Raw genomic sequence first — 245587 nt, 5'->3', positions numbered from 1 at the left:
ACAATTGACCATTTATGGATTTGCTGGTCTCTAAATGGTTTTCATTATTTCAAAGTCTCTTATTAATATATATTTTTTCTTTTCCCAAGCATATTGTTGTTGTAAAGGGTGTTTTTTATTGGAAGCAAAGAGCGACGAATCTAGTCCAATAACCAAAAATGTGGCTTGCCACGTTATCTAAAAGGTTTCCATTGAATTGCACATATATGTTTTCAAATGTACTTAAATCATCATGGGATTATGAGCACACAATGAATATCTGTAAGTAAAGTTCCGTTTATACTGACCATACATGTCATCCATCCATCCATATTACACAAACACAACACAAACATTGTTTCAGTATAATTATATTATATAATATTATTATTATCATCATCATCATCATCATTAAATTCAATGTAGTACCTGAAACTAATTACACAGAGTGGGCAACAGTATCCACCTTAACACAGCCCCAGCACAGACAGAGAGATAAAGAAGCGAAGAGAGAGAAGGCACAATAAGAGGTTTAAATAAAGAATAAAATGGAGCGAGAGAAGAGCACAAAGCAAACGAAGAGAACAAATCATGCTGAATGATCCGCAGGATTAAGAAAAGAACATCTGAAGAAGTTGAGACAGGAAAGGAGAAATTCATTAAAAAGGAGATTACAGATGGAGGCAGTCAAATGAATGGCAGGAGTAGCAAAAGACTGAGCCACAAAATGAAGAATGACTGGCACAAAACAAGAGGGAATGGCAAGTAACAACACGAAAAGGCACAGGAAGAAAGGGACTCTTTCCTTTTCAAAACATTTTCCTGAAATCTGTGGAAAGCGAAGCAAAGTTGAAAGAGACAGCAGTGGGGGACAGTGTTAGATTAGAGATATAAAAAGGCACAAAAAAAACGAGAAAACAGAGTTCGGAGAACAAATATTACGTGTCAATATCATAAACAACAAAAATAAAGGCATTTTGAAAATAAAATAATACTATTATTTGGACAATTATTACATTTAAAATTATTATTAGCAGTTATTATTGTCATTATCGTACTCGACAACAAAGTCCTCTTTTAAACAAAGGGCATTATCTCTCCCTCCTCTGGACTCCACCTCAATGCAAATAAATGCACCAATAAAACCAAAGGCTGTGAAACTACAAGTAATGGTAGAATATAATGAAAGAGAGCAAGAGAGAGGGAGAGCAGAGGATTCGTCCTGGCTCTGTATGTTGTGCTCTCATTCGTCGAGAGGAGCTGGGTTACAGATCAGGACTCTGAGGTAATAATGGAATCTATGGAGATGTTTAATATTTTCATTAACCTTAAGAAGTAATACTACTAGACTTTAGAAATGTGGGCTTTGGCAATGCCTGCTTTTCAACTATTCAACTGAAATGAACAGGAAGTATTAAGTTATTACTTTGTGACATTCTTAGTTTGTCAGTGGCAGAACACAAACGAAACAAAATTAAACAGAACAATGCTCCAGTATAATAAGAGTGCTGGTGGGTAACAATCTCTGATGTAAAACTATCCACTCACCTGAGGAAAAAATAATAAAAACAACTCCTGTTGAATAAGTGCGATGGCCCGGGCAACACTAGACTAATGATTAAGAGTGTCCGACACAATGTAACAATCTGAATTTGCGATAAGGGACACACTTGTTCCTTCATTCGTGAAACAAGTATCTAAAAACACAACACCAGTGTGGAACCATCATAGTAACTGAAGAACACTGGCGAAGCTCTCGTACCTTCCTATGCAGCAGCACCAGAGGAGGAACTGTCTTAAGTATTGACAAACACTGGAGAACAGATTAGAAAAAGCTGATTTTTACAATCCACCCTCAATTTACTTTAGTGTAGTACCTCTATTTAGTGTTTTAATGATGTACCGTGGATATCGTATGCTTATATTTATGAATGTCTCTCACATTCTCTCCTTCTCTCGCTCTCTCTCTGTTCAATAGTGTTGAAGACTCTGGAACACTCTCAGTCAGTTCATGGGGTAAAGGAAAAATACTGATTGTGAAAGGCTTTCATCTTCATCCTCCGTATACAACCTCGTTCTACTTAAAAGAAGGAGTACTGGTTGTCGATGGCTCTTGCCCTCCCTCCTTCCCTCTCTTCACCCTCCACCCCTTCCAGTTGGAGGAGAGGTGGATCCCTATCGCGTTCCTCGCACTCCTCCGCCCCGCTGCTGGCTCCACCTCCTCCCGTGGCCTCGGTTTCGCTCCCTCGGTCTTGCGGTGGGGTTGGGGGCGGAGGACGTCCGGGAGGCAGAGGCGGTGGCTGGGGGGGACTACGGGGTCTGCTGGTCAAGTCTGAGAGGAAAACGGAGACAGAGAGGCAACAAGGAGGAGGAGAGTCCAGTAGAGGAGGAGAGAGGAATGAGGTGGAGAAAGCATACAGAATTAATTGTAAAATTTAAGTTGCAGTGTTCATTGTAAAATACAAAGAGAAGAGACCAAACAAATAAAGCTGTGACACATGCTTGTAATGGAATTGGTCAACACATTGCGCAAAGACTGTTTACACCCTGCCTCCACTAAACAGGCGTAAAGAGTCATGTATTGAGAAATGTCTGATCAGTCATCACACGGACAAAATGAGACCCCCCTCACGTTTATATGGAGACAGAGCTAACCGTCCATAACATGTGGCATTTAAAAAAACTTCTGTTTTATGACTGATGCGGGCTATTGTGAGTGAATGTTCAATGAATGCATTACACCGCGACACACATTTCAGGATGGATGTGTGCAACTGAAACCCAGCTGTGAATGAGGAAGTTAAGCAGACAGATGTGCACTGACGTGAACAGTTGACCTGTCTCACCTAAACAGGAATCTGTGGTCTTTTTCTGTCTTATTCTATACATCCTGTTTCTCTTTAAAACCAAGTCAACGTGAAATTGAAATAAATCCTATTCTAGTTCTAATCAACATTCCTGGTCTTGGTGTATATATATATAAGGAAGATTTTGTTAAATTTGTTGGTAACCAAATTGGTTAAGTTTCTTTGTTTAACAACATTCTTCAAAATATTTTCTCTTGTGTTCTGTAGAAGAAAGAAAGTCATTCAGGTATGAAATGAAAAGATGGTGAGTAGATAATGAAAGAATTTTCATTTTTGTGTGAACTACTCCTTTAACATGCACTTTCACAGTCCAATCAATTCCCAATACACAACTTTTCTTTTCATTGACTATCCTGTACTTTAAAAAAAAATGGGTTGTGAACATTTTTATTATATTTTTTAAATGAGTCACAAATTATTTCCTTAGTGTTTTTGCTTCTGTACCATTCACTATTATATGTATGACCTTTGTCATGATTGGCTTTCAACTGCAAACAAGTATTGTTTTTATCCCCACTACTTTTTCTGTCTCTCTCAGACCCTGTCTGTCTCTCTCAGTTGAATCTGGTCTCACTTACACACAGTCAGAGATGGGGGTTGATGGAGAGTCAGGGTGGCGCGTGGTGATGACATCACAGACTGTGGGGCGGCTGCCTGCCCTTTCCCGGCCTGCGAAGATGACCCAACGACAAACAACAACAGAAAAAGCCAATCAGAGCTTTGGTATGCAGTATGGGGAAGGCCAGAGGCTGAGGCAGGACGGGAGGAAGGAAGGGGAGCAGATGTATGAATTAGTGTGTGTGAGATAAATAAATAAAGCAATGGGGATGAGAGGAAGAAAGAAATGGGATGTCAGGAAAAGGAATGGGAAATGAAATCAAGAATGAGGCAGTGGCGAGATTAATGTTAATAATTAAGATGTTTTAACAATGTGAAAAAGAAAATGTGTCAGAAGAGTTCCAGGGGTTTGAGGAAAGAGCCAAGTAACGCTTTGAAGATTTAGAGAGGGATTTGTAGGGGCCATACATCAGGAGGCACTCATGCACACATTCAAATCAAAATTCACAGAAAAAAATCATTGATACAACTACAAAGCCATGCTCAGGCAGGCAACATCAGACTCTGGCAGCAGTGAGGGATGTGTGCGTGAACACAGACTCTTGCACAGTGTGTCCTTTCAATAGCATGCCATGACTAGTGACAGGAAGTGACCTCATTTAGTCAACTCATGCAATGACCATGTTGATTTTGATAGGCACACATACAAATACACATAATTCACTCCAGATTCATCCCACTTACAAGCTTTGTGCCAAAGTTCCAGGATTCAAATCAAGAGGAGTAGTTTGCAAAACTAAAAGTTATCTTTTCTTTCAACTTTTTGTCCTTCTTGGGGGCCCCTAGGATCTCCCCAAAACATCCATTAAGATGCAAATCAACTTTTTAATATTTGATACTCTGTTTATTTTAATCTAGCAAGTGTTGCGAAAACATAAAAATAGACCATTCGACAAAGAATCTTAACATATTTCAGTCTATCAGTTGTTTTCAGGGAGATGTAAGTTGCACCTGCAGTCACCACTCTTATGAGAACATTTTCAAATAACTGCCATAAATGGAGTTCCTCTACAGTTCCCTTTCGAGAGCGGTCACTTCGACATTGCGGAGACCGCATATGAAACTCCTCCTCTTTTTCACTTTTCCTGAAGTCCTATAGGATAACGCCAGTAAAACTGGCCAATTGTCGCAAGACATGTACAGTATGCAAATACTGACGAGTCTAGACAGTATAAATACAGTGCATGTGACGACAATTCCTCAAAATCTTCTTTTTCACGCTGCCATTGTTGAAGACGCAACTAGAACTTCTTTCACCGCATCCGATGGCTTCATACTGTCGTCTTTGCGCGGGCCCCATTGGCCCGCAGGATACTCACGAGCACTGCATTGCCTGCCTGGGCCTCGCTCACGCGGAGGATGCTTTCTGCAGCCTGCTCGCGAAAGGAGCGATCGAGCGTGTCCCTCCGAACGAGCGGGAAAGCGGGTTTTACAGCCGGTATTTTGTAGTGCCAAAGAGAGATGGTGGTCTGCATCCGACTCTGGACTTGAGACCCGTCAACTGAGCGCTTCACAAGAGAGCGTTCAGAATGACAACTCTAAAACAGATCCTGGCACAAGTGCGTCCCGGGGACTGGTTTGTATCCGTAGATCTGAAGGATGCGTACTTTCATGTTCAGATAGCCAAGCGCCACCGAAGGTTCCTGCGATTCGCATTCGAGGACTCAGCGTACCAATTTGCTGTCCTACAATTCGGACTGGCATTAGCGCCGCGCACATTCTCGAAGTGCGTGGACGCGGCACTTTCCCCTCTCAGAGCGAGCGGAATGCGCATTCTCAATTATCTGGACGATTGGCTGATTTTAGCCCACTCTCGGAAGGCGCTAATCGGTCACACGCGGATGCTGCTTTGTGACTTGACATCCCTGGGGCTGCGCGTGAATGTGCAGAAGAGCAAACTCACACCGAGTCAGTTTATAACGTATCTGGGGGTATGTTTCGACTCAGTGGAGATGCGCGCTCGCCTCTCCCCAGATCGGACGGAGTCCATCTCTTCAGCTCTACATTTGCTCAGGCCGGGCCGGTCTGTTCCCCTGAGGGAGTTCCAGAGGCTTTTGGGTCTCATGGCGTCGGCGGTCTGCCGCCTAGGTCTTCTGCACATTCGACCACTACAGTTCTGGCTGAAGGCTCGGGTTCCATGGAGAGCATGGTCCTCGGGTCGGGCGCGAGTCCCGGTTACACTCAGTTGCCTCAGCGCCCTGAGTCCATGGCGCGACCTGAGCATGTTCAGTCGGGGAGTTCCCCTGGGGCTGGTGACGAGATGCCAGTTGTCCTCGGGATGGGGTGCGGTGTGCGAGGGCATGCCGGCATCCGGACTTGGTCACAGTCTCTGAGAAAATGGCACATAAATCGCCTGGAGCTAAAGGCGGTGTCTCTAGCTGTTCATACTTTCCAGTCGAGGCTGGAGCAGAAACATGTTCTGATTCGCACCGACAACATGTCCGTGGTTTCGTACATAAATCGCCAGGGAGGGATCCGTTCTGGAGCTCTTTTCAAACAGGCGGCGGGTCTCCTACTGTGGACAGATCGGCAAATACTCTCTATCAGAGCAGCGCATATCCCCGGTCATCTGAACCGCGGAGCGGACATGCTTTCGAGGGAGGGTCTTCCGCACGGGGAATGGAGGTTTCATCCCGACTCAATCCTGTTAATTTGGGAACGCTTCGGGAAGGCGGAAGTGGATCTAATCGCGACAAGCGAGAACGCACACTGTCCGTTGTATTTCTCGCTGATCCACTCCCCCATAAGGAGCAACGCGCTGACGGAGCGTTGGACGGATGTTCGGCTTTACGCGTTTCCTCCAGGGAAGATGTTACCCCTAGTGCTGTGCAAAATCATGGAGACGGTGTCGGTTATTGTTGTCGCTCCGTTTGGACCGAATCAACCATGGTTTTCGGACCTGAGGAAGTTGTTGACGGCGCCACCGTGGCGGATTCCCCTCAGGAGAGACCTGTTGTCCCAGGTGAACGGCAAGATTTTCCTCAGAGGAGCGAGGAGACTTTTCCCCCGCGAACCCCTTTGGTGGTGCCGCCTTGGGACTTAGCGCTGGTGTTGAAGGCTCTCTCTTCTCCCCCTTTCGAGCCTTTGGACACGGCTTCTGTAAGAGAGCTCACTCTAAAAAACGTTCTCCTTCTCGCCCTTGCTTCGGCTAAGCGCATAGGGGATTTACAAGCGCTCTCAGTCGGTGCTGATTTTATTCGTTTGGACCTAGCGACTGCAGCGTCACTCTTCGGCCGAAATCGGGTTATGTGCCAAAGTCCATGTCTACCCCTTTTAGAGCACAGGTCATTTCTTGCACGCTTTGTCTTCCGAGTCGTCAGACTCGCAGGATACTAACGCTCAGAGAGCGGTCTGCCCGGTAAGGGTCTTGCGGGCTTACATTGATCGCACGGCCGGGATTCGGCAGTCTGAGCAGCTCTTATTTGTTTTGGTGGGGGTACAAACGGCTGGGCTGTCTCAAAACAGAGGCTCTCTCACTGGGTGGTGGAGGCTATTACCTTGGCGTACGAGAGTCAGGGTCAGATCTGCCCCTTCGGTATCAGAGCTCATTCGACTAGGGCTATCGCCTCTTCGTGGGCCTGGTCTAAGGGCACATCTATTCAGGACATATGCTGTGCAGCTGGCTGGTCTTCACAGAACACCTTCGCCAGGTTCTACAGATTGGATGTGTTCTCGTTGGCGTCTCAAGTCCTCTCGGTGAGTGCTATCACGCTTTATCTTCTACCTTGTAATGTATTGTGCTACACAGTTGTTGCCGCATTGCTGTTTACACTGTGCTTGGTGTACTTATGTTCGCTATTATATCGCTCGGGTTACCGTGCTGGTTCTACTGCTATGGTGTCTGCCCTGTTCAGCGCAGCCCGCTGTGTTCGTTGGAGTTGGATATGCAAATTTGTCAAGAGCCCAATCTAGCAGTTCATTGGTGTGTTCAGTGATCTAGCAGTTCATAGGCCGGTTTCAGCCAATCAGCTGCTAACGCTTGGGGCGACCTCGCGAATGGTTGATTTGTTTGCTCCACATACTTTGTGTGTTATCCCATTTGTCGGGGTGTTTTTGCTAGCTCGCACGGCAGGATTGTACTACCGTTCCATATGTGGTCTCCGCAATGTCGAAGTGACCGCTCTCGAAAGGGAACGTCTCCGGTTACTTTCGTAACCTCGGTTCCCTGAGAAGCGTGAACGAGACATTGCGTAGAACGCCGTGTTCGCTGCTTATCTCCGGGCAGACGTTCTATCGTAGATTCTGAGGAATTGTCGTCACATGCACTGTATTTATACTGTCTAGACTCGTCAGTATTTGCATACTGTACATGTCTTGCGACAATTGGCCAGTTTTACTGGCGTTATCCTATAGGACTTCAGGAAAAGTGAAAAAGAGGAGGAGTTTCATATGCGGTCTCCGCAATGTCTCGTTCCCGCTTCTCAGGGAACCGAGGTTACGAAAGTAACCGGAGACGTTTTCCTCCGCTGTGAACTCTCACCCTCAGAGGCGAGCCCTTTGTTTCATACCTGGTTGCCGGACATTCGTAGCACCCACAAAGCTGATGAGGGTGACGTCAGAGGCCCCCCCAGATTCTAGGGGAATGGGGTGCACACGGAAATGCTCCAGCATGTCGAATATGGACTGGAACCAAAGATGCTGTACACGACACTGTCCGTCCTCATTCAGGGAAAGACGTAAGTGCTGGGTAAACAATGTCAGAATAAAAGAAAAACAGAACTTGTGAGTAAATACAACATGTATTAAATTGCTCTCCACTTCTGACTGTGTTCAGTCTGCTGATTTACAATAAGCAACCCCCTCCACATGAACACATACATGTCATCATACCAAAATTTTCTTGTGTCCCTGTGGTTTAATTACATTTAAGAGGGTTAATATTTCCAAATAAATTAGCAAATTACTTGCATACATTCTCTTTTCTGAGGACTAAGACTGAATTTCTGGTTTTAATTCCTTTCAAATTCATCAAGTGTCAAGAGGATGTAACCACCATTTAAGGTGCAATTTTGTTAATATTACGCAAGAAGACGTGACAGGAAATTAAATCACAGAGAAGAACACCTGGTGATGCATGCAAAGGTTAGAAAAAGTTATATAATTTGACATTTTTAGGGTGTGTCAGATATTCTTGTCAAATTTTTTGACAATGTGTATTGTTCCAAAGCCGCTTTACAGGGGAAAATAAGAAAAACACAAAAGAGATAAAACACATTGCATAAAACACAGAATTAAAACACTAGAATTAATTATTCTAGTAAATAATATCTAATAAATGCAGTCTCCCGGTCGTTTATTTAGCATATTTGCATTAAGAGAATGCTTGGCTGAAAAGATGTGTCTTTAATCTAGATTTAAATTGGGCGAGTGTGTCTGATCCTCGAATAGCATCGGGAAGGCTATTCCAGAGTTTAGGTGCTACATATGAGAAAGCTCGACCCCTTTTGGTGGATTTAGTTATTCTATGTGTTATCAACAGCCCTGAGTTTTGAGATCTTAGAGAGCGTGATGGCTTGTAGTGTGATAGAAGCTCTGTTAGAAGCTAATTTTTCTCTTGATAATTCATCATTATTGTAAAAAATTAGAAATAACTTCCCATCAAGGCCAAAGGTTTCATAGGTGTCCATTCATGCCTGTCAAATTTGATTTTAAATTGAAATCTCAAATAGTGGTTACACCATTGGACTTCTATAACAAACCTTTATGTTTGGGGCCAATTTAGTCAAATATCTCTGATTTATGATGCTAACTAAATATGTAAAAAAAACTAAAATACCATTTGGAACAATTTTCAAGCAGGGCTCCTTTCAAGACAGCGCAAGCATTTTTAACAAGTACTCATGTGCGACCTGAACATTTAGAATTTCTTGTAGTTGTTATTTCATGTGGAACCCACCACCAGTGCAGGCTAGTGATAATTGGCAATAAAATCATCATAAGAACGTAAAACAAGACCTTTCATTTTGCTTTAATGTGTCACACTGCAAACCGTTAAATATATACTTTTCGGACGCAGTTCAAACAAAACTCTCCTGCAGAGTGATAATGCTTCAGGCTGATGATGACGTATTGCAGGGCAAAACAGATTAAAACTACATTAAATGCACAATGCACAAATAGATTTTTATGTGCCGTGTAATTGCGTCATTTGCAGTCGTCTGCGAAACCGATGTACTTCAGGTAAATATAAACAGTTTAGTATTACATTTGGGACGATACTACACTTCTGAAATTCATACACTAGATGGTTGAGTGCATAGTGTATAGTATGTAATTTGGGATATAGCTATAGATACTCCAGGTAACCCCATGTGACGCTGTCTGTGGACGAGCACTCGCAAGTAATTCCAAGTGTGCCGTCCTCAAAATCAGTTACTTTTATACAGACACGCAGTTTACAGAGTTCTCTAAAGCCGGCTATAAAAGCGCTGTTATTCAGAGAAACCTCGTAGCTTGAGGTACAGTCTAACTAGGGCTGAACGATTAATTGCATTTCTTAATCGCAAAGACACTTTTAAAGATTTCGCATACAGAATTGCAATTTTGATTAAAAAAAACGCAATTAGATTTTTCTCAATCATTCAGCACTAAATCTAACATAGCTTTTAAATAAAAAAAATTGTATAATTTCAATTTTAATTAAGTTAAATATACATTTTAGCGTACATTTATATATATATGTATATTAAAAGTATAACTATTATCCTATGATGATACATTTAGTTTTGAAGCATCTAGTTTAGTGTATTAATATGTTTTTCAGCCATTTTTACATGATTTGTCCTAGATTATTTAGAAAAACAAAGTTGTTTTCAGCATATCTCCCAATAAATGTTAAAAAAATACATAAAAATTCATGATTAGAGATAACTTTCATATATTTTTAAGTACATTATTCATTTTTATGAGTATGTTTACATTCCATCTAGGTGGATAAAATGTTAAATATTTATCATTCTTTGCCACTTACGCCATTTGACATTTTCAGTTACCTTCAGTCTTAACTTTTATTACAAATGGTGCAAATGTTTTCTGCAATTACAAAAAACAACATCAATACACTGATTCAATTTTAAAATATCTGATACACGCTTTTAAAACCAGTTTTTAAAAGATTTTAAAGGTTCTCACCTTACCAACCCTGTTTTGACACTGACCCTAATGTACCAATATCAGTGAAAGTTTGGATATCAATTGCGACGATACAGCAAAAAGTATTAAACATCTTTTACTAAAAAGTATAAAAACTGATCACACAGATTGCACTTCTTTACCTTTGCCTTGCCCTGGAAGTTGAAGGTGAGAACGTATTCTCCACGGCGTGTCTCACTTTGCCGGACCAGGAACACCCCATGGCTGGCCATGCCACCCGCCAGCACCAGCTGGGCTGCCTTGAGACGAGAGAGTGTGCCGTGGAACCACTGACACTCGCTCAGAGGATGTTCCACAGTCTCCGACACAGAACCTTCTGAGAACAGGAACGACCCTGTGGTGCACAGAAACAACGTGAGGGAATGTGATTTGGTTTCTGTAGCTCAACTGGTGGAGCATTAAATAGGTTTCAAGTCAATACGCAAACTGATGTTTTTCGGATACACTTCTAATCACTTTGGAATAAAGCACCTGAAATGCACAAAATGTACATTTAAAATAAATATATCTTAGCTTTTTAAAAAATTTAAAGTGATAGTTCTCCCAAAAATGAAAATGCTTTCAATAATGTTTCACCCTCATATCATTTCAAGCCTGTATGACTTTAGTCTGCATAACACTAAATTATCCTCACATAGGGTGTTCAAATGAGATGGGTGAAGCAATGATGACACATTTTTTCTTTTTGCTTGAACTGTGCCTTTATCTATATGTACTTACATTTCAAGTGTCCATTAAAACTCATTCATTGTTAATGGTTTAATGCAGCATAATACCTGTGGCATCAGGAGTTTCAGCAAAAGGCGTGCCTAGACCTGCTCCTCCCCCACCAAGTAATCGATTGTCTGATTCGTCAAGAGGGGCACGGGGTGGTAACTCAGGAGGTAGAGGCTCCAGTTGGGGAGAACCACCGACTCCACCATAGCACACTGGATTAAAAACATAAACGCCCGATCAATTCTCTACGTGTATATATATTCAATACACAAATTTGTTTTGTGAACGATCATTTCAGCTTCCTGGTTCAAACCACTTTGAACTAGACTCATTCAAAGATGGGCAAACACATGTAGATGGGTGCATGCCCCATTACACAAGCTGTCCTGCATGCAGTTAACCACAGCTTGATGACATCATCACCACACCACTTACCTTGAGACAGACGGTCGCTGAAATCCGGCGTTCCGCTGAGGTCAGTGAGAGCACTGCCACAAACTCCCTCGACATCCTCTTGTTCACTAATGGGAGGGGTCAATAAGCACATTTAACGGTTTCCTGCTGAGTTTATTATATAATTATAGGGGTTTCACTATTTAATAACCAAGTTCTACCTCAGACAAATGGCATTTCTGATGTCACTGAGCCAAGCTCTCATCTGAACTGCATCTCTGGTCTCGATCACGTACTGCACCTGACCTTCCAACTGCAAGAGAAAAAAAACACAAGATCAAATGTGTGGATAAATGAATGTAATGTTGTAGAATTCACACGATTAGGACTAAAAACAGTGGAACTTTGTCATACTCGCAGAAGGAAGGTATTCTCTTTGTCTGGCACCTCTATGGCTGTAGTGCTTCTAACATCAACAATGGAGCAGCATGGGATAGTCAATCTGGGCTTTGAGGACTACAAAAAAGTCATGTCAAGATCTAAACAAGTCTGTAGAGCTTAATATACATATATATATTTATTCAAGTAAAAAAATCTAGTATACCGAACATGGGTTTTCAGAAACATGACATTAATTCCCTTACCTTAGGTGGGATGTAAAACTCCAGGAAATAATCCAGACCTCCATCCCCTCCGTCCTTATCTCGCTCTTTCAAAACTAGGCGACACTTGTGCCAACGCGCCCCCCGTCCACCAACAGCTCCCCCCATGGCTGAAGGATGCACTGAAACAGAGTTGCTGTTGTCTGTACCGTGGTGCAGCAGCCCAAACGAGAACCCAGGGAATCCAAGAGAGCTAGAAAACTCATCCGAAGACGAGCACACAGTCACTCCTCCCTCCCGGACCAGCCTGCCCATTTTCCTATGGGCACCAGCGCTGCTAGGGGGCAAAGCAGAGGGCGATATGGCCGTGGACAGATTGGGTGGCGGTGACCGAGACAGTCGCAACTTCTCCAACCTGTGACTCCATTTCTCCTTCTCCCCATCTCCGTTACTCCTTCGCCAATCACGGGCCTCGGAAAAGGAGAGCGAGGTTGCACTGCTGGATGATGATGGAGGCAACGATGATGATGAAGAGTGGGGCAGGGAAAGAGGGAGGGACAGAGAGACAGGAAGAGAAGAGGGAACAGCCTGGGAGCTGGAGTTCCTCTTGCCATCTTGCAGGCCTGTAGTGTAGCTGTAACTGGAAGGAAGGGGGGCCGAGTTTCCCGAAGTGCAGTTCTGAGGGGAGTCGCTGGAGGAACTGCGCCAGTGTAAGATGCCTCGCACGCTCCCCCTGACACTGCGACCCACGCTGCGTAGAGAAAAACGCTTTTTCAGTTTGTTTTTGGAGTGACTCCCCATGGGGGTACCATTGCCTTTTGACTCAGAGCTTGCTTGTGTGCCAGATGGGCTGAGGCATGTTGGAGACTGGTTGAGATCAGCTCTTTCTGTGGAAACCTCACCGTCTGTCTCATTGTCCTTCCCTACAGCATATGCATCCAGCTCCTCTCCAGTTACAGGCCCCGTCCAGCTGTCCTCTTCTTCTTCCAGGTCCTTGTAGCCAGATGGATTGTGAGGATACTGTTTAACTGCGAATCCTCTCTCCTCCCTCCGCCCATTATTGCCGCCCATTGAGGACGAGCACGAAGATGAGGAGGAAGGGGGAAGAATTTGTGTATGGGCATACGAGTCCTGAAATGCTGCAGGGTTCTGAAATCTTTCCACACCGCGGCTTTCCTCCGGTCCATGTTGGGGCAAAAGAGGTTTGGGCGGGGGCCGCATGTGAGTGGACGGGCAGGGGGTGGTGATCTCTGGTGGCAGCAAGGACGGGGATGTTGCATCCTCTTCCAGCGATGTAGCATCTGACTGGGCGACCCAGTTTCCTGTTCCGTCCCTACCAACCCCTGTCCCCTCGAGTTCACTCTCGAAATGTTGAACAAATCTGTCAGTGAAGCGGCGACAGAAAGCAGCAGCAGAATCAGGGGAGTAATGCGGGTTCTCCTGCAAGAAGGCCCGAAAATGACGGGCGAAGTCACCGGCGGCTACCCGTGCGTGGAGCTCACAGAACTCGGTCCAGCTAAGACAGGGAGATGGAGATGGTGTGGGCGTGTCAGATAATGATGACAAGGGCTGACCAGCAGGAGTCGGAGGAGGCAGGGGCGGGGGTCTTGTGGAGAGGGGCAACAGTGATGGGGATGGAGGAGAAGGGGAGGGAGATGGGGAGGGTGGGAGAGGAGACGAATTAGCCGCAGCCCGGGGACTGGGCGGAGTTAAGAGGGAGCCATTCATGACTGAAAAACAGAGTGATCAATTCAAGACCAACTGATCATCAAGGATGTTGGATCATGTGATCAATGCGATCTAGGTGGGCATGGGGGATGTAGTCTCTGTTCATTGGGCTATTATATTACAACAGACGTAAATATTAAATACTTGACCTAAAATTGACTGATAACTGTCTTCCCCCATTTAAAAAATATTATTTCTTCTCATTCACAAGTTTGATGTTCTAAAATAATTTACATTCTACACATGACAATGTGTAAATGTATGTACAAGATGCTGTGCGCAAAAACAAATGTCAGGAGCAGCAGGTCTTAGTCCTTGGGTGTTTTATAAGGTTCTGCAAGGATCCTGAGGTACAGATTCGTGACCTAAAATGACTGATAAAGACAGAAAAAAAGATGACAATTTGTGTTATAATAAATCATTTACGCAGTCTACAAATGTAACACACAAAATTATGTTTTATATACATATACATAAGAATACATGCATATATTGCATATATACATGTGTGATCAGGGATCTACAATAAAGGGATAGTTCACCCAAATATTCTTTAACCACTATACGCTCCTATGTTTCCAAACTCGTATGACTTGAACACAAAATATATTTGAAGAATGTTGGTCCCAAAAAACATTGACCCTTATTTTTTTATACAAAACCCCAAAAACATTTCTCAATACATTTTATTTCCAACAGATTAAAGATACGTATACACGATTTGAACGACATGATGGGAAATAAACGATGACGGATTTATTTTCTGCTTAACCATCACTTAATTTACATCCGATAATATGTTATTTAAATCCAAAAGGCGTCACGCACTTTCGAAAAACATATAAAATGTCCGCATTTCTAGATTTCGCAGTTTAAAATTGCATTTAAACGTTGTATGGTGTACGCAGATAAATAAACTAACGTTGAAGGTATAATCACAGCGTTTATTTCGCGATGGTAAGTGCTGGTGATGAGCGCGTATTGTTTTGGTTGAACTACAATGTGTTGCCATACTCAATCTTGCACCTGATTTAGGAAGAACGTGCTGACATAACAGAGCTATCTAAACCCCACACTTGCAGAGATTTGAGCATTTGAACGCGAACCAAACCACATAGAACACAAAACTGAGTCGGTGTACATAAACCGAATACGCAGAAATGATGCTCATAAGCCCGGAAAATAACGCACCATCTTCAGGCTAGCGTGTAACTCGAGGCCTATGCTGCTAGCTGCGTAACAGTAAGTAGAAAAGCAGCACAGACCTTGTCGTCTGGCTTAACATTTGCTTTTGCTACACGATCGCGAGATTTGAGGAATCGTACAAAGCATAGCAACACAAGTCAACATAGCTAGCTGTCTGGTTGTTAAGTTTAATTGTCATTTGCGCTCACGCTCATAATGTCAACACACCGAGCTAACTCGGGCTAGCTTGTGAACGTAAACTCATAAACACGTTGGCCAGTTTGCTAACAAGCATGTGCAATGGAAATTAAATGTTAAATTTACTCACCTTTCTGCACGTAACCACGCAACTTGTGTAAAAACCAAAGAAGTTGAGGGACAAATTGAGTTTCGAATACCCCGTGGTGCTAACTAGCTAACATTAGCCCAGCTCTGCTAATAAATTAACGTTACCAAGTTTGAGCAGCTGGTCAGCTAGCTGGCTGTATTGCTAAGCAGACAGTGTGTCTGCCAATGTTAACACTAATATTCATTTCTCTCCGGATAAGCTGTCCCTTGTTGATGCTAAACTTATTGATTCATTATTTGATCTCTACTTATGCATGAGGATTTTGCTATTGGTCTTGTTGCAGGTATATGAATATTTCTCTGCCTGCTGTCCCAATCAGTCTCTCGCGATATAGTGGGAGAGGGAGTTGGTTGGGGGACAGGGAGTGTGGGAGAAAGGGGATTTTCAATGGGAGAAAAAAGATGAGGAGGAAAAGGGCTATAAATATTTAAAACTGAGTAATGGAAGGCGTTTAAAAAAATTCATTACAAAGGTTTATGGAGGAAGATAAAGCATATTTGATTGTCTTTGGTCCTAAGCTTGATTAGCATTTTTTAAATGACCTTGTATAGTTTTAAAAAGTGTAAAACATTTTGACATTTAAAAATACTTACTCAATAGAACAAAACTTACAGAATATTGTGGAGAACCGAATACATTTGGTGTTCTTTAAATCTCTTATGGAGCAGCTGTTACACATTTTGTCTATGGTGTTCAAATTGTCAATTCCCTTTCTGTAAATCAGAGCGTGTGTACCCATGGAATTTCACACGGCAATGCCAATAGAACATTCTGTTTATTTTTGTTTACATCAAAGAGGTAAGGAATTTGTGCTCCAATGTGCAATAAACCTCAAATAAACATTCATTAGACTTAAGTATGCTGCCTAGGCATTTAGAAGACTTTCTTCTTCTTTCAGTAAACATTCGAGTCTCAAAGAGAACAGTTGCAAAAAACTTCTATCCCACAAAATGATATTATATCTATGTTTTCCTTCCTATGTACATAATAGAAGAGCCAAGCACTGAGAAATCAGTCATGTTTATGTGTTGTACCTTTAATAACGAACAAATAATGGCAGATACTGTACATTTGTAAATTATTTACCGATATAGATACACATTTTTTTCAATGTGATTTAATAACCCTTATTTGTAGTCTTATCAAGTACACTGAATTCACATAATTTATGAATTCCTAAAAAAAAATTGTATTTGAAGTTGTTTTTATTCATGCATCATTCTTGATCATTTTGGAAACCCACAAATACATTTCTTGCTTTTAAGTACTGTTTCTGGCTGCATTCTATTTGCAAACCAGGAGCTTAGTGCAGAAGAAAGTGTACACATGGTGCAAACATAGTGCAAATATACATTGAGATTGGGAAAACATTAGAATTAAATGAAAACAGTATTGCACTATTTACAAAAAAGTGAAAAGAGTATAGACAAAAAAACATGTAATTGTGTAAATGTGTTATTTACAGGTTTAACCTATTGTTTCTTACAATATAGTTTCCAGATGCTATGTGCAAAGTGCAAGTGCGCAATATGATGGGCGCTGTGTAGATAGCCTCCTGGTTCGTTTTCCTCTTCATGCTGCTTAACAAATATTTATATTTGATAGACCTACTTTTTCATCAAAAACCTTAATTTCTTTTCGACTAAAGAAAAAAATATATTAACATCTTGGATGACAACAGGGTGTGGAAATTATCATGAAAATTTATGTTGAAAGTGAATAATTTCTTTAACAAAATAAAAATCAACGAACAATTCCACAACATCCAGCAATTGTTTGAAAGTCGCAAATTAAAACAAGATCATGTGAGGAAATAAAAAGAAAGTTTTTAGAGCTTGCTGCTATATGCATATAAACAGAAGAATATAGTGGGAGAGTGCGTGTTAAAATCAGAGAAGTTGTCAATAAGCTGTTAGTTGAGATCTCAGTTATTTGACCAACAATAAATGTCCTGTAAATGCTGTTGATGCATAATATTTAAATGAACATAATGTGCCGAAGATACTAGGCTTAATAGGCCGAGTGTGTGTCTGAGCGGACTGCTGGCAGTTCAAGCGTCAGTAACATTTTGGAAAATGTTGATAATGCATTAGAAGAGTTCTGTGAGAACAAATAAATGCCTTTTACCGAACAGATGAGTGGACTGTGTGGCTGGCATATAAAAAGTATCTGCATTTCTTGCTTTGGTCTTCGTCAGAACCGACTTGCACAACCTGCTAGTGAAGCAGTCAGGCAGCATGAGAGATCATGCATTGGCGGAATCGGCTCTCTATTGCTTCTCTTGGGATTCCTGAATGTGAAACTTTAAATTTCAAGCCGAATTTGAACCACTGAATCGAGATAATATGGACTGAAAATTGTCTGTAGAATATTGAAGGTTGTATTTTTAAACAAGTTGAATGAAATTTAAAAGCTGATTTTTGATTACTGAATTTTGAAACAGTGAAACTGTGTGTGAAATGTTTCCATTTAAAAATTCACAACTTAAATATGCAACCATGTTGAATAGCAGAACCTTAAAGTGCAAGCACTTTTAATGCAATGCATTTTTGTCAGTTGCTTCAAGCAGATTTGCACTATTTAACTTCCATACTGTTCCATGCGTTTTTTAAACGTAATGCATCCTGGGCGAACCACTCCTAAGTCCTTGAGTATTTGGGCATAGGAGGAACACTGTTTTGGTAACAAAACATCAAGAGCAATTTAAAAGACGATAGCATGACAAATGTTAAAATTTACTATTTGAACAATGTCCTGTGGTGTGGTAACTGTGGTATAAGCGGAATAATTGACTCAGGTCCGTTCAACTATTCGAAAGGTTTGACTCCATTTCGTGTTGTAAAAATTATTCCTGTCGTCAATTATTCCTAACATAAAAGTATTATTAACTGACCAAAGTATTACAAATATGAGACATTATACATTAAATCACGTATTTTAACTGTAATTAAATTGCAGAAAATTCTAGAGTAATCCCTTACTAAAAGTACTTAAATTACAGCTACTAATTACTTCGTAAATAGTTAAACCCAACACTGGTGCAAACACATGCTGCTTGTAAACACCAGAGATGAAGAACGATCCAGATAGACCCAGAGTGGGCAAGAACAAAGCAGGAACTACATTCGTGCAGCAACTGCCAAATTATTTTCCAATTTCCGTTTTATGGTGACTTTAAAGCATAATTTTCACTTCTAGCTAATGAATCAATCCATTAATGTTTTCTTTAAAACAGAAATGATAGAAACATGGTATATAAATATGAATAGAACTGCCAGATTTTATTGTTTTTTTTATTTCACTTGCATACAGTGCCTTCCATTGAACTGCCAGATTTTATTGTTTTTTTATTTCACTTGCATACAGTGCCTTCCATTGACAAATGCTTTGGAAAATTATGTTAAGCGTCTTAAGAATTAAGAGTTAAGAATAATGACAAGCTGGCATTAGGTGGTACCAAGTCTAGACCAAGAAACAAATTATTTTGGTTTAAATACTAAGATACTAATACTAAGATTGTGTCTAAAATGCTATAAGATGTACACAATATATAATTATATGACACCCAGAGGGGTCTGCTCTAGAATTGGTCTCGTTTCAGATGGCTGTGTCCTTGTGTCCTCCTCTAAAGGATGCGGTATACAGAGAATCCTCAACTTAAAATTAAACAAAATGTCCTTCGTAGGACATACTGGCAGAAAAGGAAACAGGCACTTGCATACCTGTCAAATGAATTACAATTTCTTCTTTAAAATTAATTTCTACATGATTTTAAAATGTAAACTTTCTACCCCAAACAATGCCAAATGTACCATTTTATTACCTTACTGTTGTTAAAGGTTTCAAAATAATTGAACACTTGTAAACCTATTTATTATGCCTGCTTAGATTAAAAAACGTGGCACAAATTGTATACTGTTAATATTTAAACACCACATATTTGATTGAATTTGCAGCTGCTGACGTTTATTAAAAACAGACGTTGGCCAAAGCTAAGAATTATGGGTTATCTCTGGCAACGAAGGATACACCTCAAATTTCCTCCGAGTTTTCGTGAAAATAGATCGCACAAGAAGGGTGAATACAGAGTGTCCTGCCTGCTTTTATTATACAACAAAGCCTCTATGACATAGTAGGCTTCAAATGAGACCTTTGGAAGATGCAGTCTTCCGAAACAAGAACCAGCTATTGTTCCCACACTTGCCATACTCTTGCATTTTTTTGTTTCTTGACATTGTACACAAACATTCAAACATTTTACATTTGTCAAAAAAAATGTAAGTACCCTGATATCTGAAAGATTCCTCTCTGAGCAAGAACTGTTAATCTTCACAATCTAGAAAATACTTTCATTTGCACATTTAGTGTAAATCTCCACATTCATTGCGGAACTGAATTAATCATACTGTAAATCCAAAATGTCCAGCATTCACAATATATCATCTATTTTCAAAAATAGAATACATTAGATAAGGTAATACATGTGAAAAATATTTTTATATTCTCCTTTATTTAAATTAGATATTTTTGTAGAAGATAATCACAAGCACAGTCGGGTGATACATTTTATCTTTCACAACTGGATTTTGTTGTTTCGCGACTGTGTGGAACTGTCATTCGTAATACAGACTTTCTGTTGTGAACATTTACATTTGCTAATAGCAAATTGTTATTAATGTGGCTATAATATATGCAGGTATATACAGTATATATCTAAATTATGTAGACAAAAGCTTATGGTTTTACTTACAAGCTTATAGATATCTGTCTGAAAACTTTGGTTTTGCCCATTACTGCATGAATATTACACCTATTTACATTGGAATCTGCAATTGATATCTACACTGTAAGGCCTTTTTTCTATTCTTTAACCATTTTTTTGTTACCATATCCATATGTCGTATTGCAGTCATTCAGTATAATGGCATTTGACTTCTAGTACTTCATGTACTTTTATAAATTAATTTTATTTATTATAATTTTAATGTTTTAAAATTTAACACCTTGTGGACACATAGATACACCAGGTAAAGATAAAACAGACACTTGTAAACAAATGTAATCAGATTTAGTTACACGAAATGTGTCATTACGTTACTACAAATGTTGCCATGTAGTTTTTCAGTATTAGTATCACTTTTTCATAGGCTAATAGGTGTACAAATATTTTTTAACTATTTTTCCACAGAATTCTCTACAGATTTTTCCCAAATTTTAGTGCAGAATTAACATGAAAAGTGTGCAGATTCCGTATGGCCTTGTTTATGAGGGAAAAGAGTTTCTCATATATCAGCAAGTTAGGAGATACTTTTAGCCTTAAGATGTTATCCTTACTTTTGATATGTTTAACATACTGTACCTACTTAAATTCATAATCATAAAGTTTCGGCACTGTATATAAAAACAACACAGGCATAATCAGTAAACAAGCCTTTATAGGGAATAGTATTCTAAATATTTTACAGCTGATTTGATACCTTTATCTGAAACAGTGTCAGAGTTTAATCCATTTAAGTAGGCACAGTGTAATATCAAAAATATGGATTCAATACTGTATATAAATATATCAGATTAAAAATCAGAAAAACAAACTTTTGCATTCTAGGGAATAATGTTCTGAATATTTTACCTTTGATTTGATACCTTTATCTCAATCACTGTTGCCGTTTAATGGATTAATAGAAATGCATACATTAAAAGTTGTATTATCATTACGACATACACAACACGCTAATTCCAAAAAACGGAGACTTGTGCAATAACAGGGATGTTTGTCTTAACATTTTAGTACTGGTTTTATAGCAAAATGTCGCATAGTAAAATGTTTAATTCATTTGTAGGCCTATGGTTAATTGATATATATATGTTTCTAGAAATTAAGCCTTGTGCAACGTAAACGGCATATATTTATGACTCTCTGAGTTAGTTTGGGCTCAACACATAACTGGCGCAAAGAGTTTATTGGTATGAAACCGAATGTCTAAGGAATGTCAAACTAACTTTACCGCTGTTTATAACGGGCGTTATCACATGAAATTCCCTTCCCAACATGGTCTCTCTCATCCGACGACCCCTGTATTCGCTTACGCCCCTCTCCACTGATGACGCGCCGCTCTCATTTCCGGCGACCGCAGTCTGTTGTTGAATGTGCCGTTCTGTCCAGATTCGGGATGGTACTCGTCAAGCAATAGTGAGTAACGTTAGCTTTTGCGCCATACCTCAGTTAGATGTGTACTTGCGCTATAAATTCTACGACATGCATCAAGCGGTGTCCGTTTTTACGCATATTCAAAAATGGCATAACAAATAGCGGATTTAAACCCCCTGATTTAGATCGGCTGGTGGTCACTAGCCGCCTAGCCTTCCCGGTACAGAATCAAGAGTGTTTTACGAACCGTTCCGGCGCCGCTATAACTCAACGCGTGAATCTTTTAACAAGACAAGTATATCGCGTTTAAACTCCGCCCGATGGTAAAGCGCAGATCTATTTATAAAGAAACCGGGGCCGGTAAACGACACGCCCGTTACATGGGCGCAGGGCGATGATGTGTTCGTAATATACGATGCCTGTGTGTTTTAATAGGGATCTTAATGTTTTAACCTCTCACATCACCTCTCTTTACAGCCAGGTGCTGTTGCCATGTTCAGTAGAAGAGGTAAGATCAAGCTTCATTGCTATTACTGTATGTCTTCTGTAATCGATACCGTTTGAAAACTTTCGCTGTATTTCTTGCTTTCGCTTGCTTGAACAAATACTCAAGACAACTAAATTTTTTCAAGTCAAGCCTCTTCTGCGTTGACTTTGTTTATCTACAATGTAAACAATATTGTCATTAGTTACTTATGTAATGCACTTCATCCCCCTCCCAGTACCAGGTTGGCCAACTGTACTCGGTTGCAGAGGCCAGTAAGAATAACACAGGCGGAGGAGAGGGAATCGAGGTCCTCCGAAATGAACCTTACGAGAAGGATGGGGAGAAGGGCCAGTATACCCACAAGATCTACCACATACACAGGTATATGCGGCTTTCTTTCCAGCGCTCGATTTAACAGTTGTTTTGGGATAGAAACTGTACAAAACTTTCCAAACTACAACTCAAGTAACATCATCATATTTTGGCTAAAAAACAACTTTGCACAAAAAAGGACGGTTCCCATTGTGACGACTTACCCCAAAAAGTTTTCCACTGCAGTTATAGAAATGTCACATTTAATAATCTCTCCTGTCTTTTGCAGCAAGGTTCCCGGTTTTATTCAGATGTTTGCACCAGAAGGAGCCCTGGTTTTTCACGAGAAAGCCTGGAATGCCTACCCCTACTGTCGTACTAGTTAGTACTACATACTTTGTTCTGGACTGATCCTGCATGAGATTGTGGTCTATATGCTCTGAGCTTGTGTTACTAAACTGGGATTGTGTATTGAAACAAAATACCTATACTGACTGTCAATCTCCTCTTTTCTCTCCCACTAAATTGATTGTGGAACACTACAGTTGTTACAGTAAGTGAATTCTGACACCGTCATGCTCTGAGGTCATTTTAGACTACTCGTAGGTCAATTTTGCTGAATCACAGTTAAGTTTAGCCGTTTTGGGAATATATCTTAATATTGCATTATTAAATAGCAATAAAGACTGTCGTTTGACATGCTACGCTTTTGCTTTTCAGAATGAGTACATGAAAGATGACTTCTTCATTAAAATCGAAACCTGGCATAAACCTGACATAGGAACAACCGAGAATGTAAGTTTAATACAAAGTTGTAAAAAATATGTTTTGTCTAGTGTACAATTTCCATAAATGTTCTTATAAATGTATTTTTTTGCTTTCAATCTATACAAAAAATTGCAGCAAAACTAATTTACGTGATTACTGTTATGGATTTATTGTTTTACGATTTGCTGTTCTAATTTATGCGGTTATTGACATTTCCTCTGTTACTCTGTTACACTTGTTGTGTGGTGATGTTCTTGGCTCACCTTTTAACTCGATGACTTGTGATGAAATGCTTTGTCTCCGATTAAAATGAAATGATGGCAAACTAAATGTTTCTTGTGGAAGAGTTGTTGATAGAACTCTAAATTCCAAATGCATTGTGCTAAGATATTTGAAACGCATTTATTTTGTCATTTTTTTATTATTAGATGCTCGAACAACCAACTGTATATTTTTAATATAATGTTTTGATCTTCCTCTCACACAGCCTCATGGTCTTCCTCCTGAAGAGTGGGAGGAGATTGAGATTGTGCCGATCGATATAGCCGACCGCTCTCAGGTGGATGATGTGGTGAGTTGAATTAGAAAAGTTTTTATTATTTTTCATTATTGACTTGGTGTACATTTATTTTGGATCCCTTAAATGTTGCATACGGCCTAAGCACGGAATCATACAACTGTCTCCGTTTCATTTCTCAGGATTATAAACCAGATGAGGACCCTGCCATCTATCACTCCGAGAAAACTGGCAGAGGACCTCTTGGACCTGAATGGAAGGTATTCATGACCACATGCACACACATTCATATAGATTCATTTTTATTCTCATACACAAATGTCTAGAGAATGATGAACTTGTCATCTGCATCCATGTCTCCTCAGAAAGAGCTTCACAATGGTAATTGTCCCTATATGACAGCGTATAAACTGGTGACGGTTCATTTCCGCTGGTGGGGATTACAGGGACGTGTGGAGAACTTTATTCATAAGGTGAGCCGTCAGAATCCCATAATAGACTGTGCTGTTGTCATAATGCTGATCTACTTACAGTAGCACCAATCTCTTTCTTTTGAGTAGCAGGAGAAAAGGCTCTTTACTAATTTCCACCGGCAGCTGTTTTGTTGGCTGGACCGTTGGGTGGACCTTACTATGGACGACATTCGCCGGATGGAAGAAGAGACACAGAGGGAGCTGGACCAGGTACTTATTACTTATGGGAACCATGTAATGCAGTCCTGCGAGTAATGAAAGGACTTCGATTTATACTAGACTTATATTGCAGAACAAATAGTGACAGGGTTAATACGGTTAATAATATACTTTAATAAATAACAAATTCGACCAAAACAAGGTTGCGATAGACACAGGGGAGAAACTGTTATATGGTACGCATTTAGTCTAAATGCCACTATTGTAAAAAAATAAACTTTTATTTTCAGATGCGCAGCCAAGGTACTGTGAGAGGGATGAAAGCCGGAGAGGACTAGGAAGAGTTTAAAGAATGAAGGAAAACAAAATAGGGGCTACTTTTATTTGACCTCCTTCAGTCCTCATGGCCAATCGCAACGTGCCACATCATCAAGCCCTTCCAAACAGGAAATTGTCATCCCTCATGTCCATTGAGTGTGAATGTTGGTTTGAATGTGTACAGTATGCATGTGTATCCGTGGTTGTGCAGTTTGACTTTACACCTCATAATTTGCTGACAATTTCTTAGGGATTCACTTAAGATACATTGAGTGATACTGGCATTTCTTTTTATAATTATTATAACTGTTTAATGGTTTTTGGTTCATTTTGCAACCATCAGCTTTTTACTGAATGCACAAGTGGAGTAATGAATCCCAAGCTTGTTTCACCAACGAAACATTTCACTACATGTATTTTGACTATAAATAAATAAATGACGGAGTAATTTCCTTCCTGATTCTGTTACGTTTATCATGTTGTTTGTAAAATGCCTCAAGGATCATTATCAGAAAATGGACAAAAAATGGAATGAAGGAGCTTGTTTTACTCATATGAAGCTCAAAGCATAACGGTTTTTTGGTAGTCTTTGGTTTGGCTCTGCACTGGTTGGAGTGCAGTGAATGGTTGTTTCTTTTTTAAGATGAGTGTAAGAGCATTGAAACCCCTCCCACCTTTGACTGACATGTCGCAGGACACGCCTCTCCATTTAGATGAGGATGGCCTGAATTTCAAAGTTAAATTTACAATAATGTAACAACAAATAAAAAATGTCATCGACTACCATGTTTGATTCTTATCAGTTTGGGTCCTTTCATTCGGGTGTAACAAAGATTACAAAATACTATTACAAAATTATAATACAATTTATGATTTATATCACAGTTCTCTTTAGAGTACGAAAATTATGATTTATTTTTTCTAGGTTTTAAATAAATGAACATACATTTTTAGTTTTCCACTTAACCTTATATTTTCTGCCGAGACTCCCTGGATAAATTCAGAATAGTTCACACTAGATCTTTATTTTGGATCTGTAAATTGTATTTATTTTGTGTACATTTCATAATCCATATATGCTTGTGTATGGCATCACACATGAAGTAAATCTCACATTGAGCACAAAAACTGCGACCTCTTGTGGCTGGATTGTGTGCTGACATCCTTTTGTTCAGTTTTTATTTGACTGATTGATTATTTTTACCGTGGGAGTTTTTGTGAGAATGTTATGTAAAAGTTTAATTGCCTTTATGTTCAGTTTTAGACAGCAGTCATTGATTTTGTAGCAGGTATAAAACTGTTCTTGAAGATTATGACTGATCAAGGAAAAAAAGATGTTTAAATCCCTTTACAGTTCAACAGAGCGATGAGAACAGATATCCTATTACATCATCTAATTGGAATATTTAAACAAAGAAAAACATCCTACTTTAAAAAATAGGATTAGATGCATGCAAACGTGGGAGACGGAGAAACAGTGTTATAGATAAATAAGGGATTATGGCCGATCATGGTATTAAAAAAAGAAAAAAAAACAGGCCAGCATCACCACTGATGTGCTCTTGAGTTCATTTATGTAATTCTTTGCAATATGATAATATATCTTACAATATACGTGTATATGTCTATTTTTCCACAATTCACATACTTTAAAGGGGATTTTTGCCAAATTCTGTTAAACATTGTAAACAACCACCCTAAACCGCACAAACCAGGTAATTTGTTCATTTATAACCTAAAAGTTTTTTTTCAATATTTGAGCCGACAATAAATTGAAGCAACAAAGCATATAGTTTATGTTTATTTACCAAAAAATGACAAATGCAGTTCTTATAATATACAATTATAAAATTCCAAAAGTCTTAGGAAATGTTAAAACCATTTGGCATAACAATGCTGCCTCACATTCACGCAGTTGCGTGTATTTGTGCATGTCTCCAGTCCGCTGCTTTGCATTTCTAAAGAAATAGACTGGCGACAGCTGCCGGATGTAATCAATGCGTAATGGAGGTCTTTTGGCAACATCTGCCACAGAGGTTGATCTGTCTAGAAACACTTGATAAAGTAATACAATACATTAGCAACAATTGTTGAGATGTCTGGACACTAATGTTTTAAACAAATGCAAGATTTGATATCAAGTATAACAAATAGTCAAATTGTTTGTGTCAACAATGTCAACAGCAGATGTTTTGTTGCTGTGGCACAGGGTTAGCAGACCTGCTTGATAAGTGTTAAGCAGATGTGATGCAGAGTTCGTGGAAATGTGCGATCATCTGCTGAGATTAAGGAGATTAACAGATTACAGGATTTGATATTTTCTCTATTCCGTTATAAAGGTTTTCACGTTAATGTTTTTTTCAAACCATATTATAATCTTTCAATGTCAGGATTATCTGTCTAATCATCTCACGTAGGTCACGGATGCAGAAATGTCAGTTTTTCTTTTGATGCTGTCATTTTTATTTTGTTCACCTTAAAATGTTTTAAATGTCTTTGTGTTTGCAACGAATATTAATCGAGTGGTATTTAGTTTAAAGAATAATATTTTAAACAAAAGCACTTTTTAAATTGAAAATTGTTTACAGTGGTTTTAACATTTGTTGTGGCTGTATGGTTGGCTGGATGAGAGTGAGACTCCCAGTCTGGCCCAGTCTACAGACAGGATAATTATCATTTTTATTTGGTACGGTATCTCATTATTCCATTTATAAAGTAAACTGTGTCAGGGATGTGTTAGAGGGAGAACCCAAGTGCAGGCAGACACGGGGATGACTGGGTAACAATAAGATTTTAATAATAAACACAAAACAAAAACCCACAAGGGATTAAAACAGGACAAGATAAACAATAGTTATAAACAATTGTTATAAACAATAGTTACAAACAGGACACAGAAACACTAAGGACAAGACTAAACTAACTCACGATGCCGTAATAAGACTAAACTAACTCACGATGCCGTAATAAGACTAAACTAACTCACGATGCCGAAATAAGACTAAACTAAATCACGATGCCGTAATAAAACTAAACTAAATCACGATGCAGTAATAATCCAAGGCATACAGCGTACAACATACAAAGTACAATGAACGAGCACAGGACATTGAACACGAGGATGTTTTAAAGGGAGACAGACAAAGGATAATTAACAAGGGTCAGGTGCGGGTACTGAAACACGAAAGCACATGGCAAGTCAGAATCAAAACAAAGCCATGTCTTTCTCACACAAAACCCAAGGCTATGCCATGACTCCGCTGCAAGACATGACATGATAGCGGAATCATGACAAAATTGAGTCATTTTCCATTTTCTTTTCCATTTAAATGAAGAGCCAGTCAGTCAAATTTTACTCTTTAAATTATCTTTTTATTCAAAATATGCATGTAGAAACGCACACACACATTTACACACAGATGCACTAGAGTAATTAAACTTGCATAGACTATAGATTGGAGATTATAGATGCGATTTGTCATTTTTCATTTTGTCTGATGAGCTGAAGTAAAGCTGATATGATCAAAGTACAGCAATATCATAAACATGGCATGAATACACACATGAACACACACCCCAAAAATATCATAAAACTGAAGCAGCCACTGAAACAGTTTTGACATCATAGAGTTTTTATTGTATAACAGTCAGGGTTTAAGGTCCATATTACAATGAAGTGAAACAAAGTAGCACTTAAAGAGTAAGCAGTAAACAAAGCGTGGCACAGAATATTGTTCCACAGATTTGTAGTCTGTTTAAAGTATATTGAATATCTTGGAGGATTATGATAGTTTTGATGGTTTCTTCTGCAACAATCTTCTCAATTTTTAGACATCATTTTGACAAACTCTGCAAGAGAGAGATAAAAAACCCACAATTATAACCAGTATATTATGCAAACATTTTCCCAAGATGTGAGATTATCAGTATCAGATGTTGAAACAGTAGCAACGATCACCTAAAATGCATCATTAACATTCCTGCCGAGAAAAAAACCCTAAAGTAGATAGCCAGACAAAGGCTTTTTGTATAAAAATGTTGTTTCGGGGTCATGGGGTGTGTTTCCCCAAGGACATCTCTCATTTGGCAAAGTCAGTTCGAGCTTCAACAGCAAGTGTGTTCAAATAAGAGGTCAAAGTAACATGAGATCATGTGTGTCACGTTCAAGAAAGCGGTCACACTACACTGATCTGTTGGTATAATTACTGTAACACTTCCCCTGCCCTGAAAGAACAATCTCAAAACTTCAGCAATAACTGAATAAGGTCAGATTGAATAATGCACCTTTCATGCATGTAGAAACATTCCATTGGACTGTCTAGCTATTAGCAGGTGATATCGCTTAACAAGAAGCGACTGTATCTTTAAGTGTAATCCGGCAAAAACAATTCCACAATTACAATAAAAATTACAACAAAAAAACTTTTACATTTTAATAATACATCTATTCATGAGAGAAAATGTCCCACTCTAAATTTTGAGGGGCTACATAATTAAATTTTATTTAAATGGACACTATTTGTGTGTTCAATAATAAGACAAAATATAACATTTTCTACCTTCAAAATCAACAGTCCCATCTCCATTGTTGTCTGCTTCTCTGACCACGGCCTCAATTTCCTTCCTGTTTCCCGTTTCACCTAGTAACTTTAGCATCGCATGCTTCAGTTCTTCTATTGTGATGGCGCCGTCACCGTCTATATCAAACTACACACACATTTAAAAAATAAGAAATATGGAATAGTTGTAGAATTTTATGAACTTGAAAAGTACTATTTACCTCCTTAAATGCTTCTTTTAACTCATTCAGTCCAATCATTCCAGCTGTTTCCGCCAGCAGCTTTGGCGTCATGAGGTCAACAAAATCTTGAAAATCAACTTTTCCACCAACTGCACAACAGACATTGAGACAGGTTAGCAGAGAATCAAGAACAAAGTAAGTGATCAACGTATGACAAACAAATAGATGAAACCTCCATGGATTTAGGATAATCTACAGGGCAGCAACCAGATTGGAAAATCACAAATTACAAAAAAGGACAGATGTCTTACGGTTCATGTTGATGTTTTGACTAAGTTCAATCAGTTCCATCTCAGTAGGCATGTAGCCCATCGTCCTCATCAGGTTGCCCAGATCTTTACAACTGATCAGACCATCTTTATCCTTATCGAACTCTTCAAATGCCTCCCGTAACTCTGCAACACACACACAGAGCACACACAGAAACATTAACATATCATAAACGACCAGGAATAAATGGTGGGATACAAACATCTGTTGAAAGTCTATGATTTTTTTGCTGGCACTGACACATGCAAGATGCTCTGTAAGGATTGAGGTGAGATAACATGAATCACCATGTTTTACATGAATGTGTGGAGTCCATGCCACCTCAATTCTAATTCTGTCTTTAGAGAAAAAGGGGGCATACCAAACACTATAGGGAATTCAATATATAATGTTTTTAGCTTTTTACTGCTTACTTACTGATAATATAACTTGTACCACAGATTGTATTTCAATTTACCAACTGAAGGTAAACATTAACAATAAACAGTTGTTCATTCAATCATATTGTATTTAAGATTTTTATTTAAGAAAAAACTAATCAAATTGTATTTTAGAAGAACATTAAAACACAAACAAGTATTTTATTTCAGACCAAGGCAGTAAAATGCATTACTTACCGTCTATTTCCTCATCAGCCAGCGGTCGGTCCTGTAATACGGTTACTGTTAGTTTCTGTACATTCATCAATGTTAAGTAGGTTATTCACCAGCAGTATTGAATTCAGCAAAACTAAGCTAACTTTTATGCCATATATAATGTAGGTAAGAAGCTGATGTTATTGTCAATTGAAACCATTGAAAATCTCCTGCAAAGAATTACCTGCTGGAACTGAATGGACAGATAAAAACTTACAATGGTTTTAGCTCCTCGTAGGAAAATGCATGCTGGTCCCAGACTCATTTCTGACAGCCTCTTATGTTTACTTTCTGTTTAAATGTGTTAAAGTACAAATTAGTATTTGGTCAAACAAAATACACTTAAAAATAAAAGCAATTAAGGGTTCTACAGAGCAATGCTATAAAAGAACCATTCGGTTAAAGCTTGTCTTCTTTCTTATTTTTATATAGTCGAACAAACTTTGTTATCCAGGAATATCACAACACTGATATTATTGGTTCAAAAGAAACATGCAGACTGGCACAGCAAGTCATGGTTTATAAAAGTATGTGTCTAAATGTAAATGTATTGAATTAAAAGTAAGAAATGTAATTCAACTCTAAATTTTATTTTAACTTTTACTAGCATAGATCTGTTATTTTGCTCAAACTAAAATAAAGAACCACATTTCTAATAAGTTCCAAATTAAAGCCCATCACTCACCTGTTTCCTCAGTTCCTCTCTGTTATGCAGACAGTGCAAGTAAAGCACCAGTGCTCAGTTTTCTTCTGGTTTGTGTCTCTCTCCCTCTCTTCACGTTACTATGAGGAGGAGCCAAAACAACCTTCATCAATGTCAGTCAACAGTTTCTGAATTATTCAATGAGAGAGAGAGAGAGAGAGAGAGAGAGAGAGAGAGAGACAGAGAGAGAGAGAAAGAGAGAGAGGTGGATTCTCGAAGGTTTTTGATATTTTAAATCACTGATATGTTTCAATATCTGTTGTTAAAAATAATATTCACTTCAGACTTGTATATAAATGTTTTCCTACAAACACAAAACATGCTCTAAATTCATTTCCTGTATTTGTACTTTTACTTCAAATGTCACGTATCATAAAGCTTACATGTGTGTTTTGCATTGGAGGTTTATGTAAGCATCATATGATGACATCATAATACTACTGACACATGTTCAAATTGGTCAGTGAGTTATGTAAAATGTTAATGCTCAGCATTTTCTTGAATCCTGAAATGTGTTTGCGTAACAGTGGCCAGTAATCCCAGAGCTGGCCGCGCTCATCACCAGTACTAGTATGTCTTGTAAGATTAACAGCCCATATTTGACAGAAAAGAGAGAGAGCCAGAGTTAGTCTGAAAAGAGGATTAGTAATAGTCGATAAAAAAAATATTGTCTGATTAGAACAAGTATATCGACAAGAGACATTTGAAAAGGGTTGTGAAAATGTTCTTTGTGCATAAATGGAAGATTATTATTTGTATTAATATTTTGTTGTACAACAGAGTACTAAAGACTGAGGACACGGTTCAACATAACCAGTGACCCCATCATTTTCCATTAACACTCTGTAATTCTAACCCTCTACTTTCATGACGCCAGCATTATTTCTAAACACATTATCCAAATTCTCCCCTCCACTGTGTCTCTTTCTCTTTGTGTCTTCGTCTCATGTATTTGTTATTTTATAGCGGGCCCTGAACCCCTCTGACATTCTATCCTTCTTACAGGTTTCAATGCACCATAATAAAATGGTGACAGAGGAGACCCCCCCTTCCGTCTAGGTCTCTATCTGGACATTGAGTGACTGCAACTGCTTGCAGGGGGGGGGGCACGCCAGTGACTCACCAGCGACTGAAATGTTTGACTTTAAACAAATAGTTTTATTTGTAATCACATCAGTTAAGTTCATCACATACTTAATTTGCACAAAAGTCATTAGATGCATTGTTGGCTATATGCATGCAAGTAGTCCGGTCGTATACAGCATATTGTTTTCAGTGTGTGCTTCACAGGTCTGAAAATAAATGTACATCTGATGTAATAAAACAATGTAGCGAAGGCATGAGTCACACTTGTACAGTATATACGGAGAACCATCACAGTATACATTATAGAGGTCAGGAGAGGAGGAAGTCAGGCACAAAAATTACATAACACGAGTGCAGGATTTTTTAGGACAGGCACAAGTCAGTTATAAGATGTTCGGAAATTGTTGTTTGTATGACATCACAGTATCTCTGTACTCAGAATCACAGAGCACACGTAATCTATAAAACTGTCTGATCAGTATTATTGGTTGTAGCCTACGTTGATAAGAACATTTAGGAAACTGCTGTTTTAAATGAACGTTTGTGTTGAACAATGACACACATGCTGAATATGCAGAAATTGACTGGTACATATTCACAGTGTGTCCTTTTACACTTATTACATTTTGGTGTTTCACCATGGAGCAGGGGTTGGAACTACTGCTCAGGGGCGAAGATGTAGTCCAGAGCCTGTCTCTCTGCTGCAGCCACATTTGGATGCCAGAGATCCACACTGAAGATGACCCTGGGACCGTCTTCAGCTCCCCCTAGTTGACAGACACATAAATACGTTGGTTACATCTCTGGACATTTTTTTTCTAAATTTAGTTGTTGTAGGAATATATATAGGTAAAATAGCATCTGTTGTTCAATTTTGTGACAACATTTCTTCCAAATTCCAAATATATATATTTTTTGCAGAAAATGAAAAATGGTTAAAATAACAAACAATATCTAATGTTTTCAGAATGGCCACATTAAAATACTAGTAAATGTATAAAGCTTTCCTAACTCAGTGGTTAGAGCATGGCACTAGCAACACCGAGGTCATGGGTTCGATCCCAGGGATTGCATATACACAGAAACAAATGTATAGTATAATGCAATGTAAGTTGCTTTGGACAAACACATATGCCAAATGCATAAATGTAAATTTAGATTTAGTCTTTTTGCCGTGTCTATAGTTGATTCTTTAAGAACTTCTTTTACTTTGTCATTCTTAGTGAAAGAAACAGTTCACCCAAAAGGAAGATTCTCTCTTCATTTACACACTCTCAAGTTGTTCCAAATCTGTGTACATTTCTTTGTATTGATGTACACGAAGAAAGTTCTTGGCCACCATTGACTACCATAGTAAGGAATTTTGCTTTATACATTACTTTGTTCTGTTGAACACAAAAGAAGACATTTTGAAGAGTGTAGGAAAGCAAACAGTTCTGGGGCACTTTTGACTACTATTGTAATTTTCCTACTGGTCAATGGTGGTCAAGAAGTGTTTGGTTACAAGCTTTCTTCCAAATATCTTTCTTTGTGTTCATCAATACAAAGAAATGTATACACACTTGAGTGTTGTTTAGAGAAAATTATGACAGAATTGTTATTTTTGGGTGAAATGCCCCTTTAAATCTAGTGTAAGATCTGTCTGTTACAACTTTCATTCTTTAATTTAGAATAATTATAACCTATAAAGGTTTGGACAGAGTAGCTTTCTAACCATTGTGTGAGACAGTGTGCAGGAAGGAGTCATCTACTAGGAGGCAGTGTCCCTCTGACCAGCATTGTGGCTCGCCACCCACCACCAGCTCACATTGAGCAGGTGTTTGAAGACCTAAATAAGAGATATACAGAGTAAACCATAACCAAATTTCCAAGACATAAATGTAAACAATCTAGAAAAACCTATGAATGACCAACCACTAATACGATCCTTACTGTGTCTAACATATGAGTATTGTAATACCTCAGGTATAAATTTTATTTATATTAATTTGATGTTTATAGTTACAGCCTGATAAGCACATAGAAATGTAATGACCACCTCAACATCAGGCACTACTTGCAGGCAGTCGTATAAAATGTAACATTTCTTCTGTCATGTACCAAGCTGGCAGCGTAGACGGGTGTTTGTAGGACCGTAGGACCCTCCAAGTGTGGTTCCAGGGCCCAGGAGCCAGAACCCAGCAGAACCCAAAGAGTTACTATTGATGAAGGTTCTGAGAGACAGGAGAGTTCGATATGTACAAGGACATGCACGGCAGTTACTGGCCACACACGCCCCAGCATTATAGAGAGGGAACACAGCCTGGCCCTAAGAGATAAATAAATGACAGATATCGTGTCTTCAGACATGAGTGTATAACTGCTGAAAATCTGTTTGTGTTAATGGCCTTACTGCGTTCTTATGTATTGATTATGTGAATGGTATGAACAGGATGGATCCAATACATTCCAAAACAGTAAAAATATTGATTAAAATATTTTATGGAGAGAAAGACAGACAGTTAATGTGAAAGACTCTCTGGAAGATGTGAGTGCAAGAAAAAGGATTCAGAGGTGATACAAATTGTGTCTTTTAAAGGAACCGCTCCAAAATTAGAATTTTGACATATAAAGTAATTTCCTAACACATGTGATGGTTATGACAGTTGATTGTGATCATGTTTGTAAAGAAGCACATTTCTTTTGAATCATCAACATTTTGTTACTTTTGGTCCTTGGTAAGTCCACCCAAACTTTGTATCAATTCCCCTCTGGTAGACTGCCTGGAACTCAGCGAGGATTATGGGATAGCTGGCCTCCAGAACCTCAATGTCATGACGATGAGCATCCCTGGGAAAGAAAGGGATGCTGGGAACATCTGGGAGGTAGAAGAGATGAGGCTTCTGAATGGACGGGCGTTCAGTGATTTTAGCCTAGGCAGCAAGGAAATCAGTGATGGTTTATATTTTACAATACAAATTGTATGCAGGTAAATGAAAAGCCCCCAAGTGAAAAGGATAGTTCACCCAAAAATGATTTTTTATTGAAGTGAAAGTTCACCCAAAAATTTAAATTCTGTCTAATTCATCTTCTTGTCAGGGACGGCAGATGGAAAATAGCTTTTGCTAACTCTGGTACAAAACATCTTTTCGTAAGATTAATGTATTTTGTACGATGTCCCTGACAAATAAACAAATTAAATAAATAAATACATTTAAAACCTGCATAAATTTCTTTCTTTTGCAGAACTCAAAAGAAGATATTTTGAAGAATGTTGTCAACTGGCCCCCATTCCCTTGCATTGGTTTTGTGTTAATACAATAGACGTGAATGGGGGCCAGTGACCAACCAATTTGGGGCTCCATTGACTTCCATTGTATTGACAAAATAACACTGAAACATTTCTTAAGATATCTTATTTTGTGTTCCACAGAAAAGGGAGTTATATAAAGGTTTTAAATAACATGAGGGTGAATAAATGATGATGATGATCTATCCATTTCCAAACTCTGACCTGATTGCGCAGACCCTTGTGAATGCGACCCATGCCGGCCCAACTGTAACGTTTTGCGTATTCCTGCAGGGCTCTGTACAACTTCCTGCTGTCTGCCGCGACTTCATTGGGGAAAGGGGCATGGCTCAACACAGGTGCCAGGTAGCTCTCAGGCCCATCCTCTTCCTCCACTGCTTCCATGCCGATCGCCGCGGATGTTTTAGGTGCAGAGTGCCCGGGGTCAACAGGCGATCGGCTGGATGACCGGGAAAAAGACGAGCTGGTTTTGTGCAGTCCAGAATGACACGGTGGGTCAGAACCAACACGGTAGCAGTACCATAAAAAGAGGAGAAGGACGGTCCAGAGGAGCCCGCTTAGGGGGGGACCACCCAACAGTGCGCATGGGGGAAGAGGCACTAAGTCCAGAGACCAGGACATAATGCTGAGAGAGTGAGCTTTAGAGAGACAGAGAAAGCCAGTATTAAAATTGAATTATCAGGAGATTGATACAAACGCATTTCTCACGAGCAGGCTCCAGCAGACGCCTGGTTGTCTTCTTTATGCTATGAACTAAATGACCAGCACTTGTTACATGATAGGCCTACTTCTTCAGACTACAGAATCAATACACTTTGACTTATTACCATTCGGAAATACAATTCAGCCGAGCACAACAATCATAGTTACAATTTCTGGGATAAAAAATACCATGGGCTTACCTATACGCAAAATCTCTTGCACTATTGCATAATGATTCCTTCTGCAGTCAGTTTATATGTTCGCGTTCATTCGACGTACGCACGTAGCATGGCACATTGATTTCCGGGAGAGTGACGACGGATGTGGGTCGAATGTGAACATTCAAGCAATTACGTAACGCAAAGCTTGTGTACCAGTTCTCCACACCTTACTCAATCTTAGCTCACAACACGTCTGTCGGTCTTATTTCCAGTCTGCAGCCCTCAGTGGATTCCGCATTCAGTGCTTCCGTAAAGACGGGTGAACGACTCTTCCTTTACGGAAGATACCAAACATATTTTATTACCTTTGTTCACGTGCTGACGCATTAACATTTACAAGTCACTCTTTGCTAAATAGTTAAGCCTTCCTTGGAATCTGTTTCAATCGAGATCCTCGGGACACGCGGGGCAAGTTTCAGCACCGAGATTCTGGACAGCTCCTATGAAGAACGCCGTCTCTGTCGTAGCGCAGTTCGACCACTGCGCGGCGCTACGCATGTGAACACAAAATACCCTCAACCCAACTAAACACATTGACAGTCAACGCGTCAACCAAACGGGTAGCAACAACCATCTTTGCCCGTTTCAGTCACCTGCGAGCCCGCCTCAGGCCTAGACGGACAGAAAGATCGCATGAAAATAATACAGAGCTAAGAACGCATGATAACGAATTGTTTTCCGTGCATTGGAAGGTGTATTGTGTTTTTCGGGGTTTTAAATTTAAATGGAAAACGCATTGACGCTGACGAGGGCGGGAGCGTGCAAATGATTATTTAAGAGGCGTTTGACGCGCTACGCCAGTTGTGGTATTTTGGAGGGGGTTGGAGGAGCGAGAGACGGAGGATCGCAAAAGAAACGCAGCAACGAGCATCGGGACTCAGGAGAAAAAAACAAACACAAAATATTTACAGGAATACCAGGAGAAGCCGACAGGATTCGTTTCGACGAATACAAAGTAGAGACTGCGTATTGCGGGTGCGTATATGTATGTTTCTCTCCGTGCGCGTCCGTTACATCAAGCGACAGTCACATGCGTAATGATGATATAGACGCATTGGTCAAATCATGTCAACCTTATATTTAACAAGTCTTAGTCAGAAAGATGTATGTTTATGTAGTCTAGACGTTTCGCTAATGCGTTTTGGGGGGGAATGGGCGTCTTGCGTCATAGACACGGATGATAGATGTTTTTGAAAAAGACGAGGGGAAGAGAATGCGAATATATTACCAGACATCCAAACGTTCAGCATCTTCCCGCATGGTTTGTTTCTGCGTTTATAGAACCACATTCAGCGTGTTTTTATATATTCGGCTTAACTGTTAACAGTTATTATGAAGCTTTTTATCGGCATTGGTGTGTGCGGTAAATACTAAATGAGGCTCCTGGTGGCGACTGGGCCACTGGCAGCCAAGACCTGCTCACCTGGGTCTTGTGTTAGTGGTGACATCATTGATGGGTGCATGGGCACGGCAGGGGCCATATTTCTCGTGCACTTTCATGGCCCCCAGGACCACGCCGGGACAATACGATTAAATTCGACTCTGGGAGAATGTTTTGCGGGATGACACATTTGCGAGCCATTAAGGAGCAAATAATAATACATAAATAATCACTGTAGTCATAAAAATGATTAACTTCATCTTTAGGATCACTTTGCCACAGTGTCTTGATATTTTGCTTTTTTAATAATTATCTTTATTATTGCATTTACATGTGTGTTTGCTTGCATCTAGGTTGTCCTCCCATATTAAAAATGGTGTCCACAGTTTTCGCTGTGACACTGTATGTCACACTGCTGCATCTGGCCTCAGGTAATGTGCACAAACATGTGTGAGAATCTTTAACTCTTCAACACAAGTGAATGCACATAGTATATGTTTTCTAAAAAACAGAAAGAAGCAAAGCTTGACACATTTCTTGGTTTTAGGCGCATCCTTGGGGACATCAGACCCTGAAGATCTGGCCACCGTGACCTCTAGCCCTCGCCCCTTGGCAGAACTCATCCATGCTGCACTTATGAGTAAGGACTACCTTGGCAACACACCTGGTAGCAGAGGTTAGTCTTTTCTGAAGATAACCTGAGCTACCTGTTGAACTCAGTTCAATATGGAAGGAAACATCTATATTGAGCTATTTTTCAATCTCAACCTACAGATACAACAACCAACCCGACCCAGGCCGTTCCTTCCATCAGAGAAGCAGACGTCACTTCAACAATGATGTCGCCAGGTATCCTCACTACAGCAGTGACCTCATCGGCCGCACCTCAAGTTGCCCAATCAGGTTTTGGGAGTGGCGTGACATCGCCACCGGCAGAGGAAGAGACCACAACCACTCTAATTACGACAACAACAATAACGACAGTGCACACACCGGGTATCATAATAAAAGGCATTTCCTACATGTATATTAATATATAGTTTGCAGATTTTTTCTTTTTGTGAAAATATACTTAAGTTAAGATATTGCATTAAAACAATCAAATGCAATTTGGAAATGACAGAACAATTCTGAATGAAAAATTCCTGTAAATAGCAAGTCTTTGCAACCAAAGGCTCTTTCTCTTTCTCTCCAGTGCAATGTAACGCCAGTCTGTCAGGAATTGAGGGAATAGTCGAGTCCCCTGATCCACTCTCCTCCTCATCCCTATTTTCTCCCTTGGAATGCACATACAGCATCAGTGTTTATCCTGGATATGGTGTTGAGATACAGGTATGACAGCCTCACCGTTACCAAGGTTTTCACTGTAACCCCAAATAGCCTCTTTGTAGTTCACCTTAGTTACTGGCTGCTAACAAAAACTCAGCTTGTTGGCATTTGCATGGACGATGCCACTCTAATTAGTTCTCAAATCTTTGCCCTTGAAACAATCTGAGTAAATATCATCATTACTTGTTGTCATGGTTACACAATCTGTCTCAGGTGAACAAAGTGAACTTGTCCAAAGAGGAATCACTTACCATTTTTGAGCTGGGTGGGCCGGTACCAGAGGTTTTGGCCAATAAGACTCTAATGAGCGAAGGTCAGGTGATCCGTAGCTCAACCAATCAAGTGCAGATTCACTATAGGAGCCTGAAACAAGCCAATCATGGCTTCTTCAGCTTTCACTATCAAGGTATCACGTTCTAATGAAAGTTTACAATATTGTGTATAAGATGATTCAATAAATCTGTATTGCAAGAGAAAAATAGTAATGCTTTTTGTTATTACAATCTAGCATTCCTTCTGTCCTGCTCATTCCCACTGTCCCCTGAGGGCGGTGGAGTGACCGTGACAGATATTCACCCTGGTGGTCAAGCTCACTTTCATTGCGATCCTGGATTTGAGGTCAGAGGTCATGAGGTAGCAACCTGTTTAAACTCCACTCGGCCAAAATGGAGCACCCCGGAACCTCAGTGTGTGGGTAGGTTGCACTAAATTTCAAAAAGTTTAATTTCGCTTCCCCTCCTCCGTTTTGACTTCCTTTTGGTTACTTGGGGTTACAAGCTTAAGTACTACTGGCAAAGTACTACTTCTAGTATACATCATATAATGCATGGTATACTTCTTCTTCTAGTATATATTTGGATAATGTATTTGCATTAGGGATGCACCGAAATGAAAATTCTGAAATGAAAATGTATTCTAAGGCTGAATACTAATAGGCTTTTCGTATTTCTTCTCTCAATTTTTTCACTATTGCATAACCTGAATGCATTGTTACCTGACTGTCTTAACTGTTACTGTTCTCTCAGAAGGTGCATGCTCAGAATTTACTAAAACAAGTTGTTTAGCACAGGGAAATGTGTGCACGCGACCACTGTATGATGTCAAAGGATGTCGCGAGTGGCAGGGCTACTATCAGACAGTCAGCTCCATTCTATAGTACACAAGTACCGACCGGTTTCATCGGTATTGTGAACGATTTCATTCATGCTCTCTCTTAAAGGATTAAGGCACACATTTTACTTTTTGTTATATAAGAGGTAGTCGAATTCAAGCAAACATCCTTTAAAGCGACAATATGGAAGAGTTTTGTTACGAAATATCCAAGAAGCACTTGCACAGTGTGATATATTTCATGCAGTTGTGTACTTACATTATCCCAAATGTTTCAGAGAATGTGTAAATCTAGATAAATTCCTATTTTAAATAATGGCCCGTCCCTTGTCTCCCTTGTATTTGTCTCATACCAGTGACTTAAATTATTATAAATGTAGTTTACTTTTTAAATGACGACTATATGACATATATAAACTCGTGAAACTTTGTAACATTACGCTACCAAATCAATTGACAAAGCATCAATATCATTCGCAGTTGCTGGACATTTGGTGCATCCCAAATTTTTCTAAACAGTGCTGCATTAAAGGTACACCATATCAAATTGTATACATAAAGAAACAAATAGGATTATTTAAGTTTATGTAAACATTTACATAGGACTCCAGTAATAGCATCGGCTTAATGGTAAAATAAGCTATAGCTTAAATATGTATAGTATAATAAGTTGGTCGCCTCATGGGACCATTCAAATACCACTTTATCTCAGTAACCACTGGTCACTTGTGGAATATTATAAAATGTCTATAAATATTGGTCGATAAAACCTTTGCTGCGCCCATGGCACAAAACATTTTGTAATTATTGCCACGTGGTAAGCATCTGTGCATGCACTCTGTTAAAGCTGTATCTTGTGGAGGATGGATCAGAAATGCTACTGTGGGCCGTATACTCTCTCCGACTCTCCCCTCCGCAAGTAACCATAGCAGCGGCAGCAACCTGAGCTGCCATTGGCTGCTGGAGGCCAAGGAAGGACACAGGCTCCACCTCCACTTTGAGAGGGTGGCTCTTGATGAAGACAATGATAAGTAAGTAGCCTGTCACTCAGGTGTTTTTGTGTATGAAGTTTCTTACTGTAAATTTTAGTCAGGAAAGCAACTTTGAAACTATAGTTTAGTCAAGGAAGAAGTGGTTTCTCTAAGCTTTTCCACCAGCAACATTGTGACGTGCGATCTTGAGTTTCCTAGAATCACTCTGTTCTCTAAATGTCACAGTGTACTCTGTAAACCCTCTCCTTTTTAGATTGATTGTGCGCAGTGGGAATTGCTCTACAGCTCCTCTTCTGTTCGACTCGGATCTTGATGACGTTCCAGAGCGAGGAATCGTGAGCGAGGGAAATTCTCTCTTTGTGGAACTCACTGCAGACTCTTCATCCATTCCTCTGTTGCTGGCGCTCCGCTATGAGGGTGAGGCGCTAAGGGAGAGAAAGAGAGTGAATGTCTGTATGTGCATTAGAGAGGAAGAAGATTTGTCAGAAATATGAACACAAGAGAGATTAGTAGTTCTTATATATTATGTAGCTGTCGCAGGTGTGCCGTGACCACATGCATATTGTACACAAACTGGAAAGTTCTTTCGCAGTCTGGCAATCTCTTTGGATGACTTTACAGAACCTCTGGGAGACACAGGGCTCACAATGTTTTTTTTTATTGGTCTGCTGTAAACAGTCATATTTTTTATAAAGGGATAAGTTAAAGAGATAGTTTACACAAAAATGAACATACTTAAACATAAATGAACATACATTTATTAAACCTTATGTCAATCCAGACCCATGACTATTTAGTTCCTTTAAAGAATGTATTTTGACTGTATTTTGAAGAACCACCAGTGAACCCCTTGACATTGTATGGACACAAAAATTATTTATAAAAAGACATGTATTAAAATATTTTCTTTAGGTCACATTGGTTTAGACTGGCATTATGTAAATAGACTGTTTTTCATTTTTAGGGTGAACTTTAACTAGAAAACCACAATTGTATAAATTATATATACTTTGTTTCTTGGTTATGGCTTTTAAATAAGTCTTTGCTTGTACTTTTAGTCAGACCGAATGTTCAAACAATTTCTTAATACAATGCCAGTGTTTAAATATTAGTTTTTCTCCACATCTTATGCCATTCAGTGAAAAGTTCTGGCCAAACAAGATCACATTTGCCTCTACTTCATCATATTATTTTCAGCACTACTCACACTTTTATTATGATTGTAGGCGAAATGTTTCATATAAAGCTTTTACAAATTCCTTCATCCTTACTCCATACCTTTCTAATGTTTCTTAACTGTCTTTCTCTGCCAGCCTACGATGGGGAACACTGTTATGAACCATACCTGCCTCACGGCAACTTCAGCAGCAGTGACATCACCTTCCCGTTGGGTACCGTAGTAACCTTCTCATGCTCTCCTGGTTTCGTCATGGAACAGGGCTCAGGAGTTATGGAGTGTGTTGACCCCAGTGAACCTCACTGGAATGAGAGTGAACCTGTCTGCAGAGGTATGACATCAAATATCTATCATTGCATCAGAGCAACATCGCATGAGACGTGTATAGTTTTACAGTTGTGTTAATAGTCTTGTAGATACAAACACATTCGAATGCTGTTTCACTATGTTGTTTACTCTTTATTTGCTTAGCTTTGTGTGGTGGGGATCTGACAGACCCAGTGGGAACAGTGCTGTCACCTGATTGGCCACAGAGCTACTCTAAAGGCCAGGACTGTCTGTGGCAGATACACGTCAGCGAGGACAAGCGCATCGAATTGGATGTACAAATGTAGGTGTTAGTGTTTGTATGTACATTTTTAAGACTATAGAGGCTAACCCTTATCTTCACTTCCTTTTGTGTGCAGATTGAACATCCGCCATAATGACGTTTTAACTATATTTGATGGACATGACCTGATGTCACATGTAATTGGACAATACCTGGGCTCAAGAGAGAGGTTCAGGGTTGTATCTGGGGGTTCAGAGGTCACCATTCAGTTTCAGAGCGATCCAGACGACTCCACATTTATCCTCAGCCAGGGCTTCCTGATTCACTACAGAGGTAAAAATCATATCAAAGCAGCTGTAGTTGTGCAGTTTATGTAGTTTACAGTGGTGATCGGTGCCTCCTCTTCATGGGAAGCAGTAATGCAAAGCTTGCATGTAGCCCGTCATGTGCATTGTGCATCATGTCAAAAAATGGTGCCTGCTGCAGACGTGTTAATAGATGTCATTTACTTTTTTTTCTTTTGCAGAGGTGGAGCCTAATGATACGTGCCCTGTCCTACCACCAATCGAGTTCGGCTGGAGCAGCTCCTCTCACCCGTCCCTGGTCAGGGGCAGTGTGCTGACCTATCAGTGTCAGCCTGGCTATGACATTGTGGGCTCTGACATAATCACCTGCCAATGGGATCTCTCCTGGAGTAACAACCCGCCCACCTGTGTGAAAAGTGAGATGAGTTAAATGAATTTATTGTTATTACAATATAATACAAATATACACATATTTAATAATTATAAATAATTATTATTCATTACATATTAATATAAAAATATACAACAATACAAAAAATAATACAAAAGTATTGTGATATAGTGTATAATTTTAACTTTTCAACTTTCCACATATCGATGATTGATGATTTATTGATTGATTATTTTTATATTCTGTGTCCCTTTTTATCCTTCTTTAGTCCAGCAGTGTCCTGATCCAGGTGAGGTGGTGAACGGAGCACGTTCAGTACATCCCGAGTCTGGTTTTACTGTGGGAACCGTTGTACGTTTCACATGTAACCAGGGTTATCAGTTGGAGGGTCCGAGTCAGATCTCATGCCACGGCAGGGACACTGGCATGCCCAAATGGAGCGACCGCGGCCCCAAGTGTGTCTGTGAGTATGTGTGATACGTTAACATCACATCTCATTTTTACTTCATACCTTTACATTTAAAAGGGACCTTGAAAACTAAACATGGAATGTCATCTTTGTAATGTGTGTTGTGTGCATTTCATTAATAAACAGTAAAATATGATCCATGCCCAAACCCGGGGGTACCCGACAATGGCTACCAGACGCTATATAAGCACAGTTACCAGGCAGGCGAGACTCTGCGTTTCTTTTGCTATGAGGGCTATGAGCTCATTGGGGAAGTCATCATTAACTGTGTCCCAGGACACCCATCTCAATGGAACAGCCCACCTCCCTTCTGTAAAGGTATGAGGAAATCAACTTGTCCACGAAATAGAGATTTTCCATTAATTTTAAGAGTCAAAATCCTTGTTTTCTATTGTTTGCAGTGGCCTATGAAGGGCTACTGGATGATCACAAATTGGAGGGTAATGATGAACATCATAGCATCTATACTATTCACATTTGTTTGATTATACAACCCAGAGTGTTACTAATGATGTCTGCATTTAAATTTCTCCTGTATTTAGTCTCTCAGTCATTAGAGGCGTCTCACCAAATGCTGAGTGAAAACATTGCATTGGCTATTATTCTGCCAATCTTATTGGTGATCCTACTGATTGGTGGAATCTATATGTACTACACCAAGTAAGTCTGTGAATTTAATAAAGCAAAACAAGTTTTTAACTTGTATCTTTTGACTGATGACTTTAAGATTTGGTTGTTTTCACTGATCATTCTCAATCTCACAGCTGCTCTTTGGTTTGCTCACACCTGCTCTTGTCTCTCTCAGTGTGTGTAGGTGGCAGTGGAAACCACTGTTCTGGAAGTCTCTTTCTCACACCCACTCTTACAGTCCCATTACAGTGGAGTCAGACTTCAACAACCCACTCTATGAGGCAGGGGTAAGAAGAATTTTTAATTGTTTGGGTTTGTAACTAAGCACCTACTCTGACAATTCACATTACTGATGGCTAGAATTTAGCAATTCGGCATTCCAGTGACTCACTGGTAACAGTACAGAAGAATATTGCCTTATGTCAGAATGCCCAGATTTTGGTAAAGGTATTCATTTGTTTTGTTCATTCAAACCAAATAAATTTTATTTTTATTCAATGTAAGTAAGGGATAATGGACAACCAGCAACTTTTGAGTACCATTGTAATTGTTCCTACTATGGTTATCAATGGGGTTGAAGAACTGTTTGATTACAAGCATTCATCTTTCTAGGTGTTCAACCAAACAAAAACATTTTACAACTAGAAAATTTAGAAATTCATGACAGAACTGCTATTTGGTTTAATTATTTGTAAATGTAATTCCATGTATGTTATTAATTTGGCATTTTAATTCATTTGTAATTAAATTATTATTTGTAATTATTTGTTAAACTGGCCCAGATGACCCTGTGTTCATAGTTTAAGGCAGTTGTTATTAGGGAATAATATAGATGGTTTCATCGGCTAGCCAGATGCTATCTTTCGGTCTGTGTTTGTTGATCGGTCTGGCTAGTGGCTAATAACATAATAATTTATATTTTGTTTAAAATATTAATTTATATTGACATTTTATTGTATATTAATTTGATTTAATAAACATTTAAATTGGTCATGTGACTTTGTTGCATTTATGTTTAGCCAAGCAACAGTTCTTCTACTGGTTACCCCAAATAATACTGGCTAGACCTTCTTTTAACTAGCTACCTAATGTAATTTACTTGTTATTTCTTTTGCTTGTTATCAAAAATAATCAGCAGGGACTCTATTCTTAGTGGATGTGTACCGGAAGTTGGGTTTGGGTCACAAAAGCATGCATGCACAGTAACGTTTGTATATGTTGTTGCTTGTTTACTCTGCCTAAACCTTGGAGGCTTGAAATGTGGCGGCTGGCCAATCGGAATCAAGTATTCCAGAGAACCGTTTAATAATACAATAAAGCGTAGCTGTCCTTCTGAAGCCTTGGAGATTTAAATTTGAGTTTATTTAGGAACTGGAAAAAACTAAGTACTTTTTAAATAGGTCAAACATAAAGGGTGACTAATAATAATGATTTATGGAAAAATGGAGATACAAGGTTTCAGAAAGACAGCAGTGATGTTATATTGGAGTTATAGATATGATTTCATATGATATTGTTATTTAATAAGACATTGTCCCTTTATAGTTTCAATGTAGTAAACTACTTTTGGTTAGTAGTTTACAAACTACTTTTTCAAGACTTTAGCTTGACTCTAGGCTATAATCACTTTGACTTGCAGAAGCTTGTTTTTGGCACATTTCAGCATCCAAATATCTTCCCCAACACTGCTAGGCCTTCGATGATCTAAACTAGTCAAATATTCCATCATGACTGTCAGTAAAGCACGCATGCATTGTAATTTCCTCTCTTTCCATGTAGGACACACGAGAGTATGAGGTGTCCATCTGAGACTTCTTCAAATGAATCCAGATTGTGGGTGAATGGAAAGAAGATGAAGGAATACTGTTATTTTTCTCCCCGCAAGATATTCATTGGTTTTATTATATTAGTTTTATGACATAAATCTCACTTTACACAGTCTCTCTCTCATAATCTCTTTCTCTATCAAATCACAAATGTACTGTATGTATATAACAAACAGTATGTGTGCCTGTGAATTTAGTTTTGGAAAGGACATTTTTGCAAGTACATACATCTGCATGCTTTGCGTGCATCTGTGTGTCTGTAAATATTGAATAACGGTACAGTCCGGCATGATTTCTAACAGCAGGTTTGGTGCCTTAAGGACTGTAAAATAGTAAAGGAGTAACTGTGAGAAACGGAAAGAATGCAGGATTCAGAGAGTGAGAGAAAGAGAGAGACTTCACACAACGCCCCTGCTGGAAAGACCATCTTAGAGTTTTCAAGACAGTTTATGGTGGCTGTGTGGTGGTCGACTCTAGCAAGATCTTTCTGGTTAATAAAAAAGCTTGGTGGGAAAACCAACACTCCAGCATTACACATAGTTGCCCGCATATAACCACGGCATATACTGGTCAACAATCAAGTTGGTCTTTTCAGAAGGGGTGAGACAAGTACATAAAACTATATAATCTAAAGTACAAAAACCATACGCTCACATATTTGTATCCAGACACATGCCCGCATACTCACACATACATGACAAGAACATATTGAATGTAAATATTTGGATCCAATATGGAGGCTTCTGTATACACAACTGATTCAGTGCCAAAATTCCATCCCATAATGTGACTTCACTTCATGTTTCTCTGGTTGCCATAGTACTTCACATTTTTATGTAATAATGAGGACAATGCCAGCATTTCATATTGTTCTTTGCTGTTTCTTAGAATCTCTTTCTGCTTGATGTTGAATGACCATGTTTCAGAGGAACTGAGCGTCCTCTCGCTTATGGCACGCGACGATTGTATATTTTACCGCTTCAAACTTAGAATTCACGATCAATTATACTTACTGTCATTGTTATCACAGTTGATGTTGTTGCATATGCACTATGTTGAGAAAATATAAACTGAAAACTGCTTGCTGTGATGCAGTAATCAAATTGAAATGCTTTTTATAAAGTGCATTTTTTATTATTTATCTCATGGTTTCTTGTTAATATGCAGTGAGTTTTTTTCTTTTCCACTGTGCCATTTCCAGAGCCCAAGTTGTGGGCTTTGTTACATTATAGTATTACTTGATTGTTATTTATTTATCAACATAATAAAGTTGTCATGAAGACATTATTTATTTGCTGAGATTGACGATTAAATAAAAGTCTCTGTTGGATGGTGAAAATATTTTTACATGTATTTACTGTTTATTTGTGCATAAATGCGCTTTACCCATTAGTATTTTTACGTACTTGACACAGAAGTCTGTTAGGTGGAGCAGAAGCCCACACATAACATCTTCAATTCTTTCTGATTCGCATTTCTAATACTGTTTCATATTGCCCGTTTTCACCAAGGTTGGGTCATTATTTTGATTTTATATATCATTGACTTGGCACCTCATATCAGCACCTCATATTAACAGGGCTCTCAAGTTTTGAAGACAGGCAAGAGTGACCAACTCTTGCCTGTCTCCAACCCCCCACCCAAACACAACAATGAGGGTGTTGTTGTGTTGGATCACTGAACACAATTTAACCAAATACAAAGTATTTATAAAATTTCCATTTATTCATTTTTGTGTGTGTGTGTGTGTGTGTGTGTGAGAGAGAGAGAGAGAGAGAGAGAGAGATATTATGACTTGTGTTGTTTATTGTAAGTGTTTGCTGCCTTTTTTGACTCCTTCTTTATCATTTGTGGTGTTGGTGTATCTTCCACCATATCTTCCTCTTCCACCTGCACAGTCTCTTCCTCTTGCACTGTCTCCTCCTCTTCCACCTGCACAGTCTCTTCCTCTTGCACCGTCTCTTCCACCTGTACCGTCTCCTCATCTGTCTCCTCCTCTAATGGGCCTACCCTTTTCGCCTCCTTCTCTAGGCCAGCATCCTGAAACGTGGCCTTTTTAGAGGGCTTTCCTCTCATGGCGAATGAGAGGATGCTTAGTTGCATTTTACCTGACATCTTTGAAAGACAGATGCAATGATTAATGCATCCATGGCCAGGATTTAAGACATGATTTTAAAAGTGACCTATAACATCGACGATGCAATACACTTTAATTTATTTAGTGATAATACAATTATTAAGCCTATTTGGAGAGAGAGATGTTTAATGTGACAAAATGTCAGTCATCGTGTGATAACGAAATTATAACGAGGCCTAGACTACTTGTTCTGAGCAGGTGAACAGGCTGTTAAATGTTGCGTTAAATCTTACCCAGATAAAATAGGGCTATTTTCTGATTGGCTATTGTAGCCTCTTTCTTTTTTTTAATTGGCCGATAAGTGGCAGGCTCGACTGAGAACTCCAGGGGAGACGCGCTTGATTCCTGCCCGGTTCCATAGAGAGAGAGAGGCGCGTCCAGATACATTTTGGGCGCTGCAGCATATAAAATATATTATAAATAGTTTTTCTGCGTGAAAAATACAATTTGTGGCGGGAGTGCGTGACAAAAGACCGAAATGAGTGACTGTCACACCCAATGCGTGATACTTGAGAGCCCTGTATTAATGAGAACCTAAGCCGAGACTTAATTAGTAACTCAAAATAATAACTAATTCGAATTTAGTAACTCATAATAATTAGAAGCTTTCTCGTAATAATGACTTAAATATCTCACAATAATGAGAAACTAACTAAGTCTACATTTTGACTTAGTAAGTAACTCATAATAATGAGAAACTAAGTAAGTAAAATGTTCGACTTGGTTTCTTATTATTTTCATTATGAGAAAGTTTCTCATTATTATGAGATACTAAGTTATTACGGGCTTCCAGAGTTTTGAGTGCTTTCAGAAAACGCTGGCTGACCTAATAAAACAACCGTCCATGATTGGCTGAATTCACCACATCACTTACGTTATGAAACAGGGCGGGATTCATTTTCTTGACAGACGTCAATTTGGACCAAACAGTTTACGGAAAGACAGTCCAGGAGAAGCAACAATTGTCTTTCACCCCACAACAAGAAGAAAGAGGAAGACAGTTTTGTCGAAAGAAACAGGAGGAAATTATGATCCGGTGAAAAACATGAAAGGATTATTGTTGTAGATGTAATCGTCAATAGCGATTACTCTGCAATTTGTGCACCCCGTTGTGAGGAGTTTTCGCTACGCAGCTCGGTGAGTGCTGTGCTCATTGACACTCCTGCTAGCATTGCTAGTGAGCTTATCAATATGTGAACATCATATTAAATAAACTTGACGGCTAGTGATCATCGACAGGTTGTGTAATTGACATGTGGTGTTCTTCTAATTTATAGCGGTGAAAATGTTCAATAAGCATAGAGATTAAATTTGGTGTGGCCTGTGTGAGGATCAACTTTAGCTAATTTAACGTTAGATCTCTCAGCTGGAGTTAAGAGTGTTTTGACATTACGTCATTCGTTCTTTTGGATTACTACAGTGACATTTCTGTGGTAGAGAAATGTTGACGATCTCTGGAGGACATTTTTTTCTCGTATAGTGACATCACGTCATAGCCGCTAAATGCATTGTTTTATATGCCTGATGTTGTTCTGTTATGTCGTGGCATGATGGATCTGAATGTTTTTTTCTGGAAAGGTTTAGGTGTTTGTTAAACATTTTATGACTTTTTTAAAGGTTTAATTACACTAAGGTGACGCGTCTCTGAAGAGGTGTCATCACGCTTATTAGTTTATGTGCCCCTCAATAATTGTAAAAATCTTTGTGCATGTCAATTTGTGAACAATTGCCAGAAATTACACTTCTGTCCTGCTGTCCATGCTTCCCATGTTGTAATAATGTGAGTCAGTATCACTTATCGTCAAGAAGGTGGTTTACGTCTGTGCTTTATATTTCAACTTCAGGCAGAAGAGTAGCAGGGTTTGATTTCCACTCCTCTGATGTCTGCCGAGGCGTCTGGTTCATCTGGAGGGACTGTGGTTAACGTGACCGGCTCTGCCCCACACTGCACTAGCCATGCAGGGGAAGAAAAGTCTGAGAGGAACCTGACCAGCAGTAAGTATGTGAAGCTCAATGTGGGAGGTACTCTCCATTACACCACCGTCCAGACGCTCAGCAAGGAGGACAGTCTGCTCAGAAACATTTGTGATGGGAGCATGGAGGTCCCAATAGACTCAGAGGGTAAGGAGAAACATTCACCACATCTGACCAACATGTACAATAACCCACAGACAGATTATTACCGTTCAGTCAGATTTGGTATAAATGTGTGTCATTTTAATTTCTCCTGTATTTAGACTCTCGGTCATTAGAGGCGTCCCACCAAATTCTGAGTGAAAACATTGCATTGGCTATTATTCTGCCAATCTTATTGGTGATCCTACTGATTGGTGGAATCTATATGTACTACACCAAGTAAGTCTGTGAATTTAATAAAGCAAAACAAGTTTTTAACATCTTTTGACTGATGACTCTAAGATTTGGTTGTTTTCACTGATCATTCTCAATCTCGAAGCTGCTCTTTGGTTTGCTCACACCTGCTCTTGTCTCTCTCAGTGTGTGTAGGTGGCAGTGGAAACCACTGTTCTGGAAGTCTCTTTCTCACACCCACTCTTACAGTCCCATTACAGTGGAGTCAGACTTCAACAACCCACTCTATGAGGCAGGGGTAAGAAGGATTTTTAATTGTTTGGGTTTGTAACTAAGCACCTACTCTGACAATTCACATTACTGATGGCTAGAATTTAGCAATTCAGCATTCCAGTGACTCACTGGTAACAGTACAGAAGAATATTGCCTTATGTCAGAATGCCCAGATTTTGGTAAAGGTATTCATTTGTCTTGTTCAGTCAAACCAAATAAATTTTATTTTTATTCAATATAAGTAAGGGTAATGGACAACCAGCAACTTTTGAGTACCATTGTAATTCATGACAGAAATGCAATTTGGTTTAATTATTTGTAAATATAATTCCATGTATGTTATTAATTTGGCATTTTAATTCATTTGTAATTAAATTATTATTTGTAATTATTTGTTAAACTGGCCCAGATGACCCTGTGTTCATAGTTTAAGGCAGTTGTTATTAGGGAATAATATAGATGGTTTCATCGGCTAGCCAGATGCTATCTTTCGGTCTGTGTTTGTTGATCGGTCTAGCTAGTGGCTAATATTTTGTTTAAAATATTTATTTATATTGACATTTTATTGTATATTTATTCGATTAAATAAACATTTAAATTGGTCATGTGACTTTGTTGCATTTATGTTTAGCCAAGCAACGGTTCTTCTACTGGTTACCCCAAATAATACTGGCTAGACCTTCTTTTAACTAGCTACCTAATGTAATTTACTTGTTATTTCTTTTGCTTGTTATCAAAAATAATCAGCAGGGACTCTATTCTTAGTGGATGTGTACCGGAAGTTGGGTTTGGGTCACAAAAGCATGCATGCACAGTAACGTTTGAATATGTTGTTGCTTGTTTACTCTGCCTAAACCTTGGAGGCTTGGAATGTGGCGGCTGGCCAATCGGAATCAAGTATTTCAGAGAACCGTTTAATAATACAATAAAGCGTAGCTGTCCTTCTGAAGCCTTGGAGATTTAAATTTGAGTTTATTTAGGAACTGGAAAAAACTAAGTACTTTTTAAATAGGTCAAACATAAAGGGTGACTAATAATAAAGATTTATGGCAGAAAATAAAATCCACGAAATATGGAGATACAAGGTTTCAGAAAGACAGCAGTGATGTTATATTGGAGTTATAGATATGATTTCATATGATATTGTTATTTAATAAGACATTGTCCCTTTATAGTTTCAATGTAGTAAACTACTTTTGGTTAGTAGTTTACAAACTACTTTTTCAAGACTTTAGCTTGACTCTACGCTATAATCACTTTGACTTGCAGTAGTTGTTTTTGGCACATTTCAGCATCCAAATATCTTCCCCAACACTGCTAGGCCGTCGATGATCTAAACTAGTCAAATATTCCATCATGACTGTCAGTAAAGCACGCATGCATTGCATTTTCCTCTCTTTCCCCGTAGGACACACGAGAGTATGAGGTGTCAATCTGAGACTTCTTCAAATAAATCCAAATTGTGGGTGAATGGAAAGAAGATGAAGGAATACTGTTATTTTTCTCCCCGCTAGATAGTCATTGGTTTTATTATATTAGTTTTATGACATAAATCTCACTTTACACAGTCTCTCTCTCATAATCTCTTTCTCTATCAAATCACAAATGTACTGTATGTATATAACAAACAGTATGTGTGCCTGTGAATTTAGTTTTGAAAAGGACATTTTTGCAAGTACATACATCTGCATGCTTTGCGTGCATCTGTGTGTCTGTAAATATTAAATAACGGTACAGTCCGGCATGATTTCTAACAGCAGGTTTGGTGCCTTAAGGACTGTAAAATAGTAAAGGAGTAACTGTGAGAAACGGAAAGAATGCAGGATTCAGAGAGTGAGAGAAAGAGAGAGACTTCACACAACGTCCGTGCTGGAAAGACCATCTTAGAGTTTTCAAGACAGTTTAGCAAGATCTTTCTGGTTAATAAAAAAGCTTGGTGGGAAAACCAACACTCCAGCATTACACATAGTTGCCCGCATATAACCACGGCATATACTGGTCAACAATCAAGTTGGTCTTTTCAGAAGGGGTGAGACAAGTACATAAAACTATATAATCTAAAGTACAAAAACCATACGCTCACATATTTGTATCCAGACACATGCCCGCATACTCACACATACATGACAAGAACATATTGAATGTAAATATTTGGATCCAATATGGAGGCTTCTGTATACACAACTGATTCAGTGCCAAAATTCCATCCCATAATGTGACTTCACTTCATGTTTCTCTGGTTGCCATAGTACTTCACATTTTTATGTAATAATGAGGACAATGCCAGCATTTCATATTGTTCTTTTCTGTTTCTTAGAATCTCTTTCTGCTTGATGTTGAATGACCATGTTTCAGAGGAACTGAGCGTCCTCTCGCTTATGGCACGCGACGATTGTATATTTTACCGCTTCAAACTTAGAATTCACGATCAATTATACTTACTGTCATTGTTATCACAGTTGATGTTGTTGCATATGCACTATGTTGAGAAAATATAAACTGAAAACTGCTTGCTGTGATGCAGTAATCAAATTGAAATGCTTTTTATAAAGTGCATTTTTTATTATTTATCTCATGGTTTCTTGTTAATATGCAGTGAGTTTTTTTCTTTTCCACTGTGCCATTTCCAGAGCCCAAGTTGTGGGCTTTGTTACATTATAGTATTACTTGATTGTTATTTATTTATCAACATAATAAAGTTGTCATGAAGACATTATTTATTTGCTGAGATTGACGATTAAATAAAAGTCTCTGTTGGATGGTGAAAATATTTTTACATGTATTTACTGTTTATTTGTGCATAAAGGCGCTTTACCCATTAGTATTTTTACGTACTTGACACAGAAGTACCCACATAACATCTTCAATTCTTTCTGATCCGCATTTCTAATACTGTTTTATACGGTCATTTTTTATCTCATATTTTCATTATGAGAAAGTCTCTCGTTATTACGGGCTTCCATAGTTTTGAGTGCTTTCAGAAAACGCTGGCTGACCTAATGAAACAACCGTCCATGATTGGCTGAATTCACCACATCACGTACGTTACGAAACAGGGCGGGATTTATTTTCTTGACAGACGTCAGTTTGGACCAAACAGTTTACGGAAGACACTCCTCGCTAGGGGAAGCAGCCATTGTCTGTCACCCCACAACAAGAAGAAAGAGGAAGACAGTTTTGTCGAGAGAAACAGGAGGAAATTATGATCCGGTGAAAAACATGAAAGGATTATTGTTGTAGATGTAATCGTCAATAGCGATTACTCTGCAATTTGTGCACCCCGTTGTAAGGAGTTTTCGCTACGCAGCTCGGTGAGTGCTGTGCTCATTGACACTCCTGCTAGCATTGCTAGTGAGCTTATCAATATGTGAACATCATATTAAATAAACTTGACGGCTAGTGATCATCGACAGGTTGTGTAATTGACATGTGGTGTTCTTCTAATTTATAGCGGTGAAAATGTTAAATAAGCATAGAGATTAAATTTGGTGTGGCCTGTGTGAGGATTAACTTTAGCTAATTTAACGTTAGATCTCTCAGCTGGAGTTAAGAGTGTTTTGACATTACGTCATTCGTTCTTTTGGATTACTACAGTGACATTTCTGTGGTAGAGAAATGTTGACGATCTCTGGAGGACATTTTTTTCTCGTATAGTGACATCACGTCATAGCCGCTAAATGCATTGTTTTATATGCCTGATGTTGTTCTGTTATGTCGTGGCATGATGGATCTGAATGTTTTTTTCTGGAAAGGTTTAGGTCTTAGTTAAACATTTTATGACTTGTTTAATGGTTTAATTACACTAAGGTGACGCGTCTCTGTTGATGTGCCCCTCATAAATTGTAAAAAAATTGTGCGTGTAAACTTGTGAACAATTGCCAGAAATTACACTTCTGTCCTGCTGTCCATGCTTCCTGTTAACGCCCCGTTCCATGTTGTAATAATGTGAGTCAGTATCACTTATCGTCAAGAAGGTGGTTTACGTCTGTGCTTTATATTTCAACTTCAGGCAGAAGAGTAGCAGGGTTTGATTTCCACTCCTCTGATGTCTGCCGAGGCGTCTGGTTCATCTGGAGGGACTGTGGTTAACGTGACCGGCTCTGCCCCACACTGCACTAGCCATGCAGGGGAAGAAAAGTCTGAGAGGAACCTGACCAGCAGTAAGTATGTGAAGCTCAATGTGGGAGGTACTCTCCATTACACCACCGTCCAGACGCTCAGCAAGGAGGACAGTCTGCTCAGAAGCATGTGTAATGGGAGCATGGAGGTCACCATAGACTCAGAGGGTAAGGAGAAACATTCAACACATCTGACCAACATGTACAATAACCCACAAAAAGATTATTACAGCTGTGAGTCAGATTTTGTATAAATGTGTGTCGTCTTTTCCAAGGCTGGGTTGTGTTGGACAGAAGTGGGAGACACTTTTCCCTGGTGCTGAATTTCCTGCGGGACGGGACGGTTCCTTTGCCAGAGAACTCACTGGAGCTGGAGGAGGTGTTAAAGGAGGCACAATACTACAGGCTTCAGGGCCTTGTGCAGCACTGCCTTACCGCCTTACAGGTGATATTCCTCATTCATCCACTGATTAGTCTATTAGGTTGCATTTATTTGATCACAATGATTTGCTTTGTACAGAAGCATCTACCAAATGCATAAAAGCATATATTTGACCAGTATTTGTATTTCTTGGGAATCAAACCCATGACTTTCACTGCTCTACCATGTGGAGAAACGCCACTTACCAAATCCAATATTGATCCTAACTAGAGCTAAAATCATGTGTGGTTCTTAGTTTGATAACTGGAAAGTGATGGATAACTGTATTATCAGTTACTTATGGCTTGTTTAATGTTGATGCAGAAACGCAGGGATAACTGCAGGGGATGTCACATTCCTATGATCACTTCGGCCAAAGAGGAGCAGAGTATAATAGCCACCTGCAGGAAGGTAAGATAATAGATAAGTACCAGAGACAAAAACAACAAATGCAATGCATGACACATGATATTCAAAATTATTTGGCTGGCAATTTGTTTTGATTAATTGTTCCTTTCCTTATGACAGCCAGTGGTGAAACTGCAAAATAACAGAGGGAACAATAAATATTCCTATACCAGGTACTCGTTCTAACACGTTCAGCATTTACACTTTTTTTCTGTATAAACTACCAGAAAGCAAATAAACTGTAATGTAATTTAATTTTTTTCTGGATCTAAAGGAGTTTTTTCACACTATAGTAAAAATTGACACTATATGATTTTTCGATGTAAGAAAAGTCAATAGAGCTTAATGACACTTGGCCTTAGTCTTTAGAAAGACTTTTTAAAAACATAAAACGATGTAAACACAAAGTTTTCTATAAACGTCACCCTTTCATCCCATAGCAACTCGGATGATAACCTCCTGAAGAACATCGAGCTGTTTGATAAACTGGGGCTGCGTTTTAATGGCAGAGTGCTGTTCATTAAAGACGTGCTGGGAGACGAGATATGCTGCTGGTCTTTCTATGGCGAGGGACGCAAGATTGCTGAAGTCTGCTGTACCTCCATTGTTTATGCCACTGAAAAGAAACAGACCAAAGTGAGCAGCGGGGAATTAAACAGCTTGTTTTTCTATGTGTGCAATGCAGTCTGTCTTTAGTTTTTGGCCAGCGGTGAGATGCAAAGTACACTGCATGGTGAAAAAAAGTCTAATTTACATATTTGGCTATATATTATTCCCATGTTACCAATTTTTTCCAACAGGTGCCTTTAATGTCCTAATCAAAAAAAAATTGAGAAATGGAGCACTTGTTTTGTCTCTTCGTCTTTTACTCCTGATGTAATTCTTCAACTTCTCTTCATTTAGGTTGAGTTTCCAGAAGCACGCATCTTTGAGGAAACACTCAACATCCTAATCTATGAAAATGGTCGAGGCTCAGGTTCAGGAAACATGGCCCTGCTGGAATCAGGGGGTGTCTCATCAGGTGTTTGCCAATCAGAGGAGGATGGGGCAGGGGTAGGGGGTGGGGATAGAAGAGTGAGACGTATCCATGTGCGGAGGCACATTATGCATGATGAAAGGGGTCATGGACAGCAGACTGTCTACAAAGACTAAACATTATAAAGGTTCAAAGAAACAGCGAAATTTTCGTTTTAGGAGAGTAGAGGCCTTCCAGTACTAGGGTCCTGTGAACCGGTACCAATGTAAATAAAAATGGGTAAAACTGTAGTTTCAACCTTGTTATATTTAATACTGCACTGAAAGGGTGGGGGGGGGTTATAGGCTAGTTTAGAAATCGTCCTAAAATTGCCACAGTGTGGTACAATTGCTTATTTGTCCTTTTTTATTACATTTAATTTATTATTCAGTTAATTTATTGTCCAGATTTTTCACTTTAAAAAAATGTGAAGTACATTTTTGGTTTTGCCTGACCACGTAAAAGTGTTTAATGGTAAGCTGTATGTATGTGTTTGAATGACAGGGTGAGTGGTACTTGGTGGAATTGTAATATTGAACAGATATGTCAGATACTCTGTGAAACTGACAAAAATGTGCACAACTAATTGTTACAGCCATACACATAATGTGGGGATGGATTTGAAAGTCTTAAACACAAACATTGTTTACACAACTTTCGCCTAATTGATTTGTATGGGCAATATCACAAAATTGTAAGCCTATTGTCTTGTAACTTAATTTGTATGGCTATGAGATGACAGTAAGAGTACATTTTTCATTTAAGGTACAACCCATTTATAAACTAATCTGTGTTGACTAATGTAAGCCATAAATGCACGCATTCTCTGCTTAAAACGCTGCCAATGAAACTAATACGCAGAATGACGTACAACTATTGTGACGGCATTTTACTCAAAATGAATGAACAATTTATTAACATTTTCAAATAAACTTGTTCTTTCCTTGAAACTCGTGTGTTGTTGTATTTTTAAAACGCCAATGCGTCCATTGGACGTTATACGTCATGACGTATGTGACGTGACCGTGCACAGCAAAGCGCGCCAAGGCAGTGTAGCTCGCTAACTACGCAGGGATGTTTACCGAAGTGGTGAAATATGTGTAAAACATGGTGAAAGAAGAGGACGCTATCCGAAAGTTCGTTGTGAGACAACTGATTCAGTGCTCGGACCTCAGGTAAAAAGCGGGCAAAAGTATCGAAAGTGCAGTTTGAAACGTCAATAAAGAGTATAGTACGATAACCAGCTATCAAACAACGTCAGGCCTGATTTATTACACGATTTTGTGTTGTCAGGTTTAATCTGTTTCTAGTCTGAAATCTAAGCAAGCATGAGGGTATAAACGGTTAATGTAGATAATAAGCGGTTTACCATGTGTCGTATAGTACGATCAAGGTAATGCACGCTACGTGATGTGTGTTGTCGGAAGTGTCAATGCCCAGTAGAGGGTACCACAGTACAAGAGAGTTGGACAGCATAGAAAATTTGGGAAATGCTTTGCTTAATATATATAGTCAAAACCATGTCACATATGTTCTAGTGGTCCGTCAAAGTATTTTCCATCTTGAACTGTTTTCTCTGCTATGTTTCAGTTCACTGACCTTGGGCATTCTACGAAGGAGATACCTCGACCAAGTGGGGAGAGAGTCACTGAACACCAAGGATAAACAGTTGATGAAGACAATTGTTGAGGAGGAACTCTTGAAAATGCAGGTGAGGGCAGACGATGAGATGTAGTAAAGTCACGACTCTTGTGGTCCTACTGTCATGAATTCTGCACCTCTTTCTCCACTCTGCCTATATACCAATTCTTACTCTCAGACAAGCTTCACAGAATGTTCCACATGAATACATTTAAGTTTTGTGAAGAACTTGCTTTTTCTTTTACTGAAACATGCTAATTTAGTGGTATAAATAAAAACAATTGATGCAAATGATACATACGGAAAAAAGCAGCTGTTTATTACAACTAATACAAATAAGTGAACAGAAATGTTCTTCGCAGTTCTACAATGTTGTTTATATAAACATTTGTGGACTGATGTCTGGTTTAGGAAAAGATTTTGAAATATTGTATTTATTTGGAAAAGATGAGACATTAACATCCTGCATACACTTATCATTTTTGTTTTATATTTGTGAGAATGTCAGTAACCCAACAGATCTCATCAGCCATTGATTCCCATATAGTATTACATTTACCTACTATGGTATTAAATGGGGAATGAAATCTGTTTGCCTACTGACAGTCTTCCAAATATCATGCCTTGTATTTGGAAGAACAAAGACATTTATACAGGTTTCAAACAACCTGAGGGTGAGTAAATTATGATATTATTTTTGGGTGAACTATCCCTTTACCTTAGTGTGTCCGATGAAACCATCTATACAGTGGCTATACTGCGTTTGACTTGAGAAGTGTTGTATGTTGCACTGCATTTCTGGAAAAAGCTGTTCTCAAATTTCCAAATCACACTGGACTTGCTTGTGTATTGCATGCTTGTATAGTTGGTCTGTGACGTTTTTAGGATAGGGTTTAGCGAAGAGTTAATTTAACCTTTCTATTATTTTAGGAGAGCAGCGATGACGAGCCTCTGGTTAAATTGGTGGAGAGAAAAAGAAAAAGGGTGGATGATGATGATGATGATGGTGATGATGGTGCTGACAAAGGCTTGAAGAATGAAATGGCAAGGAAAAAGAGACTGCGGCACGAGTCTTCTCCAGGTGACCATGCAAAACGTTTCATTGCCAGCCAAAATTTTATTTATTGAAGTGAGATTAATGTTGTGCTAAATGTTTTCATAATCTTTCTGTATTAAATCATGTAACATTTACTGTTCTCTTGTCTAGATTCCCCAGACTCTGGAATAGTCAAGGCTATGAACGAAGAAGGCCAAAAAGAGGTAGAAAGTGACAAGAACACAGACTTTGAGGGGGAAAAGGAGACTGCTGGGAAAGAAGAAAAGAGGATGAGAAAGGGCAAGCAAACCAAAGAGCGAGAGATGCGGTCCGAAGATGAAAGGGAAACGAAAAAGAGACCAAAGAAACAAGGAAAGATAATAGAAAGTGAAGATGATGAGGAATTAGAGGACTCAGATGAAGAAAGAATAAGTGATAGACGGACAAAAAATAGCAACAGTGAGTCTGAGGATGAAAGCGAGAGGAGCAAAGAGAAGAAACGGAAAAAAAAGAAGCCAGTAGAGATGGATGCTGTGAAAGAAGTGGAAAGACAGGTTTTTGGGAGCAGCTCTGATAGTGAGGAAGAGGAAACCAAGACGACTAAAATAAAAAAGAGCAGCGATTCTGAGAGCGAGAGAACTGGAGAGAGTGAAGGGGAGGATGCTGACAAGTCATCCTTCAGAAAGGAGAAAAAAGGTAAGCATGTTGTCAATTACACACTTATTAGTTGTTTTTTATAAAACAACACTAGCCAGACATAAACCGTACTTTTGCTTATCCCTCTATTTTTTACCAGAGAAGATACCAGAGGAACACGAGAGACAAGTAGAGGAGGACTCGGACTCCTCCTCTTTGCCCTCACTGGATGATGAGGAAGAACAAGAGAAGAGCAAGGAGGAGGAGAAAGAGAAGATCAAGACAGAGGAGAAACCGAAGAGTGTGACGAAGAAGAAACGAAGTGAGGAGAGAGAGAACACACCCAGTGGAAAGGCAAGATCTCAACACACAAACGGTTAAAATAAATCTCAGCACAAATGTCAATGAACCCAAATTCACTAAATGTTTGACACTTTGAAGGAAAAAGGTTTTATAATTTTTTATTAGCTTTTTTTAAGAACTCTCTCCAAAAATGTTATTTCTCTAAATTGTTTAATATAAACTAAACCTGCAGTCCCATCCTCAGCAATTAATACACAATGTAATGATTATATAAGGTGATTAAAATAACCATTGACCATCAGGATAATGAGAATAAGACAGTGGTCCGGCTGAAGCGATACATCGCCCTCTGTGGCGTGAGACGGAACTACAAGAAGCTTTTAGACAGCTGTCGATCAATAAAGGCCCAAGTGACTGTGCTGAAAAAAGAGCTGGAGGAGCTGGGTGTAGAAGGTGAGTGTCTCCCTGCGTTCTTCTGTGTAAGTTTGATGAGATATTGTAGTGCTGTGCCAAATCTAGTAATTGAATGTCAAGTCATCTGCTGGATTTGAGTTATGCACAGTGTGTTATGGGTAGTTGACAGACTAATATGCAAATCTGTCCTATGTTGTGACAATGAAGATAAATCTCTCTTATACTATTTTATTTGATAAATATAAATTAATTAATAATATAAAACATTAAGAGTTTATTTTCTCAAATTTGTTGTGTCAAACCATAGGACACGTGTACGATTAATTGTCAACCACCCAAATCCTTCTTGCATTCCATGCGATGTAAATCTTACGTAAATCTGCTGAAATAAAAAAGCCACCTATAATGCATATGCCTATCTTTTGTGTTCACAAGTACTGATATGGTGTTGTGTTATGGACTGTGTGAGAGTTCAACCTAAATTATCTTTGTTCCAGGTCAGCCTTCCATAGAGAAATGTAAGAAAGCTCGACTAAAGAGAGAAGACGCACAGGAGGTGGCTGAACTGGACGTCAGCAACATCATTACCACTCAGGGTAATTGCACCTAATATCACCTGATAAATTAAACTCTCTTCAATTAAACAAACACTCATTGTTACTTTTGTTCGCATCTTAACTTGACACGCAGGACGTCCCAAAAGGAGAGCAGCTGCAGCAGCAGTATGGCCCCCTCGTCCCAATGTTACTCCTCCCTCTTCTGAATATAAGTGTATATTGGACTCTGACTCGGATAGTGGGGACAGACACACAAACAGGGGGCACAAGAGAGCAGCTGCTTGGAGAAACCTGCAGGGAATCATCAGTGATGATGGAGAGAGTGATTGAGTGGGAAGTGCCTTTTCAACTACAGTTTGTGTTTTCAGAGCATTATGCGATCGTTCTGTAAGTTCACCTGCTCAATTTCATATCAAACTGTACAGCAGTGATCACTGCCCTCTGCAAATCTGTAACGCGTGCATCCTCTGTTATTGTAGGATGTGATCCAGCAAGTTTGTTTAGTCTTTTTGTGCTTTTTATAGTTGTTTATTTGTACTTAAACGTTTACAATATTTAAGTGTCCTATATATTGAGAATGGGCTTTAAGAATAAAATAAAGGATTCCTTTTACATTCTCCTTACCTTTTTCTTGGTTCTTTTCCCTGGAGGAGGGACAAAAGGTAACTAGCCAGCAGTCATAGTCTGATCTACAAACAGTGTTGCTATAGTTGTGCGATTACAGTTCTGAACCCTAAAGAGCCAGAAAAACTGGTTTAAATACACAAACACAAACGGAATGCAGTCTGATCTGTTCTTATCTATCTGTCTATCTACAGTATCTCACAGAAGTGAGTACACCCCTCACATTTGAGTAAATATTTTACTATATCTTTTTAATGTGACAACATGAAAAATGACACTTTGCTACAATGTAAAGTAGTGAGTGTACAGCTTGTATAAGAGTGTAAATTTGCTGTCCCCTCAAAATAAATAGCACAGCCATTAATGTCTAAACCTAAACTGGAAGTTCAACAAGGCCCCTCATGGCAGAGAACTCTGAGGATCAGAAGAAAATAATTGTTGCTCTACATAAAGATGGCCTAGGCAATAAGAAGATTGCCAAGACCCTGAAACTGAGCTGCAGCAAAGTGGCCAAGATAATACATCGGTTAAACAGGACAGGTTGGGGGGGTCAGCCTGTCAGTACCTCAGACCATACGCCGCACACTGCATCAAATTGGCCTGCATGGCTGTCGTCCCAGAAGGAAGACTCTTCTAAAGATGAAAGAAAGCCTGCAAGCAGTTTGCTGAAGACAAGCAGACTGAGTACATGGATTTCTGGAACAATGTCCTGTGGTATGATGAGACCAAGATAAACTTTTTTGTTTCAGATGGTGTCTAGCGTGTGTGGCGGCAAGCAGGTGAGAAGTACAAAGACAAGTGTGTCTTGCCTAGAGTCAAGCATGGTGGTGGGGAGCTACGGTTCATTGAGGGGACCATGAATGCCAACATGTACTGTGACATACTGAAGCAGAGCATGATCCCCTCCCTGCATCTGTGGGGCATCCTCAAACGGAGTGAAAGTACTCCAGTGGCAACCTGTGAAGCTCTGTTGAACTCCATGACCAAGAGGGTTAAGGAAGCACTGGAAAAGAAAGGTTGCCAAACAAAATATTGACAGTTTTGGCCAAATTTGAACTTTTTCCCAATTTTTTGCTAGCAGTTTAGACATTAATGGCTGTGTTGATTTATTTTGAGGGGACAGCAAATTGACACTATTATATAAGCTTTACACTCACCACTTTACATTGTAGAAAAGTGTCATTACTTCAGTGTTGTCAACTGAAAAGATATAATAAAATATTACCTAAAATGTGAGGTGTGTACTCAGTTCGGTGAGATACTGTCAATAAAAATGTATTAACATAAAAATTGTTTCTTCTAAACCCAAGGCAAGATATTTGAAAGTATGTCAGTAACCAAACATATCTCATCCCCCATTGATTCCGTAAGTAATAAATTTTCCCTACTATGGCAGTAAATGGTAATGAGATATGTTTGGTTACTGACAGTCTTCCACATAGCTTGCCTTGTGTGTAGAAGAACAAATATATTTTAAAAGGTTTCCAACAACCTGAGGTTGAGTAGACCTAAATGATGACAGAATTTTCATTTTTGGGTGAACTATGCCTTTAACATAGGGTCAGTGTCTGATGAAATCATCGATTTCCAATGAATCCTGATCTATTATTTTATTTTCCAATGAATCTTGATTATTCTTATAAACAAAATGTTTACTTGCCTGTTTTGAAAGAGAAGGCAATAAAGTATAACTCAAACTTTTTGTTGAAACAGGCAAATTGATACTTTTTGATTGCAAATCCGCAATTACTCTTGCAAAAATGTTCTGTTATTAATGTGATTAATGTCTAACTTAAGCTTTGATCGCATTCATGCACAAGTTGAAGTTCTCATAAGAAACCAAATCATATCAAACAAGAGGAATTGTTTGTGGAACACACATACTTAGCTATAGGGGAGTTTTGTTATGATCACACCACTGACATTTTCCAAAACAAATAAGATAAAACCCTCATACTATATGATGTCACAAGTCAAAATTAATTCTAAAGTAAATCTAAAATACCTCCTGCTGAACTGGTTTATCATCTCAAAAGGGTTTCAAAAGGAAGTGAGTTAAAACAAGCTGGGAGGTGGCAAAAGACATGTAATCTTTCAGCATTCAGAACATAACAATGAGGTCTATCACAGTTTTTTGTGTCGCTATGACTGTTCTTCTCAATCTAAAAGGTAGGCATACGCTTACTGAAATGCTTTTTCAATTAACATTAATAAGAAATTTAATTCAATCATTATATATATTTTAATACTTTAAATATTTTGTCACGCAACATATTTTGAAAACTTCTAAAATATATTTTATACTATATATATGCTGTTACCTGCAATGAATGTGGTGGGAAAATAAAGTTATGTTATTAAGGTAATATTTTTGGTTATGGAGCTTGATTTTTTAATAATTTCCTAATTTGGGAATTCTGAACCTTTTATCTATCACCACACCCAAGTTTAGCAATTTTTTTCATTCTCATGGTGGAATTGTTCAAAATGATCGATTTTCCTTTTATGTCAAAAATTATTCAGATATTAAGTTAAGATCATGAAGATATTTAGTAAATTTCCTACCGTAAATACATGAAAACTTTTTTTGTGAGTGGATGCAGCAATATCGCGAACAAAAATGTGTGGAAACACGACTACTAACATAACTCGCTGCTGCCGCTGGGAATTAACTTGAGTTTGGTTCGTCTCGGTTGCTACTGTAACATCCGTTCCCTGATGGAGGGAACGAGACTTTGTGTTGAGAGACATACTGGGGTTTGATCTTGAGAACCTATCATCAAACACCAATGGCCTTGGCGAATGGCACCCGCACGCCAGTCTCTGCCCCGTACATAAGGCTATAAAAGGAAGATGGCGGCGGTCATTCATTCACCCTTTGGGCTGAGGAACCTGAAAGGGTATCTCCCAGTCGCTGCAGCGTGTCGGCGAAGCGTTGTGTCATGAAGACACAACGTCTCGTTCCCTCCATCAGGGAACGGAGGTTAAAGTCGTAACAGAGACATCCCCCTTCAGTCGGTCTCTCCACGTTGTGTTGAGAGACAGACCGGGGGCCTATCTTTACACGCCACAGCGCTGAGCCGTATCACAACCTCAAACGGTACAACACTGACTAGACTCCCGAGTCACAAGTGAGCGCTACTGCGAGACGTAATCTTCCAGTGGAATCAGTAGTGGTCATACTGAGAAGCCTGTACTGACAGTCAGAGGCACCACGAGACAGTGCCCACGAGGAGGCCATACCCCGAGTGGAGTGGGCTCTCACTGCTAGCGCAACACAGGCGATTGGGACTGGTAGGCCACAGCAAAGGCATCAACAATCCAATGGCATCCACAATCCACCTCCCCGCTGCTGTCCCCCATAACAAACAAAAGCTGCTCAGAGCTTCTAATGCTCTGCGTGTGGTCCAAATAGAGGCTCTGTGCGCATACTGGACACAACACGTTGGAGGTAGGGAGGCGTCTGTCATCTCCACGACGTGTGCCATTCGCCAAGCTCATTGCCGTTTTTTTTAAAGCTGATAGGTTCTCAAGACCAAACCCCAGTCTATCTCTCAACATTTCTCTCAGCTTTTGGGTTCATCTACTCTCAACACATTTCATCAGTAGGCCAATAAAGAACACTAAAAAAAACTGTTTCTTACATTTATTCATTTGGCAGACGCTTTTATCCAAAGCAAGTTTTTTACAGTGGCACATTACTGCAGAGCAATCAGGGGTAAGGTGCCTTGCTCAAGGGCACTTCAGTCATGACCTACTGGCTCTGAGATTCGAACCGGCAACCTTCTAATCACAGATCATTTCTCACATTGCTTCTTCTTAGCAACGGCCTGCTACAGTGCATCTGATGCATCTTGACCAGATATTGTAATATTCTAACAAACCAATCATTAATGGAAAGTTTGTTAATTCAGCTTTCAGATTATGTTTAATTCTCAATTTCCAAAAACGGACCCTCATGACTGGTTTTGTGGTATTGGATTTCTAAAATGTTTTGTGTAAATTTGCCCAAGTTATTTTTTGTGTCAATACAGTTTTTTAAAGTAAAGTTTAGTCAAAAAATTTAATTAATCTTACAAGTTGTTTTTTAGTGTAACAGAATTGCGCATTCTTATTGTGGACACATTTTCAGCGATATAGAACTAAAAAATTACTTGAATTCTCTCAATATAGGTTCTGTCTGTCAGCTTGATGGTAAGTAACTCTACACTTATCAACACTCAAGATTTTCAACACAAACTGTTTTGAGCACATTGTTCTGAACTCACCTGCTCTCTTCTCTTGTTAGTATGCGGCCAAGCTCCATTTAATTCCAAGATTGTTGGAGGGGATGATGCGATTGCAGGGTCCTGGCCCTGGCAAGCACGCATTTACAATATCCATTCCTGTGGTGGGAGTCTCATCAATAAGGACTGGGTTTTGTCTGCAGCTCACTGCTTTCAGAGGTACGTAGTGAACCAAAAATCAATGAAATGTAAGTGTCAAATCAACATGCTGCATGTGGATTAAAACTGACTATATGTACAGCACTGACAGGTCAGACATTGTGATCTACCTGGGACGCCAGAGCCAATATGGGTCAAATCCGCATGAGATTAATAGAACAGTAATTCAGTTCATCAACCATCCCAACTATAACACATTTACTAATGACAATGACATAGCACTGCTCCAGCTCTCCTCTTCTGTGAATTTCACTGATTATATTAAACCAGTCTGCCTTGCTGCTGCTGGTAGTGTGTTTGATGAAGGACTTTCAAGTTGGGTCACAGGATGGGGTGACATTTTTAGAAGTAAGTGAACATTGTTTTCAAGTGACACACTTGATAGTGTACAACTTTTCCACCACACTAAATTCCATTTCTTTGTTATGCTATAGTCGACACATTTCCTGACATATTGCAGGAAGTGGAGGTTCCAATTGTGAGCAACTCTATTTGCAATATTGCCTATATTGGTGAAATCACAGACAACATGCTGTGTGCTGGACTGCAAAATGTCGGAGGTAAAGACTCGTGTCAGGTAAGGTTTCAGTCATTCATTTTATGACACATTTGTACAGCTCATGATTATGTAACTTGGTGGTGTAAATATAACAAAGCGTATAATATTTCTATGCAGGGTGATTCTGGAGGGCCATTGGTCAGTAAGCAAAACTCCAAGTGGATTCAGACTGGAATTGTAAGTTTTGGTATTGGTTGTGCTGACCCCATGTTTCCTGGTGTGTACACCAGAGTGTCTCAGTATCAGGACTGGATCAAGAGTCACATAGTCAGCTACCAGCCTGGATTTGTTGCATTCCACAGTAATATTGATCAAAATAATGATATCTTCAGTGGAAGCTCACCCAGTCTTTACTTATTTTCTCTTTCTCTCACATTCTTCATCATCTCTCTCATCTTCTTGTGTCCTTTTTTAAATGTGGTCTGAGTCACTATATCAACTAAGTCAACTATATTGGTTATCGTTATGGTCTTTGTATAGTGACCAAGATGTCTGTACACACTGTCATAAATAGTTGAAGAGACCTGTTTTATTTGTCATTCTATTTCTTTTTCTTTTGTTTGAAATGTTGCTTTGGGGTTACAGTTTTGGGTTTATCAGAACCGTTGATAGAAAATGTATACAAACCTTTGAAATAGTTCAGCAAAGGGCTTGGTTAAGAAAATATCATTTGAGAGAATGCTGAATAACTTGACCTATGCATTCATCAACGCAGTGTTGAGTCAATGTGGTCCGATATCTTTCAAGATCCATTAATGGTTAAGGGTTTAATGGAAATCACATTTTTTATGTTGTTTATGTGGTGTTTTTAATGTTGCAAATTAATCATTTAAATTAATAATCTTAAACCATGGCATGCTGAATATTTTCTCCATAAAACTGCAGTTTACCAAAGACAATTTATCAAATGTGGTTTGAAACTGCTCATGTCAATGATGTCATAAACCTGTAACCGATCACATCAACTCCTTTGACCCCTGTGTTAGGAGCATAGATGGGATTACTGGGGGGACCAAGCTGTCAGCAAATGAATAAATCACTGTGATTCTACAGGCATTATTGAGGCAGCTAAAAGCTCATCGTAGGATCCTGGGGGTGGGGTCAGGAATCGTCGTAGGCTAGCAGCAGTGCACAGAGAACGTAAATATTGGTCGCAGCACCATCGTGTGTGTTTATGGACAACAGAAATGTGTGTAGTGAAAACGTGGGTACAAAGTAATTGTGACCGGTAGATTATTATTGTGCGTCGGCCTGTGTCTGCCCGATTCTGAAGCAGTGACGGCAAAATTATTAAGGGAACGGGCGGCGACCTGTCCTTTTGTACTAATGTACATAGCAGAAACCCTTAGGCTACTAATCCTCAGTTTTACAAATGTTTGCCACCTTTCGTAGGAACAGTGAGGAGGACGGATCGGGTCACTATGAATCTTATGGGGTTATGTCCCCCACGTCCCTATAGTGCCATCTGCGCGCCTGCCCTGCCGATTACCAGTTTGCGGCATAAATATAATATATTAATGTATCTGCGTATAAGGAAGCTGGGGTGTAGAGTTACATTCAAGCTATTTTAAGGCAGAAAATGAGTAGAAAAACGTTAAAATATTTAGATGGTAGTTATAACGGATCAGATTATTGGACACAGGGGGACTTTAAAGTTTAGGATATTTTATATTGGAAGCACGGGTATTGTGAAGGGGGTTCAGAGGAAAATGGAGAACATTTGTTACAGATGTTTTAATAGAAATTACAATGGCATTTATGATGTATATTTACGTACTATGTTACTTTTTAAAACAAACAAAAAAAGAACAGATGGAGACCAAAGATAGCCATCTTTGTCTCCATTTACATCCATTCTGTAGAAAACAGCATCTGCTACAGCTTGTGTTCCTTGCCAGAAATAAAACCATATAAAAGAATTAAGGGGCTCATCATGCACTATACATGATATGCACTAGATGGCATTACACAATTGTTTTTAACAAAATAAACTCCATGCAGATGTCCAAAGGTCTACAGTAACATATGTAAACTGTATAAACCTGCTAAACCATTAGTCTAAGTGAGGCTAAATATTGCTCCTGCATGACATATCGGTTTATTGCTCCATGAACTCTCTGTAAGTCGCTTTGGATAAAGGTGTATATATAATATCAATATAATATCATGGTATCAATTCCCAGGGAAATTTACCGTTCAAAAATGTGTGTATTTTCATGTCACTGATGTCAGAATAGACTCACATTGGGAAAGAAGGCAGAAGCTAGAATATTGGAAAGAAATAAAAAAAACTTGAGATACCTTAATAAAGAAAAATCCAACATGGTTCCATTTTTGCCATTACGTTTTTGCCAAACCCTCAAAAGGTAAAGAATGCAGCCTTGACATTTTAAACGACTGACAATCAGATCTTCAATTAGCTACTTTTACCATGGTCTTTACACCACATTTTATGCTAATGCATGATTTGGCAACGACTTGGTGATACGTTTTATCGTTTATACCCTTCGCTTTTATGCTAAACCCTTTACATCTATTTGTTTGAGCAGCAAACTTTTGAAGGCACCTCATTTTCTCCTGCAGTCTGCTCCCACTCTCCCGTTCTCCCTTCGTTTCAATGCATGCCTCCCTCAAACCATCACACCCACCACACAGTAACACCTCAAACACTGTAATTAATCAAGACGCGTGCCGTAATCAGGAGGAGGAACGGCTATTTTTAAAAGTCCTGTCTCTGGGGGGGCGGGGGGGTTCACTGAGAAACGCAATGAGAGCGACAGAAAGAGAGGAGCAAGCTTCATAGTTACTGTGTGTATGTGGCTTCTTCAGTCATCACAGCTTGTATTAAATCACTATAGAAGACTTATGATGAGCGGCTTCAGCGTTTATATCCTTTTCTATTTGTGTATTTCTTGCTTCTACTATTATTTTACCCATATACTAAAGTAAAGTTAGCTGTAACTAGTTACTGTAAACGTGTTTACAGTAAATCGTTTACAGTGTTTACTGTAAAGTCTTTTCACATAAATAATACGTTCTACTGTATTTTTATTTCTTTACTGTAATGTCTTTTTACATTAATAACTTTGTCTACAGTATTTCATTTACTAGAATTTATGTCCTATTACAGAATCAGGATTTTTTTTACGATTTGGGTTTAGCTTCATTCACTTTACACAGAATACATTTTCTACCTGTAAAAAAACCAATCTATAATTCACAAGCTGCAATAAAGTTGAAGAAACAGGTCTACTCACAACAGTTAAAGTTTTATTTTAAACAGCATCTCATCTCAAAATACTCAGAAAACCCAGGAAAAAAACAACCCAACAATGTATTGAGAACATGACTAAAAAATTAAGGAAAGTTAAAAACAGACAACCCCCTTAATGTTTTGACCAATGCCTATCTACAGGTTGTTGTTAAAACCTCATAGGTCAAAGAGCATAAGGGTCACATGACAATAAACATGATGCAGTATGTCCGAAATGTATTAATACTACTCACATACATACGTACTGTTTTAATGGTAGTCATCAGTACATATACTGTCACAGTATGCAGTTTGGACGCAGCATACGTCACAGAACTAAAATCAAACAGAAACAAAAAACATGTTTGTTCAGTTTGAATGTTGTCGTCAGTAGTTTTTTATTTCATTACTCAGTAGGGTTTTATTCCATTACTTTTAATTATTCTATTTCAGTAGTGTTTTATTTCATTTCATTGACTTTCATTACTTCATTAGCTTTGGCGATGTCATGATTCTGCCTCCATTCGTCTTGTGGTCTAGTCTAGTGGAGGGACAGAGCCACGTGTTTAGTGTAGAGAGTGACATGACATTGTTTGTTTGGACCTGTCATGCACTCTCTCTGGTCTCGTCATTGGCCCCAACCCCTCGTTCCCCCATTGTTATCTTCCCTTGTTAGTCCCTTATATATGCCCCTCTTTGTGTGTTTTCTTTATTCGGATTATTGTTGTTTTCATGCCTTGTCTTGTTCCTGTTTACTGTGCCCTTGATGACCTTGTTCCTTTTAACTGAGCCCTGGTGTGTGGATGTTGTCAAGTGGAGATTGTAATTTTGGTAATCTTTTTTTATGCCCCCTCGCAGGAAGTCTTTCTTTTGAGTCCTTGTTTAGTTTTTCCCCCATCGTGGGTTTTGTTTTGTCTATATATATATTAAATGTATTTTTGTTTAATTTGCCTGTCTGCATCTGGGTCCTCCCTATATGTTTCATGACAGGTGATTTTTCTGATATGTGTTTTTGATTGCCATTTGGTTCTATCAGGGTGTATTCACAGAACGAACCTGAAAGCACAAGAAAAAAACACATTATTTAGCATAATTTATAAGCTGAATTTACATCACAATATTAACATTACTGCTAAATGTATAAATATCAAAATTGACGAACTGTTAATAAATGAAAATTGAAGACAAAATATTTTTTAAATGCAAATAGTTCCTAAATATTTAAGGAAAACCAGACCAAAGTCATAAACTGTTGAGTCAGGGCAGAGATTCAACAGACAGCTGTCAATTTCAATATAATTTAGTAACACTGTGGTGTGAACACTGAAAGGCGTGAGGCCGGTCCTGTTCACCACACACTGCTCCAGTGTTTTAACAGTTGTTTTAAACGTCACCATTTACTCACTTTCTTATCATTTCAAACCTTTATGACTTTCTTCAGTAGAACACAAAAGATGAGATTTTGAAGAATTTTGGTTAAACAAAACCATTGCCCCCTTTGACATTTATTGTATGGACACAAAACTAATGCCAATGTCAATGGGGACGAATAGTTACCAACATTCTTTAAAATATATTATGTGCTCTGCTGAAGACAGTCATAAAGGTTTGAAATGACAAGAGGGTGAGTCAATAATGGCAGATGTTTTCGGGGTGAACTTTCTCTTTAATTTGTGTTCTGAAGATGAATGGAGGTCCTGGTTGTCAAATGACTTGAGGGTGAGTAATTTATGACATCTTATTTTGGGGCGGAGTATCACTTTAATAATGGTTAATTTATGATTACCTCTGAATGAACTCCAGTGTATTGGTGGCCGCTTCCTGGTATGCATATTGAATACATAGTAGCAGCCGAGCCAATAAAGAACGCTTATGCGAATGAAAATCTTTTAGCTCTTTTTATGGCTCTATAATGATTTTTTTTGGCATGAAAAACAGAATATCCTGTAACAGACAACAAGTTTTTAGTAATGGTAAGCAAAAAACATTTTTAGCATTATTGTCACCATAATGAAAAATCTATATTCACATGCTAATATATTATGATAAAATTATTCATGCAAATGCAAAAAATTCAAAAGTTCCTTCTCCAGCGGTACCGGTATGTATGGTGTGTTCCATTTAGTGATTGACCTTCACCGTGCAATTTAATATTAAACTTTTTACAGAACATTTTTCTTTCCAGTTACAGTGCTATAGTAACTTCAACCATGGTATTTAAAAAAGCATTTTGATAAACTTACCAAGTGCAATCCGTTCTGGGGTTGGCGGGCACAGACAGATATCCCTCTACATCTGCTGGAGTTGCATGTGACCTAAAATTACAGCAATTAACAAAAGGCTGAGAGAGATTCATTAAATAAATAATGATGAAAATTTTATCGTACCCAAATGCATGTCATATAAAAACAAAACGACCAGAAAAAGGCTCCACCGAAATGGCACAGTTCTAACAGCAAAATTTAAAAAAACACAAAAGACTTCAACATACAGTTCAAATTGTCTCTAAAGATTGCAGTGGCCCATTTACTTTATCTGTTTAAAACTGCTTATCTAATCTCCAAAAATATCCAAGTGCAGTTCATCACTTGAAGAATAGACAGGTAACTAACAAATTACATTACAGATAGATACAGTACATTGACATTCATGTTAATAACATTATGCGCTTACTATTTGAATGCTTTCACTGACTTTAGGGTGGGGGAGGGGTTCTGGGGGGGAAGGCTGGTAACCACAGCGTAATAATGCTATTTTCACTCAAATTGCACCACTAATTCATGTTTGGTTGTTAACAAGTTAATGCATTTGAAATATCTGAATTTACATAAAATGCAGTAGTAATGCTAGCCTTTGTCGAGTCATTCCTCCGTTGTCCGCCATTTTTCCAACAATTTGAAAAGAAAGAAATCTCCCTTTTCGTTGGTCAGATTTTGTGGGCATTTGCACTACTGTAAATTGATTTACAGTAGAATAGAATATATACTGTGATAGAATCACAGCAAATACTGGTTGCAGATTTAACAGTATTATAGTGTTTAAATAACAGAAATCTGTTACAGTGTACACCTACATTTTAGATGAAGACAGTAAATGACAACCCAAACCAGTACCCCAATTATATATCGTGCAAAGGTAAATCAAATTGACAGTTTTGTAAATGTATTGTTGTATGTGAATCTGTATTTAATGTGATGCCACCCAAATAACCAAGATTATGAGTGCATGCAAGGCCCCAACATTAAAAGTCTTCTCCATCCTATAGTGGTTCTGTAAAAAAATCCATGAAGTTAGATGCTGTTGTAAATATATATTTTCTAAGAAAACAAAATATAAAAGTATCAATAAACAGCCCACTGAACTTGGATAGATGAATATTGCTTCAGTCAGATAAGTATTGAGGTCTAAACTAGTTTATGTGTAATAACAGATGGCAGATCATCACTTGGTGTCAGTGACTTTTTGACACAGACAGCTCTTTCTTTCTCTCTCTCTCCCTCTCTCTCTCTCTTACACACACCCTACGGCATGTGACCAACTATATGGCCATTATCTCTGTTGGTTGCTATGGTAACCCTAACCTGAGGTGGCAGGCTTTAGGTGCTGATGACACTGTGTGTGTGCGTGTACTAGGTATGTTGTTAAAGCTATGGATTATTGATATCATTTGCAGTTTCTATTTTGAAAAATAATGATGTCAGTCTTGCGCCTTCAGAAGGGAACAGCCCACACACTTTGTATGTAAAACCCAACACAAGGAAATACACGGCCATTAATGCCCATGGGCAAGCAGCCCACATGCAGATTTTCTGAACCAATCACCTAAACTGTAAATGTCATGTGACTATACTCCGGAGCTACAAGAAATATGGAAAAACGCTTGTTGCTGATGTCACCATAACAACGTGCACCCAAACCCTTCCTTAATAGTGACTAACATGAATGTGAAAAGCTGCAGAAGTGAAAATACATTTCCATTTCACACTTTTGAGACCCCTACAAAACACTGATGAGATATCTGCTAAAACAAAAAAGTCACGATTCGTATGTTCTTTGTAAAAAGTTCAATAACATCACATAAAAAGTATAGCTTAGATGCACTGTAAGTTGCTTTAGATAAAAACGCCGTCAAATGCATAAATGTACATCTGAATGTCTGTCAATGGAGAGGGATGCTCTTTATTGATCACATGGAGTTTTGACATCTGCCAGCCATGGTGTGGCTAACCAATCCAATTTTGATATTTTTTCCTAGAATTTACCTTTATGCAGCCTCATCTTAAGGGTGATACTGGGTGACCAGTAACGGAAATACATGTATGCAGAGGGTTATTTCATATTCCATCATCTCCCCCTCTCGCATGCTCCTGTTGTGTCCTCTGGAGATGTTTTTGCCTGGTTCTTTCACTTTGTGTTCTGCTGAACTCATATTGCCTTCCATGCTGTCTTCTTCACTTTTACTTGCTAAGAAATCAGGTCCCATGCACTGAAGGAATCTCATTTAGATGCCCCACAGGCTCTTGTGCGTCACTGCTCTAGGTTCATTTGGTACAGTTCCTTCCATTGGCTGGTGAAAGAAGCACAGATTAACTGTAGTGTGTTTAAATTCAAGTATTCTGAGATTACAAGTCATAGATATGGGGTTTTGTTAAAACTCAAATAATCACTGTCACGGCTAAATGTTTTGTTTTAATTCAAATAGATTGACCCTTTTAGTCTTTAACATTTTTCTAGTGTTTTTCTGCCATATGCTGGAGGTTCTTTATAATGTCGCGTTGAATGTTTGTATCTACCAGAAGTATAAAAGATGCTAAGCAGTCAGTTAGAACATCTACGGAAGCCCTGAACTACCATGTAAATAAAAGATCTTGGTAAGGAAAAAATATCTTCAAAGGTTTTTAACCCCTTCAAAAAACTTTTTTTGTTTCTTTCTTTGTCTCCAGAACTCAAAAGATATTGGAAGAAAGATCCGCACAACACTGGCCACCATTGATTGACTTTGCATAGACACCAAACCAGTGTTTAATTTCTCAAAATATTATTTTCTTTTGTGTTTCACAGAAAAAAAGAGACATATGCAGGTTTTAATATACATGAGGGTGAGAAAATGACAGATTCTCGGCATGGGTAAACTATTACTTAAATGGCTTTCAGTCTTGAATTACACTTCTAACATCAACAGTAAATTTGTTTTCAATAATGCAGATTTTCTTCCGAAAGCCTGCTTCAATTGCACCTGTCTGTCAAATTCAAATCTAGCCCTGCTATAATAAGACATTGCAGGGGAAAGGAGACAGTACGAGAAAATCGGAGAACCAATGACTAAAGTGAGACAACATAGGAGAATGTTCTCCATATAAAGTAATCTTTTAGAACCTCTCTATTCAACACACACCTATCTCTAAACCGGAGACAGAACCACTTTTATCGTGAGATCTAAATATTTTCCTTACAATGGAGGTTTGGAGAAATAATGAGTTTAAAAAATGCTTGAGTGGTGCAGGGCCTGATTAGATCAATGCCAAAGAAACCACAGATACCAGTGGACCCAACAATAATCACCCCATCCTTTCTCTCTTTTCACTCCCCTTCTCTGGCCTGTTGCTTAGTTACTGCCTTGTGTGCTGGAATTGTGGAGTTGTGTTTGAGAGGCACAGGGATAAGCCACCGTGCAGGCGTGATCGCTTCCATTGTGTGGGCATTTAAGTTCTCTTGACAATACTTCCTGAATGATATCTAATACTCACCTGTGACACCACTTTCATTCATAGACATTGTGCTTAGAGATGCTGAGAAGATTGTTTGAGCTCCAGAGCTGATCTGGGGTCAGCGTCGGCTAATAACACATAATGCATGTTTGGATTGAGCGCCGCTGAACAACCTGATCTTTGACCAGATGAAGTGAGCGTGTGTGACGTGTGCTCCCAGCAGATGGCTGGAGGGAGACAAGAAAGAATGTGCTCGTGTGTGCTGGTGTGTGGGGGTCCCGGTAAACCCTACAGTATGGGGACAAAATGTCCCCACAAAGTTGTTTTTGACTTTGTGGGAACATTTCTGGTCCCAATGGATAAACCACCTATGAATCAAACTACATGATGTTTATTTATGTAATCGTTTATTAAGACGGTAGAGCACACACATGTACATACTTCTTTTCACTTCGAGAGTATGATTGTTGAATAAATGGTGAAAGTGAAAGTTACTGTCATTACTGACTCACAACATAAACTCACTGAAATAGATGTGAGAGAAAACACAGCATCAAACTGTGAGACCTCTCTGTGTCTTTTGGTTAGTGCTTGAATGCTAATACACCTCACCGGGCGATCTCAGAAAAGTGCCGCTAGACTATGTGAAAGAAAATGAGGAAGGGAGAATGGGTTTGAACCCTCCACAGAAACGAGACACTTCTAAGTATGTGCCAAGGGAAGGTTAAGCATTTGTGTTCTTCCTGTTTTCCTCAGTCCCTGAGTTGAATCAAAATAAGTACATTGAAAGAACAACTTGAGAATAGTGCGTCTTTTTTAACTCAAAGTATTTGTTTGTGACCGTGTCTGGGTATGCATGCGTGTGAGGCTGTGGTTGACATGCCAAATTTTACGTCGCTGGCTTTTTGAATGATTAAAGTTAACCACTAGTTGTTGAGTCTACGTGTATTACGAAAAGGCAGTGAAGCCTATTGGTTGCTAGGGGACACATCTAAAATGTTGTTGCTAGGCTGCCAATTCCCTCAGTAAAGTGGAAACATCTCCCCACTTTTCTGACCATGCACTCTTCAACCCTCTCCCTCCATCAAATCTTCAGGTTTTCCAACAAAGACAACCATCTGTCTTTATGCATCAAGGTTGCCTGTTGCCCATGGGCACTGCGAGCCATCAATATGTTCAGCCACAGTTCGATATATATAAATATTACAGCACTTGTTAATTGTGTTACCTCAACGTGTTTTCTCAAACCAAAAAGATAAATGTTTGTTCTGTATAGACTGCAGAAGAATGCACAAAGTGAACATGTGTGACGTCCCCTGAAGCCGTGTGGAAGATAAGGAGACTTTTAAGCTTCTGTGCATGCTTTTTAATCCGCATTATATAGAAGCTGTTTTAAATAGTTGCAAACAATAATCTATAGTGGTGAAGGAATTCATGTCTGTCACTTTTAATAAACATTTTTTTATTTTAAAAGCACATAGGTTCTCCTGCTCAAAAGTGAAACAATCATGTAAATCTGTTATCACATTTCTCTCGAAATTCTGTTTGGAAAATAGAAAAGTTTAATCGACACGTTTTTCGTTTCTTAAATTATCTCGGTCTTATCTCTCCCACGGTTTTCTGTCAGTGTGACATTTGCCAGCCGCAGCGCGCGCGCATACGCCCGCCCGCGCGCTCTCAACAAACTCGCCTGGCAGCATCTCTCGCGCTGTCTTCACTTTCTCAAATGATTGTCACAGTTTCTATGAGAAATCTGTATACCGTTTGAATTCAATCCAACGCACTTCGGTTTCATCATTACAGTCCAATTTGGCTTTCTCTACAGTTGGGAAGCACGTGTTAATATGTTTCCAAAAGTACGTTATTTTATATATTAACGATCGTTATGTCATGTGGGTTGCTGCCCGTTTTTGACCAATGTTACAAATCCCCTTTGGGCTGAGCATCTTCCAGCGCACAGAGAACGGTCTCCCAGGCGACGTTTGAGGCTGATCGCTCTCTCGTGGCCACCCCCACTCCTTCCACATGGACCACACACAACACGAAACCTGCGCACGGGTCTCAGCTCAGTTGCATTGGCTTTGCTGCACCGATACACGTTACTTACTATCAGTCTGGTGCGAGAAAACGTAACGTAAAACGGAGCACTTTTTGCACCAAACTGCTTGCGCATTGATGGTGTGAACCGTCACAAATGACTTTAGAAGAGACTTTTTCTCCTCATGAAACTTGGCCGATTCAACAGGCAGCTGCACAAAGTCAGTCGATGCCATCAGAGGCTTGATTTAGTGCCGTATTAGTGTTTTTGCGACCCCGCTCAAGATGAACGGAACGTTCTTCAACAACACAGCTTTTACGCGTGGTGCTCTGCTCAACCGCAGCCAAGAGCTCGCGGGGACGCTGGTGGACTGCTGCGCACGCAACGGGAGCGAAGTGACCGCAAACGACGGCGGCGGGGCTTTAGTTCTCGCGCAAGACGAGCGCAAGCTGTTCGTGACGCGCGTGGTGCAGATCGCCGTGCTGTGCGTACTTTCGCTCACCGTCATGTTCGGGATCTTCTTTCTGGGTTGCAACCTCATGATCAAGTCAGAAAGTATGATTAACTTTCTGGTCAAGGACCGGAGACCATCCAAAGACGTCGAGGCAGTAATGATCGGACTGAGTTAGACACTGGTGTCACTTGTAATCGGGCTGCCGGACCGAATTGCACCAGTGACCACGATTGTTCTCAGATTGTGTGGAGATATGCAACTTCTACGGTTTTTGTGTTCCGCTAAAAGAAGACGCGAATGAACCGTTTAAAGCGAAGATGACAGAGTGCACGTTTACCCAACCAGAATGTATTCTTTGTTCATGTTTACGTAGCTCTTTGCATTTTAGATATTGATGTGATGTGTTGACACGTTTTTGCCTCAGAAAAAAAACGTGTAATTCTTTGTATTTTGTTCGTAAGACAATCACTTTAAGAGCATGTTTTGTGAACGGTAACTTTTGCATTTTGGCATCGCAGCTGTTTTGATCTTAAAATGTCCAAATGTATTTTTCTTCGACCGAGAGCACGCGAAAGGAGAAGCGCGCGTCTGGTGGGGAAACTTGCACGTTTATTTTCCCTGCTCGCACCTGCGGACGTCTCTCCTCTCGGCATGCGCGATGCTCGGTGTGTCTTGCACTTTCTAAATAAGACCTCTGCTGCATGCTGTATTTTGTAAACAATATTGAAACTTGAAGTAATGCAAGCATGCTTTGAATAAAGATGTCTTTGAAACTCTTTTTGAAAGCATTTATTTTGTACTCCTTGGTCAGACATGTTGTAACTGTAAGAACACGCGTTGCATCTTTAGATTTTGCAGTTTAGAATGCTGTACATTTTAATATATTAATATTTATAGAGTATTACCCAAAAATAGTTGTTATATTAATAGGCGATAAGTTAATATAGGCCTGTGGTACTTTCAAATCTATAGCTACCCAAGCCAAGTACAGATGTTGAAATGAAGGTTGAAATGTTTGATCTGTTTTGCTCTGGTAAGTGAATATGCTTTTGGATCGTGCAAAAAGATGAGAAAAGTACAACGTACAACACGTACAAAATGATTGAAACTTTTGCCATAAACATTTATTGAATCCAGGCACAATCTAAAAAAGATGCTAGCACTAAAAGTGGTTCTTTGCTCGTAATCATCGGTTAACACTTTTAGTGCTATAGCACCATTTTGTTAGAGTGCAGTTTCTTCTTTACACCTCTTAACATTATCGTATCATTTATTTGTCTTATGATTGGCACATCAAAGAGAAAGAACCAAAATAAAAAGTGTACAAAGGCTTCTTAGACATAGACAGCACTTATCCAGAGAAAAACTCAACTGTGTATTTCCTCCAGTCCCACAGGTCTTTTAATGGACTGTAAAATGAAGACGAGGGAAGTTGTGAGTGGAGAGAAGATTGTGAGACAGACATATACATTGACTGGGCTAACATTTAGACAAGATTTATAAAATATTTAATTAAAGTAATTAATCTGTCAACCTTGCATGTGTCACTGCTGGATGGTTATATAAAGAATTATGGGTAAAACCTTTTTCATTTTTTCGTACGTTTTTTCCAATTTAGTACTTTTGTATTTGCCCATTTCTATCAGTTTCATAGTTGTATTACTTTGTCCGTTCCTGCTTTAACATTTATAAATGTATAAAAATAAGACATGCATAATATAAAATATATTATTTATACATATTTATATTTCTTCTCTTCAGAAGTATAAGCTTCTGATGTGCTTGTGTAATGCAAACATATTACCACTAGATGGTGTTAAACACATTGTTCAGTGTTGTGCTGTGGTGTTTATACAATTATAAATACTAGGCAGTTAATGATAAACAAATATGCGCCTTCAACTTAATATACAATAAAATAAACACTTAGAAAACACATCAAACCACAGGGATAACAGGACCTTCAGCTGAAATGGGATAACTTCTATAAAACTGCAAAGATAAGCCTATTTCAAAAAAATTCAGTTTTTAAATGAAGTGTTTACTGTTAAAAAAAATGTACGGGACCCAAACCTTCATTTAGTATTGTTAAGTTTCATTCTAAAGCCACACTTTTCAGAAACACACACGAGATTGCAAAGTGCTAAAAAAGCATTGTGTCATCTGTTGTAACATGTCTCGGAATGATGGTTTCCACTCCTACTTTGAACATACATAACCTTAGGCAGAGTGGAGGTAGAAAACTACCACAAAAGGAGGCTGTTAGTTCTTTGGCCCGTAGCTTTGGATTTGTTAAAATGAGAGTTACTTTGATGCAAGTTTGGATATCTGTAGCACTAGTTTCCACGGCTGTGGGTAAGTTGGTCTTTTGATATTCTCTGTGCAATGCAATTCATGAGAACTGTTAACATTTGCACCGTTAACCAAAATATTGATGAATTAGTGTAAGATTTCTGGTCATGTTTCCAGGCTCTAACATTTGCACTTCTAGAGGAGTGAGTACCTGTAAAGAATGTCTGTCTATCCATCCTACATGTGCCTGGTGTTCTCAGGAGGTAACAAATACCCACATACACTAACAAATAAAACAAAAAATGTGCATAGACATAAATGTCCATGAAAGAGCTCATTGAATCATCTCACTGTCTCACAATGTGTGTGTCAGACCTTTGGAAAGGGGGTTTCCAGTTTGTCCCGTTGTGATCTGAAGGCAAATCTCATTCAGTCTGGTTGTGGTGTTAAGTTTATTGAGTTTCCAGTTAGTAGCATAAAGATACTAAAGGACCTCGCCTTAAGTGACAGGGCAGGGGGCTCCGCGAGCAACATCGTGCAGATGCAACCACAAAAAATACATCTGACACTCAGGCCAGGTCTGTGCTTCACATACTTTATACTTTATATATATTAATATTTCCCAATTCCCAATCATTTATTTTTAATGAAAATTGTGCTACTTGTGTAACTATCCACTTTGATTAGTATATTAGATTTATATTTCTTTCCATATTCTATTCCACCTTTATTTAAGGCGATTCAAAGCATTTCACCGTCAATGTAAAGCAAGTAGCCGATTACCCCGTTGACCTCTACTACCTGATGGATATGACCAGCACCATGAAAGATGACCTGCAGAAGCTTTTTGTTCTGGGCAATGAACTGCCTCGTTCTTTAGGCAGGGTCACCAGTAATCTACGCATGGGGTTTGGAGCTTTTGTAGACAAACCTCTCTCGCCTTATATGTTCATTTACCCTGAAAAAATCATCAGCAACCCTTGCTACAAGTAAGCCACAGTTGTGATAATTTCACCTTTGCTTGTAGCAGACCATATGAGATCCTGATGTGTTTCTGTTGATATAGGAGTCGTGAAACCTGCCCCCCGCAATTTGGCTATCACAATGTGCTGTCTCTGACGGAACAGGTAGAACGATTCACAGAGGAAGTGAATAAACAGAAAGTGTCCAGAAATAGAGATGCTCCAGAAGGAGGATTTGATGCTATACTGCAAGCAGTTGTATGCAAGGTGACACACACACACACACACACACACATTGAACAAATTAAACAAAAAATAAAACAGCAGGTTTAAACAAGGTTTTATACACAGGTGTCAACTCTCACATACTTAGCATGAGGCTATCAAAAATGTCCATTGGAAATACATCAGAATAGCATATAATCATCACTCTTTTTCATCCAGGATCAAATTGGTTGGAGGCCTGATGCCTCTCATTTGCTGGTCTTCGCTAGTGATGATAGGAGTCATTTGGCTCTGGACGCCCGACTCGCTGGAATTGTCCAGCCTCATGATGGAAAATGCTATATCAACAAAAACAATGAATATGACATGTCTACTATACTGGTCAGTCTACAGAATACATCCAATATACAAACTATAAAAAATCTAAGAGCGAGCTTATTTATATATATATATATATATATATATATATATATATATATAATGAGATAACTCTCTTTAAAAAAAATCAAAAATAATGTTTTTATAGTGTTCTATTGTGTTAGTTAGGTGTTTTTTTTTCTGCAGTTTGGTTGATATTCACTGATATGCACATGTTATGTTAAAACTAGTTATCTCAGTTATCTACATTTATCCAAAGGTCTTCATATATATATATATATATATATACAGTATATATATTGATATATATTGAAATACATTTATATTTAAAAGTGTGTGTTTTGTAGGACTATCCTTCACTTGGTCTAATCACAGACAAGATAACTGAGAATAATGTCAACCTCATCTTCGCTGTAACCAGTAATATTGTGTCACTGTATCATGTAAGTTTATACAATTTTATCAAACACATACAACTCACTTGCATATACGACATACACACAGACTATGAATACAACGTTTTGTTATATCTTTTTGCGTTTTTACAGAATTACAGTGAGCTGATTCCTGGTTCTGCAGTGGGAACACTCTCTAGAAATTCAGAAAATGTTGTTCAACTTATTCTGGATGCTTATGCAGTAAGTTAGTAGTTATATATTCTAAAATAATGGTTCTGTTTTTAGCTTGTCGCTGTTTTCTGTGCTTTTAATCTGTGAACACAATGGCTGTTTAAATCTTATGTCAAATGGATGGTTCCAAGATATTTTGAAGAACGATGGTTACCAAACAACACTGGCCCCCATTGACTTCCCTTCATGAGTTTGCCTAGGCAGATAATAACGATAGAGTAAGGGTAGAAAATTGTATGTTTATTTGCCGTGCTGTCTGGGAGTGGGCTCCGAGTTTCATACCGAAACCCGGAGAACTCCCCCCCCCCCCGCATGCAAAAAATGACTTTCTTACTTAGTCTTATTTTCTTGTTTCCCAGTAAAAAAAAAGTCTAGACTAAAAATAAAGACTTATTTTCTAAGGTCAGTTTGCCAGTCAAGAAAATACTTCTTGATTCAAGAAGGATTAGACTTTTTACTGGGCAACAAGAAAGTAATTTTTTGCATTGTGTCCAGGGTGAGTTCACCGAGCTTTTCACCGGCCTGAACCCAGAGCGCACTCCCTGTGTTCCTGCGGGAGAAGTGGGCTCAGGGAGGGGAGCTGATAGGGTAGATGCAGTGATTTTTTATAGCGGATCAGCCGAGCCGATAATCTGCTTCTCCCAAACATTGTTAATTGAACATCATTTGTATATACGCAAAAATATTGATCAAAATATTTTCTTTTGTGTTGACATAATTTTAGTTTTCAGGTGAACTATGCCATTTATTTAGTTTAGTTGAGAATAGGTTTAACTTGTTTTAAAAAGAAAACATAAAGATAATGTAACTTTTTATACTGAAGTGTTCAGGTATCATTCTGTGATTCAGATATCATTCTATAGTCATTGGTTTTTGTAGAGGATCAGGTCCAAGATTGAGCTGGAACTTTTGGATGTTCCGAAAGAGTTATCGCTGTTCATCAACGCAACCTGTCTGGATGGAGAGGTCATTGCTGGTGTCCGAACCTGTGCCGGAGTCAAAATTGGGGATAAGGTATGCTAACCTGATGCTTTACTCATTTGATAATTTAGTAACTAAATTATCTTCTAAACGTTATACAACTTCATAATTCATAAACATTGAACTAACTGAACTAGTCTGCCATCAGACAGTAAAGGAGGTCCAAATATTCTCCATGATCACTTCGAACACACTTTGTAGTTCATGATGTGTATTCGCTTGTCTCATTTAGGTCTCATTCAGCATAGAAGCGAAACTTCACGGCTGTCCCAAAGAGAAGAACCGAACCTTCTTTGTAAAGACAACGGGCTTCAAAGATACTCTTGAGGTCACTGTTGAATTTGAGTGCGACTGCACATGTCAGCAGTTCTCTGAACCCGCGAGCTCCTTCTGTCACCATGGCAACGGAACCCTAGAGTGTGGCATGTGTCTGTGCGATCCGGGCCGACTGGGCTCCCGATGCGAGTGTTCCGAGGGCGAATATAAGCCCACCCAGCAAGACAGGTGTAGCCCTAACCCAGAGACACCGGCCTGTAACGGGCGGGGAGACTGCGTGTGTGGCCAATGTGCCTGTCGCTCGAGTGATTTCGGGAAGGTTTGGGGCCCATACTGTGAATGTGACGATTTTGGCTGTCTTCGTTCTAAGGGAAAGTTGTGTTCAGGTAAGGATGGGAATTCTTGAAATACAGAGCTCAATGTGATTATAGGTGTTAATGGCATGTTTGGGACGATTATACGTTGCGTCTTTTACCCAATGATCTCACTCTTATCTCACCCATATGTTTCACCACATTAGGTTATGTCATCCACTGCCCAGCCAAACAGATATGCTGGATTTATGCTAGATTTGTAGATTTAGTAGGGGAGACAAAGATGTTAGCTCTAAATTTGTGTCAATCACATACAAGTATTTTATCATGTTTTATTTAAAATATTTATTTTGTTGGTTAAACATTAACATGAATGCACAGAGCTGCTATTTTATTTAGTTTGCCCCTTGGGTTAAAGAAGAAAGATATTTGTAAGAATGTCAGTAACCTAACACATCTTGGCCGCCCTTAACTAGGAACATTTTCTTTGTCATTTTCTTTGTTCTCTCGATCAAACAAGAAGATATTTTGAAGAATGTAGGGAAGCAAACCCTTCTGTGGCACTTTTGACTATCATTGTAATTTTGGTAGTCAATGGTGGCCAATAGGGCGTTGTAGAGTAGAAAATGTGATTATAACGCTTCACAGTGCAGTGTAATGTAGTTTAATTGTTTAACAAAGTAAAAACACTGATAAAGTACAGATAAATAGAGTAAAATACTTCACTACTGTCCACCTCTGGGATTCTTTCTAAGGTCATGTGTGAGTAACGTAGGCTTTAATAATTAAAATTTTTGGATGCACTCTTCCCTTAAAATTCTTGATAAAAAATCTTTACAATCACTTTCACAGATGTCCAGATGATCTTCCTATGTCTGTTAATCCACATGTGTTGTCTCTGTTAGGTAATGGCGAGTGCAACTGTGGGTCCTGTCAGTGTAACTCAGGGTGGTCTGGCGAGATCTGTGACTGTTCGACCCGCACCGACACCTGTATAGGGAGTGGAGGGTTGCTCTGCAGTGGTCGGGGCCACTGCTCGTGTGGTATCTGTGAGTGCACCCAACCAGGAGCTTATGGCTTAACCTGTGAGAAGTGCCCCACCTGCCCAGATGCCTGTACTATCAAAAAGTTAGTTTTGCAAGTTTATACTTCAGTTTGTTTGGGTTTTTTATATTTAGGTGAGGGTGATATCTGTAGGATCTGTTATTGATTAAAAAATGATCATTGGAACGGCTTTATAGTTCTGGAGAGTTTATTTATCTTTCTTTAAATACATCTTGTAACATGTTTTTTCCTACAAAATAATTTAAGGAAATAATGATGATACAAATGAAATAATTTGATCATGGAATAATTTAATAAGCAATGTGTGAGTCTCTTTTGAAATATCAGATTTTTTCTGAAACGTAAGGGGGGTAAATATCAGTTTACTAAGGCAAAAATCGGAGAAACAAGAGACTTTTAATGAAAAATTGTAAGATAGAAAAATATTTGCAGGTGTTCATACAAGTGTATGTTGTTTGTCTATGTGTGTAACTGCAGGGAGTGTGTGGAGTGTAAACACTACAAGAGAGGAGATCTGTTTGAGAAGAACTGCAATAACATCTGCAGAGATGAGATTGTGCCAGTGGATGAGCTGGGTAATCTCTTCTCCAGACCAGAATATTTATAACCTACACTGCCAACATCAAACCAATCCCCATCATATATCTGTAACATATTCTCAAATGGCACATTTGAAGGAACAGTAAACAAATAGGCTTATTTGTGTGTTCTTCCTATCACTACTCTTCTTTTCACTTTCTTTCTTCTTACTCCCTGTTGTCTTCATCTAACTCTTCATGTTTGTTCAAATCAAGAAAGCCATCCTAAAGTGAGCTAGAAGTGACCTAGAGTGTTTTCACATGTGAACATAACGATCAATAAATGAGTGTGGCATTTTGGATGGTTGTGTTTTCTCAATGAAACACAAGTTTTGTTTACCTTCTGATTCATCTGTTTTATCCAGTCTTTCGTGAGAAGAATTCAGTGAACTGCAGCTACAAAGATGAGGATGACTGTGTGCAGAATTTCCAGTATTATGAAGATGCCAGCGGAAAGTCCTTCCTGTATCTTGTGAGAGAAGCAGGTCAGGCATTGGCAGAGAGAGAGACACTGTTACATGTAACATGTTGCGGCATGTTGTGAAACATTCTCCACACAAGATTCACTCACACAACTAAACTAAATCAAAGAAGTAGTCATATACATTTTAAAAACAAATAATTATTGTCATTCTTTTTGTTGTTCCTGTTATGTTTTTACAGAGTGTCCGAAGGGTCCTGATGTCCTGGTAGTTGTTCTGTCTGTAGTTGGTGCTATTCTGTTGCTTGGACTGGCTGCTCTCTTGGTGTGGAAGCTCCTGATCACTGTTCATGACCACCGAGAGTTTGCTAAATTTGAGGAGGAGAAAGCCAAGGCTAAGTGGGAAGCGGTAAGTTGACCCCACTTACATATACTTCACTTCCTTTTCTCTTCACACACACAACCATAAAACATTTTCACAACTTTAAAAACGTAGTTCTTTTAATTGTGGTTTTGCATAGTAACTATACACAAAAAATGAAATATTTAGCAATATACAGTAATATATGTGCACAATCAGTTTATATTTCAAAAAATTGTATTTTATGTTGGGATGAATATTAAAAGACAAAACAAATCAAACAAAAAGTTAGAATGGGCGTGTCTAATCTAGAGAACTGTGGTTGGAGTTTTGCAACATGTTTGTTTTAACATTTAAACCCGAGTGTAAAGCAGATGATGTGTTCAAAGTTTTGCAAACTCAGTCTGAATATTAGTCATGTACGGGATTATTTTCAGTAATGCCAGGTTTATTGTGTAATCCAATTTTGTAACTCAAAATGTTTTTTCAGAAACTGTGTAAGACAGCATGCACAGTCTAGCCGTGTTTAAGCTTATAGGCTGACCCAATCGCTGATAGAGGTACCAGAACATTTTTAGGTGTGGCGGGATATTGCAAAAGACTTATCAACATAAACACAGCGTCATAGTTTTTTTGGACACTTCATAAAAAAGAATTGTTAACTAAGATACTAAGGTACTCAATATTCCACTGAGCTTAGACAATTTTACAATAGTCCAACGTTTAAAATGTTTAATTTGATCTTTAATAAATAGGCTACTATTTTTCTTTTCACTTTTTCTTCAAATGTTGATAGCTCTTCTTGTGACGATCAAATATTACACATTTAAACCCATACAGTGATCTCATTTCTTATCATTTGATGAACATTACAACAATGTTCTGCGTGTTCAAAATTGGAGAGAGGCCAGTTAAGAAAATGTTGAAATTTATTGATCAGAAGTCTCAAACAATACAGCTGCTGGGTGGGTACCTCAGATACAAAATCTCAGACAAAGGACCGACCACGAAAAACAGTTTCACAGCTTTTTATAATATTTCATTTAAACCACAATAAAAATCACAATAAAAATCCTTTACATTCAACGCAGTCTTGACACCAAGTGGACAATGGGAAGTAGCCTACAGATAATGGCTGGGCCACACATACTCCGTCTGCAGTATGTATGCAGAGCAACGCGTATGCAGGACAGATCCGTCATGTGCCATTGAGCTTCCACACATACTACGTTTGTAGCGCGCTAGCGGTCCGCGTCTGTGTGATTCAGTCAACAATGGGTATTTCCGATATATGATTGATCGAAAGTTTTTATATATAAGTATATAAAACGTGCTATATTCATCATTGTGATTCTTCTGTGTAGTGCGAGTGGTTGATAGATAGATATATTTAACACCGTCAACTTCCATGGTGTATCCAGATTAAGAAACATGACTTTGAATTAAGTTTAGGACAACACAGAAATAAAAGTCAATTAGGTATTTCTCTACATCAATAATTAGCCGCGTGTTATCCATCACAGTGCTGTCTTGTACTTTCTGGACCACCTGCTTGTCATTATCTGCAGAGAAGCCCCTTCCTCTCTCAATATAAACACTGTAGAATATTTGTACTACACGACATTTTAATCGGATTTTATTGTTTAATTAAACAAATTACATGTATATAAATAAGCAGTATGCTTTATTTGTGGTAAAATAACTGCATTTCTCAATTCGTGTTCATTTTGAGCATGTGTGCTATCACTTTAAAACAGGCCGTGCTGTACGGATGGACCGCACCGCATCCGCGTGCTGTGTGAATGATCTAATCCGTTAGAATGCTTGTGGAAAAGCCAGTATGCTTTGCATCATGTTTCTTGAATGCTGGTTAAACTGATTTTTGCAGCACAGTTAAAGTTTTTTTAAACAGCTAAGACACAAAACATACAAAACTGCATGCGAAACACATCTCTTGCGAAAGTATATGCTTCATTAAAAATTAATTGAACTCCTACAAATTTTGAAAACATAGAACATTGAATTTTACTCACAGGTTTCACTTTTAGTGTCTACGCAATAATGAAGATCACTCTTCTCTTTTATAGGGTAATAATCCACTCTACAAAGGAGCCACCAGCACCTTCCAAAATGTGGCATATAGTGGCAATAAGGAATGACATCACATCTCAAAGTTAATCTCAGAATGATCTCTCAATTCATCACATCATTACATCTCCAAATGGATTGAGTGGTTTTAATGGATTTATAAAATTGAACTGAAGCATTTTAAATTAATAATTCACTGGTCAAAAGTCAATCATTTTACTCATGACATTTCACACACTGTATACAGTATGCACCCCCTACAAATATTCTTCCCTATTTACCCCCTTCCCGTGCCTTTATTTCATATGTTGCTTAGAAACAGTTTAAGATTAACTTTATAATACATTCAGAAAAAACACGACCAACTGAAATTAGTCAACACCATTGGAACGTGTGTCAGGCAATCAGATTCATCAATAATCCAGTGTAACACACTCGCTTGTTCCTAGAGTTTTATTTAACTCTCCTGCAGTTGTTGCCATAGTGATTATGGATGAGGTTCACTCTGTTGTAATCTGTTGTGCTTTATTTTAACTGTGATGATAAAAATATATCACACATGTTAGATTCATGCCATAGATATATGTGTTAAAGTATTGTTGTCTTTTCATTTTAATTTCTGTGTATCATATGATATGAACGCTGTTGTGGAAATGGTGTGGCTGAAATGCTGTTTTCTTGTTATTCATTCCAGCACTATTTTTTTGTTTTGCACTTTACATCAATTTTAATAGGACTTTTAAACTTACATCATTAAGTTGTTAAGGATGATGCTTAAAAGTGCCTTACTGCCCAATGCTCCACATCTCCACACCCGTGCATTTTCAAAGGTAAAACTGTATTACATTTCATAACGATGCTAACAAGATAAAGAGAAAAACAGGAAGAGCTTATTGGTTTAAGAATAAGGTGTAAGGATTTAATAAAGTACTAGTCAAAAGGTGAGACTGTAATGAAAAAAATCATCTGAATGTTTGGGAATACAGTAAAGGAAGCAACTAAGGAGTTCTGCAGGGGTTCTGGCTATCAGTGACCTCGATGTAGCTGCGGGCAACGATACACACACTATATCTCTGCTCAAATCTGGCTCCAGAGAGGTGGTGAGAAAAGCATTTAAAAATAAAACAAACGACATCTTGTGAAGCTCAAACCAAAAACTCTACTGATTTATTTGTGTGCTTTTTCTGCATCGAGCTTTTTGTGCTGCAGTACTTTAATCATAACTCATTGTCATAACAGTTATGTGACTGGTTTTATGTGTTACATATGGTTATGTTTTGAATTTAATTACATTGAATTGTTTACATGTTTGCTTAATTTAACTGTTTTACGTTGAATCTGTGATTGATGATCGTGCACTTCACAATGACCATATCATGGTAATGAACTTTCATTTAACTTTCCAATTTTAAATTCAATATTGCCTTTTTCATGTTTTATGATGTACAATAAATCCACATTTCTTCACATGCACATCCCATGCATCTAACTTTTATGCAAGTTTATAGAAAGTTATGCAATATTCTTATTTTTATTATTATGCAATCGTAATAGAATATACATAGCCAATTCAGACACTATATTCCACCTTGAATTAATTGAAAAAAGAGAGATCTCTTAGGAGGCACATATTCACAAAATCACAAAAAGTAAAAGTGAGGTAAAGATTCCATTGAGGAGCCAATGAACCAGGTAAGAAAAGTGCAGCAGAGAGCAGGGAAGGCAGTGAAAGGTTATGTGACAAGAAGTGGTCAAATGTTATTCTGAGTCTCTCTGAATCCTTGGTTCATGAATGAGAAAAACTGTGAATCCAGAAGAAATCAGAAAGCCATTGAACCAAGAAGCTATGATTTACATAATAACACATTGACAGTCTATTTTCAGTGCCTTAGGATTCTGATGGCTTGTAATGATGCTGGGGCCGGTTGGAAGCCCCACATCACCTTCACATCACATCATATGACAAGTTACGACAAGGAGATGTGGGAGCTGTCATGATCCACTCAGCATCATCAACAGTCCAGATATATCAACCGCAGCTGGTTTTATTAAAGCATAAAGTGTCAAAAGCCTATTTGAAAAATATTTCCTAGGAACTAAGTGAATTACTTTGGGAATTAGAAATATTATTTCCTTTCCAAAATTCCTTGTGTATCAGCATAATGGAAAATACGCAGGATTAAAATGTATAAAGTAACATAAATCCCTACAACACATTATTGGTTGACATATTCTTGAATAAACATGTCTTGCTTCGGAAACTTTTGTTGCCATAGATACTGATATGCACTTTTTTTGGCTGGAACTGTAGTTTCCATGGCAGCAGTTGCACACGAGTTTCCATGTTGTTATTTGGAACATGATTAATAGCTATCCGGGAGATTTATATAAATGTAATGTGTTGATTTATAAAACACAATCACTGCCCGTATCAGATCGTGCAATAAATGATGCTTCGTTTGTTTTTAACTAAGATCGTTTAAAAAGAGAGCGGCTTAAACATTCTTCAAACTATTGTGTTTTACATACAAATAGCAGCAAGTAATACAGGCCTATGGACACTTTACTTTAAATAAATACATAATGGATTTAACGTTTTAATTTAAGGCGATATATATACATTAACAGATATACATTTTATGTGGGTTCGCAAGTTTAAGAATTATTTCGATTTAAAGGGACAGTTCACCCACAAATAAAATTCTGTCATCTTTTGCTCTTTAAATTTAGAAAAACTATCCCTTCAATTGGTCATTATAGCAGTCTATCGATACTGACAGCCTAAGCGCAGTGTCTGAGAGAGGTCGATAGGTGGCGATCTTTCCTCCTGAACCGTTGAAGTGGGCGGAGAGTTACACTGAACTACCATGTGCATCCGGTTCGCGTGACTATGGCGGCTCCTGCTGTAGCTGCTGAGCATTCCTCCGCGGAAAACGTGTCCGAAGCTGCTAATGGACCCGTGGAGAATGTCTCTGAGGTCCTAAAGCGACCGCAGTTCGGCACTCGTTTCCTGACAGACCCGCGACAGGTGTTTCAGCACAACGCCTGGTGAGTCTCTCTCATTCGGATGAGTCGTGCTGATGTTGTCCGAGCATGCAATGGGTTTGTCATTTATTTTGGTGAAACTTTCGAGTATGTATTGCCATTTACAGATAAAATAATGTTTTCAGTTACATCATTGAATCATAAGTGCACAGTTACTGTTTCTGTAAAAGTTGTTTACAAGTAACGTTATGCAGCAGTAGTTGTTCGAGTCAGTGATGTTAGTGGTATGATTTAAAGGTGACATCTGATTGGTTTAATCTGCTCTAGGGATAACGTGGAGTGGTCAGCAGAGCAGGAAGCTGCCGCCCAGAAGAAAGTGCAGGAAAATAGTCAGCCTCTCCCTGCAGAAAAACAAGGTTTGAATATCTATCATATCTACTTCAAGAGTACAGAATAAATGTAGGTGACCCTTTAACACAAGTTTTTAAAAGTAAAACAGTCTAACTTTAACCTGCTTCTTGGGAACTTGATATCTAATTTTATTGCTTTGCTTAATGTGCATCTGTTCGTTGGTACCTTTCCTTCAGAGGAGTTTGACAGCAGAGCCAACGAATACTGGAATGATTTCTACACCATTCATGAGAACCGATTCTTCAAGGATCGCCACTGGCTGTTTACAGAGTTCCCTGAGCTGGCCCCTCAACAAAAGCATCTGCAAAACACAGAAGAGACGAAAACCACAAATAATGAACACGTTCATTTATTAAATGGGGAACATCTATCCTCGCCTAATAGTAATGGTACATTTCCTGGAAACTCATCACCTTATCAGATCCTGGAGGTGAGTTTCGAAGCAGCTTGTGATTACATGTCTCTGGTACTCAAAGCAGTTTAAAAAAAAGTAAAATGTTTTGGGTGAAAACACCCAACTTAAAAAGCACATGTTCCCTTTTTTAATGGTTTTTTCAATGTTTCTGAATTTTCAGGTAGGCTGTGGAGTTGGCAATACAGTGTTTCCCATCTTGAAAACTAACAAGTGAGTGAATCTAGCTATGAACTAACTCTCTAATTACATTGGTATCTCTCACTCAGATAGCATCTGTCCTTTTTTGCATTGTAGTGACCCAGGACTCTTTGTTTACTGTTGTGACTTCTCTAATGCAGCTATTGATCTTGTCAAAGTAAGTGAGGGGAAACAAAATATTTCTTGGATATTTAGTACATATTTAAAGTGTTTTACGCTTGTTTTAATGTATTTCGTGGCAGTCGAATCCAGAATACGACCCAGCGCACTGCCATGCGTTTGTCCATGACATGAGTGACGAGTCTGCAGAGTATCCAATGCCAGACCAGAGTCTGGATGTCATTGTCCTCATATTTGTGCTCTCTGCTCTGCATCCTCAGAAGTAAGTGCATTTAGCAGATGCTTATATCCAGACCAACTTACAATAGTGAGGAAAACTATTATATAGTAATTTATATGAGAAATGCTATGTGTATAAGTTTACAAAGTTTTGTGAAAAATGTGTATATCTGATGTAAAAGTATTGTAAATACTTTAATTCATACTTTCTTGCAGGATGCAAAATGCTATTGATAGATTAGCACGATTGCTAAAGCCAGGAGGAGTACTTTTACTCCGAGACTATGGTCGCTACGACATGGCACAGCTTCGTTTCAAAAAAGGTACTTTTTTCTGCATATTTGTTTATTTGTTCATCATGCAAAACATAAATTGTTTGTTATTGTCTGTGTCTTGCAAAGCCTTTCTTGCTGTATTGGAATGCACAATAGATGCAATTTGCATACTTTTGTTCTTTGCTTATTTAGGGAGGTGCTTGTCTGAAAACTTTTATGTTCGAGGAGATGGAACACGCGTCTACTTTTTCATGCAAGGTAAATGCATGTTCAAGCTTATGTTGTACTTTCTTAGACCGTTATATTGCCTTTTAGACTGGTTTCATAATATTTTTTCCTATTGCAGATGAGCTGCATGATCTTTTCTCCAGTGCTGGCTTGGAAAAGGTGCAAAACATGGTTGACCGACGCTTACAAGTGAACAGAGGGAAGCAGCTGACTATGTACAGAGTTTGGGTGCAATGCAAGTATCGCAAAGCTTTGGCACCCTCTTAAAATTGAAGCCGTTGTGGTGAGATTTGACTGTGTTGACCCATAAGAATGTTGTAATGATGGACAGGTTGCAACAGATTACAGGACTGCATATTTGATTTAATGGACCACCATGCTGAATCCGTGGAAGTGAAATGCGGCTCGATCTTTTGCAGTCTAATGAGAAAGCAATATGGAGGATTTCTGTTCCCAAAATGCACCTCTGGATGCTTAACTGCCTGACCATCACATTGACTGATGTTTTTAAAGATGTTCAAAATGTTTATCTTATAAATAAATGAGGATGGTGTTAAACAAGTATTTAAGTACGTAGGCAGCTCTTTTATTACTTCTGTTTTTCTTTTTACCATTTTATGTTGATTAAAAGGTTTATAGACCTATAGCATATTTTCATTTTTTGAGTGGATTTCACATTGTTAGAGGAAGTTGGGAAAGGGCTGTAACGAGAGTGAGAAAGACTGTAAATTAAACAGTAAAGAGTACAAATTATGAATGGCCTCAAAGCTAGTTTTCCCAAAATACACAAAACTTAATGTATGATCGTAAATGAATAATTCTCATCAGTTATGACATCACTAGACTGGCTTCTCAGGGTCATGAAAGGTTGGGAATTTTACACATTCCTGTTTGTAATCTTAAAGCGATCTGTGAATAAATGGTTCAAGTTCAATATTATCCTGAAAAGAGCAGGATTAAGCACCTCGAATCTGATATTACTTAAAGCTTTATCGTCCTTATAAGACGATTTGACCCATTGTCCAAAGTTAACATTGTTTTCATTGCCTGTATGTGTCTATATATTATCAGTGTCATGTATTTAGTTTATTTTAAGTCACACCTGTTTTTCAATTTATTTATATGGCACTTTTACAATGTGCATTGTTCCAAAGCTTTACAGGAGAAAATAAGAAACACACAGAAAAGGTCAAACACAGTGCATGGTGTTTATAGAACGAGCAAGATCGTTCTAGCAAATAAAAACTAATAACTACAGTCTCCCGGTGAGCAAGTCAACAAAGCCCTGTAGCAAGGAACCCATACTCCAATGATAAATAAAAGGAGAAAAAAAACAGACTCAGCTGGGAGGGCCAGGTCCTCTCTGACACGTCACAGATGCACTCAGTGACTTTGATTAAAAGTTAATGGTGCTTAAGAGTAAATGTTTATGAAAAATAGGGAGAGCTTATTAGTTGTCATTAAGGAAATTTCATTTGTAGAAACTGTTTGGGTCTAATTTTGTCTTATTTTGTGATCTATATCAGACAACAGAGGAATGTTATAAGCAGGGAAAATAGTAATGGCATAATGTAACCGAATGCATCTTTAACTTCAAACTGATGTAATGTGACGTAAGTTTAGCATTAACATTTTGCATAAATGTGACAACAATCCTTCTTTCCGCACAAAGTGAATAGTGATTCCCAAACATCAAAATATGGTTTATACCCTGGTTCTATTCTTCAATAGTTTTGACTGCCATAGCAATACCCTTGGCACATATACAATTATTGCCGTCTGGTACAATGCAATATTCAATGGACTATCTTTATATTGCAAAGTTAATATTTTTAGACAATGTTACTTTATTAACTTTATTAAGAGAGTGTTAATGATTTTAAAGGTTTTCATTGATGAGTGTGTTGAACAGGGGATATGGGCGTGGTCGAAAGGTAGAGTCCTTGCACAATCTCACGAGAAAATATGAGATTTACCGATTATTGTTTACATTGCAAAAATGAGAACCGAATCGATTCTGAATTAACGAATCCGATTGGAATCTTTCAATCTAAATCAACCGACTTTCCAAAGCTTCTGTTCGGGCGGAACGGAATTTAAAGAACAATTTTATCATCATTCCAGGACTCGATCCCGGTTCGGTGCTGACCCGAAGCAACGAAGACAAACAAGATAAACTGATATCCGAAAACCACATCCAGATTGATTTATTTCGAAGTGAATCCATTAAGTTGGGAGGGGAAATCTGTAGACGTGTGTGAAGTGCCACATGTTCTAAATCTGGAAGAAAATAGACATCTAAGAGGCCACCGGAGAAAGGCGGGTTCGGGAGATCAAGCCCCATATCAAGGCCGCGGAGGTCTCGCAGTCCTCGGCCCACAGTAGGACGCGGAGCTGGCGTCCCCTAACGACATTACGTGCACCAAGCGCTGGCGAGGGTCGGGGATTCGACTGAGGCCAAGCGCTGAAATGTCGGGCTAAGGCGGGAAGGGCGAGACGGGAGACCATAAGAGGAGTGCGGTCGAAGAAAAGTGATTGAATTTATCAGAAAGAGGGTGAAAAACAGCTTTATCAGAGGTAAAACAAGTGTGCATGTCAGTATTGAAGAGGGTTTTCGGGGCTGCGGGGAACAACAGACAATAGATGCACGGGGGTAAATTGAGACTTCTAGGACATTTGCATTTTTAAATGTATTGTGTTTTCTCGTTCTGAATAATGTTATTTGTTGTGTTAAGTCTTTCAGTTGTCGATTATTTTAGTCCAGCCACACACTCTAATAATGTAGCTAAGATGCTAGCTCAATAACCATGCTAATTCACCATGTCTCCTAAATTAAACAATATAGTGTGAGTGCTTACTAAATAATGGGTTTAATGTGATATTTCGTTTAAATGATAATAGATTTGTGAGAACTAAACTTAAACATAACTCGTTAAGCTCACAAATGTTTTAATACTTCTTGTTGAATGGGGAAATCCTGGGTTTCAGAGTGTGTTTTTATCAGTTCAGACATATCACCAGTAATATTTTATATTTGATATCGACTTTTACATGAATTGCCTTTATTTTGTTGTCGAACAATTATCAAAGCTGAACTGATTGACTAAACTGTAGTGATTTTTGTAGTGTACACCTTGTGGTTGGGCAAACAATGTCTAAAGATTTTGCATGTTATTTCGCCATTGAGTATCTGTTGGATATAGCTTTGGGTGGGAGTGAGCTAATGGGTAAACTGGTATTCAGGGTATGAGGGGGGTGACTCAGTCTCAGAATGGACTCGAAAACATGGTACATATGACTCAACTTGTCACACACATTACTGTCTTGTCAATCTGGCAACATCACTATGGCTACATAATGTAACTCTTCTTCTCTTTTGCAGCCATGATGGAGGAATTGCACAGCTTGGATCCTCGTAGGCAGGAGCTGCTTGAGGCGCGTTTCACAGGAGTCGGAGTTGCCAAGGTCTGTCCGGTCTCATGCTGAAATATTTCTGCCTCATTGCCCCGATTTCTATTTGTTCATGAAAATAACCAATTCCTGCACATCCGACCTCATCCGTCCATCCATCCATCCATCCTCGCTTCTGGAGCATCGTTCTCTTTTTTCCCTTCTTTAATCCGGCACTTATTTTATGTTATTTTAGGCAATGTGTCTGTCTGTGTTCATGAATTAAGTGTACATTTTTCCTCTCCCTTATTTTGGTGTCTGAATAAAGCCTTTGTTTTCTGCCATTTCCACAAAATCTGATACTTGCCATTTAAGTGTAAATTTAATAAGTCGAAGATGGAGTGTTTTGAGCCAAAAAGAGATCTGCTTGTCAAGTTAAGACGGCTCCCCTTGAGAACAGCTCTTATTTTGATAGAGGATGTCACACCGGGCAATTATTTTTGCTGAATTTTTACTCTCATTTTTTGGAGGTCTATCAGATTTAAAGAGATTAAAATTGGATGAAGGGTGACAGACTAAACGTATTTGCTGAATTGGGATGCAATTTGTGGGGTAACTTGACCCTGTGAATGCAAGATTTATGTTTCATCAAGAGCTGCTTTAGAAAATGAAACGTTACAGAGACAAAAAGATTGATTTTGAATAAACACAGACTGCACTGCCTCAAATTTCATACTGTTGTAGTTGTTTACCATGGTTTTGAATTTTTTTATTATGTGGCTTCACGTTTGGATCAGTAGAGGACATTGGCTTGTAGAAGAAGCACAAGAAGCCTGTTGGCCATTTCTAGGACCGCTGGAGTCTATGGACTGGGCAGTAATATCAAGCAGCTGGATGTAATCGGAGCAATGCTCTATTCACTATTTGAGGCAGCGCAACATTTTTAAATAAGAACTTGTGTGCGACCTACAAGTTCGAATATTTCTTCTAGTTGTTATTTCATGTGGAAAGATGGGTAGAATGCGACCTGCCAACAGTGCAGGCTGTGTGTGATAGTCAACTGTGCGGGTCACTTGCGTCCGTGATGTTTCCTGCTGCTGCACACAATGCAGGCAGTTTGGTTCAAATGGATTCAGATTAATGTCTCTCTATTAAGCAATCAATAACAAAGCTTCTCTGTAGACTCTTGCCTCTTTTTACATAAGCAGAACCAAATCTGCGGTCATCAAGTAACTTATGTCTCTATCAGCAATACTGATACTTTGGGGAAAATTATAAAAATATTGCATTGCAGGCTATTTTAAGGTGTGAACTTACATTTTTGCTTGCGTTCCTAAAAATTTCAGTCAGGGGCTACAGTACTCCTAGTAAAAAGAAATTGTCTGCAGCCCTGCGGAGGGTCTCCAGTAGGTCATTAATTCATCAGATGAATTATCAATGGCCATAGTGGTCGCATTCCCTTTGATCTATGACATGTTTCTATTAAAGAAACGTCTAGGTTCACCGTGCAGAGCATGGGTATTTATCGCTGTGTTATTGGATTGTGAAGGGTTATGCTTTGCAAAAACAATTTCTTTTTAAAACTTTAAATTTGCGACTAATCGTTATTCAGCCCTACTTCGCTTTCAGTTGTGTGAATGCTTTATTTTCCCAAAAAGAGGAAAAATGTATTGTTCAAAAACTCATACGTGTGGACACCTACACTTTATTGTTTTTTTTTATTTTTAATGTCACCATTGTATGCCATTTATTCTTTTCCTGACCCTTGATTTAATTTTCGTTCACACTAACAGGTGAGGATGAAAGAATTATGGCGAAGTCTGTCATTTACAGCCTTTAAAACACCTGCATTTCCTTCAAAAAGTCTAGTTATTTGTCTTCCTCTCCGCAGGGTTCTGGACACAACGAGTCATCTAATCAGAGCCTTTGCAGCGTGGGCTCTCTCAGTGACAAAGAGCTGGAGGTTAGTACTAATTTGGTGCTTGTGATGTAAAGCAGTTCTGATCTTGCTGGGCTTAATTCCAAACTCGAAGCATCCATGTGTCTAGAGAAAATTGTTATTGTCAGCTGTCATGTTTTATGTTGACAATCGGGGAGGTCCGTCTTGAAGTTTGAGGAACAGCAGTGTTAAGTAGGAAAGTTGTTTCCTTAACCCCTGATTTAGTGGCACCATTTATTAATGCAGGACATATGGATTGTGTTAATCGTTGAAATGCACATCTGTATTGATTTATTCATTTATTCTACAGTTGGATAAAGGTGAGGCTGTTGATGCATGAGGCTGTTGCCTTGAACAATTCAAAGGAAACATTTGGAACTTGAGTAATGAATAGGGTTGTGGAATGAGATGATGTCATGGATTCTTTTTTCTTTCTCCCCAGACGCCCGAGAAGAAATCCAATGACCAGAGAGCACGTAAAAGGAAAGGAGACCCATATGACAACCAGGGTGAGTTGATTTGAGTATCGCAGTTGGGATGGTGAAAGTAGATATGAAAACAGCATAATGTTCTAATGTCTATCACATTCCATCCACATTGTAAGACCAGAATGACCATCTTCTGCAGCTATTTTATGAATGTTTCATAGTGGCATTTCTCCTAATATCGGAAGCTCTTTTTTTCTTAGGCAAAGGAGGAGGAAGAGGACACAAAATCAGTGATTATTTTGAGGTAGGCTAGTGTACGTTTGTTTCTTACCAGTGTTTGTGTGATCAGCTGATTATATTTCAATTTAAACCGATTTAACAGCTATTCTAGAGCTTTCAGACTGACTTGTTATTTAGTTATAAGCGAATAAATCAAGCTTTAATTGTCATGCTAATTATCTGTTGTGTATGATGTCTGTTAATGGCATGGTTTGCATGCAGTTTGCAGGGGGCAGTGGTACTGGTACTGGCACTAGCCCAGCACGTGGCATTCCTCCAGTGGTACGCTCATCGCCTCAACACTCTCTCTCCAACCCTCCTGCTGCTGTGAGTCTTCTACCACTTGACCCTTTCTTTTCCTTCACTGATCTGTAGGGGTGTGACAAGATCTCCCGAGAACACAATATCCTCAAGCAACTGGCACGATGGAGTGCTCGAAATTGCGACCATTTAAGTTGCATATTCTCCCTTAATTTAAACTGTGTGACCTCAAAATATATTTGGTAGCATTTTTGTACAGCTGATTGACCCTATAGAATTGCATGTGACCTTCTCAAACTGTGTGTGTTGATGAAAATGTGTTTTTGATTGACAGGTGCAGCAAGGAAGCCCCTCCTCCATCAGCGCAGGAAACACAGACCACTCCTCCTGTCTCCACAAGTCAGCCTCTACACACATGCAGCACCGAACCACACAGGTAACACAACATTACTACAGGCCTACACAGCATATTTACACCTGCAGACACACTTCATTTTCTCTAACCCTGGGGTCGGGAAGCTTTTTTAACAAAAGATAATTTTATTTGCTGGTTTAGTCGGAGTTGACAATGGAGAAGATAGCAGCGCTGGAGAGCAGTAAGAGTTCAGATCTGGAAAAGAAAGAGGGACGTATTGATGATCTGCTCAGGGTATGTACTTTGATAAACACAGTAAGTTATCTAAAATACAAGTGGCTGTTGTTCACAACAAGGGAACTGAAATGAAAGTTATCTGTGAAAGGCTTTATTTTGAGCTATTGGGGAATGCAGCACTCATGTTGGAGGGGTGGTGTTTTGCAGATGAATTGCGACCTGCGCAGACAGATAGATGAGCAACAGAAAATGCTGGAACGATGTAAAGAACGACTCAACAAATGTGTGACCATGAGCAAGAAACTGCTTATTGAAAAGGTGTGTGTCTGATGAGATCACAAAATTAATGCGTGGCTTAAAGTTATTTTAAGGATAAATACCATGGTTGTTTTTAGAAAAAAGTCTTGATTTTCATGGTCTCTTTGAAAGTTGGCTGTGCTTTTGCATGTGGATATACAGAGGTTGATATGTCTGGTGCATTTCACATCATTCCTAAATTGAGGGTGTTTCTCAGTCTAAGCAGGAGAAAATTGCATGCAGGGAAAAGAGCATGCAGGACCGCCTGCGTCTGGGCCATTTTACCACTGTGCGACATGGAGCGTCCTTCACTGAGCAGTGGACAGACGGCTATGCCTTTCAGAATCTAGTCAAGTATGTACACACAAACTTCAGTGTTGCATACACACACTTGCAGAACATGGTCAGGTTCACGCCCCTCTTGTATGTTCATAAATCTAATCATGAAGCTATTGAGGAATGTGTTGAGTGAATGTTCCACTTTCAGGATTTCTGTGTGTGACGATACCTTTTCTAGACTTTTGAATCCCAGACATAGCTGACATGTCTTGATAAAGCCCAATGATTTTAAAGAAGCCTTTTAGCGCATTTATATAGTCACTCTGACAGCTCTCCATATTTTATTATTTTATAAACATTGAAATGAATCATATTTTGCTCTGTTTATATATAGACAACAAGAGAGAGTGAATGCTCAGCGAGAGGACATCGAGAGGCAGAGGAAACTACTACTGAAGAAGAAACCACCCAATGCCAATCAGATTCCTCCCCCGAACCTGGAACCAAACAAACGAAAGAGCAAGAGCAACGGCGCAGAGAACGAGATGTAAGCTTGCTTTCTGCTGGGCTTTCAGGGATTTTGAACAGTAATTGTCGTTCTGGTTATATTTTGTTTATCAATGTGCTCGCAGGTTATCATTAGCAGAATACCATGAGCAGGAAGAAATTTTCAAACTGAGACTCGGCCACCTGAAGAAGGTATGCATGTATTCGTAGTACACGTGTGATAATATTAACAATGTCATGGTAGCTGATCTTTATGTCTGTGGTGTGTGTGACAGGAGGAAGCTGAGATTCAGGTGGAGTTGGAACGGTTAGAGCGTGTGCGTAATCTTCACATCCGAGAGCTCAAGAGAATCCACAATGAAGATAATTCACAGTATGTAATCTCAAAGTACCTTCATTTACTGGTGTCACTTGGTTTTTACGAAGCATTCTGCTGCATTTAGATCCTCAAAGGTTGTATTTTTAGGGGGAAGTTAATTTGGTGTTTGAACCTGGAGTTTTATCTGTTACCTCAATGTGACTGTCTCTGACAGGTTTAAAGATCATCCCACATTAAATGACCGTTACTTGCTCCTGCATTTGCTGGGAAGAGGAGGGTTCAGTGAGGTCTACAAGGTGAGACAAGATCTGTGATGCTAAATAATGGGCATTGCTGTGATTTTATGCTAAGGCTTTTTCCAATGCATGTTTGTTTTTTAAAACCTCTCTTTCTGTAGGCGTTTGATTTGACTGAGCAGAGGTATGTGGCTGTGAAGATTCACCAGCTCAATAAAAACTGGAGGGATGAGAAGAAAGAGAACTACCACAAGTAAGTCCAATGCAATGCCTCTACAACTCTTATTCAATATTGGTCACTGCATTATTGTAGACTAAAGTGCTTCTAGTAAATATCTTAAACCATGAACCTGTTTTTAAATTGAAATCGACTTAATGTTTCAGACATGCATGTCGAGAATATAGGATTCATAAGGAGCTAGACCACCCCAGAATAGTCAAACTCTATGACTATTTCTCCCTGGATACGGACTCGTGAGTATTTTTGCTCTTGTTGAAATGTAAATATGGTCATCTTGTAAAGCAATTTTTCCCCTGACCAGTGCATTATTTGTCATTCATTGTTCAAATATGTACTTTGATCTGTTCTGTTTTCTTTTCACTGTAACTCTTTAAAGTGAACAGATAGCTAAACCTGCTAATTGGGTCGGCATACTACATTCGAAATCGAAAAACGACCATCTGTGAACTGATTTTGAACAAAATCTGGTCCAAACGACAATTTGTTTTACTAGTTCGCCAACCAAACAGAACTCTCCAGGAAAGTTTGTGTTGGCCGGTAAACACCCATGAGCCACCATTGGTCGACGGGCATTACGTATTTGGTGGATGTGTTATATATTTGCATATGTCATATAAACCCCGACTCCAGAAACAAAGGGGTGTTGGATTGTTCTTAAACACTATACCGTCTCTCAATGCTTTCGAGCTTTATTTTACCCACAATTTGCCTGGACTATGCTGAGCCCTTTAATGAGACATAACATCAGGCAAATGTTTTCTTGTGTCTAGATTCTGCACTGTTTTGGAGTATTGTGAGGGGAACGATCTGGATTTCTACCTGAAGCAACACAAGCTTATGTCAGAGAAAGAGGCTCGATCCATCATCATGCAAGTCGTCAACGCCCTCAAGTACCTAAATGAAATCCGACCACCAGTCATCCATTATGACCTCAAACCAGGTATAACACCCACAAACCCAGAGGTTTTTATATGTTGATTCACATGGGAGTTGAGGCCATGACCACAATCTGCATGAACAGTGAATGTACTGACCCCCTGTGTTTGGCTAGGTAACATCCTGCTGGTCAATGGCACGGCATGTGGAGAGATCAAAATTACAGACTTTGGATTGTCTAAGATTATGGACGACGATAACTATGGGGTGGATGGCATGGAGCTGACATCACAGGGGGCGGGAACATACTGGTAAGTGAATGTGCACTTACAGTCATTAACAGAATTGATTGATTAGGGGAATAGATAAATATAAACACAAAAATATGCTCACTGTCACTGAGCTCTCATTAAACTGAACATTTCTTTCTGTGGTCCAGGTATCTTCCCCCAGAATGCTTTGTGGTTGGAAAAGAGCCACCCAAGATCTCTAACAAAGTGGACGTTTGGTCTGTTGGAGTTATCTTCTACCAGTGCCTCTATGGGAAGAAGGTAAATGACACTGTGACATCTGTCTGTCCTTTGATATGTTTAAGGTTTTGTTTGTCTGCTCATTACTCAATTTTTGTCTTTCCACACAGCCGTTCGGTCATAACCAGTCCCAGCAAGACATCCTGCAGGAGAACACTATTCTCAAAGCCACAGAGGTGCAGTTTCCTCCCAAACCCGGAGTCTCACCTGAGGCCAAGGTATTTCTCCACTGTGCTTCTTATTCCCTTATTGATGTGGTTTTTATTTTGCAAAACTCATTAATTAAATCTGCAATGCAATATCAACCTGTATCTTCATGCTTTTTTATATTACTTTCATAGGCTAAACTCTTATCAATGTAATGCATTTCTGCATTTTTTCTTCTCTACCTTAGGCTTTCATTCGCAGATGTCTGGTTTACCGTAAGGAGGATCGTATTGACGTTCACCAGCTGGCCAGTGATCCCTATCTCCTCCCGCACATACGTAAATCAGTGGCTGGCACGGGTAACTCCAGCATGGCCATCGCCTCCACTTCTAGCTCCTCTAACAGCAGCGCCTCAAATTGAGCATCCCGCCCATCCTCGCTTGTTTAGATCGGAAGAGAGGGAGTGGTGATTTTGCTCCGCCCCTCTCTAAAGTCCACTGGAAAGGGAGCCTGACCCTTACCTGCCAAGCAAGGGAGCAGGAGTAAGGGAACTGAGAGGAATGAAGATGAGACGCATCCCCCTCCACCCTTCTTCTGCGCCTAGGAGTCTGGAGGGTTGTTTCTTCTTTATTTTTTGAAGGAGGGGAGTGAAAAGCACTCCTTAGAGGGAGCCAGAGGAAGGGTGTGTTGCCTCTGAGTGTAATGGCCAAAACGACAGGTGGAGAGACTGGTATATTGCCCGGCACCCAACAACACAAATGCTCGCACACACACACAAATACATTATAATGAGGTCAGCTGGATTTTTTAATTGATGTTTTATTTTTATGGGATACGCCTGTTCATTCATAATCTTCATACGATACTCCTGAAGAACCTGGAGATGCTGTTGTGACAGCAAAGCTTGTTGCAACACATCTCTCTTTCGCCTCCTTTTGCCTTGAGATCTTTAAACTTAAGAAAAGCAATACTGGCAATGAGTTCATGTTTCATTTTAATCAAAACTGTTGTCTGATGAAATAATGCTGATGAGCCTGATTCAGCATCGCTGGACCTTCGAGTAAGCTTATCTTATGTTCTGGGAATCAGATATTTGTACTGTGTGAGTAATGAAAGGTCTAGCTTTATCTGGAGAATTTTTGACTTCGTGTCTTGCCCCCTTACACCCTCTCCCCTACACCCTTCCTGTTCTATGACCAAAACTGAGCTCTACCAGTAGGTGATGCTGTTTGACTTAGTGTCTTGCCCCCTTCCTCCCTCCTATTCTATGACCAAAGCTGAGCTCTACCAGTAGATGGTGCTGTTTGACTTGAGATGTCAAACATGCGTTTCTCTTTTATTTTTGCTTTATGCTGTTTTGATATTGCATTTTTAGGGAGCGTATTCTTAGGGTATTTTAGCGATGCTAACCAATGGCCCCAAGTATGTTCTGTTTGTCTTTGTGTAATTGGACGGAATCTAATATTTCAAAATTTTTCTTGAATTAATTTGTTCCTTGCTTGGAAACACAGACACACATGCATTCAAAAATACATGGATTCATACATGTTTAGATCTGGTGAAAGGGCAGGTTGCCTGATCCCGTTTACTGTGGGAAAGCTCTAGAGGGGGTGGAGCTAGTTGAGGGGTACAGGGCAGAACTGGGAGTGCTCATTAAATTCTATTGGTTATTAATACTGCGTTGTCTGGTTCATTTGTCCTCCATTTAACTTGATGCAATTGCAAAAACTTGAAATGTTTAATTTAAAAGGCTTTTAATGGGAAAGTCCACCCACAATAGAAATCTGACATTTATTCACTCTCATGTTTTTCAAAACTTGTGTATGACTTTTCATCTGGGAAACACAAAATATATTTTGATAAATGTTTCAGTGATCTTGTGTTTTTAAAATGGCAGTCAGCTTTACAACTCTGTTCTACTAATTATTTAGTTTTTTGCAGAGGTCAGTCAGTCAGTCATACATGTTTGGAATGACGAGAGTGTGAGTAAATAAGAGTGTTTTTTGAGTTAACTGTTCCTTGAAATGGCTGTTCTTGCATCTCTTGATATAAGGTTTTTGGCTTTTCAGGTTTATTTTTGTTTTGACCTAAAATGGTAATCAAACTAGGCTGTAAATTTGTTGGTGGGCTACCCCTCCACAAAAAAACGAAGAATGCACAATTTTCTCTGAAATAACTTGAAACTGACAAAAGTAATTGCCATCCACCATTGTTTATTCCATATTTAATAGAAATCAGACTTTGTTTTAGATTTTCTATTCAACATAATATTGTAAATAATAAAACAAATGAAAATGTCATGGACAAAAATAATGGGACCCCTAACCTAATATTTTGTTGCACAACCTTTAGAGGCAATCACTGCAAGCAAATGTTTGCTGTAGCTCTCAATGAGACATCTGCACCTGTTAACAGGTAGTTTGGCCCACTCTTCCTGGGCAAACTGCTTCAGCTGTCTCTGGTTTGATGGGTGCCTTCTCCAGAATTCAAGTTTCAGCTCTTTCCATAGATGTTTGATAGGATTCAGATCAGGACTCGTAGAAGGCCACTTCAGAATAGTCCAATGTTTTGTTCTTATCCATTCTTGGGTGATTTTATTTTTTGTGTTTTGGGTCATTATCCTGTTGGAGGACCAGTGACTGAGACAAGATTGGATACATGTGTGATACTAATAAAAGAAACAAATTAGTTTATAGTGATATTTCAATCCAATTATGTATTATCTTTTCTAAGGTGTACCAACAAATGTGTCCAGGCCATTTTAGAATAACTTTGTAGAATAAGCAATAATTGATCTCTTTCCACAGCTTCTTTGCTTTATTTTATGACATACCAAAGGCATGTAAGTATACATGATACAATAGCTTATAATTCCATCACTCTTCAGGAGGAATGAAGCATTATTTTGATGAGCTCTAAGGGTCCCAACAAATTTGAGCACGTCTGTTTCTTGCCAGAAAATTATTTTTAGAATGTAACCTTTTAGAATATGAAAAAAGTAACAGATACATATTGTACTCAAGTATCAAAAGTACTTTTTATATTAAATCTACTTAAATATTAAAGGTAAGGTTGAAGCAAAAAATTGTTAATAAAAACGTTTTTTTAGTATAAAGATAAATATGGTGCTTACATAGAAATGTACAACTTTGAAAAAGCTCTATCTCAAGCTCCATCTGAAACATGTATTTTGATAGTTTAGCAATGTGGCAATAAGTTCAGAAACCACATCTTTATAACTTCACTATTTAAGGATAGTTCCCTCCCAACCCGAATATTATTCCTCTAAGAGAAGTCTGCAGAAATATAAAGGCTCAAGTAAAGTACAGATACTCCAAAAATACTTATTAGTAAAGTATTTTTACCTCGAACACTGAATGTGTGCTTTTCGGAACATCATATCTGTTAACAAATGAAAGTGTTTTGAAAAGTGAAAATAATGGATACACACATGACGAATAGATGCAGAAGTCCAATAAACACCAAGCCACACATGACGAATATATGCAACATATGCATCAATTTTATTCGCTCCGTTCTTGACTTTAAAAAGTAGACCTGTGTGCGTTTGATTTGAATCAGAAAGCAATACAGATGCTGTGTTGCTCCGGCTCCTTAGTAAAGTTGGATCTGTATTATCTGTTTGTTCAAACCGTTGAAAGAGTTATGACACTTCACAGCCATTGAAATAGAGTTATGACACTTGATCTCGCCGCTGTGTAGTCACGTGGTTCCAAACCAATACGTGCTGTCAACCAATTCTAATGGATTTTAGCGGGATAGACAACAGCAACTATATTTGCATACATTTTGCTAAATATATTACCATATTGTGTACACTGACTACTACGTTGACTACATTTATAGTAGAATTTGTCTGAGTAATATTATTCTTGTTGTTTTTCTTGCAAATAAACTCTTCACATGTTTCACTGGTTTTCGCTTTACCCTATAATGCTTAGGAACACATTCAATATCAGCGCTTGGTAGATTTATGAATTCGGGTTTGTTTCGGACAAATCCTGAAAGCAGTAGCTTGATTCTGTGGCTGATTACTTTACCACACCGGGCCTGTCTAACGGTTCAAAGCCAAACTATTTCAGCCATAGTGATCTAATGCATGATTAGGTTACAGGGGACACATCATGCAATGCAAAATAGTCTTAAACAATCTGAGTATTGTATAGCTGTCTAAATTAAATTCACATATTTGTCAGAAGAAATTGACTGCAAAGAAAAGGATGTGAGAGGAGACTGGCCTGTCTAATTTGTGCTCATACTGTCAAAAACCAGATGCTAGGAAACAAAGCCAGTTTCATTTAACACTTGCTTCCCTGTCTGAATCTTTTTTCTGTAATGATTGTGAAATATATTCTGCATGAGCCATAAACGCCTCATGCAATGTTAAACGTGTTTAAACAATATCAGGCGGAAATGTATGTAGCCTACCTTTTAATAATCTCGCAAGTGTAAACAATATTTTGAATCAGTAAATCGGATAAACCACAGCTAGCTAACGTGGAGGTGGTTAAAATACTGTAATGCACGGCAAGCTGTGGTTTATCCCGCTTATACCATTGGCTATTTGCCAAGTTAAAGCTGTTATTAATGTTAATGGTGTATTTTTTGGGCCAGGTAGCTGAAAATGTCAATTATTTTTGTCAGTGAATTTCCAATGGCATCAAAATGACTTGAACTACCCGTGCATCAAGCGGTTATAACTCACACATTCCAGCCAATCAGAATCAAGTATACAAACAGACCATGGTGTTATTGCATCAAAGAGCATGCATATCCCAAATATGCAAATGCATATTTAAATTCGCTTAAATTAGTTTTTAAATAGGCCTAATATAAGTTATTTTAAATTACGCTAAAATCACAGTAATTTTTAAAAGTAAGTTTACATTTCTTATGATTCTACGCGGTTACGTCGCTTTTCAAAAAAGCGTCCGCTAGATAACAAATGTACGTTTGGTCCTATAGCGTTTTTTTTACTATAAATTATAAAGAAAATATCCGAATGAAATATAAACGAACAATTGCGCATGTCGATGCCTTTCCCAAAGAGCCAAAAGGTCCAGACTTCTGTCTCATTCTGACCTGAACACATCCTGGGTGTCGGGTAGTCATTCAAACTTATTTCTCCGCCTTCCCTCACTTCCCTGGGACGTGTGAGTGCGTGCGCGTCCAGTGAAAGTGAACGGTCTGCGGCGCTCATTCAGTCCACGCACACAGCTCCTCACATCCCATCTGACACAATCCATCCGTTCCTGCTTCTCTTTTTAACGAGAAGAGGAATCCGCTGTTTTTCTTTCCGTTTCTCCTCTCTGCTCTGCAGGCATGCGTCATCACGACGACGGGCACCGGGAGCGCGCGTGGATACGTGTTTGCAAATGCACTTTATATTTATTTCTTGTATTAAGTCTGGAGCGGAGCACCGCGCACGCAGGTAAGACGCGTTTGTTACGGTTTATTACGAATTCCTCCCTTGCGCCTTTGTGCAACTGCAGCCTCTTTGTTCATATACATGCGTAATATGATGTTAATAACGTGAAGACTTTTGGAGTGTCGTCGTGGTATGTTGTGTTGGCTCTGTGGCCGCACCGATGTGAAGGAATGCCACATTGCCACGAAAGTCCAAACTCTTGAGTGGAAACAGATGTGAGGGAGGAAGGGAGAACGGGGGAGGGGAGTGCTCTGGTCGCTTTTATGTTTTATAGAGTAACTTACTTTGGAAAAGTAATAGGACATTTTGATGTCGATTATACGGGGGCAGTTGTAGTGCTTGTTGGCAGATGTTGTTCGTTTCGCACCGCTCTGTTAACCTGCGCTTTGTGCATCCCCGCGGGCAGATGTGCTCTAAATACCCGGTTGCACAACAAGTCGCAGCTGACAACTGACCGCCGTCTCCGTGATCTTTCGTTTTTAGTGCCTCTCACAACTTCACAGTCCATCCAAGCCGGACAGACGAGATGTTTTTGCACCTCTGTGTCAGGAACTGCAAGGACCTAGGACTTATTAAAAAGAAAAAAGTCGTTTAGTGGAACAGTAAGCTGTTGTTAGACATGTTAGATGTGAGAAAAGAATACTACATCTAAGACTTGACAGGAGAAGATGGATGTTGGCCTAGTTGCAAACTGAGGGACATCTCACATATTCACTTCTTTCTCCTTCTTTTGTATTTGTGTGCAGAAATCATTCCAAGACAATATTTTTCAACTATGCCATCTATGAATTTCAAGCAACTGGGAAAAAACACGACTACACACAACAGATTTGTCATGTGCGTCTATAAATTCATCATAGTGTTTGGAGACTAAAAACATCCTTTAAATTACAGTAGTATCCTAGTCTTAAGTGTATTTTAATGAAAGTTCCGTGTCCTGCACAGACAAATGCATTTCTGAATCCCAGACTCCCGTGGGTATACAGAACATCAAAATACCTTAAAACTGATCCAATGTATCTTTTAGCTAATCCTTGAAGTATCAGATTAGACCTGTTTTGTTTGGGGTTAGATTGCAGGTCAGAGTTCTGACTGGATTGACAATGCAGTAGCAGGAGCCAAAAAACAAATACCCAGCCTGAATTTCCGGTGTGTTTGTCAATCTCTGTGTTTACAGAACAAATGATCATCTAACTCTGACCTCTCTCTGCACCCTTCCTTTGCTCCCCCTTTCAACTCTCTCTCTTCTCCCTGTTTCCCAGCTGGCTTGTAAACCCCTCCTCTCTCTCTCTCTCTCTCTCTCTCTCTCTCTCTCTCTCCTCTTGAAAATGACAGATAAACAAAAAGCATCTGTGATAATACAAATGTAGCTTTGGTAGCTTAAAATCAGGGTTCTAAACCCACACACCCTTCAGTTCACAATTTACTCCCCTAGTGGGTCCTTGTTTCTTCAGTTTTTTATTTCTAGGGGCTTGTATCACAAATTTAGAAGACATTATGTGGTTTCTAATATGTTGGCATTGTTAGTAATTAGCTGGAAGAATGTGCATAAGTTTACCTCCATAAAGTGTGAAATAGCCTAGTTGTTTTAAAATATCTGGTAAATGATCCTGTCAAGTATATTTGTTTTTGTCATTCAATATAATCTGTCAGGCTAATTGTTTTGACTTTGTGTTTGCATGCTTACCAGACGTAAAGTCTTGCATCAAATCCTCTGTATTAAGACCACTGTACACCAATAGTGATGAAAAAGACACATTTCACCCACACTAGTCATATCAATGTCAACATTATATTCTCGGCGATCTAAATTAATTCACAGGGCTGTGCAGAATCACCCATAGAGTGGTTTCATCTGCCATCTGGAAAAAGGTTAAAAAATGTTCATGCCAAAGCCACAGACTGAAAAAGCTTCTTCCTGTAAGGTTTAAGGCTACTCAATAACTATGTCTGACAGCCTTTAAATTCACTGTATAGCCCCTTTCAGTATCCGTAATGTATCATATAAAGCATTTGTTTCTCTCTGTTTTTGTAAGTCTCAAGCTCTGCTGCATTGTAGTTGTTGTACTGACGCATTATGTTTTTAAATGTTGTTTACTGACCATCTTCAACCTGTTGGCATAGTTATTTTCATATATTTTCTATGCCATAGTTCTGGGTCAAGGACTCATTTAGAAGAAACATTTTTATTTGACACTTGAGAGAAACCATATTTGGATATTAAATTATTTAAATATATAAATCTATTAATAGTTATTCATTTATTTTGTAATGCAAAATTATACTAAAATGGGTGAATTACTCCTTTAGGGTTAGTATAGGGTACCAACGTTCTGATCTTTTTGTCTCTCTTTGCATGCACCGAACCAACCTTGTGGTTCAAGTCCTAACACTTCATCAGCTTCACATCGATTTAATTTGTTTCTTTTTATCTAGCCTGTGATGTAAAATGCTTGGCTTCACTGCTCTGCGTCTGTTAGCGTGACCTACCAAGTGTTCACACAATTCAAAGACATTGAGAAGACGCTCAAGAAATGTCTGAGCTTGCTAAAATCCAATGACTAATTTATGCTTTGCCCTTTATCTGTCAGAGGCTGGTTGACAAACTCTTTGATGTTTATGTAACCACACATTTCTGTACCACCCATCATTCTCTCCAGGGTCTTACCTCCACCAATTACATGGCTCGCTCAGGTCCCGTGATGTCTCAAACTTATCCCGTTATTTTAAAGAAAGAGAGAGGCTGAAAAACATAGAAAGAAATAATTGTTTTAATCCCGCTTTGTCACAATTGCTTTTCATTAGTAAGTGGAAAGCTGGTGGAAAATATTAGCTGGATCTTTTTCAGCCTTTATTATTTAACGTCTCGCTAGTTAAATTTGATTTAGGATTTTTCCATAGGTATTCCGTTGCCAGGCTCTGGACTTGTTTGCAGCATGATGTTAATGAGACATGATTCACAGTAGTGAGATGAGTGCATAGGACCACTCACTCACTCACTCACTCACTCACTCACTCTGACACTGTGATAGTGTCAGAGTAGTGACTAGGGATGTCCCGATCACACTTTTAGTGTCCCCGATCTGAGGCATTTTATTTTGAGTATCTGCCAATTCGAGTCCCGATCCGATACTTGTATTTTCCTGATGCTATGTGAACGCTTTCACTGTTGAGCATTCTATAAATGATAGCCTAACATATTGTCGCAAACATAATGACAGAATCTGTCTTTTCAACTCATTCAAATAGTAGGATTAGATTAAGCATTGAAATGGCCTTCTTTATCAAAGAAGTATAGTTTAAATGCTTTTTTTTGCAGCTGGACAGGGGTTTGTCCTCATGAGGTGACAGAATACATTCCGTCTCAATTTTCTTCCTGGTCTAGATTGTCAAATGTCACAGCTCTCTCTCAGGACATTTTATTCAGGGTTTGTTTTCTTAAATGTCTATCTATGTTCTTGGAGTTAGACATATAATGTGTTCCAAAACCAAACCCTGAGAGATAAAAACTGATAAAAAGTAATGCCATAAACAGAGCATGCACACAATAAACAAAAAGCCAAAACCCAGGTGTCCTTTAAAAAATGACTTTTCTGCTTAAAGTAAATCAGTGTTTTGCAACCACCGCATGTATAGGCACATAGATCAACTCAACAACAAAGAATCTGCGGGTTGGTTTATGCTGGGTTTGTGCTTAGCTTGTGTTGGCTATGAACTAGTTTTTTTTTTGTTGAACATGCGAGTTGATAAATGGGAATCAAAACAGGTTTGCTTATTCTGCTCTAGTGATAACACACAATCAAAACAGATGGCATTGTGATGTCGACAGAAATTGTCTGTAAGATCAGTGGCTCCAGAATGATGTAAATGTTTATTGGTATCAAAACAGCATCAGAAAACAAAAAACACAGCTGTCAAAGCAGACATCGCCATGGCTATTGATTGTGTGCTATTTTAGGGATATTGGAACTCAGCTAATCTCTCTCTCTCTATCTTTCTCTGCCACAGCCCATTCCGATGAATCGAACACTTTTGCGTTTTTCCACGAGCTGGAGCAGGGCTGCTTGGGGGTACGAGATCACGTGTTGTACATATCCTCTTCCTGCACGGATGAATCCCAGCTTTGGAAATGGGTCACCAGAGGACGGCTCTTCAACATGGGCTCCTCCCTCTGCCTTGGAATCACCGTCGGCAACGTGAGCTCATTGGGCAACAGGTCTCCGCTGGGCGTGTTCCGGTGTGATTATGAGCCCCCGCGAGTCCGCTGGACCTGGAGCTGCAGCAGGTTCCTAGATACACTCGAAACGTACTTGCCCGCCCCTAAATTGGTCCTCAGTGGTGGGAACATGACGGTCATCGGCACACAGCAAAAGTCAGGGTGGCGAGTCTATGGCGACAATCAGTACCTTTGTGCCAAGCCCTACCAAGGTCAGCTATGTTTCAGAGTTGGGATTTCTGCTTTAGAATTCTAGAAAGTATAGGAAATACAGAAAGGTATTCCAGACAGAGGCAAGACCCACATGTCCCGTGGACCTCAGTGATATTTAGGCTACATTTTTATCTTCAAAAGGATTTTTGGCAGTGAGCAACATTAAACTTGTACAGATTGGCTACGTACCAAAAAGCAAATTAAAAGTCTCTCCTGCGCTTTTGTACAATGAATTGCATCAGACAACCTGTCTCATGGTTGTAAATGTACTTTCTTAAATCAGTCGTTCATGATGCATTTAGTAATTAATTTGCGGTATACTTGATTTACAATGATTAAGGATTTCTTTGTGAGGGCAGTCAAACGAATAAAAGTTTGAGTTAACATAATATATATCTATGTACTGTGCTTATACATTTTGTATCTATAAAAAATTACACATAAATTTATACATATTTAGGAAATTGTAACATGTATTTATTTATATTTACCAATAATTTATAAATTAGCCTACATATACATGTTTATTCATTTTGATTTTTTTTTAAATGTATGCATGTATGTGTATGTTTTAATAAATAAATAATTAATATGCACGGTACACATACGTATATTATGTAAGAGCAAACTTTTACTCAGGATGCGATTAGTCGCGATTCATCTTTTGACAGCACTATAGTTTATATATAATATCAAAGTTCATAATCATACTTACAAAACCATTAATGGAATTGTTATGGCATTTATATTTATTATTTAATATACCGATTATTTATAAGGGAATTCAAAGGGAGAACTGTTAAATTGTTATCACTAGTCTGCACTATTTGTGGATCAGATAGATTTACCCCAACAGCATATTTTCCTTCTCTTTGATGTTTCCTGCTCTCAGTGCTGAAGCATATTGCATTTGAAGTGTTCTTGACAAACAGTTGCCAGTGACATCATGCAAACACAGATCTGAGAGTGTGTGTATTCAAGAATAAGCTGTGTGGGTTTTGAAAGTTCTCAGAGTATTTATATGCAAGATTTGAGATGTGTTTGGTTTTGTTGAGTGTCCTACTTTTCCACATCTCTGAACTTCAGAAACAATCAGTTCCTCAGGCAGAAATGTGCTCTCAGCTTTTCCTATACCTAATCCTCTTTTTCTGTAGTTTAATTCATCTCTCACTTCCTTCACACACTTTCTCTCTCTGTCTTTGTTAACCGAAAGCTCATCTGTACATTCAGAATGCCTAGGGGTTTCTATAGTAATAGCTGCATTCCATCCGAGGGGAAACGAAGAGAAAGAAAGTGTGAAAATGCAAAGAGGGAAGGGGGAAGTGGAGTTAAGGAAGGGAGACTATGATTATGACAAAGGCACTCAATTCCATGCTTCACACTGGCCTTTAATAGCACTGTACTGCAACTGTCTGTCTGTTTAGTCTGTCTCGCTGTTTGTCTATACAGCATGTCTTTCTCTCTGTCTGTCTGATCCCATTGTACAGATCTTTAGGACTTTACAGTACATAAAGCCTCTGCAACCTTCAGATTTGAAACATCTTTGTCCAACCAAATTCAAAGCTTGTCTTGACGTTGGTCTTGAAAACGTTCCGCAGTGAATCCAGCCTGAACCTTTTCACATTCAAGCTCCATTGTAGATCATTTTAGTCTTAAGAAACTGAAGATTAAAGGTAAACAATCTTCCACTGAATCCATTCTACAATCTTTCCAGTAGAGATGTTGTCATTGAATATTTGTACATCAAACTGATTGTTTACTGAAGTCTCTTTTCTTTAATGATTAATCTTTGATTTTTAAAAATAATTTTAACTATATAGTTGCCTTGCAAAGATGGTGTTGTGTTTAGGTTTCTTCTCATTTAAAAATCTTCAAAAAACACACCCCTTATGCAAAGAAAATATATTTTCCAATGTATTATTTCATATCTATAAAAATATGCTTCATAATAAATTGTTAATGCATTACATTATTACAATACATTGGAAGGAATTGTCTTTTTCATAAATAAAAAGGTTCTTGCACTTGGTTCCGATATATGGAAATTTATTATTTAATGTATTGTATTATATTTTCCCATGTTTTTTTTATCTGATAATTGATTCCAAGAAAATGTATCTGATTTGACTCTAAATGTTCTTACCTATTCTTATTTTACCAAGTAATAGAAAGAGATGAACAAGGAAAGTGAATTTTTCAAATTCTGTGCATTCTATGATTTAAGTTCACTTGCTTCTCCACAGAAATCTACACCATCCAGGGAAACTCTCACGGCAGTCCATGTTATTTCCCCTTCCTGTACGATGGCCAGTGGTTCCACAGCTGCACTAGTGTGGGCAGGGAGGATGGCTTCCATTGGTGTGCAACTACCCATGATTATGGAAAAGACCAGCGCTGGGGTTTCTGTCCAGTGAAAAGTAAAGTCAGCCTCATGTCATATGTAGACCTGGATTAAAATCATTGTTCAAAGTTCATTGTGCAAGATGATATCTTTGAGTTATCATATTGTAAATTTGTCTGTCTTTGTTTTCTTTCGATTTTTCACAAGGTGCTGGCTGCGAGACTTTCTGGGACATAAACCCTTTGATGGATAATTGTTACCAGTTCAACTTTCAAGCCACACTGTCCTGGAGTGAAGCAAGGACCAGCTGCCACCAGCAGGGAGCAGACCTGCTCAGCATCATTAAATTAGAAGAACAAATCTATATCAATGGTGAAAAGCAGAACTACTAATGATGATGATGCATTAATGTTCATTAAATTAAAAGTGTAACGTGTCATTTCTGTATTAAATCAAATTAAATGAAAGTCTGGCCCAGACATAACATGTGGCTCAACCAATGCAAGGCAGCGATATTTGTTTGATTGACCAATGACAAATGAAAGGAGTGTTTAAAACTTGTCTTGATAAAGTGGCACAGAAATAACTTTAAAAAACAAATGTGGATTTAAAAAAAAAAAAAATGTGGTTTTGCTTATAGAGAGCTGTTAACTGGAGAAATGAATTTTTGGGTAAAAAATTTGTTTAAACAATTGTGGTGAAGAAAAATTAAATGCATAACAAAGCAGAAGTTTGTATACATCACATCCCTTTTGTTGTGAAATGTGTTTTAAAGTCTGCGTGTACTGTAGGTTTGCTTACTGGATACAGCGCCACCCTCTGGATGGGTCTGAATGATCTTGACCTCAATGGTGGCTGGCAGTGGGCTGACTCCGCCCCCTTTAAATTCCTGAACTGGGAAGCAGGTGAGGTCACACCCTTTTATAGCCACACCTACCTTGACGTTTTGAAACTGTATTTTAATTTCTAGTGAACAACCTCCATACTGGTTCTTATTAGGAGACCAGTTTTTATATTAAAATCATATAGTGTCTTGCCTTACTGTTGGAGTGATGTATTTTTACCTAGTGAGTGTGTATGTTACAGATTTGCCGAGCTATGACGAGGAGGAGAATTGTGGGGTGATCAGTACTGATGCTCAGGGTCGCTGGCACAACCGGGACTGTTCAGTGGCTCTCCCTTACATCTGCAAGAAACGGCCTAACGCGACTCTGGACCCCTTCACCACAGGTATGTGTCCCATTGCGTATGTGCACATTTGTGGCTTGCACACAGCAATGTCACAGCTGTTTGGAGTTACACTTCCATTTATTTCTTATGTCTGAGATATATGTCTCTTTGTCTGTATGCATTTATGGAAATGCTTTTGTGTTTAATAGACTCTTGGGCAGACGATGGACGTTACCAGTGCGATGTGGGCTGGCAGAACTTCCAGGCAGGCTGCTATTGGCTGAACACAGATAACCTGGATTGGAACTCCGCCCACAAAACATGTCAGAAGATGGAGGCTAACCTTGTCAGCCTCCACACGCTCCCGGAGCTTGAATTTATTACCAAGCATATGAAGAGAGGTACGCTTAGATATAAAATCCCAGATTTTCCTCAGTATATGGAAACTTTCATTGACTCACACGTCAACGTTGTCACTGCATATCTCTCTTCCCGTTTCTCAGATATAGAGGAGCTGTGGATTGGTCTGCATGATACAGTTATGCAGATGAACTTTGAGTGGACGGATCGCACTCCGGTCATCTTCACCTACTGGCACCCGTTTGAACCCAACAACTTCCGAAACGTCAATGAGGATTGTGTCACCATTTGGGGGCCTGTGAGTTGAGTCTTATCCTTTGTAGATCTGATCTTTAAAGAATGGCATCTCTTTTGCCATCGCTTCATAATGACCACCCTTTATTCTTTGTGTGTGTGTGTTTGTAGGAGGGGCGTTGGAACGATAGCCCATGTAATTACTCTTTACCTTCGATCTGTAAGAAAAACGCACAGAAAACCGATGAACACATAGAGGATCACGGGTGTAAACGGGTAATTCACTCTTTTCATTCAATCTCTAGCTTTTTATTTCTGTACCTTATCCATTTTTAATTAGTTTTGATCCTTTGATTATTATCTTTGTTTTATCTTCTAAAGCTCCTCTAGTGTTCTGGTTGGAATTTTTTGCTGGATTTCTCCACCCACATACTTGCTTTTCGCTCTCGCCTGCTCTTTCTCTCACTTTCTGCCTCTCTGTGTGCATAAAGACTCTATTCACAGCCACTGCTGTGTCATACTGTTCAAACTCCAGATGTGGTCAGTAGACCCAGACCTGACACAAGCATACAGTAAACACTGACGCACGCACGCACGCACGCACACACAAAACCTTTTTGATGTTTGATGCTCACTTAACAAATGGTTCTAAATTATGAAGGTTAGATGTGTAGGTTAAATTTGCATTGTTCTGAATGCGGTCACAAACTGAATGTTGAATCAGGACATTGTGACCTGATTCACAAAAATGATTGCACACGGTCTTGAATACATGCATACAACAGTTAGATTTCTTATTCTCCACATGTCTCTCTTAAGTCCTTCAGTTCACCAAGGTCTCCATCAATTCTTTGTTTAAAATCTCTCAATTTTTCTTGATTTTTGTGTGTGCTTATGTGCATTATGGCTGTTACCTTGCTGTGACCCTGAATATAGACATCTGTTATAGCCTCCTTAGGAGCTGTGACCCAGGAGGCCATGGTGTAGGTCAGAGTTCATAGCTTACAAAACCAAAGCTTTTAAGCAGAAGATGTTAAAATGAAAAGATTTTAAAACTAGAATTTATATTGTTTGTGAAATGTTGTGCTTGCCCATACAATATTTTGGAAATACTGGAAAAGTGGAAAGTGCGTCCACAGATTAGATCAGACACCAACAAGGATATGCAATAGCAAATTTAGTTTTAAGACTAATATTAATACTTTCAAAGCAGAGGTTGTGATTCCAGCATTGTCACACAAGGGATAAGGAACATCTGTCTTGTTGTTGTTCTATGCTAGAGCAGACAGCTGGCAGACGGCTCCAGTTACTGCCTCCTGCCAAGTGCTGATGTGTAAACCGAATACATTCCTTTCAAATATCTGTGTCACTGTGTGTGTTCGTATTGTGAATACTTTCATTTGCTCTTTTTAGCATTGGTTTAGGCTCATGAAGAAATAGGAGAACTGTAAAGATTTTATAATAAACATAAAACACACTGCCACTTTAAGTCTGCCGTTGAACAGCTGGCCAAGATCAAACCAGCATCTCAGCCATATTGCAAGATATAAACACTTGTCCAGAGGCACTTCTGGATTCATTCTTAACTATTTTATATCTTACGTATGTAAATACATTTTAACCAGCGACCAGCGTTGTTTACATCCTCCTAAATGATCTATATGAAATACCTTATAATGCAGTACTTCTCAATCCTGCGTGATGATGCATTCATATCTCTCCTTCTTTCTCAGGGCTGGAGGTGGCACAGTCCTTCCTGTTTCAAAGTTGGAGAAGAATCTTTAACTTTTAATGACGCAAAAGTAATGTGCAATAGCAACAATGCCACGCTTGTTGTTATTAATAACAGGTACTGGTCACGTGTATTTTTCTATGCTTTCATAAATGTAAACTCTGTATCTAAATGTGTGAAATATGTGAAGTCCTAAATGTGTAAGTGTTCAGATTTGAGCAGGCTTTTGTGAGTAGTCTGGTGTTAGGACGCTCTGACGATCAGTTCTGGTTGGGGCTGTACAATGAGAACAGCACCGGCCCGTTCCACTGGATCACGGGAGAGGAGCTCACTTACACCAACTGGAACAGAGATGAGCCAGGTACAGAAACACACACACACACACACACTCGAGATGTTCAATAGTTATTCCTAAATGAACTTTTTCTACCTAATCATGTATTTGCCTGATGTCCTGCTCTCTGGTCTCGCAGCGCAGATAAAAGGTGGTTGTGTGCTGATGGTGGCCGGTCAGGCCATGGGGCTGTGGGAAGTGAAAGATTGCGCCAGCATCCGCTCCAAATACATCTGCAAACAGAACCCGGACTCGTCTTTCATCCCCAGCCCCCCTGTTCCCCAGCCCACACCCTCCCTGACAGGAGCATGCCCATCGGGTTGGAAAAGCACCAACGCTTTCCGCCATTGCTTCAAGGTGCGTGTGTATTAACACTTCTGTTTTTATTTGTGTTCGGGTGTGCGCTTTCCTCATCACTGTGCTTTCGTAGGTCTTTCATGCAGGTGCGTTGGAGAAGAGGTTGACTTGGATTCAAGCTCACAGGTTCTGCCAGAAACATGGAGCTCAGCTCGCCAGCTTCAGCACGCCAGACGAGGAGGCTTTTGTATTCAAGATTCTCCATGAAGCATTTGGGTATGTGTGTGGGTCTACTTGACCTTGAGATTTAAGTGGCATGTAGTGGTGAGGATGCAAATGGCTGGCTCATTCCACCCCTTCCCTTTCGAAGCACTACGGGGCAGACACAGGACTAAGGGGGCTTTTCCACCATCGCACCTAACCTTTCCAAAACACAGTCTGAAACCGTTACAGTTATGTTTCCATGTGAGTCTTGTTCGACACAACGCGATTACAAACTGTTCTCGGATTGGACACACAATATAAATTCACATCATTATAACATATGTATTTTTATTCGGCGAGCCGCGCATTTTTGCGCTCTTCAACGGAATAATGGACCTGGTTGCAAACACACGACTGACATTGCCTCCCAGTCTGATCATAAAACCAACACAGACTAACGTACACAATGGCAGTTTTTTTTGCGGTTGGTGTACCTGCTTTGGGTGCTTCTTCCACTTTATGAGATTGCTAGTGAACAACCCCCCAGATGCTGGAAAATCTGCAAAAATCGAATCACACCCATTTAGAAAGAAGATTATGATTGGTCAGTTTTACTGTCACTGAAAATGTAACTCTCCCGTTGATTTACTTTACTGTCAGCCAGCGGTATGCTAATTGAAGGCATTCTTTCGTAATTTTGAATTACTCTCGTGAGACTTGGAAATCTCATGTGGATAGAGTCCTCATCGATCCAGGAAGTCATATCTAATAGGGAAAATCGGCAGACTCTTAAGTTTTTCAATATAATTTTTACGATAGTTTAGGTCAGTGTTTCTCAAAGTGTGGGGCGGGCCCCACTGGTGGGGAATAGAGACATGACAAGTGGGGCGCGACAGACGGGTGGATAATTTACTTTATTATTGACCATACACTCAAATCTTAAAATTACTTAAAACAACATCAGATCGCAAAGAAAAGAACTGGAGTTTCGGCACCCGCAGAGAAAACCAATCAGACAGTGGACCTTATTTAATTTAGTAATTTTCTTAACAGACGCTTTTTTATCCAAAGCGTTTACCATTTTGTATTTGGCTATTGGGGACAGGTGGGGCTCGCACCCCTTCCTTACCTCCCAAGTGGGGAATGGCAGGAAAAGTTTGAGAAACACTGGTTTAGGTCATCACAGAGGGCCCTGAGGGTTCGCTGCTGTGGAAAAGTGCTCTAAGATGTTGTCACGTTTTTGCTTTGCTGGAGGAGATTTAGGGCTACTGTAGAAACAACATGGGGAATTCCATGTAAGGGGACCCGCGGTTTATGTAGATAGAAATGGCTCAGTCTAAGGTAATAAAAATCTAACGCTTCATTATGTAAGCTTTTTATAGACCTCTGAAGACATAGTTATGTCTATTATATTGCATTTCTGTCAATAGATCCTCTAAAAAAATGTAATTAAAGAAGTTGAAAAAAATACAATTCAAATTTTTTGTTGTGATACAATCAAGATATTTTCATGAATTGATGAATTAGCAAGTTTTAGCATCGTGATTTGACTAAATGCTTTAGGTGTCCTTGTGTCCTTGATTTGGTGAGTGACTAAACAATAACACTTTCTGATTGGCTGTGTGGGCAGGGAGGCGGAGGATCATGAGCAGCACTGGCTATGGATTGGGATTTCTCGCCGGAATAGCGACAGCTGGACATGGAGTGATGGATCGGCTGTGAGTTTTGTACATTTCTTTGAATTCAATCTATATAGAATTTATATATATATATATATATATATATATATATATATATATAAACATTAGAGTACCATATGTAACACCTGTAAACCTGGAAATAATTTACTGCTTTAACATATATAAAAGTACCATTGTTTTATCAGCTGTTACCACCACTGAATAATGGTATCACCCCGCTGTTTCAGGTGACCTATCAGAACTTTGGCAGGGGGAATTATGGGTCTGCTGAGTGTGGAGCAGCAAACATGGCTGATACCAACTGGCTGGTGTCACATTGTGAATCTGAGCTAGACTGGATCTGCAAAATACCAAAAGGTAACCAATGCACATGCCTACAGGTCTTACATTATTTCTGAACAGTCTGTAAATCTGTATTTGTGTGTTGCAGGGAAGGTGGAAGAGAAACCTGAGAACAATGAAGGTAATGCTCACAATTATCTTTGTCAATGTTATCTTCTCTTTTTCACCTTTAGAAACGTATAGTTCAATATGATTTTGAATATAATTTAAGGTTGTGTGTGTTTGTAGACACTGGTTTAGAGTGGGTCAACTTTGAGGAAGCTCAGTATAAGCTCTCGAAACATCGCTCCACGTGGGACCAAGCTAAAAGGATCTGCTCCTGGCTTGACGCCTCTCTGGTCTCCGTGCACTCTCCTGGAGAGAATCAGTTTTTGGTCAACACTCTACGCATGGTAAAGACATACATAACGAATTCACATACTTTATTCTAATAAAAAAACAGACCCAGGTCTGTTTGTAGGTCTGATTGGGTTGCAGAGAGCGGGCAAAAAGCAACTATACATGAAAATTATAAAATGTAACTCTGTCCAGATGTCCCGCAAAGAAGATGACCTGTGGTGGATGGGGCTACATACTTTTAAAAGCTATGGGCGATTTAGGTGGTCTGATCACTCTGTGCTCAACTATGTGTCCTGGGGGCAAGGACAGCCTCGTCCAATCAGCAAAGAGCCCAAATGCGTCCAGGTCTCTGCCTCAAAAGGTTTGATTGTAAACACTTACATTTACACACCTGTTTACTTTGATTTGACATAGCCTGAGTTTGATCGTTTGCTTTAAAGGAGTTCTATGATGCGAAAATGTGTTGTTATGTCTTTTGGTGGGTTATAAGTTGCCCAGGCATGTATTAGACACGTAAAATTGCATAAAGTACAGTGTCCGAAAAAAACATGCATTCTATCTCAAAGGCAAGCTCACCCAGACCTGCCAATCATGCCTTGTGTAACCACACACCCACAAATCCACATCAGTTCGTGCTATGATTTGACTAAGACCGCCCAAATGTAAGGTGGGCGTACCTGTCAGTACAATTGCTTTGGAACTGGATGTTCCAAATATGGTAAAAGGCGTTACATTTCCATCACACGCTTGCAGTATTCAACCAATCAGTAAAATACAGCGTTTTTGAACCAATTTGAGCATTACATCTAAAACCAACAATAATATTAGTTTTAGCCGTGTCATATGATCCCTTAAACTTCTGACTGGATGTACTGCGAAATGCACAGCCATGTGAGTAAATCATTTGACACAAAACATTGTTACACTTATTTGTTACAAATGCAAACCTGGGATGAGGAAAGTACTGTTACAATAAATGTCACAACCGACCAATCAGAATCAAGTATTCCAGTGAGCCATATAATAAACAAACGTATACTGTACAGTAATATTAGGGAATCATTTGTGGAATAAGCAAAGTTGTTGATTCAGCAGTCAATTCCGTGTTTATTTTCCCTCAGGCGATTGGTCAGACCAGAAGTGTCATGTCGATCTTCCATTTGTGTGTAAAAGGGTTAATGTGACTGGTACCATTCCCCCCACACCCTCTCTTCCGCTCAAACCCGCCGGATGCCCTCCGGGCTGGAGCCCTTTCCAGCACAAGGTGAAACACATTTTCACTCAGCTTTATTTACACAATAATACTGTTTCACTAGAGCAAAGTATAATGAGGATTTGCAAGGCTGAAGGCTTCTAAAATTCCTCATCTTTTTTATTTGGAAACTGTATTTTAAAGAGCTTAGCTGTGTTTTCAAAACCTTGTATGTCCAATTTCGTTGTTTTTCAGGGAATGAAAAAACCACTGCTTTTTAAATGATTTAATACTTTCGGCTGGTCAGACATTTACAAAACCCAGTGACAAACATAAATGTTTCATGGCAAAAAAACAAACAAACATGAAATTTGGAGATACAAGGTTTTAGAAGGACAGCAGCAATATATAAATACTTTTTGTACAGACATTGTGTATATTCATTAGTGACGCACCGAAATTAAAATTCTGGGCCGAAACCAACACTGAAAATTCAGGATGCATGACTATAAAAATATTTTTATAATATCATTTTGTGAAGTACACACACTCAAACCACTTAATTAAAAAGAACATATTTTAAAGCGATTCTAAATATATTATATTTCCTTGGTCATTACAATCACATTTGTTACCAACCATCTAAACATTGTAGTACTAGAATTATCATATGCATAACAGTAGTCAGGTAAGATAAAATAAGTTTATATATGTGGCACAATCATTTTAATGAAAACAAGAACAACAGAGTCTGTTCATGTAAACAGGATTAAAAGGAGCTTCAATGATATCAGCACCTGTTGGATGGCAGTCCACGTGAGCTACATCATCAGTTACTTACAGATCGTTCTGCTGTTCATTCATATCAATATGTGAAGAGTCTGTTGCGTTTAAAGCTAGGATCTAAAACCAGCACGAGTCAATGCACATGATCTCCGACAATAAAGAAACATAAAGGCAGGCATGCGCAGTCACTCATCACATAGAGCTTGCGTGTCATTTTCTGTCCGCTAGTGTTGAGCATTCATTGTACTATTTGCCGTTGTTATGGTGGGCTTAAATGCTCGTCTTTTGATAAAAGCTAGAGTGAGCACTCAAGGGAGAGGTGGGGCGCTAGATATTTTGGCCTATTTTCTTTTTTTTGGCATGACTAATATTCATTTATCAGCATTCATTTTATTTATAATGTTTCCATAATTTTTTCTTGTTTTATTCCTGTTTTCATTACGACAGTGTTATAAGATGTTTGGGGAGGAGCTGTCGGGTCGTAGCACCTGGGACTCCGCCTCTAAGGCCTGCCTATCACATGGAGCCACGATAGTGACGGTGCCAAATCATATTGTGCAAGGTAAAGCATGTGTGCAATGTAAAAACATATGGGCTTTGTGTAGTGTTAGCTTGTGTTATTATAAACAATCAAACCTCTTTTTTTCGTTTTCTATTTTTCCTAAAACAGCATTCCTTGTTACCCTGCTACCCAACAGCAGTTTTCATGTGTGGGTGGGGCTTTCCTCAGAATCCCAAGCTCAGTTTAGGTGGTTTGAACCTGGACTACTCAGCTATACTAACTGGGCCCCGGGAGAACCAGTGGACAACAAACAAAATAAAAGCCCGGTACTGCTTTAATAGTTAAAATTGAACAAACAGACTGTTTGTTCTCCTACTCTCCCTATTTGTGGTCAACATGCATGTGTTTGTGTCATCAGGGTAACTGCGTGCTGCTCCTGAATGGCAGTCCTCACCGGATGATGGGCACGTGGGCATCTCGCAAGTGTGACGCTGAGAAACACGGCTTCATCTGCATGAAGGACAAAGGTGGGGAAACATCTCACTTATCCAATATCCAATATTTTGCAGACAACCCAAAAAATGGTTGGAATTGAATATACAGTGCAGGCAGCTCACTTTTAAAACAATCACTTCAAAACAATGTAAACCAGACTATGGAGCGCATGAAGGGACAAACATCTCACTTTTTGTTTTTATCTGCGTATTGAGGTAAACTTTGGATATGTACGACGTTGAGGCAGTTCTTCTGACATATTCATTTAATCCTTAATAATATATAAACATTTAATTAAAATAGTAGCATGCTTAAGTTAAAAAGGCCAATAAATAAAAAAGTTATAAAAAGATGTGCTAGTGTATTTAGGACATTTTTTATTACCTCGACTTGGCATTAAACATTTTAAATCACAGTTACAGTCATAAAGTGGTATTATTGGTACCATTTATGCAGTACTAGTACTAGTACTAGATTTTTTACTGTTCAATAGTTAAATGTGTAATGTTTTGGACCACAGGGGATACTGAGAGGATCTACTCATATTTAAGTATATCACACTTCATACAGAAATGAGATTCAGCGCTGTATTATACATAAATATAACAATTTACTTAAAAATAGCGTGGAGGGGAAACACACATTGCCTATGCACAGGCCCCGAGATTCTGTGCTACGCCCCTGCTCAGAGCGAAATGAGTTTACCATATTAATGGCGTGAATCCCAGTCCAACGGCTTAACAGATTTGTGTTTGAACCTCAAAGCCTGCCAGAGGATAATAGCTTAGACACGGGGCCTTCCACAAAAGCAACCCTGAAAACGTTTACAAAGAAACCCTAGAAGAAAATAGTTCAGTTGCATAGTTTGTTGCTGTCATTGTCTAGTTATAAGATTAGGTGCATCGAAGTTTGATTTCAATCACGCTTACTGCAAATCTTTGTGTTTCTAGACCCTGGCTTTCCTTCGGTTAAGGACCCACTACCTCCAGCATTAGATGGTCCATTACAGTTTGTTGGCGTTCAGTACCGGGTCTTGCAGAAGCGTCTTGACTGGTACGCGGCACTGCAGGTGTGTGAATCTGTTAATGGAACACTGGCAGCAGTACGGGACCCACGACAACATGCCTACCTCACCCTCCTCCTCAACGCTGTCCGCAAACCCGCCTGGATTGCATTACAAAACGATGGCGTGAGTGACATTATGTTGTTTGATTTTAAGCTGTGTCACTTCACTGAACATGTCAAAGTTGCAACTATTGCTGGTTTTATTATTAGGGGCGAAGCTACACGTGGTTTGGTGAAGAGGAGATGACTTTCAGTGACTGGCAGGATGGAGAGCCCAATAATATGTATGGATGTGGTCACATGACAACCGAGGGCAAATGGAGTGTGGCTGCATGTAATATGAAACTGAATGCAGCCATTTGTGAAATTAACACTGGTAAGAAAATATTACAGTATGTTTGAAACAAAATGTTATTATGGTTTTGCTTTCAGTTTAAATTATAGGTTTATTAACATCGTTTTAGTATCGTTTTAATTTTTGTAGCTTTTATGTTCATTTTAGTTTAATATTTAACTTATTTGCTTTTGTCATTTTGTTATCCATTTTCTTTGTCATGTTGTTATTAAGGTTTGCATTTTTTTTTTCAGTTCATCATTTTGTTGCCTCAGCTTAAATTTATTTCAGTTTTATTCCCAAGGAAAAATGTTAAAAAAATGTGTAGTTTACATCTTCAAATTTTTGTACTCTAAGTTTTTAAAATTATAATTAATCCAATATTTTATTAGATTTTTCAGCAAACAGATATGTTTTTAGTTTTAACTATAATAACATTGTTTCACAATGGCATGCTATTTTTGCACATTATGTACATTTTCTGTATGCATAAAATCTTAAATGTGCAGTATGCAACCACAGTTTACAATGCGCTTAAATTAACTTCTATTTCCAAGTCTCAACTAGTTCCATATGTTTTAAGTCTGAAAAAAATAAATGTTATTTCATATGTTTTTATTGTTTTGTTTCTGTCAGAGAGAACAATGGACCACAAGTGGATGTATCCAGGTTTTTGCCCACAGCCTGTAGGCAACTGGTCCTGGATTCCTTTCCGAAATCACTGCTATTCATTCATTCTCCATGAACTGAAGCTGAAACATGAGGCCATGCACACCTGTAGCAAAGGTAACATCCTCCCCAAAACATACAAAAATGTGTTTATTTAAACCGAAGAAGTACACACATAATTTATGTAAATGTTTTGTGTCTCTCTATTTTAATTTTTTTTGTCATAGCTTTTCTTTTTCAATACATAAAAAATAGCTTTCTTTTCCCACAGTGGGAGCTAAGCTGTTGTCAATAGTGGATGAAAACGAAAATGGTTTTGTTTGGGAACACATGCAAAGTTTTCAAGAACAAGCCCACGGCGCTTGGCTCGGAATGACCTTTAACTCCAAAGGCAGGGACCTTTAACCGATAACCTTAATTTACTTTAATGATCCAAAAATGTGATTTGTCTAAAGCTGTATGTGTGTGGTTTTACAGGAGGCAGTCTGGAGTGGTCAGATAGTGCAGCGGTGGATTACAGTAACTGGGAGCAGCAGGATGCGAATCTAAGCATGCTGTCTGCCAACAGCTGCTTCTGGGTTCAGAGCAACACAGGTCTCTGGAGACCCGGATCCTGCAAAAACAGAACGCATGGTATCATCTGTAAACGGCCACGAGGTATGAGATGTCACACCTGTTAGAGGCATGTAATGTACTTACATAAAGAACCCTGAGTCCAACTTTTCTCTCTGTTTGCCGTTTTATTTTCAACAGGACCCACAGCAGAACCTGTAGTTCAATGTAAGTTAATACATTTGACATCTTGTTACATGTTTCAAATTGGTCTGTCAGATGAAAACTGCTGTTAAAGCTTGTTATTTTCTCTCTTTTCCAGCTGGGGTGAACAGTCTCCATGTTTTAATTCAGGTTTTGGTTGCAGCTCTTCTTCTGATTGCTCTGGTGGTGGGTGGGATTTATCTGTATCGTAGGCGGAGCTTTGGCTCCGCAGGTTCCTATGAGGGTGCTCGGTACAGCCGCACCAACTCTGCCCCCTCAGAAGAAACAGAGAAAAACATTCTTGTTTCGGACATGGAGCTGAACGAACAGGGAGAATAATGCTGTATGTGTTCAAACTGAATATCTGTGGAAAATCTGCTTAGGCAGCAACTCAATGAGAAAATGTACATGTTGGTTTGTTGGTTCGAGGAGCTGTGTAGAGCGCAGGTGATGACTTTTATCCAAAGGTACGTCCATTCAGTACTCACAGACCACACCCCATCTAAACCTCTGTCAACCATCATCGTCTCAAGGGGACCTGTGTGGATTTGCTAGTGTGTGATGCAACAACAGTTACAGTTACTTTACAGTTTTACCTTTTGTTTTATCTGGTTATGGAAGTACAGTTTGTAATCGTGTTTTTCCACATCATGAGATAATTTGTATGTCAAACTATAGTTATCCTAAGGTGCAAAACTCTCTCCAAAATATTACTGCATTTCCATACTTCACATACACACACTTAGCTAGATTACTGGGTAAACATCACAGTTATAATAGCTACATATTAAAACTATGCAATTTAAATTAAGAATGTTGACATTTTTAAAACGACATCCATAAGGTGATGTTCTGTCAGATTTTTAGGGACAGTTTTGTCATCAAACTATAGCTAAATAAACAGACTATTGTTGGCCACCTTTGACTACCGCAGTAAGAAACATGGCTTTATAAATGTCTATTGTTCTATTGAATACAAAACAAGATATTGTAAAGAAAGTAGGAAAGCAGTTTTTGGGCACTTTTGACTACCATTGTAGTTTTTCCTACTATGGTAGTCAATGGCGGCCAAGAACTGTTTGGTTATAAGCATTCTTCCAAATTTCTTTCTCTGTGTTCCTCAGGACAACGAAATGTCTACACATTTGGAACGACTCGAGAATGAGTAAATGATGATAGACTTTTATTTTGGAGTGAACTGGACCTTTGAGCACATTTTGGACCAAAAAGATAGACAGTATTTTTTTTAACTGTGACCTTCGAAGTGACTGTTTGTTGTGATACTCCTTGTTTGCTTTCTAAAATATGTGCAGCCGAAATTTGATGTTCTTTGGGTCAGAAGCCGGGTCCCTCAAAAAAGTATAGGTATTACAAATCAAACTTGGTTGAAGTTTAGTGGTACAAAACAGTGGAAACAGAAGTAAAAGTGGCCAGAAATTGATGAAAGTGCACCATAAAGAGCCTCAAAAACATCTCTTCGGTCTCTCATTCTTGATGGTTCGCAACTGTTTCTTTCCTTTTCTTGGCAAGACCTTTAGGTGACACAGTGCTGTGGCCAGCTGTGGAATGTTGAGTCAGCTAGTGGAAGAGATCTGGAACCAATCAGAACATGCAAAGAGAGAGGAATGGTGAAGGTTTTAAATGTTTTTTAAATAGGGTGAGAGAGGAGAAGTCACGAGGAGACAGTAAAAGGTGGAGTTTGGTTAGAGAAAGGGACTTTTTTGTGCAGGAGTTACTGGAACCGCTGGAACTGAAAGGGAAAATACTGCCCCCTACTTGATATTTGCACAATGTCTAAATGAATTTTCTTGCTGTGCTGTTTGCCAAATAAATCAATTATCAACATTACTAATGTGTGAAATGTCACATGTTGGTCACAGTGGTTTAGAAAACAAGCACAGTACTGCTTCACATGCTTTTGAGGAACAATATATAGCCTGTCTAGCCATTCTGTGTTTGGAAACCCACAAGACCCCACGTTTTCTGATGAAAGTGAGGGGTGCTTGCCGATGCCAAACTCACAATGTTAGGGTGCTGTGGGTCATTGTCCCGGTGTTGTTATGTGCTTGCTAGGTTGTTCTGGGTGATTTTATCCAAGACCAGATCTAGATAGAAACGCGTTACTGCAAGCCTCAGAAAACATTACCCATTATGATTGCTCAGCATTAGTTTAATTGTTTTTATTCTGGTAGAGAGATGTTGTTTGAGGGAAGATGTGCCACCACTAAGGCTTTTTACTCATCTGTAACATTTTATTTGCTCACTGTTGATGTTTTTTTTTAAATATGACCATACGGTTAATTACAGTCAAAGCATAATGTCACATATGAACTGAAATTACAGACCGATTTGTACAACCATATATAACATAACATACATGACTATATTTCCATGCAGACGGTACAACCCTGAATATTACATGACACTTTTGACTATGATGTCACTCATGACTATGACTCACTATAGCCTCATATTGCACACAGTCATGTGATTCTGCAATTATAAATCACTTGGTTTTTTTCCTTTTTGGTTTTGAACATAAACTAGTCGAGTTATATGAAACATATTTTTAACTGGAAGGAAATAACTCAAGTCCCTGTGAAGACAATTAAAATGTTCGCTTTAGTTTGTTTTGGATATTTGGTTTAATGAATTTGCTTTAAAAATGAATAAAGCATATGTTTGCTTTGTGACTGCTGGGAAATTATTGTTTTGACGATAACCCAAACCTTTATTGTTTCATAAAAATGGTTAATAAATTCCATGCAATATTCGTTTAAAAGATTTTGGATTTTAAGCTGGGGTGAACATTTCTTGTAGTCATTTAGAGTTATGTGATGAAGACACAGCTTTGTGTCACTGGTTGGTTATAGTTTTGGATACATGTAATTAGTTTATTAAAGCAATGGATGAATAGTTATCTAAACTGCAAAAATGCAAGTTAAATAATGCTAAAACAGTTGTTCTAAACAGTCTTTGCCGCTAGGGGGCAGATTATGCTCTTGAATATTATCAGGTCATGTTGAAATGTTTACTTAGAACGTCAAAATGTTTTAAAAGGGCCTCAATATTTAAGACCTACATTTAAGGCTCCTAAATATTATTATCTTTGTATGAAAGTCGTTTAATTTAGGTCAGGTTACTACCTTAAAAGGCTATCATGTTAGATCTGTCCGTCTAATAGCTATGTGTCAGTGCTATATTCCCTGATCTCGAAACCAATCAAACAGCAATGCCTGTTTCAGCACTGTAGGTTCCCAGAAAAGTGCTGAGTGTCTTTATTCATATTCATTTGTCAAATGTTTTCCCCATCCAAATCATATAATACACAGGGTGCACTGTGAATGAAGCTCAAGGACACGGAAACTCATATCATTTGATTGTCAAGCTGCCTAGATATAGACCAATCAATCCAAAATATATTTCTCACCTACAGCCGTGGAAAAAACATTTGGAGACCATTTCAAAATTATTTTCAGTTTTTTTCTAAATGTACTAGGTAAAATTATTGTGTTTGTTTCATTCTGTGAACTACTAACAATATTGACACTCGAATACTGGAGAAACAGGTCAAAATAACAGAAAAGATGCTCTGTATTTTTTCAGACCTCAGTACAACATTGATATTTGTACATGTATTTAGGAAATGTTTTCAATAATTTCTATGTGATAACCTTTTATCATGTTTATCTTATGCACGTGACGCAAATTTCGTCATCAGAATAGTTATCTTATGTGTCGTGCCCTTCAGTCTTTCACAATGCTGTTGGATGGCTTTGTCACTCTACTGAGATTTGATTGTCTTAAAATTCAACAAGCACTGGACATCTAGAAATTCTGCTTTCTGCAGCTATATGTCATCCTATATTTCTCACCAGCAAATGGAGACAAACGCACACACAAAATTGGATTGAATAATCATGAAACAGAGATATTTGAATGGGTTTAATGGTTAGAATGGGAATTGTTTTGGGTTTTAAAGTGGTACTCTCTGTGTGGCCCTCTGGTAATGTGTTGAGTAGGATATTATACCTGATGGGAATCAACAGAACTATGAGGCCGAAAACACACTACATAAAAGAGTTTTGTAATGTTTTCAATGGTAAACAGCTGATGGTTCATATTGAAACCAAATTGCTTTTCTTAACAGACTGTAATCAAAATGACAAATTTCATCTTAATATCATCCATATGCTTGGATGTTCTTCCTCTGTGTAGTTTACGTTACATATCAGGTTCTTCTTGATGCTACAGAGATGTGTGTGCTCTTAATGGTGATGCCAAGGGTTGTTGTCCATTTAGTTTAAACAAAAAGAAGCGTGTGAGCATGAATAGGATAGATTATGTTAATTACCCTCTTTCCTGAAGCGGCCCCATGCGGGTGTGTGTGACAGAGAATGATGTTGTTTGTGCTCCAACAAGCTCATTGAAGGTGTATATGAGGACAGTTGCATGCATAAAACACACAGCCAAGCACGATAACACACAACCACAGAAACATATGAGAGAAATGAGGACAAAGAGGAAGATGAATAGATGTGATTTCATCGAGTGAAGTGGCAAACAACAGCTCACTAGAGAGGTTTTAATTAATACAGATTTGTATTGAGAGGGGAGAGAGAGAATGATGGGCATCAAGTGCCTTGTTTTGATAATCGTCCATTATTAACATTGTTTTTTCTTTTTATTACCGTAGTAGTGCTTATTTTGACTTATTTTATCTTCAAGGTATTTTTAACACCACAAATAAAATCTCTTTACCACCTGGCTGATATTGTTGAAATAAGTGTGTGTACTAAACAGTATGTCGACGAGCCCTTATGGCCGCTTCTGGTGGATGTTATAATTACACCAACTGGTTGCAAAAGCATCTTTTTGCATTAATGGCTATTCAGCAGGTGTTTATCGATATGTTTTTTGCAAGTAATACTTAAATTGCATATATCTTCTTATAATCAGTTGAAAGCACGAAATTGGGACCTGCAATGCATTTATAGATAGAAGAAGCTTATTCTAAAGTCATAAAAGTGGGTCAATGCCAACAACATAAGTGGCCACAACATAACACTTTAATTTAGGGTCTTTATTCACCTCATAAGACAGTAATGTCTTTATATTGCATTTAAGTCAATAGATCCTCCCAAGAATTACACACAGCATCTGTAAGGGGAAGTTCCCCAGAATTTAAGCGGCAAAATAAGAGGTTTGATTAGATGCTTTGTCAACATTTAAGCTGCCGTACCAGACCACTGCATTGCAATGCACACATCATCTGCTGTTTATCAGCAAAGAGAGAGTGTTTTTATTGTCCCAGGGCAGATAAAAGTGAACATAAGTATAACATTGGTTACTTCCCGCAGGCTGCAGTGGTCGCCGGTCTGTATCACTATACACTGCGCACTGTAACTGTCTCTTTCCGTTTGGTTCAAGATTAGGCTATAATCTAAAGCAAACAAAAATAACCTGCTGTGATTGAATTAGGGGCTTGCGCAGGGTAAGTATGATTGAGCGTGCATTGGTAAAAGAATGTGCGGTAAAAGAACTACTGATATGGGTGATGATTCAAGCTGTGATCATGCATAGGTGTAAAGGCTGACTGAGTTTCTTTAATTTCCCCAGTGATGGGGTTTTGCAACACACAAAGATTTAAAGGCAGATGCACTGTATGTGTGTGTGACAGCTAGATGAGAAAACATGAAGTGATGTGTGAATGAGCGTCATTTTTCTTTTGCTCTCTGAGGAACAGGATGACACATCGTATATCAGCAGGTGTTTGCATATGTGGGGGGGGCGCCTACTGCGTCAATCACCTGGCATGGGGAATTTGATTGGCTGAGAGCCATGATGGACATGACGCACACTCCAGTTAAATTCAAACTGGTCTCAGGAACATCAGCCGCTTTGTGTGTATCACATAATTGTTGAGATGTGGGAGTCGGTCACTTTTCATATTGTGTATTCATTGTGTGCATTTGTGTAATTTATAAATCCAAGATTTACTGTACAGTTAATCCAGTCCTTTCACATCACATATGCCGTAGGCCTACCTACGTGTGTCGGTTGTCATTTATACTTCTCGTCGACGTGGGATAGGCCCTTTTCACAATGACGTCATTCAACTTTCGCCTTTTCGCAGAGCAGTGTATCACAACTTGCGTTTTGCCCTCACAGTAAAATTTAGCGAATGAAAATACAAGTAGTCAAGACATGTTTCGTAACGTTATTGACTGACAGAACGCGTATTCGAGTACTTATCTTAGCACCTTCGCTAACGCAAAAAGACAAGAAAACACTTGCCTTCATAAGTAGACCTTCATCAAAGAATTTGTATCCTTTATCTAGCTTTTGATCTTGTCGTAAGCGACTTGTCATCTAGCCGTATTTGTGGTCGCTGTGTAAGAGACTTGGTAATCTCCATAATGAAGGCGCTAGCGGAAGTAACAATACACTGCTTCGCTGCACAACGGAAGAAGCGTGACGTCATTTGTAAAGGGCCTATTGCACATGGAGACGGCAATGATGCAGTGTCCACGGGTGTATGAGGAAACAATAAATCGAAAATGAATCGTAATCGTCAATTTTGGCCTTCATCAATTACAAAACAAAATAATCGAGGTAAACAATGTTGTTTTAAGGGTTAATGAGAAATCGTGTTAAATAAACGGGATTTCAATATTGGCCAAAATAATCGCGATTATGATTTGTGTCATAATCGAGCAGCCCTAGGTTGTAGCAGACCAATCACAGCGCTTGTGGTCCACGTAGAATTGACGCGTTGTTACATTTCTGGAGAGGTGCACGTCAGGCTGCGCCGTAGGCTACGTATGCTACGACAACCTACAATGCTATGGCATAGTTCCAACACAGTAGTATAAATCAGCCTTCAGTTTAGTGGCGGAGTGATGCAAATAGTCAGTGAAGCAGTTCCCGTGGTCATACTGGTGGAATATGGTATGGCTCTCAGCCAATCAGATTCGTGAACCAGAAATAACTGTGGTATAATTAAAAATATATTCCATTTTGCATGTTCTGCATTTTAAGTGAACAAACCTTTAGTGTTTGTCTAAGGGTGAGACTAGAGCACCTTGCTTTCATTGACACCTTCAAACAGAAGAATTTCAACCCTTGACTCGTGTCTGATCTGAACCAGACTGTTAAAAGCCACCATGAAGAATTTCACTGAACCTTCACCTTTAACCCATCATGCCAATGCGACAACACTGGCAATCAAGCAAATAGGAAGTCTAAATATTTGCTTTTGAATGCTGACAGTGTATTGTGTTTGTTTCTCTTGTCTGTTCTTCAGATCTGGTCTGGTTCCACAAAACAGTTTAGTCTCTTGTCTGGGTGACGACAATAAACCTTTGCATGCCGAGAAATACAGAAGCAGAAATCCATCTGGAAAATACATTAACATTCTCATCCGTCGTTAGGCTTCTGATCTGTAATGTCGGGGCACACATACACGCACACAGACGAATATTGGCAGAAAGTCTCCTAGGCAACACCAAAGCGGGTGTTTATTATTTGCTTAACACTGTGTGTTTGGACACGCGCAGAGGGCAAGTGTGCTTAGAGACTCGCTTAGATTACTCGTGTCAGTAGCCCTCAATCTGGCCAATGTTTCCTCAACAAATCTTAATCAAAACACACACCCACAGACACACGATGGTCACGATGCCAGCTGTCACAAATGATGAGTGAGTGCGAACAAGCCCCGCTGAAAAAACAGCCTGAGGTGGTTGGTCCTCAAGGCTGGTCTGTTTAAATAGTTTTAAAAACAAAATATTTAAAATAGCAAAATATTTTACAAAAACAGTTGAAGCATGTGACTTTAAAATGATGTTCAGTGGCAGAACAGACAGACAGACTTATAAACAATCAGAGCACACGGATGAACAACACGTCACCTTGTCAAAAAGGGTTTCATATTTAAATTTGTTTGTTTTGTCTGTCGCACTTGTTGTTAATTTATTCTTCTTGTCTGTTCGAGTAGTTTCTGCCAGATAAAGGAGGCGCTTTGACATTCAACACGATCTACTGCGGTGATCCATCGACTGATATTGTTTTTATACGAAGCTAATATTTTTCACAGTTTCAGAATTTTCAACACATATAAATGTAATTTTTTATTATGTTTATTTAGACTGTACAGTGGTGATTTCTGGTTTTAATATGGAGACTTTTTAAGACACTTTAAGGGTTTATATATGACCCTGGAGCACATAACCAGTCATACAGGTCAATATTTTTTAAACGGGATTTATACATCATCTCAAAGCTAAATATATTTTATTTTCATTGATGTATGGTTTGTTAGGAAAGGACAATATTTGGGTGAGATACAACTCATTAAATATCTGGAGTCGTGAGGGTGCAAAACCAATCAAAATATTGAGAGAATCGCCTTTAAAGTGTTCATCATAGACACTGCAACAGGCATTTACTAAGATGAATCAGATTAGTTTTATTGCCTTACCACTGTAAATACATTGTGGAAACTAGATGAACCTGGAAGCTGAAAATTCTAGCTTTACATAGATACCAAACTTGAGTGGGTAATTCCCAAATACCGGGCAGCAGCGAGTGAAATTTGTATGCGTGTTTCATGCCAGTTTTGCTGCATTCACTCACAAAAAAGTAGTTTTTTATATATTTACAGTAGGAAAATGTATAGTATTTGCTTTGAAAATGTGCAATTTCACATTCCACAGTCAACGACTATTTAGGACTTTGAAGGGGGAATGTGTCTTTGAATATTCAGAAAGCATACGATGACTAACTGCCAGGCGCGCACACACTGACTAATCCTCTTTATTCGTGAGCTAGGGCTCGGTTGCTCATGACTGTAGCTGCTGGTCCCAGCAACCTGCTGCTGTCAGAAAGTCATGCCACATGTTTCTGTGTGACCTTAGATGTGCATGTGTTACCGAACGTGTAAAACATTGCGTTTTAAAAAAAACAGCTGTCTTTATATACAGGGTTGGATGCATGACTTTTGTGCGTATGTGTGCGTGCATATGTTTCTGTCTTTCATCAAACAAATTGACTCTTTATAGAGCTTTCAGAAACCACGGCAACAGCATTCTCCACACACTAGACTAGACTATGATGTCACAAAGGCTGTACACAGTTGCCTTGGCAATGACTGCATGTTGCTGATAAACGAAACCGTGGTGGTTTTTGTGCATCTGACTGCCTCCAAGAGAATTTACATATAGAAATGACTACAGTTGTACAAAGCTAGATATTGGAGTTTGGATTATGGCTTTATTAGAATAGAAACGGAGAGCAACTCTTATAACACTTTAATAAATAAAATCATTCTTTACAGCAAACATTCCTAAAGTAAATGTAGAGCATTTCATCTTTTTTTATATTTCTGTGGCTCGAGTGTCTTTCCTGTTGGTCCCTTTTCTGTTATCTTTGCACATTTTGTAATTGTTATCAGTTTAACTAGATTTATTATAGTACAGGATCATGATGAAGTGTTTAATGTAACTGAGACCATTTTTGAAAGTACTTTAAATGATAAACAACAGCATGATCTATGTTCCGTTCATAAAATTTAACTTGTATTTAATCCACCACACAGACTCTTTTAGTTTAGTTTCCAAGAGAAATTGAAGATAAAGTGATAGTTTACCCAAAAATAATATTTCTGTCTTAATTTACTCACCCTAATAATAATAATAATAATAATATATTTTATTTAATATAAATCTCTTTCCAGAGCTAAATGATGCTTTACAATAAAGGCAAACAGTAGTACAAAGAGAACAAAAAACACAGACATTGGAGCAACAGAAAAAACTGAGAACAGCTTATCAGAAATAACAATAATACGTTTTGAGTTAGGTTATTTTTATCAAGAGTGATCTTGGAAGGGAATTCCATAATTTGAGAGAGCGAGAGCAAGAAGTCAGAAAACTGATGTGAGCGAGATGGAGTATATGGGAGAAGCAAGCCGCTGAGATACGGAGGAGCCAAACCATGAAGACTTTTAAAAGTTAGCAGAAGAAGTTTTAGGAAACCCTCGAGTTTTTCCAAATCTGTACAAATCTCTTTGTTATAATGAACACAGTCCATAGTAGGAACAATTACTATGGTAGTCAAAAGTGCCCCACAGCTGTTTCCTTTCCTACATTCTTTAAAATATCTTATTTTGTGTTCAACAGAACAGATATATTCATAAAGCAATGTTTCCTACAATAGTAGTCAATGGTGGCCAAGAACAAATGCTCATCATTGCTAATGCTGGCAAAAGATTATCTGGATTCCAATGATTTAGTTCCATGCAAATGAGCTTGTGACAGATCTGTGATCTCTAGAGAGGTGTGTCCCAATAGGGAAAATGAGACAGTGACAGTATTATACTAAAAAAAAGATTTTCAGACACCAACGTAATTTTTTAAAACAGAAATGCAGAATAGCGGATTTTCATTAGCCTTATCTTAAAGCTGTTGACCACAGTACTTTTGTAACTATCAAAACAAAAGCTGTCCAGGCATTAAAATTCCAAATCTTTTTTATTATTTTTATTCTCTTTGCTTTGAGGTCTGCTACTTTACACCACGATGATAAAAATAAAGGCCAAGAAGATACAGTTAATAAATAGAACTCCTCTGTGTAATGCATTCACACAACTGTACAGTCCTGTGGGTCACATATGACCCTCAATGTCCCATAAACACACAATGCATTGCACATATCTCAGTTAATACGCACCACTGTGACGTGTGTGCATGTCCAGCTGTGGGTTTTGGTCTACATGATTGTGCAGCTCTTGGTTCTGTCTTCCCTCAGGGTTGGTGCGGGTTCGAGGGGCGTGGTTTGTGAGCTGACCGGCAGTAGAGGCTGATTTGACATGCGTTTGAGAGTGTGCCGTGAGGAGCTTCTTTTGAGGCTAGGGGCGGGGCCACGTCTGACGGACACAAGAGTGGTGATGTGAAAGACGTCTCGCACGCTGTTCACGCACATGCGGGAAGAGCATTCGACGTACGCGACAGCGCCCAGCTCACGAGCTCGCAGACTCCCCTAAAAGAAACAACAGAAAGAAAGAAAACAAGTACAGACTAATATGAAATATGAAAGCATTTTGCTTATTTGTTTAGCAAAACTGGTGCACTCTCATCTGTAGTTTGCTATTAAAGTCATATTTGTATAAATGGCAGCAAAAACTGAACTTAATGTCAAGGCTTAAATCTTTTTCCTCTCTCTCACATGCTCTTTCTTGTAGCAGCTATGGTAAACAGTCATTTTACAACACACAATCCTTTTTTGCGAGTGTGTATGTGTGTGTTCACCTGTTCATGTGTGACAGGTATGAGCCGCTGTTTGGACAGTTCTCGTAAGGTGTTGACGTCTGTCCTCATGTCGAGTTTACAGCCGACCAACACCAGCTTTGCACTGGGACAGTATTCCTGTGCTTCAAGCTGCCACTAACAGACAGACAGACTTTGTCATTTGGGAGTCGCTTTGGATGCATATACATAAAACATTTAGTACAAGTTTCAGTCCATCTCATCTCAATGTCCTCTCTCCTTCCCTATCATTTATTGCATGTTTTCATTTTCCTTTTGGATTGTGACACATTTGTGGCAGAATAATGACAACCTGTTGTACATTGTTTGTATTATTTGCTGTGATTTCTGTGTATATGTAGTTAGATAGTGTAAGAGAGAATGCACACAGCGTGTCTATTGGTCCAGTACGGCAGTTTCGCAAACATTCCTGCTGTTGCAAAACATTCAAAGCCAATGTAAACTGAGTGAGTATGAGAATGCGAGTGTGTGGTTGTGAAGTGCAGTGGCCCCCGCTGAATTCAACTATCTGAGATATGGCACCATTTCACAGGTTCTGAATGTGTTCAACCGTCCATAAAAAAAAGCACTGTGATCTTTAACCTTAAATGCCACCTATATCTAGCCAATCAGATGCCACCCCCTTTTTTTATATTCCATATCAGGCTTTAGCTCCGCCCAGCAACATGTGTGTAGCGTGGCAGGGTTAGCAGAGGAACAGTGAAAGTCAGAGGTTATGGAACACCCAGCAGGACGAATCAACAACAAAAGGCATTTGAACCGATTTTCGAGTCATTACTTTAGATCTCTGTGTCATCGTTAAATATTATAAACGATTACCCTGATATTCTTTGTTTGCCTTGATAAACAAACCCCGCTTACATTGTTATACTTAGTACAATATAATTCCTGCCAAAATACTGGTTACTATATTTTTGTTACAGCTGTTTTTTTAAAGGGATAGTTCACCCAAAAAATTTTAATTCTGTCATTATTAACTCACCCTCTTGTCATTTTAAACTGGACTTTCTTTATGACTTTCTACTGCAGAACGCAAAATAAGTTATTTCGAAGAATGTTGGTAACCGAACAACGGCCATACTTATTCACTTCTATTGAATGGTACCGCCTTGCCAACATTCTTCAAAAAATCATCTTATGTGTTCTACAGGAGAAAGAAAGTCGTATAAGTTTGAAATGACAAGACGGTGAGTAAATGAGGACAGAATTTTCACATTGGGTGAACTATCGCTTCAATATATGATGTATAATGTACACAGATTTTTTTTTCAAAATATTTACTTGGATTCATCCATACAGGATGCTTTCGTAGTTGCATACTTTAAGTTAATAAAAAAAGACTATATATAATATCATATAAGATACCCTCTACTATATTTCATTTTCACCTATTCTCAGACAGAGAACACACATTTAAGTTCACAACCTCATCACCATTTAATTGTTTTTGTGTGAATCCGCTATGCTCCCATCCTCCCACTGCAAGGCACCCACAAACAAAAACTTCTCTTAGTCAACATTTATATTGTGTTTCCCAGCGAGAGAATAATGCTGCAAGTATGTGGGAATGTTTACACACAATGTCTTTTCAGAGTGTGCAGTCACAAATACACCATACACTGAATATGTTTCTTTTGAGTTAAACAATTCAATTACATTTTTTCAGCAGAGGAGAGGAGCCGAAAGGAGAGAGGAACAGAATAGAGAGGTGATTCTGACCTTTTTAGGGATGCTGTCCAGAGTTTCTGGCCTGCTGATATCAAAACAGATGAGCACAGCATCGCAGTCTGGATATGCCAGGGGTCGCACATTATCATAATACGAAGACCCTGCAGAAAACAGTCACAGTCAAAGGTCTTTATGTAAACGTGAAAAAGTTGATATTTAACTGAATATGCAAAACCGTGCTCACAAACAAATTATGTACGAAATGGATCACCTAGCAGGACAGACTTTTATTGATGCATGTTAATATCACAGAAGGACAGGAGGAGAAAGTATAGAATGCAAATACACAAATCTATTTTGATAACATACTATAGGCCTGTAAAGTCCACAGTGTGCGAATTTTAAAAACATGCTAAGAACGGCTGCTTTAATTAACGGGCCCACCACCTCTCGCCCTCCCATCGGTGGCCCTGCAAGAAATACCCGGATGACTTACCGCATTTGCCAAAATGTGTAGTAAATGACAAAGCACACTGTGCAGAATTCTGTCCCACACCGTGCAATGCACTTGACTTGACTTTTCATGTCTCGTGTAATAAATGAAACAAAAGTAATTAGTGCTGCGATGCGTGATGTCCATTTTAAGTCAATATCAATTAAAAGGGCGAATTATTTATTGTTACAGCCTATATGATAATTAAGCAACAATGGGATGCAATGGGATGGGGCAACATTGTTGAATACTATTATTTGTGTAAAAGTGACGTTAACACAAAAACAAAGCTTTATTGGCATAACTTTCGCCATTTACATAAACATTTATAGTATATAGTACATTGTATGATACAGGGTATTCCGTATGAATTTTTTCTAGTATTCCATTCCCAACACACATTTTTTTTCTTTCTTGTTATGATTAAAATAGTGCTCTTGCATACGACACACTGGACAATCTGTTTCAAAATTCCCATACAGTGCACAGTATACATACACGTTATCTGTCATTGTCTACCAACAAAATCTCCTTTTTGTGACTTTGCATTCGTCTCTTACTCGTCCTCCCTCGAGGGAGGGACTGCTATGAATCCAGACACACATAGAGAGAGATTGTAAGAGAGAGAGAGACAATGAGCTTTTTGAAGCTGATCAAAGCTATCAGCTGGCCTCAGGAGTCACCCAATAGTCCCCAAGTCCCACAATTCCCTCTGGCAGGCCTGTCAACTACAGCCAAAGAATGATGCTTAACAAGAGAGGAAGGACTTTGATGAGAGTGCAAATAAGGATTAAAAAAGTATAGAAATATGCTCTGTAAGAGCTGAAAGAATGGGCTGGAAGTAAAAGAAAGAACGGCTATTTTTGTGGTTATAGTGTTTAATTGTATGTGATTGTAAGAAGTGACACAAATATAAATTGTTTTGTTCTCCTATAACAGCGTCTAAAACACACGCCACAAAGAACCATTCAGTCAAAGGTTCTTTAAAGATCCATCATTTTTTCGGCAAACCGAACCTTTTGTAAAAAAGAAAGGATCATTGGATGTTTAAGGTTCTTTATAGAACCATCTTTTAAGAGTGTAGCATTTGTTTGTTTGTGTGTGTTTGTTGAACTTGAAAATTCCTCGTCATTCGTGGTCACTGTCCTCTGCTGCTCCGCAGAACATCAGCACCACATGAAAACCGTTCATTTCCTGTCTTGTTTATAGTGGGTGTTAAATGGCACTGAAGAGTTCTCGGGCGGCTGTGTTTTGGTTTTGTGCTCGGGTGGTTATTACTGTGATTACGTCTGTAGTGCCAGACATAATTTGTATGTTGTTAAGAACAACCACGTCCGTGTAAAACGCTGCCCTGAATCTTTGGCAGTAAACACTCTCCTCTACTAGTCACTTGGGTTCACCTCTCACCAGCCGTGCAGCTGTGTGTGAAGCTGAATTCAATGTGTCATTACAGATTGCTGTAGATGTAGCCATAAGCAGAGATGTGTCGGTTAGCTCAGCACCACCACACGCGCACACACACACACACACACAGACACACCTCATTGGGACAAATTAGAGAGACGTGTGTGCGTGTGTGTGTGTGCCTGTGTTCACATTTGCATAGACTTTATCTTTGCAAAATCTAATTAATAAAAAGAAAAATCTAAAATATTCTTAATTCACAAAAAATTATTCTGATTTACAGTTTGTAAACACAAACAAAACTGACACTTTGAGGGAGGGATGAGGCAAATACAAAAGCGTACACAACAAAGAAAACATGTCTCATTTCTTACTCATTTCTTATTAGTCATTAACTGTCATAATTCTCCATAGGGTTCGGCCAAGTCACAATCATCCCGTTTTTATCAATGAAAACAACTAATAATAATATATAAATATATATTGGGAAATGCTTGAGTTTTGTATAGATTTCTTCCAGCACCTTGAATCATATCTAAATAGCATCCGATTAAATCAGTTACACCAACAGTCAACATTTGTAGGTCACTTTGGCTGAACAGCACTGACCAATAAAATATCTAAATATACTGTACACTTTTGTACATAAATCCCAAGGGGTGCCTGGCTGTTGTGAAGAGGGCTTACCAATACCACTTTTAAACATTGACAGTTCACAAAGCAGCTGAACTTTATTTTTATAGTGTCTATAGAATGCCCCCTACTGAGCATTGAGTCTTGTGCCCCAGGCTCTGGAACGAGAAACCTTACAGTAAAACGAAGATTTACTCCCGACAGGGTTACAGTCTGACCCAGCTAAACCCTTCAAACCAACAAGGACAGCGGGAGAGGAAAACATTCCCATAGGAACTTAAAAAAGACAATTCCCAAAAAGGACTTTTATAGCAGGGTGTGGAAACACGCAGAAGCCCAAAGCGGGGACTTATGGGTCAAGCATGCTGAGAAACCCCTGAAGTGCGTGTCAGGAGTGATGTAGCTTAAAATCCACACTGACAGTACTGGTACCGTTCAAACACACGTGCACAGCCCTTTGTAGACATTACTTGAGCTTTAGCCAACATGTTTATTCCCCTTGTTTTATTACTTCCTTACATAGAGTCCCACGTAAAACCATTTACATTAAATATCATCCTTTAGAGGTCATATCACATCATACACCATATTCATAAAGCCTGTTTTTAAATCGTAATGTAGCAATAAGCAATAAAGATCAGAGAACCATGATCAGTCTCACATCAAAATACACAAGGGGTCATGCAGAGCATGGGAGGGGTCCGCAGGCATCAGGACAGGAATGAAGAGCATCCATGACTGGCACCAGGATTTGTTACAGGAAACATTCTCTCATGAACAGTTTAATGCTACGTGACGTCTTTCTTTCTAATGCCTCACAAAGTCATAGACAACACCCGTTCTGAGACCTCTCTTCTAGAGATCTCAATAAAAACACTATGTGTCAAGGTACCAAATTTAGCAGATATTATCTGCTATTAATAAATCAAAGAATTGATCTTACGTAGGTCTACGTTTCTATTTCAGGATCAACTGGAAATATGAAGTATGAACAAAGGAAAACATCTGAAGGACCGCTGCAGACATTTTTTTACAGTATGCTTTGAAACATCAAATTATGGAAAATTATTCTTTTTCTCTATTATTATTCTTGCATTATTAATCTGTCCGTCTCATCTGCATTTACACTCACGTCTGTTTGACGCCACGGGTTCTCAAAGGTCAGTAACGGATCTTACCTGATGTATCCCACATGTTCAGTTCAATGCGGTGTTTGTCAATCTCGAAGCTCGCAGTGTAGTTCTCAAACACAGTGGGCACATAACTCTGCAATAAAAATAGCTTCCAATTACCCCAACAATCACTGGGCATCACCATGCAGTAGGCTACTTACTACATAATCACCATGATCTTATATACTTAATACGACAGTACATGGCTACGTTATTAAAGAGGCAGAGACAATATGTAAATGACGTAAATAACTCGTAGAAAACGTCGATTTAATGCTCGAGTTGTTTTTTATGTCGTGATGGAAAAGTCTCTGCCCGTTGCGCCGCGTCTCGCACCAACAACGCGTTTTTGCATGCCCGTCACTTCAAAAGTAATTTGTATATCTATAAAAGTTTGTTATATCGTATCCTGTCGCGCTCAATCTTAGCCTATAGGTTTATTTATCTCATAACATTCAGAGAGTGGAATGTTTGTGTGACTCATTGATAGCAATGTGGGTTCGCATCTTGGAGCAAACTGGAACAATTCACCTGATAGTTAGTAACTTTAAATAAACCGTCTGTATAATGGAAAATTAAAATAACTTATGGCACGGAGTTTAAAGCGTAAAAAAACACATACACACGATGAATGTTCGTTATTTAGTAGGCTTTCGTATTTTCTGTCCAAACAGTAGTTCATTAAGATTATTGGCTCACCTCTGGGTAGTTGTCCTTGGCGAACACATGCAACAGCGACGTCTTTCCACACTGAGTGTCGCCGACCACCACGATCTTACAGCGACTGCACTGCCCCTCCATCATCGTCATCATCATCTGCACAGACCCCAGTCCCAGCGTTTATGATCACCATGCGCTATATCGTTCCCTTAAAGGGATGAAACAGAGTATACAGTGTCTGACTCCGGAGTGAACGGGTAACCCATGTGACAGAGAGAGAGAGAGTCCATTTCACAGTGGCGCGCGCCCCTCCCCTGCCCGCTTGTCAGTCTCCCAGTTCCCACGGTGACACCACGCGCCGATCCTCTCGCGTCAGGACTCAGGAGCGCGTTCTTTCAATGTCAAATGGCACGCGGTTATGTAGTTCGTCTTAATTGCTGTTTGTTTCCTTTTTGTGCATTAAAGTGACATTTTAAAACAGTGGCCATTTAACAGATGACCCAATCAGAAGAGGCTGCTGTTGCACAGGTACGGTTATTATTTCAGAACTGCGCGTGTTAATATACGAGTTTTTTGAAGCCACGATGCTATTTTTGACGATTATATTTCAAATGTCATTAAAAACAAAACAGTTTCCAGATTCACCGTGTCCTGTTTCGTCGGAAATGTCCAGAACACAGAAAATGCTTGTTTTAACGTTAATATGTGGAAGCGTTAGGAGTATCTTAACGATCAAGTGATTTCAAAACGAAAGTTTTTTTCCTTTATTAAAAATGAGGGAGCCTTAAGGACGTCAATAAACTGATATGCTATTAAGCGTTGTCAAAAATCGCATTTAGGACATATAGCTATAACCTTGCAAGTGCGCTTCTATTTGAACGAATACGCCCACACTGACCAAGTCGCTGTTGAGTCTGAACGACGGCTCTGACTAAGGCTGCGTCTACATATCCCCACTTGCGGTCTTTGCACTCGACCACTTGACAACTTTCATGACGTATTTCTGGCCCAAGTGTTCTATTGGGTGTGAGTTAGCATGTAGTATTTCTAACCCGTTGGGACACACTAAGCAAGTGCAAACATGTAACGTTAATTAATGTGGTATTTCGAAGTAGCTATGTGATAAAAAAGCAGTTTTACAAAATACATAACTCTCATATGTAAAAAAATACATACTGAAGTTTTCACCAATAAAAGGTACAACACTACGTTTTACTACAAAATTATATGTAATATCAAATTATGTCAAGTCAGATTTATTTTTATAGCGCTTTGTTTGTATTTTGTCAAAGCAGCTGTAGCCTACCCAAAAAAGGAAAAAAAAAATCACATGAAACATTAATAAATAAAGATTGTTAGGGTATATAATTTACACTGTAAAGTTTTCCACAACATCTCGCCAGACCCGGGCATGATATATTTACATTTACATTTATTCATTTGGCAGACGCTTTTATCCAAAGCGACTTACAAGTAGTTTTTACAGTGGCACATTACTGAAGAGCAATTAGGGGTGTCTTGCTCAAGGGCCCTTCAGTCATGAGTCTATACCCATACTTCTATATCCAGAACATGACGCATGATGGGTACACTTAGGCTGCGTCCAAATACCCCCACTTGAGAGCACATGTTCACGACAGGAAATAAGAGCGCAACTTTGTCCATTGTCTTAAATAGTGCAGTGCCCTTAACGCACACTAAACCCACACTATCGTGAATACCGCTTCCGAGTAGTATTCAGGGCTACGTGTATCCCATCATGCATCACGTTCTGGATATATCATGAGACGTTGTGCTCGGATTGATAGAAAGTAATTAGTAATAAGTATCTAAAATTACTTTTGGGAGAGAGTGATTTGTACAGTAATCTCATTTCACCATTGAATATGTAATAAGTAACTAGTAACTAATTACTTTTTTAGAGTAACTTTTTCAATACTGCTCATTTCCAGAAAACACAGAGCATATTTTCTTTCAGAGCATATTTTTCTTTCATTCCTGGACAAAGTGCAATAATTGTTTATTCATATGGATGGGTTGAATTTTTTTTGTCTTTGTTGTTTGGTTTGTATTTTTTCTTGTATTACCCCCTTTAAAATTTAGGTTTTTGAATGTAAACTGTATACCATCTTTTTGTAATGTTTTTGTCATACTTTACAAAAAACGCTTTTTGATTAAATCGACACTGCTTTTACATCAAGGTGGTTAATAGGACAGTTAATTTGGACTTATTAATGGAACACTTAAGAAAAAAGATATCAGCTCACATTCTCGCCCAATGAGCATTTAAACTGTGTTGTCAGCAAGTCGCGTTTCCCTTCGAGCTTTTCATCAACGCAGTCGGGGGATATGGAAGGCCATTTAGGCAAACATGTCTTTAGACGTAACGTTTACACGTTACGTCTAAATACATTTTTGACTAAATAGCCTTCTATAGGGGGGAAGCATCTGCACTCGCCCGAGGATTTCGGCCAGACCGCCTCATCGCCGCGAGTTTTTTTGACACGTCAGCATGACATCAGATGATTGGAGTGGGCCTTTAATGATGTCAATGTAGTGTCGTAGCAGCAATAAAACTATAAGATAATGTTAGGCAAGATGTCGTTTGCTAACATTGTGTGTTAAGTTAAGCAGACAAATAAACTAACAGGGCCCTCCATACAAAGTTTTGCCTTTAAAAGTCTAGAACAGGCACTATCTTTCGTCCCCCCCCCCCCCCCTCCAAAAGAGACAGAGAAGAGTCAGTCCTCAAATATCCATCCACCTTGCCTTTCCTCTGGTTGTGTTCTTTTCACTGATGGAAGAAGGGAGTCAATGTGTGAAAAAGCAAAGAAAAGCAGATATAAGGCACGGAGAATGGCTTTTTTTTACACATATCGGTCTTAATTCATTTATGAGAGCTCTGTTGACAGGATCATTTTGTACACAAGAGGGCACTATAGCATCACAGTGTCATTCTCATTCTGTTTAGTCTGCCCTCTAAGATCTCAAAACTCTTTTGAAAACACCAAGAATAACTAAATTCACAAAAGGAGTAGAGCTTTCTCATAGCACCTAAACTCTGGTATAGCCTTCCTGATATTATTCGGGGGTCAGCCACTCTCTCCTATTTAAGTAAAATCAAGTCAACTTTATTTAACATAGCGCATTTAACAAAGCATACTATGCAAAATTCACAAGAACAGCAGCTATGCTAATTAGTCTCTTTCTGCCCTCCTTCCAGTGCCATCCAGAAGGGAGAGATTATGCCTGGTCATATGCCAATCCCAAACTAGAGATTATGTCAGCTCCAGTTGAACATCCAGTGTCATCCTCCTGCAAGAGCCTGCGGACTGACTGACCCACCCAGCTCCAGCTCAGGAAATTCTCCCACCCAAGAGCAAAGAAGGACTACTTGCTGTCATAGTAAAGATAAACAGTATTTACAATACTAAGTATTTAATGCTAAATCTACAGTACAAGACAGAAAATTCAAGTTATAGCTGTACCCACATTATGCTATTACCATCTAACCTGCTTATATATTCCTTTGTTGTCTGATGTCGGTCACATATCGGTCACAAAATGAGACAAAATGAGACCTAAACAGTTTCAACAAATGACATTTCCTAAATCACAATTAATAAGCTCTCCCTGTTATTTGTAAACACATCCGTTTTGGCTTGCTCACCGGGAGACTGCTAAAAGGTTCGGTAAATTCCGTTAACATTGGTTTATTAGAATGATCTTACTTGTTCTACAAACACCATGCACTGTATCCTGTTTTACCTGTGTTTTCTGTTTTTCTTATTTTCTAATATACAATTAAACTGAATTGAGGGTTTTGTCTGCAGTATTTCAAACTGTAAAAAATGGTCCAAGTTTAAACCAAATTCAAGTGTCAAAAAATATTTTTGCATATGGATTAAAACTGACTTCTATTTAACAGCTCAGTCATGTTAAGATCTACTCGGGACAACAGAACCAGCAAGGCCCAAATGCACATGAGATGTCTAGAAAAGTGATTAGTATCACACATCCTAAATGTAACTATGACCCAGACACTGAAGCCAATGATATAGCACCGCTCCAGCTCTCCTTTTTCTGATTACATCCAACCAGTCTGTCTGGATGATGCTTTGGCTGATGCTGGTGGTATATTTGATGAAGTTGGGTCAAAAGATGGGGGACAATTTACAACAGTCAAGTTTTCAGGTCTATGTCGGAATTTTAAGTCCATTGCAATAGTCCAAACAAACCTACTTCTTACGTTTATAAGACAAATTTTGTGTTGAGCTCATTGCTGGTCTATAGTACTACAATAGTCCCATTGTCTATAAATTGTATTTACATTTGGGCATTAAATACTACTTCTTGCAGAAATATAATGGAAAACTAAATCAATCTGTGTTCTGTCCAACAGTGACTCAGCAGTTGGGTTACAGGGGTACTTTGATAATGAAAATTATTTTATAATTTACTCACTGTTATCATTTACTCACCGTTAAGTAATGATAATAGAATATTTAATAATATTTAATAATACTAGGCAATGTAATCTAAATAAATATTTACATAAATATACATATGATAAGGTTTAAATTATCCTACTGTATGCTGGGTTGTTTCAACCCAAGGTTTGAGCAAATAGGAACACTTGTTTTTCTTTTAAAATAATTTAGGTTAATTTATTCCAACGGTGGTATATGTCCCCTTTTGAGACCAGGGTTTACAATAACCCAACATTTTAAATTCACACTGACACAAATATTTATGTCTCTAGCTGCTGTTGAATAATGGAGTTGCAGTGTTTCTGGGTGTAAACCAGATAACCGCAGAAAGATTGTTGGTGTTTGATTTGCCTGAAATACATATAGATTTAAACTGTGTCTGAAATCGCGTACATAAATAGTATGTATTGTATCTCATTGGTTTTTATATATTTCATGTCTGATCGTAACGTGTGTGCGTTTGCTCTCAAACACAGACCCCATTTAAGCGCTTAACTCAAGGTAAGCCAACCCCATTTTTGGGTTTCAGAACAGCTGGTTTGAGTTAATTCTATCAACTCTGGGTTGGCTTACCTTGAGTTAAGCGCTTTTACCATGACTACGACAAGCCATGATCAATGGAACGCCGATATTACAATTCACCATGGCAACGGCACCAAAAAAGCAACATGGTGGGAAAGGAATATGCGCTGATGTAATACATGCACGGTAATACATGCTATTGATGTAAGGATGGATGATGTGTTTTGATACATCTGATTCACTGTAAAAAAAAATATACTGTTTAAATAAAAAAGAACAGCGAAATGACAAAATTCCACTTGGGTCCTACATTGCTCTCCTGAAATCAGAGTACATCTCTATGAATTAGTGCAGCCCAGGGGCCCATTATCAGAAAGGAGGTTTAGTGAAAACGGAGTAAATTTACACCCAAATGAGGGTAAAACTCTGGGCTTTCCGTTTCAGAATGCGAGGTTTGTCAAACCCAAGAAAAAGGGGTAGCTCAAGCCCGTTTCAAAAAAAAGAGGAAACTTATACTCAGTACCCATAAATTACTCTGTGAATCTAACCTTGCAACTACATAAAAATATAGGCATATGGAAATGTTGTAATTTCTGAAAATCCGGCACAAGCGTGAGCAGGCTTAAACAAGTAATTTCCAACTGAAAAGTGTGCGTAGCTTGCAACTGTAGATCCCAAGAGGCTAAGAAAATAAAATTTCCATCCACCACATCCTTGTGTCGTGTGTGTGTGTGTGTGTGTGTGTGTGTGTGTGTGTGTGTGTGTGTTAGCTCGCGTGTACACAATGTATATCATGGCCAGAATGCATAGACTGCATTGCTGTATTTATTTAACCCACTTGGAGCCCAACCAGACTGCAGAGGGAGTGTATTTACAACCGTGGACTGAGGTTAACTCAAAATCTCTCTCGGTCTTTCCTTTCTACTCCATTTCAATAACCTTCATAAACTTTTGTTACTCCTTAAACCCTGATTGTCAGAAGGTTACAGAAGGTGACTGTCTTGTGATATACACGTGTTAATCTTTGTCATAAAAAAATCATAGTTTTAAAGATGGGATGACGTGCGTGTCGTTGTTCTAGTGTGTGTTGTTAAGGTATTAGATGTTTTGATTTCCACTGATTGGGATGAATTAATTTAAAACTATTTGGCACGCGGGTGCTGCCAGCCAGCAGAACTGTCCTCTTTAACTATTAGTGAGTTTATGTTTGCATCGTCTGGCGCAGGCTGGCACATATGCACCAGACTGGACCTTGCTAAGATTTAAGACCGGGCTGCTTGAGGAGACATTGGGTGACTTCCGGTAATTCTTTGGGTTCTAAAGCAATCTAAATTTCTTTTAAAAGAAAATGTAATTCCAGTTATTTATTCTCTTTCCTGGTGTGATCATTATAGCTTCAAAACTCATTTGGCTCTATTACCAGCAGTTTACTTCCTGTTTCTCTAAAAGCACTTTCTTTGCACTTGATGACTAAAAGTGAAGTTTCACTGACCTTTACTATGACAGTGGGTGGATGATTCAGCGTGTCATGCCTTGAGTTGTACAGTGAGTAGTATTATTTTAAGTAAAAAGAAAAGTATTATTTTAAGTTAAAGCATTTATAAACACTCAGGCATGATGCCTCCAAGTGTTAACAATGGTTTGTGATTTCCCAATTTATCTTGGAGAATAGCAGGAATAAATAGACATTTCCTTTTGGCTTTGGCTGCACACAAACATGCTCATGAGCACGCCTCCACAGCCACTAGATGGACAAACACGTCTTTACAAACAGACGTGCACATCCATTTCAAGTTCATATTCATGTGCTCACATTGACACGAATTTCAGAATTCTTGGTATTGTTTTGTGTATTTGTGATGTTTTGTTTACACCTAATGGATCTAATAATGTCATTTTGTGTATTATTTTTAAATAAAAAATACAAACATATGGGATGAGAATTTCAACAAAAATTTATGCTTTATTTCTTATGTTTAAGTTATTATATATATCTAAAGAAAATCTTTTTATGGTACTTTTTTATGGCTTAAGTTGAACAAAAATGCTTTACACAAAACCTTAACAAAGTGCAAACCTGTATATCCAGATGATCCAGAATGCGGTGGCAAGAGTGGTCTTCAATGAACCGAAGAGTTCCCTGTTGCCGCCCGCATAAAGTTCAAAGCCATGCTCCTGGCCTACAAGACCACCACCGGGTCCGCACCATCGTATCTCCACTCTCTGATGCAGACCTTTGTTCCTGCCAGATCCCTGCGGACTGCAAAGGAACAACGACTAGTGGTACCATCCACAAAAGGAAAAAAGTCACTCACCCGTACCTTCTCTGGATCTGTTCCACATTGGTGGAATGATCTACCTGCTGCTACAAGATTGGCATCTTTAAAAAACGCCTAAAAACGCATCTCTTCCGTCAACACTTCGCTGATTGATTTATCCTAATTCTTTTCCCTTTCCTTCTTACTCAAAAAAAATAAAAAAGAAACGTACTAACCTCACTATTCTTAGCTTTGTATACTGTGCTAGGCTTTAATGGACTCGTTTTTGGTGCACTTATGTATTTTGTTGCCTATGTTGTTATAATTGCTTCCAATGTTTCCTCATCTGTAAGTCGCTTTGGATAAAAGCGTCTGCTAAATGACTAAATGTAAATGTATATTCAAAAGTGTTTAAAATGCACTAAAGGCTACTGTAAACACACATGCGTCATCTAAACGTGATGTATATAACGCAAGAATCCGCTTCCTCTTAATAAAACATTTCAGCTGAGTAGTAGCTAAAAAACAGCTTTACTGCATTTACTAAATTGAAATCAGCACAGCTGCCTGGTTGTCAATCCATTATTCTCTTCCCCGCCCCCCCACACTCCATTTCTCCGGGCTTTACAGCTCGCCACGCCTCGCCTCGTTTTTTTCTCAATAGTTGTCAGAGCCACGGGTCACTCGCTAGTCGTCGCGAGGCATCTTCCACTCCCTTTCTTTCTCTCTCTGCCTCCCCGCCATCCACCTTCTCAGACTTGAAGCATCCTTTTGCAAAGGCTGAGAAAAGCGTGGACCGTACTTTGAGGTCGTTTGTGTTAACAAATCCATCGAATAGCCGCCCGTTTCAGGTCGCGAAACAAACGCAAATCCACGTTTTCCTCAAACTTCTCACGCTCCAACTCTGAACATGTCCGGCGAAGACGCACCTGCTCCGCAACAAAACGCCGAGGAGCAAAAGCAGCAGCCGCAGGAGACTAAGACGCCCGCCGAGTCCCCGAAAACCGAGAGCAAACCGGACCCACCGCCCACCAGCGAATCCACCGAGGCAGCCGCCGCTGCCGCCACTCCAGTGCCCGCCGCTGAGAAAGTCCCCGAGGAGGACGCGTTCAGTTATCGGGCGCTGGTGCTCACCGGTTACGGCGGGTATGATAAGGTCAAGCTCCAGGTGAAGAAAGGGAAACCCGCGCTCAAGAGCGGCGAGGTGATGGTGCGCGTGAAAACGTGCGGGCTCAACTTCGCAGATCTGATGGCGAGACAGGGACTGTATGACAGGCTTCCATCCCCGCCGGTGACCCCTGGCATGGAGTGCTCCGGCATCATCGAAGCGGTCGGGGAAGATGTGACTGACAGAAAAGTGAGTTAATGTTTACTTTGAGGCACGTATAGAGAGTAAGTTAATTCTCTCAGTGGAATGACGTGTTATTGCGACACTTTTTAAAAGTATGTTTCGCGTGCAAACGATTTATACATCTCGTATGTGTTGTTCTGTACATTACTGTGTTAATAAATTAAAATGACAAACTCAAAACTGAGAAATGTATGCAACAATAACGTCAGTCATTTAAACGGAGACTCGCAAACTCTACGTTCACTCGCTCGGTCGGCACCGGAGACAAAAGAGTAACGGGAGGGGTACCGGACGTTCACAGTAGACTGAACGTTTCTTTTTAGCTGTCACCTGTCCTGCTAGCGCGTCCGTGTGTAAAAGTCATTGACCGTTCCTTAATCTATGTTTGTGGCTGGATGAAAGCTGGTAGTTGGGTGGCCGATGACACCCCAACGCAACTAAACTAAAACCGCTCATTTATTACGGTCTACACGCGCCGCTTTCATTACAGACACGTCATTGATTTATAATAGGAACGCTGTAATTCCCTTGAAAGACCCCCATTATATTGTCATAAAACGCGCCACAGCTCGCTTGAACCACCGCCCCTCTTTCGCGTGTCTTTCTCGTGTTTTGTGAAGTTGCACCTAACACGCGTGTCATCCGCCAAAGTACCCGAATAGTAGTTTTGACGTTTTCAAACACTGCCACCGATTTGTTCGGCGATGCCGGGTGTCATGTGGGACGCGAAGAAAAGGGCGAGGCGCGAGAAAGAAACGCTAACCGCACGCGCCCTTTGTCATCTGCCTAGAGCATTGTGACACATCTGACGACATTCATCATTCACGCCCTTTTTTTTCTATTTAGACCGTAATGATTTCTTTATAAATTATCTAAAAGTAAACGCCTGTTTGTGTGGGCATCACGCCAAAGAAATACAAATTCTTAGTGTGATCATCTGATGAAACCGACTTTGATAAAGTTGACCAGTTTCATCCTTTGTGATGACATTATTCTCGTGCTAGTTTTTAAAGTGATTTTTAAGGTAGGGTAAAATATAGACTTGTGACGTGGACAAACTCGTGTCTTTCTATGGTCTCCATATGAACGAATCGATGAGTCATGCCTGATGGTCGCTGCACTGGTTTCCATGACAACGTATCACGGCAACGCCATACAACGTCACTGCCTCTTTCAATCGGAGAGTAGTTGATCTGATTTTATGTAGAGAATAAACGCTGTAATGAATACCAGTTGGTATGTGCTGTTCAATAATGATATAAAATGCAGAATAAACAATACTGTGTTAATATGAGAGGCAGGGGGGGGGAGAGACCCCGATAAGGCGTTGGCTGGTTGGTGATGCAGAGGAGAATGATATTGGCTCAGCCCTTCCTCAGCTGTGTCTGTCACCATTATTGAATTTAAAAGGTCATCAAGCACCCCTCTCTCTCTCTTCCTCTCCCTTATCACATCAACAAGCAAACAATTGCTTTGTCTCACATTTGGAGACGTGATAGAATTTGGGAAGCTGACATTGTTTGAGCATGTGAGGTGTGGAATCTGCTGATTGTGATGTCTGGAAAATGCTTCTTTCTTGGAGGAAGAGATGGAGATGGAAGATGCTACTGTCTCTATATAGTAAACAACTCTTTAAACATACTCTCGAGAGCCGTTGAGGTGAATTCTATAGATCATGACATCTTCTCACATGGCCTGACAGATGTTATTCCTAAACTGCCCTCTCGTGCCCACTCTCTGACTTCATTAGCATTTCAATAATGAATAATTCATATTACTTGTTGCTTGTGCGCACACATTATATTTATCAGAGCTCTGTTGCAAGGATCAGATGCATCTGTTCACAATTATCTTCCTCTGGACCACATTGTCAGAATGGAATTTCCTTTCTTTCACTCGCTCTCGCTTGCTCACTTACTCTACCCCTCTTTTTGTGTGTATGATTTGACAGGTCACTGATAAAGTACGGCACAGTGAATAGCAGTAAGTCAACAGCTGGGATGCGGGCCATTTAGTTGAATCTGGAGCGTTTCTGTTCCTGAAGCGTCTTTGAATATAACATTTTAGGGAGTGTTTGACATCGGAACATGACGTCTTCTCAAGCGTAGAGTTTAATTATGCTATGAAAGAAGAGTTATGGCCTGTAGGCTGAGATTTTTTTTCAGTTAGTGATACTAAAAGAGTGATTAACAGATAGGCTGCTTCAAAAAAACTTTCAGTATATGGTTAAATTAAATGAGGGGTAATAATGGGAAAGAGAGAGAGAGAGAGAGAGTTTACAAATGTGGAACATTATGCTGGAGTGGTGTATTTACATTACAATAATGCTGCCACAGTGGAAGTTTGACCTAATTTGAAAATGACAGGTTTTTAACCGTGTGGATATGGATAAAAGCATATTTTCTTTATGGTTGCCAAGCAACATAGCCACGTAACATGTATGCGTAGTACCAGGACTGCATTTAATGATATCTTGCAGCAGTTATGAAAAAGGCAAGATCAAATAAATGAATATTACTAAAATCTTTGTTAAATTATATCTTGGCTCTTTAAATGATGTGTTATGGGGTGGTACATCAATATGGATTGATATCGTTCAAGTGTGTTACAACACGATTTATTGACGCCACATTTAAAATATCGATACTTATTTCACATTTATGCACATCAACCCTAGAAGACTGAGTTGACTGTTACCGTCATAATCTGATAGATTTTTTTACCCATTTAAATTGTACATATTTTCATCCGTGAGTTAGTAAAAATGTAAATGCACATACAACAAAATCGACACATAATATCTTAATATCGATCAATATACCCCGATTTGAAAACTGCGGCTGTATCGTTTTTTTGTTGCTTGCGTAAGATGCAAACGAAGTCTTTCTAAGTGACACTGCCTGACCCTTTACAATCGGTGTGTGTGTGGTGTGTGTACGTGCACACACAGGAAAGGAAGCGACGAGAGAAATGGGGCAGTGCTCACGCTTTGACAAACATCTCACAAGACCTTCAGCTGGCCTTGATCTTTGCTACCTCAGCTGAAAAGTGTTGTTTGTGCTTGCACAAGCTTAGAATACAAAGTATGATAAGTTTGTAATACGAGTGTGACTCCTCTGTTTCGTTAAACTGTGCCGTGTGTGAGAGAGGAAGCAAGACCACGACTGACCAGTTGGGGAACTCGCTCCCCTGATTCTCCCAACTGAAACTGGTGAGTCATGGTCTTGCTTCCTGGTCAAGACTTTAATGTCCATTGATCTTTGATGTGCAGACCGTCCAATTAAAGGCTGAAGAGGATGAGAAAGGACAGAGACGGAGTGCAGAAAGCAAGACGTGGAGAAAAGGAAGGGAAACGTACGAGTGAATTGGGGCACAGGCGTATCAGCTTGGGAATATTCCCTCTCTCTCTAATTGGACAGTGTAGACAAAGATGCCCATGTGTCCCTAGGGCCTATTAGTCTGTGTGTGTGTCTTCCTGTCTGTGAGGGAAATGCTGGGCAAATTAGTCCAAGTGAAGTTACTTTTTTTGAGCAAAGCTTCTGCGTGTATGCGATTCCTGGAGCAACATTGATTGTTTGTGGGGAAAAAATAAATAAAAGGATAGGTGCTTCTCTTGCCCACTTTGTGTGTGTGTCATTTTGTGTCAAGCTCATTGAAGCTGAAGGATCTGCCTGCCCTCCCGATGAGAGGAACTGATCTTTAGAAATAAAGAGAGAGAGTGGTTAAGAGAGGCAGGAGATGGGAGATAAATGGAGTTGATGGAGAGAGAGGAAGTGCAATGTTTATGGTACTTCTGACCGTGGAAATGCACAACTGCGGGATGTAGCATTATTAAAACTGTTAAGTGTTACAAAGGTTGGGTCAGTTTGTGGTACTGCCTTTGTGAATAGTCAACGTTGCTTAAAGGTTAAGTGTGTCATTTGTTTGGCAGTAGCGGTTAATAAAATCACATTGCGGTGGACTCATGGACTCAACCAATGAAAAGGCACAAATACGTTTTACTGTCATGTTTGATGTGGAAGAAATTGCACACTATCTGCGTTCACAAGTGTTGCTTGATATTGCTTCTGCTAAAAATAATGTTTAACAAACCTTGACTGTGACATCACTTTCCAATTATGTTTTAAACTAAAGCAATAAAATGTTTATGGAAAATATATATTTTTATTGAACATTAAGTAATGGTGTTCAAAAGTGTGTGTCCTATTCCCTGTATCTCTTGGTTGGAGAGGAAGTTGTGGAAGTCTGTTCGATGAGTTTTCCTGTGTCTGTGCATGTCTAGGTTTTGAATGGGTCGCCAGAGTAATTGTTGGAGTTTTAGTTGTGTAGATATTATCAACGGCTCCAAATGCAACATTTCATCTGCTCGAAAATAACGTTTGGAGAAACCGACCAGATGGCTAACAGTAACAACAGGTTCAAATATTTGTCGAGGTAGGCCAACTGTCTTGAAGGATAATGACACCAAACATACATAAGCGCAATCCCAGATCTGTGCAGCTGCGAGGCCCTATTGCCAAAAACGGTTGTTTTTGCGTGAATGTCAATACTAGGCTAATCAAATTTTCTCTAATGCGTTCTGCATATGTTTCCAGACAATGACATATGCTTAAAATTATCCTAGAGCATTGGCGTAGCGCATTTAATAGAATTTTATAACGTTTTCATACCACTGAAAGGCACTGTTGTGGAAACATTCCAGAGAAGTTTTCCAAACATTATTATTTCTCCCTTCTCATCTATAGGTGGGTGATAAGGTTCTGGCTCTGAACCGCAGCGGACTGTGGCAGGAAGTGGTTGTGGTGGCAGCCACACAAACTTTTCTGATGCCTGAAGGCATGAGCTTCGAGGATGCAGCAGCACTTCCTGTCAATTACATCACTGCCTACATGATGCTTTTCGACTTCGGGCACCTGCGTCCCAACCAGAGTGTACTCATCCATATGGCCGCAGGTAAGTGAATGAGTGTGTCTGTATAGAAGTCTATTATGGGCTTCATAATCACATGAAATGTAATATAGTTACTTTTTTGTGAGCCAACAACAGATTGCACGCATCCATCATGCGATGGTGTGCACAGATATGCCTATAGTTGCCTCCTGCAGCTGGTGAAAGGAAACTCTGGGGCTTTATCGACAAGAGAAGAGCAGTGTTTTATATTTACTTATGTGCTTACAACTTCGTTTAAGTATGAGAGAGTTTTTGCAGCAATGTTTTATTATGAAATGAACAGAGACATTAATTGAGAGCTTTCAATTTGAAAGGTTCTGAAATTATTTTTTAAAGGAAGCTGTCGATCGCTAGACAACATTCTGTCATGTTTCAATGCTTAACAGTTTCGTTTGCTCATAACGTGGGGCCTCATGACCAACAAGTGAACAATAACAAATTCAGCTTTTTTTGAAGGTGCCATGTTTCATCTTGTGGTGCTGTCTAATAATACATTCTTTGCAAACAGTGACAACTTAGTTGCAGATGTCAGATAAAAGCTGTTGAATTGTTGCGGTATGGTTTACTGGCTAAAGATCTAGACATTCAGAAGTTTTTTTGGTCAAATCCTGCACAGGACAACTCTTAGCCATTTCAATCTTGCAGTATACATCTCCGCTGGCGCCATTATTTGTTCTGTAGGCTCCAGCTGTAACTCATTTATTATACGTCACCGTTATTATCTTTCTGTAATAACAATTAATTTAAAAGATCATTTAAAGAGTCTTCTGGGCCCTAAAGATATATTTATGTGATGCAAGCCAATTTTTACAGATAAAATGCAATTCGTATTACTTCAGATATAAAAAAATGCAAATGGTCGTGTGGAAGCATATTCAATTTATGCCTCAGTTTACATTAGCAGATTAAAAAAAACAATTCTATGGAGTGCCTCGAGGACGTCTGTCTAGCTGCATAAGAAGTTTGGCATGCCATTTTATAAAGTGAATCAGAGGACTTTCATCTTGCGTTGCTTTTAGTTAGCTTGTGGCGCATACTTTTTATAATTGTTTGTGTAAGTATTGTTTGCTTATTATAGCACCAACTTGGGTTGTGAAGGTAAATTAATTTTGGGACCTGTTTTAGGGTTTCTGAGTAAATAAAGTTAAATAAAAATCTGAAAAATTGATTGAAGTTTAAAAACTAAATCCATGCAAGAGAATATTAGTAGTACCCTTATTGTTTACATTTACATTTTTAAGACCTAAATAATATTTAGTTTGAAGTCTGAAAACTCTAAGGTTTTGTGTGACTCTGTTTGCATCTTTTTATTAGGACCTAATGTACTATTGCTCTTATGACATATCCCTTATTGCTTTGGATGAAAGCGTCTGAGACTAAATGTAAATGTAAATCTTTTGAAACACAATGGGCCTTATTCGTGAAAAACAAGAATAACTGTGAAAACCGTATGTAAATTGTTGAATTAATTGGGGACAAGGAGAGGATGAGAGATGACGTATTTTTGTAGACTAACCCAGAAGTAAGTGGTTCCCTCGACCGAAAGCCTACGCTTTTTCCCCATAGACTTTTGAAAGATTGCAAAAATAAGCTCCGTGATAGACAAAACGTGTAGTAATAATAAACCTTTGTCAATCAAGATAATCTTTACACATTAAAACAACATTGGTTTCTTTTGAAGCTGAAATATAATCGGCAGAAGTAAAAAGCTAACAAGATTCTATAAACGGACTACACTTAAGGTCACTCGACATCAACGTCACCACCCCAAAGCCTCTGGCAATTTTTCAAACTTTATAAAAAAAAATGTCCCTGCTAATTCGGAATCCGCATCTACGTTTGAATAGATATGTGCCCATGTTGCATTATTTGTGAGCTTTATATGCGCAATGAAATCCAACGTCCTCGCCAAAGGAAGTTGTTGCCTTTACCAACTTGTTAGCAACCGGTCCGGCATTTTAAGACACAATAAGGCTTTAAAGAATCACAAGCGGGTTTGATTGGTGTGTAATGTTAGAATAAAACTTGAAAATATTTTTTGTTTACCACAGACCTTTGTTTTTTGGGCGATTTACCCAAAACCCATAGACTTTGGAGCGATGGAACCGGAAGTCCTAAAATGCTAAATCGCTTACGGGGTTTTGCATACAGAAAACGTAATATCTGAGCATCCTGAGCTTTTTTGGGATATTTTCTTATTCTTTCTCTTGGGTCTGATATGTGTTTGACATCTCCTGGCTCTGTAAATGTTGGTGAGCATATGTATCATACACTGTGGGTGTGGATGAAGCTTTGGCTCAGGGTGAAAGGAAATGCTGTCGTCCAACTGGTGTTGCAGGAACCAGAATTCTCAAAGAAGCAGGATTGCGTCTCCTGAATGACCACACCCGTAAACATGATTTATTAAAACAAAGCTTTCATGACCAGCAATATTCACAGACATGTGCAGCAGTCACTGGTGTGACATTGATGGAGAGGGAGGAAGGATGGGTTGAGTGAGACAGACAAAGAGACAAACATAAAGCAACGAACTGTAGTTATGTTTTCAGTCATTGTAATTCTTTCAATTTCAACATGTTTTGATTCTTTTGTTGTTGTTTTTGTGAACGCATCATTGGGTAAGTGAATGTGTGTGTTATGTATTCGAGCACTCAGGAAGCCCTTGGTATCGCAGTGCACAGGATGTTTTTTGGATTCACTGTAAAACTTGAAATGTGTTTCCTCCGTCTCAGAGAGAGAGAGAGAGAGAGAGAGAGAGAGAGAGAGAGAGAAAGTAATCTTCAAAGTATTCTAACATGCATTTTAAGGTTAAAGCATTAAAGGGATAGTTTACCAAAAAAATACTTTTTATCTTTAACACGAGACTTGCAGCCTTAGAGGCCATTCACATTTAATCTAAAACGGCACTTTCTCCTTTTTTCCAAAGCAGTTGAGAGCTCGCTCTCTTTTGGCATCTAACGTTGCTAAGCAGTCATGGGCCACTCTTGCCGTTAAGATTAGGAGGTATTAAGAAAGTATATATAGATTATATACACTGAAAATACCTTGCAATAACTGTGCTAATAGATTTATTTATGCTGTGATAATCTCTCTCCATTTTAGCTGAGCTTTTCTATATTGGTTCGCAAAAGGTGAAGCTGATTGGTTGGTTCTTGTCACATGATCTGCGGTGTGCTTGTGGCATTCTGAAAAGTTGTGAAATCAATTTAGAAGAACTGAGACTCTTGTCATTTGAGAGTATTTTTTTTAAAGGAATAGTGAAAATATGAGTTAAATTTAATGTGCAAGAACAAATGGCATTTAGCATCACTGACATCAAACCAGTTGACAATAACAAAATTGTGAACTGTTCTTGGATCTTAGCCTTAAGTCCATTTCACATTGAGTCTGAAATTTGCGTCAGAAATTTTCGCAATTTCCGCACATTAAAAACAAAAGACCTCACGTTGTGTCAATCACTTTTACACACTGCCTCAGATATTTTATAATAATAATACACCCTGACCCCCTGTCTTTCTCCTTATCTCTCCTTTCATCACTTGCTTCTCTCCATTGACCGGACGGCCTACGTACTCGCTAGGTAACGCTTAATCCACCCATGAATATTAAATCATCATCTAATGTCCCCATTCCCCATGTATATTAAAAATAATGTCCTAAATGTGCGCATAAAATCATATTTAGTCTGGGGCAGCCCTAGTCGCCCAAATGTTGAGTTATGGTCTTCTTGCATTAAGCACCATGACTAGAAAATCAGTACATACTGTCCAGTTATCAAGCCGTTTTGCTATCATCTGCTCACCTTTCGCACTCTTATATTCTATTGTAATCCGCACTTTGTATTCGTTTGTATGATGTTTCTGAACTGCCAAAACAAAATGCTTGCTACGGATGCGAAAAACGCAGAAAATCATACCAGTCAAAGATGTTTGACGGACGAAAATATTGGAGGCAGTGTGACACAACCTGAGGTCGTATTTATTTTACCGTGATACAATTTCGGACTCTTATGTGCCATTACCATTGGTTCACTTTCCTCCAAGGCATGGTTTAGAGTCATCAAATTAACAGGCTACAGTTCCTTTATGACCTAACACCTAATGCTATATATACTGAATAGTTCGACATTGAATGGTTAAATTGACCAATACGCTATATTGTGCTTGTTTTGCTGAAACTTTGCCTTCAGTATCGAATTGAGATTGAATTAATTGTCAAGCATATAATTCAAATCAGTGATGCAAATTCATAACCTCCACTTTTAATCCTGTCAAACAGCTTGCAATAAAACAAGCCTCTCTCTCTCTGCCCCCTGTTTGCACTGAGGGTGTGGGCCGAGCGCTCGTATGTTGAGAATCTGCAGAATTCCTCTGTGTTTTGGGGGAAAATTCCCTCTCGCTGGAGGAGGCTGATATTGGGAGGGTAATATTGTTTTGGCCGAGATTGTTGCCTGCCAAATCTCAGTGCGTGCATGAATGTGTGGATAGAGAGAAGCATAAAGAGTTCATTGTGTATGTGTGTATGTGGACACCCTTGTGTAAATTGAGCTGATTAGATGAACATTGGTCTTCATTTTCTCAAGTAAACAACGCCATACAATCCTGAGCTCTGCAAATGGGATTAAACCAGAGAATCTGCTTATGGAGCTGCAGATTCTTTACGCTCTCTCTGCAAAATGCATAGTTGTTCACACAGCACACATCTGATTTGGTTTTCAAATCCAATTTTTATTATTGACTTGACAAGTGATGTTCAGACAGTGAAGTCAATATCCTGCATCTCCATTGGTTGCTGTAACCAAAGTAGCTGTTAGTGTGGGATAGAAATATGGCATGATGTGTTCAACACCACTTGTTCAGTCATTCACTACATAGTTTGCTATATGGGAGAAGGGTCAGAATTGTCACTCCAGACAATATTGCACTTTGTGTGCGCTCTAAAAAATGTAACTGTGATATTAAGCTTTGTGACGGTATGATTTTTGTTCTAACCGCGGTGAAGACACAACAAATCATGCGGTTTGGCAGTTGATCGTACCCAACCACACCCCTCCACAAAAATGTTAAGTAAATTATTACAAGAATAAGAAACCGAGGAAACTGCAGAAAGAACAACGGCGTAACAGTCAGTGAAAATAAACACACGCAAACTTTAAATAATGAATTGTTTGTAACATCAAATTATCATTGATGTTATTTAACTATTAATTAGGGGCTTTGTCAACCGAGGGGGATTTACGTGGCTGAAAACTTAAAGAGCTCGGTTGAAACGCCCGCTTCAGGTGCAGCGTTCTGCACAAAGTTGAGCATTTTTCAACGGTCAAACGCCGACGCTGATCGTGGGGAAAGGCGCCTTACCCCACTTGCTTCCAAAGCGCTGCAGTGATAGCTGCCCACTGCTCTGGATGTTTGTGTGACTTGCAGTGCGTGTGTTCACTACTCACTGGATGGCTTTAATGCAGAGATCACATTTCGGGTATGGGTCACCGTATCTGACAAATAGGTCACTTTCACTAAACGCCTCCGTGTACACAGCCCCTTAGAAAAGCAGCTTGTTTCCTCTGCTCTCGGCTTTTTAACCGGCCGAGGAATTTTTACCAGAGAAAAATAGGCCTATATGCTTTTAACCAGCAAATACATAAATAAAATGAAATACTGAAGCGTCTGTTTTTTGACTCCCTTCTGGTTACTCGGAACTCCGAGCAATGTAAAACACAATCGCGGCGCAGGAAAAAAACACCCTGTGCACAAAATCAACATTACGTACCCATTTATGTGCGCTTCAATACAAAAAGGTGGACATCTCATTACTGCGGTAATACGGTGATGCTGTTACCCACACAGCCCTAGTTATTTTATGGATCAATTTACACTTAAATTTTTTGGTAAATTTTCAATCTGTGAATTTATCACTCAATGCAATAAACAGTTTGTGTAAATGCAAGTAAAACATATAATTAAATCTGAGTGACTCAAATATTTATTTTAGAATTCACCAAAAATATAAAAGTCCCAGTGAAATGTAAAATTACAATGCCTACTTTTTCATGAAATATTGTAGTGTTTATTGTTAATAAATTATCAACGTGGGTCATTCTTATCAATATATAAAACAAAGATATATTAGAGATTTAATGGTATTTTATGGGTTTATAACCAAAAACTTATAACTTAGTTTTTGTTATATAGATTTTTAATTGGTTTTATTTTGTATGACATCATATCCTGTTGCCCATATTTAGTAGGGACGGGGCTAATGTCACCACAAAATCAAAATTCACACAAAGTTCTTTGCAGATGCAATGAGACGATAAAAAGTGCACATTTTTGGTGATTAGCAGATGCAATGTGAGGTTCAGGAGCTCTTTTGGCAGCTCAACTGCAAGTCTTGTGATCAGCACAGCAGTCATGGGGCAGCCTGGCACTGCACCCCTCCTTCGTGAGGTCCACGAGACGAGACCCAAGAGACAGCAGGTTAAAAAGCGCACCGGGATCTGGAGAGAGAGGCATTTGTGTTCTCATGCATCAAGAGCCTCCGACAGAGAAAATGGCGGCCCTGCTGCTTTCTGAGAAAACCAATTCTTCTTGAGTCTCCATGGCAACACAAACTTCATTCACTCCCGAGTAAAAGAGAATGATCGGATAATGAAGTGATGGGACAGAGGATGCTGTATATGAGCATTACATGAGCTTGATTCAGAGTCGCCCCTCATTGAACTCTCATTCAGTGTGGGCTGACTGAGTCAAACACATTTATGTACACAGTACACACAGTCTGTTTGTGTGTGTGTGTGTATGTGTGTTAACTATAGAGGAGAATTGAACGTACTGATCACATTTTATGAATTCATGTATGCGTTTGCTTTATTCGTTTTGACATTAGATAAATTGAGGTAAACGATTATTGCGAACCCTTTCCTGTACAGTGGTTCAGCAGTGCAATATCTTAAACCGAAAATAAACAACTTTGAAAAATACATTTGAGTTTAAAAGCAATGTTATTTTAAAGGTTAATGAGTAGTCGTGTTAAATAATCGGGATCTCAAAATTGGCCAAAATATTGCCGATCAAGCAGCCCTAATTTATTCTCAATGTTGATCAAACACAAGTGTATAAACATGTATTCGTGGCATTAACGGAATCAACGGAAAGTGAAAATAAGATTGCATTGTGGGTAAATAGTGAACAAATTTAGGGAACGACTTGTTCACTTAGAATTCAGACAACACTACAAAACGGCGGACACCCGATAAAGTGCACTATGTTGTAGAGCTATACAGCTATAGTCTCTCCATCGATGCGGATTGGGATGTGTAGAAGAGTAGAAAAAGCCATTAATGGACTTATTTGCCTTTGAAACCACTCTTAAGTTAAACAAGGATAATGGCTTCGAAACAACGCTTCTAATGTTTGTATATGTGTGTGTGTGGGGGGGGGGTTTGTGTGCGTCATACGATTGCATTGAGTTCTGCCCTCTCATGCCCTTTTCTTACAGTTCCGCTTTTGGTTTGAGCCAGAAAATCCTGAGAATCATCATGTTTTTTTCTCTCTCTCATTCTCTGTAGGTGGGGTTGGTATCGCTGCCACTCAGTTGTGCAAAACAGTGAATGATGTCACAGTGTTTGGCACCGCGTCAGCCAGCAAGCACGAGGTCATCGGCCAGGGCGGAGTCACGCACCCCATCGACTACAGGACACGAGATTACGTAGAGGAGATACGCAAAATAAGCCCAAAAGGTGAGAACAGGCATAGAAACCTGCATTTCGTCATAACAAAATGTATGTAAAGACCAATTGTTAATTTTTTACCTTTAGGATTTAAAGGTAAAAATTCACTCACTACTTAATCACCAGAAATGAATGTACTCGAAATGCCTTGTGAACCTTTGTGAAAATAAACTTGCAAATGTACTCGAATTAAAGACAGACAATATGGTTATCCATGTATAAAACCTTTTGTATTTATGTTCCAAATGTTTTGTGTCCTGGAAACCCCAATTAAATACATACAATTAAATGTAGTCTTATTTTGTTTCTTATGTATTTTCATGTTTATCTAACTTAAAGGGATAGTTCACCCCCCCAAAAAATGGAAATTCTATCGTCACCCTCTTGTCATTTCAGACCTGTGTGACTCTTTTGTCTGCAAAACACAAAAGAAGATATTTTGAAGAATATTGGTAACCGAACAACAGCTATACCCATACACTTCTCTTATATGGACAAAGAAACCAACCAATTGAAGTCAATGGGTAACGCCCTGGTTCGGTTACCAACATTCTTCCAATTATCTTCTTACGTTTTCTTCAGAAGAAAGAAAGCTATACAGGTTAGAAATGACAAGAGTGTGAGAGTGAGGACATTTAAATTTTTGGTTGAACCCAAACCACTTAGGCAGGTTTTTTGTTTCGGCACAAAGATATGTAAATGTGGAGTTTTAAATCTAATATCTTGGCATACGTATGTGTCTTACTAACTCTACCACAGCTTGGTAGAAAATGTGTCTCATTCCTCTGATAACACAAAAGAACAAAATTAATTCCTTAAATGTTTGATCAAGTGCAAAACAAAACTAAGTGCATGTGGTTCTCTAACCATAATATTTTGGAAATTTAGAGAAACCATGACTACTAGAAACGCACTTGATAACATTACAGTCACATTAAAGCTCCATGTTTTATGTTGTGAAGGCCAATGGAGTGGAGATTTCGTTCAGGTGATTACTTTAATATTAACATCCGGAGTCCATCTTCATTTAAATTAATAATCTGGTTCGACTAGTTAAGAAATAATTTAGTGTCTTTATGGTTGTTTTCTTCCTTGTGTACATTGCTTGGTCTTCCTCCCCACCTTTCCACATTGTACAGTGCTGTTGGGCCCAAACAGACAGATCTATAAAATCTAGTAGTGGATCATTGAGAATTCATTTGGTAATCTTTGCTTATCTCTTTGTCTCTGTCCATCTTTCAGGGTTGGATATTGTTCTTGATCCTCTGGGAGGTTCTGACACCCATAAAGGCTACAACTTGCTGAAACCAATGGGGAAGCTTATTAGCTACGGTGAGCTACAGCCTGTTGACATTTATTCAGTTTATACATACAGCTCTTGCATATTAATCAATTTACTTTATAACTTTTTCTGTAACTTATACCATTATTATTAATAGGTTAAAAATGCATATTGAGTCTTGAACTGGTTTATTTATCCTTCCTTATTCTCAGCTTGGCCAAATCATCAAACGATTGCTGCATTTTAATGACATTTTTCCCTCTAGTTGAATCTGTCCACCTGCAACAGGCCCATCTGGGTAAAATCGCTAAAGACAGTGATGTATTACAGTAAATCAACTTTACAAACACAATACTCGGAATAAGACATTCTAAACAACATGGCGTCCTGTCGTTCCACCCAACTTTCTCTCTCACTTACTCTCTTCCTCTATCCTGCTTTATCTGAACAATGGCTCCTCTATCTGACACTGAACCCAGAATGTGTCAGAATGTAGAAGAGCTCGCTTTGTGCAAATTTATGTATGTGTGCATGTATGTGAGAGAGTAGGTTGTCATTGCTTTAAAGAGCTATTTGACCACCAAATCAAAATTTCCCCATGTTTTACGCACCCTCAAGGCATCCTAACTGAAAATGTTTGTCTTCTTTATGAATAATGCAGTTAGTTATAATTCCACCAATCCTTTTACTTCCAAGCAGTAGAATGGTAGTGAATGGGTGTTGACTTTTTGAAGCTCCAAAAACTGCATCCATCGACAAAGAACTGCTCGACACTGCTCTGTGGTCTTAACAAAGTTGGTGTTTAAGAGAAATATAAAGCGCTTTTAATGTTGATGTCTAGCTTCAGTTATCCTGTGGCTGCATGTGAACCTGAGGCTTGTTTTTCCGGCAGGCGTGTCATAAGTTCTTGTGACGAATGCGGCATTTTTCGTTTTGATATAATAGGATACCCAACATCCGTGGGGCTCAAGAAGTCATCCCAGATATATCAAATGCGACCGGGAGACTCCACATTTCCTCTATAGATTTACATTGGTGCATTAGAAAATATGTAGAATTTGGGTCAGATGTGGATTAGCATGGCATGAAATTGATCTAATAATCATGTAAAGAAATGCTAAAATGCGACAGAGAGAGAGATGATCGTGACAGATATGGGAAGTGATGTGAGAGGATGTGCGGACAGTGCACTTTTTGACCCTTCCTCATCCTCTTAGAGTTGGAAAAGAGAAAGAGAAGGGGGGTAGAGAGAGATGTCACTTCTCTGTAAATGGAGAACATTCTCTGCGGGAGCCATTAAGCAATAATTCACCCGTCGGTCAACCACATAGACGTTACATGCGGAAAAGAAGCTCACAATGTAGATGTCTCGCTCGCACATAGACAATTTTACATGCCTGGTGCCATAAATCGGACACAAGACATTTTAGGATCCAGTTTTGAAATCCAGGTGCTCTATGATCCCACCGCAGGGGTTCTTTTTTTATTCTCTACCAAGATTTTTCTAGGAGCAGACTAGCCCAATGTAGTTTTTGATATTTCATTGCTTAAATATTTCCACCTACAATTTAAATCCACAGATTATGGTGACATCCTACCACTAAAGATAAAAAAAAAAACTGAGGCAAACCGAAGTATGTGGATTTGCCTACCAGTGACTATTTTTATCTGAATAATATATTTTATAGGTTATCCCCATGGGAATCAAAAATCATGCAATTGCTTAAATGCACCGTAAATAAGATCTTGCATGATGATGTGACTCAAGTGTGATTTTATTATTAAATTTATTTCCTCCAAATTGTGTATTGTGTTTTGGCTCTGCAGGTGCCGCTAACATGTTGTCGGGCCAGAAGAAGAACCTGTTTGCAGTGGCTAAGACCTGGTACCAGCAGTTCTCAGTCCACACTTTGAGCCTGATCCAGGGAAATCGCTCCGTGTGCGGGTTTCACCTGGGGTACCTGGACTCCGAGACCGAGCTCATTGCTCAGGTCATGACGGCCATTCTGGACCTGTACCAACAGGGCAAAATCAAGCCACGAATTGACTCCACTTACCACCTAGAACAGGTAAATAATAGGATAATGTATAATTTGAACTGATGTGTGTGTGTGTGTGTGGGGCTTAAATTATTTGTGTGAGAATTAGGGATCCAGCATTTACTAGTGAGGTTCACTATTATCCACGCTTAAAAACGTCACAGTTAATTAATCTTAAAGGCTCCGTTACTCTACATGTTTCTGTTGCATGGAAAGGAAATGTTGCAACTTGCACAAAATGAAAACAGTTACACCAGCTTAAAGAGTCATGTTCATCAGAGACAAGGAGGCTAGATTAACTATGGCTGTTTGATCTCTCTGCAAATCTTACATGTACATTCACAATCAAGGCTGTAGCGGTGATACATGGGCTTTCAGTGCAACATAAATAAACAAATAAATAAACAAAGTGGCATTTAAGTTAACAGATTAGCACACCGGACAAGAAGTCTCTCGTCGAGGACAGGTCACAGGATGCGCATGCTCAAATTCTACTCCTGATGCAAATTGAACTAATTTAACTTATTTTGTGTTATTATTTAGCGAATAGGCTCTATATCACGTGGATAAATCCAATTATAGTTTGCTGGAAAGGAAAACCGTGGGGAAACAAAAAGCATGTGATCCGTGCGCGCTAGCTCTTAAAGGGACAGCAGCATAATAAATATTATTTTAATGCTCCGCAAACAAGAATAAACGAAGACAAAACGGACTCGCTGCTCCTGACTGATCGACTTTAATTACTTTAATATGGTTTGATCTATATTTCAGTATACTGTGAAGACTATTAAGTGTTATTTTTACTACTTTCGACTACTTTATTTAGTTTCTGTAACCATCCTAAAAACCATCCTGTAACACCTAAAAGGACTGTTAATTTGATTTGTGTTGGCTTTATTACATTTATTTGCGTTAGCTTTATTAAATTTATTTGTGCTATTGCTCATAATTTGATCATTTGTTCTAATTGTATTACTAACTTAGGCTAATAGTTTTATGGTATTATGAGTTTATTAAGATTGCATGGGTAAAAAACAAATTAATAACTAGACATTAATATTTATTTATTTTTGTGGCGAGCAAGTAAACTCTTTGTCAGAGCAAATAAAAATATAGAAATTAATATATGCATAATAATCGTGCAACTGTGATTAGTCCTCAGACTAAAATCGTACCAACAAAATCTATAATCGTTGCACACCTAGTGAGTATTTGTGGCAGGATGTAGTATCGAGACGCTACCTTGAGCAGATATTTGTGTTTAGGCTTTCTTTTATAATCCTCACCTTAACCACCATGATATGTCCATGCATCATATTCCATCTATCCTTTGATCAAGTGTTCTCTCTCGCTTGCTATTTTTTCATCCATCTTTCGCTATTATTTCTTCTCTCTCCTGTTGCTATGGAGACGTCCCTTCCCTCTTACAGTAAATGACGGCAAATGCAAGTTGATGCTTTTATGATGATATGAGCTTTTTTCGGTCTCGGGAGACTTGTGTTATTGGAGAAAAGATGCTCTTACAGTCTTGAATACATTTTTCACATTCCAAAATTTCACACCATTTCAAACAGAGGATGAGAACATCATCCTTTTCAGGCACTGTGTTTGTCTGAAATTCTCTCTTGCTTTCATTTCCTGTCTCATTCTCTTTCCTTCTCTGTCGACAAGTCAATCGTCAGGGCCAGGTTGCTATTCTCGTTGCTAGGAGATGGCTCGCTGTTGCTGTGGTGCTAGTTGTTAGGTAAAGTGGTAAAGGAGAGGTGAGTTGGGGGGAAAACGTGGGAGAGAAAGACAGGTGGACAGAGTAAAATACAGCTCAGGTCGTTTCTCTTACGCTCTTCAACACAGCCCGAGGGATACATACTCGCTTATTCATTTATTTGCTATTTTTTAAAGGGATTTACAGATGAAAGAGCGTTTTGTATTTTTTCTATTAATTTTAAACAAAAGGCAGAAGCCGTTGAACTAATTAAAAAAAGTTAGTTTTAGTCCAAATTCATAATTTACTCGCCCTCTTGTCATTTCAAACCTGTCCTGACCTGACAACTTTCTTTCTTCCGCAGACCACAAAAGATATTTTGAATAATGTTGTTAACTGGCCCCCCATTCACTTGATTGTTTGTGTTTTGTGAAAAAAGTAAAAGTTTTGAATGACAAGAAGGTTAGTAAATACGGACAGAATTTATTTTTGGGACTAACTTTTTTACACTTTGTGTATTTTGTTCCAATTCATCTAACCATCAGCAGCTTGTTAGATATTCTTACCACGGCATATGGCCAATCAAGATTCTCTCTCTCTCTTCCATTAGGTCGGTGATGCCATGCGTAGGATGCAAGAGAGGAACAACATCGGGAAAATTATCCTCACCACCGAACCCATGAAGGAGGAGGAGAAAAAGGAGGAGGTCAAGAAAGATGAGGACAAGAAGAAGGACGACAAGAAAAAAGACGACAAGAAGAAGGAAGACAAGAAAAAGGAGGAGAAGAAGAAGGATGAGCCCAAGAAGGATGAGCCCAAGAAAGAGGAGCCGAAGAAGGATGAGCCCAAGAAGGAGGAGCCGAAGAAGGAGGACAAGAAAGCGGAGGAGAAGGAGGAAGCCAAGAAAGAGGAGAACTGAGTGGAGAGCCAAGGCCTATTGTGAATGTGATTTGTGTTAGTGTCCGGGGTTTTGGGAGTGGTCTGCGTGTGTGTATGTGTGCGTTATATTTGTATGTGTGTGAATGGGTGGGGTGGGGGGTGGTTGTGTATGGTGGAGTTTGCCAAACCCCAGGTAATTTCTCTGACATTAGATCTGCGATTCTGCGATCGTTCAGTTGGCAGAATTCTTGCTCTGAACACACACTGCTTATGTTCATCCACACACACATACACACACTGTACACTAAGGGAAAACACCACTTTATTGAGATATTGTAACCCGGTTGTGTTCCCAGTTCCTCTGCATTCTCCTGTGTCCTTTCTAACTTTTCGTATGACTGCACGCTGTCGAAGCGTGTTAGGGCAGTATTATCCTTTTATAAATATCACTGCAATGTTTACTCAACCAATGTCTTCAATTATATAGTAACGTAACTGATTTCTGCACCCTGTCCAAATATACTACCATGTTATTCCTGTCAAACTAATGCACTATAAAATTATTGTTCCAACGAAAAATTCGTTCTCTTTCAAGACGCAAGTCAAAAACCTGTGCACACACTTGTTTGTGTACTTGCCATGAGACTGCGCCTGGCTTTAGGAATACTGTCGGTACCGTGGCAATGTCTGCCTTTTTAGACAGGCCCCTCCCCTCTCTGTTATGGCTTGCCGCATGTTATCAAGTCTCACCCAGAACACCCTGAACATTAAACAAGAGCACCCACCTACGTTGCGATTGTTTATGTTGATTTTCCATTGGACCCGACTCACTGACATGTACTTGACTCCACCCCTGGAGGAATCGGGTGGTTTCTGATTGGCTAAGAGAGACAACAAGCTTCTTTGATACAGATACAAGCACGCATGTGTAGTAACTTGAAGAACCTCATTGACACATTGCCATCTCATTACCCATAAGCTTGACAGAGAAGAGAGGGTGTTTTAAAGAAGTTATTTGAATGTGAAAATTCTGTTATTTACACACCCTCACAATGATCTGACACAATATGACTTTTACTCTTTTATGGAACGCAAAAGATGGTTTATTAATTGACTGCTTTTATTGATATAATGAAGGTGAATGGGGACCGAGTCCGACAAGCTGCAACATTACACTTATGGCACAATTTCCTTTTTTTTTGTATTCCAAATATTCTGCACTATAAATTTAAAGTCGTCACACAGCTATTGCATGACATCACACGTCACGTGGACCAATCTCATGTTTTTTTGGAACCTTTCCCCAGTCCCCATTCACCTTCATTATATAAAAAGAAAATGTTCTTTAAAAAAGGTTTGTTTTCTATGAGAGTTAAAAAGCCATATGGGTTTGAATATTTAATTGGATGAACTAACCCTCTAAGCTTCAGTGGCTAGCTGATCAATGTGCCAAGTCATTAGACAGGGCAACTGCTTGGATTTTAATGAACCTAGCTGGCAAACAGGTCCAATTATAGAGAACGTTCTCTCATGCTTTTCCCATCATTCTCTCTCTCTCTCTCTCTCTCTCGCATTGTATGAACTCTGAGATGTGGAAGGATATGGAGGGTCAGATAAAGACAGGAGTGGCCTTTCATTCCAGAACCTCCTCCAGGATTCCAGGGCGCTTTCCGCCCCTCAGTCCCATGACGGATCACCATCCGATCACCCTGACCTGCAGCGCGCTACTTGCGTGTAACATTTAAGTATGATCTCCACTCATCTGGCTTCCTCGCTCTCCTTCTGTTAGATTTTTTCGTCATTGCGGTTGTCATGGCAACAGCAGTTAGTCCGGTTAGAGATGACAGTCAGGTCTCACCCCTACATCCCCGACAGACACACAAAACATACTACAGCCATCGTTTCATGGCAAGAAGTCTTAAACACTACCACATTTATTTCCGTCATACTTTAAACCTCTGTGCTTTTACAAACATTTAAATAACTGGCACACTCCCTGAGGGATGCGGTAACTCCCTCTGCCTCCTCTCTTAGACACGTCAATCTAATCCTCCGGCTCCTCCCACCTCTTTCTCAGTAAGCAGTAATCTACTGCCTCCGCTGGTGACTTATATGCATTGCAGTACCATCATTCAAGTATTCAAGACACCTGCTGACTGCTTTCCCGTGCACTGCGAGTCTGGTTCATGTCAGTGATTAACTGTTTATGTGAAACAAACCAGACCCCTCTTTTATATGTACGTCTGTTGTGCATGATTCAGTGCGCGCGTGTGTGTCCGTCTGTCCTCAGGTCTTGTCAGGTTTCAATTCAAACATTGTTTCTTTCAGTCTCTCTACCTCCCTCATGCTAACGTATGCTACTGTATAGCATTTTAAAGGTTCACACATACGTTTTCATTAAAGATCCTGTTATCGTTTGATGAGTAAATGATGACAGGATTTTGGATGAACCGAACTGTTAACAGAAATTGATAAAAGATGACAGAAAGACTAATTCTCACTATGACTCTTAAATATTCCGGCCCCTGTGAACTGTGAAACCCTGTTAGTATGCTATCGTTTGCACTTGTAGAGATGGTGGTCCCACTCCCAATCCACTGTATCTCCGATTACAATCCAGGTTTTAACTCAGACCCTCAGCCTCAGCACATTCACTCACATTCTCTCTCTCTCTCCCACCATCCTCTTTATTCCGCTCGAACACAAGAAGCAAGTGTTTTAAAATGCAGATGCTTGAAGGCCAACGCATCGTTTACATAATCACTATGATGTGCAGAAACCTCACTCCATTGCCACATCTGCTTCACTTACACTGTTAGTTAATGGTTTTAGAATGCACTGGGGTGGGAGTGGGGCTGCCGTATTAGCCTGAAGAATCAGACCCGAACCTTAATCCTGATCCAATTTGAATTACGGATCCATCGGTTGACTTTTGATTTTCTGTTTTCGTTGTGCTTTGCTGGTTCTCTTCCTGTGTTATTGTGGATGGTGATTGAGAACACCAAGTGACCCTGCCTAACACTTCAGTGAAACATATCCGTCCTCTTTCGTGTTTTTGTTTGTTTGTTTCAGTGGTCTGCATTTTAGTGGTTTGTGTTGAAAAGGCTTTGCTGCAGTTCCTTTAAAATGTGATGAATCATGTTTTGTTGGTCCTGACAGAGTGTGCCAAACTTTTGTCGTGAAGGCACGACATTCACTATAACTGTGCTTACTGTACTGAAGAAGAAAAAAACAAGTGAATATGGAAGATGCAACCTTCTGTGGTTATTGTCAAAAAGATCTTTACTAGATCTATGATTCTGAATTTGCTCCTGTCGTGTGTGGTTGACTAAGCCCTACATTTTATTGGTGCTGACTGATATCTAACGTTTTTTCTGCTAACATTCAAATTCATGCAAAACCTCTCGTTCTCACTGTGCCTCAATCGTAGACCAACACCAGATTGCCTCCACGCATGTTTATATACAACCCAAGATCAGGTGTCCTGTTGTTTTCAGATACTTCTATGTATTGTGTGTGGGTCGATAAGTGGCATATTTACCAGAGGTAAACAAAAAAATCCATCATCAGTCAGAAAAAAAAATTCATGTCAATGTACTTTTCCAAGCAGTTACAGGTCACAAATGTTTACGCGGTGATATTCACACAACACTCGCTGCAGACCTTTGTCTAGTTCTGTATTTTGTCACGTTGCTGCATAACATTCTAGATCTAGAACTCTCGTGTTCCGGTTCTGGAACTCATCTCAGCAGCTTACGATTCAGTTTCACCTCTCCGTTTCTTAGTTCTGTCTGCATGGTTAACATTAAGCACCACTGGATCCAGAGACCTCGTGTTACACGCACACACCCAACAATGACATCTGGGCCGGCAATTCTTGCTTCGTCTCTCAAGGTTTGGGATAGAATATTCTTGCTTTTTGAAGCGTGTACAACTTCGCAATGAGCTCAGCTGCAGGTGTGACTGTCTCTGGTGGATATGGAATTTGTGCGTCTGGAAGCCATGCTGCTTCCTTCCTCAGACACTCAATCCAATAGCTTTCCCAGAACAGGAAACACCCCTCAGGTTCGCCAAGTCGAGAATTCCTGCTTTTGAACAATACTGAAAAACTTTGCTTAGACATTAGTTACAATATTAGATACTAAATTATATTGCCATTTTGTGAACCCATATTAAAGTTCATGAGAACAAGTAGCTATGAAAGGCTTGAAGTGGAATTTTAGCTTTGAATTCATATAGATGGTTTGATCAGATACGCTGAAGAATTTTTTTTAGGCCGTAACAAAAAATCATAACTCCACGTTACAGCTGTTTTTGTCTCACAAATACCTTGTGGGTAATGACACTCTTGGTATGTTCAGATATGAATACTTGGTGTCTTTCAGTTTGCACTCTTGAGTTACAGTTCCAACTTTCCTGTTTGGCTTTTTAAACCGAGAGCCAATCAGAGGCCCCATTTGGCGTTCCTGTTTACTGATTGGTTAGAAATACCAAACCCTATTTGTCAGCATTAAATCACCTCCCTCCACACACGTCAGAGAAGCACCGCAGGTTGTTTTGTTGTTTGTTTGTTTCAGACATCCTCCTTGTGTAATTTTGAGAACCTGAAGTGCTGCTGTATCTGTGCTTGACTCTGGGTTGGTTGGACTGCGTGTGGTTGTGAGGACCGTAGAGTTCATAATGCTTCTGTGTGTGATGTGACCATTTTGCCTTACATGTTTTCCAGGACTAATTAAAGAGCATAACTTAAAAAAAAACACACAGATGTTTCTGGAGTCATTATTTAACAACGTTAAACTATTAAAATGTAAAGGGGATTTATTTTGTTGCAATCTGCTTTCTAAGGTAATAATGTAGAGTGAGCTACATAATAAGCTTAGATCTGATTTTCAAATACTTCTTAGTCCCCACAATACTATGGTATTTGCAAAGCATTATGTTGTCACAGATAAGTGGGGTTATAAAATGACTGGTTGTTTTTTTAATAAAACATTTTATTCACATTAAAGGATTGTTGTAAGAAAACGCAAAACAAAATACTTTATTGTGATTAGGAAGGAAAAAACTAACTAGGGTACACTCTTAAAGAAAATTAGCTTCAAAAGGTTCTTTGATGTCATAGAAGAACCTTTTGAAGAACCTTTAAAATCTGAAGAACCTTTCTGTTTTAAAAAAACAGAACAGTTCTTTGTGGCAAAAAAGGTTCCTTACAATTCATCTACACCGGACACGATGCGATACGACAACAGACACTAGAAATACATTAGAACCAATTATAATAAAAAATGTTGTCCACACTGGATGCGACGCGGCACGTTGCGACAAACCCATTTAGAACAAGCAGCATCACGCCTGTCGCGTCCGGTATAGACACGGTGTCAAATTATTAAAAAGTAAGAAAGAGATGGTTCCTTCAAGAACCTGTGACTGAATGGTTCTTTGTGGAACCAAAAATGATCTTTTAAAGAACATTGGTAGCCAAAATATGGCCCCATTGACTTCCACTGCACACAAAACCACAAAGACATATCTTAAACATACAAATTACATACAGTACAGCTTTTGAATGACATAAGGGTGAATAAATGATGAATAAATGATTTATTTTTTGCATGAACATGCAAACACAGAAAATGTCGTTTAGCAATTTAAGCTTCATTTAGTCAGAGAAAAAAAATTCAAATTGTACATTTTTGTCTTGTAAAGAAAATCTTATGTTATGGACATTACAGTAAAGCAAATGCCTTTATTGTATTCATTAAAATCTAAATGGTTTTGACAATGACACATATTCAGAGTGTATTTAAAATATTTTGTATGAGTTTTTTTCATGCCCCTACTCCAAAAATAATGTTACATTCTGCCTTGTGAATTGTTCACTGTAAAAACAAGGGCTTTGTTATCTAAAATACACCATTTGTCCAAAAGAGAATATACAGTAATTCAAAAAATTGCTGCATTGAGAATACCTGAATCTGGTGGAGACAACATTCCAGTTTTAATCACCTTGCTCTGTTAAACTGTGCTTAAACTCATGTGATATTAATACGTTCCTTAATAAATCACTGCACATTTTTGGTATCTCCTGTAGTCTTTCTAGAGCCAATTCCTGTCATGACCGTGACCGGTGATCCAATCTCTATGACCCCGATCTCTACTCTTCATGCCTCCAGCACCATGACTGTGCCTATGGGAATGAACTCCATGCCCACTGCTTTTTTGTTGGCCAGTTTCATGCCCACTGTTTGCATGTGAGACCCGGGTATCCCCTCCACTGTGTCTATGTCCAGTACCATGCATGGACTTATTAGACTTTCTTTTGCCATGTCCACTTGTTTTGCTCTTGCCCCTGTGTGCTTTTTTTGCTTGAGGTTTCCTGTGTTCTGGAGTTTTTTTGTTCTTCTCGGGCATCATTGAAAGTGCTTCATGTCCTCTTTGGGCGTCTTTAAGACACAGAGCACAGATGAACTGTTGGTCTGTCCAACAGTAAACCCCCAGCAGTCTGTTGTGCCGAGAGCAGATATTGCTGGGATTGTCCGCACTTACAACAATTACTGTGTGCTTTTCTCTGGTGTGGTCATTGAAACGATGGCACTGGTGGGTCTTGCAGCGTAAATCCTCACATTCTGGATAGATCTTCAGAGTGTTTGGTTTTTGTACGGTACAGATTTTATACTCCATAGGTCCAGAACCATGAAAATGCGTAGGGGAAGGATCCCGAAGTCCTGTGGTTTTAAACCTCTCCACCATCTCTTCAAACATAGTGTTCTTGTTTAGAGCAGGTCTGGGTGTGAAGGTCTTTCGGCAATGAGGGCTACTATAACCTGTCTCTTTGCTGCCTTGTGCATCCCAGTAGTCTTTAATGCAGTCCAGGCAGTAATTGTGTCCACAGGGAATTGTTACTGGATCCTGAAGTTGGTCCAAGCAGATTGAACAATGTTGATTGTGGTCTTCAAAACACCTCTTTGCCATTCCTCAAAATCTGTCTTCGCTCTCAACACATCAGAGGACACCATAAATATGCAATGTTATGTTCGGCGCTGAGAATGTGTGTGTTTTGTGTAACCTGCTTGACAGGTGCAGGTATGTCAACCCTGTTGCCAAAAGTATTCAAAGTATTATCTTGAGAAAAGGCATTACGGGAAAGGATTGTACACGCTTAACATTTTTTTTATTTTGCATATAAGAGCATGCCAACCATGAAATAAACTATGAATATTAGAGAGCATCTTATTTTTTATAAATCATATATTTTGCTTGCTTTAGGTTCAGGTATTTAGGCATAACCTCACTGTTAACGATTTGCTTGTATTTTTACAGTACGTTACTGGCAGCACGGTTGCCAGTAAGTTACTGTATTTTGATTTACAGTGCTGTACTGTAATAGATTACTACAGTACAAAAAATATTGCTGTATAGATACAACACAGTACTTTACTGTATTTTTACTATATTTTTACTGCAATTTACTGTAATACCTATATTGACAAATTACTATTTAATTCGTATTGGCAATAATTACAAATATTATTATATATTTTAGCTAGTTTGGATATAAATCTGTAGTTATTAATATTATAAAACTGCTATACTTGACATTATGAATCAAAAGGCAATCCAGGCAAATTTTTTATTGAATCATTTCATTGAAACAAAAAGTATTAAAACATTTAAAACAGTATTGAAGAATGATGTATTACATTAACAACATATAATGACTATGTACAGTGGTCAACATTTAAAGTGGATCAAAAAGGCAAGAACAATACCTATTCTTGTAACTTTTTTGACCCACTTCAAATGTTGACTACTATATATATTACAACATTTAAGTGAGCAAAAATATTCATACATTACACATCAAAACAAACAATAGCAACAAAGTGACAGGTGTCATCTAACACTGGCAAAGAAAACACTGGTCTGTAGTTAAAATGTTCCATTCAAACTGAGTGTCGTGTGTAAGAGTGTTGTGTGTGGCTGTGTGAGAGTGTTGTGTGTGGCTGTGTGTGAGAGTGTTGTGTGTGGCTGTGTGTGAGAGTGTTGTGTGTGAGAGTGTTGTGTGTGGCTGTGTGAGAGTGTTGTGTGTGGCTGTGTGAGAGTGTTGTGTGTGAGAGTGTTGTGTGTGGCTGTGTGAGAGTGTTGTGTGTGAGAGTGTTGTGTGTGGCTGTGTGTGAGAGTATTGTGTGTGAGAGTGTTGTGTGTGGCTGTGTGAGAGTGTTGTGTGTGAGAGTGTTGTGTGTGGCTGTGTGAGAGTGTTGTGTGTGGCTGTGTGAGAGTGTTTTGTGTGAGAGTGTTGTGTGTGGCTGTGTGAGAGTGTTGTGTGTGGCTGTGTGAGAGTGTTTTGTGTGAGAGTGTTGTGTGTGGCTGTGTGAGAGTGTTGTGTGTGGCTGTGTGAGAGTGTTGTGTGTGAGAGTGTCGTGTGTGGCTGTGTGTGAGAGTGTTGTGTGTGGCTGTGTGAGAGTGTTGTGTGTGAGAGTGTTGTGTGTGGCTGTGTGAGAGTGTTGTGTGTGAGAGTGTTGTGTGTGGCTGTGTGTGAGAGTGTTGTGTGTGGCTGTGTGAGAGTGTTGTGTGTGAGGGTGTTGTGTGTGGCTGTCTGAGAGTGTTGTGTGTGAGAGTGTTGTGTGTGGCTGTGTGAGAGTGTTGTGTGTAAGAGTGTTGTGTGTGGTTGTGTGAGAGTGTTGTGTTTGGCTGTGTGAGAATGTTGTGTGTGAGAGTGTTGTGTGTGGCTGTGTGAGAGTGTTGTGTGTGAGAGTGTTGTGTGTGGCTGTGTGAGAGTGTTGTGTGTAAGAGTGTTGTGTGTGGTTGTGTGAGAGTGTTGTGTGTGAGAGTGTTGTGTGTGGCTGTGTGTGAGAGTGTTGTGTGTGGCTGTGTGAGAGTGTTGTGTGTGAGAGTGTTGTGTGTGGCTGTGTGAGAGTGTTGTGTGTAAGAGTGTTGTGTGTGGTTGTGTGAGAGTGTTGTGTGTGAGAGTGTTGTGTGTGGCTGTGTGAGAGTGTTGGTGTTTGGGTGAGTGACAGTGTTGTGTGTGGCTGTGTGTGAGAGTGTTGTGTGTGGCTGTGTGAGAGTGTTGTGTGTGAGAGTGTTGTGTGTGGCTGTGTGAGAGTGTTGTGTGTGAGAGTGTTGTGTGTGGCTGTGTGAGAGTGTTGTGTGTAAGAGTGTTGTGTGTGGTTGTGTGAGAGTGTTGTGTTTGGCTGTGTGAGAATGTTGTGTGTGAGAGTGTTGTGTGTGGCTGTGTGAGAGTGTTGTGTGTGAGAGTGTTGTGTGTGGCTGTGTGAGAGTGTTGTGTGTAAGAGTGTTGTGTGTGGTTGTGTGAGAGTGTTGTGTGTGAGAGTGTTGTGTGTGGCTGTGTGAGAGTGTTGGTGTTTGGGTGAGTGACAGTGTTGTGTGTGGCTGTGTGTGAGAGTGTTGTGTGTGGCTGTGTGAGAGTGTTGTGTGTGAGAGTGTTGTGTGTGGCTGTGTGAGAGTGTTGTGTGTGAGAGTGTTGTGTGTGGCTGTGTGAGAGTGTTGGTGTTTGGGTGAGTGACAGTGTTGTGTGTGGCTGTGTGTGAGAGTGTTGTGTGGTGCTGTGTGAGAGTGTTGTGTGTGAGAGTGTTGTGTGTGGCTGTGTGAGAGTGTTGTGTGTGAGAGTGTTGTGTGTGGCTGTGTGAGAGTGTTGTGTGTAAGAGTGTTGTGTGTGGCTGTGTGAGAGTGTTGTGTGTGAGAGTGTTGTGTGTGGCTGTGTGAGAGTGTTGTGTGTGAGAGTGTTGTGTGTGGCTGTGTGAGAGTGTTGTGTGTAAGAGTGTTGTGTGTGGTTGTGTGAGAGTGTTGTGTGTGAGAGTGTTGTGTGTGGCTGTGTGAGAGTGTTGGTGTTTGGGTGAGTGACAGTGTTGTGTGTGGCTGTGTGTGAGAGTGTTGTGTGTGGCTGTGTGAGAGTGTTGTGTGTGAGAGTGTTGTGTGTGGCTGTGTGAGAGTGTTGTGTGTGAGAGTGTTGTGTGTGGCTGTGTGAGAGTGTTGGTGTTTGGGTGAGTGACAGTGTTGTGTGTGGCTGTGTGTGAGAGTGTTGTGTGGTGCTGTGTGAGAGTGTTGTGTGTGAGAGTGTTGTGTGTGGCTGTGTGAGAGTGTTGTGTGTGAGAGTGTTGTGTGTGGCTGTGTGAGAGTGTTGTGTGTAAGAGTGTTGTGTGTGGCTGTGTGAGAGTGTTGTGTGTGAGAGTGTTGTGTGTGGCTGTGTGAGAGTGTTGTGTGTGAGAGTGTCGTGTGTGGCTGTGTGTGAGAGTGTTGTGTGGTGCTGTGTGAGAGTGTTGTGTGTGAGAGTGTCGTGTGTGGCTGTGTGTGAGAGTGTTGTGTGGTGCTGTGTGAGAGTGTTGTGTGTGAGAGTGTTGTGTGTGGCTGTGTGAGAGTGTTGTGTGTGAGAGTGTTGTGTGTGGCTGTGTGAGAGTGTTGTGTGTAAGAGTGTTGTGTGTGGTTGTGTGAGAGTGTTGTGTTTGGCTGTGTGAGAATGTTGTGTGTGAGAGTGTTGTGTGTGGCTGTGTGAGAGTGTTGTGTGTGAGAGTGTTGTGTGTGGCTGTGTGAGAGTGTTGGTGTTTGGGTGAGTGACAGTGTTGTGTGTGAGAGTGTTGTGTGTGGCTGTGTGAGAGTGTTGGTGTTTGGGTGAGTGACAGTGTTGTGTGGTGCTGTGTGAGAGTGTTGTGTGGGGCTGTGTGAGAGGGTTGTGTGTGTGTGTGAGAGTGTTGTGTGCGGGTGTGTGAGAGTGTTGTGTGGTGCTGTGTGAGAGTGTTGTGTGGGTGTGGGTATTTTTGTCGAGAAACTACATGACTTGCAGTTGTAACTGGACATCCTGGGATGACTTGCTTGGTTTAAAAATGACCAAATCCAGCCAAAATATCAATGGTGAGACTGTAACACAAAAAGCCAAAAATAACAAAATCTGTTAGCCATTGAAATAAGTACAAATTGTGAAGTAAATGGTGAAAGAAAATTCAGTAACACTTTACTATAAGGTTTTATTCCATAACATTTATTAATGGTTTAGATAATATGAACTAACAATGAACAATATATTTTTCAACATTAATAATATTTGAGAATTCATTATGAATTAACTAATGTGAACAGAGATAAATTGATTGATTTAAAAATGTATTGCCAAATGTTAAAATGTATTAACATCCTATGTTAACAAATAGAACCTTATTGTAAGTGTTACTAAAAAGTCAGAAGTAAAACCAGAAACAAATTTGAATAAAAGTTGTATTATAAATACATGGTGAATACTTACAGAAACTCATAAGCCCAGGGTGCAAAAGTGGACCAAACTGTGACGTTAGAGCTGTAAGAAGAAATATATAATGATATGTTACTTGCTGAAATTTAGAAACCATTCTGTTTATTATATACGCTTAAGATAGTCAATCAAAAATGTAGCAAAATGATCATTTAAATGTTTTCCCTGTATACATTAACATTAAGAGTTCAAATATTTGGGATTGCATTTTCTATACCGTTGGTGTAGCGAAAGTCAATGTGTTTTTGGAAATGCATTTAAAGCTGATCGCGCTCCTCTTTCCGTACAGCGTCATTACGTAAAGGCGGAGTCAGCAGCGCTCTTTCGCAAAGTACGTGCATTGATTTGAGGTGTTGGAAGCAATATCGCTACAAATATATTGTCATACAAAACTTTTTGGCCAACTGAATGTAAAACACTCTAAAGAACATCATATCTGCTTCTGCGGATATACCGTAAATACAGAAATAAGCGCCGCAAACACATTTATAAACCTGTTAGTAATGAAATCTGTATGGATCGCACTCATCACAGTTAAATATGACGTTTCATTTTGTGTGAAGCAGTTTGGTAGCTGTGTGGGCTACTTTACAGTGACTTTGTTATTTCGTATGAGATTTATTTAGGAGGAATCTTTGTTGAATTGGTCAAAGATTATTTTATTTGAACATAAACGCGAGTTTATCTATTACCAAATACAAGTCGGTTTACCTAGCTTGCCATTATAAACGAACTTCAACTATTCGACAGAAAATAAACTCACCAAAACCCTCATAAATGGTTGAAATACTCCTATATTCATTAAGTGAGATGTGTAAAACGGGTTTAAGCAGTGGGCTGACTTAGTTTAATTTCTGAGGTAGAAGCAACGTTTGTTGGCGACCATATCTCTCTCATTCCACGTTTAAAACAACACTGTGACAAACTGTTGTGCAAAATACAAAAACAAAATAATTTTTTTGTATGAAACACATAAAATAAACCAAACTAAAAACTTACCAAACTGCCAGAAATCGATTATCCTCCTCCAGCTGCAGCCAGGATGGGCTCTGTGTGATTTGACGTGATGACGTTGTGCCGCACTTTCGTTACACGTTACAGCAAAGCTACAGCGAGGTTACAGCGAGACCAAAATTTACTGTAAAAGTTTCCCGCTCAATGAAAATTACCCAGAATGCATTATGAGCTGCAGTATTTTACTGTAATATACAGATGCAGTATTGTACTGTGGATTTTTACAGTAATGTGCTGCTAATCTACAGCGACATCTAACAGTGCTTTTAAATAGGTAAAAGCTTCCATTTGTTCTTACAAACCTCCATTTGCTTTTAATAATCAAGGCAACACTATCCATTATATAACATTTATAATATGCAATTACAGGGCCTTGGGGAACAGTTGGACTCTTTAATCCCAGCTGCTGCTAATGTAGTCCAAGCAGAAACAGCCTGCAGAGAATTGTGACTGGATTCAATAGATCACGGAAGTGCTGAGTTGGTCTTGGAGTAGCAGATCTTTTGGCTCACCCATATTGACAAAACATTGAGGGCCCGTTTCCCACACAGGGATTAGATATTAAACCAAGACTAGGCATTAGCTAAATTTGGACAATTAATAAATTTTTACAACCATGCCTTACATTACAGGTGTGCATCTTGAGACCAAACAATGTCACTGCTGTATTTTAAGAAACGTCATTGCAAGCAGTTTTAGAATGGTGCCAAGTTGTTTTGTGTTTCAGAGTATATGACCAGTGTTTGGTTCTCTAGTTGTTGGTATAAGTGGTATAAAATGGCATAAAGATGAAAAACTAACTCTTTGGAACTACTCTGTTCATTATGATGTATTCCAATTTTACTATATCAAACATATTACATTAGATTCTGATTTGCTTGAATGAAACTTCCCTTGGTCCATTTTATCCTCAGAGAATTCTCTCCACATGCATGCATGAAAATGTGTCTTGTAAGGTTTGACTTTAAATACATCAAGCATAATTTATTTATTTTATGCTTTTTCAACCTTTACATGAATGCACACAAATAAAATAAATTGCAAAAGTTTGATATGAGAACACACTTCTGACCTTTTAATGTCCGCTGGCATCAATAACCCTGATAAAGTTAGTTTGACTGAGGTGAATTTTAGAGTACAAACATTTCTCATACTGGGCAAGTTTTCACTGTCTTAAGTTTTATTCTTTTGCAGAATAATACTTGCATGGGCAAATGCCACTTACAATTTCCGTTGAAAATATAAAAACCTAACATCTACTGCTAATAACTGACTGACAAACAAAATACGTTTTACTTTGCTGAACTGAAAGGCTCTATACACAAACTGGTTCAGCATCAATACCACAACTAAAGGCCTGAGCAGGAAATACACATCAAAATACTATAGTTTTCTTGCGCTACATGTATAATAAAGACCGATTTAAAAAAACATTTCCAAAAAATCATCTATACAATTACACAGACTAAAGTACACAAACTCTAAAATAAGATTTTGTTTTCAAAGAGACGTTCAATCAATGCAGAATTTACAGAGGTTGAATGTTATTTATACTATTAATAAAACTTTCTTGCGCTACATGTATAATAAAGACTGATTTAAAAAAACATTTCCAAAAAATCATCTATACAATTACACAGACTAAAGTACACAAACTCTAAAATAAGATTTTGTTTTCAAAGAGACGTTCAATCAATGCAGAATTTACAGAGGTTGAATGTTATTTATACTATTAATAAAACTATATTTAAGAGTATCATATTCATTACAATATTAATCACAGGTTATTCATATTAAAAATACTGAATGCGAAAGAATTACTAGTCTTTAACAGTTCTCAAATCCAAGCTTATTTTGTGTACAGACTGAAAATCATTTACTTTGTGTACAGCACTATTTACGAATTATGTGTGGTCAGGATGAAGACTTGTGGTAGTCATATCACCATTAGGATTTGACTTGATCTTGGCAGGTACTCATTCAATCCCATGGGCAACCAGTATCTCTGTTAAGAGGTTAAGGTATGAAGAGTCTGGATATCCATTCCTACACACAAACAAACTTTTATGTTTTATTTCAACCTTACAAAGACATAAAAAAGAGCTAAAATATTCAGATGTATGTGTACACACACACGCAAGTAAAACAAAATCCAGGTAAATACTGAATAAACCATCTACATGAAAAAAAAGTACTTTTCTGAGTATACGAGTAACAGTTCCAACATCCATACTCACAGACTCTTTCCTCCGTCCAATTTTGTCTTGTGAGGAATCTTGCCCCAAGTCACTTTTCCACCTTCACCACCAATCTTGTCTGGACTTACAGCAAAAGTTAGCCCTTGATGAAAAGCCTTTTCAAGGCAGCGCAATAAAACCCGTCCTTTCGGGCTGAGTGGCAGGTATGCCACAAACAGACCCCCCTGGAATGATGACCCGGGACATGGATCGGTATCCTAGAAGAGATGTGTAGAGCGAGGCCTGATTACTGTATACCTAATGCTATGATGCTTCACTCGAAGTAGTATGTATTCGAAGTACACTCAAAGTATTATGAATTATACCCCCTGTATGCCATCAGGTATGCAATATGTGATCTTGGCTGTTGTGTATCTGTCGAAACCAGGAATGCTAAAAGACATCTCTGAAGACCTCACAGTGCCACGGATGCCCGTCTGATTTTTTCTGGGCACTTTTCCTGAATGTTGCTCTTCTTGATGTTCCTGTGTCTGTTTATGTCGTACATCCTTTGAGCCTTTTACCGGATTCTCTAGTACCTTCTTCTCAGAATGCAACTCTTCCAGTCCACAAACTGAATGCTTTGGGAGGCAGACACTGCATTGGATGACACCACAGCTGGTCTGTTTCACATCGGGTCCACTTGCTCCACACACACAATTATCTAAAAGTTTATAGGAAAGCAGATTGGTCTGTTTCAACGCCAATGAGATATCTTCGTTTTTGTGTGCTTTGAGAGGAAAATAACTTTGTTCATCACTTTTTAGTCCCGTTTGGTCCTTTCTGACATCATTTGATTGACTGGGTAAACTTGTCTTGCATAATTCATCCTTCTTTGATTTAAGTTTTTCTACTTTCTCAAATGTAGCCGAGTTCTGTTTCGTTGACTGACTAATGCATTTGGTTTGACCACCATTATATGGAACCATTTCATTTTGATCAGACTTAAAGTGGTCCACTTTTGGTACCCGCCTGCTCATTTGGTCTAGAGTTCTTAGAGTTTCCTTGCTTGTTCCCTGAGTTTCACCCTCCTGCAGGTGCATTGTTTTCTCAAATGAATTTGACTCCTTCACAGGAAATACCTCCCTAAATGTATCACTGACCTGAGAGCAGAGCAATTTTGGCCCAAGCACGAAAACTCTGTCCATCAACGTGTGCAAGATGACCTTACGAAAACGCGTCTGCAGATCTGTGCAGCAGGCCTCAAACACTTCATCTTTTTCAACCAGGCCAAGCTCAGCCAAACGCAACTCCAAAACAGTGAAGTCACTGGCTACCATAGCCACTAAATTCTGAAACTGACGATGGAGTTCCTCAACCTTAGAGGACTCTGTGCCCTTCAGTACCACACTCACCTCTGTTTTCCCTATTTGTTTCTCGGATATCTGGAAGTCAGATTTTATGCTGTCCACTTGGTTCTGGTAAGCTTCTTTAATGTAGTTCCACATTACTGAAGACACTGTAAATTGGGCTTCAACTGTAGAAATTGGTAAACCTGTACTGGTTTTACCACCGCTAAGGCTATTGGATCTTGCTACTTGATGTGCATGTGGGTTAGTCACTGACCCAGTAGCGATCTGGTTCTTTTGCACTTGCTCTTTTAGGCAAAGCTGACCAGAGAAACTATTGGCCCTCCTCAAAGGAGATTTTGAAGTGGATGTTGATGTTGTGAAGGGGGCAGCGGCCTTAAATTCTGTATTACTATCCAAAAGAGCATTCACACTTGGGTTCAACGTGGCATTGATTCCCATTGTCAATGCAGAAGTGTATGCGGGGTAATAAGTTGATTTGCCAGTGGATGTGTTGCTGCCCAATCTATTGAAAGATAGCGTGTCTTGATTTTTAAACAGGACATCCTCCCCTGTACAGTTCAGCCCTGTCATCCTGAATGTTTCAGTTCCCTCATCGGTCACTTCATGACTGATAATGCCTGCAGTACTAAGGGAAGGCCTAATGGGTGGTGTTGCCTTAGAGTTTGGTGTTAACGTTAGCATTTCCACTTTGTTAGTGATACTCTTCAGATCTCCACCCATGTCCTCTTTAGCACAAAGGCCCCTACCTCCAATCCCAGAGCTCTTAAACCGAGCCGCTAGTTTGTATTCTTTTCCACCCTCTCCTTTTCGTTCTGTGTGTGAGCCAATCAGTTTAGGAGTCATTGGAGGATGTGCTTCGTTTTTCTTCTTCATTTGTTGTTCTTTTTCAAAGTGTTCAGATGATGGTGATGCAGACCTGGAAGAGGATGCTAGTAATTCTGTTATGCTCCCCATCATTCCCTCCCCCGTCCCAATCAGTAGAATTTGTTTGGCCTGAGATACCTCGCTTTTCTCCCCCACTATATAAATGTTGTCTTGGTCATAACTAAGGAGAACATTGGGGAGTACTGACTGCACGTTTTTTAACGCTGCAGTCAGACCATTTGGCAAGCAGAGGATGCGTCTCTGAAGCTGGTCCTTCCTCAGGCAATTCTCTTGCTGTTGGTAAAGCTGACTCAGCTCCTTGTGAGCTTGCTGCATTTTCTTTGTATCCCCTGACCCTGTTGGTTCCTCTGATTGCAGGTACAGGGTGGTGACCCCGTCAGATGTCACGTGAACCACTTGCATGCCATCCTTTTTCAATATACGCATGTACTCTTTGTTGTTCTGCAAATATGCAAACACATCAGCTTCCATGATGAGTGAAAGATCTTGCCCAGCAGTTTCATCTATTCTGCACTCTCCCCCCTCCTCCACTTTGTTTTTTTCAGGTTTGGGGCTATTTTTCAGTCCATAGCCCTGTTTTCCTGAACCTGGAGTAGATTCAATCCCATGGTCTCTCATGTAAAATCCCGATGACTGGTTTGCAGAACTGGTCCATCTCTGTTGCTCTTGACTCCTAAGGTCTTCCCTTTTCTCTGGAAAATGGCAACTGTTTTGACTAGGATCAGGATATTTGGTCTTTGAAAGGTTTTGAGTGAAACTAAAGTTCTTCTGCATATAAGACAAGGCACCCTGAACCTCAGAATATGTGCCTTGCAAGGTACAGATCTGCTGTATAAGGCCATGTTTCATTTGTAGGCATGGAAATTTACAGCGCAGTGTGTTTAGTGTCTCTGCACCCTGTTGAAGCTGACTGCAATCTATGGTCACAGCCATATCAAGGACCACCTAAATAAAGACAATGACACAAAATAAACTAGAGTGTGTAATATTGGACATTGCAAGGAAAAGTAAAAGATTATGTTTATATTGTTAGCCAACCTTATTCAGGCTCAAGGGGTTGTGGGTTGGCAAGCTCAAGGAGAGTTCATACTTCCTGCCATCTAGCTCTATAATGTGAGGACGATGATGATGAAGTGCACTCTGGACCACTAAATGAAACCAAAGAGAGACGATCAATCTCCTTTGAGAAGCAAAAACTGCATCAGAAGTTTTGCAAACAAGATGTTTGCATGATCAGATGCACGCAAATGTTAATTTATGATAACTACCTCTTTATAAAAACATCAGACTTTCAATGTTTGTCTTACAAATAATGCAATACTCATTTATCGTATAACACTGCGAGACGCAAACCCAAGCACATTAACTAAAGCACAACTCACTAGCTATTTACATTGAAATTCCTCCACAAACACTTTAGAAAATAACTGACAACACCCCCTAGCCATGCCAGATCAATCGGCCTGCAAGAATCAGACCTCATTAGTTATATGCAAACTTTGGACTGAATCTGTGCATTTGGACTGCTTCCTATTACAATTTCCAAGTACTTTGACATTTATGTTTACCAGCAAAAGAAATATAAAGAGTGAGGTAAAATGTAAAAAAGTGTCCCTTCAGTAACAGACCTGTAAATTCACAAACGTGTCAAAATTTAACAGCAACAAAATTATTATAAGTTTATGCCGGGAACCTCGCATGCTTTTAAGAATTCCACCGTGATGAATTCTTTTAGCAACCGTTGTAAACACGATAGCTACTTCTTAGATCAGATGGCTTCGTGTTGTTTTCCAGGCGGTCCGTTAAAGAAACCAAGGTCTGTGAAATTTCACCAATCACATGATTACTTCGGACGTGCTGAAGTGTTCCCAAAAAAGTCTGCCATATGCATCAGACCTTCAGCTAACGGATCGTGGGTCTGAGGCTGATACTAGGGCTACTGTGTAAACAACATTAATTTAAGGATGTATGTAGACAGAAATAGCTCATTCTAAGGTAATTAAAACCTAACGTCTCTTAAGACATAGTTATATTTATTATGTATCATTTCTGTCAATAGATCCACACTGGACCTTTAATATAGAATACAGCTGAATGAAAAATTTATCACAGATAATATACATGTTACTTTTAAAGCAAACTTGTCCATCAATAAAAAAGCATGTCACAGTGGATTGCTAATGCATAAAATCAAGTTGCCTACATTATATTATATTTATGCATTAAGATTGTTTCTCACACAGTGCTTACTGCACTTATTCCTCTCCTCTGTTCAACAGCCGTCATAATAACAAACTCTAACCTCTGCTCTCATCAAAGGTGATGAGGGCGCACATGGGTGATCCACTGATGACAGTAACCGACGTGACCTCTCCTCCTCCGTTCCTCGCTCGTAAGAAGTGAATCAGGAGTTTGTCCCGGAGCCGTTCGTGATCCGCGTCTGTCGGCAAACCGTGAACGTACAACGCACGGCCTTCTTCTGCCATTCTGCACCTATAGCTACAATTTAACAAGAACACGTGGTTGATATTGTAACTATTAATGAGGACAGCAAACCATATGAGCGGATATATATATATATATATATATATATATATCAAGCAATAGTTACTTTTACTTGTGTTGGTATCAAAAGCTTAAAGTCGGAGTTGTGAAGCGTTTTCTTTATATCGGAGCATACAGGAAGTGTAACTAACAACAGAGTTCGTGAGAAGCAGTTACTGTTGTTGTTTCAAAATACAATGCGCAATGCACATCTTCACCTCACCCCTGCGTCCTAAAATCAACACTTCGCTGTTGTGTCTCTTTTCAGATGAAGCTGTTTTTCCATTTCCTTAAGAGATATTTCAGTCTCTGTCTAGCGTCGACAGTGAAATAAAAGTGAAAGTGAGAAGTGTGGCGGACCGGGAATTGGGCTTTTTCAAAAAGCTTTTATGCAAGTTTTTTACTTTTTCAGGTTAAAACGGCTACGTATTTTTGTCTAATTTAAAAAAATGTTTTGTAATCAGAACACTGGTGAAAAGACTCATAAAATAGTATTGAATTCAATGGAATTTATATTATAAATGTGTCCATCTAATTGTGAGAGTAGCTTCTTTTTAAAGGCTATAATTTAACATTTCGGTCACTACTAATTCCCTTACTTTTATGTTATTTTTGCTATTTTTGTCTTGGTCTTATATAGTTTAGACAATTGTAATAATTAAGAATAAACATATGTTTGTAAATATTTAACCCTACATGATTAATCATTCAATAACACAAATATGTGTTTTAAAATTAAATGTTTTGTTTTTTATGGAATTTACAACATAAAAGGAATTTCTTGATGCGCCATCTAGCGGTGATGTCGTGCTGCTGCTGGAAATATCTTCTCACATTCTGGTCTATTAATACCCAGAAGCCACCGTGTGTCAGGTCACGCTTCTTTCATGAAAGGACATGCGCTCGTTTTCATGAACAGGCAGTGCTCACAATTTTTCATATTTCTATCTCAGATATCCAGTTCATTTTGGGATAAATTATTAGATTATTGAAGTACAGCCTGAACAACAACCGGGGGATTTGAAGGTAAGACTACCCTTGCTTTATAAGCACACTTGCTGTAGTGTTTGACGTGCCATGTAGGCGCTTTACTTAGCTGTGTTTTCAAAACTGACTGTGACTACCTTCTGTTGTTTTCGAATGCCAACATTTTTATTTTTACCAGAAAATAAAACAGAAGCTGTTGTATAATATAGCATTTTAATTCAGTTTTATTTTCTGGTCCTCAGTTACACCACTCTGAGACACTACCACACTCCTGTTGGGATGTCCCGGGACACCTTTGCCTTCACCTCTGCCTCTCTGCGCTCCTTAAGGCTGGAACAAGAGCTTCAGGACTGGGAGGATGCCAGACGGGCACTGGCACACAGGAGAGACATGACCAGGCGTCCACTGCCTGCCGCCCCCAGAGTCTGGCATGGAAATGAGAGGATCCAGACCGTTCATGCTCCTCCACCTCAAATACAGTGCAGAGATCCAGCCATCCATAATATCTTCATGTGTGGAGACATGAAGAGAGTGTACACTGTGCTTAAAGAGCCAGGCATGGTCAACGCATTGATGGAAACAGTTCATGAAGAAATGGCGTGGGCCCCGGAGATGGGTAGGAACCTTTTGGGGTAAAAATCTTGGCATTATACAAAGTCCTGTGATTTCTTATATTTTCACTAAGTTGATAATTGTTCTTTATTTTATTTTTTCCATGGCGCAGGAATGTGGACTCTCATCTCAAAGGTGAAGCAGACGTCTTCACTGCGTCTGGCTGCCAGCAGGGGACACTCTGGCTGTGTTGAGGAACTGCTGTTTAGGGGAGCAGAGGTGGATGCAGACCCAGGTGGGCGAACAGCTATACACGACGCTTGCTCTGGCGGCCATCAAGTCTGCGTGCGCCTGCTACTGGACCACGGGGCCGACCGAGACGTGCTGTCTGTTGATGGCAATGCCCCATTGCACCTCTGTAATGCAGTAGAAACATATCAGTGAGTATACTAAAGTTAAATAACAAATGCTTATGAGCCGAACACATTTTGTGTCAATCGTTTTTACGTAAATGATTACATTTTATTTTAAACCTTTAGACATTGAAGGTGCACAATAAAAAGACTTCCATCTACATTCAAGTTTACAGGTTTCAGTTCTGTAAACTTATCTGCCTTGTAGGTGTGCTGAGCACTTGGTGACCAGTGGTGCGCTGGTAAATGTGACCCAGAAGGACACATGTCTCACTCCCCTTCATGTGGCCTGCAGAAGAGGGCTGGAGGACCACGTCGAGCTCTACTTGTCTTATGGAGGGGACGTGACGGCTCAGAGCCGAGAGGGTGAAACGCCCCTAAATGCGGCCTGTGCTGGGGCAGAGAGGCCAGCAGACGCAGGGCGGTACCTGCGTATTGTCCAGAGGCTGTTGGCGGCTGGGGCAAATGCACAGACTGCAGGAAGAAAGAAGCACACGGCCCTGCATAACGCCTGTGGAAACTGTTGTCCACGAATAGTTGAAATACTGCTAAAACACGGGGCCAAAGCAGATGTAGCTAACTGTGCTGGATACACACCCATGGACTGCCTGCTGCAGGTAGAATTGAGGGTTTAGACTGTAGATTAAGTTAATTTTAAGACATAAGTGCCTCTTTTCCTTTTTTGTCAGGTAATAGAGGATTACCCAGACCAGCAGCCAGACCTTGTAGCTCGATTGCTTCTCAACTATGGAGCACAGCCTGCTTCAACTAGAGTAAGCACATACAATACAAAATACTTTAAATATCCAAAAGAATACAAGTAGAATCATGATAAAATGGACCAGGACCTGATGGATTGGGTGTTAACCCCATGATCCCATGTTGCTATTTTGTAGACTGTCCATCCAAGGCTCTCAAACATTTGCATCTTTTTCTTTGTTTTGAATCCATATTTTTTATGTCTGTGTGTGTCTCAGATGCTGAAACTCTGCCTTCTCTCTCCTGAAACTTTGGAGGTGATGCTGAATTGTTCTAAAGTCGTGCCAGCATGCGATGAGTGGTTAGAGGACATGCCTGAGGAACTACAAAAGGTCTCTTTGAATGCACATCAACAATTTCATTCATGAGAAAAAGTTATATTATAATTCTGGATAAATGTGAGAAACAGGAGACCTAAGCAGATGTCTTTTTATTGAACAGTTGAGCTCTTAGTGTTCTTTTTTTATTTGTCTTTGTCATGATTGTCAGGATAACATTTACATTTATGCATTTGACAGCACTTTTATCCAAAGCGGCTTACATTGCTTTATCCTATACATTTGTTTCAAAGTATGTTCAATCCCCTAGGATCGAACCCACAACCTTGCCGTTGTTAGCTCCATGCTCTTACCACTCAGCTACACTTTTATTACCCCATTCCTATTTCACTTTTGATTATAATTGTTTGTTTGTTTGTTAAGGAACATCAGTGTTTTTTGGACACGGTCAGACGAATGAGCGGTCAGCCGCGCTCTCTTCAGCACCTGTGCCGCTGTACGCTCCGCCGCCACCTGGGGTCGCTGTGTCACGTTGCGATGCAACAGCTAAACCTCCCGGGCGCTTTAAAAGATTATCTGCTGCTGCAAAATGATGGACAACTCCGCTGAAAGAAATGTGATTTACTTCAAATTACTTTTCTGTGCCAGCTATCATGCAAAGAGGTCCCAGCATGCATTACAATGTTGTTATATTGCTGTTTGATTCAAGGGGCGGTCGGTGCAGTCCGGAGAACGGCAGGTCGGGGGGAGTTAATGGTACAAACTGCAAGTGGGAGGAGCTTAGGCCGCAAGTAGGATTTACATCGCACAATACATTTACATCGCAGTTTAAAGTTTTGTTTTATCACAAATGCATCAGATGAATATACCAAAAAACAAAAACGGAACGAAAAGTTTTTTATGTGCACGTTTTGATCCACCGGAAGTTCAATGCAACGTAAAGTTTCAACAAATAAACACTCAGCAACGCATGCCGATTCTTCTATTTTAATTTTAGCAACCACAATTTCTCTAAACCACTGCAGTTTAAATTTATTTTCCACTGCTGTTCTGACATTTTGTGCTACCATCAGATTGTATTGCCCTTTCACGCGAGTTAGTCTTGTATTTTTTATACAAAATACAAAAACGAATAATTGCAAGTCACCAACTGTTGATATTTGTCCAGCAGGGGGCAGTGAGGTATTTTGTATGGGTGTTGTACTGCGAAGAAGCGTAGTGTGTTGCGCCAGTGTGCATGTCTGAAGCTTTGATGTGTAAATAAAGTGACCATCGAGAATTATGGCCTTCTCTGAGTCTTGTTTTTGTTCTTGTCAATATACTACACAAATGTGGACCATGAACCAATACTACAACACGCGACATTAAATAAACCAATCAACATCCTCTGGAGGTTTGTACAGCCCACTTGCGGTTGACCCGCCCATGTGCAGGTCTCTCCCACCTCGGTTTTTACCTACTCGTTTGATTCGCTGTTGTTCTTGTCTTTATTGATTATGAGCCGAAAATAAGAGTTCGTCTTTTTTACCGAAAGACATTTTTCGTTATTGGACTATTACATATTAGAAAATAACTTCTATACAGTCAAGTTTTAAAACAATAACATTTACAAGGATTTTATCATTATTTTATTCCGCCGGGTGAAGTAGCCTCTCGTCTCGCTGAATGTTGTGGCGACCACGTGACCCCCCCTTTACACAAGCGTCAGCTGTATGCGTGCGCGTCCCTGTGTGACTGTACGTGTGTTTATTTATCTCTAATCCTGTGAACTATTGTGTATATCTACTGGTGCTGGGACTGAAACAGCGTCGAACAAGAATGAACTGACGAAAGAGAAGGTAAATGTCCTGTATGATACGTATGTTTTTTAAGGGAATGCGTTAAAAAGCTCGCGAATCAAGGTCGTCCAACACTGCCGCTAACGTTACACGATTAGCTGCCATCTCACCCAGACACACAAATAACAGCAGATAACTTTTAATTCGAGGTCGTTTCTGTTCGTTTTCCTTCGGATTTTGTTCAGTATCAAGTTATAACTTGATTATGAGTATTGTTGTGAAAGTAAACAAGTTTGTGGAAGGCTTCGTGGTTTTAGCGGAAACGGCTAGCCTTGAGAGGAAGATACTGTCCGAACTGTACCGTTAATCGATAAGCATAATTATTAACAGGTGAAATGAGATCATGTGAAATATCGTTTTTCTTGTTGTTTATGACAATAAAATCCAAAATTTGATACATTTGTCACGGTGCTCACTGCCTAATGCAGACTGCTAAGTGTGTCACTTAATGTTAGGTAATGGAGTTATGGCTTTTTATACTCTTTAAGAACCTTACAGAGCTCTTAAAGTTCATTGTCATTCTTAACAGAGAAAGCGATGCATTGTTACGTTAATATAAAAGTTGCCCATTATTATACATAATCATTTCCAGATTCAGACAGGTAACTAAGAACCCAATTCGCTTTAAAACACACGTCCTCTTATTGTACACATTTTATTACCAAGACAAAACTGTCACTTAAAATATTTAGTAACTTGGAATATAAATCAACTTTTATTTTGGTATGATGATGTCACTAAATCTTATTATTGTATTGGATAATGTCAAATGAAGAGTTTGTTCTCCCTGAATATAATTTAGCGAAAATCACTTCATGTTGACCCTAACGCTTTAGTTTTCCCCCCATGTAGGCAGAGAGGGGCAGGGATGGCGGTGTGTGCTCTTACTGTGCTAGACGGGCTTGGGGGAGAGGCCACGGCTCTGGGCAGTGTGATCGTCCTGTTTCTGGCCGTGGTTCTCGCTTGGCTGTCCACCCACGTGGCTGACCGTGGAGATCACATTCTGGGAACCATTCTCACCGTGGGTGCCCACGCCTCTCTTATCGGCCTCGGGGGTCACGACAGCTACACGGGTCCTCCTCCCAGCTCAGAATCCAGTGAGCAGCCAGATGAAGAGCCTGTGGAAGAGGAGAAACAGGAAGAGGGGGAAGCCAGGCCGGATGGGGGAGATGAGGTGCCGGGAGATGAGCTGCTGGACATTCAGGGTGGAAGGAAGAAAGTAAGTTTTGTTGAGAGTGATGAAAAGGAGGAGGGGAAAGAGGAAGGGATGGAGGAGGAAGAAGAGGATGAGGTCACCAGTATCACAGTTCGACTGAAGTTCCTGAACGACACAGAGGAGCTTGCTGTGCTCAGACCTCAGGACACAGTTGGACTACTGAAGAGGTGATGAGTCAAACACACACTTTGACAATACACACCTTAGGTGAGGAAAACCACTCAATTATGCACTTACGAGGAGACGGGCCATTTGTTTACATATAAATGGGAGAAATCACAATGTTCGATGTGTTAGCTGTGGTAAAAGAATGTTTTTAAATGAAAAATCTGTGATCTTATCTAGTTCATACGTAAAAACATTTATTTGTCTTGAATGTTCTTCATAGTGTTTTGTGTTTTTAGTAAATACTTCTCTGGCCGTGAACATCAGATAAAGCTCATCTTCCAGGGTCAGCTCCTTCAGGACCCCCAGCGCTCTCTCCTGTCTCTGAACATCACCCATAACAGCGTGCTCCACTGTCACATCTCTCAAGCCCAGACGCTCCGCGAGGCCGCTCCAGAAGAGAACCCCCGACCTGGTGGGATTTCTGTGTTCGGCGGGGGTTTGCGATCAGCAGGTGTGGCTCTCAGCACAGGGAGTCTTGTCGTCCCCGTATTTGTGGTCCTGCTCGCTGTGGTCTGGTACTTCCGAATCAACTACCGCCAGCTCTTCACCGCGCCCGCCACCATTTCTCTGGTTGGCGTCACAGTCTTCTTCAGTTTCCTCATCTTTGGTATGCACAGTCGATGAGATGACAGATGAAAGTATTCCTCAGAAAAGGATGCCAATACTAAGGAGAAATATTGAGAAGGTGCGAGAAACCAGAGAAGAGCAATAAGCAGTCAATGGTAGCAGAGGAAACTCAGAGGGAGCCTTTGAGGCTTCTGGTGCCATTTCAATGTTTGAAGTTTTGTTCGTGTGTGATGAGAAGAGCTTGAACTATCATTTTCAGCTTAATTCATGAGTGTTTGCAATGTAACATTGCTGTATAATTTAGCTTCTACAAAAAATGTACCTTGTATAATTATTTAATCTCAGCCTAAGCTGTAACTCTGTATGTAAAGAGAAATTTAGATCACACATCGGTTTCAACTTTCATTTAGGGGGCTTGCAGTTTTATAAGTTGTTATGGTTAATCTGCACAAGTGATGACAAGAACTCTTTTTTTACATAGTTGCAAAGTAAAAACCATTCAAATAATGACAAACAGCTGTGATGCGTTAACAGGTGCTATGATACAATTAGCTTTCATTCCATTATTTTATGTTTAAAGGTGAAAAATGTTTGCAAGTAATACTGAAATCTGTGTTTATTTCAAACTGTGTTCCTACATGACAAGTCTGGCAAAGAATGTCAGCTGCTATTTCTGCACCTGTTACTGCTCATGGTTATTATCATCATTTACGTGTAGTTTTATACTATATAAAGATTTACAAGAGGCAAACACAATTAGTGCTAAATAACTTTTACCACTATAGTGTTTTATTTTTCTTAAAGCGTGGTTAGGTCTATCATGACATTGGTAAGGCAAATAATTTGTTATGTAAAATCTGTATATAAACAATGTATTTACTGTAGATAAAACCAAGAGGATGAAAAACTTTAAGATGTGTGATATAGTTTGGTTACTGTACGAGTATCAAACTAGTCTAATTTGTCAGTTTGCCTTTGGCTTAGTGGAAAACATGGCTACCTATTCTCATGCTTTATATCACAGACGATTGTTAAAAATGCTTAGTTTTTGTTCTGATAAGGTATTTCAGAATAAAACGTCCCATCTTTGAAATACATAGGTTGTGTTGATGTCTGCTAGTGCACACCAAGAACAGAGCATGATGAGGTCTCAGCATAACTGATTCCAGAAAGCTTGTGGAAAGACAGGGCAGCGGAGTCCTGAGAAAATTATTGTTTTATAGAGACCGAGATAACCAAAAACTTAGCATCACAACAAACACATGCTATAGAACCACCTACATCAATGGTACATGCTGTTTAACTTGTACCATGTTTGTCATTTTAAAAATTTCCCTTCCACTCATGCTTAAACAAGTTCAGGGTCTGAGGTCATTCATATTTTAAGCTAAAATGAACAAAGAAATAAGGCTGTACTAACAGGATTTAATCCATTTCAAGTGCATTTCAGTCACTATTCTCATTTTGTGTTCAAATGAGACACATTTTTAACAAATTATTTCAAACAAAAGCTGACACCTAACATATTAAGTTCAATGAAGTCCACTGAACTCTTCAGCCATCCAGTAACTGGAATCAAACGAAAAATATCAAAAGCCATGATTATAAAACAAAAACATTCACAAATCAGACAAAATAAATAGTGTCAGACTAGACAGGAAAATAAACATGTATATTAATTTAAAAGATTGCGTATCCACAGATTTGGCAGCAAGCTATCAGGTGCACTACTGAAATCCATTATTTATGTGTAGCACTGCGGTTGAGAAGAAAACAACAGGGTACAGTTACATTATCAATACATAAAAAAAACTTTAAAACCATTAGAGGACATTGCACAGATGAACCTTACTATATTAACATACTCGAGTAACATGAGCCACCAGGGACAAAATTCACATTCACATACATTCTTGCGTTCACCCGCACACACCTCTGCACATTTTATGTGTCACTGTAAACTCAAAACGCACATATACTCACAGTCCATAGTATGGAATGGTAGCAAACTGCATAGGAAAAACTAAAAGTTATATAATAGAAGAAGAAAACGGCAAGACAAAATTCTTTCTGTGCAACATTGTCGTAACAAAAATGACACCCAAATTTTCTCATTCATCTACCTTCAGATTGTGGAAACCAAAGATCATCTAGAGACTGATCAAGTCGTATCCAAAATATTCAGGTTAGGTTCAAGTGCATGTGTGACAAATGTTCCTTAGTTTAGGTCATCATAGATACTGGGGGCTGGAGGGACTGGCAGTTTCGGTCGTTTTTTCCGACTGGGCAGGCCCAGTGCATTCTGGGAGCTGCTGCCACCACTGCTTCCGGCCACTCTGTCTCTATCCCGCTCTCGTTCTTGTCCTTTATCTCTCTCGCCTCCACCTCCAGAGCTACTCATGGACAGAGCACTAGGCTTCTTTTTCTTCTTAGGTCTCTTTGATTCAGAGTTATTGGTGCCTGAGATGGAGAACAGAACAAGAAAATGAGAAAGAGAGGCAGCAAGAAAGAAACATAGCAGCTTTTTAGATCTGTTGAGGTGTCTCACTGGCTTTTGAAGACGCTGAGTCAGATGGTGAGATATCAGAGGAGCCATCCCACTGGAGGCGGGACATGATGAGCTGGCCATCAGGGGCATCATAGCCATCATTTTCCAGCATCGTATCCGAGTCGGGCAGTGCTGACCTATTAAACAAAGCATTATATGACCCTACAAAGAAACAAACTGATTGAGCGAGACGTGCTAGGACATCCGAAAATGAAATCAAAATTGTATAACTTGCTTCTGTGGAAAACAAACAGAAGACAACCCTACTCAGTGATGGACAGATGTGAGGAAACATGAAATAGTATGCTTGTTTATTTTTGGGCAGGAGAGGTCAGGGTTGGGGAGAAGAGGTGAAACTCACGCGGACGGCCCAAGGAGGAAGACCCTGACTGCCCTCCTCTGTTCGTCCGTGTGCTGGGGACACCGCTGGGACCTGCCAGGACACAACTTGGCATTACGCACTGCACCAGACACAACGACTGGGCAAAAGACTGAATTAACAGTGCCGGTGGGATTCGAGAATGGGCTCCAGGTTTAGATATTAGCATTTAGAAATGGTGTTCTGATGCTGGTGGATGTTCAAAAAGTCTCTTGCATGGTAAAACAGGCAGTGCTTTGAAACAACCCATGACCGTCCAATGGGGAAAGAATGGTGTACTGATATGTCCAATTGGAATGGAGACAGATTATTTCAATTAGACACATTTAAAAATAAGAGAGGCCGAATGATGGCAAATAAAACAGAAAACCAATCAAAAATTGGAATTGATATTGTTGCCAGTTGTGTTCTGTTAAATCAGTCCCAACATAACATGATCATTTCCATTTTCACGAATGAAAAATTTCATGTGATCACATGCATAATCAGTATCTGGCACGAAAGCAGCACATACACAAACACAAATACATAAAAACCTTCAGTTTTTTCTCTGTTGCAGAGCACAATCTTCACATCTGAACAGGATTTTCACAGATTCACTGTTAGAGTATCTGTGACCATACTGGTGTATGTAAGGGAAATTCTACGGCAAGCTGTGCATTAAAAGATTTTATAAATATAAGTATAAATATGTATTTTAATAACATCGCTTTTTTGCCTGTTTCAACCGAAAGAAACACGCTTTTCCTCATGGAAGGTCTGCATTCGGTAAAAATTTGCTAATAAATTATTTCAAATTCACATTTTATGTCCAGTTATTTTTCCACGGGTCCATGGCGGGTCCTGATCACACCGTCGGGGCTCATTTCTGCTATAACCACCGGCTGCCTGTACATTATCCCTTACATAATGCATGGCTAGCCGTGGATTATCCATCTTAAACCATGGTCATTTGCAAAGTTAACTCTGTTACGGATGTTTACAGTATCATTTTTGATCAGACATGTTATTCTTGTCAGTTAATTGTAAACATTGATCAAACTGACTGGAACTACCTGTGCATGAAACAGTTTTAACGCACACCTTCCAGCCAATCAGAATCGAGTTTTCAAACCGACTATGGTATAACATCCAATATTCATCTTTTTATTAATGACCAGCATAAGCTAATAAGACTGATGTTTGCAGTTTTTTTGTAAATTCAACCCTTGTAATAAAGTTCTAGAAAGTTGCAATCTACATGTTGCTTAAGGTTTAAAAGTGATCTTAAGAATTTACTGAAGTTAAACCCAGAGTAAAGCATAGTGTGAAAACCCCTTAAAGGGATAGTTCACCCTCACTTCTTTCCAAACCTGTATGACTAAACTAAATTTTCTCTAGACTGGATTCTAAGAAAATAGACTATAGTCATCATATAGACTTCACAAAAAAAAGACAAACTTGGCGATTAGACAGCACATTAAGCAAGTTAACGGAAAAAGCTGTAATTGGGATCAAGGGCTGCATGTATTTAGTGTGTACTTCTAAGCATAAATCACACCGAACTCTTACCGAGTACACATTTTCTTTGTGTGCTCTGACACAACCCCACATTGCTGAAGAAAGAAAGAGAGAGAGAGCCTGTTAGCCTGAGACAAGACCAAGTTATATCCAGTATGTTACTGGAAGTAAAATGTTTTTGTTCATTCATTTTGCACCATAAAGCATTAAGGTTAGACGATTTGTATCTCATGAATTATTTAGCATTTAATTATTTGTATAATCTACGCAATCAAAAAATATATTTTGCACAGACTCCAGCACAGAATATCTGGAGTTATCTGGAGTCAGACAGCGCAAACATTAATTTTAGTCTAGGACTATAGCCTTGTCTGTGAAACCGGGCAATAAAAACAGTTTACCGTAGTCAGAATGGATTGTAGTTCCTCGGGTCCAAGAGTCTCATAACTAATGCCAGAACTGTAGTTATACTGGAGGGGAGAGAGTACAACAGTAATACTGTAAATCCAACAAAAAGTGAATCTTTTATACAGTGAAGTGTATTAAAAGATCTCACCTTGTAAAGGTCTGGATTGACACTACTGCTGAGCTCTCCTGTAGTGAGACAAGCGAGAGCGATATTAAACACCCTGTTCCTCAAGTCAACAGCTGAAAAGCAGATTTAATCATAAAACTCACCATTTTTGTGCTTCAGAGATTTAGATCTCCTCGGAGAGTTTGGATTCTGAGACACACAACACACATTTTTTTATTCCCTTAAAAAATAATAATACACATACAAAAATGTCTAGGTCTCAGTTGTATTACCTTTTCTGACTTTCTCTTCTTAGCTGTGGGAAACATAACATAAATGGTTTATAAAGTAATATTACCTAATGTGGGAAGTGAGGGAAGGAGAACTCACATTTCTTTTCTGAACCATAGGACCAGTCGTTGTCGTTGATATCGTCGTTGTCTTCCTGATCACTTTCTGACTTGCTCGTGTTGTTGCTGCTTGCTATTCTGTATTTTGAAAATGAAACTTTTCGTTTGACAACCATTGGTATATATAAACGTATATCTTAAAAGCACCAAGTTGCTTTGGATAAAAGTGCCTATCAAATGTGTAAATGTAAATTTTTCTTTGTAAGTAAACTGTTAGACAGCATGCCAAGATAGTATATATTTTCAAGTGAGATTTTTAAGCAATTTTAGCAATAAGAAAGCCTAGTAGTGACATCACAGCCCTTTCTTCCAACCGGCTGACCTGCGGTTGGCTATTCGACTGCTGTTGCGGCCCATTCCCAGACACTTCTCCAGATGAGGAGCAAATCGAGAGGCAGCGATACTCCGGTTACAGTTGGGACACACACACTCCTTATTCTTCCACTGGTTATACACCTGTCCAAAGATGTCCACACCTGGTTGGTCCACTATTTCTATATCAGAAAGAGCAGAGACTAAACTTAGATATTTGAAAGCCACCCCTTGTTAACAACACAGCAATAAAATAATCATTCTTGGCATACTCACCAAAATCCTTCAGGCTTTCTTGGTCCGTGTCATCCAAGAAGAAATAGCCCTGTTTGACAGCCCTGTGCACTTCGAAACACAGCCCCAAACAAGCATCTTCCACCAGATCGGAGTAAACGTCATGGGCCAAGGCCTGCAAATGAAAAAGTCAAACACTTTCAATGGTTTTGCCAATGCAAAAATGCACACAGAATTTTGCTCTCATGGACAGTTTACCTCCAGCTTGGTGTTATCCAGGCCTGACTGAGACATATCCTCCATTTTCATTTGCAACAACTATTCTAGGGGAGCTCTCATGGTCCACATTATAGATGAAATTGTGGAAAATACTGCAAAACACACACAAAAAGTGCATCGCAACTTCAGTAAGGCCATATGGGCCCATGCATACTATCAATGTTTCATCATAAGAGGTAATCCGAGATCATAAAACACTTACAGAATATGCTATTTCATATATTATCATTGTGAGAAATTCTACGCAATTTCCTAACAGACAAACCTTAAAGGTTTACATGCTTTCCCCTGGATAACACTTTTACATGTATTTATCAGGGTCAAAAATGACACAAATAAAATAAGGTATATATTGTGGTGGGTCACAGTAACCGTCCAGCAAAACGAGCAAATCAAATAGGGCCATTACTGCATATAAGGGCTTGGATTGGAACATCAACTTGACAGTTTGCCGCATGCTGCGATTGTAAACACAACTGTCGCACTTGCCAGTTTTCTGTATGCTATACGACTTTCACTAGAAAGCGGGTTTTAGCAACATTGTATCATATTTTCCCGTCTGGAGGTAATAATGTAACCCGTTAAACTGCAGCCGCTAACAGTGAAGCGTGTTTACTGCGCTGTTTATACTCACCGAGAGTGAACGGGCCGGGTTGTGGGTCATCCACGAACCTGCTGCGCTTTCATTTATTAGCGACAGATAATCGACATGGTCTAAACGAATTGCCTGCATAAACATATATATGCTTTTGAAATATCATGGACGATATGATTAATCGTTCAAGTTGCTCGAGCGCAGATAAGGAGAGAAAATTAAAAACGCTGCCATTTTGGCCGCTGTCAGACATCACTAGTCAATTACCGATCCGGGATGAGCAGTCGACTCAGCTGCATGTCATTTCTACACGGTTCATTACCAGCACACATTCAGACAAAGCCAGCATAACTGTTTAAGAGGTTTATTTGCCCAAATTGTAAATAGCAGGGATATAACATTTCTTGCAATAGAAAAGTCCACATTTTTCAAATCTGCAGTACAAATTTAAGATGTCATTTTTTTTATTTTTTTGTTGCCATTTCTACAAATAAACAAACATGGGGAGGGGTAAAAACTAAAACTTACCAAATTAAAAACATTTCCCCAACTGACAAACTATATTGGCTTAAGCAGCAAATTGCTTAACCAAATGAAAACACAAACGCAATTATGTTCACTCAATATAAAGAAAAAAATTAAGCCATATTTACAAATACCTTACAACAGCACTGAACCCAGCCCAAGTCTATTTGATCAAAATCCTATAAAATATCAACACGTTTTGGAAGGTCTCCTATTCCAGCCCATCACTTAAATCATCAATTGTCAAATTGTGCTAACTGGGCGAATAACACAAGATTCTGCAAAGTAGAAAATGTTGGGCACTAAAATAGAGATTAAATGCATCTGCTTCCAGCTGTCAAAAGATGACTGTTTGAAATCCTCCAAAACAAAAATACATGTAATCAATTTCTTTTCAACTACTATTTATTTGCCAATAAGCAATGCCCAATGCTCTTAAAGTTCATGTACTGTGCCTATCACATTGGAGACTGCAGAAATACTAAGAATAAAAGACAGTAGCTCATTTCAGGTTGCTAGATCCTATCTTAATTTAGATGCATTGAAATAAGAGAATATACCAGTCACCCTCAAAACTGTTCATTTATACATAAACACAACAAATAGCGGTACCCCTCTCTTAAGCAAAACATCTCTGTTACATTCCTTGAGCTGGTGTATCACAAACCTTTATAGTTACAGGCGTAATATAGATGAAATGTAAAAATAAAACAAATACTGAAAGGAGATTGAGCTTGTGAGCCTGGGATTCCGCCATAAGTGCACTGAATTGTGGGGTAGCTCATGTCTTTCATATTAAAAACATTACTCAAATTAAAACAAATAGTTCTTTGGAGCACCAAATAAAACAGTGGTTGGAAGAAAAACAGCTTTAAAACAAATCATTTTAACAAAGAGAAAACCTTTTGGTGCCCAGCCAGTGAAAAAACTAAAAGAAAATTGCTTGTGTTTGCAAACAGTTAACTCATGAACTACTCATTATCATGTAACTTTAATTATCTTTCTGAACAGCTAACTCAAATACATCTGCTGTTCACAACAACAACATTGCATAACCGCTATGGGCAACGTTCTTACAACAGGACGAAAAATAAATAATTCATTTTCACCTTTAACTCCCATCAGGTGTAGGTAAGGTAATGGTGTCTTATGAACGAGAGGTGACCAGTGGGGTCCATGCAGCGACATTCAAAATGGCTTCATTGCTCCTGAAAATACCACATTTTTTGAACCGACGCAAAACTAAACAGCAATGCAAAACGAAGGGGGGGAAAAGAGGCCTGTGGAGGAAAAATGCTAAAAGAACAAGGAGGGACAGATGGATATTAGGAGAGCGGACATTCTTCAGAGTGCAATTATTTGGTCCCCTTTACCTCCCATAACAATAAGCAAAACTGAGAGATTCTTTGGCTCCTTTATGAGAACGAAAAGGGCACCTGGTACTCTCTTTGTCCTCATTTGAAACCTTTCAATAAAACATAAAAAAGATGCACCCTGCTGTGGAGGAATTCAGAGTACACATCCTCGTGCACATCTTATTTGCCTAAAACACCTTTAAACTTAAGCAAACTCACAAGAGGGAGGAAGGAAGAAATAAGATGTCCCGGGAAACAAAAGGAACACAAGCAGAGGAAAATACTCTGGATGAAGTGAGTGGCTGTAGATGTGTTACAACGGGGCAAGCACTTTCTGTTGGTGGAACAAGAGAAGTGCGGAGCAGGCTCGGACCCCTGGGTTCATGGCTCAGATCACAGCGTTTCTGGCAGTCAATGCGCGCAGCCTGACTCGGATTTGCCTCAGTCCGAATCCGAACCCGATGAATCGTCAGAGCTGGAGGCACTGCTGCTGCTTTCGGATTTATTCTCTTTGTCGTCCACTTCATCCTCCACGTCTTCATTCTGAAAAAGTGATTAGTAATATTTTTGAGTATTTGCATACGTGTCTGCATAGATAGCCTCATACATATTAAAATAGTAGTAATCAGCATGCAATAAAACCTACATCATCATTGTCGTCTTCATCATCGTCTTCATCGTCGTCGCTGTCATCTCCAGACGATGATCCTTCATCAGAATCTTTCTCTCTATCATCGTTGTCTTCGTCATCATCATCATCATCTTCCTCCTCCTCCACCTCCTCTTTCTTCTGCTTTGGAATAGAGAAGGAAACAGTCAATAACAAAACAATGCTTAAACATGTTAAACGTACATGTTAAAAGTAGTGGCCATGAGAATGACTTATGTTAATATTTTTTTAACCTCTCGTGGTATTATTTTTTAGGTAATGCATGCATTTGGAAATTAGAGTAAAGCCAATATACATTCCCTGATATGGTTTTGCCAAATAATTTGTCTAATAAATACTTCATGTTTAGCGTTTTGTCCATTTGTCTCATACACCTCATATTTTGATGGTTTGATCTAACTTTAGTAGGCATAAGAAGCTAAATAAATTCAAATGTGTCCCCCAAACATATGATCTCATAAATAATCCACTGCCAGTAAGTGGCAGTGTTGCATCCGTTTAACAATTTGTCTCACCTACACACTTTTGTGCAAATCATTGGCCAAAAATAAGATAAAATCCTGTTTAAAGATTCAACTGATAGCATAATTTATTTATATCATTTAGATATTTTCTCAGTTTTTTATTCTTTTGCCCATTATAATTGGGCTGAATGTAGTGGTTGAAAATGGCAAATTTCAGCTCTAATACAAATAGTTAAGAAAACAACTCACATTCTTTACAACCACTGGTGGTTTGGCTTTGACTGCAACTTTAGCATTGGTGCCACCTTGTTTTCCTGTACTCCTCCTTTTCTAAAGGACAAAAATGTATGATGCATTTTATATAAAACAGTTTACCTTCTACAAAAATACTTTAACCCAACAAAACTGAAATTCGATGACGAAAGCAGAAATGTGTTACACCACAACATAAAATAGAACAAATTAATTTAAAAAGAAATGTGTGTAAAGATTATGTACATTTTAACCTACCAGAGAATTATATTCTTTATACGCAGCTCTCTCATATGTTGACAAACTCTGCAAGGGACAAAAGAATTCAAAATTGCTCTTCAATTCAATTGATGTTTACAAGATCACAAATGCAGAAAATTACATGTCCAGATTGAAAGATACTTTGTAATTAACGGCAAATAATTTAATACCTCAAGCCACTCCTCCAGTAGCACTTTGTACTGCCTCTGTTTCTCCTCCGCCAACTTTTTGTATCGATCCTTATCTTTTTGAAGAAGTCGCTGCCAGCGGCCCCCAATCTCACCCATTCGCTCTTTCATGGGCAGGTGGTTGAGCTCACCGTTCGACAGCATCTCCTGAGAGAATTTCTGATAACCATTTCTACAATAGCAGGAGAACAGAACAGAGTTACACATGGCAGAGCATTGCACAGAGAACTGTGAGCATGAAACACCAGCTAGGCAATGAACTTACGAGGGCGGTTTCTTAGGCTCTCCGTCAAATTTGATTTTCTTTCCTGGGGTGAAGACTTGAACAGGTGATCGCATCTCACTCAGCTCTCTCTGCGTAAATAAATATTTCTTTATGGTACAAAAACATTTGAATGAACAAACCTCTTCTTCTAACAAGATAGTTTAATGTATGAACAACAGCACAAATAAAGGATCACAAATCAAATCTCCGAAATCTTATACCGGATCTATTTGAACTCACCTCATATCTCTTCTGGTCCTCTGCAGCCTTCTTGATCCACACAATTTTCTCTTTCTTCTCCATGGTGTTCCATGTGGCCTCCATGGTCTTCTGAGCTTTCACTCTATCACCCTGACAAACCGCAAAACTTAAATCAGCAACAAAACTAGTGTGGGCTATTGAGGGGACATAACTTATGCAAGTTTTATGTGACAGTGTAATGCATAGTGTATAAAATATCGATAGAGCACTTAGCAAGAAACTGTAAAACTGGTCCAGCAGCACTTCCTCTTTTTATAAATCTTACTTACATAATTATATCTTAAATGTATTTGTTTAACATTTTGATTTGCTTATAAATGTTCAGTTGGTTGTATTCTGCCTAAACGTTTTGAAACCGTATTTTTTTTTCTGGATCAGCGTTTTACCAGTGTTGTTAACATCTTTCAACGTGGTCTTTCTATAGTCCATTATTACTACTGGACATACCATCCATTGCCACAATAAGGATTGTTTTTCAAGTCCATACCTTGAATCTGGCAAGATAGTCTCCAATGACACTCTGTTGCCAGATTTCCTGAGCTGTTTTGGGCGTTTCTGGTAGTTTCCCTTTATCCTCTTTAAGCCCCTTCTCTGAGTTTGCCTTCAACGTCATCTCCAGATTTTTGTACTTCTCCTAGAAGACATCAAACCACAAGGTTTAATAGATCCATAGATCTTTACACATTTGCATCTAATGAAATCCTTCTTGATTCAGTGCAATAGTTATGTAAATGGGAGAACTTGACATTCACAATGTGTTGTGAATACCTTTTTCTTGTCAGAAAGATCGCTCCACATGCGAGCCAGTAGTCTTGTAAGCTCCATATCAGAAAGATCGGGCCTTTCCTGATGAAGTTTTGGACGCTTCTCCTCTGCAAAAATAAACATGGCAGACACTGGGGGCTTGGGTTTCTCTAGGCTGGCCTGTTAGGGAAAAAAAAGAATAAATGAGAGGGAGAAACACTCTTGGTTGTTTAATTGGGTAAGCTTAAGATGATTGACAGATGGACTGACCTTTGCCTTTGAGTTCTTTTTAGAGGCAGGACTGCTGCCTCCAGCCCTTTTAAAGCTTCCCATCTTCTGTTCTGACAGTATTCTCTGCTGTTCCTCTTCTGAGATACTCTGAGACATACAAAACAATGTTTGTTTTTATAAAAGCTAAATATTTCATATATATTTTTCGCTACACAGCATTAGTACATCAGACTATAAATAGACTTACCAACAAGTAGCGATTCATCTCGATCTCGTATTCTTTTTTTCTCTGAGATGAAAAAAGTATGCAAAATACGTTTACATTGTTGATTATTTAAAGAAAAATGGTGCAAACAGTACAAAAACAGTGTTTGTGTAAGCATGCTACAGACCTGCTCACAGCGTTTTTGGTATGCGTCTTTCTCGTTTTGTTTAAGGAGTTTCCAGCGATGGCTGCACATGACCATACGTTCGGTACTGGGAACGTCCTTCATACCAGACATTAGCTCAGCACAGAACATCGAGTAACCATTACTAAAAGAAAGAAAAGAGCAGAAGACAACGATAAAACAAAGCTAGAACTATAAAAAGGTTAGTATACCCAAATGTGCTCTATTGTCACTGCGAAAAGGTCATTACTTGATGACCTGTTTTAAGTCTTAAAATGAGAATGTGACAATGAGGCTTGTACGCATTTTCCATTTGCATTAAACCAAGCAGACTAAACTCACGAGGGGGGTTTGTCTGGTCGCCCGTCAAACTTGTCTTTGAGGTGTCTCTCTGCTTTGGTCAGAGTAGATTTGACAAAGTTCTCCTCCTTCATGTTCATCTCTGGATGTTGCTGGATGAACTCGCGCATTGTCTCCTAAAGTAGGAAAAGAATGAACAAACTTCTTAAAAAACAGCCGGTCTCCACGGAATAATATACTGTGCAAACTGAAAGCAACACTTTACAACTTTTGCTCATGGCTCCCCCATGTGGTAGTATAAATACCGTCGTAAATAATGTCCCTGTTTAATCGTTACCAGTGGTGCAATACACAGTAATTTATTTAGGAAGCTGATGAAACCAGCGAGTGCAGAAACATAATTTGGAAACCATGATGCACTCTTCCGCAGGCAGGGTATGGATGGGACTGTGTGTACCGACCCGAACACAGAGCTTACATAGCGGTTGTAGCCGCAGGCAGCAGCAGTAGTAGAATTCGATTAGTTTAAGAGTTGTTCCACCAGTGAAATAATTTTAGAGACATTATTTTAAGGTAAAAAAACTTCAAAGTGTTGCTTAAGAGTCCTCACCTCATATTGTTTCTGCTGTTCCAGGGACTTTGTGATCCACTTGATCTTTTTCTTGTCAGAGAGATTCATCCATTGCTTCCCGAAATTGTCCTTGATGTCTTTGGTGGTTGCCTGGCAAGCCATAAACATTAATGTTGCATTTTACCCTCATTGGCAGCTTTAATGTGCATAAAGATACCTGCAGCAATTTGTTTGTGAGTTTGTTTGGATGCGTGCTAATAGAACTTACAGCTGGGTGTGTTTTGAGAAAGGCCTTCTTCTCATGGCAATACCACAGCTGCTGGGGTGTCTTGGGCTTCTCAGGAACATTAGACTTCTTGTTAAAGTTCTCCAGAAGGTCTGGATGATCTTCCCTGATCAGAAACATAAAAATGAGCCTATTTGTGTAAAAAGGCACAGACTTGTAAATGCAAATGCGACAAGTAGTTTGCTTACTTGAACTTGTTCATGCTGTGCACGAATTCACCCTTTTCTTGGTGAAAATCATTCACATATTTCTCCTATAAACAAAAAAGGGCAAAACAAGCAGGTCAGACAAAACGATACAAGGTTTGCTGACAGAGCTAGAAAGGCATCACTCAAAATAACAAGTTGTCCAAACAAAGCACTAGAATGTCAAGCAGAAATATTTCTACACCTGAACAGCAGATCTTTACCATACTGATCCCTCTTGACAAATATAAATAAATCTTTCAATGAAGAACTTGGCTTAAAAATGTATGTTAAAAATCAACTCACTTTTTTGCGCTCCGGCAGCTCTTTGTATTTTTTGGATAGGATTTTTGTGAGATCTAGGTTGCTCATTTCTGGATGTAGCTTAGCGTACTTGGCCCGCTTTTCCATAAAGAAACGGAAATATGGCGTCAGTGGCTTTTTGGGGAAGTCTGGGTGTTTCTGTTGAGAGAACAAAGCGTCAAAACTGAGAAAATCACAGCTATAATTATTCACATCTTAGGCTGCCAGAAGATATTTTATGAAATAATAAACAATTTCACGTATTTGAGGATAAAATACTGTACCTTGAGTTTCTTCCCTTTGTAGGGGTTTTTGACATAGTCTTGTGCATCCACGATTAACTCTGAGAGTGTGCGGAATTTGCGTATCTGAGTGAAAAGGACCATTATGTTTAACATGACAACCATATTCAAAATCCTTATTTTACATCTATACACAAACACACCAAATTGCAAATACCAATCAATTTTTCATAAAAATATCTACATCACAATCCAGGTGACAACTCGTATCTCAGTAGTTGCTGGTTAGCGTACCTCTCGGGAAACCTCCTGCCATTTCTGTTTGCACATCTCTGCAGAGTACGGGTTGAAAGCCACTTTCTCCCAGTCCAGATGGGACTCTGAGGTCTTGTACTTGGCCAGATCCTTCTCGGGAAGGTTTCCCTTCATGGCGTCCAATAGCTTCAACATGCCACCCTGGTCCCAAACTGTAACAACGAAGAATAATGGGTCTATGTACAATACATTTGTCTATGTACCCATACGCACATTTGAAGTATGAAACTGTTTCTTACCAGGGTCTTGGGTAGATGATTCCATTTCACCATTCATCATGTGGAATCACTAATAAACATAAAAAAATGCATTAATCAAACTGAAAGACGCACTTAAATGGATTTATCACTACAGTTAATTATTTATTTGCTGTTGAAGAATTATAAAGACCTCTATCGAATCGAAAACGTCGTTTTTATAAAACCTGTTGTGAAAAAAGAAAAGTGGAATTCAAATCCAGCCCGACACATAACGCTTGATGTTCATTACACCGCCCCTAAGCGTTTACGCTCCATCGTGAGACGGAGCCCATTGCTTGTGACGGTTTCAAATCTCAAATAACTCTGCGGTCGACACAAGCAAGCACAGTCAATCCGTCTAATCTTCCATTTCGTCTACTGAACTACGGCTTCTGCTTCGCTCTACCCGCTCCTTTCCGGGCGTACATTTCATCCAACCGGTCAAAATGGAGTACATTTTCGGCGGACGAGTGGATACTGGGAGGTACTACAGGAGGAAGGAGCGTTTTGGACGATAGGCAGGCAGCTGCTATGGACGGACCAGCTGACGACGGATCGGGATCTGCTTTCGGTCTTCGGCGAGAGGGGGAAACACAACCAGGGATCATCATCATGAGTGACTGCTATAACATGCAGCACCAGTGTCTGCCTCCAAACCTACGGGGCGCGGGTCTCCGCTTCCGCCAAGGACAGATTCTGGGTCGCCCCCTTGACACGCGACGACCGATTCGCGTGCTCGAATATAAACGCTCGAGCGTCGAACGCAGATGGAGAGTTAGTCATAATTTGATGCGATTTCGCAAATGTGTAAACAGGGGGAAATAGTCACAAAATGGCTTTTTCCAGAGGCTAGGCGTCGCCGCTGCAGTGAATGTGTAATGGCGGCGCGTGAGCCAGAACAGTCCAGCGTTAAAACAGACACGGGCTGAAGCTCTGGGGCATTTTACCCTCCTGAAATGAAACTGTGGATGGCGTGATAATCAGAACTTACCACAGCAAAATGGGTGTTTTAACACAGGATATCGAACGGGCGGCATTTAACAGTTTTAGGCTCTTTTGGAAATTTAAAACAAGCTTTTAGATTTAATCTTTACATTTCGGGGAAAAATGTTATGTGGGTAGAACTTCCAAGTGTATTCATATTTGATGTTGCATTGATATCGTTAACCTTTACTTGCCAAACTCTGTGCACGTGCTGTAGTGCTTTTTAATGTTTTATGATCTAGTTCATTTTCTAATTTACCAAAACAATGACTTTAGACAACAGGTTTTATCGTGTGTCAAACTGCTAAAGTGCTTACTTTGACACATCCGACTATAAATAAACATGCGTAAACAGTCTTACAAAAATATGCCCTGTTAAACCGACCTATGATGTGACCTACACCGAAGCTAGCCTGCTGGAACTAGCATTGAATACCACCTCCAACCCTGGTGATAGCTGAAACCAGCTTCGTTAAATAACTTCAAAAAGCTCCAAAAATAGTTTTTATTACATTTCCTTAATATGTCTTATAATTGACGTCAAAAATCACATCTTACCGTGAATAAATTTGGTTATTTACCCCGACTTTCGACTGACGAAGAACACGGGGCGAAAGCGAGGTGGTTGCAGCCGTATGGCGGCGAATGGCAGCAGGGACTTCAAAGACTTGAAAAATAGAAATGAAACAAATAAACGGTTAGTTTCGGTCGGTACGCGGCGAATGAAGATGGATTATGACGGACGCGTTTAATCCGGTCAGAAATGTATCCAGCCCTTGAAAAAATGTATCATTTTCTCCCTAGTCACAATGGAAAAAATGTAACAGCCGAGAAAGAGAACGCTTTACTGGCATGACGACTGTTCTAGAACCGCCATGCTACCGTCCACGCATGCTGCAAGCCTAATTCGCCTCATCGAAGCCAAACGATATTAAAAGGCGAATTTAAATTCAGAACTCACCGGTTTCGCCTCTTTAAACGTAGATAAACGATAAACTGACGGCTGTGATCGCGAACTTTGCCTTTACGAAGGCAAAATAGGCGCAAGCGAAAAGCCCACACTGTGAGATATATAGACGAGCTCCCTGATGGTAAACCAGAGGCGGCTGGTTCTTCCCTCCACAAGCCTCATGGAGCCTTAACTCGGAAATAAAGACAACCGCAAGGGCTACAAACAGAGCGGAGGCGCCCTTATCGCGTCTAACGTATTTAGCTGTGCGGATTGAGAATTCGATTTAGGTTTTAACACGGAGAAAGGTTATGATACACAGAGGATGTTTTCCCCGAGTCACAGGACGGGAAATTCGGGTAAGGCGACCTCGGAATGTACCGTGCCTTGGAATAAGACAACGCAAAATTAACCGAGACTGCTTTACGAAATAATCCACCGAATCAAACGATTTAATAAACTCATGCAAAGGTTTAGAATTGTTTGTATCTAAGGTGATTTTTTTCAAGGTTTGTTTACCAAACGGTTGATAGGATGAGGCGCTGGTTAGACCTTACCTGTCGCTGCTTGTGTGTGGAACTGGTTGTGGAACAAGGGGAGGGTTGAATGTTAGCCAGCACTGCGCCGCCGGTCCAGGACACGGGCGCTCCAGTCCCCGCAGAGCTGAGAGACTTCCCCCCCGCCTCCATCTCTCTCGCTCGCATCTCTCTCCCTTCCAGTCAGCGCGCAGCTCTCTCGATCCGCTCATTTCTCTTTCGGAGAGACATCCGCATTTTCAATCTCTCCCCATACTCGCCGCTCTCATCACGGATTGCTCGCCGGGCTTCGCTTCCATTTGGATTTTTAACTCGGAGCTTCTGTCACGAGCTGCCGAAGCTCCTTCCACACAACCCCACACAAGCATGCACTGTATATGTTTTTAACCGACATTTTCACTTAGATTGACGTTGAAAATAAATGTTTAATAAATGAAGTAATATAATTACTTAATTTCCAGTGTGATTTATTTAATTTTTTTTTTTTTTAAAGAAAAGACGAAGCACCATTAATGCATTTATTTAGACAAAGTTGCCGCAAACTGTGATGAATATATAGTTGTGAGCTTAATTCATCGTTTCGATATTTTCAGTCTAGCTCTGACAGCTACATCATTTTGGTCACGTTAAATAATTAAACCCCACCTTGTGTGTTTGTGGGCGTCACCTGCGACGTCCAATCAAGACGTTGTGATTTGGTGAAAAAAACATCATTTTCCAATGAGCGCACAGATTCGTTAAAACATCAGAGTAGTGACGTACTCGTTTCATTGGAATGTCGTTAGGTGTGTTAGACTTCGTGAAACGCTGCGCAGATCGTCCGGCGGATGACGTCAAAGTACCGCGAGAGCCATTTAAAAAGCACAACATTCGAATCGCTCTCGCGGGGATTAATGTCATATGCCAGTGGTCTGCGCAGAGCAGCGTGAAACTCTACCTCGCGTGGGCTATTCTGCTCCGAGGATGTATATATAAGATAAATATAAGACTGGTTCACACATGGTGGAAAATGTAGGTACCCCAAAACTTATTTAGAAGAGGTATCTTTAATTGTTAAACAATGAGCGATAAAATACACCATAAGATATCAAATATACATAGTCACTGCAGTTATACCCACAGGTGTCAAATGTTTGCTATAGTCAAATCTTTTCAATAATAAGCATGCTGTACTCCTAAACCTATTATATTTACAGGTATCATTGTTCCCGAAAAAAGTCATATGAAATATAATGGCATGTTTTGCGTAGGCATCATCTGTTAAAACAGGATGCGATTTACATTCAAACTGGTAGTTCAGAGGTGTGATAGTTGTCCCACACTGACATTACATTTTTTTTATTTTGCATCAAGCTCTTAACACCTTAAATAAATAAACACTGTGATGTATAAAGGCAAAAATCTTAAGCACACAAACACACAAAAGAAAAAAGCACAATAGTCTCTTGGAAAACACCAAAGTCTAAACTGTAGAATGTATATGAACAGTTTGTGAATTTTACGTGTGCATGAATTGCATTCTAAATCTAAAATTTCATAATATAAAGACATTATGCCAAACTTATTTGTCAAGCTAAGATTTGCAAGTAGCCATAACAGTTAAAAAATCTAAGTAAAATATTATAATTTCATGCACACAGTAAGATGAATACAAAGTGGCTTGGAATCCAGAATCAAAAAGTTGTTTTGGTTATTTGGGGGTTATTTCAGTCATCCTCATCATCAAACTTTACATTGGCATCATCTGCATCCAGCTGCAACAAGATGACAACATATGGGGTCACAAAATACATTTAACCAGACAGTGATATGTGCAACAAAACAGTATATGACAGCAAATTTTGGGTTAATTTAGACAATTGTAATCTACTAATATAAAAAGCCTAAACCATACAATTGTATTTCATAAAAATATTAATAATATACAAATGTTTAGAAGTACAGATATTAAATATATTTAGAAGTTATAAGGGGTGAACATGTGCAGCAATAATCTATTATGTAAAATGCATAAAGGGCTCAGTTAATTTTCAATTTGACTATACTGTAAATACTTACACATTTCATCTCCATGACAGTAAAGACTTGACCGGTCATGAACATTCGCAGAGGGATAGTTAGGATTAGGACAAAGGGCAAAGCAAGTGAAAATCTACTAGATTTCACTGCCCACAGAACTGCCAAACACGTGATCTGGATGAGAGTGTATATGTGCATGCGCATTGTTGGCACCTGTGGAGAAACACAGGAGAAAAGCTGTAAATAGATAGTTGGACTCATAAAGTATGCAAGTGTTTGTTGCTATTTGTTACTATTTGAAATTTTGGCTTTGTAGTGCACATATATGCTTCTCAGTACAATATCTTACACGAGTGACAAAAGGAACTGCTGGATGATGCTTTTTCGGCATAATCAGAAGAAGCATGCGGTCCCAAAGCTGGATGCCACTCAGTGAGGTGACACCCATATATAGGAAGATTCCAAACAGAGCAGTCATAGGGATCATCTTCAGGAGAGGCTCCATCAGAATGGAGACCCCTGTGGGTAGAGTATGATCATATATATTTTCATTGTATATATGTTAATAAAGACCTTTTATTATTTAATGTTATTACCACAAAAAACGATTCAACTTACCAACCATCACTGACACCAAAATTCCACTGACCCTCTGTTCTATCACCCGCTCAATCTGTGGTGTGGGGCCTTTGGTCATGACAGTGAGGGCGTTTGCATGGGTCACAGATCTCACTGTTGCAGCACTAAGCCAGGGGGCACCAAAAATAGAGGCAACGCCACCCAGGAACACCAAAAGCATTAGGTCCCAATGGAATCCAGAGCCCTTCATCATTTTTCTCTCAGGTTTACTCACAATCAGCCTGGATTGGGGAAAATGCTCAGAGGTTTTTCACAATATAAAATAGCAACAGATAACTTTTCCTCTGAAGATCTTGAGAATAAGATATATAGTGTATGCATCTAAACCCAACATTGCCACTCAACTTCTAACTTGTAATGTCATGTTCTGAATATTGACACTCACGTGGTGATCTGAGACTCGAGGAATATTAGAATGAAGACCAGTAAGGCAGGAACAACACAGGCGAACATCATCCAGATTGGGAAAGGTTGCTTCTCACCCATTGGGTTGATAAACCATCCTCTGGCCTCAGGATTAGACACGGTCAAACCCTTTGGCACCACCAGTTTCTAAAGCAGAATGGAAAAACAAAGTTAAGTTACTATGAAATGCATGACTGAAACCCTCTGTTATTGTCTTGCACGGATCTTATGTGGTATATATTCAATGAAGTCTAGTTTGTTTATGCTTTGGTCCAGTTTTAACATTATTTTATCTTCAAGACAAAAAGAGCATAAAATGAAGGTTAAGAACAGTCTCTTTCTATGAACAGCGAAGCAGCAAAATGGTTGTCATTCTAACCTGTGTGTAGGTATCACTAATGCTGATATCCACAGCGATCATGAAGAAGATGGCGATTGGAACGCCAAAATCTCCAATCATCCGACGGATCTGGTGGTGTGATGTGTTTTAACAACAATGTTAACCTGGGCTCATTACTGATATATTAGTTTGTGTATTATGTAGTACATGCATTAATGGTGACAGAACAAGGCAAACTTACTGGGCCAGGGAGGAAGACTCCAGTTTTGAACCCACGGAGATAGTATGCAATGAAGAAACAGCCAAACATAAGACACAAGGAGAGCAGAGCAGTGTTGGGGTACGCCCTATCTGTTATTTCATGGTGATCTGTAACATTGTCTTCAGCAAGTAGCAGGGTGTTGCCCGTTTTGATATGATGGAAGGGGTCATCTGCTGACTCGTTCAAAGTAGGGTAGTTCAAAATCAAAGGATGTTCTTTGAATATCTAAGGGGGAAAAACGGTTTTATTGTATGATCTTGAAAGTAATTATTTTATGTCCATGTGCGGGTGTGGAACCATGCATGCCTTGATAAGCTTAGAAAAAGTCTCATAGATGAAAATGAGCGAGATCAGGATGGAGAAGATCTCCTGGGTGAAGCGTGAAATGAAGCGAACAAGAAAGCTCCCCTCTACCGCCATCATGATCAACACGATTAAGATTAACCACATGCCCACCCAGACACGGGCCACGATGTACTCAAAGCCCTGAGATTTGCAGATCTGAAAAGAAAAGATGTTTTGAGTTTAGATGGCAGTGGTAATTTTTTGGTGCACTGTTTCTTTAAATCAGCTTCTAAATGTAAAGGTATTACCAGGAAAAACTCCTCTTCAAACAACATCAAAGGACCCGTAAACCCAATGACAAGAACAGGCTGAGCCGCAAACAGACAGAAGATGATACCCTGCACGCAGGTCGAGACCATCATCTCCGAGACCCCTATCATGTGCTCTGTCTTATCCGCTAATCCGTAGAAAGGGATCAAAGGTCAAACACCAAAAATAAGTTAATGGATTGGATTTTATTAGAAAACTAGGCAAACTAGCCATATTAGTTTCCTACTAGTTTATATCGTAATGTCTGTGAAATAATCTTTCAAACTTTTTAAACTCTTGTTTGCTCTTTCAATAGAATTTGAAAGTCAGCGTGTCATTAGTAAATGCTTGCAGAGTATGTTCTCACCCAGCAGTCCCCCAAAGGTAATGGCAGGAGAAAGGGCAGCAAAATAGATGAAGATGACGGCAGATAGCACCTGAGGGTCTAGTGCATCAGTGAAGTCACTGAGGTAATTCTTGTAGCGGCGTTTTATGTCTTTGATCATACCGCCAAACGGATAGCCGGTGCGGGCCAATGGATCCTCTCGTGGCTTCTCAGGTCCAGTTGGGGCTTAACAAGTAAACATAACAGGTAATGTCATTCCAGAGATCAGATTAGGATACAGAAATATGCTATAAAACCTTTTTTAACCCTTTTTATCATTCTATAAAACCTGACCTTTGCCTCCAACCATAATTCGGGTGTCATATGGGCGGACTCTCTCACGCAACATCTTCTTTTGGAAGTTGATTATTGGCTTGAGCATGGCCTCATTCTGTATTTCTGTTGGTGGGATTACAATACTGCAGTCCATGAAGTCTGCAATGGCATCGGTCAGATCCTTCTCAGTTGTGGCCAAGTAAGCTTCCAGTGAGAATACCTGACAACAAATGAGACAGGTAGAGTTCATTTCTGCGTCCTAACCGGTCTACGGATTCTTTATCCTCTGCATTTTCTAAGTTCGATTTTTTTTGGCTGTATCTCATTATGTCTTAATATTACCCAATCGGCCATAAGTGTTGCCATGGCTCGGCCGCTCTCATGGTAATCCAGGCCGCTGTGACTGGGACCCAGCAGGAAGAAAACAAAGCGAATTGGGATAGAAGCTTCCAAAACTCCATCCATCACCACTGAATCCCTCAGACGTGCAAATGCTACCACTGGTTTCTGAAGGTTCTCCACCACGCCTTGAGAGACAAGAGCATTAAACATGCTGGATGGTAAATCAGTTGATGAACCTTTAACAAATGAATAAGCAAAATGTTCTTTCACCTGAGAAAACAACGGAGGCCTCCACGCGATCAACCATGTCTCGCTGAAGAACAAAACCATCAAACAATCAGTACTGGAGACTGACAGAGCAAGATACTAACAAAAGATGGATAAATGAATGGACAGGTACCTGCTTGGTGACTGAGAATGTTTGCATCTCTATATCTCGACCAACAGGAGTGGCAGTGCCCTCCAATTGACTATAAAGCAGACACAGTGTATGATTTCCTTACTGTGCACAAATATCTAACTTCTTAATATTGTTATTTGGTAAAAATGTGTGTGCGAATACGGGATTACAGAGACATGTATGTCACCTGCGCTTGCGCTGCAGAATCGTCAGAAGAGCATCCCGGTCAGTGGGGCGGATCTCTTTTTTGAGCAAAAGTTGCTCCACCATCTTCTGAGTAATGCTTGATAAGCTGCTATCATCAGCATCCAACAGCACCGCTCCTAGATACAGTCACCAAAGCACTCCAAATATTAGCCGTCAACATGAGGCCCCCCGTAAATTCTGACATTGTTTCTTGTTCCCTCTATTGATCGGTGTCTAAAATACAAAACATAATTTGATAAAAGAACATTCTCACCTGTGCTCATGACCTTCCGAAGTTGAATGAGACTTTTGAAGGTAAGATAGGAGACGTGGGAGGCACCCCACTGTTGAGTGGCAGGGCTGAAGTTCTCCTCGTAACCCACCCAGCGTCCCATCTCCTGCCATAACTCCCCTTGAAGCTCATTCAACTCTACGTATGCCTGATGTGGACAAACACAATTTTTTATTAAAATATTTTTGATGAAAAATAATGCAAGTAAATGATTGACAAAATTTGTGTATGTATCACCTCTGCATCTCCTCTCTTGATGGCATTGGTGTTGGTATTTCGAGCAGCTGAAAGAGGAAAAGTGAAAGAATTGAGGAATGACAGAGTGGTCTTTCGCCTGGTGGCGAGTTTAAACAGTTAAACATCAGTTTAACCAAGCTGGAGACCAGTTTTAACTAGCTGAAACCATCAAATCAGTTTAAGGTTGGTTCAAGGGTCAATGTGGGTGTAGGTGATATGTGCGTGTGTATGATAAACACACCCTCCAGGTCTCTGGAGAAGGTAAAACTCTGATGAGGCTCCTCTTCAGTTTGCCTCATCTGCTCCAAGTCATAGCTGTCCTTGTGTTCCGCAGGCGTCCTATAGAGGGCGACAGAGAGCGCACACTACAACTAACAGCAGGAAAAGATGCGGCTGTTCCAGCTCAACAAACTCACCAGATCTTATTCATCATAGGCCAGACTGATCTCCATCGTCTTACATAGCGACTCAAGCCAACCCTGATACAACAAACAAAAAACCTCACACTGTCCGGCCCTCGCCCTGCCCTGAGTCTCACCACAAGGGGGAGACATTTTTACATCTTCCTACTGTAACCCTAATAATCTACAGGCTTTTCTAGTGTTTATATCTTTCAGATTTGTTTTACTTGTGAACATTCACATAAAACAGCTCCTTATTGAATAAAAAAATAATAATACAATTAGAGGTTTGAGTCATTACCATCAAATAATTCATATAAATAATTCATATTTTAAATATAAATGTATATCAAAATTTAGAATATTTAGAATAATTTGAACGTTGACATTTTACTTTATTGCTTTCACACAAATGCTCTGAAAGCAGATTTATGAATGATTATAATTATCAAAAAAAATAATTTATTAATGAAAACCTTGAATATTCATGAAAAGCTTAAAACAATGCCAAGCAGTTCATGATATTTTATTGTTCTAGTAGGACTTTTAACTGTAGTTGTGGCTGCTTACGAGAAATAATGTAAACCCGACACAACTTCATCTGGATAATTCTGTTTTGATCAGTGTGTGTAGGACACATAGAGACAGTATGAGATACTTACAAACTGAATGGAGAGGGTAGAGGTGACTCACTGCCCTCATAAGATGTGTCATTGTCCTTCAAAAAGAGAAAGAAAGATCAAGAGAGGGAGGGAAAGAGCAAGAGAGAGAGGCTCTATTTACTACACGTGTTATGTAATGTATAACACATCTGTAGGAAGTCATCCACTATATTTGATATGAGATGGTTCTCTCACCCCTTCAAATGATACAACGGCTTCCATCATTTAGACTGTCTGAACTTCTCTCTGTCACCGAACTTTCAGAAAATCTCACACATAACCTTCATTCACACAGAGTGTCGAGTGGGAAAGGGAGATAAACAAAATAACACATATCAATAGGATACAATAAGCATCTGTTATAGGCACGCTTATTTTTCATTCATTCTTTCATACAGATAGGCAGCATAGAGTATTCATGGTACATATTACATCAGTTCCCTGGGAATCAACGGCAACCTACCAAATAAGTTACACTTTCCCCTCTCACTAGGCACTTGATAGACGTTGAGTTCTGGCATTTTGAACATTTCTACAGTTTTTACTTTTATGAATAGTGCATTTTAACTTTTTTTAGAGTAACCTAACCGTCACAAGGGTGTGTATACAGGCAAGCCTGGCAATTATCAGAAGACTGAACGTCAGTTGTGAGATAAGAAATATTCTGTCCCTCACTGTGCATAGCGACCGAAGCAGATAGAGTCGATCAGGGGACTGTGGTGAAGTCTTGACCTTGTTTGACTGTAACGGCTAAAACTACACCCAGCTTTTTAATCTATTACTGTATATTCAAAGTCAGATATTCTTAATTAAAAACAAATAAATCTAATGACTGTTACCCATAAAAATGTTGTGCTTCAAAGACATTTACCGAAAGTGAAGGTCAATCTGAAGAACTAAGGAAAAAACTGGTAATTTTTTTACATAAAAATGCCTGCTTTTGCATTTGTGCTGTTCTGGATATATTAATAAAACATGTTACCACAACAAGGCTAATGAATCTAATTTATAAGCCTTTACATAAAAATCATCAGTGGATTGTAATACCATTTGGAAGTCCTGAATATGTATATGACAGATACTGAAAGATGATGAACTAATTTGCTTGATGAATATGATTTTTAATCAATAATTGTGTGCAGAAGGCTTAAGTTTTTGTTTTAGCTCAAAAATGCCTAGCAATATGTTCTCTCTGTAATTATACTGCAATGCATATATTGCAATGAAAACACTTTTGCATGACCCACACATTCACATTTAATAAGAAACCTCATTACAATTTAGTCACGATTTTGAGAAATTACCTGTAATTTCATCTCTCACTTTTCTGTGGCACTTAAATTGACAAATAACTTTAACATTACAATATCTCATATAAAAAAAGGAAATATAACAGCTGCTTTTGAAATTACCTTTAGCAGGTGTCCCCCACTTTACAACAGACCACTATTACATTTGCACACACTTGAAAGTATTTCCACCCAATTAGATTAATTTCCACCCTTTTCATAAAGGCTAAGACTAACTGTCCCAAAGCATGACACGCCCTTACCTGAGCCCAGGTGTTCCTGGTGGGATTCTTTGACGAGTTTCCGTGGCTACACTTGAAACGGCCAACACGAGAATGACCTAAGGCCGATTCAAAAGACATGGGTGGGGGGGAGTAATGGAAAAAGAGCAAAAGAGGTTGTCGCGTAGTGCGCGGTAACCCGAAAAAAGTGACACGCTTTGAGCACCCAGGGGTGTGAGGGGAGTGATAAGACGCTAATAATCAGGCAAACAGCTTTATCAATTGGGCCACCTTGGAACAGGAATATCCCAGCCCTAAGACCACTCCCAAACAACTGTCACCCCGAACCGTCTCAGAGTGAGTGAAAACATTGAAAGAATTTCACAATGATACAGTGAAAACATTTTGTTTGTAATATATGTTACATGTGCTTAATATTTACCTTCACTATGAACACCAGTGAACTAAATTAATGTAAATTGTGAACTTTACGGCTATTTTGGTTAAAACGTCATTAATTGAAAAGGTGCAACCCTTTGGCACCCCCAGTGTTACCTTGGAACATGGCCAGGTTAGTACCTTTAGAATGGAAGAAACATTAATAATAGTCATCACATTAGCTGGGCCAATTTATCAGTATCTCTGACGTCAAGTTGTGTACAACTGTCAGGGATTCCCTTCACATTGATATATTGCAGCAGTCCTGCAAAAGTAGTTGGGGGGGTTTCCCCCTTCATGGCCCTCACATGAGTTTGATATCATGTCACCTTTTTTCCACTGAGTCACGGAAACACTGATGCATCTCAGCCAATGAGCGTTTGTTGCACAAATTTGTATCATCATGTATTTGTTCATTAAATAAAACAATAATCCATGGTCCGTCTTTGCATTTAACATTTAACACGATGCTGTGACTAGACCTTTATCTCTTTCCAGGTTCAGGTCATTAGCAAACAGTGCTGTTGTGTCTTCATTAATTATTATTGATAAGATACTGAATTTGGTCACATTCTTTGACTTTTATTAAATGTATGAATATATATATATATATATATATATATATATATATATATATATATATATATATATATATATACTGTATATATGAAGAGTCCATTTTTAAGAATTTAAAAAACATGTTTTTTATTATTTTATCATGTTTTTATTGTGTTGTATTTTATCAGTTGACTGTATTGTTGTGTTATTATGACTGAAATCAAAACCAACCAACTGCAGTTTGATGGATTTTAATTAGAAAGCACAGTAAAAAACATGATTTTTGTTTAGTTAAGTCATTTTGGAACCAACCAACCGCTTCTTATACTATTGTCATAAAAATAAACCGATCTTCACCACTACATTCTAAAATGTAAATTAACACTAAATTATAATGTGACACTTTAAGATTTGAGGTTTAAATACAGTTAAAACATCATGCAATTTCTTTTTTGTGTAAATGTAGAATGTAGAATATGGTTCTACCCTTTCTTTCTGTGCAACCCTGTTTTTCCTGGGTTTACCCTTAAAAAAAGGTCAAAATTTGATCACTGGCTTTAAATATAAGTATCCCTATATAATCCCTGTCTATTAGTATACTTTGGGTGTGAGGTTGAAATATGAATTCTTGAAGGTACTGTAGCTTTTGTGCAAACATGTATTGAACAGTAGTGAATATTAGAGTCAGACTCCAATTGTAAACGAAGCAATTTATAAATGTTAAGTTGTGTGTTCAATACACCTGATCACTAGAAACATGGAGATGGTGGAAGCCCACTGGTCAAGGGTCCTTAGTATCCATCAGAAAGGTTAATTCTTCAGATATCCAGAAAAGAAAAGCTATGTCCCTGCAATTAATAGGCTGTTGCCTTGGATGAAAATGTATCTGGTAAGAAACAGGACGAAATGTTTAGAAAAGTGAAGAAAATACCAACATAAAACATAATATGATTAATTCAATTTGTAATTGATCGAATTAAAACATCTGGAAGAATACACATAGAACAGTGCACACACACAGTCACACAACAAGTGAGTATAGCTCAAAATTCTGTCATTTCTCTTATTTCAATACACAAATGCATTGGGGACACTTCAAAATCTAATCAAAAACAAAGCATGAAGAAAAACGTTTCAAATTTGTTGTTACTCTACAGAAAGTGAGGGATGTTAGGCTGTTACAAAATCCTTGAAGATGTAGTGTTATTGTGAATCAATGAACTAATATTTAGATGTATAGCCAGGGTTTATGAGAACTGCTTCTCAACTGTGTTGCATGGAGTCGACCAACTTCAGGCACCTGTGAACAGGTATTCCAGCCCAGGACAATTTCCCTACAGAACACAATTCCTCTGCATTTCTTGGTTTTGCCTCAGAAACAACGTTTTTAATGTCACCCCCCAAGTTTTGTATTGAGGTCTGGAGATTGGGCTGGCCACTTCATAGCGTTAATCTTGTTGGTCTGAAACCAAAATGCTTACTTACGTAATCCTTGCTTACATTGTGTGTTTGGGGTCGTGGTCTTGTTGAAACACCCATTTTGAGGGCATTTCCTCTTTGGCATAAGGCAACATGACCTCTTTAAGTATTTTAATGTACTCAAACTGACCCATGATCCCTGGTATCCGATAAATAGGCCCAACACCATAGGAGAAATCCCCATATCATGATGTTTGCGCCACCATGCTTCACTGTCTTCACAGTGTGTGTCTTGAATTAAGTGTTTGGGGGTCGTCTGACAAACTGTCTGCGGCCCCTAGACCCAAAAAGAACAATCTTGCTTTCATCAGTCCACAAAATATTGCACCATTTCTCTTTAGGCCAGTCAATGTGTTCTTTGGCAAATTGCAACCACTTCAGCACATGTTATTTTTTCAACAATGGGACTTTGCGGGTGCTTCTTGCCGATAGCTTGACTTCACATAGACGTCTTCTAATTGTTACAGCACTTTATACAGGTAACATCAATCGACTTTCTTCGATCGCCCTGGACGCTGGAGTCTTTGCCATTTTGGCTATTCTTCGATCCATTCGAATGGTAGTTTTCTGTTTCTTCCATTTAAAGCACCTGATATCATTTTTGCTGAGCAGCCTATCATTTCCTGCACTTTATATGTTTTTCCCTCACCAATAAATGTTTTAATCAATGTATGCTGTTCTTCTGAACAATGTCTGGAACAACCCATTTTACATTTTACTGACCTTTGTCCTTAAATAAGAGCCACGTGTTTGCCATATAGAAATATAATTTCTGCCCAAAACAGTAACTGATCTGGTTAGTGATGTTGGACTGCTATTATTTTGAACAATACTGTATATGCTAGATGGCTAACATGCCTTGTTATCTGATGATGCTGAGGTGTTTCAGGATTAAAAGTAAAATTAACGTTCAGTCTCGTGATAAATGAGACATATTAAAGGGTATAATAAGCATATCCTGAGCGGGTCATCTTTACATGGACCTAAAAAGACCCATGTGCCTTACTTCTAGAGGGAAAGGAAGAGATTTCTTTGTACAGTTTTTTGTGTTTATGAATTCTAATGCAGATTTGACTTATTTACTTTACTCTTTTCTCTGATGATGACTCGCTTTGATTTAAAAGTACACTTTATGCAGTAAGAAATATGGTGTTTAAAAAAATATGCAAAAGACAAATATTTTAAAGGATAATCTGACAAATATTTACAAGAAAAAAATGCTTTTACATTCACACACTCAAAAATTGGATTAGAAATGACTTTGTAGGATTTCACAGTTGATTATTACATGTTGTAATAAATGAATTGAATTGGTCATTGTCATTTATAAGTCCTACTTTCTTATTTATACTTGAGTATATCTGCGATTGAGTATCACAATAATATTAACAAGGCTTACACTAGAGTGTTTATTCGACACTGCTTCCCAGTGTTCATATTATAGTGCATATGACATTGTACAGCACACAGCTTGTGTGTAGGTGTGTCTCTCCTGCGGTTTCTGGTATTTTATGATAAAAAAACAGCGACTTGAATGCTCAATGATAACCATGCCAGCCTATAGGACACACAGACTATCACTATCTGCTTTGAGGGCGTTCACACAACTGTAACTTTAGTAAATTACAGTGTTTCAACTGGTATTAGCCACATAGTATTTTTCAATAATAAACATAAGAATCACCATGTTGTAAATGTAATGTTTCATTAATTATATACTGATTCTGTGTATTCAAACAATATATATATATATATATATATATATATATATATATATATATATATATATATATATACACAAAGTGCTCTCTAGTGGTGTTGAATATGGTTTGCAATCTGAAAGCTTATCAATAAAACTAATGTCATTCTAAACTACTTATAACACACCATAAAATAACAATACTTTATAAAAATGTTGTGGTTAAAGTTTTAAATACATTTAGAATGATGCATGAAGACATTTTGGTATTTATTTTAATCTAAATGTATGGTATGAAAGGTAAAATACTGCAGAAAAAAAACTTTTCAGAAATGTGTAACCTTAATTGTTTTATTTAGATCACAGGAATATTGTTTTAATGGCATCTAACATAACATTAACCAATTAAATCTATTTTATTTAATAAAAAATACAGAATTCTACCACAATTTCAACAAATTAATCAAGTCATATAGTCTTCAAGCCTTTACTTAGGGTTCATTTAAATAATAATCATGTATTACTGATATTCTTTTTAAATAATATTGTCTAACAACTTTCAACATTCTATTAAGGTTATTGGGTTATTGTTCTCTTCACTGTCTTCTTTTTTACTCTGCTTCACTCTCTGAATTTTTCAGACTTAAGTCTCATACCAAAACATTTGTACTTTGAGCTATGGCAATCATATACGTCCGACAAACTCGGAGAAAAGAAGAATGATAAAGAGGACAGAAGAAGAGCTTAAAAAAAAATTTGACATCGCTCCGAGCTTGACCACAGCATGTGACTTTATCTCAGCTAAGATGGTAATTACGATCTGAGGTCAAGGTGCTAGAGAAGGATGCACTCTTTACGATATCTGACGATCTTCTCAGGCTTGCCATCCTTAGCTTTGTGGATGGCCTCCATGATCTATAGAGACCAAGAGAAAAAATGTAAATGAAAAGAAAAAAAGCCTTATGATAAAAATTCTAGTAGTGGTTAAAAGCCCCGTCTTCAAGGGGAAATACAGAAAGTTACACTTCAGAAAATACCCCCCTAAATGCGTACCGAAGCAAATTTTTTAAAAAGCAAAAACATTGGTCACAAAAGCATGTGAGCTTTCAGGCTTTACCACTGAATTTGACTACCCCATGCATCAGCCACACATCCTTTTTATCAGAGCCCTTTCCTTACAAAGATGTGATATAATTCATAATAAAATACTGTGTATGGTGCATGCAGCACATTTAAAAGGCATCTAATTATTATTCTATTAAACAAATCTTTAAGTCTTAAAACCTGGATAGGAGTAAGTTGGATGAGATGAATTTGCACCTAATGTATATTGCTCTTTTATGATCGCTTATTGCTCCCCGAACTCTTTGTAAGTCGCTTTGGATAAAAGCGTCTGCTAAATGACTAAATGTAAATGTGAAATGCACTTTACAAAGTATGAGGTCACACATTACCAACAAAAACACACAATTTAAATAGGCCTGCTTACATCCTCCTCATAGGGGAAACCACGTGTTTCCAACTTGGAGAAGAGAAGATGTTCATTGATCACCACCTCAAAACTCCCTATAAAAGTATTTGTAAGGATTACTGGTTGTTATAATTTCAGCTATATATTGAAATGAATAGTATAAAGTTATTTCTAAGAAATTGCAATGGATTATTTTAGTGATGCCTTTGAACATTAACTGGATTTATGAGCATAAACGAAAGATCTAAGGTACTTCACCTCTTCTGCCCACGAAGCCAGACACCTCCGCATCAGGAAACTTGGCGCGGATGTTTCGCTTCAGTTCCTGGAAGCGGGGCTCATAGCCTCATCCACCGCTGGTGGATTACAACACAGTTTAGTTTTGCTTAAAACATTATCCAGAGTCATGCATGCCACCCGCCCTTTGTTGTCAAGTCACCGTGAACAACTGGTTCAGCCGGTATCTCCTATTTCAGATATTTCACTATAGCTCTACAGGCTTCAGTTTAGGCTATCTAACATTAGGCGTATGATGGCCACACATTGCCAGTTTAACATTTTTAAGACAAGGTCAAAATTGTACTAACAAGTAATATAAAAGTATACAATCCAAACGTTCTTTAAATATTTCAAATAAAAAAATGACATAACGACATACACTTGACTGCAAGGTAAATGACCTTACCAGTACTCAATTTTTATCTTCACCACCATGATTCGCGTCCTCTGGCCTGTGCAGGTTCAGTTGTTACCTTGTTGTATGTGCGGAGATGAAAAACAAGTCTCTTCACACCTTCCAACCTGGGACACCTGCGTCAGGAGAGCAACACCCTTCACCTTGACACGCAATAACAACACGCTTCAGTGTTTCTGTAGATATCCAATCAAAACGCAGTAAACAAGAACGTTAAAACGATCCCAAACATTGAACAACACAGCAACGGGTGAATTTATTCATTACATTATTGAGATGTAAAATAAAGTTGTACTTACATTTGAGATTTTAAATTATATTAAAATAGACATGTATTAAATAAAATACTGCAACGAGACACATTAAAAACGACTGTCACTGCTCTGGCGTTTCTCCTACTTGTACCATTATTGATATTCATATTTTATAATATTTCCGAGGTCAGAAGAAGATGGACACAGAAACAATATTAGCAATCCAACTATTTTATTTAAGTTCCACAATTTAATTTAATGTTCATTACATAGGCAGCTGAATGTCACATGCTCTCCATAGCTGCTAACTTAAAGAAATGCACACTGCACTGCATTAAACTATGTGTGTTACAACTTTATAATGAAGGCATTTAAATTGTTATTACCTATATTATTATATACCATTACATTTTCAACTCATTGTGAGAGACCACCTGAAAGACATTTTTAGGATTAAACAAGTTGTTACCTGTATCTACCCCTTAAATTAAATTGGGAGACAGATCTGGTCCATGGCATATTTGGCCCATTTAATGCATTGTTTATGCATGATTATCATGGTCTTCACAAAGGTTTCTATAAAAACAAATACAACATGCTAACCCATGACAGCGACTGCAAGTAAAATGATGTTTGGTTTAGTTGAAACATTGAAAAAATTTGAAAAAAAGCTTAAAGTGACAATCACCTGAGATCTTTCTGCTAGCAAAACATGAGTGTACTCAAGACAAACCCGCTGAAAATAAGTTAAGACATTATCAAGCTTTAAGCGTTCCCTTCCTATAACCAGTGTTTTAGAATATTACCATCACTACACATTTTGAATTAAATTCGTTTATTTTTAACCCCAAAACAACGAGCAGAAGGACACTGAATCTAGTAGGCAATGTGGCTTTATTAAAAAATTGACCCTTTCATTGGCTCCCTCCTCATCGTCCCCTATCTATCTCCTACTGTGTGAAGGCTGAATGGACTGCAGGCCTCATATCGTAGCTTTGACTTTAGAGTTACGATAATCATTTATGTCCAGCAACCCACTGGGAGAAGTGAAGAGGACGTATAAGGATCCTAAACCCGACCTTTTCCAAGTTGTGCCTGAGGTGCTAATATAATTATGGGAGCCAAAAACAAAGGTTTATTGTAAAGACATTAGAGGATGACACAAGGAGGCTGACTCTTGATGATCTTTTCCACTGGCTGGCCATCAGAGGCCCTCTGGATAGCATTCATTATCTTGGAAACAAAAAAGACGACAGAGGGATGCATGCATTAGTATCCAGTTAAATGGAGAAAGGCCAAATTGTTACCAGCGCATTACATGTATGAATGTTTACTCACATCATCCTCATAGGGGAAACCACTGGTTTCTAACTTTGAGAAGATCAGCTGTCCATTGATCTCAATCTCAAAGCTCCCTGGAAGGCAGAAATGTACTTAAATTAATTTTTGTAGGTAAAACATACCTCGCCAGCACCTCATATATTCTTGCAGCCCCAGATTATAACTATTACTCACCCTGTCGACCAACAAAGCCAGTCACATCCGCATCAGCGAACTCAGCAGTGACGAGCTGCTTGAGCTCCTGATAGCGGGGCCCGTACCCTCATCCGCCACTGCAGTACATAATAGTGAAGAGAAGATGAGATAACTATAATGACAATCAATATACACTTCAGAAGCGTCTCAATGTCTTCAACCGCAGTAATCATTTCAAGTCAAGTAACAATCCAATTTAAAGATTATAACTGAAAGAGAAAACATTTTATACATGCAAAGAATGCAAAACTTTTGCACATTATCAGTGTCATGACAGCCTATGCCATGTATACATGTACAAAGTGCACATTCATTCTGAGGCCATCACTCATGTGAAAAGAATACTTTTCCTGCGAGTAATAAAGAGCAGGGAATACAATTGCAATTTGCGTTTGGTGTGAACACAGTGTTACTCGCACGAAAAGATAGTTATTTCCAGGCCAGGCCGTCATCCAGTATGGGTCAATGAGCACTTGGCACAAAATTCTCGCTCAAATTTTTCAACTTGCGCAGAATACGTGATTGACGCGTGTTCGCCACAATCGTGCCACCTGATTCGCTATGCTGGCCGCGATGCATCTAATTTACTCGCGCAATTCGCATTTGGTGTGAACACAGTTATTACAGCTTTTTTGCACAATTTTTGCCATCCAGGTTTAAAATCCTCATCTGGCCAACCTCAAAGGATAGGATGTGACGTGGCGATGTAAGATAGTACATTGATGACGCGTCAATGTCTCACGATAATTAATGAGTGTGTGTTTTCTTGACCAACGAGAAGACATTTCTCCTTATTATTCATGACAGCCCCTGGTGTGTTTCTATCTGACCCTTCGGAGAGAGGTGTTCATGGCACATAATAGTAATCTGATGGATAAATGAAGAAAAAGCAGAACACTTACAAGGAGTTGCAAATATACACATTCTGATAATTATATAAAAAAGTAAATTTTTATTTAAAATACACTAAATGCGGTATATATGTGGGGGAAGGACTTCTCCACTGAAAGTGATAAATACATAACTATTGTTGAACTTGTGGTGAAGAGAAACAGGCGCCGGTGACCATTTGGAGCTCATGTGGGCCAGTACAGCTCAATGCGTCACGTTCGGAACAGGTATTTAAGGCAGGGTTCTATCATTTATTCAGCTGGGACGTTTATGCAAGTATAGATTGAGCATTTTAAATGATACACTTCAGCTTCTTTGAGAACTTGTTTTTAGGGGTCAAGAAAGAGTTTGCGGTTTATTTCTCCCTCGCCGCAAAACTCTCGCTTTGTTTCCAGATGATTTTAAATTCACAGTAAGGATGCACTCCTGTCACATTACATCACACAGGTGCCTTTCAAAAACCGACTGAAGGTGGGTTCATGTGTTTATATGCTAGGCGAATTGAGCGGCGTGTTACTTTATTGCGTTGACTCTTTAAGGGTAGTTGCGCTTACAGCGCCCCACAGGTCAAACCACGTAACTGCGGGCCCTTAAAATACATCATGCGAAATCAAATGACTACTCAACAACAAAATTATTTGCTGACAATTTTTTATTGTCGACGTTACCGATAATGTCGACTAATCGTTGCAGCCCTAGGTAGACAGTAGCTGAAAGGGGAGGGGGGAGGGGGTGCTGGTTCTTCTTGACCCTTTAAATATACTCCCAATGCATTATAAAACGCAGGACATAAAGGCTTCCAGCACGTGATAAAGTAAAACTCACTAGTTTACCGATTATCCATACATAACAGACGAAATACGGTATGATTTCAGATAATTATTAGCATTGTTAGCAAACCTGCTTGAGCTTACGTCACCCTTTTCGATCCATCCCATTCCTCAGAATATAAAACTTCCACGAGAGGCAAATCAAAATAATATACCATTACACCTAGTTTACACAAATCTCTACGTTGACGTCACTTACCAGTATTCTACTTTTATTTGCACACCCATGTCTGATGTTCTCAACGCTGTTAAGTCACCACACTTCCTCGCTTACCTTTAGCGGAGCTGTCGTAAAACTAAACACCTACCGCCCCCTTCATGCTAAAAGAGGAATTTCACAAATAAAAGATAAGCGCGTACAAATCTGACGTTGAAAAGCCACAAGATGGCAGCATGCAACTAAACTACAGCTTTACGTGACATTATTACTTTTTACTTAAAGAGGATATTCGCCTTAAAATGAATATATTATTTGGTTATTATTGTTATAAACAATTCATCAAAATCGATAGAATTCTTATTTCTTTCAAGCCCTATTTACTTCTGCCGGGTAAATAATTGTCTATTTCAGCTAATAGCAAACCAGACAGGGTTAATATCTTCATTTCAGGCGTATAACAGAAGACTTTAAATACAGGACGTAGTATAAAATACTATCGGCTCTAATACTAATAACAGACCATCAGTTTGGCAAGCCTGGGATACCCTCTGTCAATTTTTGCTTTAAAATTTATCTTAATCGTTCATCTTTATTTGGTCATGCTTTTCCATCATTTGTTTGGTTCTGGCACTAGTATTGTTTTGGGCTCTGTGATAAGTGGGGCCTTTATTCACATAATATGAAAAATGATTTCTGGATCAACATCTCCAGCAACCAATCAGATGATAGGCTTAGGTTTAAAGTCAGTGTTAGGATCAGTGTTGGGTTAGGGGCACATATAATTCCTATAAACCTATTATTTCCCTCGACAGGACCCCCCCCCAAAAGTAAAAATATGTTGATTTAGGAACACATCTTGCCAAAATCCTGATTGGTACAACCAAATCATTTTGTCTAAAGGACTGGGGTTCATTTCTTTAAATTGTGCCCCAGGTCCTGTGTATTTAAGCAGCGTACCTGCTTGTAACATGCACACAGAGTTATGTGGCAAACCTTTAAGACGGGTCAAATACACGAGGAGTCATGATTGCATTAGAGCTCAAACAGGCAACAATTTCTGTCACTGTGTGTGCAAAAAAACGTAACAGGCTTAAGCTTTTGATTAGACCCCAGTTGTTAAGATTGAACACGGCTTGGCTCTACCTCTGACTCACTGCTGAAGTCGTTTTCACAGAACAGTCGATTTATTTGATATGTCATTTGTTAGTATGGACCAGGTGGGATTTAACCGGGACACAGTGATTGTGAGCTGCATTACACCATCACAGGCTCATTATGATGATGTCACATAAGCCTGACAATTGACACTATGCTGCAGTGCTTTTGACAGAGTAAAAAGTTTGAGAAAGAGAATGTAGATGCTTTGCATATGTATTATTATTTTATTTTTAGCTTTTACCTTTGTCTGTGTTTATATTATTGACTTTAAAGACAGAATATACAGTAGTTCTGTGATGCCCAATGGCTCACGCTTCATTGGAGACCACCCTTTTGTTCTCTTACATTTAAGAGATATCCAAAGTCCACTCCAAAAAAATATCACATACATGCAATTATGTGTAATGAGCAGATCAAACATGAAATGTTATTTAAAGAGAAAAAAAGACTTCAAAAGTATATATATATATCACTCAGAGACTATAGCTTTTACATTGGATTCTTAATAGTATATTCAGATATCAAATATCACTACCAATCAGGAGTCAGCTCCTTTCCCATAATAACCACTGTTGTGTCATCATAATGTATATTCTGCTTGGCAAAGAACAAATGAAATAGACTCTCTCGCTATCTTTCACTCTCTCCTTCGCTCCATCCAAGTGAAAACGATTCCATCCCACATCCATCTCCATTAGCGAAACAGCGTAAAGCTGCTCAGACAACTACTTACCACCCCCCTTCTTCAAGATCACATTTCTCTCACCACTGTTTTTCCAGGTGGAGAGAGAGAACAAGGGAGAGAGAACGAGGGATGATTTAGACCCCTGGCAAAAAAAGGCTCATCCATTTTCAGCTTCCTGTCTGCTCCTCTGTGTCACAACCCACAGGGGACGAACCCCTCAAAAGCCCAGCTACACTTTTAACTACCGAAACAGTGTGTGTGAGTGTATACCGGTGCCTCTTGTCTTATTTTTTCTGGTTTAGTCTCTAGAGGTGCTTCACAGCCGTCACCCTCCAGACTGCACAGAAAACACCTGCAGTCTGCGTATTCCCATCACGCCCACATCATATCCACTATGCACCTCACCGCTCATACATCTTATTACCCCAGTAAACCCACCTAATTACTGGAAGCCATTTTAGGACGTCTGGTTCTCAGAGGTCCCCCTTCCTGGTGCCCAACTGGACAACCCCCGATGAACCAGAACAGGACGTGAAAGGTCAAAGTCAGGCTGCCAGGGCAAAGGTCAGGAAGCAATTATAGGTCAGAGGTCATACACTGGCATAGACTAGACTAGGTTGACGTTTTTAAGTGAATAAGGGTGGATCAGAGTAGGACCTTCCAGAACTGTGCCAGCACTGTGTCAAATAAGTCTCAACACGTGAAGCATCGATTTAAACATCTCATGTGATTGACATTTTGGAAAAGTGCTGTTTCAGTCACTCTTTATTTATCATGTAAAAGGGAAAAAAACTCTGCAGGGGAGAAATGTTTTCAAAGTCCTTCTCATCCCAGTGTGTCCTGTTTTCGGTTTAATTCATATGAAAATTATTAACACATATTTGGGTCTGAATGAAAACAGATAAGCATGTGTGCAGTCAAAGAGAAAGGGCAGGATAACTTCAAAAGCCGTTCTGACCAGCCGTGACTTACTCACATTGTAAAATGCCATGTGTTTGTGTCACTGTAACAAGGGAATAAGGGAAAAATGTAGAAACCCTTCTGAACTCAGTGAACTGATATCCTTCACAGGAGACAACTGTGCGGATCAATTCGTGTATGTGCCACATGCTTAGTAAAGCAGGTAAGTCTTAAAACACCCGCCAGTTACACCGCAAGCTCATTTTTCCTGATATTGTCAGCTGTTTTGATAACAGTATAATTTCCAACAGTATGATAATAATATAATTTCCAAGATGTTAATCCACATGCAAAAGGATAAGGTCGTATGACAAAAATATTTACATTTGCTTAAATTGTCTCTGGAACATTTCTGTTTTGGTTGCACGGTCTCAACTAAACTGCATATTTATTTCCTTCCGAGACCTGTCCAAACTTGCGGTTGTTCGGGTATTGGAAAAACACTGTAGCCTACATTTTAAATGATTAAACACTGTGGTACTTTTTAATACTTTTTATTAGTTATATTTGCTAAACCCAGTGACAAACATAAATGGTGACTAATAATTATCACGAAACATGGATATATGAAGTTTATAGAAGGACAGCAACGATTTTCTTGCTGCTACTGACAACTAATTTTCTACACTGTGTATTTCCACAATGTTTCGTATGAGTTCTCTCTCTTCTCACGTAATCAAATCCTTTGAACTCTAATCAATTTTCATGTCCATTTATTTATTGATCTGGTAAGTAAGCGAATCATCAGTGAAATACAGCCAATCTGTCATTATTACAAAATAAACCTCTTTAGGATGGAGACCCTGTCAGGGTTCATTTGGAAATAATAACATTCTGTCTCTGTATTATCACATACATAAGACCCACTGTATTATGTAGAGAGCGTGATGTACTAAGAAGTCCTTTTAGCAGTGAGACAATATTCAATTCTGTGCAATTGTCTATTCTTATTTTGTTTATTACTTCACCATCACATTTAGTCATGAGTGACAAACCTGATTTGTCTGATTTTGAGACTTAAGGACACCCAAAACATAGGGGTTGGACATTTTTCATAATATTTTTAGGACATTTAAAAATGACATTTACACATACAGCTTAATTGGCAGCAGAAAGGTCATGGGTTTGATCCCCACAGAACAGATGGAAAAGACCAGATAGCCTGCCTTGCAAGTCACTTCTGAAAAAAGCATCTGCGAAATGCATAAGAATGTAAAGGTTGCCAAAATTGCACACAAACATACAGAAACACGCTGAGGATTTCCAGCACATTTGTACCGACTAGAGCATGATGGTGCAGTTGGTGCGTTCCCTAAAGGTTACACCAGCTTTGATGAGCATCACTGAAGCAGGCAGCACTTCCAAACAACCATCAGCCTTGTCTCTTCACTTGGAAACTTCTGAAACATCAACGGATTGTAAACTACTGGTCTGATGCTTCTGTACACTGGATCTGATCCAATTCATCTGGCCGAACGCTGGCTTCAGAAGTCATAAACACAAAGAAGGTGCTTTATGCAGCTTTAAAGATGCACTTCGAAGCGTATGCAAACAGCTATTCATAATGTCTTGATGCTTCACGAACATGTCCATTAAAAGGGCTTTTAAACTAATTGATATATCGATGTGTAGAAGCTCCATTAACATGTAGAAGTTGGCTTTAACTACTGGTTTGATTAGTCAGATGTGCTGTCTGGAGAATGTCTCTCTGGAGCTTGCACTATCAAAGCATCCGACACAAGCTTGCAAGCTACAATGTTCACTCTTTGTTAGGATGGAAGGAGAAGGTCGGATGGACATGGAAGAACAGAGATGGGTGAGATCAGGTGTTGTTGGGGAAGGAAGGAAGGAAAAGAAGAAGGAAGCGTAAGGAAACGGACAGTGTCAGATAAACTCTGATAGATATTTGATATGTTACGCTTGCGACCACAGCTTCAGCCCTGACACTGCTTGTGCGCTTGTCTGTGGATTGGCCTCTGATTGACCTCACTATTGGAATAAAATAAAAAAAGCTGAGAATTAGGAATTTTTCTTTATGTCTTTGGTATTAAGGACAATTCAACTGCTAGAGGTTTTGTGGTAGAATTGTATATGTTAACAGACTGACACTGAAGGACCGTTGAAGAATAATGTGCATATAGGACAAAAGAATCGTATTGAGCTCATAAAGTACCACAGCTGTAGTCATGAGATAAAGGTGAAATAAACTGTAGAGGAAGCTTACTTCAGTTTGGTCAAAAAGAATTGTCTACCTTAAAAATGATGTCTTGCTGAAAATAGGGACAGAAATTATGCATTTCCTGATAAATCTATATAGAATTTTAGAAGAAACGAATTGGACAGTAAATTGTTGATATTTAATGTCAATTAAAATGAACCCTTTCATGCATGAACTATGACATCCTTAGTTAAAGCGGCCATAACTCAGACAGTTTCTGCATGTCTCATGTAAATCTTGAGTACTTACAGAATAGTATCGTACCCTTCAAATATCAGTAGAGTCTTTAGTTTGATCACATTTATAAAAGACAGATCAAGCTGTACGATTATTTCGGAAAACATGCGATGCGTGTGTGTGGGGGGGAGGAGGAGGCGGAACTAAAGCATGTGAGCACACATTGCCAACCAAACACAGACAGTTTTAATTACCGCGTGCGATTCATATCCGGCATCGTTTAGGGCTGGGAACGCCGCTCCATCTATCAGATTCAAACGACCTCCAAATCCAGTGTTATATCATAACATTTATCACCCAAATGCAGTTAACAGACAAACACAGCTGAACTTCGCAAACTTAGTACTCTCTCTCTCCTGCACACAAATGACAGTGACTTGTGCGCAAGTTCCTTCTCACCCTCTCCGTGACTTTTATTGTCCAATGAGGGACTAATAAAAGTTGTTATAGAACGATTTTTCATGTTCGAAAAAAACGTTCCGAAACCTGTATGAACACTGTTTAACATTGTTAATAAGTCTGAATGCACGAAACACCTGTTGCAGGTTTTTTTTATTGATTTTAGGGCATAAAAAACTATAGACCACTTTGGAAAATGTAAGCTACGCTGATCCAACGCTGGTCCAGATTACACAAACATTCGAACAAACCAAGAGAACATTTATAACGGAATCAAAATGTTAAATGAATATCTTTAAGATTTGATTATACAAGTCTTAAAAGGTCTATCTTTATCTGATATTTTATAGTGATGATTATCATGTTTGGTGTAAAGGATGATTAATGCGCAAATCGATATTCTAACTACACTTTATGTTCTATCTATTTATTAAAGTTTCTTTATTTTATGTGCTCTAAACAGAGTTAAAACTATTAAAGTTCAGAATATATTTTTCTTATTAATTACTCCACGAGAACACAAAAAGCTAATTTTGTATTCAGAATAAAGCATAAGACAAGTTGCGCAGTTTTGTGCAATCTTCTGTTGCAGTCTTTTAATGGTGTGTGCAGAAATGGTGCACGTTCTGTTCCCCTAGCAGGGGGTATTGCCACCACACACATGCAGAGACCACACATGCACACGCATGCATATTTGCACAGACAAACAAACTCAGGGGCTTTAACACATGTTGATAGAAATTTACATGGAAAAGTCAAAGTTAAATTTTCTAATGATATGTAGCGCAAATCAGCTGTTCAAACATGACGAGTGTGACCTTTGACCCTCACACCTTCTCACCTCATCTTCCATTACGCTTTACACCTGACCCCTCACCTTTAATAGCACATGGGTCGCAAGGGTCATACAAGTTCATTTCCATACACTTTCCTTATAAAACACACACAGAGGCAAGTAGAAGTTTATTATTCCTTGCATTAAGTTTATTATTTAGTGCATTAAGTGGTGTGATATTGATAACCGGATTACAGAGACCACTGCATACTTTGGTGTTTTTTTTGTGTGGCTTTACTAAGAACCGAACGTTTTGAAATATTCTTTCAAAAGCATACGTCTCTACTACTGACATGTGATGACATCTTAAGAGCTTATGAATAAGTTTAGCTATAACCTCTTAAACCGAATTATGTCAGCAGGCTTGTGTAAAGTTAAATTTAGTGTAATTGGATATAGTAAATATCATTATCTTTCCACTGTTTCTATGAGAGATCCTCACAAATACAACTTCAAAGGTCTGTGTGTGTGTGTGTAATAGAGAGAGACACCAGATTTGACCTTTCCTGTACATAAACAAAGTCACATAGCAGATGGTAAATAAAATTCAATCCGGTATTTTATCCTGACATAGTTGTGTTATAGGTGCACAGCATTGATTCTCTGTGAGAATAATCATAAATAATAAGTTATGCTACACATTAAAGAGGCCGGCGTGCGTTTGATGTTGCCTCTCGATATGTGTCTCGCTACAATCAGAATTGATGACCTTGGAGAGGCCGCAAAAATGTACTCTAGTAAAAAACTTGCCACGCCACATGCTTCTGCGCTCGCACGGGAGTGTGTGGTTATGTGTGTGCGTATTCACCTTATGGATCAAATTGAGAGCAAATGGTCTGGAACGCAATAGATATGACCGAAGAATTACAAGACTACATGTCATGCGTGAAGGTTCAGTCATGCAATAAGCTATCCTAGGATGTGTAAGAACACCCTTTATCCAATCATCAAGCAAAGGCCAAATAATTAGTAATACACAATGGAAGAATATTGAACGGTAACGGATTATACCAAAATGCTGAACTCACGTAATGCCATAGGAAACCCAATAATCATTTGCACAACTTGAAAGCTCTGATCTTTGCTTGTGATGTTTGCAACATGTTGTCCAGCATATTCTCAGCTTGTCTTCAGGATCCAGATTTTACTTCAAATGGAAACCAAAAGCAATACCAAATGTTATCTGTACTTAATGTAGTCTGAGTCAAATGTCATGTGTGACAAAAGATTTTACAAGCAAATTCCTTAAACATACTTTTTCATGTAAAACAGATTTAAAGCTCATTATTATTTCCATTAATCCATTTTTGCTGGTTAGTGCTGGTTTGGTGTCCCCGTGTATAGGACTTCTTTCAACAGGCAGTCACAACCATGCACATACATACGTGTTTAGTTGCACGGTGTGGATTGCCTGTTGAAAACTGTATTTGGAGCATGACTTCATCATGTTTTGCTGAAACACAAAAAGTGTTTAGCTTTAGAGTTTGCACAGAGGTGGTCATAAATGTGGCTTCGTTTTTTAAACAGACTCTGCAAAATGAGAGGAAATCACATGCACAGCTAAAAATACTTCTGTTGCCCTGAGTCTCATTATGGTACCATCTGTGTAAACCACTTTATTTGCAAAAGCAAAGCAAAAGAGACAGAATTTCACCAGACTGTATGTATAAATCCAACTGGACAAAAGTTTTGTGTGTATGTGTAAAAAGCAAAAAGATATCGATAGAGAGGAACGTTGCAAAGATGTGCAACATGTATCTGATAGCTCAGACTATGGATGTGACTTTTTCTTCGAGAGCAATACAATGAATCAGACGTGGTGAGGGGGCCTAGAAAATGACAGCAACAGTTTGGATAAAAGAGACAATAATATATTGTCCTACAGCTTGGCTGGATTCCACTCACATACACTTGCACACATAGTTTGTGAAAGAACGCACATTCATCAAGTATAATTCCTTTTCCGTAACCAATTGCAGGTGATGTTCCTTCTCATGTGGCAGGTTTAAATGCACACATATGAGAATTCCCATGCATTGTTGAAATGAATGAATGCGTCGCTCTCTTGCAAACTCGAGGGGCGTCCAACAACACTCACATCGATTTGCAGTGACAAAACCATTCATTAGTGGTGCCTGCTATGGTTCACGATGATAGTTAGAGTCCTGAACAAACATGTCGAGATCTTAAACTTTGACATGTAACTCGCCCACTACCATTTCTTCTATACGTATATGAATGATAGATCAATTCATCTAGAATGTAATGGAGAGGTATGCCGTTACATTTAGCCGCCGGTGACCCTTTTGTGCTGCTGGTTTATTAAAACTGGCAAAGCAAACGGTATTACGGAGTCGGCATGCTTTAGATCTGTCAGTCATATGGACGGAATCAAAGAGGCAAAGCATTCGGGGGAGAAAAACTCAACATCTGTAGTGTGGATTTTGCTTGTTACAGACCGAAATTTTAAGGTTGGAGCCATTGGTGCAGTTTTTAACATTTGCCGCTTTGTACTGTGTGCGTTGCAAGTGTTAAACATTCCAAAATTCTGCTGTACACATGGCGTTAACAGTGTTAATTGCTCAAAGAAAGTGTCAGCTGATTGTTTAATATATCCTGATCCAAACATAGCGAGTACGAGCAAAATGAACACTCAGAAGATTCATTATGATTTCACATGAGGGGTGCAAAACTGATGATGAACATGCATTTGCAAAGATGAAAGTTAGCAACCCAGAGCTAGGCACATGAATCTCCTCTATGTGTGCCGGCCAAACACATTTCAGTCAATATTGGTGAACTTT

The 245587-nt window shown here is 39.1% G+C and overlaps 23 protein-coding genes across 40 annotated transcripts; 13 read left to right on the top strand and 10 right to left on the bottom strand.

Annotated features, from left to right (window-relative positions):
• Window positions 1-2155: 2155 nt before the first annotated feature.
• sh2b1 (SH2B adaptor protein 1) lies at window positions 2156-15922 on the bottom strand. The gene is made up of 10 exons (XM_079456308.1): window positions 15570-15922; window positions 12371-14430; window positions 12141-12242; window positions 11948-12039; window positions 11769-11854; window positions 11393-11545; window positions 10739-10950; window positions 7973-8147; window positions 3425-3515; window positions 2156-2311 (listed from the first exon to the last, which is right to left on the bottom strand). Exons 2-10 carry the CDS (start codon window positions 14054-14056, stop codon window positions 2290-2292), a joined length of 2619 nt encoding a protein of 872 aa, XP_079312434.1. The 5' UTR covers window positions 14057-14430; window positions 15570-15922; the 3' UTR covers window positions 2156-2289.
• A 5800-nt stretch (window positions 15923-21722) lies between these two features.
• Window positions 21723-25895, top strand: pitpnbl (phosphatidylinositol transfer protein, beta, like). The gene is made up of 11 exons (XM_079457733.1): window positions 21723-21780; window positions 22216-22246; window positions 22461-22606; window positions 22827-22918; window positions 23083-23090; window positions 23144-23332; window positions 23793-23876; window positions 24005-24082; window positions 24188-24295; window positions 24383-24505; window positions 24745-25895. The coding sequence occupies exons 1-11, from the start codon at window positions 21761-21763 to the stop codon at window positions 24790-24792; spliced, it is 927 nt and encodes a 308-aa protein (XP_079313859.1). The 5' UTR covers window positions 21723-21760; the 3' UTR covers window positions 24793-25895.
• Window positions 25896-28126: 2231 nt separating this feature from the next.
• cabp5b (calcium binding protein 5b) lies at window positions 28127-31255 on the bottom strand. The gene is made up of 7 exons (XM_079456737.1): window positions 31164-31255; window positions 30696-30769; window positions 30461-30491; window positions 29825-29968; window positions 29553-29662; window positions 29332-29479; window positions 28127-28621 (listed from the first exon to the last, which is right to left on the bottom strand). Exons 2-7 carry the CDS (start codon window positions 30741-30743, stop codon window positions 28593-28595), a joined length of 510 nt encoding a protein of 169 aa, XP_079312863.1. The 5' UTR covers window positions 30744-30769; window positions 31164-31255; the 3' UTR covers window positions 28127-28592.
• Window positions 31256-32321: 1066 nt separating this feature from the next.
• asphd1 (aspartate beta-hydroxylase domain containing 1) lies at window positions 32322-36963 on the bottom strand. Its single transcript, XM_079455605.1, has 6 exons — window positions 36459-36963; window positions 35761-36194; window positions 34973-35179; window positions 34368-34575; window positions 33982-34095; window positions 32322-33034 (listed from the first exon to the last, which is right to left on the bottom strand). Exons 2-6 carry the CDS (start codon window positions 36175-36177, stop codon window positions 32925-32927), a joined length of 1056 nt encoding a protein of 351 aa, XP_079311731.1. The 5' UTR covers window positions 36178-36194; window positions 36459-36963; the 3' UTR covers window positions 32322-32924.
• Window positions 36964-37011: 48 nt separating this feature from the next.
• On the top strand, window positions 37012-47974 carry sez6l2 (seizure related 6 homolog (mouse)-like 2). Of its 2 annotated transcripts, none has more exons than XM_079456615.1 (19): window positions 37012-37454; window positions 38214-38291; window positions 38408-38500; window positions 38635-38856; window positions 39056-39192; window positions 39403-39595; window positions 39698-39883; window positions 41147-41330; window positions 41545-41708; window positions 42605-42799; window positions 42940-43078; window positions 43155-43351; window positions 43545-43739; window positions 43983-44177; window positions 44310-44501; window positions 44585-44623; window positions 44726-44843; window positions 44989-45100; window positions 46593-47974. In XM_079456615.1, exons 2-19 carry the CDS (start codon window positions 38234-38236, stop codon window positions 46620-46622), a joined length of 2649 nt encoding a protein of 882 aa, XP_079312741.1. In that variant the 5' UTR covers window positions 37012-37454; window positions 38214-38233; the 3' UTR covers window positions 46623-47974. The 2 variants fall into 2 exon arrangements, with proteins under 2 accessions (XP_079312741.1, XP_079312740.1); XM_079456614.1 differs by having other exon boundaries at window positions 38408-38536.
• A 1662-nt stretch (window positions 47975-49636) lies between these two features.
• Window positions 49637-54271, top strand: LOC306894242 (uncharacterized protein). 4 transcript variants are annotated; one of them, XM_079456618.1, is made up of 6 exons: window positions 49668-49913; window positions 50621-50897; window positions 51014-51131; window positions 51273-51384; window positions 52768-52821; window positions 53677-54123. In XM_079456618.1, exons 2-5 carry the CDS (start codon window positions 50657-50659, stop codon window positions 52795-52797), a joined length of 501 nt encoding a protein of 166 aa, XP_079312744.1. In that variant the 5' UTR covers window positions 49668-49913; window positions 50621-50656; the 3' UTR covers window positions 52798-52821; window positions 53677-54123. The 4 variants fall into 4 exon arrangements, with proteins under 4 accessions (XP_079312745.1, XP_079312744.1, XP_079312743.1 ...); XM_079456619.1 differs by lacking the exon at window positions 52768-52821 and having other exon boundaries at window positions 49637-49913; window positions 53677-54271; XM_079456617.1 differs by having other exon boundaries at window positions 49679-49913; window positions 52768-54154.
• A 160-nt stretch (window positions 54272-54431) lies between these two features.
• On the top strand, window positions 54432-58268 carry kctd13 (potassium channel tetramerization domain containing 13). Its single transcript, XM_079456613.1, has 7 exons — window positions 54432-54670; window positions 55369-55645; window positions 55753-55922; window positions 56223-56309; window positions 56427-56479; window positions 56747-56942; window positions 57210-58268. Exons 2-7 carry the CDS (start codon window positions 55405-55407, stop codon window positions 57456-57458), a joined length of 996 nt encoding a protein of 331 aa, XP_079312739.1. The 5' UTR covers window positions 54432-54670; window positions 55369-55404; the 3' UTR covers window positions 57459-58268.
• Window positions 58269-58319: 51 nt separating this feature from the next.
• hirip3 (HIRA interacting protein 3) lies at window positions 58320-62530 on the top strand. Its single transcript, XM_079457779.1, has 8 exons — window positions 58320-58496; window positions 58912-59032; window positions 59893-60043; window positions 60170-60694; window positions 60795-60988; window positions 61240-61390; window positions 61849-61947; window positions 62042-62530. The coding sequence occupies exons 1-8, from the start codon at window positions 58429-58431 to the stop codon at window positions 62236-62238; spliced, it is 1506 nt and encodes a 501-aa protein (XP_079313905.1). The 5' UTR covers window positions 58320-58428; the 3' UTR covers window positions 62239-62530.
• A 2050-nt stretch (window positions 62531-64580) lies between these two features.
• LOC306894927 (tryptase-like) lies at window positions 64581-69864 on the top strand. The gene is made up of 6 exons (XM_079457774.1): window positions 64581-64701; window positions 66706-66726; window positions 66821-66977; window positions 67060-67325; window positions 67412-67554; window positions 67654-69864. Exons 1-6 carry the CDS (start codon window positions 64647-64649, stop codon window positions 67960-67962), a joined length of 951 nt encoding a protein of 316 aa, XP_079313900.1. The 5' UTR covers window positions 64581-64646; the 3' UTR covers window positions 67963-69864.
• An 8955-nt stretch (window positions 69865-78819) lies between these two features.
• Window positions 78820-79164, top strand: rprml (reprimo-like; the record flags this gene model as incomplete). The annotated part of the gene is made up of 1 exon (XM_079456826.1): window positions 78820-79164. The coding sequence occupies one exon, from the start codon at window positions 78820-78822 to the stop codon at window positions 79162-79164; it is 345 nt and encodes a 114-aa protein (XP_079312952.1).
• A 2057-nt stretch (window positions 79165-81221) lies between these two features.
• Window positions 81222-91033, top strand: itgb3a (integrin beta 3a). Its single transcript, XM_079457324.1, has 15 exons — window positions 81222-81344; window positions 81459-81544; window positions 81655-81859; window positions 82018-82270; window positions 82348-82510; window positions 82688-82849; window positions 83194-83289; window positions 83395-83484; window positions 84355-84489; window positions 84689-85118; window positions 85952-86174; window positions 86589-86686; window positions 87055-87174; window positions 87353-87519; window positions 89559-91033. Exons 1-15 carry the CDS (start codon window positions 81287-81289, stop codon window positions 89628-89630), a joined length of 2358 nt encoding a protein of 785 aa, XP_079313450.1. The 5' UTR covers window positions 81222-81286; the 3' UTR covers window positions 89631-91033.
• Window positions 91034-92431: 1398 nt separating this feature from the next.
• On the top strand, window positions 92432-106403 carry tlk2 (tousled-like kinase 2). Of its 2 annotated transcripts, XM_079456584.1 has the most exons (28): window positions 92432-92607; window positions 92872-92960; window positions 93132-93385; window positions 93531-93580; window positions 93665-93725; window positions 93811-93950; window positions 94124-94230; window positions 94375-94440; window positions 97793-97875; window positions 99692-99763; window positions 100182-100248; window positions 100428-100471; window positions 100669-100773; window positions 101042-101143; window positions 101264-101356; window positions 101507-101617; window positions 101814-101950; window positions 102270-102422; window positions 102508-102574; window positions 102658-102755; window positions 102916-102997; window positions 103099-103190; window positions 103322-103411; window positions 103949-104118; window positions 104230-104365; window positions 104494-104605; window positions 104695-104802; window positions 104979-106403. In XM_079456584.1, the coding sequence occupies exons 1-28, from the start codon at window positions 92450-92452 to the stop codon at window positions 105150-105152; spliced, it is 3021 nt and encodes a 1006-aa protein (XP_079312710.1). In that variant the 5' UTR covers window positions 92432-92449; the 3' UTR covers window positions 105153-106403. The 2 variants fall into 2 exon arrangements, with proteins under 2 accessions (XP_079312710.1, XP_079312709.1); XM_079456583.1 differs by lacking the exons at window positions 92432-92607; window positions 92872-92960; window positions 93132-93385; ... (3 more) ...; window positions 94124-94230; window positions 94375-94440 and adding an exon at window positions 96356-96987.
• Window positions 106404-109893: 3490 nt separating this feature from the next.
• On the top strand, window positions 109894-132239 carry mrc2 (mannose receptor, C-type 2). 2 transcript variants are annotated; one of them, XM_079457389.1, is made up of 29 exons: window positions 109894-110183; window positions 114189-114608; window positions 116853-117026; window positions 117158-117322; window positions 117742-117855; window positions 118037-118180; window positions 118330-118521; window positions 118630-118778; window positions 118886-118990; window positions 120448-120563; window positions 120659-120807; window positions 120920-121137; window positions 121211-121353; window positions 122912-122999; window positions 123209-123338; window positions 123412-123444; window positions 123552-123715; window positions 123855-124023; window positions 124784-124926; window positions 126088-126202; window positions 126311-126468; window positions 126561-126669; window positions 127588-127826; window positions 127913-128078; window positions 128673-128822; window positions 128977-129096; window positions 129183-129362; window positions 129459-129485; window positions 129580-132239. In XM_079457389.1, exons 1-29 carry the CDS (start codon window positions 110075-110077, stop codon window positions 129798-129800), a joined length of 4410 nt encoding a protein of 1469 aa, XP_079313515.1. In that variant the 5' UTR covers window positions 109894-110074; the 3' UTR covers window positions 129801-132239. The 2 variants fall into 2 exon arrangements, with proteins under 2 accessions (XP_079313515.1, XP_079313514.1); XM_079457388.1 differs by having other exon boundaries at window positions 118624-118778.
• Window positions 132240-139312: 7073 nt separating this feature from the next.
• On the bottom strand, window positions 139313-147183 carry rnd2 (Rho family GTPase 2). The gene is made up of 5 exons (XM_079455485.1): window positions 146855-147183; window positions 146162-146249; window positions 142505-142614; window positions 140768-140902; window positions 139313-140498 (listed from the first exon to the last, which is right to left on the bottom strand). Exons 1-5 carry the CDS (start codon window positions 146969-146971, stop codon window positions 140229-140231), a joined length of 720 nt encoding a protein of 239 aa, XP_079311611.1. The 5' UTR covers window positions 146972-147183; the 3' UTR covers window positions 139313-140228.
• Window positions 147184-154696: 7513 nt separating this feature from the next.
• On the top strand, window positions 154697-178756 carry vat1 (vesicle amine transport 1). Its single transcript, XM_079456919.1, has 6 exons — window positions 154697-155442; window positions 160182-160389; window positions 167951-168121; window positions 169355-169444; window positions 171222-171463; window positions 173746-178756. Exons 1-6 carry the CDS (start codon window positions 154996-154998, stop codon window positions 174052-174054), a joined length of 1467 nt encoding a protein of 488 aa, XP_079313045.1. The 5' UTR covers window positions 154697-154995; the 3' UTR covers window positions 174055-178756.
• An 8492-nt stretch (window positions 178757-187248) lies between these two features.
• Window positions 187249-193628, bottom strand: LOC306894712 (uncharacterized protein). Of its 4 annotated transcripts, none has more exons than XM_079457442.1 (6): window positions 193335-193628; window positions 193026-193222; window positions 191762-191871; window positions 188852-191668; window positions 188526-188743; window positions 187249-188334 (listed from the first exon to the last, which is right to left on the bottom strand). In XM_079457442.1, the coding sequence occupies exons 2-6, from the start codon at window positions 193207-193209 to the stop codon at window positions 188265-188267; spliced, it is 3399 nt and encodes a 1132-aa protein (XP_079313568.1). In that variant the 5' UTR covers window positions 193210-193222; window positions 193335-193628; the 3' UTR covers window positions 187249-188264. The 4 variants fall into 4 exon arrangements, with proteins under 4 accessions (XP_079313568.1, XP_079313569.1, XP_079313570.1 ...); XM_079457443.1 differs by having other exon boundaries at window positions 193486-193618; XM_079457444.1 differs by having other exon boundaries at window positions 193491-193605.
• A 435-nt stretch (window positions 193629-194063) lies between these two features.
• asb16 (ankyrin repeat and SOCS box containing 16) lies at window positions 194064-197537 on the top strand. Of its 2 annotated transcripts, none has more exons than XM_079457586.1 (8): window positions 194064-194293; window positions 194497-194870; window positions 194979-195246; window positions 195428-195836; window positions 195909-195992; window positions 196197-196310; window positions 196680-196872; window positions 196966-197537. In XM_079457586.1, exons 2-7 carry the CDS (start codon window positions 194534-194536, stop codon window positions 196863-196865), a joined length of 1398 nt encoding a protein of 465 aa, XP_079313712.1. In that variant the 5' UTR covers window positions 194064-194293; window positions 194497-194533; the 3' UTR covers window positions 196866-196872; window positions 196966-197537. The 2 variants fall into 2 exon arrangements, with proteins under 2 accessions (XP_079313712.1, XP_079313713.1); XM_079457587.1 differs by having other exon boundaries at window positions 194143-194293; window positions 194584-194870.
• A 161-nt stretch (window positions 197538-197698) lies between these two features.
• tmub2 (transmembrane and ubiquitin-like domain containing 2) lies at window positions 197699-201135 on the top strand. Its single transcript, XM_079457585.1, has 3 exons — window positions 197699-198094; window positions 198947-199477; window positions 199715-201135. Exons 2-3 carry the CDS (start codon window positions 198963-198965, stop codon window positions 200100-200102), a joined length of 903 nt encoding a protein of 300 aa, XP_079313711.1. The 5' UTR covers window positions 197699-198094; window positions 198947-198962; the 3' UTR covers window positions 200103-201135.
• Window positions 201131-207107, bottom strand: atxn7l3a (ataxin 7 like 3a). 3 transcript variants are annotated; one of them, XM_079457583.1, is made up of 13 exons: window positions 206856-207096; window positions 206201-206313; window positions 205985-206117; window positions 205719-205890; window positions 205377-205474; window positions 205280-205302; window positions 205151-205196; window positions 205029-205066; window positions 204874-204942; window positions 204524-204567; window positions 202955-203026; window positions 202594-202730; window positions 201131-202505 (listed from the first exon to the last, which is right to left on the bottom strand). In XM_079457583.1, the coding sequence occupies exons 2-13, from the start codon at window positions 206249-206251 to the stop codon at window positions 202264-202266; spliced, it is 1125 nt and encodes a 374-aa protein (XP_079313709.1). In that variant the 5' UTR covers window positions 206252-206313; window positions 206856-207096; the 3' UTR covers window positions 201131-202263. The 3 variants fall into 3 exon arrangements, with proteins under 3 accessions (XP_079313709.1, XP_079313708.1, XP_079313710.1); XM_079457582.1 differs by having other exon boundaries at window positions 201189-202505; window positions 205719-205911; window positions 206856-207107; XM_079457584.1 differs by lacking the exon at window positions 202955-203026 and having other exon boundaries at window positions 201245-202505.
• Window positions 207108-207166: 59 nt separating this feature from the next.
• ubtf (upstream binding transcription factor) lies at window positions 207167-217933 on the bottom strand. Of its 5 annotated transcripts, none has more exons than XM_079456183.1 (22): window positions 217353-217933; window positions 216405-216513; window positions 214863-214911; window positions 214603-214775; window positions 214351-214434; window positions 214070-214225; window positions 213767-213831; window positions 213561-213684; window positions 213332-213442; window positions 212764-212897; window positions 212425-212566; window positions 212280-212321; window positions 212072-212179; window positions 211826-211981; window positions 211545-211691; window positions 211037-211147; window positions 210797-210885; window positions 210514-210703; window positions 210341-210388; window positions 210080-210160; window positions 209343-209489; window positions 207167-209239 (listed from the first exon to the last, which is right to left on the bottom strand). In XM_079456183.1, exons 3-22 carry the CDS (start codon window positions 214900-214902, stop codon window positions 209138-209140), a joined length of 2250 nt encoding a protein of 749 aa, XP_079312309.1. In that variant the 5' UTR covers window positions 214903-214911; window positions 216405-216513; window positions 217353-217933; the 3' UTR covers window positions 207167-209137. The 5 variants fall into 5 exon arrangements, with proteins under 5 accessions (XP_079312309.1, XP_079312308.1, XP_079312312.1 ...); XM_079456182.1 differs by lacking the exon at window positions 217353-217933 and adding an exon at window positions 216808-217262; XM_079456186.1 differs by lacking the exon at window positions 217353-217933 and adding an exon at window positions 216808-217262 and having other exon boundaries at window positions 209343-209486.
• Window positions 217934-218335: 402 nt separating this feature from the next.
• Window positions 218336-226425, bottom strand: slc4a1a (solute carrier family 4 member 1a (Diego blood group)). Of its 2 annotated transcripts, none has more exons than XM_079456605.1 (21): window positions 226324-226425; window positions 224967-225052; window positions 224772-224827; window positions 223950-224047; window positions 223709-223755; window positions 223454-223619; window positions 223181-223316; window positions 222994-223063; window positions 222864-222906; window positions 222594-222778; window positions 222270-222471; window positions 221958-222161; window positions 221590-221738; window positions 221303-221497; window positions 220976-221221; window positions 220774-220863; window positions 220375-220541; window positions 219969-220210; window positions 219700-219869; window positions 219390-219563; window positions 218336-219085 (listed from the first exon to the last, which is right to left on the bottom strand). In XM_079456605.1, exons 2-21 carry the CDS (start codon window positions 224994-224996, stop codon window positions 219038-219040), a joined length of 2718 nt encoding a protein of 905 aa, XP_079312731.1. In that variant the 5' UTR covers window positions 224997-225052; window positions 226324-226425; the 3' UTR covers window positions 218336-219037. The 2 variants fall into 2 exon arrangements, with proteins under 2 accessions (XP_079312731.1, XP_079312732.1); XM_079456606.1 differs by lacking the exon at window positions 226324-226425 and adding an exon at window positions 225611-225632.
• Window positions 226426-230646: 4221 nt separating this feature from the next.
• Window positions 230647-232796, bottom strand: selenow2b (selenoprotein W, 2b). The gene is made up of 4 exons (XM_079457625.1): window positions 232612-232796; window positions 232185-232282; window positions 231945-232021; window positions 230647-231370 (listed from the first exon to the last, which is right to left on the bottom strand). Exons 1-4 carry the CDS (start codon window positions 232638-232640, stop codon window positions 231290-231292), a joined length of 285 nt encoding a protein of 94 aa, XP_079313751.1. The 5' UTR covers window positions 232641-232796; the 3' UTR covers window positions 230647-231289.
• A 288-nt stretch (window positions 232797-233084) lies between these two features.
• On the bottom strand, window positions 233085-236449 carry LOC306894810 (migration and invasion enhancer 1-like). Its single transcript, XM_079457624.1, has 4 exons — window positions 236331-236449; window positions 234390-234487; window positions 234213-234289; window positions 233085-234107 (listed from the first exon to the last, which is right to left on the bottom strand). Exons 1-4 carry the CDS (start codon window positions 236357-236359, stop codon window positions 234024-234026), a joined length of 288 nt encoding a protein of 95 aa, XP_079313750.1. The 5' UTR covers window positions 236360-236449; the 3' UTR covers window positions 233085-234023.
• Window positions 236450-245587: the final 9138 nt, after the last annotated feature.

This window comes from Barbatula barbatula, assembly GCF_947034865.1.
Source record: "Barbatula barbatula genome assembly, chromosome: 5".
Classification (NCBI taxonomy): domain Eukaryota; kingdom Metazoa; phylum Chordata; class Actinopteri; order Cypriniformes; family Nemacheilidae; genus Barbatula; species Barbatula barbatula.
This window is presented reverse-complemented; position numbering and strand designations above follow the sequence as displayed.

Excerpts from the sequence above, each read along its gene's own strand:
- sh2b1 (XM_079456308.1), bottom strand. The coding sequence starts at position 14,056 with ATGAATGGCTCCCTCTTAACTCCGCCCAGTCCCCGGGCTGCGGCTAAT. Across the intron at positions 11,855-11,947 it reads AGAAATGCCATTTGTCTGAG|TGAACAAGAGGATGTCGAGG; the intron begins GTAGAACTTGGT and ends CCCTCCCATTAG. Across the intron at positions 10,951-11,392 it reads TGAAACTCCTGATGCCACAG|GGTCGTTCCTGTTCTCAGAA; the intron begins GTATTATGCTGC and ends TGTGCACCACAG.
- pitpnbl (XM_079457733.1), top strand. The coding sequence starts at position 21,761 with ATGGTACTCGTCAAGCAATA. Across the intron at positions 22,247-22,460 it reads TGCCATGTTCAGTAGAAGAG|TACCAGGTTGGCCAACTGTA; the intron begins GTAAGATCAAGC and ends TCCCCCTCCCAG. Across the intron at positions 23,877-24,004 it reads GCTCTCAGGTGGATGATGTG|GATTATAAACCAGATGAGGA; the intron begins GTGAGTTGAATT and ends TTCATTTCTCAG.
- cabp5b (XM_079456737.1), bottom strand. The coding sequence starts at position 30,743 with ATGAGTCTGGGACCAGCATGCATTTTCCTACGAGGAGCTAAAACCATT. Across the intron at positions 29,663-29,824 it reads TCAAAACATCAACATGAACC|TTGGTGGAAAAGTTGATTTT; the intron begins GTAAGACATCTG and ends TCTGTTGTGCAG. Across the intron at positions 28,622-29,331 it reads TGGGACTGTTGATTTTGAAG|AGTTTGTCAAAATGATGTCT; the intron begins GTAGAAAATGTT and ends TCTCTCTTGCAG.
- asphd1 (XM_079455605.1), bottom strand. The coding sequence starts at position 36,177 with ATGTCCTGGTCTCTGGACTTAGTGCCTCTTCCCCCATGCGCACTGTTG. Across the intron at positions 35,180-35,760 it reads ACAAGGGTCTGCGCAATCAG|GCTAAAATCACTGAACGCCC; the intron begins GTCAGAGTTTGG and ends CTTGCTGCCTAG. Across the intron at positions 34,096-34,367 it reads CCGTCTACGCTGCCAGCTTG|GTCTTCAAACACCTGCTCAA; the intron begins GTACATGACAGA and ends TCTCTTATTTAG.
- sez6l2 (XM_079456614.1), top strand. The coding sequence starts at position 38,234 with ATGGTGTCCACAGTTTTCGCTGTGACACTGTATGTCACACTGCTGCAT. Across the intron at positions 41,331-41,544 it reads CTTGATGAAGACAATGATAA|ATTGATTGTGCGCAGTGGGA; the intron begins GTAAGTAGCCTG and ends TCTCCTTTTTAG. Across the intron at positions 44,502-44,584 it reads CCCACCTCCCTTCTGTAAAG|TGGCCTATGAAGGGCTACTG; the intron begins GTATGAGGAAAT and ends TATTGTTTGCAG.
- LOC306894242 (XM_079456616.1), top strand. The coding sequence starts at position 50,657 with ATGTCTGCCGAGGCGTCTGGTTCATCTGGAGGGACTGTGGTTAACGTG. Across the intron at positions 50,898-51,013 it reads GGTCCCAATAGACTCAGAGG|ACTCTCGGTCATTAGAGGCG; the intron begins GTAAGGAGAAAC and ends TCCTGTATTTAG. Across the intron at positions 51,132-51,272 it reads ATCTATATGTACTACACCAA|TGTGTGTAGGTGGCAGTGGA; the intron begins GTAAGTCTGTGA and ends TGTCTCTCTCAG.
- kctd13 (XM_079456613.1), top strand. The coding sequence starts at position 55,405 with ATGTCTGCCGAGGCGTCTGGTTCATCTGGAGGGACTGTGGTTAACGTG. Across the intron at positions 55,646-55,752 it reads GGTCACCATAGACTCAGAGG|GCTGGGTTGTGTTGGACAGA; the intron begins GTAAGGAGAAAC and ends GTCTTTTCCAAG. Across the intron at positions 56,480-56,746 it reads AATAAATATTCCTATACCAG|CAACTCGGATGATAACCTCC; the intron begins GTACTCGTTCTA and ends TTCATCCCATAG.
- hirip3 (XM_079457779.1), top strand. The coding sequence starts at position 58,429 with ATGGTGAAAGAAGAGGACGCTATCCGAAAGTTCGTTGTGAGACAACTG. Across the intron at positions 60,695-60,794 it reads CTTCAGAAAGGAGAAAAAAG|AGAAGATACCAGAGGAACAC; the intron begins GTAAGCATGTTG and ends ATTTTTTACCAG. Across the intron at positions 61,948-62,041 it reads CAACATCATTACCACTCAGG|GACGTCCCAAAAGGAGAGCA; the intron begins GTAATTGCACCT and ends CTTGACACGCAG.
- LOC306894927 (XM_079457774.1), top strand. The coding sequence starts at position 64,647 with ATGAGGTCTATCACAGTTTTTTGTGTCGCTATGACTGTTCTTCTCAAT. Across the intron at positions 64,702-66,705 it reads TGTTCTTCTCAATCTAAAAG|GTTCTGTCTGTCAGCTTGAT; the intron begins GTAGGCATACGC and ends CTCTCAATATAG. Across the intron at positions 66,727-66,820 it reads TTCTGTCTGTCAGCTTGATG|TATGCGGCCAAGCTCCATTT; the intron begins GTAAGTAACTCT and ends TTCTCTTGTTAG.
- itgb3a (XM_079457324.1), top strand. The coding sequence starts at position 81,287 with ATGAGAGTTACTTTGATGCAAGTTTGGATATCTGTAGCACTAGTTTCC. Across the intron at positions 85,119-85,951 it reads TAAGGGAAAGTTGTGTTCAG|GTAATGGCGAGTGCAACTGT; the intron begins GTAAGGATGGGA and ends TGTCTCTGTTAG. Across the intron at positions 87,520-89,558 it reads CCAAGGCTAAGTGGGAAGCG|GGTAATAATCCACTCTACAA; the intron begins GTAAGTTGACCC and ends TCTCTTTTATAG.
- tlk2 (XM_079456584.1), top strand. The coding sequence starts at position 92,450 with ATGGCGGCTCCTGCTGTAGCTGCTGAGCATTCCTCCGCGGAAAACGTG. Across the intron at positions 94,441-97,792 it reads CGTCTACTTTTTCATGCAAG|CCATGATGGAGGAATTGCAC; the intron begins GTAAATGCATGT and ends TCTCTTTTGCAG. Across the intron at positions 100,249-100,427 it reads AGACCCATATGACAACCAGG|GCAAAGGAGGAGGAAGAGGA; the intron begins GTGAGTTGATTT and ends TTTTTTTCTTAG.
- mrc2 (XM_079457388.1), top strand. The coding sequence starts at position 110,075 with ATGCGTCATCACGACGACGGGCACCGGGAGCGCGCGTGGATACGTGTT. Across the intron at positions 121,138-121,210 it reads CTTTCCGCCATTGCTTCAAG|GTCTTTCATGCAGGTGCGTT; the intron begins GTGCGTGTGTAT and ends GTGCTTTCGTAG. Across the intron at positions 121,354-122,911 it reads ATTCTCCATGAAGCATTTGG|GGAGGCGGAGGATCATGAGC; the intron begins GTATGTGTGTGG and ends CTGTGTGGGCAG.
- rnd2 (XM_079455485.1), bottom strand. The coding sequence starts at position 146,971 with ATGATGATGACGATGATGGAGGGGCAGTGCAGTCGCTGTAAGATCGTG. Across the intron at positions 146,250-146,854 it reads CCAAGGACAACTACCCAGAG|AGTTATGTGCCCACTGTGTT; the intron begins GTGAGCCAATAA and ends TTTTTATTGCAG. Across the intron at positions 140,903-142,504 it reads TGGACAGCATCCCTAAAAAG|TGGCAGCTTGAAGCACAGGA; the intron begins GTCAGAATCACC and ends TCTGTCTGTTAG.
- vat1 (XM_079456919.1), top strand. The coding sequence starts at position 154,996 with ATGTCCGGCGAAGACGCACCTGCTCCGCAACAAAACGCCGAGGAGCAA. Across the intron at positions 169,445-171,221 it reads GGGGAAGCTTATTAGCTACG|GTGCCGCTAACATGTTGTCG; the intron begins GTGAGCTACAGC and ends TTGGCTCTGCAG. Across the intron at positions 171,464-173,745 it reads CCACTTACCACCTAGAACAG|GTCGGTGATGCCATGCGTAG; the intron begins GTAAATAATAGG and ends CTCTTCCATTAG.
- LOC306894712 (XM_079457442.1), bottom strand. The coding sequence starts at position 193,209 with ATGGCAGAAGAAGGCCGTGCGTTGTACGTTCACGGTTTGCCGACAGAC. Across the intron at positions 188,744-188,851 it reads TACCTGATGGCATACAGGGG|GATACCGATCCATGTCCCGG; the intron begins GTATAATTCATA and ends CATCTCTTCTAG. Across the intron at positions 188,335-188,525 it reads TTGGACGGAGGAAAGAGTCT|GAATGGATATCCAGACTCTT; the intron begins GTGAGTATGGAT and ends GTTTGTGTGTAG.
- asb16 (XM_079457586.1), top strand. The coding sequence starts at position 194,534 with ATGTCCCGGGACACCTTTGCCTTCACCTCTGCCTCTCTGCGCTCCTTA. Across the intron at positions 195,837-195,908 it reads CCATGGACTGCCTGCTGCAG|GTAATAGAGGATTACCCAGA; the intron begins GTAGAATTGAGG and ends CTTTTTTGTCAG. Across the intron at positions 196,311-196,679 it reads TGCCTGAGGAACTACAAAAG|GAACATCAGTGTTTTTTGGA; the intron begins GTCTCTTTGAAT and ends TTGTTTGTTAAG.
- tmub2 (XM_079457585.1), top strand. The coding sequence starts at position 198,963 with ATGGCGGTGTGTGCTCTTACTGTGCTAGACGGGCTTGGGGGAGAGGCC. Across the intron at positions 199,478-199,714 it reads ACAGTTGGACTACTGAAGAG|TAAATACTTCTCTGGCCGTG; the intron begins GTGATGAGTCAA and ends TTGTGTTTTTAG.
- atxn7l3a (XM_079457582.1), bottom strand. The coding sequence starts at position 206,251 with ATGAAAATGGAGGATATGTCTCAGTCAGGCCTGGATAACACCAAGCTG. Across the intron at positions 205,303-205,376 it reads CTATGGTTCAGAAAAGAAAT|CTAAGAAGAGAAAGTCAGAA; the intron begins GTGAGTTCTCCT and ends TGTTTCCCACAG. Across the intron at positions 204,943-205,028 it reads TCAATCCAGACCTTTACAAG|TATAACTACAGTTCTGGCAT; the intron begins GTGAGATCTTTT and ends TCTCCCCTCCAG.
- ubtf (XM_079456183.1), bottom strand. The coding sequence starts at position 214,902 with ATGATGAATGGTGAAATGGAATCATCTACCCAAGACCCTG. Across the intron at positions 211,982-212,071 it reads AAAAGAACTCAAAGGCAAAG|GCCAGCCTAGAGAAACCCAA; the intron begins GTCAGTCCATCT and ends TTTCCCTAACAG. Across the intron at positions 211,148-211,544 it reads ACTATCTTGCCAGATTCAAG|GGTGATAGAGTGAAAGCTCA; the intron begins GTATGGACTTGA and ends GCGGTTTGTCAG.
- slc4a1a (XM_079456605.1), bottom strand. The coding sequence starts at position 224,996 with ATGATGGAAGCCGTTGTATCATTTGAAGGG. Across the intron at positions 222,907-222,993 it reads CATTCTCAGTCACCAAGCAG|CGAGACATGGTTGATCGCGT; the intron begins GTACCTGTCCAT and ends TTTGTTCTTCAG. Across the intron at positions 221,498-221,589 it reads TTGAAGAGGAGTTTTTCCTG|ATCTGCAAATCTCAGGGCTT; the intron begins GTAATACCTTTA and ends TTTTCTTTTCAG.